At 38.5% G+C, this 257,985-nt stretch overlaps 1 protein-coding gene and 2 pseudogenes across 1 annotated transcript; 2 read left to right on the top strand and 1 right to left on the bottom strand.

The window, feature by feature from the left end:
- The first annotated feature begins 30,539 nt into the window (after positions 1-30,539).
- On the top strand, positions 30,540-202,225 carry LOC135712960 (TWiK family of potassium channels protein 18-like). Its single transcript, XM_065236067.1, has 6 exons — positions 30,540-30,736; positions 90,161-90,797; positions 101,024-101,180; positions 106,379-106,475; positions 129,666-129,795; positions 201,240-202,225. The coding sequence occupies exons 2-6, from the start codon at positions 90,623-90,625 to the stop codon at positions 201,983-201,985; spliced, it is 1,305 nt and encodes a 434-aa protein (XP_065092139.1). The 5' UTR covers positions 30,540-30,736; positions 90,161-90,622; the 3' UTR covers positions 201,986-202,225.
- A 20,028-nt stretch (positions 202,226-222,253) lies between these two features.
- On the top strand, positions 222,254-223,586 carry LOC135712964 (uncharacterized; annotated as a pseudogene).
- Positions 223,587-223,762: 176 nt separating this feature from the next.
- Positions 223,763-224,744, bottom strand: LOC135712967 (uncharacterized; annotated as a pseudogene).
- Positions 224,745-257,985: the final 33,241 nt, after the last annotated feature.

Below are 257,985 nucleotides of genomic sequence, written 5' to 3'. Positions count from 1 at the left end.
TAATTCTGTTACAAAATTTACACCATCTTAGGCTGCCTCACTTTTTGCGTCAAAAATATTCCAGACACCTTTGTGTTTTGATTAATCTTCGTTTTTTTAATTCAAATTCGACGTGATGTATTATCTTTCAAATTATACTTGCAAGTAAAGTTTTTTAAATGAATAATTAAATTCTCTTTTAGATCCTTAAAGAAAATTTAATAAATGATCATGGAAGACAAAAACATATGTCATCAAATAATCTATCTATATATATATATATATATATATATATATATATATATATATATATATATATATATATATATATATATATATATAAAAATGAATTTCTGTCTGCCTGTCTGTCTGTCTGATTCTTATAGACTCGGAAACAACTGAACCGATCTGCGTGAAAATTTGTATGCATGGGTTTTTGGGGCCGGGGAAGGTTCTTATGATGGTTTGAGACCCCTCCCCTCTCTGCAAGGGGGGGCTCCCATACAAATGAAACAGAAATTTCTACATAACTCGAGAACTAATCAAGCAAATGGAACCAAATTTGGCATGTGGAGGTCATAGGGGGTAGCCCCTTGAATAAGAGGGGGGGGGCTACGTACAATATAGCATCCTTTTTTTATTGGCGCATAGACTCAAGCTAATATGGAATCCCGAGCAAGGCCGGGTACACTCAGCTAGTATACTATATTTGTATATGGCTGAGTAGACTCTGTTGTGTATGCTAGTGGTGTTTGATGTTTGAATGTTAGAATGCAATGTCCGTGCATGGTAATAAACAGGGATGTTTAAATTTTTTTTTTTTCAGTCTTGATTCGACTGTTTTGTTTCTCTGTTCGGGACATAAAACCACTGCAACCTGTAATTTGATCTATCGTAGTATATCCCGAGTCCTTAGTTTAGTGCATGCCGTATTACTACATCAGTATTGAAAAATGATGAAATTTTCTGTGTTGATACAGTTGTCACTCTTGCCATTTATTTCAAGGAACCAATTTTAACTGAAAGGTCCACTATTTATACCCTTCGGAGTGTTGGAACACCCTCTAAAGGTGCGCCCCTTTATCAGTCAAAACCGGATTTCTTAGCAACAAAAATAAGCAATGACACTGATTATGACCATGCATTCCATTATAACCCTAGTCTTAACCACTTCAAACTAGAGAACAATACATAGAAGATTAGGAATCAGATAAATGAAGACTAACTAACTCATTTTTTTCCTAGTTTCAAGTTCATCCTCGGTGGAAAAAGCCGAGTATTGTCATTATCAACAAGGCATAAAAAGTAAGAAGGAATAAGAAGTATTCCTTTGATTACTGAAAAATCCTGTTCCCCTGGTTAGAAGCAGTCAGGACTAGGATTCGGTGGTAGATCTTACATCACGTAACGTACCATGTAAAGGTGATCTACCCACATTACGCGGCAAAGATTCGACTTACGACGAACCTTAAAAGATTTCCTATGGGGATGATGTCAAAAAACAGCAATGCAGACTGGAACATCAATTTGTTGCCATCTAAATAATTAAAAGTTTCGACACATTTGTCCAAAAATTTAAAGGATCCCAAGGGATATTACTGTAAAAACAATTAAAAAGCCTTTTCTAGAAATGAAGGACAATTTGCAATAGGAGCAGAATGCCTCCCTTACCATACAATTTCCACCCGCATTTGCATGTGGCGAAATGTAATTGTTTATAACCATCTTTAAGATAGTTTCTATCAAGATCAGTGTTCGGAAAATCATTCTCAACTCTCTGATCATTTATGAGAGAATAAACTCGCGTTAATCTCACCCCTCATGCAAATTCACACACTCGTACAACGAAGATCATTCCAGCTTAAAACTAAAAAAAACCGCCAAAATGTCAATTGACAGCATGCTTATGCATTAGACTGCCAATGAATGTATGGGAAAATTTTACCATCAAATTTCGCTAACAAACCATATACAAAATGTTTATTGCCTCGAAAAATGACCCTATGCAAAATTTGAGCTCAATCGAACATGATTTAGGGGTGGTGCAAACGCGTCAAAGTTTGACTTTTTTCACTCTCGAAAATCTACCAATGGGGGGGGGGGGGTACATGAAATTTCGGAAATCAAAAAATTTGTCTTAAAAATGCATGAAACGTTGAGATTTGATGTTATCTCGAATTTTTTTTTTTTTTTTCAAAAATCGACTTTCTGCGATTTAACATTTTTTTCATGAGTTCTATATGGAATATAGAAGATTGATGAGTCGGCTTCTAAAACTGTTCACAATTGTCTCCAACCTGCTTATGTATCGAATTAAACCACCATTTAGGATCTAATACGAAATAATTCACTAGGGTGGTCCAATTATTCTTCATTAGGGTGGTCCAAAAATTAAAATAGGTATGTAAAAAGCATTACTTTTTACCAAACGCATGTATCTGAAAATATCATCATGTTGTGTTTTGGAATTTTTAAGAATCCAAACTTCAAAACATTTGATGATATTACTTTTTAGTATCTGAGACCACGTCAAATAGAAGCATAGACAGACATAAATCGTAGAATAATTCCGAAAATTGTACAGGACAACCGTTAGTGCTGTTTAGTTTACAGACCAATCTGACGAAAGTACAATGACTTTTTAACATATTCACCTAATACGGGACAACCCTTTATATGTGTTTCTTTTAAATTCCTACCCTATAGAGGTGCCAAAAAAGTACCCGCATAAAGCCTATTGTTTATCTGGCTTCCTTTTGGGTATTAATTAAAAAACACACACTAACAGTGTTCTCCTACAGGCAAGCAACGGTCTCAAGTACTTATTTCTACGTAAACTTTTCTACCTCTGCTTTTTCTACCTCTGCTTTAGTATAAAAAGGATGCGATCTGAGGATGTATGATCAATCAGAAGCGCGTTTGAAGAAGACAACAAGCATAGAACTGATAGAGAATAGTACGACAGTTTGTTAAAAATGGTTGACATTTGGCTAGTTGGAGAATATCTGCCGTCGTTCGGCCATTCTGTTAACTTGCCGACGTATAGTGAAGTTTTTTGTAAATATATGTTTCATTTGCGTGCTGAAAAAAAAAAGTTGTAAGCTTAGTGCCTTCCTAACAATAAAGGAATTAAAGGATGCTTGGAAGAAAAAAAAAACACATTTGGTAAATGATATAAGCATAAAGAAAAAACTGTAGCTATTTTTCAATACCTGGAAAGCCTTATTAAAATGCCTTATTAGAATGGCTAAGAAAGACGTCGAAAAAAGGCACACATTTCATGGATCATTGCGGAGTTTGTTTGATATCGGGAAGAATTTTAAAGCCAAAGACCGGATCAAATTTGTAGTGCAACCTCAATTGAAACATCATCACAAAACGACAGCCAGGGTGGGTCAGTGTACTCGCCTAGTACATCCGAAAGAGCTTCTCCAAAAACAGGTACGTTGTGGTGTTTTACCAATGTTTTTTTTTTTCTTTTAGATTATACACCTATTACCATCCATATTAATATATTTTGAACGTTCTAGGTTCTCCAAAACCAGCTTTGACACGTAAATCGTAACTGATACGAGTTGTTACAGTTAAGGTAGCTGCTGCATTGGACCGCTGTAAAGTGAGTGATCGAAATGCTGTGTTTCTAATATCATCGATCGCTAAAGCTTTAGGGCACGATGTTTCATCATTATTGTTGAACAAGGAATCTGTCAGAATCGCCAGAGCAAGAATTCGCTTACAAATGCAACATGATTTAAAAGCGACGTTTAAGCCAGATATAAATTGAACAGTACATTGGGATTCTAAGCTGCTACCTAACATATTACCATCCAAAGCTCTACCAAAAACCAAGCGCTTGGCCATAGTTGTATCAGGCGAAGGCATTAGCAAATTATTGGCTGTTCCACCCATCGAAAACTCTACGGGGGCACAACAAGCAGAAGCGGTGAACAATGCAGTCGTTGAATGAGGGCTTGCGGACAGGTATGATCTTAAATCTTGTATGTTCACCGCAGAATTCTGACTATTTTATCGTTTGTTTTCAGAATTATGTTTACATCTTTTGATACTACTGTATCAAACACCGGTAGAAAAAAGGTGCGTGTCAGTACCTGTACAAATTGTTTAAGAGGCAGCTTATAGGCCTCCCTTGTAGACACCAACCATATACATGAACTGCTACTTGGCAAAGCTTTTAAAATTCTGAAATTTGAAACGTCAAAGTCTCCAAATGTTGAGATTGTTAAGGAATTCCAATCAAAATGGCACATTTTGGAAAAGACTTCATTCCACTCAGGTACGGATGATGATTTTTTTTTAAATAGCTATTTCGGAAATAGAAAGATGCAATATTTGGACAACAGCCTTATCGGACTATGTCTGTTCGACGAAAATGTAGACCTTCTGGTTAAGAAAAAGGTCATCGAAGCCTTACTTCTATCAGGTAAATGTTTTAATTAATACATTTGCATTTAATTTTCTAATGATTTTTTTTTACAGATACTCATAAAAACATTACAGCCAGATCCATTGTTGAATCCAACGATATTTCAACGATTGAACTACACTCGTTTGTACAAGGCAGCGGTGGTATTGAAAACTTATTCAAATCTCTCCAAATTCCGAAGTCGTTGCTGAATGTCGATATGGAGCAGTGGAGTAGTTCCATCGAGTTTAAAAATGCCAAAAGACGGGTTCAATGTTTGGAAGTAGTTAATGATAATGCAGAGCGTGGTATAGCATTGATTAAAACATACAATTAAAAACTATCAACGGATGAAGATCAAAAACAGTGCATTTTACAATTAGTTGAAGATCATCGAAAAAACTATAAGAGTACCAGGAAATCTGATTTGGTATAGCTAAAAAGGAAATATATGGCAAAGTATAAAACAAGTATTTTTTCATCTTTTCAGGCAAATGTTCCTCTTGTGTAAAACTCATGATTCCCAAAAAAAAAACAGATTAACGCAATTCAAGATATTTTTACAATTGATTTTAGGAATTTCTGATGAAAAGTTGTGGTTTTTCATATATTTTTGAATTTTTGGACCACCCTAATGAAGAATAATTGGACCACCCTAGTGAATTATTTCGTATTAGATCCTAAATGGCGGTTTATTCGATACATAAGCAGGTTGGAGACAATTGTGAACAGTTTTAGAAGCCGACTCATCAATCTTCTATATTCCATATAGAACTCATGAAAAAAAATTTAAGTCCCAGAAAGTCGATTTTTGAATACCAAATCTCGACGTTTTATGCATTTTTAAGACATTTGGCATCAATTTTTTTTTTTTTTTTCATTTCCTAAATTTCATTTCACGTTTAGGTCAATGTGCCTCAGGATAGCCTCACAATCTATTCGTCCCTGTAGAGTGTCGGCGATAATCAAAGCTCTGCTGGTGTCCATTCTAATCAGGAGAGGTTCAAGGTTTATCAGTTGGCAGCGACTCTCGTAGCTGGGCAGCCGAACCGGATCTCTCCAGGGCAGTCTACGAAGCGCAAAACGAAGAAAGCGACGTTGAACAGATTCGATTCTCTCAGCATTATTGTTGTAATTTGGATTCCAAACCACAGAACAATACTCAAGCGTCGATCGTACGAGGGAGCAGTAAAGAGATTTTAAGCAGTAGACATCGGTTAAATTCTTAGCTATCCTGAAGATGAATCCTAAAGTCCTAGACGACTTATCCATGCCATAAGAAATGTGTTGCGTGAATGTTAGCTGTGAATCCAACACCACACCCAGGTCTTTCACCTGATTCACGCGTTCGAGTGTCGTTCCAAGCAGGTCATAGCTGAATACAATCGGTTACTTTTTTCGTGAGAACGTTATGGCAGAGCACTTTGCTGGGTTCACTACCATTCGATTTAAAGTACATCAACTGGCGAAGATATTAAGCTGATGTTGAAGATTGTGGCAGTCAGCGATCGAGCAAATTCGTAAAAATATTTTGAGGTCGTCTGCATATGATAATGGAGGTCCTTCGATAACCAGATTCACGTCGTTGAAGTAGAGTAGAAAAATCAACGGTCACGAATGCCGTGGATAGATCTGTATATATAACGTCCGTCTGTACCCGTTTAGTCATACTATCGGTAATGTAGGATGTGAGGCATAGCAGATTGGTGGTTGTAAAGCGACCGCCAGTAAACCCGTGTTGATCAGCACTCAGATACTGCTTGCTGCGAGAGAGCAATGGTTCAATAATAACAAGCTCGAATAGTTTCGAAACAGCACTCAGCGATGTAATTCCACGATAGCTATCCACGGCTCGTTTGCTTCCCTTTTTGTGGACAGGAAACATGTGTGCAAATTTCCAGGAGGATGGAAATATACCACTGGAGAGGGACATACGGAATAGACGGTGAAGTGGAGTTAACAAGCAAGCAATATGTTTCTTCAAAAACACGGACGGAGCTCCATCGGGTCCACGGTTGAAGGACGATTTGAGCTGCGTTGCTTTAACGTTGACATCAATTGCACCCAGCGTTTGACCATTTAGTGGGATGTTACTGGCTGCTAGGGAAAGATGGTCGTCACTTAGTCTCTCATCAGTGAACACACTGGCAAAATTGACAGAAAAAAGGCGGCAAATATCCTGCGGAGTGGAAGCGACTTCACTGTTCAATTCCATTGACGATGGGAGGCCAGATTCTCTGCGTTGCTCGTTCACGTAGTTCCAGAAGGATTTCGGGTGTAGTTTAAGGTTACGCTGAATACCTCGTTGAAATCGCAGAAAGCATCGATGACTGGCTCGCTGAAACTCGTGATTAAGCCTCCCGTAGTGATGTTTCAGAGGAAGCTTGCGATACTTCGTAAATCTTCTCAATGCTGCTCTCTTGGTCGACTTCAACCTACGCAGCTCAATCGTCTGCCAGGGAGGGTGAGAGTCTTTGCGGTGAATTCTTTTCGGGACGCGTCTGTCAATGACATATGCCAAGACATGAGAAAAAGTTTGCGCAGCGGCCTCAACGTCGTCATGATCGAGAATCCCAAGCAACACACATCCATCAAAATAAGTTGCTGCAACTTGATTGTGACTGAAATAAGTTACATACAAGTAAGCACAACTGTTCAGTGACAACTGTGCTGCTAGGGATGTTCTCCCAGTCCATGTTTGAAAACACATCTACAATGCTTCGATGGTCGGCCTTTCGAAAGTCATAAGAAACCGCAGCAGGAAGACTATCGAAATCACGAACGAGATTGTCCTCAACAGTGACAATCAGAGGAGGGTGGTGCGGAACAAGCTTAACTAGTGGACAAGATGCTGTGGAAATGAACGGAGCATTGTCCTGAGTGCTCACGAAGCAGAGGTCCAAACTACGGTTGTTCTTGTTGACTACGTGGTTAATTTGAGAAAGCGTTGCTACGCTATAGTTATCGAGAAGGCCGATAGTTTCTGCATGAAATACAGAACGTTCTGGATCTGGATACAGGAAGCCGCTATGAGATGGTCTCCACGAAACGCCTGCTAGGTTAAAGTCCCCAAAAAAGAATAGCTCATCAATTGGAGTCGCTCTTTTCATTACTGTGAAGACTGATTGACAGTGAGTTTCGATGAGTTCAAGATCACGAACTCGATCTGGAGGCATCGCCCAGTTTAATGGCTGTCCAAACCTGTTCCACACTGTTCCACGATTCATTTTCGATTGCACTCGTCTCCAATCCGGAACGGACAGCCACAAGAACGCCACCACCAGTAGATTTTCGGCTGTTGTTTGGATTCCGATCGCAACGAAAAACCTCATAATCGGATCCAAACACCTGGCTGGAAAGCGTTCGCGAATCGAGCCACGTCTCGCATAGGACAATCACATCATAGCAACGATCCGAAACCGCAAGCCGGTAGTCGTCAACATCAGAATGCGGCTTACAATCGAACGTCTGTTGTTCCTGGAAATCACGGAAGCATCAGGCAGCGAATGAACATTAACAATACCATGGGGATACTCGTCATAGTGACTGGGTTGGAAGACCCCCTCTCCACATCCGACTACAGGTCCGGAACGACTATGATGAGCTTTGCTGCCGCCGCTGGACTGAGACGGAGGGATTGGGGGCTTCCACGAGGCTTTCTACGGCGCGTTCCAGGCTCCGAGGTACGAGAGTTGATTCGGCGGCATTCAAGGTGCAGAAATTTGGATCGGCATCAGACATCGTATTTGCGCTATTAATTATGTACTCGCCTGTTCTATCAAGTTGGAAGACCCCCAATCGACATCTAAACTCAGGGCCAGGACGACTATGATGAACGCTAATAGGAATTAGCACGACTGAGTTAGAGGAACCGGGGGCTTCCATAAAGCTTTCCACGATGCGTCTCGCTTGAAAAGCAGATTGGTTCTTCCAGAGTTCAGAAGACATCGAAGGCGTCGTTTTCAGAAGGCGAGGTTGGATCGGATGGTTGCGTTAAGTATTCACTGCTGGAAGCGGAAGGTGGCTCAGAAAAAGAAGGTTTTGGAACGTATCGATACTTGCTTGTAAGTACAGGCTGGAAGACCTAGTCACCGATTCCAAAACCAGGGCCAGGACGACTTCTGATGATTAGATCTACAAACAGCTCGACTGGTTCGGAGGGATCAGAGGCTTCCGAAGCACTGTGTTGTTGCGTCCCAGATCCGCCCAACAGCACGTTAGTCATCGAAAAGGAAGTATCCTGGAACTGGTGTCACTATGCTGGACCAATACGGGTGATTTTGGTCACCTTCTTTGACCGAGAATCATCGAACTCACGGTGGCCCTCCGGCCACGAATCGCAGGAAAGGGCAACATCCTGTTTGTTTTGGTTGACGCCGACTTTGAAGGAAACGTAGTTTAACGTTGACGGATCATTTCCTCGGCAAACCAACTTAGCAACCCGAGGTTTCTCGTTTGTTTCCAGACACAAACACTTAGAGACAAGAGATGAAATTTCATCGTTCGTAGTAGTTGGATGAAACGCCGATAAGTACACCCACACCAGATCATCGTTCAGGTCCACGGTTCTGACCGAGTCGATAGGTGCTTTCTTACCACACAGTATGGGCTTGTCGTCAGTGCTAGATGAAGTACGGTGACATTTCGGGGTGCCACGACCGGAAGCAAAGCGGTCATTTCTGGGCCGACGTGGAGTTGAGCCAACTGGAATCTTCGATTCCACTTTGGCTGCAAGAGCAATAACAGCCGAATTCAATTTCTAGATGTCCTCTTTCATCGAATCAACCGCCTTTGGAGCCACAGAAGTCTGATTGACGTCACGGCTCACGATATTACGGGAGTGGCCGTTTGAAAAAAGCGCCGCACAGTGATCGCACATCCAGAAGACATTCTTCTCGTACAATCCAAGTTGATCGAAAAGTTCGAGATCAACTTTGGCACAAATCACGTGAAATGTGTCGCCACAAACCGCGACAAACAAAACGTTCGTAGTCCGAAATGGTTTTTTGGTACTTCTTGCAAGCCATGATCACAACTACTACTACTATTTGTTGTTCGTTTAGAATCATCGAGCAAATCATAATCCACAGCGCTACGCGTCAAAGTACGAATATATGGATGAACTATCTATTATTGAATAACTATTATTTACGATAATTACATGAGAGAAATAAAATATTAACTACAAACAAAACGTGACTACTAAAATCTCAAAAAGATATTCTCACAAATATATTTCACGAAACCAGGAATCTCAAAACCATTAGACGCTATAATGATACTTTGCACATGTTAGACACACCAAAAAGCAAGCGTCCGACACACAAAACCCGCCAAATCCACTTGCAGTCACAATCAACGATTCTACGAATCGCGAGCGCTCACGAATCATAAAACCGCTAACTGCGACACTCTGAAAGCGAAATTGACAGGCTCTATGCGTCAAACACCCGCCCTCCAATCTCCTCCCACATCCAACAACACAAATCTCCATTACAACATCTAACGAATTCAAAACTCCGAAAATCACTCATCTATAGCAAGTGAGTGGAAGCAATCCTGCATGCAACCATTCTTCGTGATACACTTTTTCTGCCTATCTTTCTATAAGGCCTGTGGACATGCGTTAGCTTCGAAACTTCTAACCAAACTGGGAAAATTTTCAGATCACAAAAAAAAACCTGAAAAAAACGAAAATTTACTAGAAGATCATTACTTTATTGGTGAGAAGTTTCTAATAAGCCCTCCCAGTTCCTTTGTATACAGAACAAATCTGATACTATAATCAGAATTGCTCAGTCTGTATGAAGCAGCCAATTTCATCAAGGAAGTTCTATTAACAACCAAGAATTAATCGTTTGAGGCATACTGAAGCATTAAGAAGGTGATATGTGTCACTATAGGAAATCATCATCGTTGCAAATATAAATAAATTAAACATAACCCTTTGCTTCAGTACCGTCAACCTCCATGTCCATGGGGAGGGAATATTTTTCCAACCATATGTCTGGCACAGAAACAAATACTTCTCAAACCTGTACTAGCAAATGTTTTTCTAACGCACGAATTTAGTTTTGAAATTGCATGATTGATTTTTTTAGAATTAAAATTAGTTGATCATGCAGGTTTCTTTGCAAAGCAATATTCAGAAGATAGAATTTATACTTGATTTGTGTTCGCAAATAAGAATTTGGTGTTAAAATTTAAAAAAAAGTGGTTTACGAATAAACCAAAAAAAAAATAAATAAAAAATAAAATAAATAAAATGTAAGTAATTAATATCAGTTTCTCACATAATATCATTTTTATGAAACGAAATCGTTCAAAAGGTTTAAGAATAGGATTCAGTGACCAAATATTAAATTAAATAAGTAATTTAACCGAACAAAGCACCAGCATTTGTTCTGATTCTGATAGGATGTTTAGGAACAGTTAAAAGCTGCATATTTTATCGCTTCCAAAAATCGTTTGTTAGGGGACACGTTTCAAAAGTACTATGTTAAACTACTTAATGAAATACTAAACAAATTATGTTATACCACTATCATGAAAAGAATTGTCGAGAAACGCACCTCAATGATCAACTTCACTTCCGTTTTAAGGTATATGAATGTTTAATTTAATCCGTCACACTCTGATGGAGGAGGGGTGGAGAAAGGTTCACCACATGTGACAAGCAATGCATTCGATATAAAAAAAAAAGTGACGAAGGATAGGAGGGAGTGTGGTAAATTTTACTAATTTTCGCGTGACATAATGAATGCATGCCTCAAAGTGCGTCAATAGAAGCCGTAGAGTACTTTTGAAGCCGTTGTTGATTTTAAATCCTAGAATGAAAAGAACAAACATTTCGCCAAAAAAAATGGATTCCAGAAATTTAAAAGGAATTGCTGGTACACGGCCTTTAATCGCAAACGTCTTCGAGCATGATGCTCACAGGTAGATACAACATGCAAATATCTGGCGCGCCTTTCCTCGCCTTTCACCTTCGATGTCGGTTGACGGCTTACAGGGATCATTACCGAGGCAAATTTTAATTCTCGAAATGCGAGTTTTCTGTTTGTACGCATTAAATTTAATTACGCTTATCAAAGTTTAGGCCTCCTTTATCCCGGTGTACTTTTGCAACGTTTGTGCACCATGGGTCCGATAGATGGATAACAGTTCGGATGTTGTGCCTCTTCGTTGGACTCTCTCTGAAAAATAGACTCCGCTTTGCCATTCCTCTGAAAAATAGACCATTCCTTGCTATTACATTGCTTTATTCATCACTCTTAGTTTAACTTATGAGTAAAGAAAAATAGTGCGACAATTTTTCAATGTATAAACTCATATGTCTGAAATAGGCACCGTAATACAAAAAAGCGCAAAGCCCTACTGTATACTTCAGTAGAGATTATGTGTATAAGAAAAACATATTTTGTCGGCAGGTGTGCTTTATACTGTGCTCAAGAAAAATAACATTTCTTACACGACGACTGGAGCTACTCATTCTGTTGGCTGAACGATGGAATGGGGGCGTGTTTGGGTGAGTGCGAAAAATGACGAGTTATTAAAGTCAACCTGCCATACCCTGGCTCACGTTTTATTCGCAGAAGAGTGCTATTTCCGACGTAAATTCTTTTTTATGCCTTTTGGTCATGTCACGCGTTTTCATCCAATGTTGTTACCATGGAGAGGAGGTACACCAAATATGATTTATTTTTCCTCCATATTTCACCAGCTATCGAAGAAAATCTTGTTCCCTTGTTGTTTATGCTGGATCAAAGAATACCAGTGTGTGTCGTACATTTCTACACATGAGCATACCCGGCTTCCCATTAGAGAGGGTGTTATTTTCATCAGCTTAAAAAGTATTTTTTGCACCAGCTTCGTAGAAATGTCGCTGATCTCCAGCGAACCCTATAGTAATATTGTCTGAAGCAGGAGAGGTGGATCATTCTTCCATGGATTCAAAGCATGGTGAATGGGAAACGAATGTGTGCTTTGTGGGAACAAAAATTGTTTGCCGGAGACGTTTTCATGGGATTGTTTATTTGCAAAGTGCGTGACTTTGGTATGTTGCGGCAGGTTCCGACTATTATCCCGTCCATAAATGGTATACATGCGCACTTGCTCCATTTCCAATGAGGGGGTGGTTCAATTCTATCAGGCTTACGTGCCGAATACTGTGCCCAAGTAGTACACGTGGAAGCCTAGAAGGCGATTGAGGTTTTATTGATAGCAATTTCCAACAGCTTGAGAGCTCTGATGTGAATAATAGACGCAGGGCAAAACAGAAAATAACTCAAATAACATTTATTTCCGATGTGTGCTTTTCTGGCTACCTTCCGGCTTGAACTTTCTCTTGCCGTTACATTTCTCCATTTAGAATTGTTAGAGATGATTTGTAAATATTTTACACTCGAAGGAGAGCTCTAGCCACAATTGAAAACTCCTTTAAAGCAATTGCTTCTGGTTTTTGTGTATTCAATATTTAATCCATTCCGAAGATAAGTCATTTTTGTCGTAAAATATCGTGCTGTTTTTGTTTGCGTCAATATGTTGGGTGTACCATATTTGAGTGAAGTATAAGTAGAAAATCAATAGAAAGCAAATAGGGTAGAGCGCTACTTCGTCATAATCGCCCATTTCCGTTCTAGCGATCAGAAAAGATCAATAATATCAATGATTTCACCGTGCACAAATCAATAATAGGTTTGTTCCGATGCGTTAGTTCATTAGCTACAACATGAATCCTATTTGAGCGCATTGTATGAATATTTACGCTATTCGTTCTCAAAACAAAAGAAGTGCTCCTTGCGAGAAAATCTAATGGCGTTTCAATGCGTTAGGGCGGAATTGAAACAGATAGAACGAATTTAGAATCGAGAAGCAGTAGGGTAAATGTTGGCTTCGGCACCCATTGACTGTTTTCGGCAACCAAAATTTAAACGTTAATTTCACTATGTTTTCCCATCAACGCACTTCCCTGAATGTGTCCAAACGATTATTTAGCCTTTCAGCTTCAATCTGATTATAAAGGGTGATACGGTCAAAATTTGGTCAAGGGAAAACGCGTGTAAATCGGTGAAATCGTTTATTTAAAAAATCAAATTAAATTTCTTTTTCAAGTTCAATTAGTATAAAATTCAGGAAAAATATTCAGTTAGGCTTCCGCTTTTCCAAATCCGAATTGCCGGGCCTTACGCTTGACCCCTGCCATCAGATTTTGTACAGCCACCTTGTCCACCTTCTTCGCCGCAGAAAGCCAGTTTGCCTTGAACTGCTGCTCGCCCTTAGCAGTTTTTTTGGTCTTCTTTAGGTTCCGCTTGACAATAGCCCAGTATTTCTCAATTGGGCGGAGCTCTGGCGTGTTGGGAGGGTTCTTGTCCTTGGGAACCACCTGCACGTTGTTGGCGGCGTACCACTCCATGGCCTTTTTACCGTAATGGCAAGATGCCAAATCCGGCCAAAACAGTACGGAACAACCGTGTTTCTTCAGGAAAGGCAGCAGACGTTTATTCAAACACTCTTTCACGTAAATTTCTTGGTTGACAGTCCCGGAAGCTATGAAAATGCTGCTTTTCAAGCCACAGGTACAGATGGCTTGCCAAACCAGATATTTCTTTGCGAACTTTGACAGTTTCATGTGCTTGAAAACATCTGCTACCTTTCCCCTTCCTTTTGCCGTATAAAACTCCTGTCCCGGAATCTGCTTGTAGTCGGCTTTGACGTAGGTTTCGTCGTCCATTACCACGCAGTCAAACTTCGTCAGCATCGTCGTGTACAGCCTCCGGGATCGCGCTTTGGCCGTCGTATTTTGTTTATCATCGCGATTTGGAGTCACTACCTTCTTGTAAGTCGATAGTCCGGCTCGTTTTTTGGCTCGATGCACGGTTGTAGACGATACACCCAGCTTATTTGCGGCATCTCGGAGAGAGAGGTTAGGGTTTCGCTTGAAACTACCGGCAACTCTCTTTTTCGTCTCAGCGGCTTCCGGTTTTCGATTTCCCCCCGATCCAGACTTCCTGGCTGTCGACAAACGTTCCCCAAACACTTTAATTACATTTGTAACGGTTGATTTGGCAACTTTTAGCGATTTTGCCAACTTTGCGTGCGAGTAGCTCGGATTTTCGCGATGCGCGAGCAAAATTTTGATACGCTGCGCTTGGACGGCATTTTGACAACTGAAGAGTGAATTCCAAAATCAAAATAGGAGCAACATTCTACACACACACACCTTCAAAATGAGGGGTGTTCAGGTTTTTTAAATGCAAAATTGAAAGAAATACGTCAAGTTGATATTGACCAAATTTTGACCGTATCACCCTTTATTTGAACGATCGAGCAATCCAGTAATGCTACATTTTTCTTCAAATAAAGCATACGCACTACAAAATGAGGTTGATTTCGAGTTGCCTATAATAGAACAGCTGGTTAACACGCAGTTCTAATGGGAAGGTTGCCGAAGAAAAAGAGACTGCCGACAATAGTCACACTCACCTGAGAAGTTTGGAGCGTTGTAAAAACGCTTTCAAAACGTTTTGAAAAATTCTGTCGATTGGAATGGATAGAGAAGCAAGCAGCAGATGAATGTAAACAAACAGACACATCATATATGCGCGTGACGCTGAGAAAATGCTAGTAGAAGTGCAGACGCTGCTTAGATTGACGAGAATACGTAAATTCCCCTATTAGATTTTAAACAATATCTCAACAATTTGTGACTCTTTATCAAATCCAACGGTACGTATGGAAAGTTGAATACATTTAGAAGTAATCTTTCATAGAACTATTCCATTTTTTTGATGAAACTCGTTCAAAACAGAGAGGTAAAGCGCAGATTGTGCTTAGTAGGACGGAAATTAGAGCAAAAACCCTACGGAAAATTGCTGCAAATGTTACCGAAAACAAAGAAACAAATCTTAAGAAACATGTTTAAAGATTTTAACTTTAACGTGCTTACAAGACATCTCAAACCGCAGTAATAACAAAAGGTATAATCCTTCTTCGCAACATATATCCTTCTTACTGCATCGTGTATCGTCAAAAATCGGGCAATGTCATGAATTATAAAGTTGTGTTTTTGTATTCTCTCCTTCGTTTCTAATTTGTGAGTCCCGGTAGGTAGCGAAAACAAATGTGAGCAATGTCACTCAGAAAGTATATTTGCCTTTATCCATTTTGACATGAATAGGGGAAATGAGTGTAATACGTGCCACCGGGTAATATGACCAACAGCTTTTTTTCACGTTCTTTTCAATAACTAATTGATATGAACAGCTTTGTAAATACTAGTTTAGCAGTTCATCTAGTAATTACAGGTGAACAACTTTTGTATTAGTGTTCAAAAAGACATAAACCAACGATCATGGTCATATTACCCCATGACGTGTAATTCCCCTCCTTACCATACTGCAGAACTGAAATGATAAAAGTTTGTTTTAAATATTCAACCATTAATTAATGTTGCAATTAGCCAGCGCCGGTGGTGTAGTGGTAAACGTGACTGCTTTCTCACCCCAATGGGTCTGGGTTCAATCCCAGCCGAAGTCGGTGGAATTTTTCTGAGGCATACAAATCTCTGGTCACGTCTTCCTTAGGAAGGAAAGTAAAGCCGTTGGTCTCGGCCCATGTGTTGTGTTTGACTGGGTGCGATATCCTACGCAGGTGTGGAACAGCCTTCCTGCACATTCAATTGCCGTCAATGGATGGCAATCGATGTCCGTCGGTTATTGGCACTAGATTGCAAAACAGAGACCGACGAAAAGAAAAAAAAATGTTGCAATGGAAAACCAATATTAAATGTAAATTAAGACTGGTCAAACTTCTCTTTTGAATTTCCCTTTAAATTTATCAATACATATAGGGTGCAGCACACCCCCTTCAACAGGTTATTCAACGTGCTCGTTGAATTAATTTTACATCACTCTTAATTCAACTCGTGAAAAAGAATTTGATACAAACATATTGGATTTAGCTGATTTTCTTTATTGGTTCAGAGACGTATGACAGAAATAACCCCCATATGACGATCTTTCTTTTAACTCAACAAAATGTAACAATGCCGGGTTTGGCGGATGACTTACATTGTGTACCAAACAACAGTCAATAGGCTGTCAACTGTATTAACAGAAGTTCATTGAAAACACAGCATTGGGTAAAAAATTGCCACGTCACCGAACGATCCATAATTATTCCACAGATTTTTGTAAACCTGTTTTTTTTTCACCGATCTTTTGGTTAGTCTATTATTAAGTTTTCGTTTACAGATCAACATTGTTTTTTTTTTTCACAGAATTCTGCCATCTATTCTAAGTGTGAAAAGAGTGATCTAAGCAATTTTGTTAAAAATCTAGAACTTGAAATAATAAATGATCACATCTATAGGATCTTGAGTCAAATTTCAAGACTCTAACCTTCCCAGATATGAAAAAGAAGAGAATTTCAAACTTTTTAGTATTGTTATGCAATAGAGAGAAAGATTTAAGATTTTTAGCTTTTGAAAATTTTCACCATCCTGGATTTATAAAACTAAGATGCTGGTTAAAATTCTCCTGGCTCATGAACTTGGACAAATTTGCTTGATTCTGACTGTTTGAAGAATATTTAAGATTATGTCGATGAAGATACCTTCGAAATTTTAAGGAGGATATAAAATAATTCTAGCTAGAATTATAAGAAAATTATGATAAAAAATCAATATCAGTTTTTAAGAAAATTTACAATTTAATTTTGAGGAGAAGTTAAAGTAAAAAATGCTGAGGAAAATTCCAAGAAAATGTAGAAGAGAGTTCCAAGTGCATTATTCATATTGTCAAGCAGTTATGGGACGACTTTCTACCAGCAATTTCATGAAAATGATGCAATAATTGGGCATGCTTAGCATGAATAAGACCCTATTTTCTCAAGATTCTAATAGAAAAAAAATTAATATTGTTCGAGTAGTACGAAACATCATTTTTAACTGGTCTTATTATTATGTGCAATCATAAGGGAAATTGCGTGGGGATTCTAAGAGAATATTCAGAATATATCTAAAATAACGCTGAACCGAATTCCAATGTAATTCTGAAGAGAATTTAATTACTATTTTGAAGGGTATACAGTGAATATTCTGAGAAATATTTTAAAGAAATTTAATTATGAAAATTCTTGGGAGAATTATTAAGGATAAGAAGTGAATGGTGGAGTTTTTGTGGGAGAACCCCAAGAATGTTTTATACGAATTCTGAAACGTGGTCTGTGAAAGTTTTTAATTAATTTTAAGGGAATTCTTGGGAATATTCTAATAGACACCGAAATTTTTCAAATATTTCATACATATAAATACTTGTTAATGGTCCAGATATTAAGTTTTTATCTTGAACATTTTTTTAGCTCCCGTTTATTAGAAATCTAAATGATTCAGAGACTTAAACTTTTTCGGAATTCGAGATATGAAAAAAACAAATACCTGAACAAGGATTTTTTTATTATGCCGCACATAGAGTTTACTTGGCCTATAAGGTGACACCCAGGGCGGTCCATCCAGTATACGATACCAAACTTGTAGAAGTAATACTTAGCCTGTCGCATCGTTAAATACCGGGGCTGCTAATTCATGACATCACTTACATTCTTTACACAGTTATACTCGGCCTCCGGGATCGTCACGTCCAATCTATCCATTTTTCCTCAAGTAGGGTAGAGCACTACTTCAGCATATGCGCATGTTTCCATCATATCGAGCAGAAGCAATAAAAATTAATTCAATGTAAATGAATCACTAATACGTGTGGTACGATAGTTCAGTTCAGGCCTGCCCAAAGTACGGCTCGCGATTTCATTTTCATCATTCTCATTCATCTTTGTCAGACGAAAACTTAGAATCATGTTTGTTGATTTTGGCAACAGTTTCTGAGATCAATATGCAACTAAACACTAAGTTGGTTATCTTGGAAAAATAACAAAAATAAATAGAAAGATTAATTTTGAATTACTGACGATCATTCCTTTGTTTTCTTTATTTAGTTTAGCAATTTATTGAATGGTTGTTAAATGAGACAAAACCCTCGAATTTATAGCTGTCCTATATGGATAGGAAATCAAACAAAGGTGGGACTGATTTGCGATTATGAGTAGTTTATGTCATCAGTAGTTTAAGAAAAGTCGAATAGTTGGATTATTTTATCAGGACAAAGCTCAGAGAAAGGTTTTTACCCTAACCCCATTTTCTGTACCACTACTGTAAGTACAATATAAATAGAGTATTTTTAAAATTGAGATATTGCAAATTACAGAAGTATTGCTTTTATTCCGAATCATGGATTAAATGCTTTAGCATTGAACGCTTGTGAATATAGATTCGCCACAAACATAAACAGTTTAATACTACATACGCCACCTTAACTCTTCATCATCATTTTCTACTCAGCTTCATCATACTTAAACGCAAAAAAAACATTATCAAGAGTTTTGCTTACCTAGAATTTGTAATGATTTAGATTCAACCTGGATCGAGGGTTTGCGTTTTCTCACAAACATCAGTTTGATCGTTTGTTTATGTAACCTGGCTCGAGTCAATATTTGAACAGGCAATTAGATGGGGTGAAGCTGAATTAAAAAAAAATTAATGTTTAATAACTAGGAGGCAATGGATGAGTAGTCCTAAACGTTGTGAGACAACATCTGAGTGAGAGTCTTTTCATTTCGGGACAAGAATCACATTTTTTTTTATTTGCGGGCAACAAGTTGCTTGGGATTAGCCGAAATAAGCTTTTGATGTTCTATTACCATTTGAACAATTTTCTCCTTAATAAAGCTTTAAAAAAATGTAATCGTTTGCATTACTTTTAAATTCCGTGCTTGAAATCCAAAGTTGCTCGGATACTCACAAATTCATCTCAATGTCTGTTGTTGTGTACATACGTCCCTAAAATTATGATTTAAGTTCACTCATCAACAATTCCAATTATTGTGTCATAAAATTCAACAAATCTATCAACAAACAGTTCTGTAGATCCAATTCAAGGACTACAGGGAACATAAAACTCATTCCATGAGCTTAAAGTTAACTGCCGAGATTCTCAGGATTTAACTAGAACAATTCTGTAAATTCCAATTTGAATAGTATCTGCATTTGTTTTTTGATTATTTAGGTTCTCAACATAGTGGGAAAGGGTCACAAGCCCATGTTATCATAAAATAACAATAATCAAATCATCAAAATAAATTTGAAACATGTACTCCGTCCATCTTCGCCTATGTATGGTTCTAAGCACAGATGTTCTTTTCAACCAAAACTCGTAAATCAGATAACGCAGTACGGGTAGCTTGTCGTCACGCAAAAATGCCCCTAAAAAGCACATGCCTGATCTACATACCATTTCCTCCTCTGCTTCACCTCAGGCATTGAGTACGATTTTTCTCTCTACTTCACAGAACGTGGAGTAAATATTGAACAAATTGATATCCAATCAAGTGCAAACTTCATCAGCACTCTTCCCTCTTTAGATTGGTTGGTGCGATGGAAAGAAAGTTCATGTGAGTGAGGAAAGTTCGTTTCGACGGTCTCGCAAGTAATCGAGTAAGCACGGCATTGCATGCATAGAGTCATGATCTGGGGGTCCAAAGAGCATTACCACTAGTTTCTTGCCTTCTCACTCCCGTCAATGCGAGATGGTAGCGTCATGACAGGCAAAACATGAAATATTGAATGTTCAGCATCTTTCTGCAAAACCGAACATAAATCAACACGGTACGATTGCTTCTCCAATTCCGGCAATTTTGTTTTTCCCTTTCACTCGTTCCCGTAGCACGGAACAGCATTTCGCTCTTTTCCATATTTCCGGTGATGGTTTGCCTTACAAGAGCAAACAGCGATGAAAAGTACTGGGGAAATAATAAATCAAACAAGATATCGTTATCATCCAGTGGAGGACGAACGAGTGAAGATCTGCGGAAAAACAGCACACAAACACATGTAATGCAGGCGAGTTCAAGTACACATACAACCTTTGCAAGGAATGAATACATCTTATGTGAAAGCAAGGTCCCAAGTTTATTTAAAATAAACTTCTAAGCGTTAAATTGGTATCCCTACCGGGATCTATTCTGCTGATATAGTATCTGGCACTGCAATCACGGAAAATTGTTGAGTGCTATGTCAATATAACATATTTTCCGACTTACACGAGACGATGACTGTTGAGTGATCACAGACAGAAAGGTTCACACCTATTAAGGGATTTATTCGTTACTGTTCTTGACACAGATATACATGCAATACAAAATGTTTAATGCACAAACATTTTATACATAGGGGAAATGGCTCTAATATTGGACTATGGATCTAAATATTGGGCCCATCTATAAACAACTTCAGTTCTATTTGTTTGCTTAGGTCAATGCGTCATCTGGACAATACCAATGGATATTTTTGATTGCTGGTAAAAATGATTCCAAATGAACCTCAGAGAAACTTATAGAAAGTTTAAAAAAGCGTAGCGTAGGTTAGGGTTCTTCAATAAACTTATAAGATCTTAAAAATGTTTAGGAAATCTTGAAAATCCTTTGGAAACCTTTATTAAGCTCTAATTAAGTTCAGAAAAATTAGGGAACTTACTAGGATTTCAGCGTGTGGTATTTAAATTACACACGGAATGTATTTAGTAGAAATAAAATTCTTTGCGTGGTATTGAAAGAAATCAACAAATGTGTATGTAATGATAGATAGTTTAAATATAATGAAAGCGAATTTTAACGCGTTAAATGCAATGAAAAAATAACTTTTTGCCAATAGTTCAAGTGTGAATTTGCAAATAGCCGTATCTGCTTTTGAAAATAAAGATTCCAACGTCAACTAACAGTTTCCTCAAACCCGCAAGAAAAGAAAACAAATCCTCAAATTCCTGAAAATGACAGCCATAGGCTTGCGTATGATTTCGTTTTTAGTGCTTCTCACATTGAATGTGAATGTAAAATATGTTGTTATGTGAAATTAGTATTTAAAAAAAAATCCAGCTCCTCCCGTCGCTCTCATTATTCAAAATTAATAATACAGACAAATTCAGGCATTTCAGTAGCTTTCATACAGACAATTAGCAAAACAATCTGGTATCCCTGCAAATGACTCGAGGAAACGTGTACTTGTGAAGACCGGTTCACGTTGTCGATTCACAATATTGTAGCCCATGTGGGGATGTGATGAGCTTGAATGTGGGGAACTGGACAAACATGATTGAACTTCTTCATTCATTAAGACCCAAAGCTCATAACTTTCTAAAATATAATTACGGCAATTTAGAATTAACAGCTCGAGTAACTATGAAATGTTGTCATCTAGCTAAATGTTATCATTGTAAGGAATATTTTTTAGTAGATAAATTCAACATGAAATAGAACCACTAGAACCATCGATCGACAAAGCAATTTAAAGTAAACTATTAGTGTTCAACGTGTTAACGTTTTAAATTTGCGCGAAATAAAAAGATCAAACACTTAACTAAAAACTAATAATTTACGTGATGAATGAGGGCGCCTTAGTGGAATACCTGTATAATGAGAGAGAGAAGGATTTGTAATTTCCATTTCACTCCACTACCTTATTTGCTTATCCTTGACAGATAAGCGTATTTCGTCTACAATGTGCAGACTTCTTCAGTGTCTTGTCGAGTATTAGTAAAAGACACTGAAGAAGCCTGCACATTGTAGACGAAATACGCGTATCTGTCAAGGATAAGCAAATATGGTAGTGGAATTAAATGGAAATTACTAATCCTTCTCTCTCTCATTATAATAATTTACCATTTTCGACGATTTCAAATTGTTCATTGTGTCCAGTATCAGAAAATTTGGTATTTGGACAATAAAATTTAGTATGCCTCAGAGAATCCCCTCGTCGCCGACAAAGATTAACCCCAGGCCTTTTGGGGTGAGAGGCAATCACGCTTACCACTATACCACCGGCGTCGATGAGCAATTGAGTGGACTTTGGTTGAATAGGAATAAGTTCATGTTTTAGGAATAATGAAATAATTGTATCGTAAATCATATTTCAAACCTCCTTCTCCCTCTCCCCATCCATGAAACTGAAAATCTCCACTAACCTCGAGACGACCGTGAGAACCCTAGGCTTAACCACTTCAAACTAGGAAATGACATAGATGAAGACTAACTAACTCATTGTGTCCTTGTGTCAGCTATTTTAAATTTCACACACATGCAGCCGATCGAACAGAAGACCTGCCAGCGGGTAGAAAACAATTCAGCCTCGTAGTCTGCAAAGGGTCCTCAGGTCGCATTCTACTTGGTCGATCCACCTTGCCCACTGCTCGCCTCTTCTTCTTGTTACAGTTGGGTCTCTTTCAAGAACCATTTTCACTGGGTCGACATCCGGTATTCTTACGACGTGCTCACCCCACCGTAGTCGCAGTGTTGTCGAAGGATGGCTCTTCCACCAGCTTGTACAATTTGCACACTACATTACATCAAAAAAACATATCGGTCAAGTGCCGAGTCTGCATGTGATTGCGATCGCGACATTTATTTTCTTGAGGTAGAAATCATTGTTTAACATGTATAAACTTATCACATGTACTCAACCATACCAAGCGATCAATACATCACGCAAGATCGAGGCTGTCTCGTCGGGTAGCAAATGGAAATCAAAAAATCATAAAAATGGTAAGGATCGACATCGACTGGAAATGCTTTCGGCAATGTGGGGCTTTAGGTAGATAGTGTTGAAACGTGGCTAGAACTATTCCACAGCCACAGACAGTATATGAACAAGTCTAACGCGCACTTTGTTACCAGTAGATTTGAAGAACTACTTCAAGTCTCCTCATCCATTCATGTATGATTTATGTAAAGGAGTGTGCGTTTGACTAGTACTGTCGCATTAATGGCCCTTCGCTCTTTTTCAACTTCTATTCAATTTCCATGCTGCCGTACCCTAGCGGAACTTTCATCCTAGCCTCTTCAGACCTTTCTCTAATAAATTATCACACTAAAGCTTCATATTAGATAGCATTTCCAACCAATGCTAAGGATATTTTTCAGCTGGAATGAACTCACCAAATCAATTCATAATCAATGTCCGGGTGCAAATTCCAGAAGCTTTCACGTATATTTCCCTCAAGCCAATAATCACGCTTACCACTCACGGTAATCACACTTACCACTACACCACCGGCGCCACTAAACTTCTTAGGTGAGTGTGACTACTGTCGGAAGCCTCTTTTTCTATGGCAGCCTTTCCACTTGAACTGCATGTTAAACAGCTGTTCTATTATCGGCAACTCGAAATCAGCCGCGTTTTATAGTGTGTATAGTTCATTTAAATAAAAATCTGGCACAACATGTCAGTCTTAAAAATGTAATCCGATTGAAGCTGAAAGAACAAGGAATCGTTTCAATACATTCAGCGAAGTGTTTTGATGGAAAAATACAGTGAAATTTACTTTTAAATTTTGGTGGCCGAAAACAGTCAATGGGTGCCAAAGCCGACATTAACTCTATTTTTCAAAAAAAAAATTGCAAGTCAAAATGTGCAATATATATTTGTTTCTGGGCGGTAAGCTTCCCTTAAAAAAAACTCTGAAAGCAATCTTTTGATGTATTGGACATAAAAAATCCTATTTCAGGATAATGTTTTTAATAATTCCTTGGGAAAGACATGGATTTAGGAATAATGACTCTCCACGGATCACGGATTTCCAATCAATTACCCAAAAAGCTACAGTTTGAACAAAATTAATTTCTTGGAAAAATGCCAGAAATAGGAGATACTTCTGAAACTGATAACTTGACACTTCTTCTAAAGTTCTGCTTCAAATAAATTATAAATTGAAGCCTGTCAAATGAAGCACCTTAGTATCATATCACTCGACTGAAAATACGCAGGATGACACGGAAAACTCAGCCGAAACAGTGACTCTCAGGGATAGCAAAGACATGGGTCGCTAACGGGAAATAAGTTTTAAAAATATTTTTCTCCTCACGCTTTTCCTCATTTTGCTGAACTAACAGCAATGAGCAGTCGTATTTTTCTCTGAACGAGTTTTTTTTTCCCTCGTATCCAAACATGCAACATGGAGTTTTCCTATCAAAAGTTTTTTTTTTCTCTTGGTGTGATGGATTCTACTGGATTTTTGTGCCTTTTTATTTCGACCCCTGGCACGGAACCTCCGTAATCTAATCAATTTTTAATGACTGAATAAATGGGAAAAAATGAAAGGTAATGAGCCTTGCTTCCAAGGTATTTTTCCATTGCAAATCGCTTACCATAAGCGTTTATCAAATCGATAATGAATCACTCTTTAATAATATTGCTAGGCACTTTAATCGAAATTGTTAGCAAGTTTCTACTACTGATTGATAATTATGATTCTAGCTTCGCCGAACACTTGTTACATGTTCCAAGAATCAGTGTTTTTGAAAGCATTTAAATTATTTTTGTAGGTCCTGCTCTTTAAAGAAACTTAAGACCGGCGCACAATAGATACGTTTTCAGGTTTTTTGACAGTTAGCCCATGCATTATCTGTCAAAAAACCCGAAAACGTATGCATTGTGCGCCGGCCTTTATAAAAGCACGGTAAACAGTTTCAGTCACTTATTTTTGGTTTTTCACTATATTGCCTACACATAGCAATACAATGAGCTAACGATATTGATGAGTGTTATCTGCATCAGTCATTTTATACAGAGCACAGTGTGTACGATGTTTTTTGGATATGAGAAAGAATGCACCCTGGGTGCAATAGTGTTATTTTAACGAGTTTTAAAATTAACGATGGGGCTGTCAACCACCTCAGCACAGCTTTATTAAAACTTCTACGAATTCTGAATTTCAAAAAACTAAATATAATGAATTGGCTTCTGTAGCTGTAATTCCGATAGTGGTGGTCATTGATTGAAGGTTCGATATAGAATACTTTTACTAACTCAGTTAAGACCAACGCAAAATAGCTAATGCTTATTTGTCTTGGTTGTGTAAGCAGAATTATGAAGCTATATTGAAAGAATCATTTTTAAATGCTAAATATTAACCTTTTTTCCTTTTGAAAATGTGACGTGAAAATTTTCTCGGATTTTTTTTTCTTCAGCTAATCGATGGAACATTTTTTTACGACATTTTTCTTGTTTATGTTTTGTTTCTTCTTATCTGATAATGTTTCCTTTTTATTTTATATATTACTATTTTCTGCGCATTTGAAAAAAAAACAAACCCTGAATTAATCCACCTATGGTGAGATTTGACTCTTCTTACTATTTAATAGAATTTCCCAATAGTGCTGAAAAATCTCGACAATGCATGATGATATTCCAAATTTTGCTTTGGTCACTCATTAGAACTAACAGTCATCGTCAAGGCAAACCATGTCAATTTTCAGTGAAAATGCTGTCAGCGACGAACATGTGCAGATTTTGTTATTAGCTTAATTTTAAACGAATTTAAATAGCTTGAGAAAAACAATTACATGAAGCCGTTGAAGTGAACAAGCATCTTCATCCTGAACTGCTTGGATAACAATAATGTAATGCAAGTCTATCAGTGACTATGGGAAAAACAATTTTGTCAATACCGCGCGAAACTCTGTCAATGACAATGACAAATCTCAGCACTGCTTCCGACAAAAGTGCTCATATGATGTGAGGTGATCGATGCATTGTCATGTGATTTGAGGTATCGCATGATGTATTTTCAGCCTAGTCAGAAATTGGCCACTTCTCCGGGGATAACAGATGCCAAATTGGGCGAAGAGTCTCAAAATTTTGTGACATTTTGTCCATAGGTAGAGTTTATGGTTATATGAACGATAAAAAAAATCAAACAATTCGGGGAGGTTCATTTATTCTGAAAATTTTAGATGAAGCTTTTTTTATATTCCTGAGCTTCGAAAATGTATGACTCATGAACCAAGCATTAAAGAAAGAACATGATAAGAAAATTATAAATAAAAATATAATTGGTAAAAAATTATTCACGAAAATGTCCACGATGGGAGAAAATCGCAAGAAATATCAGGATAATGCATTGGCAGGGTAATTAAAGTGAGTCTAAGATTGTTTATGTCTGAAAACATCATCTCTGTCACGGGTGAAAATTTCGGAGTGTTGAGGAAAGTTATCTGTAATGTTCACCAGTGAAGGATAAAACATCTTCAATTAAGAGAAAAGTTATTGGAAAAAAATACTTCGCTCGGAAAATGGTTCCCTTGATTTTCTGTGCAATTTTCCTCCATCGTAAAAAATGCTCATGGGAAAAGTTTTCCAGTTTATATTGGTTGTAGATTGCTAAGATAGTTTCCTTAAAATTTTGCCAGTGAGTTACGAATTTGTAAATTTCAGAAAAAATAAAAAAGTTTAACCAACATTTTCCGGGTCGTTAGTTTTGGTGAGGTAATTTCCTTATAATTTTACCACACAATGCTCATTCTAGTCGCTTGATTCATGAGTTATGAGTTTTCAAAGTACATAATGTCTAGGATAATCCAAAAACATCAACTAAATTAATACTTCCCCACCTCTTAAGGTGTCCATGTGGCTTATGAACAGTCCTTATACTACATTGAAAAAGTAACACCACAACAAAACAACAAGTATGAAAAAAAAACTCGACGCATTTTAGCAAGTACTTTTTGGTATATTAAAGGTGCGCAAAAAAAAAACATTAGTAGAAATTGGCTCAGCCACCACCTACGAAAGCCATTGCTTTGGATTGCTTCGTAATAAAAGATGCCATTTGGAACAGCACATGTGTCGTTGTCACATGAAGTGATAAAATGTTTCCCATATTGGCTTTCCCAATGTCAATAAGTTGATTCGGTGATTGTATGGCAGCATAACGCTTAAAGCTGATAAGTGATGTAACCAAATTCCGTAGAATGATAGTTTCATAGTTGAAGATGCTAAATTCAAATAACAGACTAAAGTGGTATTTTTTATACGATAGATAAGGAAATGAAGGTATAGAATTAATAGTTCCGTTAGAGTACGGAGGTGTGAAAATTTCATATAGAGAGTAGAAAGCGATCAAGCACAACTTTAGAAAGGTACAAATCGGTTTAATCATCTCTCTTTACCTAACTCCCCCGTTGGAGAGGGATGGTGAGGGGTATTCCCCCTGCCACCACTGGCAAAAAAAGATGATCACCGACATGCTCAAGTACCGACGATGTGTTTGAAACAGTTCTATCGATTTTTACCGCACTTAAGTTGTTATCTGAAGGAAGGTATCCAGTCGTAGGTTTAGAAATTGCAGCTATTGTTACCTCTACCACGGTATGTACTCCTGTCATCGTCGACTTGACGATCTCGATGGGACAGCTGCAAGGACCTTAGACAATTTGTATACTTTGACTATTCAGCTAGATATCGAATTCTCCACGGAGAAAACATACTTGGTCGTTTTTTCTAGGAACCATAGCCCAGCACAACCAAAACGAAACTTTTGGGTTAACCGATCACTCATTCTATGTCCTTAAAATATCTTGGGGTCTGGTTCCATTCCAAATACACCTGGAGATCCCAAAGCGAAGCGGAAATGCCAACAAAGGATCAATTTTCTCCGAAAAATTACCGGAACGTGGTGGACAGCTCATCCACAAGATCTTGTAACGTTGTACCGGACAACGATTTTATCGGTTTTAGAGTACGGTAGTTTTTGTCTTCAGTCGGCGGCTTAAACTCACATCATCAAACTGGAACGGGTCCAGTATCACTGTCTTCGTATCGCGTTAGGATGCATGCACTCGAATCATACGATGGGTCTCGAAGTGTTGGCGGGCATGCTGCCATTCTCGGATTGATTTTCGGAATTATCCCTTAGGCTCCTCACCCAGTGTGAAATTATGAAATTACTGGTGATTGCAAACTTTTAGAAGCTTCGTGAGCTAAACCCTCAAACTCGTTTTATGTCACTACGTGTACATAACACATGATGTCGCAGCATAATCCCAGTTGTGTTTTATACGCTAGAAACTATCGCTTCACTTGCAGCAGATCACTATTTTATTTCTACGGATAGTCTCAGATCTGTCGAGGCTATCGCTCCATGAGGCCGGTACAGCACTCCTCGCATTTTCTCATGAAAATACGAGAGCTTCTTTATCTTCAAGATCTTTTGTCATCACCTTTGCATGGGTCCCAACTCATTGCTCGATTCCGGGCATTGAGAAAGCGGACTCGCTTGCGAAGGTGTGCGCTATGGAAGGTGATATTTACGATCGACAGATCACCTTCATCGAATTTTTCTTCATTTATCGTCAACAGTCAGTGGAGTGAAGGGAGTTTGGGACGATGGCTATATTGGATCATCCCTAAGGTGTCGAAGTATCCTTGGTTCAAAGTGTTGGAGGTGGGTCGAGACTACATTCGTGTGATTTCTCGCCTCATGTCCAATCACTATTCGTTAAACGCTCACTTGTTCCGTGATGGGCAGGGGAACAGCAATCTCTGTGAATGTGGACAAGGTTACCAGGACGCATATCACATTGTTTGGTCATGTGCTGAGAATTGTGGAGTCAGATCTGAGCAGAACGATTTCCTTCGGGCTCGAGGTAGACAACCAAATGTTCCAGTTCGGGATGTTTTGGCTGGACGCGATCTGGAGTTTAGGAAGCTCATATATGTTTTCTTGAAGAATATTAACCTTAGATTGAAAGTTTGAATATCCTTGTATTTATTTGTACTTCAAATCTCCTTCTTCCTCTCCACATCCATAAAGTTTTCATCCACTAATAATAATAATTTTAGACGTTAATAATGTATAACGGAACTGTTGATTTGGCTCGGTAAAGTTTATTCGATTGAGCATGTTCAAATAAAGTAATGAACAAAACAAAATTTGTTACAAATTAAGCTAATAAAAAATGAGTGGCCAAAGCAGAATTGTGAATTTCACCGTATATAAAAAAAAAATCGTTTCGAATTGCGCAATGTGACTGGTGTCCGTCATTGTCCAAATACTCGTCACAACATCGCCATCATCAACTACACTCAGTTCTGTTTAAAGCGGTTTTCCTTTTCCATATTTTACTTTGATTGTTATATTGATATTTTAAACAATTTGTATTAAATTTAGTTGAATTTTGTGATCATACGAACAAAACCAGAGCCGACAAAAAATCGCGTATAAACAGAATCCATTGTACCTTGAAGCGTAAACTATGTTTTTTTTTTCTCCGAATGTGTTTTAGCTAGTTATGTAAATTTCTTTTGTCGTAGGGGAAATGGATGTAATGTCGGCCTTAATGCCTAATTTGGGCCTATACATAAATTCAGCAATCGACTAAATTTTCAATAGCAACCAAAAATATCCATTAGTACTGTCCCAGTGACGCGTTCATCTAGATAAAATTGATAAATATCAGATTTTTAGCGATGGGTCATATCTTAGATTCATAGGCCAACATTAGAGTACCGTTGACTAAAATTTTTCAATTAAGTTTCGATTGTTTTTAATCATCCACTTGTCTCATCTAAGAGTAGTTTTGATATGCATAGCAACAAAACTCACGCTATATTGCTAAAATGCCAAGCTATTTCCGTGGTTTTCTGATTTTTTAAGAAAAAATGTGATGCGGAACAAACTCCTTTTTATTACCCTGAGCCACCATTGTTAACATTGAAGTAGAACACAAAAGACTTTTTCTCACTATCTACAATCCCACAATCAGAGTGGATACGAAGATCAATGAAAATTGAGTTCGCACTCATCTGAACATGTCCTTTTTCCTAACTGTGTGGGCAACACACGAATTATACACACCGTTTGGAATGCTTTCAAAATAAAACAAAAATGATAACCTGGTGGAGTAACAATCTGAATGTAACATGCTAGTGGAATGATAAAGCATTCCACATTTTCAAACATGATCAACGTAAATTGTCCAAAAATACCTGAACCGAGAGAGCAATTCCGCAAATCTACAAAGTGAAAAAGTTGAAATCCATTTTTTCGCTTTTCACTTCATCGCCGCCACATTGGGACTGTAAAAATTGGGGTTTCACCGCGAGGGGGCTTTTTATGAGGAAAAAGGATCAGAAGTTGTGCGGTCGACCATCCTTTTAGCTCGTGGAAAGGAGCTACTCTACGAATAAATCACCATAAATCATTTTTTCTCAATGGCTCTTCCTTCCTTTCTTGGTTTCTATTTTTCTACAGATTCATTCCCTTCGGAAAGATTCAGAAAGGAAAGGACTACCCGACCAACCACGTAAACGTGGAGAGCACCTCCCTTAGCCTATGCCAGACTGCAGGCCTGGCGAGAGCTCAGACATTAATTCCTAGCAGCGCAAAGGATTATATCAATTGAAACCCGGAAGAGCGATAAAAGCGTAAGCTTCCGGAACTGTTCCTAAAGGTAAGAAGCCATGTAATGATTCATTTTATGAGGGAATGTCTTTTCGCTCAGTTTCCATCATACACATACATTTTTTACTTATACACACACATATGTAATGTTAATCAAGTATGTGGTGATGGAAAACAATATTGGTCCTAATAAGTATGATGTATGATGTTTCACTTTTATAGAAGATAGAACTTTGATCGAAAAAGAGGCAATTATTTGCTCCCTTCTATATTTTTGCAATCTTGATTCCGATAAAAGAACGGACTGCACTGAAATGAATGTTAACATTGTTTACACTATGAAAATTCCACTAGTCACAAAATAGCAGCATCAGTTCCGCTTGTGTCAATAGGACAAGATCAATGTCATTCGCCTCAATGTCGGTGCGAAAATGACATTGGTAATGATGTAAATGTCATCGGTACAATTAAAAGAATGCTATGGTTACAATAAATAGTGTTAATTGAGAGAAAATCATGATTTTCAACTGCCGCCTATTGATTTGTAAATTGACTGGAGTATTAACCCCGTACCACCCGATATTCTGCTTGCTAGGAATATCAGTGTCACAAGTGGAATTCAGTGTTGGCACAATATCTAATGTCAAATGACATTGTTGAGATCACGCACCACTGCACAGTGGTCTAAAATGTGAATTATAATAAAGATGCATTTAGAGTCTGATACTGAAACATTAAAAAAAAAAAGTTTTACATAGTTGTTCCTTTCAGTTGAGCCTTTATTGTGGTTTCAATTTATACAAGGGTGTTCCTTTTTACCATTGAAATCACTAATTTATTTTTTTTATTTTACTTTTTTTTATTATTTACCAATTCTTTAAATATTTAAAGTAAACTATGATCCTAAGCTATCAATTACTTAAAAGAAAAACAAAATTTCAACAACTGAGTGAAAAGTTACTAACAAAATAAATTGTTATTCAAGCAGGATTTAGATGCTTGTTCACTTTAACGGCTCCATGTAATTGTGTTACTTTTGTCATTTAATTTCGTTACAAATTTAGTTAATAGAAAAATGTACACATTTTCGCCACTGACAGTATTGTCATTGACAATTGACATGGTTTGCCTTGACAATGACTGTTAGCTCAAATGAGTGAACAATTCAGAATTGTCAATATCACCGTATAGTGTCGGGATTTTGCAGCACTGGTAAGCGGTCACCGTAGTCGACGCATTTTCTGTGATAGTCGACTGCCTTTGCTTCCAAAATTTACAAAACACTTTATAAAAGTACAGTACCAAACTAAAATGTCATATGACAGTCTCTGCCAGACAACATTATCGTCGAAAACCGTCACGTATTTATGCATTATAGTTTTTCTCATAATAAGAGCTGCTTATGTTGTACTTGTGTGAATTCTGAAAATAGCAAGCAGTGATGTTCTACTAATAACAATTCTGATCAGAAATGGTTTAATTTACACAAAATTGAGTTGTATGATACTTATTTGATAATATTCGTTTTGCTCGAATGTAGTTCTACCGGTTGTGTTGTATGAGAAAGACGACTTTAGAGCATGAGTGTACGAATACAAACAGACTGCCGCGCACGACAACGAAGCGAGTGTAGTAAAAAACGTGAACTGTTTAAAGCCCTGATGAAGAGGACAAAGTGCAAACTACCCTGCGGTACGCAATATGGTATGTTGAACGTACTGGACCGTGACGAATTCACAATGCCTTTCGCTCGTTAGATATGAAATTATTTAGTCCGCAATCCAATACGGAGAACCCATAGACGGCATGCGAGACAGTTACGAACGCTTTCAAAAAGTCGATGTAAATAAAGTCCTCCTGGTTTAGACGTTCGAGCTCGCAGAACAGTACGTTGGTGTAGCACAGTAAGTTAGCTGTTGTATACCGAAGTGGTATTGTTCGCAACGTTAGGGATTCTTGAAGCAAAGTCCTTTTATGGTTCAAGACAGGCTCAAGCTGTAAAAATTTATTGATTAATTAACCAGCTTGAATAGTTCAACAAATTCGTACTTACAATTTAGTGCCCAAACAATTCTAGGTGCGAACAATATACGGATCTTTAAGATCTAGTTTTAATCTGTAGGTTTAGTCTGTAAATTCAATAGTTTTAAGGTATTTCATAGGAACAAATTAGTAAATAATCTTACGAAATTCGGCTAAGGGTAATTCTTTCTCTCCTCACTCGAGTATTTCACTTCACATACAATATCAACTAATTTCAATCAGACAATAGACAATAGACCTATGTATACTCCCTACATCTGACGTTCGTTCGTTGTACCGGTTGGGTCATCCTTTTGGCTCACTTGTCCGAGGGGCTTGCACGCAACATCCTCCCCCTCATGTCGCCTCAGCTTCCGCTAGGCGTCATCTTCCGGTTCCACATCCAGTAGTGCAAGCTTGACGACAGGCCTTCGTAGTATGCCACCCGAAGTCATCACCTCAGCTTGTCGCACTGTCCCATCCTTACCAGGATACGTACGCACCACCCGACCTCTCAACCACCTATTCCTGACCTTCTCATCCGCTATGACTACCAACTCACCCTCTTTAATCGGCCTGACATTTTGGAACCACTTAGTCCTCCTGGTTATCGTCGGCAGGTACTCGGTGATCCACCTTCGCCAGATGTTGTCCAGCGTGTACTGCATCATATTCCAACTGCTTCTTAGCGACTCTCCTTCACTAACCGGGGCCTTAATCGGTTACTGAACCCCAGTTGAGCTCAACAGCAGGAAATGATTTAGAGTTATCGCTTCCTGGTCTGAAGTCTCCAGAGCAACGAAAGTCAACGGCCGCGAGTTTATCATCTTCTCAGCTTCAGCGAAGAGTGTTGCCAGCGATTCGTCATCCAGCTTACGCTCCGAAGGAATCGCTCCAAGAGCCGATTTAATGGACCGGACCATTCGTTCCCAGCAGCCTCCCATATGTGGCGCTGAGGGTGGGTTGAACCTCCACTGCGTATAAGTGTCCGTGAACGTGCTACTCAACTCCGCATTGATCTCCTTCGTTTCCTTTTGCAACTCCCGGCTGACTCCAACAAAATTTGTACCGTTATCGGAGTAAATCTCTTGCGGCGCTCCACGTCGAGTAATGAATCTACGCAATGCCTTTTTGCATGAATCGGTTGTCAGGCTACTTGCTACCTCGATGTGTATGGCTCTTATTGTCAAGCACGTGAATACCACTCCCCAAGGTTTAGCCACGCTCCGTCCAACCTTGACTAAGTACGGCCCGAAATAATCGACTCCGACGAAAGTGAAAGCGCGGACATGTGTCGTCAATCTCACGGTTGGTAGTGGTCCCATCTTCGGCGTCACTGGAACCGACTTGTACACTCGACACCACGTACATCGAGTCTTCGTCATTCGTACGCATGTTCTCAACTTGCCTACGTAGAACCTTTGGCGAACTTCGTTTACCACCGTCTCATCATTAGCATGGCGAAATTCTCGGTGATACCAATCCAGCAGGAGCTCCGTCACGCGATGTTCTCGTGGTAGTATGATTGGGTATCTTGCGTCGAGCGACAAATACTTTCATAAGAAAAACGTCAGTTGCTTGAAATAAGCTTATCTACAACGATGACAAATGAAAAAGTTATTTGTTTTTTATTTTAATGATAATTAGACACCCCAGTATTAATAACACCAAATTGAGGGCTTAACTGTTTCAATTTCAGGCTCTAAATGCATCTTTCATCCTAAATTCCTAATTGGCTTTTTCATACACCGGAGTATATAGAAAGGATGTAACATCACATGAATACACACATTTTTGATCTAAGGTCTGGAGGGTTTGTAAATGAATGTATGTGTGTATGTTTGTAACTCACTCTTTTCGGTTCCATTTTGTTTGTTTCTGCCCCACATAGAACCCTATTTAGCCTTCCTAGTGCATTGGGGTCATTTTTGGTCTGATTTTTTTCCTAAACACACTTAGAAAAATAGATGTAAAATTAGCTGCTCTGAAATTGACATAAACGAGCGTCAATTTTAACATAAAATTGAGTCATAATAGACGTGAAATTAAGTACAATCAAACATACTTTCGCACTTTTCAGTCTCGGAGAACTTAATTTTACATGACATGTTTGTTAATGAGACGTTATATCAAAGATGGATTCCGTCAGATGTAAGATTGAGTATTTCTAAGCGTGTAGGAAGGTAAATTGTATTCCGGTCGGGCGTTTGATTTTATGAGTTTGATTATTTTGGTTGTATAGCGATTTTAAACCTTATTTGTCTCAATGAGCAAAAGGTGTACGAAAATTAATTAAAATAAAGTTCTTCCCTGCAGCAAGGACTTGATTAGTTTATTTATAGCTGAGAAACTCAGACTGAACTGAAGCATATATCGTCCCACTCGATTGAACAAAGTAGGCAGTCAGTAAGATTCCCTGCTGCTACCAAACGGTACCATGGCAATACAAACCCGTTAACGGTAAAATAAACCTCCTGTCAATCATTCCACGCTATTTAATTGAACAGTGCGCACATTGGAAGAAAGTTAATGGTACGAGAATTCAAGCTCTTATTCATATAGAAGAGAGAATATATAGGCGTGCGTAGGATAAATTGGTTAGAAAAAAATAAAAATAAATTTTAATGAAATATTGTAGAAGCGTTCAGAAGCCACATGACAAGAAAAATGTAGAAAAATAACATTCATTGTGATACTACTTTCAGTACACTCATTTCACTAATAGTACGACACACAGGTAATGCGCGACACATCTATTCTGGGGAAGTGAAGTGAAACCGTGACCCTCAGAAAAGGGAAGGTGTCCAAGACCAAACTCAATAGAAGTTCAAATGATCCCGCAAACTTCATCATTCATTAGGCTAATTTGGAAACTAGAAGTCATTAGAATTCTAAGACAATGTACATTTTTACCAAATATCTTCAGGATTTTGATGAATAAAATAAAACATTGTTACTCTTTTCGACGTGCACGAAATCCCATACATTTAGAGTAATTTAAAAGATTAATATTTTGTTTTGACGACAATTTTTAGATAATTTGGTACATTGTACTTCAAAAAATAACTGATTGAAAAATGGTACTCCATTAATAAACGATTTCATTAAATTGCTCTAACTTCATACAAATCAGACCATTCGAGACACAAATTATACTGATAAACCTTCATCAACCAGCAGCCTAATTTTCAGAAATGTTGATGCACAAACTAAAAAGTAACATATCTTTGAACTTCCAAGGAGAGACAAAAAACACTATGTATTTTTTATGTCTTTTAAATTCAGATTAATTATACGCTTATCCACCTAAATCACTAGCACCATTTGGTAGAGGAAGATTTCTCTAATACTGCAGTTATTTTTTGGTGGCATGTTTGGATCGGCCAGAAATACGCGTTAAGAGTTCAATATACTAAATTTTAAAGTCCAGCTGGATAATCGAGATTTAAAATCTTTCCAACAGATCATCAAACTGGTTGCAGAGGCTCAATTTTCCAACAAACAAAGAATCATTTTCCAGTTTCTATAGCTTTAAATCCAACCGAAAATTCATAGAATCATAAGATACAGAATCCAGAATAATTCCTAAGATCCAGAATCCAGAAGAATTCCATGTTGTATTGGATTTACAGATGCGAGACTCCTCCAGTACTGTGTTTCTGATTGAGTTTCACTAGGTACTAGACTAGGCGCTGAACATGTATTAATATTGTTTGCTAAATATACATATCGGTCGAGAATAAGCAATAAATCACGAATTTAAAAATATTATCTTCTCTGATACATTCACATTATTGATATTTTACTCATGTTCTAGAAATATCAACAGGTTCGAGATTTTTTTTTATTCAAATTATAAAAACAGTTTAATTAAACTCAAATTCCTTCTAACGCTTGTGGATTGAGTGGTGGCAATAAAAAAAAACTATCGTCAACACCATGCATAACAATCCATCGCTCGGCTCAGTTGAGCAGAAAAACGATCAAGAGCACACATTGCACAACCCACCATTTATGCCTTCAACCTCCAACTGCACCATCCTCTTATTTCTCATGTACCTATGTATGAACATCCTACGTTAGAAAACAACCAAAGTAAAAAGTCTCTCAGAAGACATTGTAGACTGGAAAATTTATAATACGTTCGTATTCCATAAATAATGATTATTTTTAATGAACTAAAAAATATGCTCTGCTCTCTGCAGACCGGAAAGAGGAACCCAAACAACTAGCAATTCTTTATCAATGGGGATACAATGGGAGCCTTCTTGCTGCTCATACCGTAAAAAGCACATAGTGAAGCATTGCTCCAATTCTGTGTGAACAACAGCATGGCATGTGGCGCTGCTTTTTCCTGAATGTAATAAAATACTCTCGGTATGCGGATCCAAACAACTTGTTTTTCACTGCAACCTTGTAGCTGCAGTTGGGGGCATCACACCGATGTTTTCATTCACGTTTCACTGCTTTAAAACGGGGCTCGCAATAGTTTAAAGTTTCTGCGAAACATAAAAACAGAACTTGAAACGATTCACAAGCAATTTTCCGTTCCGACTAAAAAGTTGGATATTAAACATTCAGTATGTTTGTTTGTTTATCTCCATGAACCCTTATTTAAAAAAAAAAAAGTTTGAAATTAAGAGAGCATCAGCAACGAGATAAAAATAAGGGGGCTTGTACTAGGGTTTCTGCTACTTGGATAATTATACAAAAAAAAACAATTTTCCGAAGCAAAGCGTGATCAGACATTGTATGCCTCAGAAAATCCCGATTAGGACCTTTGGAGTGAGAGGCAATCACGCTTACCACTACACCACCCGCGCCGCTAAGTAATAACCAGTTATCAGCATATATAATCAAAAAAGAAAATATGTGAACATTTTCAATACCGTAAAACGGGGTGAAGTAGATCATTGAAGTGAAGTTGATCACTACATCATTAAATATTCGTTTCTAAAAAATGTTTTTTATTTGTTATAAGATAATAAGTTCAGTATTTCATTAAGTAGTTTCAAACAGTAGTTTTGCAACGTTTTTCCTAACAAACGATGCATTCTACTTCTTTAAATGTGCAAGTTTGTGGAAATGATAAGATATGCAAATTTAACAGTTCCTGAAAATCTTGTCAGAATCATGATTTATTCTGGTGCTATGTTCAGCGAAATTAAATACTTAATTTTGTTAATAGGAACTATTCCGTATCATAAAAATTAGTTTATGTGAAATATTGATGTAAATTACCTACATTTAAGCGTATTTTTAACTACTTTGAAGCAACCACAGCTTATTTTTTTTTTTTATCACCAGATTCTTCTTCATTGATTACAAATCAAGTATAAATACCAGCTTCTGAATTTTGCATTGCATAAACACCCGCAAGATTAATTTAGTTCTAAAAATAAACCAGATATGCATTTTAAAAATTCAATTCGGGTTAATATACACGTTTATCGGTGAAAAGTGATCAACTTCCTCCCGATTTACGGTACTTTAAACATTTTCTAACTGAAAGGGACGTTTTGAATGTTTTTAAATAACTACTTATCGCAGATGAAAGCCATCAACTTATTTTTAACAGTTGTCAAAAAGTATTTTAATAAAACCTGTACTAATTTCAATCATTTCTTTTCAGGTTTCGTTGACACAAATTTGGAAAAAAAAATCAACCGCTATAGGGTTAACTACCCCATTTTCGGCCTAATAAACACAACCCGCACTTAGTCTTTCTTAGTCTAGCGCAGTTTAGCACCAAACGGAATGTTATTATTACTTATGGCTTCCAAATGTATTTACCTTTCCGTATGTACCGTAAGATTTGATATAGAGAAACCAATTGTTGAGATATTGTCAAAAATATAACACTGCTTCTTGACGCCAAACTCGGCCTGCGGATTCTAAACTCGACCTAATGCATTGAAACGCAATTGAAACGCCAATGAATTAACTTCGGCCTATCGGATGAAGATAAAAATTGAGTTGGTCGAGCGTTTCTTTTGTTTTTGGGAATAATGGGTGCAAACCTTCATACCACGCGTTCTCATTGACTTCGTACGGTAGCTTATTAACTAAAGCATCGTACCAAACGCATAATTGACTTGTTCGATATGCTTTTATTCGACTATTATACATCAGTGCTTGGACCGATATGTCCGTAAAAGGGGAAAAAGGGTTGAAACTGAATTCAAACAAATCTGTACCGGGTGAAATTGTCCCACTTTGCGCATACAATTTCTTTATATAAGAGTAAAAAAAGGCAAAAGTTCGACAATAGTTGAAAAAAAAAATTTAATATCTCAAACTACATGCATTTAGTATCAAACTAATTCCATGCACAGGATGCCTAATTCAAGGTTAACAATTATCTCTTACAAAGCTTTGATTAATTTTCAGTTCATTCGTAGCTAGAATGCCTCTAGATGATGCGAAGGACATAAAGAAACTACACGTTTGTGCCCATATATTGTGAGAACTTGGCGAACAACGAAATACTCTCTAAAATAGTGTTTTGCCACAATAAATGCAATAAGTTTCCAATTTTTTCATGATTATTGTCACATTCAGCTCCATTTTGATTGTTTAGAGTAAATAATTGCATTTTAGATATTTGCGAATGACATGGGTTTGGGAAACTTGGGTTGACTTGAAGTTTTGCCGCACTATAGGCAATTCCAGCTTCCTGATGACATATCAACTCCTAAAATCATCATCAAAGAAAACGCAATCCTGTCCTGAAATAAAAATTACCCCTGGCCACACATATAGCATCCATCTTCAACCTCTCTTTAAATTATATGATCTTCCCCGACGGTCGAAGGGATTCTTTTGTGTGCCATGTCTTCAAGGTAACAAGTAGTCGGTATCGAACTGCATTGGCATCGCTGCTTTATGTGCAGTCTCAAAGCTTTGTTAACGGTTGATGTTACAGCATTTAAATTCACATTTGCCGCAGTACAATCTTACGCGAGATGAAAAGGGGTCATCAAGTCGATGCGACCGATCTTTCCGCTGCATTTGATAAAATTAATCACGAGATTGCGGTGAACTCAACTTTTTGAAGAAACGTGCTCAACTTTTTGGCTCAGCTCTGGTACTCTCTTCGGTCCCAAGCTAATCGATGGACCCCTCAAACCATAGGAACATCCACGAACCCCTCATGTTATCTGTCAAACTTTCATAGCGAATCAAAATAAACATAGTATAGTACTAGAATTTTAGACTAGAATGGGGTACGTTAATCGATTTGCTTGGGACCAATAGGCTAGTCAAGTAGTGAGCCAATTTTAAATCGTTAGTTTCCAACCGGTGGTTACTGTAATTTAATGATGTTCACTTTTCTATTCGTTGTCTTTTGCTGGCGATTTCAAATTAAACTTAGTCATCAAAGATCGAAGTGATGCCGTGTTGCATCAGCAACAGCTGGATGTTTATGGCAAGAACAGTTATTAGTTTCCTTTTATGTGCATCAATTATTGTGGACAGCTAAAATTATTGATTTAATAAATTTGTGGAAAAAAAAACTTATATCGCGATTATACGAAATGCCTACGAACATATATCGATAACCAGAATCACCATTTATTTTGTTGACGAAATTTTCGTTACCCTTTGTATTATCTTTCTACCTTTTTTTAGTCTCCGAATCGGTCGTACTTTTCTCTATAGACAAGACAGTTTCACATTTACCCTCCCAATCATAAGTTTGGGGCCACCTCCAAAAAACATGCAAATGTGTTTTGTTCATCTTTCTGTTGTTATACGTTCAATTTTCGTTCCCCTTAAGAAATTTGAAAGATATTGAATAAAACGAAATAAAATGAAAAAAAAAAATAGTTTTTCAGATTATTTAGTATAAGTTCACCTAAAGAAGTGGTTGTAGAACCCTTATTCAATACGAGTTCCAGTTGAGAAAATTTGGTGGATCAATTTTGAAAATATTCAAATCATGAAAATATGTATTCAAGTCATCGCTCAAAAGTTTGAAGTCACCCCACAGTACGATGTGTGTATCGCTCTAAAGTGTGGAGTCTATCTTAAAACAAAACCTGTATATTTTTGTTTTGATCAAATCCTTGCTATTTTACGTTAGTTACTCAACATTTTTTTGTTTTTTTTTTTTAATAAATTTTCACCTAAACTTACAACAGTAAAACTATATTCCCCAGACCCCAAACATTTGATTGGTAACTTGAATAAATATTCTTATGAATTAAATATTTTATGATTTTTCACAAAAGGTGACGGTGAGTATAGAATAAGAAATTTTGAAATGAAAGTAGCAGTAGAATTCTATCATTTAAAAACTTGGCCAAACCTATTCTGAGAAAAGCAATCGTGGCTATTCAGAGTAAATTTTTAAAAATGTTGTAATTCTGGGTGAACTTTTAGAGTGAAAAATTTCCAAATTATATTGAACCATTAACTTACAAAGAAAGTTCCATTCAATACCTGTCAATTGACCTAAAGAGAACGAAAATTGGACGTAAATGACACAGATATGAAAATAACACATGTTCATCTTTTATATTTGTCGAATCTTTTAACTTTGTCGAATCTTTTAACGGAATCCTTTTATGAAGAGCTTGTATTATATAAACCAGTAGTACCTATCACGAAATTAAATCAGTTGCAAGTGTGGCATTTTTAAGGAAACCATAAAAAGAACGAACCTATTTCGTTGCAGAAAACAACGAATGAATTCGTAGAACAAACGAGTGATTTCGGTGAATAAACGAAATTTTATTTTCAATGTGTTAGACATTGGCGTAGCTAGAACGATTATCTGGAAGAGGCCTAGAAGGGGGGGGGGGGCTGTTGCAATTTTTATTTTGCAAAACTACGGTTAAATAAAAACTCGCGAAGATGCTCCTTAATCAAATTGCGTAAAGGCAACTTGTTGTTGAGTATTTTTTTTTTTTTTTGATCAATCATATGACATTGAGGCTTGCTTTTATTTTAATGATAAAACAATAAATTTTATTATATTTATTTCATGACAACGATTGGGACCTTGATTGGGGGAGCCTTAAAAGCTTACTGATTTTGAACAAGCAGCGTTTATTCATGCTTTTTGCACACAGCGTCCGGATCTCATATATTTAAGCATCTGAATCTTAATAAAATTCTCAGAGTTGGTTAGTCCATGAATTTTTTTTTAACTATCGTTTATTTTTTAATATTATGAGTTAAATCTCTGAAAAAGGAACCTAAATTAAATTCTAGGAGTTTTAATTTCATGTTTTTTTCTTAAATTCTGGTTTTCAAACATGAATAAGTGTACACAGAATAAATTTCTACGAATTTCGTTGGTTTTGCCAGTGGAAAGTAGTATTCAATTGATAAGCAGCCGAACATTTTTTTTTTTCTAATGAGGGAGAACCCGATTGAAAGCGTAAAACCCAAACGCTAATGAATTAAATGGCCTGAGAGAATTTTTTTTTTGCTTACTGATTTATATCAGTCGAATTGTCCACAGCAGTTTTAAGTTTTTGCGTTACGCTCTACGCTTATGTGTTCCAGTATAATACTTTTCTCCATGTTAAAACCAATTTAAATGTGTCAATTTATGCTTAAAGCTAGAAAATAAAAAGTGACCCTTTCTGAAAATTTTGCACTCAGCTCACTCAGCAGAATGCAATCGAAAACGACTCAGCATGCAAACAATAATAAGTGAGGATTCATCCACACTACTGCACTCAAAATCAATCATGGTACGCTTAACTGTCTGTTTAGCTCAATAGGGTACTACTTTCCACCAGAGTCGATGTTATAATAAGAGTTTCGCCAAGATAAAATGTTGCGAACAAGCAGCACTGTTTGTGATTTATTTTTCGTCAGAGTAAACGGCAACCAGATTTTTTTGCATTAGCATTGGATGACTTTCATTGAGAAAAGAAAAATTCCAACGGAGCTTCTGGGAGACAAGAACGATTAAAGAACCTTTGAAATGTTCAAACAAGTGCTTGGTATAACTTATAAATACCACAATCTACTAAATAAAGCGAAGAAATGTTTTCCATCTCAAATTACTAAAATATTGTCAATAATGAATGCAATACTTGTAGTTCACTGGTTGTGGGAACAATAATGTTCATTTACTTTGCTGGTTTGGTACCCCACTTGACAGTTCGATTTGTACATCTGGCTTCACTCTTCGCGGGACTCTTATTATAACACTGACTCTGCTTTCCACCATAAAATCCCACAGATTTCGCCCGGCAGTCAGTGGTGGATTAACCAGTTTTACTCTATGTAGATTTTCGGGAAACGTGATTTCTCTACAAATATTGCTTCTTTTCAATCTACCTTTCATTGTAGTAATAGCGATATTATGTTAAAATAATATTGCGCAAAATGTGCAAAATTATTGGTAGTTTTAATTAAAAATGAATTTCGCAATACATTCTCAGGTCGGTTTTCCACCAGTATACGATTGAAAGCGGGTCGCCCTCAGAAGCACTAAGAAGCACTCCATTCTGAGCTCAACGAAAAAAATAAAAGCAAAGTAAATACAGAAACCTCTCCGGTGGTACCGTAAATCCACCGCTATTTCTTAGCTTTCCTGCAACCAATCGAGCTGATTTTCTGTAAATATTTTTTTTTATGGTCAACACTGAAAATCAACGTTATCAGTAGAAAGATAGCTGACAGGCGGACGGTGCCACCCACCGCATATACGGAGGAGTTACTGTACGAACGGAATCAGTGTGGCTCGCAAAAGCTACTGCTCGTTTCTGATGTTGGGTGTGAGTGAGTAATAAATGCAAAATTAAACGACTTTTCCCTTGCTTGAAAAAGGCTGGACTAAGCAGTAACTGATGAAATTTATTTATTACTCTGAATTTTCTGTTGGGCAGGTATGCAATTTAGACGACAAAACTGAAACGAAGCATTTTCGAGGCTTGGTGTCTTGGAAAAAGTTTCTCATTATAACAAAGACCATCCAACAGATAGTTCAAAACTTATCCGCATAGATCAGTGCTTTTTACTTTGGAATTGTTGAAGGCCACCGGAAAAGTTGTTTATCTTTGAAATAAATAACATCTCATCTGAAGACATAAAAATTTCACAGCCTTCTGTTTACAAGTTTTTAGCAGAACAAAAACAAAATAGATGAAAATATGCTGAAATGGTGGAATGGTGTTTTAATGTTTTCCAAGTTCCCAACTTGGTGACAGATAACCTTAGTTTCTTGTAACCACTTTTAAATAGAAGATGTTGCCATACAACGTAAATAAAAGGATTGTCCTTCACCGCCGCAACGGTATTTTTTCTATGGGAAAGCAACTATTTGTTTCACCATGTGTGGATGTCAAACAACAGGCAAGAATGCTATATGAAAAAAGTTTGATAAAGATGTTCTTATTTACCGTCCAAAACGTCAAATACAACAGCGAATGGTTTTGCAGTTGGGTTATTATCAAAACAGAAAGTCGTTTAAGAGAATCTTTTGAAATGTTTATCTAGAAATGCAGTTATCCAGGTACAATCTTAGATTATGTTATGTCCCAGGAAAGTACATGTATTTTACAGATTTTACCAACTTCACGAAGACAACGGAAAATATTCAGCGAACATAGAATTCTTGCCCTTTAGTTTGAATCCTCAGATGCTTGATTTGCTTCATGAAACTCACGGATGAATAACGAAAACTAAAAAACGTGCTGAAACAATATTATACTGGCCACGTATGGATCAGGAAATTGAACAATATGTTTCGAAGTGTGCTGTTTGTGAAAAGTTTCAATCTTCAAATAAGAAGAAACCATTCCCATGTCCCATCACGCAGCTGTCAACATTTGGGCATCGATTCTATCGAATTTGAAGGGTATAGCCGATTATTTTTCAAAATGGATTCATGTTGCAGAAACTAGATGGAAGACAGCACGGACATTGTGTGATGTGTTCCAACGAGTTTTTTGAAGAAAATTGTGTGCAATCATAATTTTTTTCAATTAACGAGAAATGAGATATTTATTTGATAGATGAAACTGTAAAGTGGTTTTTACATGTGCTTGGCGACAATCTTAGCTTCCAGGAAAAGCATTTCTTATTCAGCCGCTGTTTGATCGCCCCTCAATAATGAACTGATGCTCAGTGAGGTGGATTAAGGTAACTACTCGTTTGAGATCTGTTCTCAAATTTCCTTATTAATGATTTGTATCGATTTTTCTCCTTTACTTTACTTAAATCTTTGGTTTTTTTTTAGATAGGTAGGCTCCAATTCTACACATTGTAGTTTCATTTTGATACACGTGATCTTGACATTTTTATTTAAGGGATGAGTAATTCAGATTTTGATAAGTCTTTAGTGGGATTGACAAAGACAGCACATTATCTCACTACCTAAAGCCCCACGTTGCGAGAGCATTTCCAGTCGATGGTGTGTTATAATGCAATTCTTCTTTACCCAACTATTGTGTTGCTCCTCTCGTCATGACCAACGAGACTTGGAGACATACTTCAAGTCTCCGCGTACATCGTACGGGTTAGGCAAAAGATGTGCGTCTATCTTCAAAAAACTGTCGCATTAATGGCCCTTCGCTCATTTTCAACTTCTATTCAATTTTCATACTGCCGTACTCTAACGGAACTATCCACCTACCCTCTTCTAAAGATCATTCTCTAGCTAATAAATCATCACACTAAAGCTTCATGTTAGCATTTCCAACCAACTCTGAAAATCGCTAACTTCACATATGAAGTAACATAAAAACACTTTGAATGTTACATAATTTAGATATTTCGTTCGAAACGGATTTACTTATTCAATCGGGTTACTACGCGGATGTATCTACGCGCACACGTCACAGCATTTTGTCTATAACTATCTTGAAACAATACACACGGAATCCAGTGTTCAAGCTGCCAACATAGGCTAGTCCTTCTGTTGTATTGTCAAAGACATAAGCAAAATTAATTCAAATGTATCAAGTCAAAACAAGAGCTGTCACGCAGCTTCAACTCAATACCCAATAAAAAAAAAGTAAAAATTAAATAAAAAAGAATAAAAAAAATAACAGTTTACATGCATGGATGTTTGAATTAAGAGTATATTCTACAGGTTTCAATCAAAAGCTGCACAGTAAAACATTCTGAATATTACTAATAATGTAAATATCTATGCATGTAAGCTTGTATTTCTTTTCAAGCAAACGAGCAACAACTATTGCTTACAAAGATGGAAGCGTATGCAACATTCAAAATATATCATTAAATTTCTCATAACTTTAATTAATCTATAATGTAAACTTGTATGATATATGACGGTCCATTTATGTGTATTGTTTGTAGCGTAAATTTACACTACTTTTTTGAACTGCGTGTACCATTATTGCATTCCTATATTATGTGCCCATGGATGCCGAGATAAATTCCTATTCAAAATTTTTTTACAGATATAAAGTTCGAAAAGTAATGTAAATTTCCGTTACTATGATGCACATAAATGGAGCTTCATATATCATGCAAGTTTAAATTATATCGTGTAAATAAATGAAACATTGTATGTATTATATGCAACCGTCCATCTTTATAAGACCCATTTCTGGCAAGTTGCCAGTTTACGTGAAAAGGAAGTTGACATGCATGAGTGTTTGCATGCATAGATGATTACATCACCAATAAAACTCAGATTTCTTTATGTGTAGGATAAAAATAGGACTCAATCAATCAACCTTTGAGAGTTTACTACTATCTGTCTAATGTATTGGAAAAGAAAAAATGTTAAAACCATTCAATGTTTTCGCCACAATCACATGAGTGCAACCAAAGGAGGATCAGCCGCTTAGCATTACCTAATAAAAACTAGAAGCTTAAACTACGCGAGCAACTCGATATCTTATAAAGTCAGGTATCTTTGTTTACGTATTTTTTCTTTACGATAATGACTGTTTGTGGCATAACAGCAAAAAATAATACCCTTGCATCTTAATACTAGGAACAGGATAATAGATAATAGGAGTTGAAACATTTGCGTTTGTACTGGAATGTTCAGGCTTCATAACAGTTACACATTCTTGAAAACTAATCTAGGCTACACAACTGTAACTAGTGAATCCCTGAAAGTGGTATCAAATGGACCCAGGGCAAATATAAAATAGCAATATTTAGATTTGCACGAGACTCAAAAGTAATTTTAGCACATATCACTTCGCAGTCTATCACTTGAGTTGGCGATTCTGATTTCAGTGTTGGTAGCGAGTTGATTCTGCCGGTGAGGTGCTGGCGCTGCGTTTTACAAACTGTACTGGTGAACTAATGCCATTGTGTCGCGAGTGATTAGTTTAGGAAAGTGGACGCAGTCCATTTTTTTTACTCTGCTGAGATACCTCTAGTTGAAGCAGCTAGTATGTGTTTCGGGGTTTTTTAGGGTTTCCACCGCTGGCTGTGTGAGGAAGGGAAAGCGATAGTGTTGTTTTTAACACCGGTTGAAGAAGTAGCGGCAGCATATCTATAGGAGCTCTTCGAAATCATAGTGATGTCATGGATTCCTTAGCAAAATATCGAGTGAGATCTTTCCTTTATTTTTCTCTTAACTTTCATTCCGTTATTATATGGAACATTATATGCTTGGTACGGAAGGGTTCACCTGATTGAAGGGGCCTGATTGAGGCGAGGTGGATGGGGAGAGTGGAGGTGCCAACTCCCAGTTTTTGGGATCGTGAAGGGAGGGCAGGCTCTTCTTCCCACTCACGTCCCCCTGTTGGATCTTGGATGGCCTGTTTGTTGGCCGGATGTGTGATCCTGTTGTAGGAGGGAGTTTCTCGTTTTTCCCGTAGATGCGCGTATGCGATGTTGCCTTTCATGCAGTGACGGGTGGAGTGCAATTGAATGTTGTTGGACTTGATCAGGTCGAGCAGTGAGGATGGTCCAGAGTCTGTGGTCGGTTGTCTTGCTACAGTGAGTGTAAGTTCCATGTCATCATCATCATCCATAAAAATTAGCTCAGGTGAATGGAAAACAACAGAGTTAATCATCAGATAAAAAAATCACATTTATTTTTACTGTGGATTTTTTTTAGAAACTGTTAAGGCAGACGTTCGCATAAAGTTAACCACATGTTTGACATATTTGATGCATTTTGTTACTATATTGCGACACCTTATTATGTATATATATAGTAGTTGTTATCATTTATTACATATGCTTGGACATGCTTATAAATTTCAGGTAATTTATTATCAATAATAGCGGTGCCGCTGGTGTAGTGGTAAGCGTGATAACCTTTCACCCCAAAAGGCATGGGTTCAATCTCAGTCGGTGCCACCGGGGTATTTTGAGGCATAAAATCTCTGATCACGCCTTCCTTCGGGAGGGAAGTAAAGCCGTTGGTCCCTGAATCATAAGTTGATGGGCCGATAGGTAGAGTACAGGTGTGAGAGCTGTCTCCCTGGCGTCGGTAGCATTGATGCTCAGTACGGAAAACATCAGAACATCAAACATCAGAAAACTTCAAACAACATAGATCGACAGAAAACAAATCAAGAAAAAAAATTCTCGCTCCATGATACGATTTTTTTCCATTAGTTTATTTGTTTGCCTCAATTGTTACATATTTTATTACAGTACTGGTTTTAAGAAGAAGCGGTAAATATTTTTCAGGTCACGCCTCTGGAATGGGATTCTATTCATGCTTATCGTTGGAGGCCTGACGCTAAATATGTCATTAAAATTACTTCTAATTATGTTTAGTTATTTCCCGTCAGAACGCAATGGATGCAAGGAATGCGTTTCCAACTATTTTTTTTTGTATTACTTCCTATAATATAGTTTTATATTATTTTATCATCTTAATTTTTTATATTATTATAGTTGATTATTTTGTGATATAATTTTTTTTGTTATATTATATATTTTATATTATGATATTATTATTTACATTCCGTCTCGCACGCTGAGCCGATCAAGTCGCATCGGTCTCGTTGTACGACACTAGTTTTTGAGTTTTTGAGTTTTTCCCCACGCGAGGGTTTTTTCTCGCCAAAGTTAGTTGGCATAGTGTTAAGACAACTAGTGCGCGAGTGAGGAAGCCGTTAATCATACGCCGAGCGCTTTGATTACGGTCCAGCTTTAACATCAACATCTGTAAAATCATCACCACTATCGGTCCATTGATAGCAACAACGAAAGCACGTTAAATTGCCTACCGAGGCGAAAGAGGCATACCAGCTGCAAGGCTATCGACCCAACAGCCGTTGGGGAATACAATAGCATCGCACCAGTCATCTGCCGCCTCAGTGCAATAGGTATACCGTGTCGCTTTGTTTTCACCAGTATCGCATCTCCCCGCATGGTCCAGTATTAGATTAGGCTGGGTCATAATTAGGGTGATCCAAAATCTTGTAAATAGTATATATCTATAATTATTTTTTTTCTTGATTTTTTTTTCTCGTACTATTTTTAAGTAGAGTATAGTTAGGGTGATCCAATTTTTTTTTTTCAGTATATATATATATTTTTTTTTCTATTTTTTTTCTTGGTTTTTTTTTTGTTTCTTTCATATTACTCTTTAGTAGAGTAAAACTATATCAATTTTTTTTTTGTTTATTTTTGCATTTTTGTTTTTCTATTTTTGATATTATTTGAAATTACTGTAATTATTTGTAAAATATTTACCAAAAACACCATTGCGGCGATATTTAACCGCAATGGATGAAAATGATAAAGGCGGGGGATGGTCGCTTTCCATCTCAGACGACGAAACTCTTGATTCCACCTCACACGAAAGTCTCGAGGAAGTTGTGGAAATGGAAACCCTTGACGTTCCAGTTGACTCGCTCTCCAGCAAAAATACTGGAGCATATCCCAAGAAAAGATATCGCCCACAACCCTCTCCTCCACCATCTCCTCCTCGTCCACCTGCACCCCCCACACCATTGCCCCCGAAAACCTCTGCGCTCCCCCGCCTAAAGGCTTACCCAGAAGCCTCGAAAGGCCCATGGGTTGTTTTTTTCCGGCCCAAACAAAAACCTTTGAACATTCCGAGGATCTCTAAGGATCTTACAACACATTTTTCGGCCGTTACCGATATTTTCAAGGTAACACCAATAAAACTGCGCGTTACCGTTGATGACCGGAAGCAGGCTAACCAAATTGTTGCGTGCGAGCTTTTTTCATTGGAATACCGAGTCTACATACCCAGTAGTGAGGTAGAAATTGAAGGAGTGGTCACCGAAGCGAGTTTGACTAGTGATGATTTCTTGGATCCCGATTCCTTCGGAATCTTTAAAAACCGTGCCCTGCCGAAGGTGAAGATATTGGACTGCCTTCAAATGCAGTCAGTATCCGTAGTAGGCTCCAAAAAAACGTATTCCTTGTCAAACTCGTTTCGTGTGACCTTTTCGGGTTCAGCGTTACCTCACTACGTCGCTATTGGCAAGGTTCGGCTGCCTGTACGTCTGTTTGTACCTCGGGTAATGAACTGCTCGAAATGTAAACAACTTGGTCATACATCGGACTACTGCTCGAACAAACCACGCTGCGATCAGTGTGGCGAGCAACATCAAGAGGGCCCTTGCGGTGCTCCTCCAAAATGCGTGTACTGCAAGGAAAGCCTGCATACCCTGACTGACTGCCCGAGGTACAAACAGCAGGGAGAAAAACTTAAGCGGTCTCTGCAAGCTCGCTCCAAGAGAACACTAGCAGAACTCTTGAAGAATACCGCTTCATCTTCCCAGACCACACCAAAAAACAGTAACACGTTTTCCATTTTGCCAGTTGATGATCTAGACTCTGACTCAGAGGGCGGTGAGGGTAGTCCGTTTGTCTTTAAAGGCAATACGAGAAAACGAGCAAAAAAACACACCACCGAAAAGCCTCGTAAGGCCACTCGTACGGACCACCCTCCCACCTTGGAAAAATCAAGAGGTAACGGAAATGCACCGAAACCCATTCCACCGGGTTTTCAACCTTGTAATTATGACAAGAACTTTCCGTCACTTCCAGGATCATCTAAAACCCCAGATGTCCCAGTTTTTCGGCCAGAAAAGCAGCTGAATAATCAGCAAGAACATGCCCCCATGTTCACGTTTTCTGGTATTGTGGATAGCTTCTTCAGTATATTCAATATCTCTGACTCAACGAGGAGCATTATTAATTTAGTGCTGCCAATGGTGAAAAATCTTTTGAAGCAACTAGCTTCTAGGTGGTCCTTCCTTGCATCGATCATATCCTTTGATGGATAATTCTCCGAATGAGGTCGGGGATATGATCTCTGTTCTTCAGTGGAACTGTAGAAGTCTTATGCCAAAACTTGACACATTTAAATTTTTAGTTAACAACTCACTTTCTGATGCATTTGCCCTTTGTGAAACATGGCTCTCTTCAGACAACGATCTTGCTTTCCACGATTTCAACATTATACGCCTTGACCGCGCAGATTCGTATGGAGGGGTGCTTCTGGGGATCAACAAGCTCCATTCCTTCTATAGAATCGATCTGCCTTCAGTGACAGGCATTGAAGCAGTTGCATGTCAGGTTAATATTCGAGGTAAATGCCTCAGTATTGCCTCAGTATATCTTCCACCGAAAACCGCGATCTCTCGTCAAAGTTTCGCGGATATCTGCACGGCTATGCCGGAGCCACGGTTGATCTTGGGAGATTTTAACTCTCACGGTACAGGCTGGGGGGAACTGTACGACGACAACCGCTCAACCTTGATATACGACATGTGCGACTTCTTCAAAATGACAATTCTGAACACCGGGGAAGCAACACGAGTAGCCAAACCTCCAGCAAAAATAAGCAGATTAGACCTCTCACTTTGTTCGAGTTCACTATCGTTGGATTGCTCGTGGAAAGTAATTCAAGATCCCTACGGTAGTGACCATTTGCCAATCAAAATTTCTATTACCAATGGTTCATCTTCTACTCGCTCGGTCGACATCGCGTACGATCTTACGAAAAACATTGACTGGCGAAAATTCGCGTCCGCGGTTCTTGATGCCAGTCAATCGGTTGACGTACTTCCTCCGCTGGACGAGTACTCCTTTCTCGCGCGTGTCATCATCGATTGTGCGCTGCGAGCACAGACGAAACGTGTTCCGGGTGTTTCCGTCCGCAAGCGACCTCCCACCCCGTGGTGGGATAAGGATTGCACCGACGCGAACAGCGAGAAGTCCGCCGCGTTTAAACGCTTCCGCAAACACGGTAAGGTCGAGGATTTCGAGCGGTACACCGACCTCGAGAAAACTTTTAAGGGCTTGATTAAAGCCAAAAAACGCGGTTACTGGCGTCGGTTCGTCGATGGTTTGTCGAGAGAGACTTCCATGAGAACACTCTGGAATGTCGGCAGGAGAATGCGAAACGCGTCATCACCGATTAATGAAGACAAGGAGTACTCGGACAGATGGATTTTCAGCTTCGCGCGGAAAGTTTGCCCGGATTCGGTACCGGTTCAAACCAACGTTCGTGATCGTCCGTCGGGTAATAACGAAGTAGATTCCCCGTTTTCGATGGTGGAATTCTCACTTGCTCTCCTTTCATGTAACAACTCAGCTCCAGGAATGGATAGAATCAAGTTCAACTTGCTCAAAAATCTCCCAGACGTCACGAAGAGACGCTTGTTGAACTTATTCAATCAATTTTTGGAGCACAACATTGTTCCGGATGATTGGAGGGAAGTAAGAGTTATCGCCATTCGAAAACCCGGTAAACCCGCGTCGGATTATAACTCGTATCGTCCCATCGCGATGCTGTCCTGTATACGGAAATTGTTGGAGAAAATGATTCTTTTTCGTCTAGACAAATGGGTCGAGTCGAATGGTTTACTTTCAGATACGCAATTTGGATTTCGGAGAGGCAAAGGAACGAGCGACTGTCTTGCGTTGCTTTCAACTGAAATTCAACTGGCCTATGCGCGAAAACAGCAAATGGGTTCAGTTTTCTTGGACATTAAGGGGGCTTTTGATTCTGTTTGTATCGATGTCCTTTCGGATAAACTCCACGATAGTGGGCTTTCACCAATTATGAACAACTATTTGAGCAACTTGTTGTCTGAGAAATATATGAGCTTTTCTCATGGAAACTCGACAACTTCACGAATTAGTTACATGGGTCTCCCCCAGGGCAGGGTTGGTTGTTTTTTCTAGGAAGCATCATCCTGCACAGTTACAGCTTCAACTAAAGGGTAGAACAATCACTCAAAGTATATCTTTCAAGTATTTAGGTGTCCGGTTCGATTCCAAAAGCACGTGGGGAAAACATATTGCGTATGTGAAACAAAAATGCCAACAAAGAATCAATTTTCTTCGTACAATTACCGGAACTTGGTGGGGAGCACACCCGGAAGATCTGATCAGGTTGTATCGAACAACCATCTTGTCGGTTCTAGAGTACGGTAGCTTCTGTTTTCAATCCGCGGCGAAAACACATATCCTGAAGCTGCAACGGGTTCAATACCGTTGCCTCCGAATCGCGCTTGGCTGTATGCACTCGACGCATACGATGAGCCTCGAAGTACTCGCGGGTGTTCTCCCACTGACAGATCGTTTCGCGGAACTGTCCTTCCGGTTTCTTATCCGTTGTGAAGTAATGAACCCATTGGTAATAGAAAATTTTGAGAAGCTGCTCGACAGAAATCCTCAAACAAGATTCATGAGTCTCTATTACGAGTACATGACGCTGGAGATTGGCCCTTCTTCATTCAATTCCTCTCTTGTTTGCCTCCAAGACTTTTATAGTTCCTCTGTAAATTTTGATCTGACCATGTTGCAAGAAATCCGTGGAATACCAGATCACCATCGGTCGATGGTTGTTCCCTTAATTTTTGCAAACAAGTACCACCATGTTAGTAACAATAAGAGTTTTTTCACAGATGGGTCAACTATAAACGCTTCCACTGGATTTGGAGTATTCAACGAATTTCATAGCGCCTCATATCAACTGCAAAAACCCTGTTCCGTATACGTTGCGGAACTAGCAGCCATATTCTACGCAGTAGAGCAAATTGCCTCACTACCATCTGATCACTATTTTATTTTTACTGATAGCCTTAGCTCGTTGGAGGCTATTCGATCAATGAGGCCGATGAAGCACTCCTCGTATTTCCTGACCGAAATCCGAGCTAAATTGAGTACTTTATCTAACTGCTCCTATACTATCACCTTTTTTTTTTTTTTTTTTTTAACTCTTTATTTGTTCCAAATTCAAAATAAATTACATTTCATTTTTAATCTAGGTGCCCCAGTTACTACAGTAACTTACCAGCCTTAATTGTTATGATATATATCTAAGTGTTTTTACATTGTTCCTGTCTTGGCAATTCAGTATTTTAAACAGGTTTTTTAAACCTGCATGTCAGTATAACAATTGATAGCTTAAAACTAAATAACTAAAACTAAATCTTATCTAAGTATAAAGGGAATTAATCGTTGCAATTGAGGATTGTAACGATTTTTGCCGGAAATTATTAATTATTTTGTTGGACATTTGTGCTAAAGTCTCAACATTCGAAATTCTATGTACTTCGGTAGTACTGTACCAGGGAGGCAACTTCAAAATCATCTTCAGAATTTTGTTCTGAATCCTTTGAAGTGCTTTTTTCCTGGTAGTGCAACAACTAGACCATATTGGCACAGCGTAAAGCATGGCCGGTCTAAAAACTTGTTTAAATATTAGAAGTTTATTCGTCAGGCAAAGTTTGGATTTCCTGTTAATAAGAGGATACAAACATTTTATATATTTGTTACATTTGGCTTGAATGCCCTCAATGTGATCTTTAAAAGTTAATTTTTGGTCAAGTATTAATCCAAGATATTTCACTTGGTTTGACCAGGAAATTGGAACTCCGTTCATAGTGACTATGTGACTACTACTAGGTTTCAAAAAGGAAGCCCTGGGCTTATGTGGAAATATTATAAGTTGAGTTTTGGAAGCGTTGGGAGAAATCTTCCATTTTTGTAAATAAGAAGAGAAAATATCTAAACTTTTCTGAAGTCTGCTGCAAATAACACGAAGACTTCTTCCTTTAGCGGAAATGCCTGTGTCATCAGCGAACAAAGATTTGTGGCAACCCTGAGGCAAATCAGGGAGGTCCGAAGTGAAAATGTTATACAATATAGGCCCAAGAATGCTACCCTGAGGAACTCCTGCTCTAACAGGTATTCTTTTAGATTTGGAATTTTGATAATTTACCTGCAGAGTTCTGTCAGTTAAATAATTTTGAACTAATTTCATAATGTAAAGTGGAAAATTAAACTTTTTCAATTTAGCAATCAAACCTTCATGCCAAACACTGTCGAATGCTTTTTCTATGTCTAGAAGAGCAACTCCAGTTGAGTGGCCTTCAGATTTGTTTGAACGAATTAAATTGGTAACTCTCAAGAGTTGATGAGTAGTTGAATGCCCATGGCGAAATCCAAACTGCTCATCTGCAAAAATTGAGTTCGTATTGATGTGAAGCATCATTCTATTCAAAATTATTTTTTCAAAAAGTTTACTTATTGAAGAAAGCAAACTTATTGGACGGTAGCTAGAAGCTTCAGCTGGATTTTTATCCGGCTTCAAAATTGGAACAACTTTTGCATTTTTCCATTTATCAGGAAAGTATGCCAAATGGAAACATCTGTTAAATAATTTTACCAAGAAAGACAAGGTACTCTCTGGGAGTTTTTTGATGAGGATATAGAAAATTCCATCATCACCTGGAGCTTTCATATTTTGAAACTTTTTAGTTATAGACCTTACTTCGTCCAAATCAGTCCCCCAGGAATCATCAAAAATATTTTCCCGAGAGAAAATATTCAGAAAATCCCGAGCAACCTGATTCTCAATAGGACTAGTAAGACCCAAACTGAAATTATGGGAACTCTCGAATTGCTTAGCAAGTTTCTGAGCTTTTTCCAAATTTGTGATCAAAATTTTACCACCTTCTTTAAGCGCTGGAATTGGCTTTTGAGGTTTTTTCAAAATTTTTGTGAGTTTCCAAAAGGATTTGGAACTCGGGTCTAATTTAGAAACATTATTTTCAAAAGTTTTGTTCCTCAGGGCAGAGAATCGCTTTTTAATTTGTTTTTGCAAATCCCGCCAGATAACTTTCATGGCAGGATCGCGTGTTCTTTGAAATTGTCTCCTACGGACATTTTTAAGACGGATCAAGAGCTGAAGATCATCGTCTATTATAATTGAATCGAATTTAACCTCGCATTTTGGTACTGAGGCAGCTCTTGCTTCAACTATAGAAGTAGTCAGAGATTCAAGAGCATAATTAATTTCATCTTTGGTTTGCAAAGGAATGTTTGGATCGAAGTTATATTCCATAAATGTTCGATATTGCTCCCAATCAGCCCTATGGTAATTGAAAGTAAAGCTGTTGGGATTAGAAATTATTTCTTGGGATATTTCAAAAGTTACTGGAAGGTGATCAGAACCGAAGTCAGCATGGGTAACCAATTGGCTACAAAGATGACATGAATCAGTTAAGACCAAATCAATAGTTGAGGGATTTCTTGCAGAAGAAAAGCATGTTGGGCTGTTTGGATATTGAATAGTGTAATAACCTGCAGAACAATCATCAAACAGAATATTACCATTGGAATTGCTTTGAGCATTATTCCATGAGCGGTGTTTTGCATTAAAATCACCAATAATGAAGAATTTAGACCTATGACGGGTAAGTTTCTGGAGGTCACCCTTGAGAAAATTCTTTTGGTGGCCTACGCATTGGAATGGCAAATAGGCAGCTATAAACGTAAGTTGTCCAAATTTTGTTTCAACAGAAACTCCCAAAGTTTCAAAAACTTTGGTTTCAAATGAAGAAAGAATTTTATGCTTGATTCGTCTATGAATAATGATGGCAACGCCACCACAGGGTCCATCAAGACGATCATTTCTATAAATCAAGTAATTTGCGTCCTTCTTAACCTTATGGTCAGGTTTAAGGAACGTTTCAGTTATAACGGCAATATGCACGTTATGAACTCTCAAAAAATTAAATAGCTCGTCTTCATTATCTTTAAGAGATCGAGCATTCCAATTTAAAATGTTTAATGCTTTAAAATCCATTACTGAATTTTAAAGTCATGACAATATTATTAGCAAATTTTATTCCAGTTTGAATAGCATCAAACATGGAGTTAGATTTAAGCATATCAGAAATCATGTCAATTAATGAATTCTGTAAAAATTCCATTTTGGGGGCAGTAATGCTTCCTAAGTCAAAATTGTCAAAATTTCCGTTAGAACGTTGGTTAGTATTTTGATTTCTACCCGCTGCAATAGCAGCATAGGTAGCTCCATTAACTCGCTGAACATTGTTAGCAGCGAGGGGAGTAGGTACAGATGAAACATTTGAAGCAGGGGTGATATTTGTACCTACGGGTACGAATGTAGAATTTGTTCCTCGCTGACCGTTGTTAACAGCAGAGGAATTTGTACCTGGTCGGAAACGTGGAGCGTTTCCTACCTGTCGATTAGAACGAGATTGTAGGATCGCTTTGCGAGTCTTACATTCCCAAAAATTGGATTTGTGGTTTTCACCACAATTTGAACATTTAAATTTCTTAGGATCTTCCTTCACAGGACAGTCGTCCTTTGCGTGAGAGGAATCACCACAATTCATGCATTTAGCTGGCATGTAGCAATTTTTAGTTCCGTGACCCCATCCCTGGCACTTACGGCACTGAGTGAGGTTTTGGAAATTTCCTCCAGTCTTCCTGAAGTGTTCCCACTTCACTCGGACATGGAGCATAAGGCTAGCTTTTTCTAAGGCCTTAAGGTTGTTTAGTTCACTAGACTTGAAGTGAACTAAATAAAAATCATTAGAAATCCCGTTGCGCGAATCGCCAGGACGGGATTTCATTTTCATTTTGATTACTTGGAGTGGCACAACTCCAAGTAATTTTGCCAGTTCATCTTTGATCTGATCCAGGGATTCACCACTGGGCAGTCCTTTCATGACAACCTTGAACACACGTTCAGTTTTGGTGTCGTAAGTAAAAAATTTGTGCTTCTTCTCAGTAAGATACTTGAGAAGACATTTAAATCCGTCCAAGGTTTCAGCCAATACACGGCATTCACCCCGACGTCCAATTTGTAGTGAAAACTTAACTTTCACGAAATTCAAAAGTTCCATGCGAAGAGCATGGAAATCGGAAGTGGTTATCACAATAGGGGGAATCTTTTCCTTCTTGGCATTAAGCCGGGAAAGTTTACTAGAATTTTTCTTGGATGATGGATCATTCTCATCATCCGTGAGCAAATCAAATTGATTACTCAAATTAATTTCTTCAGAAGGGGGGTCAAGAGTTTGCCCCTTTCTTTTGCGTTTAGGCGCCATGGCGGCAGTAAATTTTTTATCCAAATCGACTTCCAAGCAGATTACTATAAGAATCTGAAGGATCGAAGAGGAATTTTCCAAATCGATATCCAAGAAGGATTACCTCGGGTAGGGTCCAAACAAGGATCGAAGAGGAATAAGAGGAGTTGAACAAGGTAGAAAATTTTTACAGGTTGAGCACTGAAAAGTGCTGTTTAAATTTGTTGTAGCTTTAGGTAGCAGTAACACTTCCTTAAGCAAAAAGCAAATAGATCCGCACGGCAAGAGAGCACGATGCGGACTGTTATACTATCACCTTAGTTTGGGTCCCATCTCATTGCTCAATTCCGGGTAATGAGAAAGCGGACTCGCTAGCTAAGGTGGGCGCTATGGAAGGCGATATTTTTGATCGACAAATCGCCTTTGCGGAATTTTTTTCAATTACCCGTCAGCACGTCCTCACCAACTGGCAACAAAAATGGAATGAGAGTGATCTGGGAAGATGGTTACATTCTATTCTCCCACAGGTGTCGAACAAGCCATGGTTCAAAGGATTGGACATGAGCCGTGACTTTATACGTGTCATGTCAAGGCTCATGTCCAATCACTACTCGTTAGACTCGCATTTCTTCCGAATCGGGCTCGCAGGCAGCAATTTGTGCGCTTGTGGTAGTGGCTATCACGATATCGACCACGTACTTTGGTCATGCACCCTACATTGTGTTGCTAGATCCGAGTTATCCGCATCCCTCAGGGCCCGAGGAAAACAACCTATGCGGCCCGTTAGAGACATCTTGGCGAGCCGAGATCTCGATTATTTTAATTTAATTTATGTGTTTTTAAAACGGATCGATCTGAGGATTTAGTAGTTAGTGTCATCTTGTGTTCTCTCAAGTTGCTAGGTCTCCATCGGTGTACCCCCATGTTTGTCTTTTTCTCCAGTATGTCGCTTAGTTCTAGATCAAGAGCACATTGCTCTAAAAAACCTTGTGTTCTCAATCCCTACCCTGCCACCCGTTTGTTACAATTTGTTACCCCTAACCTCGAGAAAGCCGCGAGTAATCGGCCCCCGCTTTACTAACGTTAGTTTTAAGTAATTTTGTACCCAAACGATGAATATCGGCTCCGCAAAGCTACGGCAAATGAGCCTGGAAAAATAAACGCATTATAAAAAAAAAAAAAAGATATTATTATTTTTTCCGCCGGGATCTTGGAAGTAAATATACAGTTTTTGTGTAATGTATTGCCAATGATTGATGTTTTACTGCATGTAGTATTTCATCAATTAATTTTATTTTATGCTTCATATTATTATGTTTTGAAAAAGTATTACATATTATTATGTTTTGAAAAAGTGTTTGATTTTCATGGTCAATATGAAATCATATTGAATGTTTCTATATCGTATTCCATTCCGTTGATTATCAAATTGCAGAATACAGGTTTATAAGTTGCCCTTGACGTGGATCCTGACTATTACTACATATTTCATTTTATTGTTTTACAACCTAAAATGTTTCTGGAATGCACTAGACATTGATTTAACTAAATGTTGCGTGATAACTATGCCTTTACCGGCTGATCTAAGGGAGGCACCATTTTATTGTTCACTTCAACTGCATATGTACTTCTTCATGGACCAAACTATGTTGAAACTCAAATAAACAAGGATAATCTATAAATTCAAAAGAATTCCAAAACATATCTGAAATACTGGATTCATCGATATCAATCATTCATGTTTATTTAAGCGGTTCGTGGATATTTAAATCATAAAACGACACACATAAAATAATTAACTTTCTGCAGACTACTACAAGATCTACTTAACCAATAGCAACTGAAACAACTATATATTTACACTTGGAAATTTTTACCGACTTCGATAGTTTTTTGCCTGGATTTCGGCAGCTGAGCGTTCGGTAAAACTTTGACTCTGGTTTCAAAAGCTGTTTCACTGGATTTTAATTCCAAAACACTGTCAGCCTTGTTTAAATAATCAAGCCTTGCACAGATAAAAATTCTGAATTTTAATAGTGATGTAAACATTCATTAACGTAAACTTGTATTTGATTTCACGCAACCGAGCAACTTGTAAACAATGTTGTTTACAACAATGGGCTTTTGTATACAATATTTGCTACATTTCATGTAATGTCTCAGAACTTTACATGATATATAATGTAAACTTATATGATATGTGACGCTCCATTTATGTGCATCATATTGAACAGAAATTTACATTACTTTTTCGAACTGTGTGTGGTGAAGTTTTCTTTGTTGTGAAGCTTTACATCTTTAAAATGCCCAATTTTTACCGAACAGTTCAGCTGCTAAAATTTCGGTGGGAATGGTCGGGGTCGGAAATAGATTCTAATGGTGTTTATAATGTATTGCATTACTCATTGAAACTGAAATTAAGCGGACGATGCAGAGGAAGCAACAACAATACATAACATTATATGCATATATTTATTATATAGGTTATTTCTCGTCGTGCATAGCATCATTTAGATGAGATTCTCATTTTTTTGTTAGTCCTGTTAGTTATACATCACATTTTTCATTTACATCCTTACATTATTGTAAGGAGAGAATATCAAGTATCATTCGGAATTAAAATATGGAATTGCAATATAACCTTCAAATTTCAGCGACGCCGGTGGTGTAGTGTTAAGCGGGGTTCAATCGGCACTGCAGGGATGTTCTGAGGCATAAAATCTCTGAGCACGCCTTCCTTCGGAAAGGAAGTAAAGCCGTTGGTCCCCGGTTCATGAGTTGATGGGTCGATAGATAGGGTCCAGGTGTGGGAGCTGCCTCCCTGGCGTCGGTAGCATTGGTGATCAACACGGAAAACTAGATCGACGGAAAATGCAGGAAAAATACCTTCAAATTTCAGTGTTATATCCACCTGATATTGTAAGCTGAGGAAACATAGAGCTGCATTTTATTATATGTAATGTATTTATTATTTTCATTGCAGAATATCAACTAATTTATTCTTATAAATTTATTTTCATTATTTCATATTTAATGTTCTGATATATTTCATTTCTCCATTACATACACAGTTCGAAAAAGTAGTGTAAATTTCTGTTCAAGGATAATGCACATAAATGGACCGTCACATATCATATACGTTAACATTATATATCATGTAAAGTTCTGACACATTTCATACAATGCAGCACATATTGTATACAAAAGCCCATCTTTGTAAACAAAATTGTTTGCAAGTTACTCGGTTGCGTGAAATGAAATACAAGTCTACGTGATTGAATGTTTACATCACAATTAAAATTCAGAATTTTTATCTGTGTATATTTTCATTATATAAATAAATACTGGGTTGAGAGGGAGCACCAGGGTATCATTCAAACTGAAACTGGACGATAGTAAGATTGACAGCCGGAGTTTAGGAGGGAATAAACATCATCATTTTCTTTATTCTAAGGATTCGATCGTGGTGGTGTGAATTCTACTCCAACAATTGCAAGGAGATAGACGCGCCCTTCTTAACAAACCATGGGAAGCTTAATAGTTTATTTTGCTGATTTAAAATTTCTCAGATTACTATATACCGCATTTGTGAAAGAGGAAAAATTTAATGTTCAGGATTCTATGATCTCGATACTTTTCAAAGCTCCAATCGATTTGCCTTATTGTCATGATATTCAATCTGCAGATCAATTCATTCATTCCACATCGTTTGAAAAGCATGCAGAAGTTGAATATTAAGAAAAGATGGCTATACTATTATGTAAGTTTTTTTTTAGTTGATAATTTTGTTTGTGTTTATTGTATAATTGATAAAATCTAAGTAATAAAAAAACAGACCATACATATTTGTCTCATAATCATGAAAAAAAAGGTTAACTTTTCCCTCAGATTTCAATACCTGCTCTCTGTTTCCTTCTAAAAATAACAGTAAAAACTGATTCAATTTTGACCGTTCGAATTGGTTCTAAAATGCCCAAAGATGGCGAGAAACATTCCTATTCAAAAGGATTCTTGACCAGATATCAAATCCAGCATGCTATACTTTATATCTGCACCATTACTTGCTAGAGTAGAAGGAGGCCTCAGTCAATCAATCTCTCACGAGCATTACAGCATAATTTTACTACCATTTATCTAACGTATTGGAAAAGAAAAAATGATAAATCCCTTCAATGTTTTCGCCATAATAACAAGGGTGCAACCGAATCAAGAAAGATCACCCACTCCACATCACCGTACCCAATAAAAGCTAGAACCTAGAATTACGAGAGTACCTGGGTATCTTATACTCTGAAGGAAGAAGAGGCGTTGAAATAAGAATTGAGTTATGCTTTATCTTGATACCAATGAATAATAAAAGAAAGTCAGTAAAAGCATCTCCAGACGGTAATAAATTTTGCAATAAATTGATCCCTTTTGCATTTCATATATTTCCTACTATCATGTGATTTAGAGATATTTTTATGCAGACACATAAAACGACAGCAACAGACACGAAGGTCGAAGAAAATCACTAGAGGTATGAAGCAAAAAATGCATATGAAAATGCACTTCGAATGCTGCTTTCATAAGGATACAACTCTCGAGTGACTTGGAAAGACAAAATGCTACCAGGAGTACAACTGCTGGTTGCGCATGATAGCGATAATGATGTTCATAAATCGTGGACCGAAAGCACTAACAAATTGATTGATAATCGAAACGCTGCAAGCTTTTCACTGATAGTTGAGATCTATATAGTTTCAACACGTGACCATCCACCCAAGTAACAGGACCTTCTATAGCGGTAATTGATGAAATGTAGGTCACGGCGCACGGGAAAAAAGTTATGAATCATCAATAGTAGCACTAGAACACCGGAGATGATGAAGAGTACTATGGGTCCATTCAGTGACCTATGGAACGATGGAATAATGGAAAAATAACGAGCTCGTGTCGGAATCGATACATCACACTATTTATTACAGCAGCTGGCCGAACCTGATAAGTTGCTTTGGGTGATCTGATATCAACAACATATTATATCAGAACATTTTCAAGAAAATATTTTTTTTTCCAAAATGTGCTTTATAAAAAGAACCACATGAAATAGATGTACATAACGGATTTTGAACGCAAAATGAAATTAGAAATGACTGCGTCTGAAAGTCACACATGAAATATACAAGGACAAGACAACTTGAGCATATTTGTAAAATTCTTCAAACATTTCATAATATCCATGGATGAAATTAATTTTTCTAAAAACCATTGCATTAAAGGAAGATTTTTTTTTTTGACTGAACAATGTTTGTTTCTACACGTAAAACAAATTTCCCTTACATCCAATAAATGGTTGAATTTATGACATCCTCTGCATATTTTTCATACAACAAATGTAATGGTAGTTCTTGCAATGGACTGCAGTGTACAAGCAAGTTTTTCAGAATGCAAATTTATAAAAATAACACAAGATGATTTTCTAGACGCAATGCATTTGGGCAAACAAACTTCGTTCGAAAAATAAGCTTAAATGTTAGCTTAAACTATTTTAAAAACCTTTCGGCGATCTCATTACAGAATATGTTCATGTCGGGAAACATTGCAAATCCTGCATACTTTCCATGCAAATCTTTAATAGAATCTTACATTTCCCGGTACGGTGTATGACAATAAAAGGTAAATATCAACAAATATTTCGTTATATTCAGCAAGGTTGTCCTGGAAATATAATTATTTCTTAAGTAAAAATTCCATTAATCGAATGAACAGGGCATCATTCTGCGCACACCACGGTAAAGGAATGTTTGAATCTTATATTTCCCCAAGCAGCCATATTTGGAGGATCACAGTTAAACATATTTAATGATCAAATTAATCCCAAATTCCTTAATATGTAATATAGTTATTAGGGAAACTGGGAAACTGTAGGAATTGTAGGAGGAAGTACCAGTCATGGCATTACATTTATTTGTTTTATATCAGCAGACGTAATGTGGTCCAAATGATCGTTTCCTAACATATTTAAAAAGTTAGTCTTAATTCTACTGCAAGCAAGGTGAAAGTCGAATCCAGGTGATACACTGTGGAACGTACGTTGCAATCCAATAGTTCGTTCAACGAAATGACATTTGAAGAAAGGCACTGTTGTGAAGCGCGCGGGAATGAGTATAAATGTTGATGTGACTAAGAAGCATCAATGTACGTGCAATGAATAGAGGCCAATGAGTTGTACGCGGCTGCCGTAGATGATTAACTGTTGTGAATTGTTCCATGGTATACGACTGAGAGCAAACCGTAAAAACCTTCGTTCAACATGCTTCGATCCTTTTTTATTATAGTCACTTTAACGCTCATGGATCATTCGTGACTTGTCTGGCGATGAGATTTGAACTCGTGACTTTGGCGTGAGAGGAATGGATTCTTACCACAACGCCGGGGTCGCCGGTCGCCCCCTTCGATCCTCCGATCGGTAGCAAGGGTTCTGCAGAGCAATATTCCAACGTATATCGTACTAACGAACGATAAAGGCTCATCAAGAAATACACTGCCACTCATCGCAAGTCGGTCACATTTGCTGAGTTTTTCAATGGAAGTGGTAGCTAATCACCCAAAGTTCCATAATACTGATTAAAGTCCACTGGAAATGTTTGAAAAAACTGCCAACCGGGTTATCCCATTGCATACGAAGCAATGGTACGAAGCTAACTTAATACGCGTTGCCTTGGCTTTCTGATTTGTGCTATGGGACTAACTTGCTATGACCAGCAGTACACATCAGTGTGATCCTTGGCCATTCTGAGACCCAGACTACGGGATGCTTTGGAATCAGTGTAAAGGTTGAACACGAAATAATCCGAACACATTAAAACGCGTCATTAAGGCGTTTTTTGAGTATTTTTTTTTCAAAATTTCACTGAATCAAGCTAAGAGTGTATATAATCACATTACACACTCAGCTACGTTTCCCTTGTTCGGTAATTTTTTGCCGAAAAAATCGGTAAACGGAGAATATTACAAATTTTTGAGCCGAAATTCGGTAAAATTTTAACGAATGGACGGTAATCTGATTATTAAATTAACGAACTCTTTGAAAACATTCACAGAAAAAAAAACTGTAAAATAAAGCAAACGCCGAAATCGGTAAAAAAATATCGAACATACTGCAAGTTACAAACTTTTTTACCGAGCTCGTGTAAAGTAATTCAAGCTGTCAAACAATATGCAAGCCATGTTTAACTGTAACTGCAACTGTAGTTCAATTTCAACTGTAAAAGTGAGTAGTGGACAGTGATCAGAAAATTCCGGTGAAACTTGGAGCGGCACCAGTAATGGCGCATATATACCAAATCACCCAAATATTTCATAAGAAAATGTTGATGTTGTAAGCGTTATTGTTTTTCAGACACTACCAACGATTCTGTGTATTTCTGCTGGACTGATGCTTTTTTTGCTCTCGAGTTCAGAGTCAACGCACGCATTTTCATAATACTAGTTTTTCATATTGGATCATAATTTTAAATATTTAAATAGAACTTTCACATATTGTTGTACAAAGATCATTTTCTTCAAATTGATCGCAAAAACCAACGACGATTTTCATTTTACGGAACAATTCGTTACAAATTCCTGAATTGTTCGGTGTAAAATCACCGAAGGCCCAAAAACGGTTTGTGTGAATCCGTGGGCAACGTCACCCACGAGCATTCATGGGATAAATGAGAATCTCCTTCCAACAACAGAATCATACAACCGGTCAAAAAACAGACTATTCAACAGGAGGAGTGGGGAGAAGAGCCTCTATTGCAGAAATGTTAAAGACCTCTATTCTGGAAATTTTAAAGACATGGAATTGGCATTTACACTCTCCCGATCCATTTCGCTTCAATCATGTGCCCTCTCGTACCCAGCATTTGATGTTTCATATAGATAATAATGGAATGAAAGCTAAAAGTTTAATTTATTACAAATACCGCTTTCCACACTACTTTTTCTATGCTTTACCATAAAAGAGAGCTTAACGACGTTTTCGGGGTATCATCTAAATCATTTGTGGGATAGTTTACACATCCGGGATACAGTTCGTTTATGGTATTTGTTTATTAGGGTGGGCCCGTCCCTTTTATGCCTCGATGACTGTTCCGATCACGTTTTTCACGTCTTACTCGATCCCCTCTTCTTATCTGCGGCGGCAGGAATACGACCGGGAAGCTTGGTGAACTTGGTGGGAAAGATCGCTGTTCTCCTCCCTTTTGATGGCACAGACCTGTTGGTCCATATTAATCGCTGTTCTCGTTCCTTTCCCAAACTGTCCGTCGTGAAGCATCACAAACATGACGTTTTGCGCTGTCATTGAGACGCTGATATTTCAATACCGGGCCTATGTCAATCATACAAGGTCTGGAACAACAGGCAGCTTTGCTGGTGTTAGAAGCAAAAATGTTGTAAACATTGCTGAGCAAGCGAATGACGATGTCTCGGCACCACAACATTCCGTACTGCATATGGCAACTGTTTCGTGTAAAAAGATAAACATTGCGATGAAATACGAACATCACTAAACATTTCCACATTTCACTAATCCCAATAAGCCGTTTTGGGCCAGACCTTGTATAATTTACATCGCGACCGGTAGACAAGGTGATACCGACAGTTTAGGTAAATCAGATATTCTACATAAAAAATGACTCTAATTGAATTACAGTAATGATTTGTTTGAATTTTACAGATGTTAGAAGTAAAAAACATTGCCGTCAAATGGCACCAGCGGCGCCGGTGGTCTGGTGGTAAGCGTGATTGCCTCTCACCCCAAAAGGCCTGGGTTCAATTCCAGTCGACGCCGCCGGGATTTTCTAAGGCATAAAATTTTTGATCACGGCTTCCTTCGGAAGGGAAGTAAAGCCGTTGGTCCCCGGTCTATGAGTTGAAGAATCGATGTCTTTGTATCTACGAAGCTGTTTACATCTCCATAATCAAAGTGTATTTTGGTTTCATTCATCAACATGCTCCACGAAATAGGAGTAGAACGGAGATCTTCTATAACAGGACGTCGGTAGACATTAGACTGGATCGAGTTAAGTGTGTCGGGAATATCAACAACTTGCATTTTCAATTCGGTTATTTCACGGGTTCTTTATCTGCTGGTGGTTCGATGTTATATCACCATTCCCAAAAGAGGCCTAAACACTCATCGCAGAGCCAAATAAAATTGTCCGAAAAGGATCTCGCTACCCATAAATGCATAAGAGTCCCATTTAGATTTTCGTCAAAAAATAGTTATCCAATAGAGTATAAATTACGAACATTTTTCACTGTGTACTATGAGTTACATATTATGTTTAGAAAATATCGTGAAAAATACCAAAACTAGGATGCCCCATCCATAAGACCCTACGGAGAAATTAATGTTCAACACTGTTTTTCTCGGCTTGCTGATTTACCAGATGGGACTGATATGCTTTTATGGCCAGTGAAAGTTATATGGAACAGTTTGTTGCAGCCCCAGCAGCACAATTGTCACTGAAAACTCATGGTAACTTGTTTGCAACTTATTCCAGTCACAATCAAGTTGCAGCAACCTGTTTTGATGGAAGTGTGTTGCTTGGAAGGGTCTTCACTGTAAAAAATTTTAATCTTGGAATGGACAATAATAATGGCTGTACTATAAAAATAAATAAAACTAAACAGTTATAAAATAAATGCTACTAACATATTGCACATTTTGCAGTAAGGTAGAAGTTCTATTGCCGCTAGTTAGTCATTATAATACTGTGAACTGTAACGCTGTATTACATACAAAATGATCAATTTTAATTCAAAGTGGTCTGAGTGAAAATGTTTTTGAGGGATTATTTTTAGTACAGCAGTCTACGTTGGTGTAAAATGTGCAATATTAGTACTTAACGATAACCAAATTGTTGATGAACTTTACAAGCTATCCATAAAAAAATAAGGAAAACGACGTAAACATGCATTGTTTACATCAAACAACAATAAGCACACTCCACCCTCACGCAAGAAAGCATCGCTAGTATTGTTTGAAATAACACAACAATGATTTGCTAGCAGAACGTAGCAACATTACATTGCTAATGTTATGCCATCAAACCTAGATTGACCGTGGGGACAACATCGCCTGTGTGATAAATGATCTGACATCCATAAAAAATCATTGCTCCGTGTTTTACACGAATCACGTATGAAAGAAGGCTCGATTTAGGCAAAAGAAATTTATTATTTACGAGCCGTTGCGCTCGCTTGGGTTACATTCCCAAAAATGTATGCTTTATATGCATACATTTTAGCCCCAAATCAACTCCTACACCGAATGATATATTCCAGTAACGAAACCTGTTTATTTAAGCTATGCATAAAAAACATACTACATATGAAGATCAAAAAGTAGAAAAAACTCAATCATGAAATTGATATAAATTTATGGAGATATTCCCATTGATTGACACTGCATTATGAAACACAACCTGTACAAATAAGGAGCTATATACATATATTAGCTCTTGCAATTGATGAGATTTCTACGAATGGCAAACTCAAATAGCATGTGCTGAATGAAGACTCTGGAAATAAAACAACCCGACCAGTGACACCTCACATCGTTGCGATGAATATCGAAAAGGGAGGGCAGTGTCACAAGGCTGTCTGTTACAGGTACGAGACAACATGATAAATGATAAATAATTAGCCATTAGGCAGATGCTATGGCAGATGGAACGGAGCTGAAGAACCGAAACGGCAAAATAGCCAGCAAACGATCAAAGGTTTATATTTTCCGCGATGATGTGGAAAGAAAACAAGAATTTCGATGTTTACTCGATTGAATGTTTTTTGTAGCGTCCGGCCATCCTTACAGTTCGAAAACGAAGTGTAAATTTCTGTTACTACATAGCAAAAATTCTGAATTTTTATTGACAAATCAATGTTCTAGATAGAGCTAGAATTAGGGCGTAACAACCTTTGTAAGCCATCACTTCTCTCGTTGATTTCTAGGAATTTACGGCACGCCAACACTAACCAACATTCCATCGCGTAGGAGAAGCCTTCCTCTACTCGATGGTGATGTTGCTTTCCCAGAAAAAGGCATGACTTTCGAGAAATCATCGAGAGAAGTCATTGTTTACAAAAGCTGTTACGCCCTAAATCCAGCTCTATCTAGAGTTGGCCCCATGGAGAATAGAAGAAGTATGAAATTGATGATGATTTTTAAATTTTGCACGGTGAGGTATACGAGTGCAATCTTAAAATGCATTTTGCGAACAAATTATTTTAATAAATTCTGGTTGATGCTACGTTAGAAGAAAAGTCAAGGGCTACTCAATAAACATATAATGTAGAACAAATAATTTCTCTTGAGATTTTAAGTTGTTTAGTACCGTTTCAACTTGCCCCGGTGTACCTTAACTGAAGACTCTTTCTCTCACTGTTAGCGTCCACGCAGGCAAAAGAACGTAAGAAGTCCATAAGAAACACTTATGAATTTTAGACACAAGAAATCAGTATGAATTTCATTGATTTGCTTTATGAAAAATAATGTTGACAATAAAAAAATAAATCGGAGCAGACTGGAACCGAACCATGGACGTTAAAATTACGTAGCTCCTGTGTTGACCACTCGTCTCAAGGCTTAAGAAAATGGAATGGCTAAAGGCGTATAAGAGCTACGTTATGTTAGATGAAAATCTTTCATAAGTCGCGCTTATGAAATTCATATTTGTCGTTCATAAGTCGAGGTTTAAAAAATTCTTAAGTCTATTTGCCTCAGTGTCGTAAAGCTACCTGATATCAAACAATTTTTTTTTGTTCGGGGCCTACACCACTGCGACCAGTAATTTGATCTATTGTAGTAGGGGAAATGGATGTAATGTCGGCTAATTGGGGCCCACAGCCATGCTTGGCATACACAGTTTTGATCACGAACTGCTCATTTGCTAATAACTTTGCACACAGTTGACGGAACATAGTTCTTTTTGAAGCAGTAGATAGAATAGAGTGTAAGCTTGTTACAGATACGTAAAAAAAAAGTAGATTTTAATGCTAGTAGTAAACTGTATTTGTTTTTGCGTTGTAAAAATTAGGTGAGAAATGCTCACTACATATCTCGGAATTGAAGTGTTAAATTGATCAGTGCTGATTCAAATGTTAAGCTTTACCTAATCTTCGCATATCTATAGTAAACTATGAGCCTAATCTATCAATTACTTTAAAGAAAAATAATTTTCAACATTTAAGTAAAAAGTTATTACCAAATGAGCAGTTGGTGTGTAAAACTGTGCATGCCAAGCATGCCCACAGCAACCAAAAATATCCATTAGTACCGTCCCAATGATGCGTTCATTTAGATAAAATTGATAAATAGCAGATTTTTAGCGATGGGCCCAATCTTAGATCCATAGGCCAACATAAGAGCCATTTTCACTACATCCCGTGTCCTTAGTTTAGTGCATGTCGTATTACTTCATCACTATTGAGAAATGACGAAGTAATCGATTTTGTTTTACAGTTGTCATTCTTGCATTTATCGCAAGGATCCTTTGTCAGTCAAAATTGGATTCCTTAGCAACAAAATTAAGGAATGACACCGATAATCACCATGCATCAGAACCCTAGTCTTAATCACTTCAAACTAGGGAACAACGAATAGAAGATTGGGAATCACATAGATGAAGACTAACTAAATAATTTTGACCTTGTTTCAAGATCATCCTCGGTGGAAAAAGCCGAGTCTTGTCATTATCAACAAGGCATTAAAAGTAACAAGGACTAAGATGTGTTCCTTGGATTGCTGAAAATCCTGTTCACCTAGTTTGAAGTAGTCAATACTAGGAATCGGTGGTAGATATTACATCCAGTAACGTACCACGAAAAGTTGATCTACCCACGTTACGTGGGTATCGCACCATTACTGATGACACAATTCAATTTTGAAATTACCTATTAACTAGATCGTATACAAAACTATCAGAAACACACAAAGCAACAGTTGAGTTGTACTTTTAAAAAATATGACGCAGATTTCTGAATTTTTGCGACCCACTAGATTGAAAAACGATACCTAAAAATGTTTCCTACACCGTGAACGTGAATAATTCAGAGCGGTTTGTAATTCCGGTCACTCGGCTTACATTTCGATGAATTCATGTTAACTAAAAAGATAAAAGGATACCCCATTGCGCATGAATACGTTAGGTACACGGACGTTAGGCATATGTACGTTAGCTATACTGGACGATAGGCAAAAATACATTAGGCAAAATATACGAAAGGCATAATTGACTTTAGGCATAGTGTGTTTTTCACATGCGTACTGTAACGTTGAACTTGGGTCTGTGAATTCAACTTGCATTGTGATTATCAGCGTCTTCTCAAACATCTAGCTTATTATATATTTTGGTTCTTAAGGTGTCCATAGTGGTATCTGATGGGCCAGTTCTCCCAATAATACATGAACGATGCATTTTTTTATCGTAGGAAATTTAAACAAACGTCAATGGTTTTCCTCATCCTACAATTATCTACGTAGTTCATGGATATGCTTAATCTACAAAGATTCGCAAGTCTCAAAGTATTGATAACCTTTTCAGTCCAAGATCTTAAAAGCTCTTCAAAGTTCAGGAACTATATTTTTATGATTTAAATAATCAAACCAGTTAGAACATTGAGGCTTTGAATTCGTTGAATCCTTGAAATCTTAAACTTGGGAAATTGAGAAATAATTCTTGATTTATGGACTTTTAAGATTCAGACATTAGGAAGTTTTCAACATCCCGGACACAGAAAAAATAATGACTCAGGGTTTGATGATTTAAAGATTTTAGAACTGCTTAGACCGATCTTCCTGAACCCGATTTAAATAAAACTTCTTAAGTCATCATGTTAATCAAAAACGACATCTTTTCAAGAATTTAGGTCATGACAAGGTTTCAAAGGTTCCAGAAGACACACAACGCACAAAAATATTCAATTTTACTATTCCTTTTTTCAGAGCATCTGAGACTTCGAGAGTTTTAAGAATTCCGTTACTGCCTATGGAAATTTTACAAGATCGATAATATAGAAAAGGAAATAGATTCCTAGGCCTGCAGCTGAATTCCAGACATAAATGGCATTGAAGTGAAAAAAATTCTACATATTTAAAAATTTATGCCCGGAACTCAGCTGCCGATGATATTATTATGGTTCTGTCCAAACGGAGTAAAGTATAATGCCATTCGGATGAATGACGTAAGACTCAATACAAAAAACAAAACTACGAACTTGGGTACTCACATGAAAATAAGAAAACCGTTGGCTGTAATTTGATCGTTCTGAAAACTATTCGTTGAAGAATAAAAAGAAGATTATTCTCAAAGCTCACGAGAAAAATAGTAAATTATATGATTCGACCCATCATAAAAAAAAAACTGCTCATATCAAAATCCAACTAACCTTTGGCTCTCATCTGAATATAAAAGATATCATGAATGTACAAAGAAGATTAATTTTGTTCACAAAGAACAGCTCATGATAAAAAGAATGGACAATTTTGTGATTCGGTCAAATGACCCATTATTCAAAATATGCCCATATCAAACCCCAACTAAGGCTTTGGTTCTCATCTAAAAATAACAGAATGCATGAATGTACAAAGAAGATTAAGATAATTTGCAAAGAGTAGCTCATTGGAGAACGAATGGAAAGTTTGTGATTTTTTTATTTAAATATGAATTATGCCTATCGTCCATTATGCCAACCATCCATTATTCATATCGTATTTATGCCAAACGTATGTATGCCTAACATGTTTATGCCTAACGTCGGACACCCGAGTATAAGCACTAACACATTACCACAGAACAGAAGTGGAAGTGTGAACGAATCAGTGTATCAAAACGTGGGAGAACATTTTTGTTAACCAAGCGATGCTTGTGTATGCGCTTCACTCGGGTTTGCTGTGAACACTCACACCATTACAGCATGCAGCCTATATAAACTGCTGGCAAAACTTGCCTTCTACCGCTAGATGCGCTAGTGTTCACACAAATAATATGGAGCCTCTTTTGGATCCGAAGTTCCACTTCTGTTCTGTGACATAACAGCACTTTGCATGAATTAATCGAATTAGTTAAGAGAGCGGAATTACAAACTGCGTAGAATAACCCTCGTTCACGGTATCAGGATCACATATTAATTTAAAAAAATACACCATTATTGGATAAACAAATAGCGTTCACCAGCTTTACACGGAGAAAATTATACAAATTTCACCGTCTCCAGATAACTGGGATAAGTCAACATTTCAAGGTATAATATCCGAGCGGCGCCGTTGGTGTAGTGGTAAGCGTGATTACCTCTCACCCCAACAAGCCTGGGTTCAATCCCAGTCAGCGCCGCCGGGATGTTCTGAGGCATAACATCTCTGATCACGCCTTCCTTCGGAAGGGAAGTAAAGCCTTTGGTCCCCGGTTCATGAGTTTGATGGGTCGATAGGTAGGGTCCAGGTGTTGGAGCTGCCTTCCTGGCGTCGGTAGCATTGGTGCTCAGCACGGAAAACAAGATCGACGGAAAACAAATCAAGGAAAAAAAAAACATTGCAAGGCCGATGTATAGATGCGGAGCGTTCTCCACCTCCCTCCACCCATTAGGTGTCTTTGTCAATGCCACACACGAAAGGCATAACTTGTCAATGTCATTAGCATTTCAAGGGTTTCTATCGAAAAAGCTATATACTTGACTCGATTCACATAACTCAACTGCAGAGCATCATTAGCTCATAGTCAAGTATTTACTCGTGCAATGCAATCGTGCGGGTTCATATGAGGGTAGTTTGCGTTTGCTCTTCTAACTACATATTTGAAAATCGTTATTTTTTTCAGTAGAGGCAAAAATCGAAACAAGCATGGTTAACGACGTCCCCCCCCCCCCCCCCTTCCTTAACATCCCCAACACTATATACCAACAATCATACATATAATAACGTTATACATATACAGATACTGCATTCTACTAGGGAATACTGCCTTGCTGGACCTGTGCTGCAACTGCTGTTGGCTTTTGCTGAGTGTGCAACCTTGAATATATGTTCGGTTAATTTACAAAGTGCGCTCGTTCACATGTGAGATTAGACCGACAGAATAGCATATGGTCCACAAAGGAAAATGTGTGCATTGCATATATATATACATATATACCGAGGTATTGTGAAGTATAACACGACACTACAAAGAATATGGATCCCTATGCGCCAGAATAATGTGTGTCAAGTTTGCATTGTTGGGTGATTATACAACAACGTCTTCATCTGCATATAATGTTCCTTTACTGTAAGGCATCAAGGCTAGGCATCTACCATTGTGTGACGTCATACCTGTAGATATTGTGTATACGTCAAAGTTGAGACATCTCTTATAAAGCCTTCTCGTTAAATTTCGGAAAAAAGTTTCTTTCAGTGTAGTTTGTAAAAATTTCACGAACCGCTGGAACGTTTCATTTATATGACAGCTGAAGCTCTCCACTTTATTTCATGGTACAACCGGTACTGGGAAACATGTCAAAAGGTTCTAACTCAAAACGTTAATAATGACTTTGAACGTCGATTTCTCTTGAATGACTACACGACGAATGCGAACAGCTCAAATTTGAGTTTAGTTCACTCATAATCGCCAAAAGTGTAGGAACTCAGTGAAGAGTAAAATTTGTCTCATGTTTTCCCAGGAAAAATTCCCGAATTTGAGAACAGTAAAGATTGGATTCACTCAGTCTATTGGTACTACTCCGAGACTGAATAAAATTTTCGTCAATTTCCTCATTTTCCGGCAGATTTTTTAGGTTTTCCACAGGAAACCATGAGACAAACTTACTTATCGCTGATTTCCTGCACTTTTGGCGATTATGAGTGAACGAAACTCAAATTTGAGTCGTTCTCATTTGCCGTGTACACGGAATCTGACTACACCAACTCACAGAACAAACATTGCTCTGTGAGGTGATTTAGGCTCCGAACCATTTGGCGATTTTTTTTTAACTTTTGGTTAAAATTTGACAGATGGAAAGTTAACGATTAACCCTGCTATCCGAGCAGGGTTATTTCTGACAGACAAGAAGTTAAACTTTGACGACCATGGCTCGAAAACCGGTCGATCGACAGCACGGGAATTTTCGAACATAAGAAATAACTTTCGAAATGTCACTTTTAACCACGAGTTAAATTTAACTCGGCAAATGGTTCACAGCCTTAGGCTCTGAACCATTTGGTGGATTATTTTAACTTTTGGTTAAAATTTGACAGATGGAAAGTTATCGATTAACCCTGCTATCCGAGCGTGGGTATTTCTGACAGACAAGAAGTTAAATTTTGACAACCGTGGCTGAGTTCTTCTCGAAAACCGGTCGATCGACAGCACAGGGATTTTCGAACATGCAGAATAACTTTCGAAATGTCGCTTTTAACCACGAGTTAAATTTAACTCGGCAAATGGTTCACAGCCTTCGTTAGTTTGAGTGAGTTTGTTGTTATTCGTAAGTGGAAGTCAAGAGCAAATTTTCATTACGTCGAATGTAACAAAGGTAAACAAAGTCGAGCTATCAGTGTCAATCGATGCTCCTGCTATTACACTATATACTGTAGGATCCTATCCTGAATATAGGATCACATCCCATTTTTAAAATTATTTATCAGTCAAATTGCTTTTTGACGTAATCACCTTCCGATCAAAATAGTTTTCGATGTTACTTAAGTCACCCGATTTCTATGGAGATGCCGTTTGCCTTAAGTAACAGCGCAGAGAAACCAGTGAAAAGTGTACGTTCGTCGTTTCGATTTCTCATTATTAAAGTGAATAAATAGAACTGTTTGTTGCTAAGATGATTTCGGTGGTCCTAAAATGATAAATGGGCTGCAAGTAAGGAGACGTAATTGATAATTCTCCCGAATATCCTGGTAAATACACTTTGACTTAAGTAACAATAGGGGCCACCAAACGACGTATAATAGCTTTTGACTTAAAAACCAGTATTTTTTAGCATTAAAGCTAGCGATTTGCATTTGTATGATTAAAACCCGGCTAAATATGTTAAACATTGCTATCACTATGAGATTATATGTGTTTAATTAGAAATAGGAATAACTTTTCGGTCATCAAAACAAAACTTTATTTTTCTCGGATCGGTGCGAATGTTACTTACGACATAATGAAAATTTGCTCTTGAAGTATGCAAACGCATTTTGTACGACCGGTAGCAAAATCCAACGTTGGTACGCGATCCCGCCAAAAAGCTAAATCTGCCGAAGAGTACCGTGTTTAGTTTGTTCAAATCGTTTGACCAGCGCTTAACTGTGGATCGGAAGGTTTTTTTTTAACTAGTTCGTTTATTTGGAAGTCTCTATTGCGTTAGCTTTAGGGAGCCGATAGTACATTGTAGTAAGTAGTAATTCTATGTCTAGTAGGAGTTGGGCCGAATACTCGCGGCTTACCCGAGGTTAGAAGGGTACATTGTCGAAGGATAGGATCAGAGGAGGAGCTTGGGGAGAGGTTTCGTTGTCTCATCAGAGCGTTGTCACTAGTATGAACGGTAGTGTGCTTTTAGTTTCGTCTGGAGTTCAACCGGCTATACGGCTACGAGAAAGAATGTTTGCAAATGCGGTTGCCACGACGCTCTAGCTCTGTTTTGGCCTGATTTGGTCTCTTGTCACTATGCAATATCCGTCCTGGAAAGGTATAATGCACAAGAGCTCAAATACGTGCCAAAAACAGCCAATCCGCCAAACTGTCCAGAACTTCACTCGACTAAAGTTTAAAAGACCTGGCTCATCACCCAAAATATAATCCTGTGCAAAATATGGTAAAGAGTTATGAAGGTTTTGGGGTTGCGCAAATGGTTTGAAGTTTTTGTGGAGCTTATGGTGAATTAGGAATATTGTTGAATGTCACTACTATCGCTCTATTTTTGGTTCAAGTTGTCAGAAATTCTGGCTGCCGTGGTTTCCATGACAACGATAAACAAGCCTTTGGTAGTTACGAGTAAATTGCTGTTTTTGTCAGGAACATATTGAACCATCAATTTACCCTATTTTGTAAATTTTAATCTTTCTCGAATTGCTGGTAAACAAAAACAGGCTAGTTGAACATATTCATTTCTGCATTTGGACATGTATGTATGTATGTAAGTAGCCACCATCCTAGCTTGGGTCTTGCCCTGCATGCGGCTCCACTCAACAGCAAGATCAAATTCCGTCATCATTCTGAATTCAACATACTGCTGTATGAAGGGCCAAAAAGGGTTGGACGGGCCCGTAAGCAGAGGCACTTACGCGAAACCCGCGGGAATAAGAGAATCTCCTTCCAACAATATGATCCAACAAAATGAATAACGAAATTCGCAATACATGTTAAGCTTTCCACGGGATGATTTGTTTAAGAAGAGCGCGTCAAATTCATTGCAACTGTTGGAGTGGAATGTAACTATCTAAAATGACAGTACACATTCCCTCCTAGACTCCGGTTGGCACTCCACTCCATTGTCCAGTTACAACTTCAATGATGCCCTGATGCTCCCTCCCGTCCCAGTATTTATAGTAATTTACATTATGAATTTATATATAATCATGCAATATATAATGTATATAAAATATGTAGTAAAATGAAAAATATAATAAAAAATAAAGATGTATAACAAAATACAAATAACCTAGATTATTGGGTCCTATACACACACTTTTTGTTTTATGTGCCATGAAATGACATAATGCATCATTGTATGTTTTGAAAATATAATACTAAAGTATTGAATCAATAGTCCGAAAATCGAGGTTATTTGGACATGAGACATTATATTTAAAAGGATACTACCAAACCGACCATCAAACGCACTGCCCACAAAAGCAGACACGTCCCCTCGAAAATACAATCGAGAAATGTACAAGAACAATCCTCAACTGGAACGTACTCACCAAATCAATATATCCGGGAGCGCATTCCCGATGTCGTCGAACGGCAAAAAAAAAGGGAACTCATTGAGCAAATTTGTGATACGGAATTTTCACTGAAAACAACCACGAATTTCACCACATCCAACTGCGAAACACGTTCAGAAGCACTTTTGGTACACTTTCGATATCAATTTCTTTTGATTTTTTTTTTTTTTTTGCTGAAATAGTTGCAAGTGTACCAACATCAACACCAATCGTGCCAAGCTTTACACGCACCTTGCAGCGCGTACATAAACTGAAATTAAAATTTTCACTCGCGATGCCACAAATTTCTGGTCCGGGAGAAACAATCAAACCACTCAGCGCCACACCTTCTGATGCTTGTTGATATTCATTTCTGCATTTGGACATATACGGGAAATAAGGGCTGCTTCTATAGTAATCCCCATACAAACTTTAAACCCTTTCTAACGATCTCTATGCCTTCATCAATCTTTACCATTTTTTGAACAGATTCATATATTGGAGTTGTTAATTAAGCTAGGGTAGCCTATAATATTGCAAATAGTATTGAAAAAAATAATAGATATTGTTAACCCAAAGAAAAATTAACATTGCATTTGACAACCGCATTTAACACAGCTGTGTAGTACTAAAAAGCAAAGCACGCATAATGGAAAGGACACGTGTGTGAAAGAAAATTTACGAAAAAATCTATGGTAACCGGTGGGATTTTAACTCACAAATCCCATTGAGTACACGGGTGCATTACCAATTATACTACGGGTACCGCTAATGGGTCATCCTTTAGGGGGCTGTTTTCGATTTCCGGTCCGGTCTATGAATTTTTCGGGATGAAAAATTTCTCCACTTCCCTGGGCATAGAAAATGATTCTTATTGCCACACAATTATACTAATGCAGAAATGTTACAGGCATCGAAAGCTCTCAATTAATAACTGTGGAAGTGCATCTAGAGCACTAAGTTGAGAGCATTCAATAAGCTAATATGCGAAGAAGCAATAATAATGTACGTTGCTTATGTTTGTATAGTTTGTAATGCGAAAAAGTTAAATAAGATGTTTTTTTTTATCAATTTATTTACTTGAGAAGGCTCAATTGAATTAACTTTACAGAACCAAGGATTCTTGTTTACTATACAATACATCTTAAAACTGTAGTCTAAAGGTTCAACACAATAAACACTTTATCTTCCGTTATCCAATAAGCCTCCTCCATCAGAATGAGAGCCGCTTCCGATGGTTTCATTGTATGGCAGTATCGCTAACGAGGGGCAGACCGCTTCAATTGCAGCAATGAACGCAAAACGTGGTGAGCACTCACTCACTCATCACGAAACGGTTGCTCTCCAAAGTCGAGGACGCATCGACCAAAAGAACTACTGATAAAGAACAACGAAGAGCAGGACAGGGCAGGAACTCACGGTCTCCCAGTGTTAGTGAGTTCTTTGCCGTTAATGTTCACGAAAAGTTCACTATTTTGCCATACAGAAATTCAAAACAAAAAAATTGTATGGGTGGATTTGGACAGTTTTTAACCTGTTTCATACGATCGGAAGGTGTATACTTGTCACAAATGCCGTGCAAAACTGATTTCCTACGCAATTAATCAACCTTTGATGTGAATTTTGCTAATAAACACGAGGAGCATTTCTTATAGCAAAACTTGCCATAACAAAATGGGCATAGTTCATTTTAGTAAACAAACTAATACTTCTTCCTTGTGTGTCACCTTTCATGCAGCTCCTAAAATGAGGAGGACCACACAATGGCACCACTGCCGAGTAAACAGACGATCGCGTGAAACACATCGAGAAAGGCCTGCTTCTGTCGACAGCTGAGTGAACACAAAAAAAGAAGATGATTATTTGGTTAGATAGACAATACCATTCTAAATAATTAATATTTCAGACACTTAAAGCATGTGCTGCAGAAAACTGACATATAGGGGAAATGGCTAAAAATCTGCTATTTATCAATTTTATCTAGATGAACGCGTCATTGGGACGGTACTAATGGATATGTTTGGTGGCTATTAAAAATTTATTGGATTGCTGAATTTATGCACAGGCCCAAATAAGGGGCATTTAGGCCGACATTACATCCATTTCCCCTACTTTATGGTAACACATGATTTAGTTTCGTTTCTTGCATACATTGTTGAAGTATCTTTAAATTGAGCTTTCTTAGATGTTATTTTCAAGTAAATATAAAAATATTTCACAATATTTTATTATTTAACTAGGGATACCAAGATTCAAACATCGGCCACTTGTCTTTGAGAATACATATTCAAAGAAATTAAAACTTCTTACACACAATTTTGCATATGGTTCTTAAGCTACGTACGATAGAAATCACTGTATAATCTTATTCTATTCATTTATTATAACTACGTAATATTTTAATTCAAGGAATTATAAAATAAATGAATAAAACTGTCTTGTTCGCAATATGAATAAATTTTCTTCACTTTGAAAAATTTTGATTTTGACACTTCAGCTACATTCTTAAAAGGAATGGAGTCAATATTTTCGCCAGCAATGTTATCATTCAGGAATGATACCTATAAAAAATTATTGTAAAACCGCGAACTGACTAAGCGTGATATATTTGTAATGTTTATATTATATAGGTGTGTAGGTATTTCAAGGTATAGTTGTAAAGTGTCCGAAATATGAATGTGTCCGAAATATGAATCGGAACGGTACTATGAAGGAAGATTAATTAATTGTGTGATGGAAGATACATAAATGACGAAGAATTTAAGGGGGCAAAGTGGCTGCTTTATGAAACGTTAACAAACTTTAAACGTTTTCATTGAGAAACAAAGCACATTCTTGATGTGACATAGATTAGCTCTCAATTACCCATTTGAGCCAAATAATTAAACCAATTCCCTTATCTTGTCACTACGATTTACGTATAAGGCTTATTTACATGCAATTTGCCACGAAATAAAGATATCCACACACGTACTCCCCCGTACGTACACAATTCTAAGCCACTCTAAACATTGGCTTATGGCAATCTGTGAATTTCTTTCTAAGCATCGAAATCACGTTCTCGGTTTGGAGAGCGAGAAAAAAGCCTCCACCACTCGAAGTGCTATATCACTTGAGTCCTATCCTCACTGTTGTCTTCTATACGTCTTGGAGCGTTCGAGATTTTGGCAAAAGTTGACTCAGAAATTTGGCGTGCTTTCACATTTCTAGAAAGGCCACGACATACTTCTGGTTTACGGATCTCTCGCTTTTGTGTTGCTACTTTTTTGGCTCGTTCATTCTTGCATGCCCAAATTTCCTTATAACATTGAGGAATTTTCAGAAACGCTGCAGGAACAATCCTCCCATGTGTGAAAAAGAGAAAGCGTGTGTGTGTCGATTGTGTATATGTGTGTGTATGTTGAAGAAGCTGTGAAAGTTCTTATCTGTCTCCCCACACGATGTGATTGTCTTCTCCGAATGATGGTTTTGTTTTGCTTTTCAAAGCGGTGAAAAGTTTCCCTTTGTAGAAAACACCGGAAAACACTCGTTGAAGAAATTTAATATCGATCGCATACATAAATTCAAAACCAACCCGGCCTTGGAAGCAGTCCAAAAAAATCACCGAACCGGGTTTTATCATCATAAATGCATTCAGTTGCGTCGTTATCAATTTCGAGTATTGCGGTGGGTCAATTTAATTTTCGACTAAGTAATTAATGAGTCTGGTTTTGGGCTTCTGCAATGAAATAAAATGCCATCTGGCGCTCGGAAGCATAGCTGTGCCTGATAAACGGCAAACGTTATGCTATTATGCATCGATTTCATCAGTTTGAAATTATTGGAATGAAAATTAAGACGATTGAACTTGAAATTGAATAAGCATGAATATATTTTAAATGCAAAGTTTTCCACGTCGAACAATTCTAGTTTATTTTGCTGAAAGTGAACAGTACAGGGCATTAGATAGCCTAGTCATTTAAGGTCCAGTATTACCAAGCTGGAGGCGACGGGTTTGAGTCCCACTGGTTGGTCTACATATAGACATATAGTATCATTGTACTTGCCACTCAATATTCAAATTCATGCATCAGTAAGTATAGAAAGTTCTCAATTAATAAAATGTGAAAGTGTTTCAAAGAACATTAATTTGAGAGCAGGTGAAACACTTGCTAAAGAAGCTTCAAAGTTAGAGATAAACAGAAGAAGAAGACATGTAAACAATTAAAGAAATGAAATATCGATTCACTTTCAACCGTCAGACTGAAAATTGAGTCCCTATACAAATTCAAGCTCTTTGTTTATCTACATCTATTTATATTTATTTTTAACACATCTCAGTTAAAAATTAAAGTTTATTGTTAGAGAATAAAACGAGATCTGAGGAAATCCCGTACAGAGTTAGAAGAGAATCTCTTTATGGATATTGATAGGTACTGATCTAAACCTAAACTTATCTAATAGCTTAAAAGTAGAATTTGTTCCTAGAAGTAAATTGAATTTCTTGCATCTAATTTAACCTAGAGACATTATTTGCTGTCTACCTTACAAACTACGAAACAGATCTAATTTCTTATATACTAGTACCTACGAACTACGAACAAATCACACAATGCAAACATGCAAATACACCGATCGCGATTATACTACTCGATCCCGATCTGTTTCCTTTCAAACACATACATACATGCAGAGCAGTAAGCAAAAGCAGTTTAAAACTGCGATCATTATGTACGTAGAGTTAGTTGCCATCAGAAGTTCGGGAAATATAATTTTTTCAAAGTGATCCGAAAGATTTCCTCTTGGTTGACCGAGGTCGGTGTCCGCCGTGTGGTTTTTGCTAAGTGCCGTTTTAGCAAGACACTTTGTCCCTTCGGTTGTGTGGTCGAAGAAGGCTTTTCTACTAAGTCCCAAATTAACGGGGGACTTAGCCGTTGATGGTGAGAACTTGACCATATGTGCGTCGGCCGATCTTTAGTGAAAAAGAGGGCGAGCAACGATCAAGTTCTGGGTTAGGAAAACCCCATCGCCGCGTGTGTGGGAAGCGAACGCCTTCGTTCAATTCCATCGTGACGTTTTTTGTTTCAACGTGCCGCAGATACGCTTTTGGGCCCAGAGGCCACCGTCAAGAAAGCCTGCGTATGTCCGGAAATTAGTGCGTGGCGCGTACAGATATGATTCCCATATTCTGAGAATATTTGCAAACATATATTGAGAAGACTTTTAAAGAAACAAGGATGTACATTTTGGAGAAATTCCTGTTAAATATTTTCATGGGTATTTTAAACACAACTACGTCTATCAATCAGACGATTTTTTACGCTAACTTTCACTTCTTGAATACAGTTAACGGGGGAAACATGCAATGGCTTCATATAGACATTTACATAAAACTAAATAATAAGACTTCTTGGAAACTACTGTTTAGAATTATGAAATGCAAACGTTGAACTACATAATTTTTTAAATCATTAAAATCCTCATTGAAAATAAAAACATTAAAATAAATTAATATCAATTAAGAAAAATCTTACAAGGTATATTCTCTAAAGATCCTTGAAATAAATAATAATTAAAAGTATCAAACAAATAATTTATTTCCTATCCGGGACATTCCAGTAAACCATTCTCAGGAATTTAACAAAATTCACATTTCCAAATTCCCTGGGAACTGGTGTGGCTTTCCTGGAAACATCTTTTTTTTTACAAAAGTCTAGCGCAATACGAGAAAAGGGCCTATCATTGTTGATCGATTTTCTCTTTCGTGAATATTAATCCCACACAGCAAAAAAAAAAATAATATGCCATCAAAGTGGATGCACTTCAGTCGTGTCAAAAATATGGTGTAATATTATTTGCCAAAAAGGACAAAATTATCATTACTACTGTGCATGAACTGACATTACGCTGCGTTTACTGCATTTGTTTATGTTTGTGGTCATAAAAATTACATGAGACTTTCGACATGATTGAAGTGCATCCTCTTGGATGTAATATTAAAATTTATTTTTTGCTGTGCATTCAGTGTGTTGTTCCAGGCGCAAGCTAACATCATCTTCTGTTGAACTATGCTGCGAGCTTAGCGAGAAATTTGTTTATGTTGCCGTGGTAAACCAAAGAGAAAGTCGATGAAGAGAATCGATCAACAAGTATAGGCCCTTTTCAAATATTATGCGAGAAGTCATATCTTCAATACAGTCAATAACGGGACAAGTTGACAAAAATTTCCGGAGGAAAGTGAAACTCAATTCCGGGAATGAATTTTAAAAGAAGTAAAAAACTTCCGCTTTTCTTTTATCGTGTACGTCACATCCATCAAAGCAGAGAAACTTCAATAAATATAGAGCTTTTCTGTTTATCGCTGAGAATGGATTTTTGCTGACTATGATGCGGAAACGAGATGATTCTGGTTTTTTTTAAATGGGATACCTTCAGAACTCATCAAGCTGGAAGCATTTGGAAAACTTTAAATTAAAGAATTGATTTGTTCTGTTCATGTTTCTTCTAAAGGTTGAAAACGAAAAAAATCCGGACATGAAAATCTTGTTGGAGTTTCAAAATGCGTTTTATTTTTCATAGTTCAATGTAACAGCTATACATAAGTAGGTATTATGCTTATTGTAAAACCATTATGTCAGTCTTCCTTCTTACCATAGACCATTGCTCGAACTTATCCATCATCTTTTGCACGAGCCCAGTTCCCACTTGTTTGGCTGCCAAATTCCGTTTCCGCAGGAAATTCTTCAGGTCAATTGCAGTTCCACCATATGTGCTTCACAATTGAACAGTATTCCTCAATTGGCCTTCCGGAGTATTTGCCGGATTCATCTCTTTGGGAACCACTGTGACGCCATTTTCGTTGTATCACTGTTTGGTGGAATTTGAGTAGTGGCAGCTTGCCAAGTCCACTGCTCCAGAAAAGGCAGTAGTCTCTTCCGTAGGCACTCCTCCTGGTAAATTTTACTTGTTCATGGTCCCAGAAATAACGAAAGTTTCGCCCACAAGTGCAGGTTGCTTGCCAGACAATGAACATTTTAGGGAATTTCAATTTCTGTTTTGATTTTACATTCTTCCGGGGCACTCTTCCAGTCAATTGAGCCATAAAATGACTGCCCAGGAATTCGATCGAAAACATCCAGGAGCGGATAGACCAGGATTTTCGTTTCGAACGTGCAGGATCTAATCGACGACGCTCCGGTGAAGCCATGATGTAAACAAATGAACAACTTATCCTAACAATCATTGCCTACTGTGATTTTATACAGTCTTAGCATGATTCAGTGAAATTTTGAAAAAAAATACTCAAAAATCCTTTCGTGTTCAATCTTTATAGTTCATCTGATACAGCACAGTTATAAAATATGAATATTACTGGTGATGTAAACATCCATGCATGCAAACATGTATGCATATAAGCGTCCTTTTCACGTAAACTAGCATCTTGCAAGAAATATTGCTTACAAAGGAGGACAGTTGCATACAATATATGGAATATTTCATGACATGTCTCATAAATTTACACGATCTGCAATGTAAACTTGTGTGATGTATGACGCTCCATTTATGTGCATCGTAGTAACGGAAATTTACACTTACATTTACATTTTTTTATTAACTGTGTGAAATAAGTAGAGATCCAGTGAACAAGTTCAAGTAGAACCTGAAAAGCAATGAATATATTCTGACCATACATTGAGAGCTAAAGCCAACTTTACTGTATCCGCCGCCTTTTCTTATAATCAAAGCCTTCCCAGAAGATGAGCCACTTACTGATTTAAACTGTATTAGAAATGACAGTTCATCTCGAAAATGTCACAATGCATTACACACATATGAAGCACATCTCTCGTAATAAACTTTACCGGCCGGAACACTGAATATTACATGCAAATTCTTGAAGTAACGCAGTCACCGATCTCCGTGAGACGTTCCTCTCATCCGTGGATAATAATTGCCACGGCCGTTTCAAAACCGTCCACACACGATTTTGTATGTTTCAACTGCGAGCATTCACAAACTTGCATGCGAACGAAAGCTAGAAGACGAGTCATCCGCTGTGAAGCAGAAAACATTTATCATTTCCTTCCTCAATGAGTGAGCGGAATGCCGTCTACAACAGAGTAGTACCACATTCTCAGAGTCCATCGTCCTTCCAGCGAGTGTTTGGAATTCCCGTAAGGAAAAAACAAGTTTTACGGACTAGCAATTTGGAAATAAATTACCTTTCTAAATTTTACATGGAAACGCTGTTGTGCATACTTTCAGCATAGTTTATCTATACATCCTGGCAAATTGTGTTCGCATTCATTTTTCTGCGGAGTTGATGCTGCGTTTCTCCGACAACTGACGACGAAGCTTGGAAATACACCAGGGCTTGGCGGACAGCATGTGTTTTTGTATGCAGATAAAACTTAAACGAAAACTCTCCTGTTATGCACTTGCACGATGCGGTGTGGCATTAGAGGAATGCTACCAGGCTACGATAACAAGTGAGCAATTGCGTTGTAATTTTTCATCCAAAGATCGCATCTCCCTAGGAATGGTCATTATGAATTGGCTGCTCCAAAGGATGGTTGTATAGCCATTAGTTCCCTGTACGATCAAAAATTGTTTTGGGCTAGATATGGATATGTCATAAGATAAATTGACAAATTGTTTGCTAGTACGAATCCTAGATTATTGTACCTTAAGGTGCATCGGACATAGTTGTAGAGATTTAGAATTAATGCCACTTATATCCATCAATAAAATATCTAAAATCTATACGTAAAATAAGTTACTATAGATCACAATAGGAAATGAATAATTTAATTCAATTAAATGAGTAAACTAATAGTTATCCAAATCGTCACTACCAGCGGTTAATTCAAATTGTTAATGATAGGCCACACGTAATTAATCGGATTAATTCGCCCCAAAAGAGCTTGCATAATTTATTGCTGAACTTTTCCTGGTGCCTTTCGGTCCAATGTGTACCATTTTCTATTCTCCTGAGCATTTCGAAAAGATCCACACATCGATTTCTCATTTCCCAATTCATATCTGCTTTCGATTTGGGATGAGATTGAGCGTCTCGTCATGGCAAACCCATAAGATCCAGAGAACTACCCCTCCGGTTAACTAATCTAACCGGCTAAATCGAAAAAGAGTAGGTTCGAATGGACACCTTGCTTCTTCTTGTTGTTCCTATTTTATCTGATGCCAATGTATGAAACTAGAATGTAGTCTCAATCCACTCCGGTCCCGGAGCTGGAAGGGTATTGTTTGGCAGCCGCGTTTGAATCGGGGATTTGATCTGTATGCATAGGGCATATCGATATTAAGTGTTCTCCTACAGGAATTGGGTGCTCTAGAGTCGACTGACCACTATAGAAGGAGCATTTATTGCCGGCTCGAATAGAAACGGACTTCCTCAAGCTTTTATGGGAATAAACCCTTTGCAAAGCACAATAGAGTGAGTGAATGTGAGATGTGAGTTCCTGAACATGTAGCCAGAATAAAGCTGTGAACCAGTGCCCAACGTTTAGCTTGGGATGAAACAATTCAAAAATTTCCATACGTAATGAGAATTCAAACATGCGTGAAATTAACGCATCATCAATCAATTTGACTGATAGTTCGACTGCTGGATCGACGCAAGAAATAATTTAGATTGTGGGTATGTGGGAAAATAAATTTCAGTGGACAGGGAAATTAAACAAATTTGACCCATTGCTGTTTGATGGACAAAACTGTAGATTTTGTCCATCAAACAGCAATTGTATAAAACCTACTGAATTAATCATCAATTTTACAAGAAAACTTTTAATAACTGGGAATGTTTGTTTAATAGCATTCTCTGTTTTCCGATAGCAGATGTTAGGAAATGTATATGGCTCGCAACGCTTGTAGAGCACCATTAACTGGTGTGTAAAGGAGTAATATGTACCACATCCATTTTCCTCAAGCATGTTCCGGGTAAATGAGATTGGAAACAAGAGAGGGGTTGGACTAAAATTCTGATGCATGGTCAAATGCACTGTGTGAAAAATTTGATTTTTTTTTCCTAGGGCAGGACAATATTACTGTATTTACTGTAGTCTCTTGAGTTAAAGTCTAGAATAAACTTATACTCTAACACGTTACGTTTTTAGGTACCGTAAAACGGAGTGAAGTGGTTCATTAAGGTTCTTTTCTCAACAATCCTTTTGATATTGTTATTAGATAATTTCTTCAGTATTTCATTAAGTAGTTTTAAATAGTACCTTTGAAACATTTTCCGCTCTAAATGTATAATATTATGGAAATAATTAAACATACAACTTTTAACTGTTCTTTAAAATCCATCCCCGAAAGATGAACTAGCCAAGTGCTAAAAGTCTCAATAATAAAGTAATTTTAAAAAAGCTCACCGAATCCAAATCTGAATTCAGACTTCGACATGGTGTAGAAAAAGCTAAAAATCCGCCACGCACATATGGGTTAAAAATAATGTTATGTGAAAACTGATAGGAATTGCCTACATTTAGGCGTATTTTTAACTATTTTATGACAAAATATGAAATTTTTATCGCATACCACAACTTTTATAGAAATGTTAACATCAGATTCTTCTTGCGCGAACACAAATCATGTATAAATGCCAATGCACTCTAAAAGTATAAATATGTTTAAATGCTATCTTCAGAATATTGTATTGCATAAACATCTGCAGTCTTAATTCAGATCACCGAACTAGAATTATACCGTGTTTTTTAACAGCAGAACACGTCGGTAAAGTTTTCAAATTACTGTTACACATGATAAATCAATCAAATTCACAAATATTATTGTTTATAAATACATGGGGTACACAGAAAAAAGTCTGTACACGTTAAACTTTTTTAAAGATTTGAAGAACGTTCAAAAATTACCGAACTGGCCTGGACTAGTATGTATATGATTAAATTCGCCACATAATTGAAAATTTGTGTTTTAAATTTAAATTTAATTTTAATAAATTATTTAAATATGCAACTCAAATACTTCATTCATTTATTAAAAGAGTGTTTAGTATTGAGCGTTTGAGCGTTTGTAGAAAGTGACTTAAGGAACATTTGCCTAGAACAATTGTAAACGCCATCTCGATGTTTCACTCCTCATATCGGTGAAATTGCTAATACTTGGCCAGTGTCTTTAAGGCGTAGCTCCACCAACACTTAAAGGGCACAATCCTAAAAAAATCGTATTAAGGCAAATGTAAATTCTAGTCTTAAACTCAGGAGACCATAAGAAAGTCAAATATGGTATAAAAAAAGCCGTCCAACTAAGTCGTGTTGCACAATGATATCAGTATCATTGCTTGTTTTTGTCACTAAGGAACCCTATTTATATTTTATGAGATGGTACGTTTTTTTAGAGGTCCTAGAACTCATTGTAATTATGTAATTTTCTCACAAAAATCCCCTTGGAATATTCCTTATAATTTATTTTGTATGCCCTCCATGGAATTCTCTGCAGATTCTTGCGATTCTGCTCAGAGTTATTCTGCTGAAAAGCAAGACCAGTGACATATATTATTATTTTATTTTTATTTTTTTCAATTAATAAATGAACATTTAATAAAAAAAAATAATCATTATTGTTTGAAGCTCGAGTCAAAATCTAAAGGAAAAAGAATCAAAATATAAAAGAGAATTTATCAATTTATTATTCGACATTTTTTGAAAGTTTAAATGTACAATGCACTATATTTCAAATTAAAATAAATTATCCTAATTATTCGTGTAAACACCACATATTGCACACTATATTACATTCTACCGGATTATCTAGCCTACCAATCACAACTGCGCATGAATTGTTACATCGTGTGTCTGTATGTTTTGTTACGTCATACAGGGTTACAAATCAGTGCCCGTACAGATGAAACGGCCATTTTTTGAAACACTGCAGTTAGAAAAAGTTACAACGCGAACCGTTTACTAAAATTGCTCAACTTCATACAAAGTCAGCCACTCACGCCCGAATCAATACCGATAATGCTTGAATATTTCATCAACCAGCAGCAAAGATATCATAAATCTATCGCTCTAAAGTGACCCCGTACAGGTGTTTTTTTATAAGAAGCAGTATGGGCATTTTTTTATATTATGTATGTTCTGCCTCTACCCGAAATGGAGTCGACTCACTCTGAAAACTTTTTCTATCATGCAACCAATTTTCTCGACACTGTGCAGCCACTCAAAGTTTCAAGCCAATTATTCATTGAAATGAAATCCGTAGCTCCCATTTCTAATATCACCTTATCGCTTTTCTCAATATTTTTTTCCAACAGATCAAACTTTTCCTTTTGGACTGCGTTATAGCCAATGAAGAGATGCAGCGAAGAATATGAATATTCAACACTAATACAGTGAAGCAGATGGGAACAGGTTCATCAGAAAGTGGAAGAAGATTGCAATTAGTCACAGCGTCAGTCAGAAGCATGAAGCATTCAAAATTGCACCAAGAACAGTGCCATCAGCCTCATCAGATCCAGCGAACGAGAGGTTGTGAATATAAAGTAGTTAGTGGAAATCGTGTTAGACAACTGATTAAATCAAATTAGCCATGGTGCTTTGATAAGACCCTTATGTACCTTTTTCGTTTCCTGTCTGAAGCGACACGAAAACCATACTGCAACCGTGGAGAAGTGAAGAAACACAAATGATTAGTGTGAAACCAAGGACCAACTAAAGTAAACATACGAGCAAGCAAGTAAAAGACAAAATTAACCCCTAGCAGAATACAGACAAATATGAACACAAAACCACCTCTCCAAGTTCCTAACTTTATCGGTAGTAGCACCTCATCAAGACCGCAAAGTCCTTCATTGTGTTTTTCCACCACCTCGTCAAAGGCGGAAAAGAATGAACCGGTAACATTGTGTGGATGTCGTCGAGCACCAAAGTCGCAATGTTTCTCTGCTATAGGTAAGTTCAACACAAAATTAATTTTATCAAACATAAAACTCTCCGTCTTCGCCACCCTTTGGGTCCCTGGTCTATTCTTTCATTGCGTTGCCCTCCAAAGGTTTATTATCGATTTTCGAAGTTTTACACAAATGAAATAAAGTGACTTGCATCAAACGTTTTTCGTATCAATATTTTTCTAACCTGCTTTTAACCTCGCATAAATTTAATCTTGCTTAAATCTGCACTGATTGACATAAAATATAACTGTGTCAATATAAAGCATAAAATCTATGTTCATTAATATACACCTAGTAAAAGTTTGTTATAACATTCTTCATTAGCGCATCTTTAAAGACTGTTTTCAAATTATCGAGAAGAACAAATTTATCCCAGTCAACATTTTGGTCCGTAGTTTTCAGATATGCCCAGTCATATACGAACCAACCAAGATGCATAGATTTGCTATGTGCATATTAAAGTGGAAGCTATATTATTTCCATAAACGATTTATCGCGATTTCAAAAAAACAATAATACGATTCTAAGGATGAAATATTTAAAAATAATCATTTCTACCAACCAGACATAACATATGTGGAACTCGATAATCAAAGACCCAATTTTAGTGATTTCAAGTGGTATAGAAAGGCATCGATCTGTCAAATTTATTATACCAGCTGTAAAATGAGAAAGGGGATGAAGGGGGTAGTCAATTCTATTTAAATAATTATAGCGTGGTTTATAATTCTCTGTCTTTTTAGAACTTTTGAACTTATGTCTTGGTTTTTCCTTAACTATTTACGTCCTTTATTTATAACTAAATAGCTAGCTCCTCACCTCGCGTCTCACAGCAAACAAATATATTAACGTTTGCAATCAAAAAAGTATACATTTTTCGCCGGTCTTATAACTAGTTTTGGAAACATCATAAAAACCAGCGGCAAAAAATTAAAAGAAATTGAGCATGGAATTCGAACACAGGTCCTTGGCGTGAAAGACTTATTACTTCCTAACTAGACCAACTCCGCTTGATAAAAGGTTATTAATAAGTAGGGTATACGTCCCTAACCTCGGTCTTATATGCAGCCATAGATTACGTTTTTAATCATAACTCATCAATTAATTTACCTGCAAACGATATTCTACTGCTAAATGGTATGCTTAGATATGCTTATCATGTCGTTTGCTATCAGGAACCGCAAAAAGTTGAAAAACTTACTTTTTTTAAGACAAAAACTCACCAGGGAAATGTATGTAATATCGGTCTATTGTCCCCAAATTGGGTCTATTTATGGATGCAACTTCGTCCTATCCTGTTTGATTCTCAAAAAAAACGCTCTTGGTAACGTTTTCTTATGTATTTTTTTTTATCACTATCACTGTTAACTTAATACTCTTCATTCCTCAAAACATTTCTTAGAGAAAATTTTACGAAAACTACATTAAATCACTCAAGTTAAAAATTAAAAATTAAAAATTTCGCTTATCGTCTTTCGACCGCAGAATATCTAAATCAAAACATTGTGATGTTCATTATACAGATTTGGCAGAAAAAATCTCCCTTCCTGTTCGTTCCTTATCATCCAAATGCAAACCACATTGTTGACGTTACTCTTATTGCTATATGCTGTCAAATGAATTTCATGGGCCAAAGTTAGGAACATAGAAAAGAAATGTGTCCCTAAAGTTGGGTCCATGATTTACTTGTGAAAACGTTGTTAAACAATTAAAATAAACATAAAATATTCAAACAGTAACTGTGAGTTTTACGTCTAGTGTGTATTATCAGGTAATTCCATTCAATAAATGCCATAATCAGGCCATTTGATGATCGTCAGTGCAACCTTCCCATCTTAACCTTAGAAGTCATGGCGGCTAAAAACTCCGAACAGAGTGATATTCTCAACCAGTTTTATTACTTACGAGAGCTGAAAATGTATTGAAATGTTGTGATATAAATTGATTTGTGTGTGGTACACATTTATCAATCATCAGTGATCAATATTTTCCTTATTTTTTGTGTAATATTCCTTAATTAATTATTTATTTGCGTGATAGGCCGAATGAAAGGACTAGACCCACATTACATACCGTAACCCTATCTATCATGTTCTTGCCAATGGCATGAAAATTATATTCTTGTGCAACACGCCTGCTTCGATCCGTCATAAAGAAGTTTTGTAAGCAGCAATGCGTACATTTAATTGCCAGAGTGTTATTTAAATGTATTTTCAACTACTTATAACACATCCTGCACCTTTTCAGTTGCATTGATTTATGAGATCTCATAAAAGAGTGTTTTCAACTTTCGTTATAACAAACCTCCGAAAACCTCATAAGAAACTGTCAATCACTGCGTGAAGTGACAGTCCGGCTCAATGGCGCCGTCAATGTCCACGTCTATCTGGAAAGTGCAGAATCTCTTCAAGAGCTTTATAAATTCAACTAAGATTGATTTTGCACACGACAAGTTTTATAGTGGTATTAAAGCAGTAAAACGCACGTTTAAATAACATTTAAAGTTGAAAGCAAAAGAAAACTATTTTGGAAAATGTTGAATTCTAGGAAGTATGAAGAAAACATCTTTAAACCTCATATAAAACATGGGATGTTTTATGCATCACTTATAATACATTAATACAACAAGTCGTTCTAATTATTTTTCAGAAAGATTTTTTGTGTGTTACTTGTGATGCAGTGTTTTGAGCTGACCATCATTCCATTCGCAAGAATTTCACAAGCAGAACGATAAATCAAGTTGAGTGCTTACCTGTAATACCCAAGGATTCAATCCTCCATATGCTTCTCAGCTGCGGCCGAGGCTGCGGCCAATTGAAAATGTTTTGACCAAAAGATCTACTCCAATTATTTTGCACTAAAAACGTGGAAAGATTGATCGAAAAGGCAAAGGAAAGGAACGGCTATATTTTCTACCAACAATAAGCACTATTTACAAACGAAAGTAATCGTTTGAATCTATTTTACATAGGATAAGTGTACCAGTATTGGCACTAGTGGTCCAGTTTTTGGCCCTAGGGCCATATTTGAAATAAATTGTAATGGCTTTATTTGCGTAGATTTCTGCCAAAACATATGTTCTTACCTTGTATCGAAACAAAATTAGAAAGAATGTTAAAATGTGAAATTTAAGATAAGGTCAATTCAATTCGGTAGGGCCTAAAACTGGTACACATACCCTAGTTATGTTTCAAGATTTCTTAGAAAAAATTCAACTTTTATCAACAGATTATTTCATGACACTCATAAGTTGACTTACTAAAAGCACAGTGAACAATATAATTCATATAAAATGTTTAAACGCAAACATAAAATCTTCGAATTGTTTGCTCAATTACATTCAAGTATCGCAATTTACGCAATGAATCGAATGGAATTCAATCAGGTCAAAGAGACTAAGAAATATTGCATCTGTAAATACACAATATTACTGGTTAATAACGCTCTTGATTGGCTTCTGACCGGCTTGAAAATGCTAGTTTAAAAAAAACCTGCGCAAGCGAATGACGACGTTACGTCAGCACAACATTCCATACTGCGAACAGCAGTCGTGACATCACAGGCAACCGCTGTTGCGTGTAAAGAGATAAACTCTTAGGTGAAATACGAACACCACCTTCAGCTGTGTAATACCAATAAGTCAGTTGGGCCAGACCTTGTATGATTGACATCGCGCATTACCCTGGAAATTTTAAATTCGCCTTCACTCTATATCTCTTTACTCTTATGGTAAAATCCCATCCGCAATCGTCAGTCTGTGCGTGAAACCTGGTGGACATTTCTTTACCTTTTCACTCCTATGAAAATCGCATAGGATACTCTCAAGCTTTGTGTGAAGAGATTGTAGCTCACTGGTTCTATGGTGGAGTGAAGAGATAAGACAATGTCCGCAATATTTCATGCACATATTTTCAGATGCATACACTGAGATTGTTATTCCATCAAATTCCATAGTAATATCGTATGATTTTTTGCGACAAGATTTTAGGTTGAATTTCATACGATCGGACTATGAAGAACTGTCAAATTGATTCATACTGCTATCGTATGATTTTCTCGTGTACAACTATGAATTTGAATCAAAAGTAATTATGGATATCATGGAACACTACGTTTACTTTTCGTCATTTAGTTTTGTTTGAAATAAACGAGATTTTTTTTTATTTTCTTAGTTTATATTGACTTGTATTTGAATTAGTATTTTATAACATTTACTTACAATTTTTTAAAAACGTTTTCTGGTTTAGATTTTGATCATGATGCTTTGATATTTTGGTGTACATCAGACGAAGCAGCTGAGAATACTGAACAAACTTCGATAGAAATCGAAAAACTAGTTCCGTTGGCGTTCGATTTTCATGCAATGGGTCTTCCAGGTCAGCTGGTGCAACGGTGCAGTTATGTACAATGTGAAACCAGGAGCAGCAGAAGCTAATCTGGAAATGTAAAACTAAAGATGTTAAAACATAAATTACTGCTTTGATTCTATAATAAATTACTACTTACAGATTTGCGAAGCCTTGTGCTACGTCGCATAACTGGATCTGCCATCTTTGTTGTTTTTGTTGTAATTTACACTGACCTAGTACTTTTCATACGATCGTCTTATGAATTTTTGACATATTTTGCGTAAAAGCAATCCATACGATGGGTTTATGAAATTCATTTTTTTTTTTTCATACACCGTTTATTGTATAAAACTATATATCAGTGCTAACATTTGAAAACGGCACAAAAGCCATTTGTAAACAAATGGTTTGTGGGCCCTTTACTCACTACTTGAAGTACACCCACGCGACACAACAGCAACATCGGGTAGGGGAAATTTTCCCCTTCCTGACGATGTTGTTGGTTTGCGTGGGCGTTCTTCGGGTAGCGAGTAAAGGGCCCACAAACCATTTGTTTACAAATGGCTTTTGCGCCGTTTTCAAATGTTAGCACTGATATGCTCTAGATGGAGTATGAATTCATAAGATACCTATGAAATTGGATGGAGCTCGTATTTTTATGTGTTCATACGATGCAGCTTATGAAAATTGAAGGGCCAGTTTCCTTAGTGTATGGAATTTTACCAAGGAGTAAAGAGTTGCAGGGTCATCGTCAACGTCAATGCTTACTGAGCATGCAACCATATATCTGCTTTTCTTTCATAAGAGCGAATGTCGCAAACGTAAACTTTTTCTGCGAATTTCCCGAGAATGAAAAACCACTCAAGTCAACTGAACGTAAACTGTGTAGAGGAAGACTCCCCCTATCCGATGAAATTGATGGCTTACATGGAATGACTTTGAACTACAAGAAATATACGAAAGAAGCCATTGTTTACGTTTTTGACATTGGTCCTTATGAATGCACAGTGTCGATATCCCGACAATTTTGTTTGACAGATCGATGGCCAACTATACCAGTTATACCACTGAGGCAACACAAAAAAGGGGTCAACTTTTAGAAAGTTATTTTGCATGCAGTTCTACATATGTTATGTGCAACCGTTCCGATTCAAATTTCGGACGATTCAAATTTCGGACACTTTCATTTTTAATTAAATATTACATCCAGTTAGAAACAAAGTAATAATGTTAGATGATCGTGGAGGGCACTAGTCAAAAAAAATTTAAAATTTACAAGACATGTGGATCATATTCGACCGAGATAATCAACTTTTAAAAGTGTCCGAAATTCGAGTTTAAGTGTCCGAAATTTGAATCGGCACGGTACTTCACAATCTTAAATTAGAACTGATCCTCTATACCTAATTAACACTTACCAAGGAGTCGGATTTTCCCTTTGATAAACTATGAATTTCAGAAAAACATATTTGAACCAAGGTTGTTCCGGATGCGATGTATTGGGACATCTGCAGAAACGGATGTTGTCTTCTGAGGTCTGCAGATACGGATACGTAAGCGAATGCTCAAATTCTGATTAATAAATAAATAGTGTTTGTCATGGGAAGTAGGAATCACAATTATGGGGTAGGACATTGGTTGGGAGTGAATGACTACGACCGTCTGCGTGTATGCAGATTACACATTATTTATACTCATACGCGAGATATAGGATTGATAGGCTATTAATATTGCGCTCTCATAGCACCACTGATAAGCAGATAGGAGAATAACAAGTCAGTTACCCAGTTACGGTACCGATCGACCGTGTGATTACGTCGTGTGTTAAAATATATACAGTCCACTTTGTGTAATAAACGCGTTTTACAGTTATTCGGAGTGTAAATAAAATAATTTCGAGTGATCATATCACCGGTGATTTGGGTTACCTTCGAACGAAGTGACGTTTGTGCAAATAACTACAGTGTTATTAAAATATATAGGTATTTACGAATGTTTCGGCTATGTTGACTGACTGGTGAGCTTAAATGATAACTTTTAACGGCATTCGGCATTTCAGAAACTACCATTTTAACTCGCCAGACTCACTGGATAGCTGAAACTCTCGCAGATCACTTATCAAAACATTATCTATACAAACTACGAAAAAGACATGTAAATTTAATTGCCCTGAGACCGACACATGCAAGTAGCCCTTTTGACATAAGAATCAGTTGAAAAGGACGAGAAAATCAATTCATTCAAATGCACTTTTCGTCGAGTTGCTTATGTTTCAGTTTCAGGAAACTTAATTTTACATGCCATGTTTGTTTAAGTTCCATGATGTACGTCAAAGCTGAATTACATCTCGTGTAAAAATAATAATTTCTAAGTGTGTAGATACGGACTCAAAATCAGATATTTCTTAGCAAATTAAATGACGTTGGTTGAGCACTGAAAGGTGAAAGAAAGGACATTTTGTTCGTATGACAATTAATTTATTTAAAATGTTCTCACAATACCATTCCAATACCAAAATATGATAAATCAATACCAAAATACCAACCAGGTATTATTTTGATATCCAAATATCAATAGTTGGTATTTACAAAGTATTTTTCATGTATTTTTTTGGTATTATTCTTTGGTATTTTACCTTTTATGTCATGCTGGTCAATACCAAATTTTGGTATCAGATCAGAATTAGGTATTCATTAGTTATTTTCTCCTGGTCGGGTTGCTATGTTATGATGAATTGGTACATGATTTCAAAGGATAATTTTGATCTGAACAGACAAAAGTTCTGAATTTGACTGGTGATATAAACTTCCATGTACGTAAACATCCTTTTCACGTAAAATAGAAACTTGCAAGAAATGTTGCTAACAACGATGAACGGTTGCATAGAATATTTGGAATATTTCATGAGATGTCTCATAACTTTAAACTATCTTTAATATAAATAATGGCTCTCAATTAATAACTGTGGAAGTGCATCTAGAACACTAAGTTGATAAGCTAATACGCGATATGCATTAAGCTTGAAATGCGAAGAAGAAACATAAATTTAATATTTATTTATTTCATTTGACAACCCAATGCACGCACGGTGCCTTTGTTAAGAATAACATGACAACATAAAAATCTACATTCCCAAAACTTTCGAAAGCGGGGAAGTTTCCCGTCAATTTGAAACTATTTATGAAATGTTTCAAAGGGGCCACTTTTTCATACAATGTGGATTAATTTGAGCGTTAATTTTTATGGATCCGGAAATAGATGATTGATGCCATTTCAGAATTACAAAAAAAAAAACGAAAGGTTCCATCTTGTATTCTAAAATGGCATCATCATCCATTTTCGGCCTCTATAAATAATCATAGTCCTGAAATTACGCATATTGTAAGGTATTTGACACTTTTCACAAACCGGAAGTCGCCATATTTTGTTCCGTTTATTTTCCGTTATTTTGTTTTGTTCCATCATCTATTTCTGGCCACTAAACGTCGTCTTCGTTCCTTAAATACCAATATTATTGGGTAGTTGCCTCTTTTCACAAACCAGAAGTCGCCAAAATGGATTCCAAAATGACGTCATATTTCTGGCCTGTACACGCCGCCCAATTCCGAAAATATCCCTACAATTGCGGTATTTAAATATTGGAAGCGATGTTTATCCAAAATGGTGACTGCCTGTTTTTTTTTAAATCTAAGATGGTGACTTCTGGTTTGGGAAAAACTGTATAATACCCTATAATATGAGTATTTTTAGAATGAAAATGACATGTAGAGGCCAGAAATTTGAAATCCAAGATGACTGCTCCCGGTTTTTTTAGATCTATGATGGAGTCTTTCGAATTAAGAAAACTTTCAAATACCCAAAAATATGGGTGTTTTTAAAACGAAAAAATATATTAGAGATCGGGAATAGATTATAGACGGTATTTATTAATCAAAGATGGTGGTTTCCGGTTTTATAAAAACTGTGAAATTCTCAAAACATGTTTTATAACAGGGACGACTTACAAAGGCTGAAAATCACTGATTGACGTCTTTTAGATTTCCAACATGGAATTTTCCGTATTTAGAAAAACTTGACTCAACTTCATCCTCTCTTCAAAATTGACTTTTGAATATGCAATCGTTGACTTCATAAATTGAGAACACCCATTCTCCTTAATCCATGAAAGTAACTTTTGTAAACAAAATTTGCTAATCGAAATTCGCCCACGCAAACCACTCCTACCAGATGATTTTGTCGGTTTGCGTGGGCGTATTTCGGTTCGTGCATATATATTCTAGCAAGTTTTGTTTACAAAAGTTGATGTTCATTTGTTGATCAAAGAATCGAATGACTTGATTTGTTTCCTTATTCAAAGATTACATTAAAGATTGTACATATCTTTATTGCGAATCATCAAATGGACATAGGACATATTAAAAAAGGACTTCGCGACAAACTTTACACTTCGTGGACTGATCTATTCAACTTGAATGCTTTTGCTTTCAAATCGATTTCAAGGTATGACACAAAAGCTCGGAAAATTTGACTCAGCATCAGCCAGTTAACGAGGCTTTGGCGATTTTGAGTGAACTAAACTCAAATTAGAGTTAATCTCATTGGCCGTGTCCAAATTACTCAGTTTTACAAAAAGTGTACCGTGAACCCCTGTTAGTATGAACGACACTCCGTACATATTACCGGGGTTCATTTTTAATTTGAACTTTTAGTTTTAGAAAAGTGAGATTCGGGTATCCTCATTTTCTGTTTTGTGTTGATTCTGCATTCTGTTTCAGGAATTGAATTAAGTATAGATACTGTGACCATGTTACAATTGTTATATATCAATGGAGACGCATGGTAGTCTAGTCGCATAGGAGTATTGAGTGAAAACCCAAAACTTGATAACTTCAAAAAATATAACCTAAAAACGAAAAAAAAACATCGCTGATTTTTTTATATGTTATGGAAAAAAGCCTACATTTTCAAGAAAAATTATAAAACCATATTGTGACCTCTGTCTATAAACCAAGAAAACCATAAGAAAAAAAAAACAAATACTATCACTGTTTTTCAATACAAAATCCCACTAATAAATGGCTACTTTAATCTACTTCATTTGATTCAAATGCGAATGTGTCCAAAGTAGCCCCCGAATCAAAAGCAGCCTTCCACGATGGTACCGAATTTGATAATAAATAAATCAGCCATATATCCAATAATAAATTTACGAATAACTGTGATTTGCATTATTCGGCCACACTGTCAAATCTTTGCATGAATGTCGTGGAGAATTACTTACTAGTACTTACATTTACATTTACATTTACTTACGGTATCTTGGTGTTGATTTGCTTGATCTATGTAATTTAAATGGAAGGACCAAAAACTGGTACCATTGCGTAAATAGTATATTGCTAAAATTGGTGCATATGCCGATACGAGCTAATTTGTTCTATTTAATCACAGATATTTCTGATTATTTTTCAACAAGTGCAATATTTTCTTTTGTTGCGGGGTGTACGAATTATATATATATATATATATATATATATATATATATATATATATATATGCCAATGTATTATGCATGAACACAATAATGAGAAAGGTCATGCTTTCATTCTCAAATTTGTCAGTTTCATTCAGGAAAAGTCGGATCATAGAATAATACTCTATATACACCAAAAAATTAAATTTTAATATTGACCTATTCGTAATTGTTATCCACATGAAGAGACATAATACATAAATGTGACGATACTATAAGTAACAGATGCTTCTCTACTAAGAAAATCTCTGTAATGCGATTACCCCAGTCTGTTATCCTGAGCATGCATTTAATTAACACCATGTTTTAGCTTCTTAACATATTCTTTCCATATTCATTATTTCACAGGTGTACTAATACTGGTCCTTGCATATACAGCAGTGGGCTCGGTGCTGTTCGTGACATTGGAAGGCGACGGCGACGAAAGCGATATGATCGAAAGCTCGGTGGCAGCATCCAAACCATATCCTAGACACGATGTAGTTAGTACAGAACTAAGATTAAAGTAAGTTGATATTTCAATGCAATCTTCACTGCTCACATCATCTTTTTTTATTAAATAGTTTATATAACATAGTACAGCGTTTCTCGATCTATAAAACACGACTCAATGGTTGCAACAAATATACTATACCAATAATATAGTTAACTCTTCTCTTTTCCATACACCACGTGGAAGACAGAAACTTCCTGCTCCACACCACCTATTGTTAGAAAAGGCAACCAACATGCATTTGGCTACAGTCGAGGGGAGAGTTAGTTTGAATTATTATACATACAATTATACAATTTTAATAATACAATTTTATTAAAAAATTTGTGCACATTGATTAAACATGTAGATACTTATGGGAGCACGATAAAAATTGTTTGAACAGTTTTGTTTTAATCTTATGATGTGACTTTGAAACATCCCTTGAATTTTTTAGAACACATTAGTTGCCTTTTCTAGCGGAAAGGCGCACTTTTTGGCTGAAAATCATGTCTCTAAAGAAATAAAAGACTGAACTATATTGTTCATATAATATATTTCGTGGCAAGATGCTTTTAAGTGAGTCACCAAGATTTTGGAAACTAAGATTAATTCACTATTGATCAATGTTTAAGAAAGTAATTTTCAAAACATGTGTAATAGTAAATTTTCATTTGATTCAAATTTAGTTAAAAAACACCAATTATTAATTCATAAAATTGCTTTGAATTACTTTTAATTAACTTCTGTGTTTCAAAATAACTAATCAAATTCTAAAGCTGATAAACGATCAGGAACAAAATTCGGCAGAAAAACAGGAACAAAATTTGGCAGAAAACAAAACGCATCGAGAAAACTCCTCAGCAGACGGTGGCGGACAATCAAATTTCCCAATCAGGGTATCAAAACACAAGAGCAAGCAACAAGCATTGACAAATCTCTTGTGATGATTATCATGAGAAACTCTATCTGCAGACTGCAACATAAGATTAATCGGAACGGTGGAAGTGCTAAGTACTAAATCGTATTTAAGGACAAGATTGCCAGAATAGATAAACCAGGAATCAATTAACCTATACTGAACCAGCAATCCATGAATTTCAAAAATCAATGTTTTTATTTGTATACTGTTAAAAATAGTGGTGGGTTGACGGTTTCACTCTCTGCATAAATGTAGCGATGTATCTTTCATGCATGATTAACCAGATCGAACAGAACTTGTTATTGTTTTTCAGTGAATGTCAATTACATTCACTGAAAAACTATAACAATTTCAGCCCACTCTAGTTCGTCATGCATAAGAGATACAGAATTGAGTTATTTACATCAACGAAAGAGCAAACATGAAAGCCAACAAAAGATTCAAACATCATTTTACGGCATTCTGATGATGGAAAAGTAAAAGGCAAATGAATATAAGTAACTGCACGAAATGAATGTAAATGATTTTGCATTCCTGAACAAAGGTATTTTAATTGGGTTTTACATTAAATTTCGTGTAAAATTACGCCAAAGCTAGCATTAATAACGTGTGTGGAATATTCACATGATTTATCGCGAAAGTTCACATGAATTTTCCATACGATGTATCAAAAATATCGGATAATATTCTTATATATCTTACCCTTTGCTTACCATGCTTTGAGCAAAGGTAAATTATGTACTACGTATGTGAAATTCCAAATGGAAATTTTCAAACATCATACAAAATGAATATAGCTCCTGACAATGCTTTATTATAAGATAAATCTAATTAACCGTACATGTCGATTTACTTTAGTGTAGCGACTGACACACAAAAAAAACAATACACAGAAGAAAAAAATTTGAATTTTAACTGTCGCGTAAAATCACCTTTCGTTTAATTTTTAACTATAGTTGACATAAATATCAAATTTACAAGCTTCTTACGAATATTGCAGATTTATGCAATATTGCGTTTCATTTTACATTAGATATCGTGTAAAATTACGCCAAATCTTGCATTAATAGCACGTGCCTTATAAATCGCAGAAATTTAAATGATTTTTTCATATGATGTATAAATAAACTGGTGATCGACTCCACCGATCCACAGGACGATACTTTGTCAAACAGTAAAAATATCAACCTTTTAGTTTTTAAATACTAGCTGGCGACAAGTTTTTCACTGAGATCCAACAAAATAAAATATCGAGCTGCTCGCCCATCTCGGCTAAAAATTCTAAGTGTGTGAAACCAAATGGATTCCTGAGCCTATTATTCGTCTCATATACCATTCCAATACAAGCCAACATACATACACCCAAAACAAATGTCACTTACGTCCAATGTAAGGTTGGATTGATTACATCCTCTGCATATATTTTATACAGCAAATAAATTGTAGTTCTTGCAATGGTTTTCCATAATATATTTTTGTGTAAAACCTTCACGCGATGATTTTCTAGACGCAATGCGTTTGAGGAAACATACTTTGTTCGAAAAATAAGATGACATAAAAGTTACAAAATTATTTCAAAAACCTTCCAGTGACCATATTACTGAATCTGTTCATGTCGAAAAACATTACAAATTCTGCATACTTTTTATGCAAATCTGTTATAGAATATTACATTTCGTTGTTCGATGTACACCATAAGCATAACAGTACCATATGGATTTTTACCGGAACACCATTAGCCATGGTACTAAAAATCTCACTAATAAAGAAAAAAAAATGACGGAAATTAGTTATCCATTCGAGTTGACTGTAAACTACCGGCGTTGTATATTGTACACAAAAAGTTAAATGGTTTGTCCCATCCATAAGAGCATGTGGAGGAATAAATTGTGTTTTTCTCGGTTTAATCCTGGCCACAGCTTAAGTCAATAATATTGAGTCCTGGTTGGGCTTACGAAGAAGCTAGTGGGATATTGGGTTCGGGTATTACCTATATTCTAGCAGGACTGTAGAGTGGTTTTAGCATATCTGTTTCTACGATATTATGCTGGACGTCATCACTTTTCCACGTTCGATCAGTTGAGAGACTATTACTTAGTCAACTTATTCAAACTATCGTTTAAATTTCTATTCGACCACTTATTTTTAGTTTTTGAAGAGCACTTCTTGTAGCTACCACGACTAGAGCGGAAAAGACCTATCTCCTGCGAACGTGAATCCAGAACCGTAATGCACCGAAATTCAGACACTTAACGGGTGTTCAATAAAAAATGAGAATTTTTTTCAGCTAGTAACAAAAATTTTCAACGAATTCAGTATTTTTTTATTAAAAACATAATGTTTATTCTTCAAAAATCGTCAATGAATATTGGAGAAGGGGCCCTGGTCAGCCGTACGACGCAACTTAGACGTGAAGTTCTCACAAGAGCGCTGGAAGGCACTGAAATCATTCTCATTTTTTATTGAACACCCGTTAGTCCAACAATCCGGACACACAAAAAGCTATTAATTAGCCCAACTACGATTCAAATGCCACTAAAACATTATTATTATGCTATAGTGTCATCCATGTTCATCAAACATAGTTATAATGTTGCATTTATTACTCCTTTTTGGGAGGCTCATTCTTCGCAACAGACCTTTTTTTGCTCCCACGTAGCATTTTTAGTATGTTTGAATTGAGTGTACTATATAGTTTACAAGCTTTGTTCTTGGTTTCGTTTTCCATCGGGTTTTAATTGATTTTAATTTTTTCTTAGAGTGCATGCTATTGTTTTCTATTCTTAGCTATTAGTCTATTTTAACATTATTGCATAGATATATAAATAACAATAATTCCATCAACATAACTCAATAACATTTAGCATACAAATAAATTTTTATTAAACAAGCAAGTATATCATACCCCACCGGTAACATGTTTTTGGTTCCGACAGCTAACCTGCGTCTAGATTTCCTTTTAATCAGACTATAAATCAAATCTTCACAAGTCCTTTGTAAATTCGTTTTACACAGCTCGTTTTTCCAGGAGCTTGTTACCTTGGAGTCAATCTTCTTGTTTAAGAAGAAAACCTGGGTTTTTCGTCCTCAACTGCAAAGCCCTTGCCAGATGAGTTTTGTTGCAAATTTGTGAACGAAATCACATCTCCTAGAGGAAATTTTAAATGGTTTGGGCCATTTCAACGTTTTCGAGAATTTTAGAGCTGACCACGACAGATTTTTGACGTGGCGCAAGATCTATTTCCATCGCTCGTCTTCCACCTGGCGCATATTAGAAAAGAACTGAATGAACGTGACGACTTTAAGCACTGAAAGAGAAAATCTTTCCAAACAAACTGCTTATATAAAATAAACTGTGCTTCCGTATTCTAACTGGACCATACTTTATCATTCAAGCTGGAACTGGACGATAAAATCGTTTATAACCGGAGCATCGAAAAAAAAGCCTGAGTAGAATCTCATAGCACATAGACCTCAGTCAATTATTTCAGAGCGTATTTTTTGCTATTTTCATTCTGAATTAATTCTTCTGATAATGAAACTTATTCATTTGTTCATAATACACACATCAATAAGCATTAACTCTTAAAAATATGATAAATTAACAAATCTTAAACACAATACAATAGTGTAATACATATTTCTCGAACCATGAGCTTTTTTTCACATGTGATTTAATTACTTCTACTTGATTGCAGTTCAACTAAAGCTAAACGGTGAATATGATTCCGGATCAATTTAAACATTTTCTCTATTTCTCTATTTAAATTTCTAGCAGTAGTCAAAGAAAAGTCGGTGTTGGGCAAGCTTAAATTTCTCGAAGATCATATAAAGCAATGAGATTTGGCACAATCATTAGCACAACACTGTAGCAATCTATTTAAGCTCTCAACGTCCGTAGTTTGTAGTGCGATCGAACGAATATCTGCTGATAACACTTCCGTTTTTAATTGCTTCTACACTCATTTCGTTGTTTCTCATGCCGGTGTAGTTTTGCCAATTGCCGATAAACTGGTTCTTCCGTTCAAAGTTTTAGTTTTAATTAAGATTTCTCTGCGAGCAAGTTTTCTGCTGCACGAAAATTTCGTTAAACAGATAATGAAAATCTGTAAGAAACACACAAAAAAGGCAGGAAATGCATTTTTCAGCAATTAGAGTTTAGAGCTTGTTCGTTTGCCCTCGACTGCCAATGGGTGCAAAAATTTCTCCACAAACTCTCGTTAACAACCCACAAACAACAACTTTTGCCAGACGAATTTGTGAACACTTTTTGAGGTTCTCCTTTGCTCTTTTCTTTCCTTTCTTGCAGAACTGTAGATCGGCTGTGGTCTATTACGGAAGACCTAAACATATTATACAAGGAAAATTGGACAAGACTGGCGGCCCAGGAAGTGCAGCATTTTCAGGTACTTACAGAAAAACTTTTCAATTACCTACCCCGATCCCCATAAGTCCCAAACTTGCATGTTCACAATGTCAATGTGTACTGCTGCTGAACAAGAATCACATGGATATATTGGAATAAGTTGCTCCCCAGGGAAAACCACGTACCATTTTTCCATTTCCGTTCCAGTAATGGCTTCATTTCTTTTGCAAGTTTACATTAGCGCGTCTATCCGTTCTACTTCTTAAGTGTTGACGAAGGATTCGCTACCCTCGGGCTGTTGTTGACCACGTCCTGTTGGGGTGTGTTTGTTTTTTTATCGCTCTCCCTGCCATTAGCCGCGCGATAGCCATGGAAAAAGTTTAGATGTGTTCACCGATGACGATAATATTGCAAGCGCCTCCGGCATTGCAGTATGTTTTATTTCCCGAGCACGATTTTGGTATAAAATAAATTTTATGCTCCATTTCCAGCAGGTTTTTTTTTCTTTATCAAAATCCACTATATGAGATTTATCATCACGAAACTAACAGTCTGTGAAAATGAATTTGCGAATGTGAAGATGTTGCTGTTTACTGCTAATGAACATTTAGTCATAAATTTTATGCAGATGAACAATAGGGTATATGTGCCAGTTTGTGTAGAATTCGATTTTTCATTAATATTCCTGTTATATTTACTGTAAAGGTAATGGCTTTTAACTTTTCATTAAAATTACTACAGGATTGATGAAAATTTCGAGCTTGCATTTCTGTAGGCTATAAATGGAATAGTGATCCTAAACAAAATGTATATACACAGCAAAAAAATAATTTTGATATCACGTCAAAGTGGATGCACTACAATCATGTCGAAAATATGGTGTAATATTACTTGCTAAAAAGGACAAAATTATCATTAATACAATGCATGAACTGACATTACGCTGCTTTTACTGCATTTGTTTATTTATGTGGTCATAAAAATTACATGAAATTTTCGACATGATTGTAGTGCATACACTTTGATGTGATATCAAAATTATTTTTTTGCTGTGTAATGTACCATTTCAACTTTGGGAAATTTGAGATCTTTTTTTGGTATTTGAGCGACCCAAAAAATTTTCAACTTGTGTTTTGCTGATTCAAATAAAAAACCTAAGGTGAGACCTCTTGACCCCTCTTATTCCTAAGAAGATTCAGAAAGATGAGTGTGGTCGTGTGAACCCCATACCCGAGTATACTAGAATATAAAATCAATAACAAGTTTTATGATGAAAATTGGTAAACAGAACATCTAAACATCTGAAGAACTAAAATATAAAAAATAATATCAGAAAATCAATGGGAAAATAACTGAGTAATAGCAAAGTCAGTTGTTCACAGGAAAAAATAAATTAGAATATTACATCCAAGAGGATGCACTTCAATCATGTCGAAAATCTCATGTAATTTTTATGGCCACAAAAATAAACAAATGCAGCAAAAGCAGCGTAATGTCAGTTCATGCATTGTATTAATGATAATTTTGTCCTTTTTGGCAAGTAATATTACACCATATTTTCGACACGATTGAAGTGCATCCACTTTAATGTGATATTAAAATTATTGTTTTGCTGTGTTGCTATATCGAAACAATGCTATCATATATGCGACAGTTAGAAGATACTGAGAAGTTAGCACATATCATCGGCAAGAGACGTGCGTGTGAGAAAATTTGCGAGAAAATCTAAGGGCACCGGTGCCCTTAGATTTTTTCGCAAATTTTCTCACACGCACGTCTCTTGCCGATGATATGTGCTAACCTCTCAGTATCTTCTAACTGTCGCATATAACAAATAAAAATTGACTTTCAGTCGCTAACCTAAATCGAATGCTATCATATCTCATAAATTTATTGGTAATTTGTTCAAATTAATCAACTTTATAACATATCTAGATCTCAAAACGCGCATACTTTGCCTATTTATGATCCCCGATGAAATTGTCCAGTTCAACCAACAATTAGTTTGTGCAACAGTTCCAACCCAATCCAGAATTCATTTTCATCTTGTTCAAACCCATTTTTGTACACGGTCCAAAAAATACATCGACTTATCATAACGACGCTGGATAACTACCCACTTAGAAAAATTGATGTAAATTTATGTGCTCTGAGACTGACCTATACGAGCGTCAATTTTGACATAAAAATGAATCATAATTTCAATTAAACATACTTTCGAACTTTTCAGTCTCGGAGCATTTCATTTAACATGACATAATTGTTTACGTTTCATCCTTTATGTCCAAGATGGATTCCGTCACGTGTAAGATTAGGTATTTCTAAGTGTGGCGAACGGCTTCTCACTGGGAAACGGTTACAACATATATTCCCTCGATGTCTTACTCGATTCTGTTTTACACGACTCGAGAGGTCCCTTTGAATACATATGTTGCAAATCAAATAACGTTCTCACTTTATCAGATGGTCCCTTGATAGGTTTCTAATTAAATATGGATTTCCGCAAACTGTCGTGGTTGTAGAGAATTTTCCGCTGCAGCAACATTTGCAACAACTGACCCATACTGCCTGACTTCTACACAGCTAAAAAAAAGTAGTGTAAATTTCCGTTACTATGATGCACATAAATGGAGCGTCATATATCATACAAATTTAGATTATAGATCGTGTAAATTTATGAGACATGTCATGCAATATCCCATATATTGTATGCAACTGTCCACTTTTGTTTGCAACATTTCTTGCAAGTTGCTAATTTACGTGAAAAGGAAGTTTACATGTATGAATATTTGCATGCATGGATGTTTACATCGCCAGTAAAATTCAGAATTTTTTGGTGTGTAGTTCGATTGTGGTCATCAATCAGGACATCCCTTCATGGGTCTTTTCAAAGTGATCTTGGTTCCGCATTATTAGCTCATTTTGCTCCTTGATTTCAAACTCCAGCTCCGTGAACTAGTGCTCTAAGTAATTCATTTTCGAGAGGAGCACTTCATATCCGAAACTATCACTTTTGATACTGTTGTTTGTGATTTTTTGGAGTAAAAACATCTGCAGGTGTAATTACTTGTGCGTAACGAAACATTATCACTACAATCATAGTTTTGAATTTCGCAGCCATTTCAGACGACGCACAAAGGAGCAAAAAGCGGACCAAAATGCAAAAAAACATGAAAATGTTTAAATTCAAACCTATTTCAGTTTGTCGTGTAAATCATGACGGATAACTTGACAGTTCAATTTGGAGAAAATACTTTGTTTACATCCAGTGCCAATTGTGTGAACAATGCGTATTTAATTAAAAATAGGTGTTCCGAAGGTACATCTGTACAGCAGAGTCATGAAATGATTTCCATAATTCATTTCACGTTTATGCATGTTTGGGCATATCCGATTTTAAAGATTATTTTTATTTCACAAAATGTGAATTTTAATAATAAAGCGAATGAGACATGGAAGTAAACATGAAACCAAATGAAAGATCTTATTTTTTGATTCTGTTAAAAAAAAACTCATCCGAACTCCAGCGTTAGACCGTTTTGAAGTGAAACTAGTGAATCTAACTATTGAAACGCCGTTCGTGTTGTGTCCAGTTCGAATTCAGAGCATCTCCGCTTGCTGAGAGGCTTGCTACCCGTGTACAACCCATCAGGCATACATGAGTGAGACGTAAAGCGAACCCCACACGGTAAGAAATATTGTCAATACTTACAAGTTTTGACAATAATATTGATGATGTGAATACAGAAATATTGTCAATACCGATGTATTGACGTCAATATAAAATGTATTGACAATACGATTATTGTCAATACAAACTGTCGTGTAGGGTTCACTTAAGGATATTAGACATACACAGATAAAAATTCTGAAAATCTTAATTGTGATGTAAACATTCATTAACGTAGACTTGTACTTCATTTCAAGCAACCGAGCAACTTGCAAACAATGTTGTTTACAAAGATGGGCTTTTGTATACAATATTTGCTACATGGCATGAAATGTGTCAGAACTTTACATGATATATAATGTAAACGTACATGATATGTGACGCTCCATTTATGTGCATTAGAGTGTTTCAAAATAGGTCAAATCTGGGACTTCATTCCGTATCGAGCGCTGAGCCAGTTAACAGCGTCCTGGTCTCTTCATACGACACTCGTTTTTTTACCGCGTTTCCATCGCTCTCGTGTTAAAAAAAGTGTTCAGGTGAATCGCGCACGGTTTTCGGAAGCAGCTATCGTAAGCTGAGTCTTACGTATAGACTGTCCATCTTTAACCCAGTGATTGATCATCATAAAATCATCACCATCATCATCGCACCATCTCCGTCAATAGCAGCAATAGTAGCAGCAGCAAACGGAATACCTAGCTGCACCGGCTGATAGGTTGTTTACACAACCGGCACAAGTATAGTACAATACATTTTGCAAGTCCATTGCCTCCCTATTGTAGTTTTGTTTTGCCTCGTGGCGCGTGGCTCTGTCTCTCACCCCTGGTAAGGGTGTATGGTTCATAGTGAGACAACTTGTTGCAACTAGATATAAGTTTTTTTTTTCTCGATTTTTTTTTCTCTTAAATTTGCTTGTACGCCGCAAAACATTTAATTAATAGTAATTGAAATTAATCAATTGGAGAAGGTTTTTATTTTTTTCCTTCTTAAGCGGTTGCGCACCGCTTTTGCGCAACACTTATGGCATCTTCCGATGCCAACGTTGCGCGAACCAGGTATTACCAACCACTTTCGAAAGGACCATGGGTTGTCTTTTTTCGGCCTAAAAATAAACCCTTGAAAACTCTCGATATTTCGAGAGACTTGCTGCGTAAGTATCCGGGAATCTTGGTACATAAGGAGAGATTCAACAAACTGCGTGTAGAAGTACCGAATTATGATGTAGCAAATAAAATTGCTGATCACGAGTTGTTTAGTGTTGAGTACAACATCTACATCCCTTCTCGAGATGTGGAGATAGAAGGCGTGGTATCCGACGCGAGTCTGTCTGTCGAGGACTTGAAACGTGCCTCGGGTTGTTTTAAAAACAGAAAAGTCACAAGCGAGCTTGTAAAGATACTGGATGTTAGGCAACTGCATTCAGTGTCTTTACAAGATGGCAAGAAAGTTTATCAGCATTCAGACTCGTTTCGGGTGACTTTCGCTGGTTCAGTTCTCCCAAACTTTGTCAAAGTTGATGGTGCTTTTTTTCCGGTGCGGTTGTTTGTACAGAGGGTTTATAATTGTACCAACTGCAAAAGGCTGGGACACTCGGCCAGCCATTGCGGCAACAAAACTCGTTGTGGCAAATGTGGTGAAAACCACAAAGAGGATTCTTGCCACAAAGAATCAGTAAAATGCGCTTACTGTGGCGAGAATCCTCACCCTTTGCAGGAGTGCCCGATGTACAAGCAGCACTCCGATAAAGTGCAGCGTTCAATCTCTGGACGCTCCAAGCAGACATATGCTCAAATGGTGAAGGCTGCATCAGCCGTCCAAGAGGCAAACCAATTTTCGATTTTGTCAGCTGAAGAATCGAACTCTGACTCATCCGATGAAGGTGATTCTACGGTGGTACACGCACCTTCAAAAATGGACGGATCCACAAAAAGAAAATGCCCCTCCCCGAAAGTGCGCCGTAAGAAAACTAAAGTCACCTTCAGAAGATTGGCAAATTCCCAGGGTAATGGGGATGAAAAAACGAAACCGAAGGCTCCTGCTGAACCAATCCCTGGATGCAGCAGGAATTTTCCACCATTGCCCAAAAAAGATAATAAAAATAATAAAGCTGCTCCTCAAACTTCTCAAAAGAAATCCAAGTCCGAACGAGGTTTGCTAGCTTTTTCGGACATTGTGGAATTCATATTAAATATGTTCAACATACAAGACCCTCTTAGAAGCTTAGTTTCTGCCTTGCTTCCAACATTAGAATCATATCTTAAGCAATTGACTGTTTCATGGCCCCTCCTTGCATCAATCATATCTTTCGATGGATAATTCGTCGAACGAGGTTGAAGATATGATCACTGTGCTACAGTGGAACTGCCGTAGTCTAGTGCCTAAACTAGACTCGTTCAAATTTTTACTTCACAATTCTGATTGTGATATATTTGCTCTCTGTGAAACATGGCTTTATTCCGATAAAGAACTCAACTTCCACGATTTTAACATTATACGCCTGGATAGAGACGATTCTTATGGAGGAGTACTTTTAGGGATCAAAAAGTGCTACCCTTTCTACAAAATTTCCCTTCCTGCTCTATCAGGCGTCGAAATCGTCGCTTGCCAAATAAATGTGAAGAACAAAGACCTTTGCATAGCTTCAGTTTATGTTCCACCAAGAACCTCCATTAGCCGTAGTCAACTCTGGAATCTAGTTTCGATTCTTCCATCCCCAGTATTAATTCTAGGTGATATGAATTCCCATGGTACTGGGTGGGGCGATCTATACGATGACAATAGAGCGGCTATTTTTTACGATTTATGCGACGATTTCAACTTGACTATTTTGAACACTGGTGAAGCGACACGTATAGCAAAACCTCCGGCTCGAGAAAGCCGACTCGACCTATCTTTGTGTTCAAGATCGCTATCATTGGATTGTATGTGGAAGGTTATCAATGATCCCCATGGTAGCGATCATTTGCCAATCATCATTTCAATTAAGTGTGCCCCTCACTCTGCAGAACCATCTCGTGTTCCATTTGATCTTACAAGGAACATAGATTGGCAGAAATATGCAACGGCGGTGACAATCGGTGCCGAATCAATAGATACGCTTCCACCATTGGAAGAATATCGATTCCTCGCCGATTTGATATACAAAAGCTCACTGGAAGCACAAAAAAGAAAAGTTCCAAGTGCGCCCTTCAAAAGGAGACCAGCCACACCTGGATGGGACGAAGAATGCACAAAATTGTATGTAGAAAAATCTGATGCTTTCAAAGCTTTTCGTAGACACAAAACCTCCACTTACTTCGAGGAATATTCAAAGCTTGAGACAAAGCTGAAACAATTAATCAAAGCAAAAAAACGCGGTTATTGGCGCAATTTCGTCGAGGGACTCTCACGAGAAACCTCAATGAACACCTTGTGGAGGGTGGCTCGCAACATGCGTAACCGCTCATCTTCTAATGAGAGTGAAGAATACTCCAACCGATGGATATTCGATTTCGCTAAAAAGGTCTGTCCGGACTCAGTTCCAGCACAACACATTCTTCGAGAAGCGTCTCCGAGCGGCAGCTCTCTGGATAGACCATTCTCAATGCTGGAATTCTCTATGGCTCTTCTTTCATCGAACAACTCCTCACCGGGAAGCGATATGATTAAATTCAATCTTCTGAAAAATCTCCCAGATATCGCTAAAAGACGCTTGCTAGATTTATTCAATTCCTTGCTAGAAAACAACATTGTACCGCCTGAATGGAGACAGGTCAAAGTAATAGCCATTAAAAAACCTGGCAAATCAGCGTCTGACCATAACTCATACCGTCCGATTGCTATGCTTTCGTGCATTAGGAAATTGTTGGAGAAAATGATCCTTCGGAGACTCGATCACTGGGTCGAATCAAATAACTTGCTATCAAATACACAGTTTGGGTTCCGCAAGAGCAAAGGAACAAACGATTGTTTAGCGCTGCTTTCCACAGATATTCAACTGGCCTTTGCGCACAAGGAGCAATTGGCTTCAGTATTCTTGGACATTAAGGGGGCTTTTGATTCAGTTTCCATTGAAATTCTGTCAGACAATCTGCACAGATGTGGACTTTCTGGAATTTTAAATAATTTCTTGTACAATTTGTTGTCAGAAAAGCAAATGAACTTTTCTCTTGGAAAACTGACAACTTCCAGAATTAGTTACATGGGCCTGCCCCAAGGCTCATGTCTCAGCCCTCTTCTTTATAACTTTTATGTCAAAGATATCGACAACTGTTTGGCAGAACAATGCACGCTTAGACAACTTGCAGATGACGGTGTGGTTTCCGTAAGAGGTCCACATGCCGTGGACTTGCAAGGACCATTGCAAAGTTCCTTAGATAACTTGTCGTCTTGGGCTAGGAATCTAGGGATCGATTTCTCGCCGCAGAAAACTGAACTGGTAGTGTTTACTCGAAAGCGGTACCCAGCCCAAATGCAGCTTAATCTTTTGGGCAGAAACATTACCCAATCATTGTCTTTCAAGTACCTTGGGGTCTGGTTTGATTCAAAGTGCACTTGGAATGCCCATATAACGTATTTGAAGCAAAAATGTCAGCAGAGGATCAACTTTCTCCGTTCAATTTGCGGCACATGGTGGGGTTCTCATCCGGGAGACCTCATAACGCTTTATAAAACAACTATTCTCTCTGTTCTAGAGTACGGCTCTTTCTGCTTTCTCTCGGCAAGAAAATGTCACCTAATAAAATTGGAACGAATTCAATATCGTTGTCTGCGTATTGCTCTTGGCTGTATGCACTCAACGCATAACATGAGTCTCGAGGTTCTGGCAGGAGTAACACCCCTCCAGAACCGTTTCTGGGAGCTCTCTCTCAGAAAACTAATCAAATGCGGAGTGACGAACACACTTATAATTGCAAATTTTGAAGAAATTCTTGGGCTGAACACACAATCTCGATTTATGAGAATCTACCACCACTACATATCATCAGATATGTGTCTTCCTTGTTATACTCCAGACCGTGTTCACTTCACCAATCGCAGTTCCTCAATTGAATATGATCTGACCATGAAACAAGCAACTCATGGGATTCCCGATCAACTTCGACCTATTATTATCCCGCGTATTTTTACTGAAAAGTACCAACACGTCAATTGCGTGAAAAGATATTTTACAGACGGGTCACGTCTCAATGGATCCACTGGCTTCGGTGTCTTCAATGAAAACTCTAGCGCCTTCCGCAAACTCCAGGAACCTTGTTCCGTTTTTGTTGCTGAGCTGGCAGCAATCAACTTCGCATTGGGGATGATTTCCAATATGCCCACAGACCATTACTTCATCTTCTCGGATAGTCTCAGTTCGATTGAGGCTATTCGGTCGATGAAACAAGGTAGGCACTCATCTTATTTCCTTTCAAAGGTAAGGGAGCAGATGAGTGTACTGGTCGAAAGATCATATATGATTACCTTTGTATGGGTCCCCTCACATTGCTCAATCCCAGGCAATGAGAAGGCGGACTCTCTCGCAAAGGTGGGCGCGCAGGAAGGCGAATTTTATGACAGGCAAATTTCACACGATGAATTTTACCATTTAGTGCGTCAGAGTACCCTTTCGAGTTGGCAAACCGATTGGGACAATGGAAATCTTGGACGGTGGTTACATTCAATTATTCCTAATGTTTCTTCGAGAGCGTGGTTTAAAGGCTTGGACTTAAGTCGTGACTTCATTCGCGTGATGAGTAGACTTATGTCCAACCACTACTCGCTAGATGCTCATCTCAATAGAATAAACCTCGTGGACAGCAACATCTGTCGGTGTGGAAACGGTTACGATGACATCGATCATGCAGTTTGGCAATGTACGGATAATTACGCCGCCAGAGAGCGACTTTTGAATACCCTTGAGGCCCAAGGAAGACAACCCTATGTTCCTATCAGAGACGTGTTGGGAACTCGCGATATCTGCTATATGCAGTCGGTTTATGTATTTCTTCAAATGTCTAGTATAAGAATTTAATTCCTTTGTCTTTTGTCTCTCTTTATTAGTTTTTGTTTGTCTTGTCCCCCCGTTGAGTCTCATCGTCACCCACTGGTCACCCACCATAGCCGGTCGAACTCCAGACGAAACTAGAACCGCACAACCATTCATACTGGCGACAACGCTCTGATGAGACAACGAAACCTTACCCCCAAGCTCCTCCCCTGATCCTATCCTTCGACAATGTACCTCTCTAACCTCGAGTAAGCCGCGAGTATTCGGCCCAACTCCTACTAGACATAGAATTAAGTGAATTTTGTTACAAACAAAGAACAATGAACTATCGGCTCCGTAAAGCTAACGCGATTGAGCCTTCCAAATAAACATACTGGTTAAAAAAAAAAAAAAAAAAATCTGGGACTTCAAACGCTACCCTCTGGAATGGTAGTTTTGGGGGTCAGAATCACCCTGCCAAAATTTGAAGTCATTTGGTTCACGGGAACCCCTCGCTCAAACGGCTTGAAGTTTGTATGGGGAAAATCGACAAAATGTATGAGGGAGCGAGCCACTTTCACATTCGCGGTCGATTTTCTTCGTGTACAAAATGTAGCACGGGAACCCCTCGCTCAAACGGCTTGAAGTTTGTATGGGGAAAATCGACAAAATGTATGAGGGAGCGAGCCACTTTCACATTCGCGGTCGATTTTCTTCGTGTACAAAATGTAGCACCTTTGGAGTATTGGGAACATCTTGGCTGAAGACCGGATGTGAATCTGAGCTACCCCCGAAAAGTTATTAGCGTTTCAAACGAACACCACCTGCTTTACTTCTGGGGAGGGCCTAACGCGCTTGTGCAGTTTTATTTTTACGAACAGGTATACGAATAGCAATGTTTGCATAGGTATAACTTTTTTGTTTAACCATGAAATTGGTTGAAATTTTCACAGTGAGTAGAAAAATGTTCAAAATTATGGTCTACTAAAAATTGGAACAGATTGGCCAAGTGGTTCCGGTTTTATTCTGGGTTTCCGAGAGGCCATCGGGGGGAGAAAAGGCACCAGTCGTCTAGAACAAGGTGGTGCTGGAAATCCACAGCAACAGGCATCTATGCTATAATTTTTGCTATTTTAGCAAAATCAAACCATAACTTGGTTCTAAATACTGAGCGTCTACCGGAAGGCCTTCCGATGACCCGGATCAACCTTAATCTGGATTATTATGTATTTTTTATCAGAGTAGGCCTTGATTATTCTCTGTAACTATATGACATGTAGTAAATTAATGATTTTAGATGTAAAGGGTGTCCACGATGAAATTGCCACACACAAAATTGATTCGCAAAATTCGAGTTTTCATCCGATTGCCATCAAATTTTCAGGGATTGAGAAATTACTATTAAACTTCATTTTACCATTTTACTCGTATTTTATTTACAGTCCATACGCAAATGCCCGCACCTTGGCCTTAACCCCGGCCATAAGATTCTGCACAACCTGTGAATCAACCGTTTTTTGCATGTAAACCCATACTTTCTTCAGTTCCTCGACTGTCTTCACTACCTTAGGTCGTTTAAGAAGGTGCTGCTTCATAATCGCCCAGTACTTCTCGATGGGGCGGAGCTCCGGTGTGTTGGGAGGGTTGAACATTTTCGGCACGAAATTGACCTTATTGTCCGCATACCACTTCAGCACGTCCTTGGAGTAGTGGCATGAGGCCAAATCCGGCCAGAAGATTGTTGGGACGTTGTGGGCCTTCAGGAGAGGAAGCAGCCGCTTCTGGAGGCACTCTTTTATGTACACCTGTCCGTTCATCGTGTCCTGGGTCACGAAAGGTGCACTCCGCTTCCCGCACGTGCAGATGGCTTGCCAAACCAGGAATTTCTTCGCAAATTTGGACATCTTCTGAGTGCGGACATGCTCCGGAACGCTGAACTTATCCTTGGCCGTGAAAAACAGGTTGCCGGGGATCTGTTTGAAGTCGGCCTTCACATATGTTTCGTCGTCCATGATGCAGCATTCAACTTTCGTCAGCATGTTGAGGTACAACTTCCTGGCACGGGTTTTGGCGGACTTGTTCTGCTTCTCGTCGCGATTAGGGGCCTTTTGTACCTTGAACGTTCGAAGCCCAGCCTTAGTTTTGGCCTTCTGGACAAAACTTCGGCTTAGGTGCAGCTTCTTAGCCACATCCCTAACGGAGGCGTTCGGATTTCGGTTGAAGGCCCCAACTACGCGGTTGTGATTTTTGGTGTTGCACGGAATACTTTTTCCTTCACTTCTGGGCTTCCGATCGGTGGTCAACCGTTCCTCGAACCGCTTAATCACTCGCGACACCGTGGAATTCGCGATTCCCAACGTTTTAGCGATGGAACGATGCGAGAGATCCTTGTTCTCGTGATGAATGCGCAAGATTTTATGACGCACGAGCTGTTCTTTCGACTCCATTTCCGCGAGTTTTGATCACAGGACTTTAAAAATTGCAGGATGTAAATAATGCACTATGAACTAAATCCACCCAAATTTTCATTAAATTCTACCCAACGGTTAAAAAGTTAGAGCAATTTCATAGTGTGGCAATTTCATCGTGGACACCCTTTATAAGCGTTTCAATGGCTTCGAGTGGTCACCAGATGATCCGCCGGAGATCCGAAACTTCCGTAAAATTTAGTGCTACATAAATTCGATCAAAGTAGGCCTTGATTTTTCTCTGCAACAATGAGAAATGTTGTAAAATGGTGATTTTTTATGTGTTAGCTGTTCAATGGCTCCGAGTTATCACCAGATGGTCCGCTGGTAGATTCGGAACATTCGTAAAATTGATTGCTGTGTAAATTTGACCACAGTAGGCCTTGATTTTCCTCCGCAATTATATGGAATACAGTAAAATGGTGATTTCTGAAATATTAGCTGATCATTGGCTCCAAATGGTCACCAGATGGTCAACTGGTAGATACAGAACATCCGTAAAATTGGTTGCTAAGTAAATTTCATCAAAGTATGCCTTGATTTTTCATTGCAACTGTATATAATGTAGTAAAATTATGATTTTTTATATATTAGCTGGTCACTGGCTCCAAGTGGCTCGCCGAAAGATCCGGAACATCCGTAAAATGTATTGCTGCGTAAATTTGATTAAAGTAGGCCTTGATTTTACTCTGCAACTATGTGGAGTGTAGTAAAATGGCGATTTTAGATACATTAGCTGTTCAATGGCTCTGAGTAGTCACCAGATGGTCCGTGAGAAGATCCGGAACATCCGTAAAATTGATTTATGTGTAAATTTTATCAAAGCAGGCCTTGCTTGTTCCCTGCAACTAAATGGAATGTAGTAAAATGGTGATATTTTATATATTCGCTGGTCATTGGCTTCGAGTTATCACCAGGTGGTCCAGAAAATACGGAAAATCCGTAAAATTTATTGCTGCGTAAATTTGATCAAAGTAGGCCTTGTAAAATGTAATAAAGCGATGGTATTGATGTTGCTTCTTACAGTCGTTAGTTAACTGCCTCCTGTCAAAGTTCATTCATGAGTAAATATTCATCTTAGCTTTCTTCAAATTGAATTCAACATTTCAAAACAGCGACTCTGTCAGTTAATTCCAAAACTATATCGTTGAACTATTTATTGATTCATTCATCATTCATAAACCACCAGTTAATATTTCAGAAATCTATCAATTAAGTGTTTTAAAAAGTTGTCCGTTCTGGCGAATGGGAAATCGTTAAATAGATGCATGTTTAACACTTACGTGCCTAACCTATTTTATACCAATAACCATAATTCTACTCACTGTGAAAATTTCAACCAATTTCAAGGTTAAACAAAAAAGTTATACCTATGCAAACATTGCTATTCGTATACCTGTTCGTAAAAATAAAACTGCACAAGCGCGTTAGGCCCTCCCCAGAAGTAAAGCAGGTGGTGTTCGTTTGAAACGCTAATAACTTTTCGGGGGTAACTCGGTCTTGAGCCAAGATGTTCCCAATACTCCAAAGGTGCTACATTTTGTACACGAAGAAAATCGACCGCGAATGTGAAAGTGGCTCGCTCCCTCATACATTTTGTCGATTTTCCCCATACAAACTTCAAGCCGTTTGAGCGAGGGGTTCCCGTGATCCAAATGACTTCAAATTTCGGCAGGGTGATTCTGACCCCCCAAACTACCATTCCAGAGGGTAGCGTTTGAAATTCCAGACTTTGACTTTTTTCCATATAACGCTGAAACACTCTAATGTGCATCATATTGAACAGAAATTTATACTACTTTTTCGAACTGTGTACGAACGATAGGCATTAAGCATAGTGGGCGTTGGGTAGAAAATCTTATACTTCAGTACTTGTCATAATGATAGAAACAGCTGAAAGGATGACGTACTCAGATAAAAAAAAATTAATTTTAATAGTGATGTAAATATTCATTCACGTAAACTTGTATTTCATTTCACGCAACCGAGCAACTTGTAAACAATATTGTTTTCAAAAATGGGCTTTTGTATACAATATTTGCTACAATGCATGAATTGTCTCAGAACTTTACATGATATATAATGTAAACTTATATGATAGGTCACGCTCCATTTATGTGCATCATTCTGAACAGAAATTTACACTACTTTTTCGAACTGATGTATCTTCGTTGTGTGGGCTATTGAATATTCAGGATTTATTAACAAGTAAATATGAACAAATGTCCTAACACTTCACGTAGATTTACAAGTCCAACATTGATGGATTAATTTATATAAAAAATATTGTATGTTTTACGAAAATTTACGAATTGGTTTTGTATTATTGTACATGCATGTAACTAGCTGATTTTTCGAAGGGTGCTGATGTATTTACCTTCAAAAAATACCATACCTAACCAAAATATAAGTATGTAATCATAACCTCAATGTTTAATAAAACAAAAATTACCACCAAATCATTATTGTTTGAAGACACTGATAACTAACGAAAGTTTTGGTTTACAGTATAGTTTACTTTTCCCTAACGCCAAAATATTATCAATTTTTTATTAAAGCCTTGATAATGTTTGACGAATACAATAATTTTAGTGAAAAAAATGTTTCAATAGATTAATCATATATGAAAAAGGAGAACTAATAAGTATTTTTATAAACCATCAGTGAGTCAAAGACATAGTTTTATGATCCGACCACCCATTGATGTCAACATTAAATCTCTGTACCCACATTTGACCACAACCGAAATTGTTCTGGAAACCCTCAGAGAAGGCCAGCACTTCAAAAAGGATTATAATTGGCTGCCGCTGAAATCCCAATATGAAATATTGTTCCATTTGTACACCGGGGAAGTTGAAACGGTGGGTGTATCTTTTAGTGGAAGTGAATAATCACTGAGATTATTCCTAATCTAGTAGTTTGTGGTACTACACAATGCCTGTCAAAAATATTCACTTCCGCTAAGAGATACACTTACCGTTTCAACTTCCCCGCGCGTTTCAACAATCCTCTGCCAATAAGGAGGGTTGCTGAAGCCACCACCATTGGCGGTGTCAAGACTACAGTTTTGTTTATATGTGCGTTAAAAAAATTAATGAAACTTAAATTGTTCATAATTAGCTTGCCTAATTTAAAAATTAATATAATGAATAACAGCAAAATATAATGAAAATCAGCATACTATTTCACATGACGATTTTTTTTTTTAATTTTTTGATCGACCTTCTACGATTATGTTGAAACTTTGCACAGTTGTTTGTTATCGCCAACATGCCATTTTAAATATTTGGTTCCCTAGTTTTATACACGACTAACACTTGAAAAAGGCTTATGCAAGAATGATACGCATCAATAGAAAAACATATATCTTGCGAACGATTTGTTTGATTGAGATGGTGTCTTCGAAGAAGTTGCGGACAAGTATTATGCCTTTCAAGAAAAAAATATACACTGTGAAAAATTATAATTTTGTTTACAAAATATAATCAAAATTATCAAAAAAATAAAACTACTCAAATTGCATATTTTTTTAAATTATTTTTTATATTTATTTTGTAGTTTAGATAAAGTAATACCTACTGATACTGTGCATTTGCTGGGCAAATCATTAACAAAAAAGTTATGAATTATTGAAAAATAAGTATTTTCCAAAATACCACCTACAGTTATCGAATATCTTTGAAATAGTGTTAATAATAAAACACATCAAATTTACAACAAAAAAGCTCAAATACTTAAATTGCCCAAAGTTGTTATTAACGAGATACTCGTAGGTTAAAATTCACTTATTGCATATTTTAAGAAATTTTCGCCTTTTTGAGATGTTTATTCAAATTGCATATCTTTTTGAATATTTTTTTTTATTTATTTTGTAGCTTATGTAAAGAAATACCTATCGCCACTGTGTTTTTTCTGGTCAAATCATAAACAAAAAAGTTATGAATTATTGAAAAAATAAGTATTTTCCAAACTACTACCAATAGCTATCGAATATCTTTAAAATAGTGTTAATATTAAAACACATTAAATTTACAACAAAAAAGCTCATGGCATGTTGGGCAATAACAAACAACTGTGCAAAGTTTCATAATCGTAAAAGGTCGATCCGAAACGATTTGCGAATCTGTGTGGAACTGCTCATATTTAATTCCTACATGTACGCGCTTGTTGAACATTTACCCGATTATTTTGCCAGGCAACAAATGAAACATCTATGTGGAGGGAGCATAGTTTCTCAATGTTTGCATCAGTTGTATTAGATTGACAGATAATCGAGCCAAAGAACCAACAACTTTGGCTTCAAGAAAAATGTTGGTAGATAACGTTTCTGCCACCGGAGTGGTTTCAACTTGCTCCGGTGTACCTTACATAAAAATATCAAGGAATCTTTTTTGCACAATTTCGTTCGATGCAGTTATAAAAAAAATCAGTATTCTCTTAGAGTGTAGATTTTCATATTCAATATGATTCAATTTCGAACGCAACAATCAAAATATCAAACAATCATAATATCACAACGCCAGGACGACAAGAACTTATTTACATGATGATTGTATTTAGATACATGTACTGAGTAAGATATAAGAGGACAACAGCAGAATACTAGCAGCGCCGTGACTGCCTCTCACCCCAAAGGGCCTGTGCTTAATCCCAGTCAACGCCGCCGGGATTTTTTGAGGCATAAAATCTATGATCACGCCTTCCTTCGGAAGGGAAGTAAAGCCGTTGGTCCCTGGTCCATGAGCTGATGGTCGATAGGTGGTAGGGTCCAGGTGTGGGAGCTGCCTCCCTGGCGTTGATAACATTGCACAGTAATCAAGAAGGCATATTTATGTAGAATGATATGTTTTGAGCCTGAAATTGAAACTATAGACTAAAAGTCTCTTCTACAAAGTTGTTCCTTATATTTAGGCCCTCATTTTTATGACAATGAATTCTAGGGTGGTTCCTGGAAAAAAATAGTTTTTTAGCATTAACTTTTTTGTTTCAAATTTCTCATGAATACCATCTCCTAGAGACGTTTAAAACTCTTTAAGATGCACGTTTCATTGTAAGTATTGTGGTCTGTATCTCTTCTAAATAAAAAGATATACCCAATTATAGTAAAAAATATGAATAAATTCAAATTGATTTTATACGAGTTTAAACAATAACATACCTCTAATTTTTTCACATTGAGAATAACATACGCCCTTTCAAATGCCGTAAAAAACTTTTGTTTTATTTGCCCCAACCAGAACTACTAACATTTGAAAAGAGCATATTTTTAGTAGAAAAACGTCAATAACTCGTGATCGGCGGAAGATATTGACAAATTTTGTGTAGAAAAAATTTGCGCCTTCTAAAGATCTAAAAGTTATTTCAATACACCTTTGCTGAGAAATTCGAAATAAGAAAACTAGAGCAAAACAACTGTTTTTTAGAGACACCCTGACTCAATTCAAGAAAATAGCTCTAAATCGGTCAATTTAAGATATAAAAAAAAGTTTTTTATATAAAGTTGCTTGAAATCAGCTCTACTATAACATTGTCGAAGAATGTATACCTTAATTTGTTCAAACAAAAAAGTTAGATTTTTGATTTTAATGATAATAAGAACCACCCTAGAATTCATTGTCATAAAAATGAGGGCCTAACTGTAAGGAACAACTTTGTAGAAGAGACTTTTAGTCTAAAGTTTCAATTTCAGGCTCAAAACATATAATTCCACCTAAATCTGCATTCTGGACCATTTGTGGTTTGGTGGCAGCATTGAAAAACAAGATCGACGGAAAACAAATCTAGGGACAAAAAAAGTAAGAGGCTGTATCCAAGACTCGACCGTAGATTTAACGTAGGATTACGTGCTCGGTATCAATATTTGGCGACTATGTTAGAGAAACCACTTTTTGCAGGCAATCGGTGATAATTTTGATAACCATTGCAACAGTTGGACATTTGTGTAATTTTCAATAGTGACCTATTGAAAATTGATAAACAATAATAATAATAATAACTCCTTACTTAATTATAATAATAACAGCTTACTTGAAAACAGGCAAAACTCACAAACAGGCTACTTTTTCATGGTATACAGAGTGCTAATTCAATAATCAGTTAATTATATCAACATTTAGTGGCAGATAATTCATAAATGTTGGTAACATAGGGGAAATGGATGTAATGTCGGCTTAAATGCCCCTAACTTGGGCTCATACATAAATTCAGTATTCGACTAAATTTTCAATAGCAACCAAAAATATCCATTAATACCAGATTTTTAGCGATGAGCCCAATCTTAGATCGAAAGGCCAACATTAGAGCCATTTTCCCTACAAAAAATTCTATAATCCTGCTTTACACATTCTGCACTCAAAATAGCTCACCCCTTACAGGATTTCCTTCCGAATTATATGAATGTGGCGGGGCAGAAAGTATCGTTTGTGCAGAATATGTAAAAAAGGAGGGACTTCGAATGTTAATCTAAATGCATATATAGAAGTACCAGACATGTTTTGTAGTGTCAGGTACTCTATTTTGTAATCTATGAAAGGGAAATCACAAATTGGGTGTCATAAAAAAAAAACATGTTGAGAGATTGAGCTCGTGAGAGCATAATTTTCTCTTACCAATTTGAATTTTTTGGCTTTCTGGGGATTTGTAGTAATAGTAGTAAAGCAGGTAAAACTGTATGGGAAAAAATCATTATTATTGAACAATAATTTCCGGGAAAAAATGAATGTCCCTGACTAATTATTTAGGTTTTCGTTCACTTTTTTTACCTGAATATGCACCTAAAACGAATTATTCCCACTTCTCTCAAATTCTATATGTGGATTTTTTATCACTTCCTATAAGCGGAACACCACGGTCTGTGGAAAATGGCCGGACTATATGATTAATCTCACCAATACATTCGGGCTTACAATTCCACACCTTTTATAGACCAGGTTGAGGCTTGATAGCTAGCTGCTTGCGAGAACTGATGACCTTGACAAATGTCCAAATAATATCCTGTAACAAATTTATTATGGTCCTGAAAAGGACCGTTTTGTCGTGATGGTTGAGTAATGCTGAGCTGAGCACGACGAGCTACTGATTCCGATCCTAGCCTAGCGGTGGGACTTCTTCCTCCTTCTCTATGGTTCGCCATGTGAGCTCTGCAGCTGGTTGCCTTTCGTTGTTACTGGAGAACAATTTTCAACGCCAAACGCCGAAAACACTGCTACTGCTGCTGCTGCTACTGCTGCTGCTGCTGCTACTGCTACTAATTTTGAAGACCGTTCGGTGAGACAGGATCGAATTCGATTTTTAAATCTGTGTTAGGGAATGCGTTGTTTGCAGGCAATCGGTGATAATTTTGATCACCATTGCAACAGTTGGACATTTGTGTAATTTTTAATAGTAACCTATTGAAAATTAATAAAGTGTTCATTTTAGCAGATTGGTAGATAAATTTCTAATCGTTTGGCTTGTTTAGAATTAAAATCCATCTGCTATTGACAGAGTTATATGTGGTCAAAACCTGACCTGTTTTCGTAATGCGGTCGATTTTGGTTTTTTGAAATTGCACCCCCAATATGTTGCCGAAAGACGTAATCCTACGTCAAAAACAACAGAATGCCGCTGGTACAAACAACCATCATCAAAAGAGCAAATAAGAAATCCAAAATCACTCTAATTATATTTCTTTATTCGTCACACTAAGGACCACCACAAATTCAGCAATCTTCAGATAAGGTAACCCGCATTATACCATCCTTCCACTTGCAGAAACAGCTTCGCCAGCATGACCGCACTCTGCGGAAAATCAACCTGCTCAGTTATAAGCGAACATCGTCATTCAACGTGACATATGTTTTGCATGTATTCGATTTATGGAATTATGGATCGGGCACAAATTCACACTAGTTAGTTGAAATTTGGGCACTTCGCCACTTGCATTCATCCTCCCAAGGCAGCACAAAGATTGATACACTTTTATTATTGCTGAATGAATTTTAAACGTCTGGAACTGAATCCCGAAACCGATACAGGATTGGTGTTCTGCAAATCATAAATGGGGTCGATGAAAATCTATGGAAGCTTCAGATGAAAATGTTAACTTATCATTTTTGTTACCTTTTCTATGATGAAACGGAACGTTCACGAGAGCGCGTTTCTTTGATAATTGAAAAAAATTTGCATGCAGTGGCTTAGTTTTTCAGCTTCCAGGAGTTAACTCGGTGTGCATAATAGACAGTGCACGAACAAAAACTTGGTCTTACTCCATCGTCAACGTACCCAATACCTCCTTAAACCCATTATTCACGATTTGGGTGATATTAATGTCGTTTCACGAACGATTTGAGAAGATGGATCAAGTGATGAAGAGGGCCTTGAAGTTTCAATTCATTTAGTTCCAGTGGACCAAACTGCCCAGTTCACGTCTTGAGAGACGATGATCCTTTGTGCAAATTTTTCAACTCCGCAACCAGCACAGAAACTGCTTGATTTGAAGCAGTATCAGCTCTGTCCCTTTCCTCTGCATATATCAGAACCCTAGCCTTTACCACTTCAAACTAGGCAACAACGAATAGAAGATTAGGAATCACTTAGATCAAGACTAACTAACTAGTTTTTTTCATGTTTCATCATCCTCGGTCCAGGCAACCCGAGGATTTATCACTATCATGGTCTATATATAAAAAATAAAATTACATTTTATCACTATTAACAAGGCATAAAAAATAACAAAGACCAAGATGTGTTTCTTTGATTACTGAAAAATCCTGTTCCCCTAGTTTGAAGTAGTCAGGACTAGGAATCGGTGGTAGATCTTAACGTACCGCGAAAAGGTGATCTACCCACGTAACGGGAAAAGGTTAGGTGATCCTGGCGGTCGCATAATACGAGAGCCGTCCATCGTAGAAAACTGAAAATGTTAATACGCGATATCATTGTGCTATAAGTCGTAGTATGACAATTATGTTTACCTGATAATTAAAACAACATACACTTTAAAAAGTTCCATCAAACATTTTTTTCTTAGCTTCTGCACTAGCACTAGCACTTAGCACTAGCATTAGGTCCTCCGGTGAAAGCGATGAAGGGTATTTTGACCTGTTTCTACCTGTTCAAATATTATTCAAATTTATGTACAAGATGTGGCAAAAATATGTACAAGCGCATTATTATAACTTTGAGTAAATGTAAAACCTCTTCTTTGACAAAATTCATAACAACAGTGGCACCTAGAGCCAAACGTGTGAAAATGCTTCGTTACCCTGTAAATTAAAGCGATTTTCTTCATACAAGCTTCAAACCGTTTCATACATTTTGCTGGTCAAGCTGAGTCGTTTCATATGACACTAGACCCTCCAGGCCATATATAGAGAAAAAAATTATGTTTGTGATATGATAGCCTTTCGGTATACCTCGGTATACGAAAAGGCAAAACATCGCCAACGATGGTACGTTTGTCACAATCATTGGAATGTGAATTCACAATGACATTTTTATGGAAGCTATTTCCAGCATTTTGATTAACTGTTCAAACATCCTTTGACTGAAAAGCAGAGCGTTACTCTAACAAGGCCTTATACAACTTATAACACTAGGGTAAGTGTCCCAATAGTGGAGGAACTAACTTGGTTTATTTATAGACAGTGAGATTAGCATACCTTCTTGCATGTCAGCAATCCAACTTGATGGTTTTCTTCTGGAAAAAATGCTCATTTTACTGTTGAACCAATCATTTGATTGATAATGTTTAATGTCACGCCACCACCTTGTCAGACCGTGACAATAAGCGAAGACAATATATCAAGAAGACTGGCAACTTTACCTGAATCGAAGCGACAGACACAGTAGCGATGCGCTCGAGAAATGGTAGAAGCAACGCATAGAAAAATGAGCAAATACGCAAACCTCTATTCTGAGGATGGAAACTTTGCAATCCAATTCGTTTGGAGCATTTACCTTTGAGCGGCAGATTACGCGATTCTGACTATCTCATACCGAGCGTATGATAAAATGGAAGAGTTGCCAGTCTTCTTGATATGTTGTCTTCGCAATAAGCCTACACCTTTCAATACTAAACATTGTACTTGAAAGATGTTAGCATAAATGTTAACTGCACCATGGTCACAGACACACTATTTATTGAACCCCAACCTATAGGTATACAACCACAACTATTTCTCTTTTCGAAATTTTACGGAAATCTTTTGATTATTATGGAATTGTAACAAATGTGTTAAATCGTGTTCGAAGAGTATAAGTTATTGATCAAAAATACATGTTACCTCATTATCTTGAAAATCATCGTTAATTCCAATACCGCAACTGTAGGAGCACCCACAGCTATAGGAGCGTTTACCTTCCTACGTTAAGGAACGTACGAAAACTTTAAATCAGTTAATAATTTATTGCAAAAGGAACCCCAAACTGGTTTATTTTCCAAAAAAAAATGTGTTCTCGACTGCAAATGTTCATCCCACAGTAACGAGACCAAGATCGTGAATCTTTCTTACGTAACGGCAATGCTTCACTGTCCCATAAAACTTTTCGGCAAAATTCGCCTTTGCTTTCATTACGATTGTGCTGAACGGAGAACCGCAACGAAAAATAAAATCATCCATGCAAAACCCACTGCCTTGGTGGGACAGCAGCCACAACAGTAGCCAGCCTGAGCGTGATAGAGCTTGAATTTATGTTGTTAGCTATTATCCATAAAACATGTAATCCATTAACTTTTTTGTTCCGATGAACCTTTTTTGCGCCGGGTCGCTTAGCCTTCGATGTGTATGCTAACCACTTTCCCACTTATCTACGGTTAGCTAGAGCATCACCCATTCACTGTGTTTTCCGCGGGCTGTATTTAAATAGTTTTGCTCCCACGTCGATCTCCATGACAAACGATATGATTTCACTAAATCTAGTTCCCCAGTACAATCAAGATATGGGATAGCGATAAACAACTTCACCCGAGGGCGAGCAGACTGTGCTTATGGTTGGGGAGTTCTGGAATCGATACTCTAGTTTTATTTTTATTATCAGTGTTAACAGCCATTTTTGGAACGGCCATAAGAGGGAAGAGCATTTCTCAATAAATTTATCTTCCACATATGTGCTATCCTTACAAAGCATCATTCAGTACAAATTTTCTCCTCGTTTTGACAGGACACCATCTTGAGAGCGGTACGAGCATCCAAATCTCAGCAAGTGACGAATGTTCAGAGTAATGCAAAACCCTACAAATGGACGTATGCTTCAGCATTTCTCTATTCACTGACGCTGATCACCACTATCGGTAAGTTTGCCATTTCCATATCTATTTCCTATTTGTAGAAGAGCCTGGAAGATAAATCGACAAATTGAATCATGGGACGCTACCATACATGATGGCCAATTGGGAGGCAGACGTCTAGCTTTTACTGTTTAAATATTTGTCTCTGTCAATACAATTTGGTAGAATTGGATACACAAGAGCTATTTGCCGCTGACAACTTGGGCAAGTGCTGACGTGACTCTTTATGCCTAAGTATACGTATACGTAAGCAATTCCAAAGCTTCAATATGGGTGAATCCATTAATCAGGCATGTGACAATTTCGAAAATGATTTTACGAATCATCCAAAGCGCTAGTTCAAGCATAAGTTCCAAGGATCGGATTCAAGTAAGAAACTGAAATTCGGAGTTTTTGTACAATTACAAATTTAAAAATCAAACTGAAAAAAAAACATGAAGAAATATTCCATATCCAAGCTTATACCGGTAAGGCTTACGGGCGGTTCCTTATTATCCCGTGCACAACTCTTTTGAAATCTGTAGTTTCATCAAACGACCTTTTGCCCAAAACTCATTATTACAAGGTGCGAATCATGCAGCATTTCCTTTATATTATAACAGTAACAAACGAATAACGCTATATTTTCACTCCATAAAAAGAGCTACAAAACTCGATGTACCTACCTCTATTTGGAAAAATGAGTACCACATGTCGAGAGCTCTACCCATTCGCTTCTGTGGCTGAGTAGCATTAACAAGAAACTTTATACGAGTTTGTTGCTGAGAGAAAGGAAGAAAAAATGCTGTCTGTTCAAGAGAGACACGAGCCCGGCTAATCCACAACCCATGACGTGTATAAGCAAAACTTTTATTTCAAGCTTCACACTACAGATCCGTTTGCTCAAGCTCGTCATCGCAAGGATAGACGATGGAGAAAAATAAGGGAAAGAAGCTTCAGGAAAGAAAACAAGTACAGGAACGCGCTGCAGCATTTCTAATGAAATGGAAAAGTGAGAAAATAAGTTCCCACCGTCTTATAAAAGCAGCTTATCTTTAGTTTTCCTACACGACACACAACAAGTAGGATGATGGTCGAGACTCGATCTTAACACTCAACATCCCGGATGTCATGTCACGATGATAGCACCTACGCTACATTTTCCAAGAGTCACTCTACATGGACAGGGATTCTACCCGTAGGCGCCAAGATATGTGGTATCTCCAGCCATCATCATTCCGGCATACGGGGATGTACTATGCCACATCTTACTTAGTAGAAGCTCATCGCGTGCATTTGCACGTTTTGCTACGGAAAATAAATTAATTATGTAAGGCCAACATGGTGGGCTTGGTTGCGCAAAGTAATCTTTTTCACTAACGGAACCGTGTTTGACTTGTTTGTCTTATTTGGACGTCTATGGAATAGGCAGTACCAGGGCAGCACTTTCTTACATTCCAATGAAACATTGTGGGTATAAAGACTTTGCTTAGTTGATCAAATTTGCATACTTGATATTTTGGGAAAAAAAATGTAGGCTACCATTTTAAAAGTTCCTTTTTTTGTAAAAAAAAAAATAAACTGATAACAACTTAAAAAGAGGAAAAATATTTAAAAAAAAATACAAATTGCATTCTACCACTAGAAACAAAAACTATGATTTCCTCTATAAAGACAATCCAACCCACATGGTTGCAAAGTCATTTCCCAAGTAACAATTCTGGTTTTATTAGGGTTCTGAAGACATTGATTTAGACTTGTAGAATGCTATAAAACCTCAATAAAACTTGAAATGTTGCTTGGGTTGAAAACCACGGCTTCGTGAAGTTTTATAGATGTTGCATAAAACTAATAGAGGACGAGCCCGGCGTATATCTGGGGCTGAGATTTGAACTCGTGAATGACATAGTGTGTTGAAGTGACTGTTTGTTCTCAACCAGTTTCCAAATTTATTTTATAGATTCGCACCGAACCCACAATTCTGGTACTACAAATGAGAGCTTTACACATGTAATAGTACTGGAAATAAGTGGGATAAAAATTAATTACGTTAGTAGTAGTAGCAAATTAGGTTTAGAGTTAACTGAATTATTAGTAATAAATTATTCCAAATCTAGCTATCCAATAAACTAGACCTAAAGTGTATCCCAAGTTAATAGTGAATAAATCCAAATCCAAGGTTGCAAAGGGTTTCCTTTAAAAAGAAGAAGTGACTCCTAGTGGTGGTTAGGCGAAAACCCAAAAGTTCTGTACAAGAATCAACTGGAGTGTTAGCCGATGCTCACACCCCCGCTCAGCATAGTGATAGTGCACATTGGATTTCCCCGCCGGTTAAATTTTTAACGGAAATCACGAACCTGCTCCAACAGTGACCTTATACAAAAAAAAACAATCTAATCATGTTCAATGCAGATTATTTCTGTAAAGTGTTCAATAAGACTAAGGAAATCAAAACCAGAGAAATTTAAATAAAAACATATCCTAGGTCTTCGACGTATAAGGTATAATACGATAAATTAAATGGGTTTTAAGTGCACTACTTCTTTTGGAATAGTGACCAGGAATTCCTCCACGTGTGAAAGATTAGCTGTTCCCTCTTATATTTTAAACATTTTCTTACTCGAAATCTATACATACGCAGATATATCAATGAATTCAGTAAAATGTTACTGAAATTTCAACAACTTTAACCCTCATTTTTTCACTGCGTCCTAGCAAGAAGTACGGTCGACTTGTTTCGCGCTCCGTTGTTTTGGAAGTTTTCTCGGTATTCGCTTGATATAAATTATCAGTTTTTTCTCACTAAGTGACTCCTGGCATAGTTCCCGGTAAATTGATCGAAAAGTGAGTTTTTTTTTTGTAGTAGAAAGTGTCATTTTCGGAACGATTAATCCTTGCTATTGGTAATTCGCGAACCAATTTGGGCATCATCGTTGCGTGGTCACGCATACGCGCTTACGCATACCCGCGCACGTATCATCATCATCGAGTGTGAGCACCCGTTTCTACATCTACATCGTTCATCAATCATCGTGCGCCTGTGTGCGCTGAGTACCGAGCCTCGATCAAGTGCACCACAACGAAGGTCATCCACGCAGCGCGTCTCTTCCAGCCATCTGTATAAACGCCTACACATATAACGCTCGGTGGTAGAAGTATAGAATTATCAGATAAGTTTTTGTTTTTTTTTGTTTCTTTTCCTCCTCCATTAGTTAAATTTTCATTTTGTATTTCTGTGTTTGTAGTGTTTTCTGTGTATTGTGTCTGTGCGTTCAGTGGGAGAGCGTTTTGCGCTCCCACTAGTTGAACAAAATGGATGTTTTGTCAGAAGACGACATGGATGACCATTCATCTCAGAATAATGATGATGTCATCCCTGGTTCGTCGTCTCAGTCTGTCAATGGGCAGGATGAGAAAAGCACCAGATTGCGGGCCTACCCGAATGACTCGACTGGCCCATGGGTTGTCTATTTTCAGCCCAAAAACAAACCCTTGAATGTTGTTCAGATATCTGATGATCTGACAAAGCGATTCTCTGCCGTGACCGAAATAACGAAGGTTAGGCACAACAAACTTCGTGTGACCGTCGCTAACCTGAAACAGGCCAATGAAATTGCTGTTTCCCATTTTTTCACACTGGAATATAGGGTGTACATTCCAGCTTCTGATGTGCAGATCGAAGGCGTGGTCACTGAGGCGAGCCTGAACCCCGAGATACTGGAGAAGCAAGCGGTTGGCCGATTCAAGAACCCCTTGCTTCCTCCGGTAAAGATACTGGCCGTTCATAGAATGAAGTCAGTATCGCTCAGCGAGGGTAAAAAGAGTTTTACCCCCACAGACTCGTTTCGGGTGACCTTTTCTGGATCTGCCCTTCCTCAATACATCGAGCTGGGAAAACTTCGTCTTCCTGTGCGGTTGTTTGTACCTCGGGTCATGAACTGCCAGAATTGTAAGCGGTTGGGACATACGGCCTCCCACTGCGGCAACAAGGCACGCTGCTCCACATGCGGGGAGAAGCATGAGGATGGCGCCTGCGCAGCTACTGCACCAAAATGCGTGTACTGCAATGGAACTCCTCCTCATGCTCTCTCGTCGTGCCCGGCGTACAAACAGCTCGGGGACAAAATGAAACGCTCCCTTAAGGAACGTTCCAGGCGGTCTTTTGCAGAAATGCTTAAGACAGCCAAGCCATCGACCAACGAAACAAATCCCTTCGCTCTTTTGTCAGATGACGAGTCTGGCTCTGACTTGGCTGAGGAGGGAGTTTCTTTCAGTTTTCCGGAAGGTTCTGCCCGGAAACGAAAACGCATCCGTTCGCGGAAAGTTGCAGATCAAGAACCCCAAATCAGCTTGCCCAAATCAAGGAGTGGTGGAAAAAAGGAGACTTCTACTCCTCCTGGATTCCGCAGAACTGATTATACCCAGGATTTTCCACCTCTTCCGGGGACATCCAAAACCCCTGATGCCCCAATTTTAAGAACAGAAACCCCTTCTTCATCTGGGCTGTTCTCATTTGATGACATTGTGGACGGTATTCTCAAATACCTCAACATTTCTGATCCTCTGAAAAGCATTGTCCTCACATTGCTTCCGACTGTGAAATCCTTCTTGAAGCAATTGACTTCAAAATGGCCCCTTCTTGCAGCTATCATCTCCTTCGATGGATAATTTTCCAAACGAGGTCGGGGATTTGATCACTGTTCTACAGTGGAATTGTCGAAGTCTTATTCCGAAATTAGATTCGTTCAAGTATTTAGTCCATAACAATAATTGCGATGCATTTGCCCTCTGTGAAACATGGCTCTCTTCAGAAATTGATCTCCCTTTTTTTGATTTTAACATTATTCGATTGGATCGTGAGGATTCACGTGGAGGAGGGGTACTTTTGGGGATCAAAAAGTGCCATTCCTTCTATAGAGTGAATCTTCCCGAATTCCCCGGTATTGAAGTTGTCGCATGTCAGGCTACCATTAAAGGTAAGAGCCTTTGTATTGCTTCTGTATATATTGCTCCTAGAGTCTCTGTTAATCGCAAACAACTTTTCGACATATGTGCGGTACTTCCCGCTCCATAGTTGATCATGGGAGATTTTAACTCCCACGGTACAGGCTGGGGGGAGCTGTACGATGATAACCGTTCTACTTTGATTTATGATCTCTGCGACAACTTCAACATGACAATCCTTAACAATGGAGAAGTAACACGTTTGGCTGGTCCATCCTCGAATGGTAGCAGATTAGACCTCACCTTTTGCTCCAATTCACTATCGTTGGATTGCACTTGGCATGTAATCCAGGATCCGCACGGTAGTGATCATCTGCCGATCAAAATTTCGATTGCCAGTGGGTTCAACTCGTCAGAATCCGTTAACGTCGCGTATGATCTAACCCGTAACATCGATTGGACTAAGTTCCAATCCGCGATAGACGATACAGCATCGTCAGTGGAAGAGCTTCCGCCGTTGGAGGAATATAATTTCCTCTCTAATCTCATCGTCGACAGCGCACTTCAAGCTCAAACACGACCGGTGCCGCGATCGTCTATTCGTAAGAAAACACCATCGCTCTGGTGGGATCAACAATGCACGGAGGTTTACCGTAAAAAGTCCGACGCGTTTAAACTTTTTCGGAAACGCGGAACACGCGAGCATTTCAACGCATACACATCTCTTGAACGCGAACTCAAGAGCCTCATCAAGGCCAAAAAACGGGGTTACTGGCGGCAGTTTGTAGACGGATTGTCGCGCGAAACGTCTATGAATACGCTTTGGAGTACGGTGCGAAGAATGCGTAACCGGTCTACTAACAACGAAAGCGAGGAATGCTCGGATCAATGGATTCTTAAATTCGCGCGAAAAGTGTGTCCGGATTCCGTGCCGTCGCAGTTGATTCCTCGCGAAACCGCGAATTCGGTACACGAAATCAGTCAGCCTTTTTCAATGGTCGAACTTTCACTCGCTATCCTTTCGTGTGGCAATTCTGCCCCGGGATCTGATAGAATCAAGTTCAACTTGCTGAAAAACCTCCCAGCCGTCGCTAAGAGGCGCATGTTGAACTTGTACAATCAGTTCTTGGAGCTCAATATTGTTCCCGACGATTGGAGACGAGTAAGGGTGATAGCCATTAAAAAGCCTGATAAACCCGCGTTGGATCACAATTCGTATCGGCCCATCGCGATGCTGTCGTGCATTCGGAAATTGATGGAGAAAATGATCCTTTTTCGCCTCGACAAATGGGTTGAGACGAACCACCTTCTTTCAGATACTCAATTTGGTTTCCGTAGGGGTAAGGGAACGAACGACTGTCTCGCGTTGCTTTCCTCGGAAATTCAGTTGGCTTTTGCTAAGAAAGAGCAAATGGCTTCTGTGTTCTTGGATATCAAGGGGGCTTTTGATTCAGTATCCGTTGAAGTTCTTTCAGAGAAACTCCACGCTTGTGGATTGTCTCCATTAATGAATAATTTTTTGTACAATTTGCTGTCAGAAAAACATATGAGCTTTTCTCATGGAAACTCTACAGCTTTTCGATTTAGCTACATGGGTCTCCCCCAAGGCTCATGTTTAAGCCCCCTTTTGTACAATTTCTACGTTAGAGAAATTGATGTCTGTCTTAGTGACAATTGCACGTTGAGACAACTTGCAGATGACGGCGTAGTGTCTATCACAGGGCCAAAAGAGGTTGACCTGCAAGGACCCTTACAGGATACCTTGGACAATTTGTCTACTTGGGCTATTCAGCTAGGTATCGAATTCTCCACGGAGAAAACTGAGTTGGTCGTTTTTTCTAGGAAGCATAGCCCAGCACAACCGAAGCTTCAACTTTTGGGTAAACCGATCACTCATTCCATGTCTTTTAAATATCTCGGGGTCTGGTTCGATTCCAAATGCACCTGGAGATCCCACATTGAGTATCTGAGACGAAAATGCCAACTAAGGATCAATTTCCTTCGATCAATTACCGGAACGTGGTGGGGAGCCCATCCACAAGATCTTCTGACGTTGTACCGGACAACGATTTTATCGGTTTTAGAGTACGGTAGTTTTTGCTTCCAGTCGGCAGCTAAAACGCACATCATCAAGCTGGAACGGATCCAGTATCGTTGTCTTCGTATCGCGTTAGGATGCATGCACTCGACTCATACTATGAGTCTCGAAGTGCTGGCGGGCATGTTGCCACTATCCGTCCGTTTTTCAGAGTTATCTCTTAGGCTCCTCACCCGTTGCGAAGTAATGAACCCACTGGTGATCGAAAATTTTGAGAAGCTTCTGGAGCTAAATCCTCAAACATGTTTTATGACTTTGTACTACCTATATTTAACACAGGATGTCAGCCCTTCAAGAAATATTCCCAATCGTGTAATCTTCTCCGATTTCGGCAATTCAGTGAATTTTGATTTATCTATGACGCAGGAAATCCGCGGAATTCCAGAGCATCATCGTCCTATGATTGCTCCGTCATTATACGCTGCAAAGTTTGGCCATGTTGATTCTGCAAGAACGTTTTTCACAGATGGATCTCTAATAGAGGAGTCCGCTGGTTTTGGTGTATTTAATGAATTTCATAGCGCCTCTCGAAAACTTGAAGCTCCTTGTTCTGTGTATGTGGCTGAACTGGCAGCAATTCACTACACTTAGGAAACTATTGCTTCACTTCTTCCAGACCACTACTTTATTTTTACGGATAGTCTCAGTTCTGTCGAGGCTATCCGTTCCATTAGGCCGGTAAAGCACTTCTCGTATTTTCTCTTGAAAATACTAGAACTGCTTAGTACTTTATCCGTGCGCTCTTTCATCATCACCTTCGCGTGGGTCCCTTCGCATTGCTCAATTTTGGGTAATGAGAAGGCGGATTCACTTGCGAAGGTGGGCGCTATGGAAGGCGACATTTATGATCGACAGATCGCCTATAGTGAATTTTTCTCTATTTATCGTCAGCAGTCGCTCGTTAGCTGGCAACATCAATGGAGTGAAGGGAGCTTGGGACGATGGCTACATTCAATTATCCCTAAGGTGTCGAAGTTTGCATGGTTCAAAGGGTTGGACTTGAGTCGAGACTTCATACGCGTGATGTCTCGTCTCATGTCCAATCACTATTGTCTAAACGCTCACTTGTTCCCTGTGGGGTTGGGAGACAGCAATCTCTGTGAATGTGGACAAGGTTACCAGGACGCTGATCACATCCTTTGGTCTTGTGCGGAGTATCGTGGAGTCAGATCACATTTTTATGATTCCCTTCGGGCTCGAGGTAGACAACCTAATGTTCCAGTTCGGGATATTTTGGCTAGACGCGATCTGGAGTTTATGAAACTCATATATGTTTACTTTAAGGATATTAACCTTAGATTGTAAGTTTGATTAACCTTGTGCTTAGTTTGTATTTTGTACGTGTGGGTTTTTTTTTTCAATGTTTGTTTTCAAGATGAATAGAAATAATTTCATGCTTTAGGATTAATTAAATAGTTGTATCGTAAACCACATTTCAAACCTCCTTCTTCCCTTTTCCCATCCAAAAAATTGTAAATCTCCACTAACCTCGAGACAACCGCGAGTACTCGGTCCAGTTCCTTTAACTTTAAATTAAGACAGTAATAATGTATAACGCAAAGGATAACTCGGCTCTGTAAAGTTTATTCGATTGAGCCTGTACAAATAAAGTAATTATAAAAAAACCCTCATTTTTGTCAGTTATTTTGCATGAAAATAACTTCAGAAAAATTGTGTAGTGGTAAGCGTGATTGCCTCTTACCCCAACAGGCCTGGGTTCAATCCCAGTCGGCACCACCGGGATGAACATCTCTAATCACGCCTTCATTCGGAAGGGAAGTAAAGCCGTTGGTCCCCGGTTCATGAGTTGATGGGTCGATAGGTAGGGTCCAGGTGTGGGAGCTGCCTTCCTGGCGTCGGTAGCATTGGTGCTCAGCACGGAAAACAAAATAGACGGAAAACAAATCCAGGAAAAAAAAACCTTGGGAATGATCGAATCGTCCCAAACTCCCTTCACTCCATTTATTCTGCAAACGAGCGACTGTTCCAGCCGGGATATTCTGAGACATAACAACATAACATCAAAGCCGTTGGTCCCCGGTTCATGAGTTTATGAGTCGATAGGTAGGGTCCAGGTGTGGGAGCTGCCTCCCTGGCGTCAGTAGCATTGGTGCTCAGCACGGAAAACTAGATCGACGGTAACGAAGTTCTGCATTGACTGCAGCTACTTCCGGTTCAAAGGGCAACACTATCGCCAGCGATGGGTAATCCGCTTTCACCCACCATTGCGGACCTAGTGATGGAAACGTTGCTGGACACTACAGTGGCAAGGCTCGATTTCTAGCCCCCGGTGTTGAAAAAGTACGTCGATGACCTGATATTGGCCGTGCCGGAGGAGAAAATCGAACAGGTAAGGGAAACATTTAACCTATTATTTTTATTATTTCACCCAAAAATCCATAAAACAGCAAAAGGGTTTATCTTCCATTTAATTCCACTTAATTAATTTTGGTATCCTAGTAATTTTTTACCTAGGGGATGAGTACTTAAGGGGGTTAGATTTTGATAAGTTCTTTAGTGGGAATGACACTGATGAAGACTGCACATTGTAGTCGAAATACGTATCTGTCATGGATACCAAAATTAATTAAGTGGAATTAAATGGAAGATAAACCCTTTTGCTGTTTTATTTAGCATTCCGCTAACAACCCAATTTCATTACTTCATTATGATGGCTACCAAGCCTTTGGGGATTTTCCTTATTAGAGATTTGTATAGATTTTTCTCCTTTAGCTTACTTAAATCTTTGGTTTTTATTAGTTAGGTAGGTTCCGATTCAACACATTGTAGTTTCATTTTTATACCTATGATCTTGACTTTTTTACCTAGGGGATGAGTACTTAAGGGGGTTAGATTTTGATAAGTTCTTTAGTGGGAATGACACTGATGAAGACTGCACATTGTAGTCGAAATACGTATCTGTCATGGATACCAAAATTAATTAAGTGGAATTAAATGGAAGATAAACCCTTTTGCTGTTTTATTTAGCATTCCGCTAACAACCCAATTTCATTACTTCATTATGATGGCTACCAAGCCTTTGGGGATTTTCCTTATTAGAGATTTGTATAGATTTTTCTCCTTTAGCTTACTTAAATCTTTGGTTTTTATTAGTTAGGTAGGTTCCGATTCAACACATTGTAGTTTCATTTTTATACCTATGATCTTGACTTTTTTACCTAGGGGATGAGTACTTAAGGGGGTTAGATTTTGATAAGTTCTTTAGTGGGAATGACACTGATGAAGACTGCACATTGTAGTCGAAATACGTATCTGTCATGGATACCAAAATTAATTAAGTGGAATTAAATGGAAGATAAACCCTTTTGCTGTTTTATTTAGCATTCCGCTAACAACCCAATTTCATTACTTCATCCAAAAATCCAGTTCACAGTGGAGGTAGAGAAACAAGGACGAATTCCGTTCATAGACCTGCTTCTGGTACGACGGGATGACCAGACAGTAAAAACCGAATGGTACATGAAACCGATCGCATCGTGTAGGTTTCTGAATTACCTTTCCGCCCACAGCATGCAACTCAACGTGACTGTGGCACAAAATTACATTCACCGAGTAAAAAAGTTTCTCCACCAACGTCGACTCAAAAACGGCCACAAACACGATTTTCTCCCAACTAAAGCTGAACGACTACCCGGTGAAACTAATAAACCGCCTCGTCAATCGATCGAAAGAACGGCGCATCGAAACACAAACCGATGACGTCACGAGCAGCGACAACACGCAGTATCGATCGATGATACAAGTCGGACAGCTGACCGGCCAAATACGGAAAAGCTTAAAAAAAGACTACCCCAATATCATCATCAGTGCCAAGAATAAGAAGACGGTCGGCAATCTACTGCCGACGGTGAAGGACAAGTTGGACCAAAACAACAGATCGAACGTCATCTACAGGATCCCATGCGCGGGATGCGCATCGTGCTACGTAAGAATGACGACAAACACACTGAAAGCCCGGATCGCCGGCCATCGCTCCTGTTCCAACAAACTGCAAACCATGTGGGAACAAGGGAAGACAGCTGAAGATTACGAGATAGCAACACTACGAGACCGAACAGCACTATTGGATCACTCCGTCACCAACCAACACTCCTTCGCATTCGATCGCACACAGATACTGGATTCTAGACTTAAAAAATCTACGAATACTCGAAACATATCACATTATAAACACACCACACACTGTCAACAAGCGCACAGATACAGACAATTTGAGTAGCACGTATGCTGGCGTTCTTCACACAGTGAAAAACAATAGGTATAGTAGCAAATAGCACAAGAGTCACAAAACGTATCGGTACCGCCATAGTTAAAGTGGCACCAAAACGAGAAACTGCACCCAAGTCCTGCTAGCCGGTTAATTTTGAATTTCCCGCCACTACCGCAAAACTGGAGTGGTCAAGTGAGTAGAAGTGTCCTCGAATTTACTCCTCGAGAGTATGACGTCCGGCTAACATGAGATCTTGCTTTGTAGCATACGATACCGAACATCGTGACAATTGTGCCTATGCTGTGGGCTTTTAACACTAAAACGGAATTAAGTTAGTAAGTAAAATCGAAACCCGAAATTCCAACATTGTATTTAAAAAACATATTTACACAGATTCGGGGCTTCCCTTGCTGACATGCAACACGGCTTTTTCAAGGGTCGCTCGACCTCGACAAATTTACTTGAATTTATAGACTATTCATTGAATGCAATGGATAATGGAAACCACGTAGAAGCTCTCTATACAGACTTTAGCAAGGCATTTGACCGCATAGACATACCAATGCTACTTTTTAAATTGCAAAAAATTGGAATTGAGTCAGGGCTCCTAAAATGGCTTGAATCATATTTAACTAACCGCCAACAAATAATTAAATTCAACGGAAAGAAATCGAGTCCAATTCAAGTCACTTCAGGCGTCCCCCAAGGCTTTCATTTGGGACCTCTTCTTTTTATTCTATACGTAAACGACATTTCTTTCATTCTCAAAAAACTTAAATTGCTTATTTATGCCGACGACATGAAGCTCTTTTTAGAAATAAGAAATGAAGAAGACATCAATATATTCCGGAATGAAATACACATATTCTACATATGGTGCAAAAAAAGTCTACTAGAATTGAATGTAAAAAAATGTAACTTAATATCATTTAGCAGGAAAAGAACAACTTCAAATATTTCAATTGCACTAGGAAATCAAAATGTAGAAAAATGTGAAAGCGTTAGGGATTTAGGAATTATCTTAGACTCTAAACTAACTTTCATAGACCATTACAACACAATTATTCACAGGGCAAATAACATGCTAGGCTTTATCAAGCGCTTTTGCTATAACTTTCAGGATCCATACACAATTAAAACACTATATATCGCCTATGTGAGGTCAATACTGGAATATTGCAGCATTGTATGGTCTCCTTTTTCAATCACGCACAAAGAAAGATTAGAATCCGTACAAAAACAATTTATATTATACGCTCTTCGTAAATTAGGTTGGACATCATTTCCTCTTCCATCATATGAAGCACGCTGCATGCTTATAAACATTAAAAGAGCGTCGTGAATATGCAATGGTTTCATTTGTAAACGATATCGTTTCGCAACGCATTGACTCCACAGAACTTTTATCAAAATTAAATTTCCATGCACCTACTCGGCAACTCCGAAATCGAAATTTATTTGCCATAAAACATCATCGTACAAATTATGCAAAATATGGGCCATTAAACCGCATGATGGCCTCTTACAATCAATACTGCGAAACCATTGACTTTACAATGTCTCGGCATAAACTAAAACAATATTTTTACTCCATAAGGCATTATAACTCATAAAAAATAGGAAAGCCGACACTGCTTAATTTTTATTAAAGAAAAAATTATACTTTTAACCTTTTGTCCAAAGTTGACGAAATAAATAAATAAATTTAAGAAAACAAAACTGTATTCTAATATGTACTAGTCTACGTTGGTTGACGAAATAAATAAATAAATAAAAGTCGGTAAAGGCGCAGCTACAAAGCAAGACCATGCTGGAGGCGGCTGGGTTCGATTCCCGGTCCGGTCTAGGAATTTTTCGGGTTGGAAAATTTCTCGACTTCCCTGGGCATATAAGTATGATTGGACTTGCCACACAATCATATCAATGCAAAAATAGTACAGGCATCGAAAGCTCTCAATTAATAACTGTGGAAGTGCATCTAGTAGAACACTAAGTTGAGAGTACGCAATAAGCTAATATGCGATATGCAATAAGCTTGAAATGTGAAGAAGAAGAAGAAGATTTACACAGATTCATTGAAAAAGGCACAATACATGTGACCGAAACGTCAGATGAAAACTTGAAATCCCGTTTTTAAGCATCAAAAGACTGAAAGCCACATAACCAGCCTTGCTGAAACTCCTCAAACTCACTGGAGGTTTGAAAACACTCAGCCAGCCCTCACCTCGAGAGAGTGGCGGCAGGAATATGGAAGAAGTAAACAAAAACTCCTACACAGCAAAAAATTAATTTTAATATCACATCAAAGTGGATGCACTTCAATCGTGTCGAAAATATGGTGTAATATTACTTGCCAAAAAGGGCAAAATTATAATGAATACAGTGCATGAGCTGACATTACGTTGCTTTTACTGCATTTGTTTATTTGTGTGGCTATAAAAATTACATGAGATTTTCGACATGATTGAAGTGCATCCTCTTGGATGTAATATTAAAATTTATTTTTTGCTTTGTAGAGAGAGAGGGAGAGTGAACTTCAGCGAGAGCAAGGGCGCAGCCAGGTTTCGAGCTAGGGAGAGGCGAAAAATAAATTACGATGGGAAATTTGGCCGAATGCCATTTAATCGAACGCCATTTCCCCCATTTCTCTGGCTACGCCTATGAGCGAGAGGATGATTTGACGTGAGATGCGCTTTTCGAGACTCCGGATGACTGTTTTTTTCGACGCAAGGAGCTCATAGAGTTCCCCCAGAGTGAGAGTAAGAGCATGTGATAGAAAACATGAACATGAATGGCAGCAAACCTCACTCTCATTTTATCCCCCTTCGCTCACAAGCTCTGAAGCTCAGCGGAACTACTCTGCCCACCGATGTTGGAAATACCAACCCAGTCCCGGTGAAGCGGACGAAAAAGAGGAAGAAGAATCAAGGACAGTCCGATGGTACGAGCGGACGCGACGATGTTACCGCGACGAACGCCAGCGACATCGGTGATTTCGGCGACGCCGTCGAAACCGAGAATTCTGCCGGCCCGAGTGCGGTGAAAATCAAGCTTCCTCCACTGGTGGTGAAGCAAGTACCACTCAACACGCTGATTGGCGATATCTCATCGCTGGGCGTTGCCGCTGAATTTAAGCTCGGCAGGATCGGCACCAAGGTGATGCTGCGAACAAAAGCGGAGTACGAAGTGGCCGTGAAATATCTGAAGGATTCCAAGGCGGAATTCTTCACGCACGACATCCCCGGTGAGAAGCCCTTCAAGGTAGTCATCAGGGGTCTACCAAATTTCGACCCCAAGATGGTCGAAGCTGAAATCAACCGGTACAAGCTAGCCCCAATCGCTGTATTCCGAATGACAAGGAGAGACGAAAACGTGAAGACGTACCCGGATTGCCTCTTCCTGGTGCACTTCCAGAAAGGGACGGTGACTCTCAATGCGCTGCAAGCCATCCGATCGATCTACTCCATCATCGTACGATGGGAGCCATACCGTGGCGGCCATCGTGACGTAACGCAGTGCCAGCGGTGCCTCAATTTTGGTCACGGTACCCGCAACTGCAACATCAAGCCACGCTGCAGCAACTGCGCTCAAGAACACGCCACTTCCAACTGCCCTGCGGATGGAGCCGTGGCGTTAAAATGCGCCAACTGTGGTGGTGCACATCAAGGTTCCGACAGACAGTGCTCCAAACGCGAGGACTTCAAACGCATCCGAAAGCAGGCGTCAAGCAACAATCAACCAGGACGCAAGAAGGACAAAACCCCAGCATTCAGGACGGAGAATTTTCCGCCTCTTCGTGCTCCTCAGCAAAGGCAAGCGAATTCGCGGGTGCAACCCGCCCCTCCTCAAGAAGCTTCCGGTGATTCTGCTGGCCAAAGCTCTCCATCCCCCCCTGGATTCTGGAGACAACCAACAACGCAAAACAACAACCCCGATCTGTTCTCAGCGGATGAACTGATGGAAATTTTCGTCAACATGTCCGGTGCTCTTCGTAAGTGCCGCAATAAGCCCGAACAGATCCAAGTGCTCGGTAAGTTCATCATCCAGTATGGCGTCTAAACCGCTAACTATCGTCATCTGGAATGCTTGCTCCGTAAGAGCAAAAAGGATTGAGCTTGCCGACTTCCTCCGCAAGCACAGCATCGACGTGGGCCTTCTAACCGAGACCCATCTAAAGTCCGGCGACAGCTTCTGGTTGCCTGACCACAACATTATCCGGCTTGATCGCACCAGCTCCAGGGGGGGTGGTGTTGCGGTCGTCGTCAAGAAAGGAATAAAATACCACACTCTGTCCCATATCCGCACCTCTATCATCGAGGCCCTTGGTGTGGAGGTGGAGTCGTCGACTGGATACGTCCAGTTCATCGCCGTCTACTGCCCTCGACAGTGTGCCGCCAGCAGTGGACTAGCGGCTAAATTTAAGAAGGACCTGTCCACCATCACCCGTACCGGTTCCCACTTCGTAGTTGGAGGAGATCTGAATGCTCGCCATGAGGCCTGGCGGAACTACCAGCAGAACCAGAACGGTCGTCTCCTGTTCGACCACTCACAGCATGGGCTGTACTCCGTTTGGTTTTCGGATGAACCAACATTCATCTCACCGGCGGGCAACCCATCGACGCTAGACCTGTTCCTGACAAATATCGGCTTGTCCAAGCCGGTAGCCTTGAACGAACTCAGCTCCGACCACCAACCGGTGGTGTCTGAGCTGAGCTGCAACGTGGCTCCTGCTACAAGCCTGCGCAAGGACTATCATCACGTAAACTGGGCCCAGTTTGGACGCGTGGTAGACAGGCACATCATCGACAACCCGCCGCTTGACACCGTGGAGGACATCGACCGAGCGTTGGAGGTACTCCACCAAGCCATAACCGTGGCTGACGAGACGTGCGTCCGACGAGTTCCTGTGAGGGGTAAGTTTATTGCTATTGATTCCCACACCCAACTCTTAATTCGCCTGAGAAATGTTCGTAGACGCCAGTTTCAGAGGACTGGAGATCAAGCGAGGAAACGTGAAATGGCCGATCTGAACAAGGAGATTGCTTCCAGAATGGTCTCACTCCAGAACAAAAGTTTCGGGCGGCTTGTCCAGAATCTGGACGACCGCTCCAGACCATTCTGGAAAGTTGCCAAGGTCTTAAAGACGCACCCTAAACCCATTCCGCCACTAAAAGATGAAAATGATGACGATCGGCTCATAATCACCCCTCAGGAGAAAGCAAATGCGATTGGTGAGCATATTGCCAAATCACACATGCTTGGCTCCAACATCCAAAGTCCGCTCGAAGTTCAGGTTGAGCAATGCGTACTGAACCTTGATTCCTCCCCTTGTGCCATCCCTCCGGAGGATAGAATCACAGTGGAACAGATTTGCTCAACGCTGAAATGCACCAAAAACATGAAGGCCCCCGGGTTTGACGGAATATTTAACCTAGTGTTGAAAAATCTCAGCATGAAGGTTCACTCTCTGCTGGCTGCTGTCTTCAACAGATGCTTGGAACTGCACTACTTTCCAAGTATCTGGAAGACAGCGAAAATCATACCTATCCGCAAACCCGGGAAGGACCCAACGCTAGCTTCAAGCTACAGACCAAGCAGCCTCCTTTCAGCGCTGAGCAAATTGTTCGAGAAACTCATTCTCAATCGTTTGCTCAAGTTTGTCGAGGAAAATAACATTCTCCTTCCGGAACAGTTTGGGTTCAGAAAGGGGCACTCCACCAATCACCAGCTAGTGCGGGTGATGAATAACATCCGAAGTAACAAAGCTGTATCCAAGTCCACAGCCATGGCCTTGTTAGACGTTGAGAAAGCGTTTGATAATGTCTGGCACAATGGGCTTGTATACAAGCTTTGTAACTTCAACTTTCCATTACATCTGGTTAAAATCACCCGTAGCTACCTCCAGCAAAGGTCGTTTAAGGTATCGTTGAATGGTTGTCTTTCAGACACGTTTTCCATCCCAGCAGGATCCCCGCAAGGCAGTCTGCTGGGCCCCTTGCTTTACAGCATTTACACTTCCGACATTCCTCCCCTTGGAGACGGTTGCGTGTTTTTCCTGTTCGCAGATGATACCGCAATAGCCGTCAAAGGAAGGATGCCTCGCGAAATAACGAACAAACCTCAACGATGCCTTAACGCCTTTGCTGATTATGCCACCACGTGGAAAATCAAAATCAATGCTTCCAAAACACAAACAATCATGTTCCTCCATCGGCAATCACCCAAACTAAAACCGGCTCCCTCTTGTACTGTAATCATGGATGGCACAAGGGTTGAGTGGTCCGCCGAAGTAACCTATCTCGGGATGTTGTTCGATGAAAAGCTCCTCTTCCGTTCGCATGTAGAGAAAACTGTAGTCAAATGTTCTGCCTTGGTTAGGTGTCTGTATCCGCTGATTTGCCGCAGATCCCACCTCTCAAGGGTGAACAAACTGGCTGTCTACAAACAAATCATAGCACCTGCGATCCTCTACGCAGCTCCGGTGTGGGAATCATGTTCACAGACTCACAGGAACAAAATCCAGGTCGCTCAGAATAGAGTGCTGAGGATGGTTCTTGATCGTCCTTTCGACACTAGAATAACAAATTTACATGAAGAGGCAGGCATTGCCAAAATAGATTCCAAAATTAACGAAATTAAGACTAAATTTGCACAAAAATGTAATTTATCAGAACATGCTTTGATAAGCAATTTGTATATAGTAGGTTAGGTGTATATAGTAGTTGTAGGTTAGTTGTAGTTGTAAATAGTAGTTATAAGTAGCCTCCTTTTTCCAATTCAAATCAAACCAATCCCACCAAGGTGGTCATACTTTAAAATAGGCCTGATAGGACTAGGAACCAGTGCTGTAAATTTTCATATCATTCGATTGAAGATGAACCACTACAACCATTCAATCAATTCTGTGTAAACGAATTCTCACATGACCATAATTTGAAGAGCCCCTTTCTCATTCGAAGCTCATTGTCACTGTCAATTGAGTCACTCAGTATCATTTGATATACGACAGTGGAGTATGGAAGAAATCCAGGAAAATGGTCCCGAACAGATAAGTCGACCCGATGTCGGATCAATGTAAGGCTAATTTAAGGTCGATGTCGACCCAATGTCGTGTTAATGTCGGGTCAATTTTGGGTTTATGTCGGGTCAATGTCGGGTCAACATCGGGTTGGGGTTTGATAGAAGTCAGGTTGGTGTCGGGTTGGCTTAGCTTTTTCGCCGGAATGTCGACCAGAGCTCCGTTTGTGTGTAGGTTACACTCAATCGAATGATATATAGCGTTTCTCAAATGAGAATGATCCATGCCTTCGTCAAATGACTAAGCAACTGATATCACCCATTCGGAGGAGGTCTCCTTTGATAGCGAATAGCTACTTTTCTCATTTTCATCAAAAATGTTCAAATGATTTTGAGAATTTACAGCACTGCTAGGAACTGTAAATAATAATTAAAATCTCAAATGTACTAAAGTTGAAAAGACGCATCTGTGTCACTTGAAAATTCATACATGTAAACCACACAATCACAAGAAATAAAGATCATTTAAATGCAAAAAAAAAGCTCAGCGGAATGATTTGGCAGTAGGCATTCAACTCCTCAGAAAAATGCTACGCTCGGCTCATTTCAAACTCGCGAGCGAGGCTCCATCAAGCCTGCACATAACCTCCAATTTAATTCTTCCTAAATCTAGAGGTGGACTAAATCTACACTGTCTAGAGGCAACATCAAAAGCACTTCTCTGGAATTGGATGATGAACCTGACGTATCAACTTCCATTCTTGAGTATCCTCCTGAAGAATCAAAACAACCGAATACCAGCGATGTTCAACCATGTAATTTTATTGCAAAGAGAACTGTTCCACTTAGCGGATCAACTGGTCAACACACCATCGTCACAAGAATGTTATCTTCACTTTTGCTGAAACCGGATCCTGGACTTATAACGGCTGATCAACGCGACTGGAAAACTATCTTCAAACATCTCCACAGCAGTTTCTGGTAATGAACAAGAAGATAAGGCATACAGAATTTCTGTTTCACCGAGGTGTACTAGATAACCACTATTGTGAAACATGTCCGAAAGAAATAAAAACCACGATGCACAAGCTGAGGTTCCATCTCACTGCGTCCTAGCAAGAAGAACGGTCGACTTGTTTCGCGCTCCGTTAATTTGGAAGTTTTCTCGCTATTATCTGACGTAAATAATCAGTTTTTTCTCGCTTAGTGATTCCTGGCATAATTCCCGATAAATTTATCAAAAAGTGAGTTTTTTCTGAGAAGAAAGTGTGTTTTCGGCATCATCGGAAGGAAAATTGTTTTTGCGATTGCCAATTCGCCAACCATTTTGCGCACCATCGGTACGTGGTCACGCATACCTGTGCACACGGATCATCGTCATCGAGTGTCAGCATCTGCCTCCACATTCAAACCGCTCATCCATCTCGTGTGTTCAGCTGAGTGCCGAGCTTCATACAAGCACACACCAACGAAGACCGCCCGCACACGCGGATCGAAGATCATCAAAGCTGCGCGTCGCTCCACTGCTGCTGTGTAAACGCTCGGTGGTAGTAGTATAGGATTATCAGATAAGTTTTTGTTCTTGTTTCTTTCTTTCCCCCATCAGTTAAATTTTAAGTTTGTGTTTCTGTGTTTGTATTTTTTTTTTCTCGTGTGTCCGAGTAATTTTGATTATCGTTACAGTGGTAGAGCGTTTTTCGCTCCCACTAGTACGGCAAAATGGACATTTTGTCGGAAGACGAAATGGACGTTTTGTCGGAAGATGACACCACTTTGCCACGCGATAGCAAGAAGGGTCGAAAACGTCTGTCATCCCAGAAATCAGATGATGCCATCCCTGCTTCGTCATCTCAGTCTGGTAATGGACAGGGACAGATAAGCCCCCGATCGCGAGCCTACCCAGAAGACTCGACTGGCCCATGGGTTGTTTACTTTCAGCCCAAAAAGAAACCTTTGAATGTAATGCAAATTACTAATGATCTGACGAAGCGGTTCTCGGCCGTGACCGAAATCTCGAAGGTGAGGTACAATAAACTTCGCGTTGTCGTCTCTAACCTGAAACAAGCTAACGAGATTGCTGCCTCCCAGCTCTTTACACTCGAGTATAGAGTGTACATCCCAGCTCGTAATGTGGAGATCGAAGGTGTGGTCACCGAAGCGAGTCTGACCCCCGAGATCTTGGCGAAGCAAGCGGTTGGCCGTTTCAAGAACCCCTTGCTTCCCACGGTTGAGATACTGGAAGTCCAGAAGCTGAACTCAGTATCTTTCAGCGAGGGTAAAAAGAGCTTTACCCCCACAGACTCGTTTCGAGTGACCTTTTCTGGTTCAGCCCTTCCTCACTACATCGAGTTGGGAAAACTTCGGCTACCTGTGCGTTTGTTTGTTCCTCGGGTCATGAACTGCCAAAACTGCAAACAGTTGGGACATACGGCCTCTCACTGTGGCAGCAAGGCACGCTGTTCCAAATGCGGGGAGAAGCACGAGGATGGCGCCTGCACAGTCACTGCACCAAAATGCGTGTACTGTAAGGGAACTCCTCATGGTCTCTCATCGTGCCCGGCGTACAAACAACGCGGGGAGAAACTAGAACGCTCTCTTAAGGAGCGTTCCAGGCAGTCTTTTGCAGCAATGCTAAAAACAGCCACACCATCAACCAACGACAAAAATCCCTTTGCTGTTTTGTCTGATGACGAGTCTGACTCTGACTTGGCTGAGGAGGGAGTTTCTTTCAGTTTTCCGGAAGGTTCTGCACGGAAACGAAAACGCATCCGTTCGCGGAAAGTTGCAGATAAGGAACCCCAAATCAGCTTGCCCAAATCAAGGAGTGATGGAAAAAAGGAAGTTTCAACTCCTCCTGGTTTCCGCAGAACTGACTATAACCAGAACTTTCCATCTCTCCCGGGGACATCAAAAACCCCTGATGGCCCATTTTTAAGAACAGAAGCCCCTTCTTCATCCGGGTTGTTCTCATTTGATAAAATTGTGGACGATATTCTCAAGTACCTCAATATTTCTGATCCTCTCAAAAGCATTGTTCTGGCAATGCTTCCTTCTGTGAAGACCCTCTTGAAGCAATTGACATTGAAGTGGCCCCTCATTGCAGCAATCATTTCCTTCGATGGATAATTTTCCAAACGAGGTCGGGGATTTGATCGCTGTTCTACAGTGGAATTGTCGAAGTCTCATTCCTAAATTAGATTCTTTTATGTTTTTAATTCACAATAATGATTGTGATGCATTTGCTGTTTGTGAAACTTGGCTCTCTTCAGATATCGATCTTCCTTTTTTATGATTTTAACATTATTCGACTGGATCGTGAGGATTCGCGTGGAGGAGGGGTACTTTTGGGGATCAAAAAGTGCCATTCCTTCTATAGAGTGAATCTTCCACAATTTCCAGGTATTGAAGTTGTTGCATGTCAGGCTATTATTAAAGGTAAGAGCCTTTGTATTGCTTCTGTTTATATTCCTCCTAGAGCCGTTGTTAATCGCAAACAACTTTCAGATATCTGTTCGGTACTTCCTGCTCCACGGTTGATTATGGGAGATTTGAATTCCCACGGTACAGGCTGGGGGGAACTGTATGATGACAACCGTTCTACTTTGATATATGACCTCTGCGACAGCTTTAATATGACAATTCTTAACAATGGAGAAGTAACACGTTTGGCTGGCCCATCCTCGAATGGAAGTAGATTAGACCTCACACTTTGCTCTAACTCATTATCGTTGGATTGCACGTGGAATGTGATCCAAGATCCCCACGGTAGTGATCACTTGCCGATCAAAGTTTCAGTTGCCAGTGGGTTCAATCCGTCGGAACCCGTTAACGTCGCGTACGATCTTACCCGTAATATCGATTGGACAAAGTTCAAGAATGTGATAGAAGATGCCCTAACGTCGGTAGAAGGGCTTCCACCGTTGGAGGAATATAACTTCCTCTCCAATCTGATCTTGGACAGCGCGCTTCAAGCTCAAACTCGGCCGGTTCCAGGAACGTCTTTCCGTAGGAAACCTCCTTCCCCTTGATGGGACCAGCAATGCACTGAGGTTTATCGTAAAAAGTCCGACGCGTTTAAGCTTTTCCGGAAACGTGGAACACCCGTACATTTCGAAGCGTACTCGGCTCTTGAACGCGAACTCAAGAGCCTCATCAAAGCCAAGAAACGCGGATACTGGCGGCAATTCGTGGACGGATTATCGCGCGAAACGTCGATGAATACGCTTTGGAATGCGGCGCGAAGGATGCGTAACCGGTCTTCAAACAACGAGAGCGAGGAGTACTCCGATAGTTGGATTCTCAAGTTCGCGCGAAAAGTATGTCCTGATTCTGTGCCGGCACAGATGATTCCTCGCGAAACGACGAATTCGGTAGACGAGATCAGCCAGCCTTTTTCAATGCTGGAGCTCTCACTCGCGCTCCTTTCGTGTGGCAATTCGGCTCCGGGGGCTGATAGGATCAAGTTCAACTTGTTGAAGAACCTCCCAGACGTCGCTAAGAGGCGCATGTTGAACTTGTTTGGTCAGTTCCTGGAGCTTAATATTGTTCCGGATGATTGGAGGCGGGTGAGAGTTATAGCCATTAAAAAGCCTGGAAAACCCGCGTCAGATCACAATTCGTATCGTCCCATTGCGATGCTATCGTGTATTCGAAAATTGTTGGAGAAAATGATCCTTTTTCGCCTGGACAAATGGGTTGAGTTGAACCACCTACTCTCAGATACTCAATTTGGTTTCCGTAGGGGCAAGGGAACGAACGACTGTCTCGCGTTGCTTTCCACTGAAATTCAGTTGGCTTTTGCTAATAAAGAGCAAATGGCTTCTGTCTTCTTGGATATTAAGGGGGCTTTTGATTCAGTATCGGTTGAAGTCCTTTCAGACAAACTCCACGCTTGTGGCCTTTCTCCATTAATTAATAACTTTTTGTACAATTTGCTGTCAGAGAAACATATGAGCTTTTCTCATGGAAACTCTACAGCTTCACGATTTAGCTACATGGGTCTCCCCCAGGGCTCATGTTTAAGCCCCCTTCTGTATAATTTCTACGTCAGAGAAATTGACAATTGTCTAAGGGACAACTGCACGTTGAGACAACTTGCAGATGACGGAGTAGTGTCTATGACAGGACCCAGAGAGGCCGACCTGCAAGGACCCTTACAGGATACCTTAGACAATTTGTCTACTTGGGCTATCCAGCTAGGTATCGAATTCTCCACGGAGAAAACTGAGTTGGTCGTTTTTTCTAGGAAGCATAGCCCAGCACAACCAAAGCTTCAACTTTTGGGTAAACCGATCACTCATTCTATGTCCTTCAAATATCTTGGGGTCTGGTTCGATTCAAAATGCACCTGGAGATCCCACATTGAGTATCTGAAGCGGAAATGCCAACAAAGGATCAATTTTCTCCGAACAATTACCGGAACGTGGTGGGGAGCCCATCCGCAAGATCTTCTAACGTTGTACCGGACAACGATTTTATCGGTTTTAGAATACGGTAGTTTTTGTTTCCAGTCGGCGGCTAAAACTCACATCATCAAACTGGAACGGATCCAGTATCGCTGTCTTCGTATCGCGTTAGGATGCATGCACTCGACTCATACGATGAGTCTCGAAGTGTTAGCGGGCATGTTGCCACTCTCTGATCGGTTTTCGGAATTATCCCTCAGGCTCCTCACCCGTTGTGAAATTATGAACCCACTGGTGATTGCAAACTTTGAGAAGCTTCTTGAGCTAAACCCTCAAACTCGTTTTATGTCATTGTACTACGTGTACATAACACAGGATGTCAGCCCTTCGCAGCATAATCCCTATCGTGTTTGCTTCTCCGACTTCGACAGTTCTGTTCATTTTGATTTATCAATGACGCAAGAGATTCGCGGAATCCCAGAGCATCATCGTTCCATGATTGCTCCGTCAATTTTCGCTGCAAAGTTTGGCCAAGTTGATTCCGCAAGATCGTTCTTCACAGATGGATCACTAATAGAGGCGTCCGCTGGTTTTGGTATTTATAACGAATTTCATAGCGCCTCTCGAATGCTTCATGCTCCTTGTTCCGTATATGTTGCTGAACTGGCGGCAATACATTATACGCTAGAAACGATCGCCTCACTTGCACCAGATCATTATTTTATTTTTACGGATAGTCTCAGTTCTGTCGAGGCTATTCGCTCCATGAGGCCGGTAAAGCACTCCTCGTATTTTCTCATGAAAATACGAGAGCTTCTAAGTGCTTTATCTTTAAGATCTTTTGTCATCACCTTTGCATGGGTCCCATCTCATTGCTCGATTGCGGGCAATGAGAAGGCGGACTCGCTTGCAAAGGTGGGCGCTATGGAAGGCGATATTTACGATCGACAAATCGCCTACGACGAATTTTTCTTTATTTATCCCTTCGGGCTCGAGGTAGACAACCTAATGTTCCAGTTCGGGATATTTTGGCTAGACGCGATCTGGAGTTTATGCAACTCATATATGTTTTCTTGAAGAATATTAACCATAGATTGTAAGTTTGATTAACCTTGTGTTTAGTTTGTGTTTTGTATGTGTGTGTGTATTTTTTTTTGTAGATTTGTTTCTGTATTAATTGTATAATTACAGAGTTGATATAACGTCGATAGGATTAAGTATATGTTTTAGAAATAGTGAAATTTTTGAATCATAAATCATATTCCAAATCTCCTTTTCCCTCTCCCGATCCAAACAATTGTCATCCACTAACCTCGAGAAGACCGCGAGTAATCGGTTCCAATCCTTTAATTTTATATTTAAGACATTTATAATGTATAAAGAAAATGATAACTTGGCTCTGTAAAGTTTATTCAAATGAGCCTGTACAAATAAAGTAATTAAAAAAAAAAAAAAAAAAAAGCTGAGGTTCCAATGAAGACAACTTTTAAATCACTAGCCAGATAAGAACCAGAAGAGTTTGTTTATCCCAACTTCCGAAATGAATACTCAATAGGATTGGGCATTTTTTATGTTATCTAAACATTAACAATTAATGATTAAAATATAAGGATTAACAGAAAAAAGTAAATGAACGCTTATTGATATGTAGCATAGCAAAATGTGAAATTTCATGCTTTTTTAGCTACTAAATTTATTGCTTAGGATGGCGGTCTTACTCCGTCTTTTTCTAAGGTTTCCACAACATGTTTACGACAAGCGTGCTATGGAAACCGGCAACTTCCACAATTCATGGAAAAGCTCCGTATGACGTACGTCATATTTTTTCCCACTTTTAAAAATAGGCCCTAGTATTTTTAAAAGTGGAAAAAATCTTACATACGTAATTACCTGGAATTGCCATTATTTTTTGTAATCCTAAACTTTTCTATGCAATCATCAATCAAAAAAGAGATCAACTAACAGGCAGCATGAATTCTTTAACGGACGTTTAACTAATATATACTAATATGGAAAAAGAAAATAGAAGAGTCTGTTCCTAGAGGCATGAACGGAAGCTAGACGAAGGACCGCTAGTGGACGGAACAAATATGTTGATCATTTAGTTCTTAACTCTTTCCGTTTTTAAATTGGTGGCCCTGAAAAAGGCCGGTTGTTTTTCAAATGGTGGCCACACCAGTGCAAGTCACTGCCGACCGGATGACGGCGGCCTATTGCGGGAAGCCTTTCCTCCGGTCGATTTGGATGCTTTCGTCGTCGTCTCGACGCTTATCCATCCGCTGCTCGAAAGTAAATGACGAAGAAAACGATTTGGCAAGCGTATTCATTATCGCTACTTTTCTCCTCCGTTCCTTTCATTGTTGAAATGATGAGTGGTCAACCGAGAATTGAGCTCTCTCATTTGAGTATGCGCAATGTATCGTGTGCTGGATTTGCGCTCTATTGTTGCGTCCGTGTTTGGGATTTTTCGTTACATGTCTGAATTTTGATTTTTTTTTGCAGTGTGACCCCCAGTAAAGAAATTAAAGATGTAGTCCTACGTCAAAAAATGGAGAAAGAAATGGCTCACACGTGAACCTTTGCTGTAATCTACACTAGAGGGGAAATGTTGCTTATATAACAAACTTGTAAGATGATTATATGCTCATTTCCACCCCATTATTCTTACACAACTTTTCCACTTATGGAAGACATACAATTGATGATAAAAATTGAGCACCTATGGAAGCGGAAGCGCACATATAAAGCTGGATTGTAAATCGCTAGATGAATCAAAATTAATTGGATAACCATGCGAAGAAATGGGTTATCAAATTATTTTCTGGGTTTTTTTTTATTATATCTCAGATTTGGTTTGCATAAAAAAACAGTCATCAGTCGACAAAAATCAGCTAAATTCATCTCGTAAATTGTTTAAAGCACCCCAAACTGGAAATTATTAGTCAATTTCATAGAAGTTTCAGGCTAAAATGCACCAGCGCGAACTTAGCTAGTAGAAGTGGAACCAAACACATGTCGGTTTGGAGAATAAAAACAACTATGCCACAACTTTCCTACGATGAAAACCAAACCGTTGCATAAATTATACTAACCACACCCGCTCGGACAGAAGTCTCTCGAAACATGCAAAAAATAAAGCGCAAATGCAAACGGACCCACCCATATGAATGAAAATAATTAACATATCACAAACCTCTAATACCATATTTGGACGCCCAACTCATTGTTTATGCACGCTTCCCAGCAATCTCCGTTTTGCAAATTACCGCAGGGTGGGGATGCCATGGGCAGAATACCAAACCTACCACTATTTAGCGAGCGCGTCACAAGTGGACTACATTCAGCCAACATGCCACATATGCGAAACTAATAAAGCGCTAATAACACAAAACCTTCAAACGAGTCTAATTGAGTCCAGGAGCTAGGGCTTCCGATACACGATGAGAGCAGAGTCATCGTGGGTTTTCATCAAAATGTACCATCGGAATTCTTCTGTAAAACCTAAATTTACCTGAATTCTTCTGTAAAATCTGAAACCATTTACTAAATAACATTTTGAGCAACTTCCCTGGTGGTATCCGGAACATGATAAGTTTTAGTAACTTCCCTGGGGTTCCCAGAGTAAAATGTGAAACCAATATCGACCAAAAATATCCACTAGAACCGTCCCAATGACGCATTCATCTAGATACAATTGATAAATAGCAGATTTTTAGCGATGGGCCCAATCTGAGATCCATATGCCAACATTAGGGCCAATTCCCCTACTTAGCTGATTTCCTTTCGATTCCTTCACCAGTCCAAAAACTCCGAGCAGGCAAGATTCTGCATTGCTCCGAGGTAAATAAGTGGGGAGAAGTCATTTGTTTTCATCACAATACACTCCTATGGACGACCATGGTGTATAAAGTCATAACATAACATATACATAAAAGTTCATACGTGTTTTATTTTTTATTTTTTATTTCGCTCAATTGATGATGACGCGAAGATTTACTGTTCTGAAAAGTGCTATAAGCATTCTTCTTACAGTTTCAGTGAATACAAATTGTTTATGTTATCAAAATCTGGATAACTGCATCCAGATTACATTACTTTACACAGCGAAACACTGATGGGGAATGACACTGATGAAGACTGCACATTGTAGTCGAAATACGTATCTGTCATGGATACCTAAATTAAATAAGTGGAATTAAATGGAAGATAACCTTTTCTTGCCGTTTTTTTATACTCTTTAGAGTTCTCAAATTTACTTAAAATATATGTTTAGCTAAGGGAGTTTCGGCTATGGTGACTGATGATGATTTAACAACATTTAGGCAGTTCAAAAACTACCATTTTAACTCGCCAGACTCACTGGATAACTGAAACTTTCGCATATCACTAATCAGCAGTTGTAAAATAAAAACATTATCTATAGATGCGGGATAAAAAACAAATATTTCTTAGTAAATTTAATGGCGTTAGTTGAGCACTGAAAAGTAAAGCAAAAGAGATTTTATTTGTACGGCAATTAATTTATATAAAAGTCTTAAAGTGCAAACCCATGAAAACAAATTTGCCATCACGACGACACACAGTACCGTCTCTTCATACACCGATTAACATATGCTTGAGATTTAAAGGCGGAGCAAGAAGATAGGCTACAGCCCACCATGTCACACGAATGGAATTTAGTCAGCAAAACAAATTACTTACTTCAGCAGATTTCCAAAAAACTATCTGAGATATTCTTACCGACATTTTCAAGCAGATGTTCCGTATTTACGAATACGTATACGGACATCCACAACAACCCTGATACAGAGACTAGTTCGGAAAACACAGAAATGTATGTATCCCCTAAGTGATCATCGAGGATCATCCAATGATTTTTTTTTTTCAACTCTTTCATTATTTTGGTTCATAATATTTACCATACTAAATCATGCTTCGATAATGGTCAAATTCCCAATCAGTTTTATATGGCGTGCTTATCTTTATTATATTTTCATTTACTTCTCCTACGTACATGGTGTAATTAGTTCTTTCTTAAGGGCCACCCTCATTAGATAGATCCGTTTGCATCACGTTGACGGAAATTTTTATAATTGTTGATGGCATTTTAGGCTCATATTGTAGCATGTGGCTTCTAAACACACCTGATTTAGGATTTTTTCTGATTCTTAAAATTAAAGTGTCCTTATATTTATGTCCAAGAGAGTAGTGCGATTGCAAATTAGCTCACATGGTATAAGCTTACCATGATTTATTTTATATATCACCGTCTTCGACTAGTCGTACAGACTGAACTATTTTCTTATAAACTAAAGATTGCTTCTAATCCTATTTCTAAAAACATTTTTGGTCAAATTAAAATCAAATTCGTCACAAACAACATTGAACGAGCGAAGGCACGAATCGAACGGGTTGTTGTATCCGTAGTTTGTTCTGTGGTATGGAACTGCTAATAAAGGTGAGTTCCGAAACCGTCGGGGAGGAATGTTTAGTGGGATCTGTGCGAGAAGTTCAGGACAATCAATAAATCCTCCGATGACATCAAAAATAAATAATCGCTGCATCGTAACTCGTCTGGTAGATAGTGGCTCCAATCCTATGAGCTTACATCGGTCAGAATAGGGAGGAAGATTAGACGGATCGTTCCAGGGAAGCTGTCTCAATGCAAAACGTACGAACCTTTTCTGTACCCGTTCAATGGTAAGAACATGAACTACATAGTAAGGGGCCCAAACTGGAGCAGCGTACTCCAGAATGCTACGAACCAACGAACAGTAGAGAGTTTTTAACGCGTAAATGTCGGTGAACTCGGACGCATGGCGACGGATGAATCCCAGCACAGAAAAAGCTTTGGCAGTCATAATTCCCACGTGTTCGTTGAACCTTAGTTTCGTATCGATGGTAACACCGAGGTCGCAGATGGACGAAACTCGTTCTAATTCCGCCGTTTCCATCCTGTATTGATGCAGAATGGGGCTATTGCAGCGACTGAAGGAAATAATTTTGCATTTCTTGTTGTTAACTCGCATGCCGTTATCGCTACACCATATCATCATAGTGTTGATATCCTCTTGCAGAGCAAAGCAGTCCAAGAGAGAAGCTATGACACGATAGAATTTAAGGTCATCAGCGAATGAGAGCTTGAACGAGGAAAGCCGCAAACACAGATCATTGATGAAAATGTTGAATAATAGTGGTCCCAAAACGCTTCCTTGGGGTACACCAGACGTGATGTTGAAAGAGCGGGAACGAGCCGAGTTGATCACAACATATGCGGTACGATCACAAAAGTACGAAGAAATCCACTCCGTAATCCAATCTGGAAAACCTATGTGCCTCAGTTTCTCAATGAGCTGAATGTGCGGTACGGTATCAAAGGCTTTCGCGAAGTCAACATATCTAACCTTATTCTATATCGGTGCGCAACGTCAGCATGCAATGTTTATTGCTGTGTAAAGTATCTAGTATGAGGCTAGTGAAAACAGTCAGCAACATAGTGACCCCGACAGTATTCTTAATCAGCATCTTTGACACACTTTATGATTATTAACAACCAATACAGAGTTCTTATATAATGCAACATAATAAGCTGTAAGGGGATTAGTTGAATTTTTTTATTCCAAAATGGAAATCCTGCAAAAATATCCTCCAATTAACAAACAAAAGATAATTACATACACAGAAACACGCACATAATCTGCACAGTAAATAAATCCGACACACACAGAAAATCCAATATTACCAATAAAATGTGCAGCATGAAAGCATAATTGGAAAGAAGCAAAATTTAATAACGGTAATGGTGGCATAAGCCCCTTCGACATGACAGCCAGCAGAGCATTAGATCAGAGAGAGAAAGAGATAGCGAAGCGTAACAAATTAGTGTTGCACCAAAATCCATTTAGAGCTGGGCTACGGCCTGCGCATGGTTGAGGTGGGCTGATTCGTCATTACTTGTGCACACAGGCACATTCGTGTGCATGATGTACGTGTGACTAGATGAGTGAGTGGGTGGCATCGTGTCATTGACTGTAAACGTAACGGTGGGGTTGTATGTGGAGCTTTCCATGAGTGCCTTCGGGAAACACACCGAAGAGTTTTTTTTTTCGCTCTGCAGCCTGCGTTCGCCCTTCCGGTAACATGACAGTCGATTTCGGTCCATGTGATATGCTACACCATGACCCGTTTGCTCGCATGGCGAAATGGATGTATGGCGGCTGCAGAAGATATAACTTTCTGGAAGTGGAATGTTGATTAAAATTTAATTTAATTCTCATCTGAGACCTCCGTTTGGGGTTCAGAACCGTTTCTCCGTGCCATAAGCCTTCCACTTTTCTTCATCTCACGCTTGATGATTTCGGAAAGCACGGAAAATGTCGACGTTCAGGTTTTAAGAAAATTGCTTTCGCCTGGGTTGTTGTGGCCTAACCGCAACGCTAAATGTTGTTATAATTTGTTGCCACCGGTACCGTACTGGAATGCTCTGTATTTTGCTGTATAGCATCAGAACGTTTGTTCCGTCTACAATGAGGACTATTTTGATTCCATTGTGAGATTTATTATTTAACATGTTTTGATTTCATCAGGCCATTCTACAGCCACATTTTCTCATGAAGCACAATTTGCATAAATGGTTTCATGAATGCAACAGAGCTTTTACGCCAGAGTGAGCTTGATCTGGAATTGACGCATCATCGGAGTTCTTCCTTTTCTCATCTTTATAGCAAACATATGCGATTTCATTTCCATTATCCTATGAAATCATGACACTAGAAGTCCCGATAAATTGTACAAACCTAGTTGATAATAATATAAAGTGGGACGCGATGCACCAGCTTCTGGGAGAAGCCCCCATCGTCTCAACACCGCATACATTGGGCGACAACGGTGGGCTGGGCAGGTCGTATTAATGCAAAACTACAGCAGCTGGGATTGTGTGATCTTGGATAAATCTTTGGAAGATCGAGCCAAATATAAGATCGATCCGTCAAGATCGGTCTTTCTCTGAATATCGCCCAAGCCAACTACAGCTCAGTGAAAAAAGTTCTCGTTAACAAGACGAAGAAGCGCGCAGAGGGCAAGGTGAATCGACCGGGTGGCTACCGACGTACATCCTTGGACCGAGTGGAATGAAGACGACTACTGTGTACAGCAAAAGACATCCAGGCTTTAGTCTGAATGGTTAGATAAGTAAGGAGATGAGATTAGAACTCGTGACTTTAAGCGTAAGAGCCATGGTTACTAACCACTGGCATGGGCCCGTTCCAAATGATTGCACTTTATGCACGTCAAAATCACATTAACTTCTTCAATATGGTAAAACGGGACCAGCCCACCAAAGATTCAATTTTATCTAGGGTAAGTGAGTTGATTTATGGCCCTAGTAATCCTCTAATTGGCTCTTTAAAAATCATCCGCTCATGAAAATGTATGTCAAACTAACTGACCTGGCAAACGACTAACTGCCTAGTTGTTTGATATAAACCCGTTAGGGCCCCAAAACGAAAAAAAAAATCTTGCGATTCCGTCAATCCGTTCTCGAGTTATAGCGTGACACACGAACACCATTTCAATTTTATTTATAGAGATAAGATTTACGGCCCTAGGATAGAAAACTGGTGCACTAATTCTAAAACTGGGACACTTTACTTATATCCTTTAATATTATGTTTACGAATAAATCTATTCCATATCTGCACTGGCAATTTCACCCAAACCCATTTTGATCGAAAAGTTCATTGCAGCGAATACAAAATTTCGCCGAATTCCAAGGATGTCTTTTATGTGTGGTATAAAAATTGTATGCATATTTAAATATGTTGCCCTGATTTTAAACAAAATTTGAATTAAGATATAAATAGAACGATCAGTGATAAATATGAAAGCAAAAAACACACAAGTGTAATGAAATAATGAGAAAGTCATGAACGAGCTCTCATTTTTGCTCTGGCAAAAAGGCGCTGATTTGTGAGCGGTGTTGAGAAGATGTAAACAAAGGCAAGAAAATTAATATTTTTTGGTCAAAATAACTTGAAAATTTAAACTCCGATGCCGCACCACTCAGCTAAGCACCAATGCTACTGACGCCAGGAAAGCAACTCTCACACCTTGACCATACATATCAACGGTTTTACTTTCCTTCCGAAGAAAGGCGTGATCAGAGATTTTATGCCTAAAAAAATCCCGACGGCGCTAATTGGGATTGAACCCAGATCCTTTGTAGTAAGAGGCAATAAAGCTTACCACTACACTACCAGTGTCGCTCACCGTAAATTACACATGAGTTTACCGAACTTCTGTACATTCAGAGTGTCAACTCGTGAGACAGTTTTGTTTATAATTTAACATTAAGAAGTGCGACCACAAGGTTCTATATAGTGCAAAGTTTGATCAGATTATTCATAAGTTTTACGATATTCTCTTTAAATCTTAAACTTATATATAAAACTATCAAATATCAATGCAATAAATACTTTTATTTAAATAAACCGAAAAAAAAGTAGTAAACGAAAAATATCTTAAATTTGCGATTTAAAAACAGTTCAGTAAAAAATACCGAACATTTCAGTAATTTTAATAGATCATCAAAAAATATGTTAACCAATTGTTTAGTAGTCATTTCATTAATCGAACTGATAATTTCTAAGTATGCACATTTGGGTGGGTCAACTTTAGAACCTGTTCCATACTGCTCTTTCGTATTGAGGTCCCAAACAACTGTACGAAATTTGAACGAATTTTGTTACAACAACTTGTTCTGTATAGTATTTCAAATCTATTTGGGTGAAATTTGAGCTACATTTTAATTCTTGGCAAGCAAATGAATAGGTTCATTCCGTTTCCCATACATTTTCCTATACAAATTTTAATATTCTCCCGCAAATTCAGATCATAACCAAATTCGTTCAAATTTGACACCGATGTTGGTAACCTCAATACACATGGGAAGAGCAGTTGGGAACAGGGGTTCTGATCACCCACACAAACTTGACCCACCCTAGTGCATATGTCCGATAGAAAGGAAATGGATCAATAGCATAGCAATAATCTTCTCCGAAGACATCATACCTCCAAAATTACATTTTCAATGCGTTATCAATTAAACGTTCGAAAATGACAATTTCGGCTGCAGTGGTTTTAGAGCGCTAAAACGTGCGTTTTATAATTCACATGAAAACAGGTTATTTTAGACATAAACTGCTGTTGGAGAAGTTTTAATGCACTAATAGGTCTTACTTTTGAACATAACTTTTTCATGATTAATCCACACCGAAAAAATATTTCGTATAGTTTCCACATGATATTTTTCCAATAACAAATTAAATGATTTTTATCTGAAATACACATATAATTAATATATGATCATATGAATTCTATGTGATACATCGCATGAATTTAATTGGACACATGAGGTTCATGTGATTTTGCAGTGCGATTTCCAATTATACGATCACATGATTGTTATGTGAAATTCTAATGGATGTTTTCCATTGGAAATGTGATTTATTTTTTGAGTGCATCTAACGGGCGTTCAATGAAAAATTAGAATTTTTCAGTCATATTGCTAGTAAAAAAATTGTTTTCAACGAATTCAGTATTTTTTATTAAAAACATAATGTTTATTCTTCAAAAAACCGTCAATGAATATTGGAGAAGGGGCCCTGGTCAGCCGTACGACGCAACTTAGTCGCGATACTCTCACAAGAGCGCTGGACGGCACTGAAATCATTCTCATTTTTTATTGAACACCGGTTAGCAGGGAGATGACAAATATTTTATTTTAAAATCGAGATAGCAAAATAGTGTCTTCGGTAAAGATTTATACAGAAAAAATCTAAATTTCAATCGACGCATAAAATCTCACCTCGAATGGTTATGAGCTAAAGTTGGCATAAACAAACAAATAAATTGCAAGCTTGTATACAACATACACACTTATAGCGAATTCGTTTATTATCGGGGTTAACACCAGTTCCAACCCAGTGCGAAACCGAACTTTTTGTCAGTGTGAACCTCAACCTGAGCTATGTTTTAAAAACAAACGAGCAAACTGACGTTTGTCAGAAAACAAGCAGACCCAATCTTGATACCCGATCCAGGTTGGAACTGAATAATAAACGAATTCGCTATTAGTTTTTTCTACCAAACTCGGCTGTGCAAATCCTGGCAAAAAACAGTTTTACTGAGATCTCAGCAAACATTTCATTTGCTTGCTGAGATTCAGCTATGCATTATCCGAGACTCAGCAATTAAATGTCACTTTTGCTGAGATCTCAGGGAAACTTATTTTTCCGAGATTTGCACAGCCGAGCTCGGTAGAAAAAACTAAGTGTGTAGCTAATTTATGCGATATTGAGCTTAAATTAACATGAAATATCGTGTAAATTTACGCCGAATATAGCTGTAAGCGTGTGCGCTATATATCGCAGAAATTTTAATGAATTTTACAAACAAGTTACGTACAACATTTCTGATATTTTTTTTTAAAAGGGGAAATGGCTCTAATGATGGCCTATGGATCTAAGATTGGGCCCATCGCTAAAAATCTGCTATTTATCCATTTTATGAACGCGTCATTGCGACGGTACTAATGAATATTTTCTGTCGCTATTGAAAATTTAGTCGATTGCTGAATGGGCCCAAATTGGGGGCATTTCCCTTACAATTTGTGTTTTAATTATTTTTATCTGTATGGAACCAAAGGGGATGTTATTATTACTGATGGCTTCCAAATTTATTTACCTTTCCGTATGTACCGTAAGATTTGCTAAAGAGAAACCAATCGTTTCGATATTGTCAAAAGTCTAACACTGCTTCTTGACACCAAACTCGGCCTATGGATTCTAAACTCGGTCTAACGCATTGAAACGCCATTGAAACGCCAATGAATTCACTTCGGCCTACCGGATGAAGATAAAAATTGATTCGGTCGGAGCGCTTCTTTTGTTTTTGAAAATAATAAGTGCAAACCTTCATATCACGCGATCTCATTGACTTCGTTCCGTAGCTTATTAACTAAAGTATCGTACCAAATGCATAGTTGACTTGTTAACTCTGAAATCATGGATTTATTTGAAGTTATCTGCTCGATAGGCCCAAAATGGGCGATTAGGCCGAAGTAGGGGAATTTACGTATTCTCGGCAACCTAAGCAGCGACCTTCTTTCTATAGCCTTTTTCTCTAAGGAACGCACACATATGCAGTATTGGTTTGTTTACAATCTTTTGCTGCCAGCTGCTCTAACAATTTCAGTCGAAAGAATTGTCAAAAACTGTTTTGAAACGCTTTTACAAAGCTCCAATCTTCTCTAGTGAGAGCGAGTATTGTCGGCAACCAGTTTTTCTTCGGCAACCGTTCCATTTGAACTGCATGTAAATCTGCTGTTCTATTATCGGCAACTCGAACTCAGCTACATTTTGTAGTGCGGGTGTTGCATTTCAAGAAAACCTTGCTAGATTGCTTTTTCTAAGTGGTAAAAATATAGTCAAATTGAAGCTGAAAGCATAAAGAATCGTTTGCATGCATTCAGCGAAGTGTTTTCGTAAGAAAATCCAGTGAAAATAGTGTTTCAATTTGTGTTGCCGAAAATAGTCTGTCATGCCGAAGCCGTCATTTCCCCTATTTCTCTATTTTTTTTTTTTTTTTTTTGGTTTTTTTTTTTTTTTTTTTTTTTTTTTTTTTTTTTTTTTTTTTTTGTAAAACAAGTTGGTTTTATTTGTCAGTTTGTTTGATAACAGTAATTATAATTTGTTATTCTAAATCGAGATGAAATTTCAGTGCGTCTACATCAATTATTTCGTTACATTCACAAACAAAGCAGATGTATTTAATAAAAACACTAAGCACTTCCGCGCGCCTTCTTCTGTCTACTCCTACTAGGGCAGGTCTCACCAAGTCTTCAAAAGAGAGTCGTCTCCATCCATTCATTATGGCTTCTATCCTCTGCTGTAGAACCGTCCAAGCCGGGCCGACACGAGCACAAGCACAAAATTTATGCAGAAGAGTTTCAGTCGTGTGATTGCCACAATGTGTGCAGTTTTCGTCCGGTACTCTCTGCATCACGAACAGTAGTTTTCGGTGGTCGATTTTCCCATTCACGAGCAGGTAGAGTTTTGATCGCTGCGTTGAAGATAGCTGTTTTACTGCAATGTTCCGCCACGTGCGTGGCCAGTCGTTTCCAGGATTGTTTTGTTCCACCTTTGGTCGTTCCGTTTGCTTGACGAAATGCTGATGGATTTGATCGGCAGAGGGGTTATTTTGAATTTGGAGGGGAATGTGGGATAAGTTTGACAAGATCAACTTGACGTCGGGAAGGTCTATTGATATTGCTGGGCGGGGATTATCATGGAAAAGAAGGGATCTATAATAGGGAAGGGAATCGATCTCCTGCAGGTGTCGATTTATTGCGAGTGACTTACACTTCAGCGCTGGAAGTTGCAGCTTCAGGCCTCCATTTTCTCTGCCCCGAGTAAGCTGCATCATCGGTACGCGGGCGATCATTCCTCTCCAAAGGAAGGCACCCATCGTTGATGTGATTTTCGCAGTGTGTACACCAAGTGGTGGCAGTATGGACGAAAGATACCAAACCTTGGATGTGCCAAATGTATTTAGCATGATCACCTTCTGATGCAGTGTCAGCTTGCGCAGCGATTGCAGCCACATTTGATGCGCGAACTTCCCCACGAGCGCATTCCAGTTTGTCGTTGTCATTAACCGTATAGAGTTTGCGAAAACAACACCCAAGATTTTGACAACATTGGCTGTTTGAAGCCAGTGAGTGTTGATTTCGTTCCCTTCGCAGAAACCTACGTTGATGGCAACAGTTTTTTGGAAGTTTAATTTTGCGCCGGCGTCAATCTCAAAGCGGGTGAACAGTCCATTCATCACTTCGATTTGCTCAGCCGATGTTACGATTACGCTGATGTCATCCGCATACGCTACCAGCAGATCGTTTCCACACGCTTGTTCGAGTCTACACACAAGAGGGTGGAGGTACAGCACGAAGAGATGCATGGATAACGGGTCCCCTTGCCGTACGGAGCGTTGGATCTCGAGCGAACGAGAGAGATGCCCATTGATCAGCAGGCGAGATGTAGATCGGCTAGCAATACGCGAGAGTAGAGCGATGAGTTCTGGGTTGAATCCAAGCGAGCACATGGTATCGAATAGAAACGAGTGCCGGACCCGATCGAACGCATGATCTAGGTCAAAACTGACGAGCTTCCCTGCACGACGATGATGACGGAGACTGGCTATGCGATCTTTGAGGGCCAGAGTGGCTTGGAAAATGTTTCGCTCTGAGTTCGAACATTTCTGTCCGTTGCTCAAAACATTGTGGGTTCTCATCACTCGCTCCAGTCTGGTTTTGAGGATGCGGGAGAAGAGCTTATAGTCGCTGTTGAGAAGCGAGATCGGACGATACGATCGGGCCGTGTTGTCACTACCCTTTTTCTTTACCAGCACGATGATGCCTTCCACGAACGCAGCGGGAAGGTTACCGGTGAGTGCTTCATTTAGCAGCAGATTAAGCTCTCGGTGGATGACATCGAACATACGGTGGTAAAACTCCCTCGGGATACCATCGTAGCCTGGAGACTTCTTCGGTGCGCTTGCTCTGATTGCATGCAAAATATCTTCCGTGGTAATCTCGCTTGTGCAGGCTTCATTCAGTGGGTCGTTGGGTGGAACGACTCTCTCGCAAACGAAGCTGTTTTCGACATTCTCCCTTATTTCTTCCGAGTAGAGGGTCGAGAAGTAATTGACCATGTGCGTTTCGATCGCTTGTGGGTCGGCAATAGTTTCGTGCTGCTCTGTCTTCAACTGCGTGATGATGGTTTTCCTCCTTCGCCTTTCTCCCAGTTGAAATATAGACATGGGTTCTCCCGCCACATGAGTTTCGTTGATTCGCATGAATGTTTGGGAGAAATTTCGTTGAAGCGCCAACATCTCGCCCTTCAGCCTGTTTATGGTGGTTAACATTTTTGGGTGCTGGTAATAGCCGTCATATGCTTGCCGTAGTTCCGTATAGAGATGTTGATGATCGTTATGGAATTCTTCGAACACCAAACGAGATTTCCACTTGAAGAAGCTTTTTATTTTAGGCTTAGCGTATGTAAGCCACCATTGAATCCACGAACCATAATTTCTGCGTTGCCGGGTCCAAAATTGCCACTGGTTTTGGAACTCCGCAACGTTTTCGTCGGTCAGAAGGTGAGGCCGAAGAGACCAGAACCCACGGCCAGGCTCCTGTCCAAGATGGGGAAGGCAAATTCGGAGTGTCAACGCTTTGTGGTCGGTGAATGAGCACACGTGTGTGTGTGCTGCTCGAAGGTGTTGTCGCAGTTCACCGCTCACGTAGATGCGATCGAGACGTGATTGTGCGTTCCGATTGACGTACGTGAATCCTGTCTCGCGTGGACACAGTTTTTCCCACACGTCGTGAAGCTGCAATTGTTGCACAGCTGATCTAAGGGCAGGGCTCGTGTTCGGGCTACTCGAATCGCATGCACGAAGTACGCAATTGAAATCACCGGCCAAGATGACATGCCTAGTGCGATGACGGAGGTAGTAAGCAAGCGTTCCATTGAAGAAATCCTCCCGAGTTGCACGTTGTGAGGAGCCGGAGGGAGCGTAGATATTACAAATCGTCGTGTCTTGTACTCTCAGAGCAAGCAGTCGACCATCCAGACTTTTCTCAACGTGAGAGACCTGGATATGTTCCTTCAGTGCAATCGCCGTTCCTCTTCTCGTGTGGTCCACATTTGAGAAAACGACGAAGCCAGGCAAGGAGAGCTGTTCGTTTTCTACTTCTTGCAGACACACAATATCGAGGCTTTGGCTATTGATGAAGTTCCGTAGCGCGTTTAGTTTTGTTGGACTCGTGATGGTGCCGATGTTGATCGACGAGATATTATACGACGTGAGAGCCATTTATGGGTGGGAATCCTCATCCTTCTCCATATCATCGTCGTCCCGACGAGGTTTTTTGCCCACTGGACGTCCTCTGCTTCGTCTGCTGCTCGTGGATGTGGAGGATTCATCGGTTTCGTTCCCGTTGCCGCTTTTGCTCTGCGATCGCGGTGTATTTTCTGGTTTTTTACATCGACCAACGACACGACAGCTTGCGGTGGATTTAGGAATGATGGCAACGAATTGGGTGTTCGTTGTGTTTGTGGGCATAACGACACAGCACCCACTGTAGGCAGGCTGTTTGCGTTCGTTTTCGAGCCTGAGGATTCACCAGGGCTCGTGCGTTTCGGCAGTTCGGGAAAAACGTCCAACGATACCGCTGGCGGAGCGGTGGATTTTTGACCGAACGGTTTCGTGCTTGGTGGCTTCGCACCAGCTGGTTTTTTCGGTTGATGACCGGTTGTTGACCTATAACTCTGTCCAGTTTGCGTAGCTTTTCTGAAACAGTAGTTTCTTGTTCTGGACACATGATATGCCAGTGTGTGCGTGCTCTTTGCAGTGCCGGCAGGATTGCAGCTGCCCCTTGTACACCACGAACGCTTGCTCTCCGTCGATGATGACCCACGAGTCGATGTTCCGCTGCACTAACATACGGACAGACCATATACCGAGCGGTATGCCTTCGCATTCGTTGTTTTCACTCCATGATACCTCGCGAATCGAGATTACTTCGCCGAACGCGCTTAGGAATTGTACGACCTTTTCTTCAGACACACCTTCGGGGAGGTCGTAAACCTTCACCTCAACACTACCGTCTTCCAACGTAATCCGAAGCTTGTGTTTCTTCCCCTCACACTCCACTTCATGTTTTCCATCATGTTCGTCAACAACTTTTTGTGCAAGCGCCAAGTCACTGACTTTGATAAACGCACATGCTCCACCTCTGTGGCACTGTAGTCGTTGGATATCTTCCCTTTTCAAACCGAGAACCGACCGACAAAATCCATAAAGTTTTTCGACCGATGGCTTGATGGTGAAGTTCGAATAATCGATTTTAAAAGTGTTTTCTCGCCTCATCGCGGAACACTTTACCACGCGACGCGGCACACCGAAGTAGACAAATATCCAACCGTAAATGCTTCACTTGTGATAAGCGCAATCGAAAAAAAAACGTCTGCACGTCTCAGAAGCTGAGCGATAACTGAACTCTATTTGCAACGTGCGAAAAAGTCTTTTTCACACGCTTTTAAGTGCGGAAAAGTAACTTTTTCGAACGTTTATTTTAATAGGCCGTTATGTTACTCTACTGCGTGATGAAAAAATAGGTATTATGATGCAGAATCAGGTGTTTCATGCTGTTTCTGATAGCACTCACCACCAGAGGGCGAGCTGGGCTCAATCGTATGGGCTGGTGAAAAATCGACTTGAGAATGTATAGCAAAAATCAGTTTTAATTAAAAATGTCAATACTGGTGCAATTTGTCCGATATATTGTTTCTACATAATGTCACTAAAGACAGTACTCGAAAAAATGCAACAGGCAAAAATGATCACCAAAAATTAATTTTAAGCCGGATATTTTTGAAACTCTCAAGGAATAAATAAACACATATTAGCTATGTTTTTGCAAAGTTAGTTTATTCAACCTCCTCTTCTAGAATAAATTCCCACACCGTGGATTTAACGTTACCCATCAAATCCTGTGCAACACTTGCGCCATCTTTCTTACACACTTTCATCCACTCTTTCTTCAAATCCTTGTTGTTAATGAAGACCTTCCCTGTTTTCCGGAGCTTGCCCTTCATAATCTCCCAGACAGCAGGCGCTTCTACTTTATATATTTGACCGTTGATGGTGCCGGTCGTTATGTACGGCTTGCTGAATTTGCTGCAACCACAGATCGCCTGCCACACTAAGAACTTCTTATCAAATTTGTAGGCCTTCTTCTTCCGGAACTTGCCGACGAAAAACTCGAGGCCGATCTGCTTGGTGACCGCTTTAATGTACGTCTCGTCGTCCATTACTACGCATTTTGGCTGCACCAACCACTCGTGGTACAGCTTCCTGGCGCGGGTTTTGGCCACCGTATTCTGTTTATCGGTTCGGTTAGGTGCCTTCCTTACATTTAAGATATGAAGTCCGGCCCGCTTCATTGTCTGCTGGATGAACCAGCCGGAAAAATTTTCCTTCTTGACCACGTCCCGAATCGAAAGGTTCAGATTACGCTTGAAGTAATCCCTCACCTTCCTTGCGTTCACGGGGTCGGTCGTCTTCGCTTTTCTTCCACTGCCACCTCACCGCTGGGTCCTGGGTCGTCTGGGCTTCCTTGAACGATTTTACCATACGGGACACGGTCGAATTGTCGATTCCAAACTATTTCGCGATCCATCTGTGGGACTGGCCGAGGGGGACGACTCTATCTACGATGCAGAAAAGATTGTGTTTTGCTGTGGCTAGCTGCACGCACGCTGGGTAGATAGAAGGAAGATTTATGTCGATTTTGAAGATTTCCTGCAAAAAGATGACGCACGATGCAAGTAGATGCGAGAAATGAAAGATGATTTTTCGAAGATTGATTCGCTAGTGTGAGATTTTTTGAGCATCTAGAATTGAGATTTAGATGTGTCGCCCCCCTCGGGACTGGCTTGCATTTTCCACGACCGCTCCCATATTTTATTGTCGAAGCACTTTCTAGCTTGGAAGCCATCTCGATAACCACTTGACAGATTGTGACGAGATTTTTCACATGTAAACATTACACTGTAAACTAGTTTTACTCAAAATTTTATCACCCATAAAAAGTTAAACATTTTTTTCGACTACAATCTCTATTACTTAAAAGAACAAAATGTTGAAAATTTCTCATCATTAGAAGCAAGGATAGAAAAAAAATTGACATTTTTTTAAATGTCCATACCGAAAAACTAGTTTATCCCCCACTAGCCGGGTGACATCTTTCTGATTTGATGGTCGAAACTAAGTAAGTTTCTATTTTCAATATTTCGTAGGATATTCATGCTTGCGGCACAAATATACCACTTTTTAATAAGAAAATGTGTGGGAAACCGAAGAAAATATTTATTTGCCTGTCAAAAATTCCCAATTGCTCGATATCGGTCATGTTTGTGATTATTCATGATAAAGTTATGTTCAAAAGAAGGAATTATTCATGTACGTAAACTACTCCAAATACACTTTATATCTAAAATAAGCCGAATTCAGGCAAATAATAAAACTCACGTTTTAGTGCTCTTAAACCACTGTGCAATGTGGTTCTTGGCACTCAATACGAACACAATTGATCTTGTGTTCTAGTGGAATTAAATTTGCCATATGATGTGTTTGGCGCGACAAAATATATATGCAAATGTGAGACAATGGTACCTTTAATTTTAATAGTGAAAGAAGTTTACTTAACCAACAATGGTCCACAAAAAGGAAATTCTAGAACCTTTAAGAGCAAACCCAGGAAACGTCTCAGGGCAGTGCAGGGTAAATAAAATAGAAGAGTTTTTATTAAACGAGTTACGATCATTAACCGAAAATACAGTTCAAAACAGATGGCAAACAAGCAAATCCATTGACAACAACTGAGGAAGTGCATTTTCCCACGAATCACGTTGTTCTGTTAATATAAGCCAACTTTATGCACTTATTTCCGACTAGCTACCCTCTGTTAGAGCAAACTTGTAAAAAGCATCGCGAATGCCGGCTGGCATATTCCGATTTGGTTTCTAGAGGTATTTTCCGCTATTCGTGCTGTAACTCTGCAGATAATAGTTGTGGAAAACTTTTCCTATTTATCTCCAAATTAATTTACGAAAAGGAGCCTGTTTCCACATCGAGCAGTTTTAACTAAGGGGTTGATCAAAAGCCACGTAAACACTTTAGGGAGGGGGAGTTGGTGAGTATTGACGGTCTATATTTTTTTTTTCTAAAATCTAGATCCAAAAAGCGTCTACGTAGTATATGAGCAGCCCCTAACCATATGGAACAGTCCATAGCACAACTTTGGTTGCAGCAAAGCGTGTTGCAAATTCTTGATACGTTCCACTTTTAATGCACCTTTCAGCCATGAAAATATTCTAATTTACTCATCGAAATGCCCATCCCATCTTTGACGGTGGAAAATAACTGAGAAAGGTATTACCAAAATACGAAAGCTTGCATTTTTGTTTCAACAAGATTTACACCAAAACTTTTTCTTGTTTCACACGAGATCTACTGCACCTGCTTAAGCATTCCTTCTCTTTCGTTTCCCAAACCAGCTCTTTAATAAAAGAATTTCTCGATCGGAAGTTTTTTTTATTATACTACCAACTTTTCTCCACGCTACGCATATATGTTGGAGGATTTTTTTTCTCTTCGTTTTCTGAGGTCGACAGCGTGATGGCTGTTTTATTAGTTCACGATAAAACGGAGCTATTGACACGAACATTAAGCAGTATGGTTGTACTTTTAATTGGGTTACTAGCTAAGCGATTCATTATAACAATACCCTGGAGGAATTAGGCACTAACTTGACATTCGTGGTCTAACCCAAGTGATATAAAGTTTATTGGATGAACGTGTTGGCGATATCAGTGGGATGGGGTGTGTGAATGTTGATTGCATGAAATCTGTTAAGAAAAGTCTAATACCTATTAACTCAGCTGCAAAACTTTACTCTGTTGCATTTGACGCTTTGGACATCATCATCTAAATAACTAACACACATCTAAATAACTAATTATACACGTGACTGAATCCATCTTTGACATAAAGGATCAGTCTTAAACCAATATTTCATGTAAAATTAAGTGCTCCGAGACTGAAAAGCTCGTTACTAGACGAAAAGTATGTTTTATTGAGTTGAATTACGCGTTTTTTATGACTCAATTTTCTGTCAAAATTGACGCTCGTATATGTCAGTCTTAGAGCACCTAAACTTACATTTTTTCTTCGAAGTGTGTAGATAAAAACCTCCTTATTCAAACTATGTGGTAAAAACAGCACTGGTTATCAAAAGAGAATAGATCAAAGCAGATAGGACCTATTGAAATGTTGAGCGAGAAATATCTATGATAATGATGATGATAATGATGATGATAATGATGATGATGATTATGATGATGGTGATGATGATGATAATGGTTCCTCCTCTTACCACTCGAAGGTTTTAGCTGGACGATTTATATTTAAGATAATTAAGTCTGGGCCTTCCTTAGGTCAGTCGGTAAAGGCTCAGCTACAAAGCATGCTGGAGGTAGCTGGATTCGGTTAGGTCTAGGTTTTTTATAATTACTTTATTTGTACAAGCTCAATCGAATAAGCTTTACAGATCCGAGTTATCATTTTCGTTATACATTATTACTGTCTTATATTTAAAGTTAAAGGAACTGGACCGAATACTCGCGGGGTTGTCTCGAGGTTAATGGAGATTTACAATATTTTGGATGGAAAAAGGGAGAAAGAGATTTGAGATATGATTTAGGATACAAATATTCCAATAGTACTAAAACTTGGACTTATTTCTATTAATCTTTAAAACAATCATTAAAAAAGCCACACTTACAAAATGCAAACTAAACACAAGGTTAATCAAACTTATAATCTAAGGTTAATATTCCTAAAGTAAACATATATGAGTTCCATAAACTCCAGATCGCGTCTAGCCAAAATATACCGAACTGAAACATTAGGTTGTCTACCTCGAGCCCGAAGGGAATCGTACAGTTCAAATCTGACTCCACGATGCTCAGCACAAGACCAAATAATGTGATCGGCGTCTTGGTAACCTTGTCCACATTTACAGAAACTGCTATCCCCCAGCCCAACAAGGAACAAGTGAGCGTTTAATGAATAGTGATTGGACATGAGGCGAGAGATCAGACGTACGAAGTCTCAACTCACCTCCAACCCCTTGAACCAAGAACTCTTCGGCCCCTTAGGGATGATCGAGTACAGCCATCATCCCAAACGAATTGCCTCCAGTAGCTTTGATGAGGCTCTTGAGTTCACGTTCAAGAGCCGAGTACGCTTCGAAATGCTCGAGGGTTCCACGTTTCCAGAAAAGCTTAAACGCGTCGGACTTTTCACGATGAACCTCTGTTCATTGCTGGTTCCACCAAGGGGATGGAGGTTTCCTACGAAAAGACGTCTAATATATAGTTATATTTCTCCAACGGTGGAAGCCCTTCTACCGATGTTAGGCTTCATCGATCACAGTCTTGAACGTTGTCCAACTGGGAACTATGTTAGGAAACACTAAACGAGAAAAAACTGATAATTAAATCAAGCGAATAGCGAGAAAACTTCCAAAATAGCGGAGCGCGAACCAAGTCGACCTTAGTTCTTGCTAGGACGCAGTGGAGTCCTAGGATTTTTGGGAGGTTGCAAAATTTCAAGTCTTCTCTGGGAATAGAGTATGATTGTACTTACCACACAATTATACTAATGCAAAAATGGTACAGGTATCGAAAGATCTCAATTAATAACTGTGGAAGTGCATCTAAGTTTAGAGCACGCAATAAGCTAATATGCGATACACAACAAAAAATAAGTTTTGGTATCACATCAAAGTGGATGCACTTCAATCGTGTCGAAAATATGGTGTAATATTACCTGCCAAAAAGGACAAAAATATCATTAATACAGTGCATGAACTGACATTACGTTGCTTCTACTGCAATTGTTTATTTTTGTGACCATAAAAATTACATGACATTTTCAACATGATTGAAGTGCATCCTCTTGGAAGTAACATTAAAATTTATTTTTTGCTGTGAAAGCATTTGTGTAAATTTTATTTCCGTCATTACATTGCGTGTGGTATCTGGCCCTCCTCCACTTACGATCGTGGGTTTCTTCTGATGATCGAGCTCAGCATTCGACAGCATTCCTGCACAACGGATAATGTTTTTTATCTTCTTCGTTTTTGGAAGGCTCAATCGCATTATTCATTGTTCATTGTTGGTAACAAAATTCACTTATATCGTTTTCGTTTTTGCGGTGTAGCACCGGTGTAGTGTAAGCAGGAATAAGAGCGAGTCTTTGACAGCTCAACATCATTTAGGATGCACCTTCTACACACCAAATTTAAATCACTGAAAATCAGCAAAATTTTGCTAATTTTAGACTTGATGAAAGATCAGCAAACGTTCCAGCAAAATAATGCCGCTGAATTTTTCAGCAATTCCAACTTCTGTCAAAATGACAACCTTTAACTGAAAACCAGCCATATTTCTTTAATGATCTTTCAGCAATTCAAAATTCTGACATTTGGCAGCATTTTGCTGATTAAACTATTAAATTCAGTAAATCGAATTTGTTTGAGCTTCAAGCTTCTGTAAAAGATCGTTGATACAAATATACGAATAATAAAAATAAAACCGCCAGACTCTTTTCCAAGTATCATTTATTAAATATAGCCAGTGTCCGAGCCAGTGTCCTTACCTACATGATTTTAATTATTTGTAGTTTTTTTTACCTCTTCCTCCTCCTGCGGTTTGACCGGTGGTGTTCGAATGCAAAAAATACGAACAGTTTCACAGCTCTTTAACTGGGAGTTAGTTTGTGTTAGCTGATTTTTTCGGTAAAATTATCGTTCGCTGTTTTTCAGTAAAGCATTGGATTGCTGATCATGATCCAGCAATTAGTTTTACTGATAATGAAAACTTAAATTTGGTGTGTATATCTACACCCAACATTATTTCGGTGTACGGCAGTGTAGCACCGATGTAGCTACACCGCAAAAACGAAAACGACATTACTTCTATGACGATTTTATCGGTTCTAGAATATGGTAGTTTTTGTTTCCAGTCGGCAGCTAAAACGCACATCATCAAGCTGGAACGGATCCAGTATCGTTGTCTTCGTATCGCGTTAGGATGCATGCACTCGACTCATACGATGAGTCTTGAAGTGCTGGCGGGCATGTTGTCACTATCCGTCCGTTTTTCAGAGTTATCTCTGAGGCTCCTCACCCGCTGCGAAGTAATGAACCCGCTGGTGATCGAAAACTTTGAGAAGCTTCTGGAGCTAAATACTCAAACATGTTTTATGACTTTGTACTACCTTTATTTAACACAGGATGTCAGCCCTTCAAGAAATATTCCCTATCGTGTAGTCTTCTCCAATTTCGGCAATTCAGTGAATTTTGAGTATCTATGCCGCAGGAAATCCGCGGAATTCCAGCGCATCATCGTCATATGATTGCTCCGTCATTATACTCTGCAAAGTTTGGCCATGTTGATTCTGCAAGAACTTTTTTCACAGATGGATCTCTAATAGTGGAGTCCACTGGTTTCGGTGTATTTAATGAATTTCATAGCGCCTCTCGAAAACTTGAAGCTCCTTGTTCTGTGTATGTGGCTGAACTAGCAGTAATTCAGTACACTTAGGAAACTATTGCTTCACTTCTTCCAGACCACTTCTTTATTTTTACGGATAGTCTCAGTTCTGTCGAGGCTATCCGTTCCATTAGGCCGGTAAAGCACTTCTCGTATTTTTCTTGAAAATACGAGAGCTGCTTAGTGCTTTATCCGTACGTTCTTTCATCATCACCTTCGCGTGGGTCCCTTCGCATTGCTCAATTTCGGGCAATGAGAAGGCGGATTCACTTGCGAAGGTGGGCGCTATGGATGGCGACATTTATGATCGACAAATCGCCTGTAGTGAATTTTTCTCTATTTATCGTCAGCAGTCGCTCGTTAGCTAGCAACATCAATGGAGTGAACGGAGCTTGGGACGATGGCTACATTCAATTATCCCTAATGTGTCGAAGTTTACATGGTTCAAAGGGTTGGACTTGGGTCGAGACTTCATACGCGTGATGTCTCGTCTTATGTCCAATCACTATTGTCTAAACGCTCACTTGTTCCGTGTGACGTTGGGAGACAGCAATCTCTGTGAATGTGAACAAGGTTACCAGGACGCTGATCACATCCTTTGGTCTTGTGCGTAATATCGTGGAGTCAGCTCACAATTTTATGATTCCCTTCGGGCTAGAGGTAGACAACCTAATGTTCCAGTTCGGGATATTTTGGCTAGACGCTATCTGGAGTTTATGAAACTCATATATGTTTACTTTAAGAATATGAATCTTAGATTGTAAGTTTGATTAACCTTGTGTTTAGTTTGTATTTTGTACGTGTGGGTTTTTTTTTTCAATGTTTGTTTTCAAGATGAATAGAAATAATTTCATGTTTAAGGATTATTTAAATATTTGTATCGTGAACCACATTTCAAACCTCCTTCTTCCTTTTTCTCATCCAAAAAATTGTAAATCTCCACTAACCTCGAGACAACCGCGAGTACTCGGTCCAGTTCCTTTAACTTTAAATATAAGAGAGTAATAATGTATAACTCGGCTCTGTAAAGTTTATTCGATTGAGCCTGTAAAAATTCTGAATTTTAATAGTGACGTAAGCATTCATTCACGTTAACTTGTATTTCATTTCACGCAACCGAGCAACTTGCAAACAATGTTGTTTACAACAATGGGATTTTGTATACAATATTTGCTACATTGCATGAAATGTCTCAGAACTTTACATGATATATAATGTAAACTTATATGATATGTGAAGCTGCATTTATGTGCATCATACTAAACAGAAATTTACACTACTTTTTCGAACCGTGTGATAAATAGCAGATTTTTAGCGATGGGCCCAAACTTAGATCCATAGGCCAACATTAGAGCCATTTCCCCTAATATTTAATGAATTAATCAATAAAGGTTGTATTCTATAAAAATGGTACAAACATAAATATCTGTAACTTTTTAAATATTATACCAAATGACTTGAAATTTTCAGAGAAGATTTTTTAGTCCATAACGTACACGTAAATGTATGAAGGTCCGAGAGATGCTTAATTTCGGGTAACAATCATGAGAACAACATGCTGTCTGAAAAAATTCTGTACAGTCTCAATCAGCGGTTATGCAAGTCATTATTGAAACCAAATTTTTTTTTTTTTTGTCAAATATTATTTTTGGTTCTGGCAACATGGAGTGAGATTCTTTTTTCTCACTCCATAGTTGGTGCTAGCGGGCGCATTTTTAGGCCAGTTTTCCTAGCTATTCTGGTAGCCACAGCCACCCGACTGACTATGACAGATTCGTGATTTTCTATACTTCACTAGCCACGACATATCGGTCTGCTTTCAGAAGTTGGCTCTTGTAAGTTGATCAGAAGTAAACTTTCCACCAAGGAATAAAGTTGTGTTTTTATTGTATGCTTAAATATTGTGAAGTTCTCCATTTATTTTGCAAATTAAAGTATCGTATGCAGTAAAGTGAAAGTGAACTGTGTGTTTGCTCTGAAAAAGAAATTGGCCTTTTGTGATACCTTCCTGGACTGCCAGTGGTTGTTATTCCCGTGCTATTATTTGTTACTGCGTCTATGCTGAACTTTTTTTTTACGCTGGTTTGCTGCTAATACTGTTGGTGTGCGGTTCTGCTGCCGTGGTGATCCTATCTCAAATGGTTGGTTGGTTGGTTGTCTTTATTAAGGAGATTTTCAGCCAGACGCTGGATTTAATCTGGCCGACGTTTCGGACCTTAAAATGTGTAGCGAGCGTTTTGTCGGCTCCCAACTTAGAGTTTTAGAGGAACAAAACCACGAAAAAAATAAAATAAAAAGTTAATCGAGAGCTGCTAGTTTTTTTTTTTTTTTTTTCTTTATTTCAATTGATTTTTGATAGATCATGTAAATCTAACAATTGTAGCAGTTTTATTCCTTTTTTGAAACTTCGATGCTTCGGAGTAATATACCTTAAATTACAGCACATGGTAGTTTAAACACCTTGTTTATCCATCCCCTTGTTTGAAATTAGTTTCAACCTTGTCTTCAATCATATATAAATAGTCAAGTGGAAACATAGAATACACAGCCTCATCACTTCAAATTAGCTATCATTCTATTCAACTCAACCCTCACCACAGAGAATTTTCCATTAAAATTATTGCACAACCAACACCATTACCTACATTAACAATGACATGAAAGCGAAGGTATTCCCCAAAAATCCCTGAATTATGAGATTGTGTACGTTAACATTTGGCAATGTGGTAAACATTTATGCTTAGAGTAAACAGGTATAGTACGCATCCCTTAACGAAAAGCAACTATATTTTTACAGTTTCTTTACTTCACGGAACAATCACGCATAGAATTTGAAAGTTAGAAATAAGTGGTAATCATTTTTTTCTTCAGTGGTAGTTAAAACAAAAGTTAGGAAATATCTATACTAAAAGGATAGTATGCCCCACATCAAAGGTGTGACAAGCTCCAGAACGTCAATATTATTTAAATGTCTCTAGCTTCACAAAGACTTAATAAATATGTTTTTAAATATGCTTACCTTATGCTTGAAAATGGCGTCAAATCTCACATCGTAAGGATGCTTTTCAGGGTTTCTATATATAATGGCTATGCGGCACTTGACAGCTGTCAAACTTTCATAGTGGAGTGGTCCCACAAAATTCTTGTATTTATATAAGTCCTGAATTCGAAGAAATGCAAAGGGGGCTTTTTGCACCGGTGGGGTGTTTTAGACACTCCTACCTTACATCCAGTAATGCCAAACGGTGGTTACTCCCACGAGCTCTTGGGAACGTCTGAAACAAGAACCTGATGTAAACGTAAAAACCTGGCATATCTACACACGTTCTGGCTTTCTAGCTTTCTGTCCCAAGTGGCTTTCTATGAAACGGCATGGCATTCCAACGTGTATATCTATGAGGAGCATGAGAGCTTTTAGATGCTGGACCACACACTGTGCCGACTGTGTTCTCGACTTTCAGCAGTATAAACTGAAACACCTCACCACCGTCGTTGAACTTAAGCTCAGTAACGTACGTATGCTGGCTGAAAGTAAAATTACCGGATGCAAGTGTGTAGATCTGCAGAAAGATATGCAAGATAGCGAAATTGTTTTCATTTCATTTTGAAATTCCATACACGACAATCTACTTCATTCCAATTATTCTCGCTACACAATGAACTGAGAATGAAAAAAATCTTTCCTCCCACTCTCTGTGTGTCTTAAGTCAGTACGAATGCAAATACACCTACTTCCAAAAAATGTATTTCGCTATTTGCCGAATCACATTGTCGTTGTTGAAAAGACGAATTGCTTTGCTGGTCTAATCAATAGGGGTGTTGTAAAAATATGAAATGATGGTCCCTATTATATTAGTAATCCAACGTAGAAGTTATTTTTCGTTTAACTTCATCGACCATTACTAAACATATTGATTTTAGGTCTCATCTATTCATTTTAATAAAAAAAAAATGATGTGAGCGTATTTTAAACGTATGTGGACAAAAAATAAACACATTCCACTTATATTTTTATTTAAAAAATAATAATTGTGCAAATTATAATTTTCACTGAAATCATATGCCAATAGGACTCACTGAAAATATTTTCCTGAAGAGGTGCTTGTAGTGCAAAGGAGGTAAAACAGCGAGTTTGTGATTTGCATCATTACGCGGCAGCAAATTCGTTTGTATTCATTTCAATCATGCGCATCACCAAATATATTATTTTAACAAGATCCACTCATTCGCTTAGCTGGCGAACCGAATTTTTAGCGATCAAGCGCTGCTGTGGCCAAAAAGGCTACCAATGTATTTGTTTATCTTCACCAAGGGTAAACCAAATGAAAATTTGTATAATATTTAAAATGTATGTACATATTTCAGCATATTATTTTATTTGACAGGTCAAACAAATTATTATGTAACATATATTTTTGCCTGAATGAATTATTTTATAACGTTTAATCGAATTGACTTTAAAGAGCCAAGGATTCTTGATCACTATACAAAACATCGTAAAACTATAGTCAAAAGATACAACACAATAAACACTTTACCTTCCGCTGTCAAATAGGCCTCCTACATCAGATCGGGATCCGCTTCCAGTGGTTTCGTTGTATGACAGTATTGCCAACATACAGGGGGACAGAGCGCTTCCATAGCAGCAATAGAGTTCTCCAGATGCACAAAAGTGTGAGTGAGCATAGGATAATCGTATTAAATCTTGTAGATTTATTCGTTAAGTCATAACTTCCCAGTCTATCCAGTGTGTAAGTTAAGTATGTCACGCGATCGTCTGTTTACTCGGCAGCAACCTTTGTGTGGTCCTGCTCATTGTTCTTCATCAGCAGTTCTTTCGGTCGATGCGTCTTTGACTTTGGAAAGTAACCGTTTCGTGATTAGTGTGTGAGTGATGACCACGTTTCACGTCCATAGAGATCTCCAAGCGCAATCTCACGAACACTAAAATCCATAAATGAAAATAAAGAAGAAGAAGAACCAAACGGTATCGCGAAATCCAACTACAGTCAGGAATCCTTATTGCCGGGGTAACGGGGGCGTGAATAAGGAACCGCGAATAAGGATACCCACAGCTTATGGGATTTTCACTAATGGGGGCTGTAGTGGATTATCTCATTTGTTTCAATACATAAAGCTATACTGTCTTGGACAAAGTTGCTGTACTGGGTTAGACCAACAAGCCTGTGCCATTGGATTCGGGTTAAATTGAGAACTACGCAGCTAGAGGCGCTCCACTTTTATGTTACTTATGACGGGCGCTATAATATATGGATCATATTTCCAACATAGAATATTTCGTGATTCTGACCATATAGAAAGTTACTGTCTTCAGCAAAGTTGTTCAGGTGACCAAGTCCTTTCGGATGGTGGCCATATTGGTTCAAAACTCTCTCACTACGCAGCGCTAGTGTGCATGTGCAATTCCTATATAAACTGTATCTCGAGAGCCTGGCCATATAGAAAGTTGCTGTTTTCAGCAAAGTTGTGCAGGTGATCAAGTCCTTTTGGATGGTGGCCATATTAGTTCAGAACTATCTCACTATGCAGCGCTAGTGTGCATGTGCAATTCTTATATAAACTGTATCTCGAGAGCCTGGCCATATAGAAAGTTGCTGTTTTCAGCAAAGTTGTGCAGGTGAGCAAGTCCTTTCGGATGATGTTCATATTAGTTCAGAACACGCTCACTATGCGGCGCTAGTGTGCAAGTGAATTTCCTGTATAAGCTGTATCTCGAGAACCTGGCCATATAGAAGGTTGCTGTCTTGAGAAAAGTTGTTCAGGTCACTAAGTCCTTTCGGATAATGGTCATATTATTTCAGAACCCTCACACTACGCGGCGCTAGTGTACACATGAACTTCCTTAATATGTTATGACTCCAAAGCTTGTCCATATAAGATGTTGCTGTGCAATGTGAGATCAGGAACCGGAAAAAGGATGACGTGTAGAGGCCGGAAATCGATGTCAGACGCCATTTTGGAATCCAAGATGGCGGCCATCGGTTCAAGAAAAACTGTCAAATACCGTACAATATGGATATTTTTGGAAAGGGGATGACGTGTAGAGGCCGGAAATCGTTGCCAGACGTCATTTTGGAATCCAAGATGGCGGCCATCGGGTCAAGAAAAATTGTCAAATACCCTATAATACGGGTATTTCCGGATAGGGAACAACGTGTAGAGGCCGGAAATCGATGTCAGACGCCATTTTGGAATCCAAGATGGTTGCCATCGGTTCAAGAAAAACTGTCAAATACCTTACAATATGGGTATTTCCGGACGTGTAGAGGCCGGAAACCGATGCCAGACGCCATTTTAAAAACCAAGATGGCGGCCATCGGTTTTAAGAAAAACTGTCAAATATCCTACAATGTAGAAATTTCCGAAAAGGGACGACGTGTAAAGGTCAGATATACATTCAAGCCGCTATTTTGGAATTCAATATGGCGGCAACATGTTTTCCATAAATAAGGCTTACCAAGCATATTGCGTATAATTTATTGTGTATAGCGTATCATTGAGCAAGATCACAACGTAACGTGGAAAATTCCTCAAAACAATAAAATGCTTTGATTTGTTTTGTTTTTTTCTATCGTAAGCTACAGATTTATTCCACATTTTATTTTCTCTTTCGATAACAAAGAACCAACCAGCGCTGTCATGTATTATGCATTCTAGTCACTCTCGTTCTTCCACACCGTGAGATGGGTCTCGACTTCCCTTAGCAAATCTTGCATTTTTGCACTCCGTTCAACATTGCTGTCCAATGTGCAGAAACTTTCGACCTCGGAGAGTTGATTTAGTTTTAACTCGATTTCTGCCGCACCAGGTGGTGAATGAAAATATCAACCATATTCACTGTAGAGGGGTCCAGGAATAAATCTGTAGTTTACGATAGAAAAAATAAAACAAAACAATTAAAAGCGTTTTATTGTTTTGAGGAATTTTCCACGTTATGTTGCGATCTTGCTCAGTGAAACGCTATACACAATAAATTATACGCAATATTCTTGGTAAGCCTTATACATGGAAAACATGTTTTTTAACTAGTTCGTTTATTTGGAAGGCTCAATCACGTTAGCTTTACGGAGTCGATAGCTCATTATTCTTTGTTTGTAACAACATTCACTTAATTCTACGTCTAGTAGGAGTTGGGCCGAATACTCGCCGCTTACTCGAGGTAAGAGAGGTACATTGTCGAATGATAGGATCAGGGGAGGAGCTTGGGGGTAAGGTTTCGTTGTCTCATCAGAGCGTTCTCACCAGTATGAACGGTAGTGCGGTTCTAGTTTCGTCTGGAGTTCGATCGGCTATGGTGACCATGGAAAACATGTTGCCGCCATATTGGATTCCAAAATAGCGTCTGGAATCTATATCTGGCCTCTACACGTCGTCCATTTTCGGAAATTCCCACATTGTAGTGTATTTGACAGTTTTTCTTAAACTGATGGCCGCCATCTTGGATTCTAAAATGGCATCTTGCATCGATTTCCGGCCTCTACACGTCGTTTCCTTTCCGGAAATACTCATATTGTAGAGTATTTGACAGTTTTTCTTGACCCGATGGCCACCATCTTGGATCCCAAAATGTCGTCTGGCATCTATTTCCGGCCTCTACACGTCGTCTCCTTCCAAAAATATCCATATTGTAGTGTATTTGACAGTTTTTCTTGAACCTATGGTCGCCATCTTGGATTACAAAATGGCATCTGACAACGATTTCCGGTCTCTACACGTCATCTCCTATCCGAAAATACTCATGTTGTTGGGTATTTGACAGTTTTTCTTGAAACGATGGCAACCATCTGGGATTCCAAAATGGCGTCTGACATCGATTTTCGGTCTCTACACGTCGTTCCTTATCCGGAAATACCCATATGGTAGGGTATTTGACAGTTTTTCTTGACCCGATGGTCGCCATCTTGGATTCTAAAATGGCGTCTGGCATCGATTTCTGGCCTTTACACGTCGTTCCCTCTCTGGAAATACCCGTATTATAGGGTATTTGACAGTTTTTCTTGACCCTATGGCCACCATCTTGGATTCCAAAATGACGTCTGGCATCGATTTCCGGCCTCTACACGTCGTCCCCTTTCCAAAAATGTCCATATTGTACGGTATTTGACAGTTTTTCTTGAACCGATGGCCGCCATCTTGGATTCCAAAATGGCATCTAACATCGATTTCCGGCCTCTACACGTCATCTCTTTTCCGGTTAATGTTCTCACATTGCACAGCAACATCTTATATGGACAAGCTTTGGAGACATAACATATTAAAGAAGTTCATGTGTACACTAGCGCCGCGTAGTGTGAGGGTTCTGAAATAATATGACCATCATCCGAAAGGACTTAGTGACCTGAACAACTTTTCTCAAGACAGTAACCTTCTATATGGCCAGGTTCTCGAGATACAGCTTATACAGGAAATTCACTTGCACACTAGCGCCGCATAGTGAGCGTGTTCTGAACTAATATGAACATCATCCGAAAGGACTTGCTCACCTGCACAACTTTGCTGAAAACAGCAACTTTCTATATGGCCAGGCTCTCGAGATACAGTTTATATAAGAATTGCACATGCTTACTAGCGCTGCGTAGTGATAGAGTTCTGAAATAATATGGCCACCATCCAAAAGGACTTGATCACCTGCACAACTTTGCTGAAAACAGCAACTTTCTATATGGCCAGGCTCTCGAGATACAGTTTATATAGGAATTGCACATGCACACTAGCGCTGCGTAGTGAGAGAGTTCTGAACTAATATGGCCACCATCCGAAAGGACTTGGTCACCTGCCCAACTTTGCTGAAAACAGCAACTTTCTATATGGCCAGGCTCTCGAGATACAGTTTATATAGGAATTGCACATGCACACTAGCGGTGCGTAGTGAGAGAGTTCTGAACCAATATGGCCACCATCCGAAAGGACTTGGTCACCTGCACAACTTTGCTGAAAACAGCAACTTTCTATATGGCCAGGCTCTCGAGATACAGTTTATATAGGAATTGCACATGCACACTAGCGCTGCGTAGTGAGAGAGTTCTGAACTAATATGGCTACCATCCAAAAGGACTTGATCACCTGACCAACTTTGCTGAAAACAGCAACTTTCTATATGGCCAGGCTCTCGAGATACAGTTTATATAGGAATTGCACATGCACACTAGCGCTGCGTAGTGAGAGAGTTTTGAACCAATATGGCCACCATCCGAAAGGACTTGGTCACCTGAACAACTTTGCTGAAGACAGTAACTTTCTATATGGTCAGAATCACGAAATATTCTATGTTGGAAATATGATCCATATATTATAGCGCCCGTCATAAGTAACATAAAAGTGAAGCGCCTCTAGCGGCGTAGTTCTCAATTTAACCCGAATCCAATGGCACAGGCTTGTTGGTCTAACCCAGTACAGCAACTTTGTCCAAGACAGTATAGCTTTATGTATTGAAACAAATGAGATAATCCACTACAGCCCCCATTAGTGAAAATCCCATAAGCTGTGGGTATCCTTATTCGCGGATAGCCCGGCAATAAGGATCCGGCAATAAGAGATACCGGCAATAAGGAATCCGGCAATAAGGATTCCTGACTGTACTTAAAAAGGTAGCGCGCGGTTTTCTTCCTTAACGCGAAGGTTAGGTCTTGTTTGTCACGAAAACCTGGGTTTTTTGTCCGCATCTGCAAATACCTTACCAGATGATAAGCTTTCTTGCAAATTAAAAACGAATATGAACTTGCTATAGACATCACCTCAACCAGTGACTTTATAGAACGTTTATCCGGGAAACTTCCCAAAATCAGACTTGGAAAAACACCCACCGGCACTGCGAGCCGTGCAATAATATTGCTCCCCGTTCAAAGCTAACTCGCACTCGGTTTCGGTACCTCTTGTCGGCTCGCCACCGATACGAACAAGAAACCTGAACGCGGAGCCGTTTTATTCGGCTTGGTGCCGTGCTATGGTTATTCGGTGCGCTCCGTGCGGCTCCGTGCCAGGGTCCGGTGTCAGACAGAATACCGTGCTTCTTCTTCTTTGTTTCCATTATCGCAGTCTACCTGCAGCTAATTTTTTTTTTCGTTCCTTTTCTGATTGACCTTTCCGGCGATACTGTACCTGGGGGAGGTAGCTCATCGATTCTTCCGGTTCGCCTCCTAGCATCGTGCTATAAGGTACCAGGCGATAACCAGGGTAGTTGATCGATAGCTCGATGACATCATTTCGTTGGCGTCTGCAATGGGAAATTCTCATAGCAGGCGTTGACGATGGGACGTTGCGAGTTGTTGAATAGCAACTATCGTGGTAACTCACCGATTACCTGTCGATCTGCCAAATTTGGAAAGACGTCTGCATTGAATTGTCTCATATAATAATATTCCGCCCACTATATCACAAGAAATTGCGAGTAGCTGAGTGGAATGGAGATAAGTTAAGCATTGGGTACAGGACCAAGTCTCCCCTGGGTGGTGCCAAAAGATGAGCGCAATAGAATCATCAAGTTGCCATTAGGCACGGAATGAGACTATTGCATGGCTGGGTAGTCAAAGTCTTCCATTCGTTAGTCATTTCAGGTGGATTAGAACAGGTTTGGATTTTTCAGATATAAGATACATTCATACCATTGGCATTTGGTATTTGAGATAAAGACAGAGACAGGATGCGGAGGGCCCGCTTAAGGGGAGCGTAACCCATGTTATGGCTTCCATTTATTAAATAGTTCAGATAGGCTGGAAATGATAGGTTCATGGTGAGAAAATGTACCATATGGTGCCCGTTCACTGATCATTGCAACGTTGATGATTTCCTATAGTGACACATATCACCTTCTTAATGCTTCAGTATGCCTCAAACGATTAATTCTTAGTTGTTAATAGAACTTCCTTGATGAAATCGGCTGCTTCATGCAGACTGAGCAATTCTGATTATAGTGTCAGATTTGTTCTGTATACAGAGGAACTGGGAGGGCTTATTAGAAACTTATCACCAATAAAATAATGATCTTCTAGTAAATTTTGCATTTAATTTTATTAATATTTTATTTTATTTAAGCATATTATTTTTGTTACAGTCAATTTGCATTAGCATATGATACAAGAGATTTAATATTACTTGCTCGTTTTCGCGTAAAATAATCAATATTTATCTTACTTGTAATTACCTTTGAAAGTTTTTTTTTAAGTTTTTTTTTGTGATCTGAAAGTTTACCCAGTTTGGTTAGAAGTTTCGAAGCTAACGCATGTCCACAGGCCTAATAGAAAGATAGGCAGAACAAGTGTATCATTAAGAATGGTTGCATGCAGGGTTGCTTCCACTCACTTGCTATAGATGAGTGATTTTCGGAGTTTTGAATTCGTTAGATGTTGTAATGGAGATTTGTGCTGTTGGATGCGGGTGGAGATTGGAGGGCGGGTGTTTGATGCATAGAGCCTGTCAATTTCGCTTTCAGAGTGTCGCAGTCAGCGGTTTTATGATTCGTGAGCGCTCGCGATTCGTAGAATCGTTGATTGTGACTGCAAGTGGATTTGACGGGTTTTGTGTTTCGGACGCTTGTTTTTGGCCTTTTCTTGTGTCTAACATGTGCAGAGTATCATTATAACGTCTACTGGTTTTGAGATTCCTGGTGGCGTGAAATATATTTGTGAGAATATCTTTTTGAGATTTTAACAGTCACGTTTTGTTTGTAGTTTATATTTTATTTATTCATGTAATTATCGTAAATAATAGTTATTCAATAATAGATAGTTCATCCATACATTCGTACTTTGACGCGAAGCGCTGTGGATTATGAGATGCTCGATGACCCTGGAGGGATCGATTTTGCTTACTGAGCAGAAAATCATAGATTTAACCCCAAGCTCTTCAACAGCACAATAAATCGCCACCATCATGTGTATATTTGATATTAAACATTAACCTTGGAAACTATTTGCATATCAAGCGAAAACGTAGTCCTGTATTGTCGCGAAGCGTTAGGGGCTGTTCATTAACTACGTAGACAGTTTTTTGGGATTCTTGACCCCCCTCCCCTTGCGTAAACAATTGTCCATACAAAAATTTTAAAATTTGTATGGGCCGTGGATAATTACCAAACCCCCCCCCCCTCTAAACTTTCTACGTAGTTTATGAACAGCCTCTTATTTAGAAAACTTTCTTTAGTTTACGCAGCGAGCCACAACATGTACCAAACATAATCGTAGACGAGAATGATGAGTGGTAAAATTAGCACCAGAGCACCAAAGAAGTTCTGTATTAACAATAGAAAAGGGCCCTTCAGCATTTGTAACCAAACCGTTCTAAAGACCTTTCCTCACTAAGCGAAGGCCACCCACGCAAACCAACTCCATATCATGTAGGGGAAACTTTCCCTTATCCGATGATGGTGTTGGTTTGCGTAGGCGGCCTTTGCTGTGTTAGGAAAGGGCTTTAGAACGATTTGTTTACAAATGCTGATGGGCCCTTTTCTATGGTTGATCTAGACATTTTGCTTCACCCGGTTATTCATAATTTTCAACATTTCGAAAATGGCCAACACATCCGTATCCGAACGGACCCTGTTCCTGTCGAGAGAAATGACGGACGCAATTAAGAACGCGTTTTAAGTTTGCTTCGCACCATGGATTCTTATGTAAAGGGAAAACCTACTTGCCCATTTTTCTTAACTATTTCAGAACAAATTTCTTGAGTTCATCGAGTATAATTAAACTATGAGCTACTTGATACCACTTCCATTGAAAAACTCAGTTTTGACAAAAACGCAAATGGGACCGAGTATAGCGCATCACCAACAACGAACGATACGAAATCATGAGCTCCGTTGGCTCCGTGCCGCACGGTGGCGAGCCGAAGCCCGTAGCACCGCGTTTGGGTTTCTCTTTTGGTTCGGTGGCGTGCCAACATGTTGCACCGACACCGGGTGCTTTATCGAAGAAACCCAGTGCTGTGCATACATGAGTAGGTTGCCACCGAGCCGCACCGAGCGGTGTTTTTACCAAGTCTGCCCAAAATCCATCTTCACGTACGTTTCGTCGTCTTACTTTGTAAGAACCTCATTGTACAACTTCCGGGCACGACTTTTGGCCACTAGATTCTACTTTAGTGTCCTGTTTGGTTGCTAACTGGCGCGAAAAAATCGAAATCCCTCTTGCTGACGAATCCTTCTGACGGTGCCTTAACTGGCAATAAATTTCTTGGCAATATCATAATCCGACAGTCCTGGGTTTTTCCTAACCGTTCTCAACACTCAAATTTTATGTTTTATTTTATTTATTTGTCGACCGTTTTACAATAGCGCTGTTGCCTTACATGCTATTTCAAACATATGTTTTATTTGAAATTGTCAGTAAATGTAGACTGCATATACAAATATCTAAAAAATAAAAATTGTTTTAAACTTAACGAGATGAAATCCTAGTAGTTAGTGTTCTCCTTACTGTATCTTTAGACATCGTTAGATCTATATGCTCACAATAATTATTATACACTCTCATCATTCTATTAATTGGTCCATTTTTACCATAATTTGCTCTGTGAGGTGACAGTTGAAATAAATTTCGAGTTCTTAACATGCGTGATGGTACGTAAAAATTTAATCTTGCTAATATGTTTTCTGAATTTACGCGTTGTGAGATTATATCATTAACAAAGGAAATCATGGAAATTTCTCTTCGTTTCTTAAGTGTTTCAATGTTTATCAACATGCAACGGGACTCATAAGAAGGAATGGGAAAAGAGGTCCAGCCTAGTTTCCTAAGAGCAAATAACAAAAACTGTTTTTGCACTGATTTTATACGATTTATATAAGTTTCATGGCATGGAGTCCAAACCACACTGCAATATTCGAGAATTGATCTCACGTAAGCTATATAAAGTGTTTTGATGGTATATGGGTCTTTAAAATTATAACTAAGTCTTTTTTATGAATCCCAACATATTATTTGATTTGTGAATTGTGGTATTCACATGATCTACAAATGTCAACTTCGAGTCAAGAATTACTCCTAAGTCCCTAATTTTATCGCACCTTTCAACCAGCTGGTTTCCTAGAGTACATGTAAAATCTAAAGTAGTGTGTTTTCTGGAATAAGATATAATATTTCATTTTTTAACATGTAGCTTCCGATCCTTAGTTTCATTTTGACGCTTGCTATGATCCTGTCGATCGATAGTATGCTGCTCACGGAAACGTTTGAGAACACTGCACACGGTCGATTTAGCCAATTTCAACGACTTCGCGATTTTCCAAGTGGGTGTCCAAAATTAATTTTCGGTTCACGGCTAACTTCTATTACTTCTTTTAAACAAAATGAATCGTGACGAACTTATCAGCACTGAAAGAGTAAACAATTAAAAACAAACTGCTGTCAAAACATTCCAGATCCGACCGCTAGGAGCACTGCAGTAAAATAAACAATGCGTCCAGAAATTAAATGACTCAAGCTTTAGCATACAGTAGGAATAAATCAAAAGGATCCAGAGAACAAATCCAAATGGCTAAGACTTCAATGCATAGAACAAATGTCCAGGTCTCGGGAAATGTTTTAAAGATGTTTTGAGTTTCCTACCTTCTATGGAAACGATATAGAAATTGATGAAGAATCGACAACCACCTTCAAAGTTCATCAAGACCAGGGTTGTTAATCATTAACGTCAGCGTTAACGTAATTAAGAACCCTGATCAGGACTGTCTTGAAAGCTTCGCATCTTTAAAACTCGTACGATATTTCGAAGAAACTCCTTTTAACTTGCTTCAAAAGACATCCCGATCTGCCATTAAAATCGCTCTCAATGCGCTTGGAAGTCTTCTGGAACGACCTCCAATTTTCTGCGACCCCACTTATAAAATCTACAAAGCACACCCCTGCAGTAAACATAGAAACCTACTCTAGCCACTAGTGAAAATTTATGAAAGTAAATACAGCAGCTCTTCAGTCTTGCAACTAAAGTGTACTGAACTTTTGCTTGCAGTTCCTGGAACGGCACTTTTGAAGTTCTCCACACAAAAAGTTTACCAGTCATAATATTAGTACACATCTCAAAGTTTTCATTATCGTTCCCAAAACCCTTAAGGGCCGACTTTGAAGTACAACTCGTGGATTCAATACATCCAAAGGTATACCGCACCTGACACTACCTTTGTTTGAACCCCGGGTCATTGCGGGGTATGTTGTTGACCACCTGGCGGCATCCAACAGGCAGACCACGACATAATCCGATACAGTACCAGCAGCATATCTGAAAAAGTGGGTCGACAAAGCTTTCAACAACTCGTGGAACTCCGCCTGGAAATATGCGAGAGAGTATTTCATCCGGAAAGTTGAAGGAGATATCGTCCGATGGAAGATAGTCCGACATATCGAACTATTACCCTGACACCGATAGTTTTCTAAAGATATGCGAGGTCTGCCAAGTACATCACTCCATCGAACATGCCATCTGCCACTGCCAGCAATACGAGGGCCAACGTATGCTATATGATGACCAGAGCAGAACTGCGGCCCTCGAAAGCTTCCTCCGAGAAGCCCGCCTTTTCGATGCAATTTAATCGGACCGATCATGGCACTACTGCCGGTGTTTTCTATGTAAAAACTGCAAAGAACCACAAACTACAAGACAACAACTCGTAAAACCGACCAACGCAACGGAAAGGACACAACCAAGGTAAACGACCCGGGCAATATCGACGAATACCCTACTATAGACAGCATAGACAGCAAAGACAGCTTTGGCCACTCCCTTCTGAAGGGCCTCAAATCCTTGGGAAAAGCCCTTCTGGATTTCCCATATCACAGAGAAAGTCCCATCCGGGCTCCCCAAACCCCTTTTAACAAAAAAAAACTGTTCAATTTAAAACTCAGTAACTTGAGAAGTCCCTTCTGGGCTTGCCAGAGATGAACCAGCCTACGGCTGAAAGTCTCTTAAATAAATAAAACCAAACCAACCAACCGACTTTGAAGTCTTGTAGATTCTCAAGCAAATCCACTGGAACCGCCATGAAATCTTTTGAAACTGTTTGCAAAGCTCTCTTGACTCTTTCTTAGGACTAGACTTACTCAATCAAATTGTAGATCAATTTTTCAATAACGAAACCGATAGTTGCAAAACAAAACCAAAACACGACTGTAGTAACTACCCTGGAAGCATCTGGGTCATATCCGACCATATGCGACCATTGTTGGTTTCTCAACATGAGAATTTATTATAATATGTGCAATATTAGCAACTTGTGGACACTAACGATTTTAAATTGGCTCACTACTTAACTGGCCTATTGGTCCCTAGTACATCTGTAAGCGTACCCCATTCTAGTCAAAATTCTAGTACTACATTATGTTTTTTTTTATTCGCTATGAAAGTTTGACAGATAAAATGAGGGATTCGTGGATTTTCCTATGAGCTCTGCATCGAGGGGTGCATCGATTAGCTTGGGACCGAAGAGCTGAGCCAAAAAATTGAGCGCGCTTCTTGGGGGCCTTCTGGTATTATTTAGAGCTACCTCTATGATATTAGGCCCTCTTCATATATGATCGCCACTGATGCAGTTTTACCTCAACACAGATTTTATACACTTTCTCAAGGGCACACAGAGAAATAAATAAAATAAACACCTGACACCTGGACACCTGATAGGAAGTCCAAAATTCGAATTAAGTTAGTTCTTGTTTTGAAAAGTTTTATTTTGTAGTTTAACTTTTATTGCATCATTTAACAGTTTATTGGAATTCGGTCGCCCTATCGACTCAGTGTGTGGATCACGTCTACTCATTTGTCAATAATTCACACCAAGAAATTATTACCGGATTCAGTAATTTTTACCGAAATTTCAACAGCTGAACGTTTGGTAATCAGTTCGGTAATCCAAATGACTACCGAACCATCGATAAAAGATATATTTTATAATATGTCAAAAGTACCGAACGGTTCGGTGATTTTTCACCGGACGATTCAGTAATTTGTAGCGAACTGTTCCGTAAAATGAAAATCGTCGATCTTTTTCATTTTATTGGTTTTTGCTATCAGTTTGAAGAAAATGCTCTTTGTACAATAATATTTGAAAGTTCTATTTATTTAAAATTCTGATCCAATATGAACAACTAGAATTGCGAAAATGCGTGCGTTGTCTCTGAACTCGATACTAAAAACTGCATCAGTCCAGCAGAAAAACACAGAATCGTTGGTACTGTCTGAAAAACAGAGATCGCAGTAAAACTTTTTTACCGAGATTTGCACAGCCGAGCTCGGTAGAAAAAACTAAGTGTGTATATATGATAACTTTAATTCGAATCATTTGAAGCGTTTAACTGATTTTTTTTTTTTCAATTTAATGCAAACGGTAAATGAGCAGACACGGATTTCCAGGCACAGTAGATCTTTAATTGGCCTCGTTTATTCCATTTGTTCAGTTACGAATATTGATTTACTGATTTGAAAATAACCGATCATGAGCCCTAAGTGATTTATATCTCAGACCATGTTAACGATAACGATAATTTTGTAAAATGGAAGTGCTGGAGGAAATATTCAAAGCAAGCTATTTCGAATCTTGTTGAGAGGAGCGTGGATTTTCCATTCGCGGCCGGTAACTAAAATGAATCTACAACTGTTCTTAAAGGGGAAATACAAGTAACACGTCAAAAACTCGACGATTTTCGGAATTTTTTGTGAGCAAATGAATCAACGCAAACGTTTGGGGTTTTTTGCATTAAATTGCTTAAATCTTCGTCTACATTTGAGATTTTTTTTTTATTGGTGTGTGACCTCTGTGGCTCCTTGGAGTCACATCGGAGGGTGGTTGCCTCCGGTGGGTATTGGTAATTGGCGGACCTGAAAAATGGACAAAACTTACTTTTATTATAATTGAGCAAATGTTTATTTCTTTGAAAAACTCGAACAGCTGGTACATTTTGGATCTTTTGCGTCTTAAACGGAAAAGGGACAAAAAGTTTTGTAGATCAAATAATGACAATCATTGGACTAGGTACACAATCGCGCGTAATAAGTATTCACAATCGATAAAGAAAACTCGTTGTGAATATGTTCAAAAAAAGATTGATCAGCATCAAAACAACAGCAAAGAGTTATGAAAAATTTTGAAATCTTTTTTAAAACCTAGTAATAGCAAACCGCGGTCCATAACTTTTTATGGCACATTAGAACAGTCAGAACAAGTAATTTCATCTAAATTTAATGATTATTTTGTCGACAGTGTTTCATTGATCAATCAATCCATTGAATGGGTCGATGAACTTGACAAAATAAAACAGCCAGTTAATAGTAGTTGTAGATTTGAAGGTTTTCACCCAATTACATTAGATGAACTTAGAGTTATTTGTTTTTTCATTAGGAAAATCGGCTGGAGTAGATAATGTTAATGCTAGAGTTATTCAAGATTGCTTTCATGTTATTGGCCACATCTTGCTGGACCTTATTAATGAATCATTGCAAACTGTTGCTGGAACGATTAAAGCCGAAGAGTTTCGTCCCATCAACATGAAGAAAGAAAGAAAAGAAAAAAAATTAGAACTTGTTAAAGGCCAGCTGTTGGAGTATTTAAATAGTAGTAGTTTGTCGATACCAGAACAATCGGGATATCGGGAAGGTCATTCTTGTGAAACCGCGTTAAATTTGGTATTAGCGAAGTGGAAAAATAACTTGTAGTGTAAAAATACAATTGTTGCTGTTTTTTGGATCTAACACGCGCTTTTGAAACAATTTCTAGGCCCTTATTGTTAAGATCAGTCAAGCGCTTTGGAATTACGAGTACCGTAAAACGGGGTAACATTGATAGTTTTTTTAAAGTATATTCTAAATATTTTTTACAGCAATGAATGTTTTTCAAATTTTATATTTTTAAAACAAGTACTGAGGATCCAAGAGCTAATTCGTTAGTAATATGTTGAACGAAAATTAAAGCATTTGCACTATTTTTTTAGTTTTGTGACCAAACTTCAGCGTTTTGATTTGGAGTTACTTTGATAATGATCGATGAATGTAGAAAAAAAATGAGTGAAACTCAAACAATTTAGTTCTTTAAATATGAAACTTTGAATGAGTATAAAATCAGAAAACTTTATAAGCAATAATAATTCAACATTGAATTTGTGATGGCTGTATCGGAAAAAGATTTCATAAGTGATAGTTTGAGTGCTTTTTCAAAAAGGCGAAAAACACAAAAATCATTTTTAATATTTTTGTAAAATATGTAACACATACTATATACAACTATATACAATATCAACGGAAATACCCTAAGCTACAATATGGAACCAATGTTTCTTATTTGGAAAACGCACAGCGAGTAAATTTATTCTTTATATAATACCCGTTTTATGGTACTGCATATAAATGGTTTGAAAGCTATTTGTCTGACAGAAACAGACAGACAGTGCCCCAGGGAAGTGTGTTAGGGCCGCTGTTATTTATTATGTATGTTAATGACTTGCAACGTGTTTTACGATTTTGCGACATTAATATTTTTGCAGATGATATTGAAATTTATTTATTTATTTATTTATTTCGTCAAGCAAAGTAGACTACATACAATGGTTACAATGTTTTACTTACATACTATGCAATATTTCTATTATGTTTTAGTTGGGTTTTAATTTCTTCTTTTGACATAGTGATGCTAATGACTTCACAGTGTAGATTATACTGTCGCATCATTCGATTGAAGGGGCCATTTTTTGCGTAATTTGATCTGTGTGATTTTTCTGAGAATAATTTTCGTGTTCTTAGATGCCGACAGGGTGTGTAGAAGTTCAATTGTGAAAGTATTTCTGATGATTCTATGCGATGTGAAATAATGTCATTGATGAAGAAAAGTATTGCAAATTCGCGGCGTTCTTTGAGTGTTTGTATTGTCGCGCTTATGTTAAATTCTCATTTGATGACGGTCGAAGCGCGCTGCAAACCCGCTCATAAGGATTCTACACAGTAGTGTAACTTAGATAGTATTTTATGGCAGCGGCTTGAGGAGCGAATCATGAATAAAGAGCCGCCGCATGTTAAATCAATGGGCGCAGTCGTACGGCCATAAAAAGAGAACAGATGGTATAATAATGAGAATGTATAATGTATAATGAGAAATTATCCTGCCACACACAATAAGTTGATGAGCATACAGCGTGCTTCATATGATGGAAGAGGAAATGCGGTCTAATTCAATTTGCAAATGGCATATTAAAGGAATTGTTTTTGGACGGATTCTATGCGTTCCTCGTGTATGGCAATGTACGGATTCCATACTAGGTTACAGTATTCCAGAATAGGTCCTACGTATGTCCTGAAAATTATAGCTGAACCTCTTAATGAAGCCCAACATACTATTTGCTTACGTTATGATTGTATTATAATGTTCTACAATAGTGAGTTTGGAGTTTAGGATCACACCTAAGTCCCTTACAATTTTACATTTTTTCTACTTTTTGGTTGCCTAACAATATTTCAAAAAGAGGTGTTTCTATTTTTCTGCTAAATACAATTGCGTTGCATTTTTTTTTACATTGAGTTTGAGTAGACTTTTACTACACCAAGTGTTGGATAAGTTGATTTCATTCTGGAATTCTTCTGTGTCGATAGAATTACTTATTTCCATGAAGAGTTTCATGTCGTCTGCATATATAAGAACTTTTATTTTTTAAAGTATGTAGGAAATGTGGTTTACGTACAAAATAAAAAGAATTGGGCCTAAATGAGAACCCTGGGGTACCGAAATAGGTTCTGAAAGTTTATTCTGAAAACGAACTATTTGTTTGCGTTGCGTTAAGTATGATTGGAGCCAATTCAGAAGTCTAGATTCCATTCCTATTTTTTGCAATTTAAAGAGTAATAATGGTACGTCGATTCGGTCAAATTCTTTACTGAAGTCAGTATAAAGAGCTTCCACGTGCTTGCCATTGTCCATTGCGTTAAGAATGAAGGTTACAAATTCAAGAAGATTAGAGGTAGCTAAACGACCTTTAAAAAAGCCGAGCTGTTTGTTTGTAATTTGATTTTTTACTTGCTGAAAATTTTTGTCGTTTACTATTGATTCAAAAAGTTTTGGGATGCAAGAGATAATGGCAATTTCACGATAATTAAGGATGTCAGATTTCTTGCCTGATTTGAAAATAGGCACCAAATGAGACAATTTTCAAATTTCAGGGAATTTTCCATTTTTCAGAGACATATTGAAAAGGCGTTTTAATGGAAGGGTGAGTTGTTCTGAAAGATTCTTCAAGAATACAGGTGCAGTTCCATCAGGTCCTGGTCCTTTAGATGCGTCCAAATTTTTTAGTGCATTGAGGACTTCATGTTGACATATTTGATTGACAGATATGTTGTTAGAGACTTCGGGAATGAATGCGGTCGCGGTCTTTTTCAGAAAATGTGGTGTATACTTCCTGAAAGAAATTTGCAAAGAGATTGCAGATTTCAGAAGGATTTTCACCTACATTTTCATCAAAATGCATTTGTGACAGAAAATTATTACTTTTAAATTTCGTTTTTACATAATTGAAAAAGTTCTTAGGACATGTTTTGACTTCATTTTCGACTTTACGATTATATTCCTCATGTGCAGTGTTAATGGCTATGTTAGTGTTGTAAATTTTTGCTCGTGCATTCCTTTTTGTATAATTTGTGTGCTTTCTGCTTTTTGTTCTTCAAATGTTTTAGTTGTGGATTGAACCACACTGGCAGTTTGTTGTTTTGTGTTCACCTTCTTCTTTTTATTGGTACGGTTCCTGAAATTATGCCGCGAATAATTGAATGAAATCTACCAACTTCAGTGTCGACATTTCCTTCAATACTTATTATATTTTGCCAATTTATTGTACATAGTATACGTCTGGCTTCTTCGTAATTTGCTTTATGATATTCCGGCACTTCCTCGTATTCCCAGTCACTGGAGGAAGAAGAATTTTGTACGAAGATTGAGTATTCAATTGCTGTGTGAAACACTTCATTTTTCCATAAAGGTGCTAATGATGTATACACACAGAAGTTTGTACTGAAAACTGTACTGTAAATAAAAGGACTAAATATGAGTTTTGTTGATTTCTCACGTGGTTAATTTGATGTAGACCTAAATATGAGATTTTGTCAAAAAGAAATTGTAATGTTTCGTCTTCACCTACGATTGGAAGTAAAAATGATTCGTTTTCAATGTCTGTGATAAAGTCTGCGTTGCGTTGGTTGAAGTCGCCATAAATATGCAGTTTTACCAAAGATGAATACTAAGATGAAACTGTCAGAAGAAAAACTTTCTATTTTAGTGTCCTCTTTCACGGTCCCTTTCATCCATTGAATACCCCTCGTATTCAAGGTAATTTTGTGGTAGAGATGAAATTTTGCGCTCATTTTTATCAAAACAAACACACCAAAATCAGAGGTGTCCCATTTTTTAATTACTCGATTAACAAGTAATCGATTTTTTTTTGATCGCTGTGCTGCCATTTTTCCACCAATGAGAGTGCAACACATGTTTGAAACGATCGGTGATGATCCTCTGCAGAAGTTAATGCTTATATCGGCATGATATAACCGATTGCAAATATTTTACTTTTCGGTTCGTTAATCGATTAATCGATAATTTCTAATGAAAACCGGCCATCACTAGATGAATGTGAAACGTCATTTCAAATATATGGACCGTACATAAATAATGGTACAATTTGAAAGGGACCGGGACTCATCACAAATTACATCCATACGGTAACTGAAATAAACACGAGTGTTCACCGGTTGGTTTCTGGTTCCATATTTGACATGACAGTTTCGACAATTTGGAAAAATGATTCAAAAGAATTTTTGTTCCCATGTTCAGGTGGGAAATACACAGATGATGATGAGACTATTGATCGCGTTCGGGAGATTAAATATCTTAGTGTGATTATTGAACTTAAGTTCAACTCTCATATTGACAATGTCATCAAGAAAATTGCCAAGAAGTATGGAATTCTATGTCGACTGAAAAACCATTTTTGGTCAATAGCAAAAATAATAAAAAAAAAAAATTTGAAATCCGTTATGTTTGGAACTGTCTATGAGTTTGCCATCACATTAATATTCCTTCTTTTAAATGAGTTCTAAAATGTTTGAAAATTCCTTAAATTATTGTAAAGTTGCTATTCAAAATTATTTCTAGCTGGTGGCACTATTAAATCTATATTGTAGATAGGGTCCAAAATACAAGAAAATGTATCTATAAAAAAGCAGCATGTCGAAAAAAACTACAAAATCGCCAGCATTGCTTCAGGCACTAATAACTTACCCTCATAGGGAAATCACAAACAAAGAGCTCCCATACAAAAATAAAACACTCAATTAACACGGCAACTTACAGGTAAATTTATCCCAACAAAGTGACTCTAATGACCAGGAGCTCTATTAAAAAAGTAAAAACAAATTCCTCGCACCTAAATCTTTACTTCTCCCAGATACTCTAATGAGGGTACCATATTAACCCAAAACACGAAAAATCTTTTGTAGGATTCTTGTCAAAAGGCTTCGTCTAAACCTTTTTTTCTCTCTCTCTCTATCTCTTTCCGCAGGTTACGGTGGCATTTCTCCGCGAACGCAATGGGGTAGAATAGCAGCGCTAATTTATGCTTTGTTTGGTATTCCGATTATCCTGTTGTACCTCTCGGCAATGGGTGAAGGTCTATCGGGAGCCATGCGGTGCCTATTTCGCCGTATTCGACCATCGTCGCATTCGTCATCCAACAGCGCAAGCACTAGTTCAAGTCTAAGTGGCAACTCGGCAATAAACAGTAAATCTTCTAGCTCGGAGCTGCAGAAACGGTCACAACAACAAAGCACCAACTACCATCAGACTTGGACTGGAATTCACGATCCGCATGGATACGGTGGAGTTGGAGGATTAAGTAGTAGTAACATGGGAGGCAATGGGGGAGGTCACACGGGGAGCAGCAGTAGCAAACATAATCAATCAGTCGTACCAATATCAATCTGTATTATGATACTGATTTGTTACGTCACATTGGGCGCCGTTCTGTTTCATAAAATACAGCCCTGGGGAGTGCTGGAGAGTTTATACTTTTGCTTCACCTCTCTCGGGACAATCGGCTTTGGAGATCTAATGCCAATCGGGAACATTGCTCAGTATGCTGCCTCAGCATACATAGTAGTGGGAATGGCCGTAGTAGCTATGTGCTTCAGCCTCATACAAACAGAGCTAATAGTATGGCTGAAAAAATTCGCCACTCCAGAATCAATTCCCTCATCGACGGAGGACGTAGCGCTGGTGTCAGTAGCAATGACTCCAATAAAATCCTGACAAAGGCCTAGTGATATCCTTCCTAATGAGTACAACTCATTGCCACGTCGATCGAGTGCATTTCAGCGAAACACACCAGTCAGACGTTCGACAGGGATAATGGAAAACCATGTAGAATATTTCGTACCAAGGAGTGTGAGTGAATTCAATTTATCCGGCGTGGGCGATCTGGCTTTGCCACCAACCAAGCGTAGCATGGTAACTCATGCCGGCAGCTCTACAATGATTTCGATACCGAAGCCGCGTGAAAAAATGGTAACGTTTGAGGATGAATCAAAATGTCCCCACGGACTACCGACCACGCCCCGAAAATCTACAATGACAAACGATGTGTTCATGTGACGAGAGGGTTCCTGAGACGAAAGCATTCAATGCCCTGGAGACATTATTAAAGTCTGATAGCAAACGTCATCACCATCGCTTACTCGCACTCCCCCATCATTCCTACGATTCCCTTCTAACAGTGGGCATTGACATTCCATTCATACATACCAACATTGGATACGAGGTCAGCAGATACCAACAGAACCGAAACCGCATGTGGCCAAAATAAACAGCAAAACTTTCCAAAAACCCATTCTAGTGAGAAGAAAGCTATTGAGACAGAAGAAAATATTCAATTCATATAACCGTAAGCAACATACGAAAAACGATTTTCTTTCCTCCATGGCTTTTGTAATAATAAGAATGATTGTTCACGGTGTTTTGATATGTGACTAGATTTTAATACACAGGAGAAGCAGCGTTGCGAAAATATTGAAAAGAAAACGAACCCAGCATAGTTAAATCAACAGGAAGGAACAAAAACATATTGTGCATGACCCCTCGTCGAACGAGTAAACAGAAATAACGTCTAGGGTTACATTTCATGATTTCCTTTTATTGAGTTTTTTGTCAAACCGATAAAATATTCATATTGCAGCGGGTCAAGAGTGTACATCACTCCCACACACGTTAGACATGGAATAAGGAATACATATAAAATAGCCAAGAGGAAAAATCTTTAAATAAATTGAAACTGACAAAAAGATAAGTGCGATTTTCTGGTGTTTTATTTCTTATTCAATTCAACAAATACCTAGGTATCTAAATAAAAAATACATTCTGGAGGTTTCAGGTTATTTGGTTGCATCGCGCAGGATTTTCAGTCAAAACAGTGTGCGGCTTCAATTCGGCATACTTCACACGGTGTCTCGGGCAGAACCATATTATTTTCAAACAATCAGTATCGCTAAAACACCCACCAAGCGAAAGCTGAGTGCTGCGTTTTCATTTGAGGCTAATTTAAAAAAAATATTTTTCCATACATTTTTTGGGCTTACCATGGTGGAAATTAAAACAAGGCAACTTTAAAAATGAACGGCTGCTCCCAATTTCAAAGAATCAGATAATTTCAAAACCAATGCAATGTTTTAGAAGTCACAAGATAGAACCAAGTGTAGGAAAAACAAATTTATTTATTTATTTATTTACTTATTCATCTGACTTTTTACCGTCTTAATGAATGTGATGGGGGATAGCTAATTTAACTGGCCTAAAAAACATATCTTTTCACAATACAGTACAAACATTATAATACAAGCACATCCGTGAAAATAACATAGATTAAACATGGTTTCAAATTTCAACTGTAGTCAAAAGATAAAAAACTTATAATTCAATCAGTTCTATTGGACATCCATCATCCGAAGCAATCCCCGTCGGCCGTCGTGAATCGAGAAAAAAATGCAGGAAGCATAATCGTTCCTTATTTAGGAGCAATGGAATATTACTCACCGTTCACAGTAACGATTCTCAATCGATCCATTAATGCAATCCAGTCACTCTACGGTTAAATGTTGCCACAATAGAGTTGAAGTCGAAGAGGTTGTAGACATCGTTGAACCTAGCCGAGATGAAGCGGACAGGATCATGAAGGCCATACAAGCATGCTTGGCATACACAGTTGTACACACCAACTGCTCATTTGTTAATAACTTTTTACTCAGTTGTTGAAATTTGTTTTTCTTTAAAGTAATTGATAGATTAGGATAGATATGCAAAAAGTAGATACATCTTAACATTTGAATCAACACCAATGAATTTTTACTCTTAAAGTCCAAGATGTGCAGCGACCCTATTTTGATGGTTTCTTTCTCCATGAAGAAAACCAGTTCGGTTGATAGTTGAACGAATAATAATCTTTATTAAATTTCAATCTTATCCTCCAACTCCTTTGTAGTCTAGTTGGTGGGGGATCTTGAACAACCATTTACTTTTCAACGAATCAGAGGACGGTAAAGCATACGGTCGAATGCCAATATGTGTACGCGAGTACACTAGTGGTAGTTTCACTCTAAGCGCTGTTGGTGTAGGTTAGTATCGAGTCGGAAAGAAATGGAAAGCAAAGCGCATTGGATAATTTCTCTGGAATTCGAATCCATGAGTCCGTTTGTCGTTTGGTGCACATGAACAACAACTATGCATCGACACTTTGATGCCTGGGAACACAAGTGCATTGGCTTATTGCAACACTTGTGTGGTATGGAAATAGTCGATTGGCTGTGAATTGACATGACCCAGATTTGGTTGTGGGAACATGCTCTGTAAGGAATATGAGAAGGTGTCCTACACTTTGTGTGTGGGAACTTCCAAGAAGTGTGTAAACATTGGGTTCAAAAGGGTGGTTAATTTATTAGAAAACTTCAAGATCGCAGATGCATGATCTTGGGAAAATCTGTTACAGTACACTATCTCACTTAATTTTTACAACGCAAAAACAAATACAGTTTATGACTAGAATTAAAATCTACTTTGTTTTATGCATCTATAACAAGCTTAAATTCTATTCCATCTACTGCTTCAAAAAGCACTATGTTGCGTCAACTCTGTGTAAAGTTATTAGCAAATGAGCAGTTCGTGACCAAAACTGTGTATGCCATGCATGCATACAAGGAGTTCCGGGGCTCAAGCAGCAAAAAGTTTCGTTGGCGAAGCAATCGTTCAGAAACGTAAAGGTTAAGGTAACCTAGTATCTCCGGTGCGTCAGTTTCTCCTGTGAGAATTTTAGCAACAAACACCGCCTGGGCATATTTCCGTCTCTGCTCAAGCGTCTGTAGTCCCAATAATCTGCATCGATCTCCATATTGTGAAAAGTTCAACGGATCTCGCCACGGAAGGCGTCGTAGGGCATATCTCACAATTTTTCTCTGGAAATGTAGTATCCTCGTTCGATCATACAAAACTGTATACGAAATTGGTAATTTTCCAAGTATGATTTGAACCGTTGCTAGCGAAAATGGTGCAAATCCACTAAAGAAAATCTTACAGGAGACGCTCTTATTCAAAATACTCTAATAATAAAATATATTCATAAAATTTTATCAACTAATATTGCAGTCACCATATTGGATTCCAAAATGGCATCAATCATTTATTTCTGGCCTCTACATGTGGAATGTTTGGATGTGACACTTGCTTTGTTGGAAGCCAAGAAATCATCTGCACTTCCTCGAGAAATCACTGGACTGTTGGATAAAAAGGTTGGGTATGCAACAAGGTTTGTTTTTTGGCAAACGGTACGCTGAATTACAGTGCTGAATTCTATGTGGAAAAAGCAACACGAATCTTGAATGTGGAGGGGCATTAGATCAATCTCATGATGTTCTGTTCAGTATACAAAAACGATCGCTCTCAGGCCACCAAGCCCCTCATATCACAACACACCACTTATGATCGAGACGACAAGTTTCACAAAACACGGGTAGCAAGTGCTGTGACTATGAAACTTTAATATGATGGGACCTGGGTTTGATCCCACGGTAAGTAAGCTCAGTAAGCAAAAACGGCTGTCTGAGGCAGCCGGAACCCTTTGTATCATAACACACCACTCTCAATGGAGTTAATGCTATATATGTTCAAATCCGACGGTGATGCCTCTTACCTCCATGCCTCAATTAATTGTAGGATAATTAGTTATTAATTAATTAGGAAGATTATATTCTTCTGACATGCTCCATATACTCCTCAGTAGGCAACATTAGTATACTTTGTGCTTTGATCAGAAATTTCTTTGTAATTTGTATGATCATTCATGTCGGTTTGCGAGGGGGACGAAAGTAATCTGTTCTACACTTATTTTAATTGCTTTTTTCTCGAATTTCTTTTGGATAAATTCGATTCGTTATGAATTAACGAAAGGCGTCGATATTATTCGATTTCATTCACTATTTATCGATAATCCTGAATGTGTTAGAATTATCGAGCATTATGCTGATATTATTTTTAGTGTGTAGTGTGATGTGAACTGTCATTTCCTGAGCACCTGCTTTTGTGATTTTTTCAAACCCTTCAAGCTTCAAGTTCCAACTCTGGAAACAACGAAAATATCTGCACGGAGGGTTGTGACCTAATTGACTACCGGCATTGATGGCCAAACGTGACCAAACCATAGATGCCGTATCGATGTTTACGTTCACCGGATGCCAGGGTAGTCCAAATCATAGTCCGTGATCTTGAAGCGACTATACCCAAGGCAAAGATGAATGCAGTTCCTCTTTTTTTTTAAATATTTCTAGAAGACTTCCTTTACATAATTTTTATGTTGGTTTGTGTGGGCGTGCCTTGAATTCCTAGTAATCATCGAGAGAAGTCATTGTTTACAAAAGCTGTTACGTACTACTTCCAGCTCTATCTATAGATTTGTTTTAGAACAAAGATTTTCGAGCTCGACCAACAATACAGAAGGGCGGATCAAACAAATTGTAATGACCTTATCTCGCATACCGAAGCTCACCTATCCAATCGAACACCACTATCGAATAGCAGAGAATTATTGTTGTTGGTTTGGCAAGGCAAGCTTCGGTTCACGAGGAAATAGCATTAAAAATTTGATTACAAAAGCTTATTCGTCTTTTTGTATTGTTGGTCGAGATTTCGTGTTCCTTTCTTGTAAACAAACGGGTGTCACCGTTACTTGTCATGATAATTATAGATATGTGATCCTTTAACAGAGATTTGAACGATACAAACAGATATTATCCGTTTTTATAGATTTAAGCTCGATTATACCCGATATAGTCGATAAAATGTATTTGTCCATGTTTGAATAAATCTGGGCCTTTCGTCTCCCTCGTCGGTTTTGAAATCATAAAATGGGTGAAAAAATACCCATTTAAAGAATCAGTTCACGGTTGAATAATGGGTATATTTTTTACCCATTAATGGGTGAAAAAACACTTCGAAATTTTATCGTCTCATTTCCGTCACCGACTCAACAGTTACTGTCCGCAGCATATTTGGCGAAAATAGACGATCTCCGGAAAACGTTAGAATCAAAAACGTTGGAGAGGCTTACGGATAAGTCAATACATATTATCCAATATGGTATAATAATATTTCGCGTAAAATTTAAGTGGAACACCTGCATTTATTTTCAATGTTTTAGAAAGTTTTTTATATCAACGAGCGCCTGCATCCTCCATTTGTAAAAATGGGTATTTTTTCACCAATTTTACGGTAAACATAATATAAGAAAATGGGTGAAAAAACACCCATTTATTGACAGACCACCCATTTACCCATTTATGAGTAAACCATAGTTTACCCATTAAATGAGGAGGGGCACTTTTAGCGGTAATGGGTATAAAAACACCCATTTCCGCTAAAAGTGCCCCTCCTCATTTAATGGGTAAACTATGGTTTACTCATTAATGGGTAAATGGGGGATCTGTCAATAAATTGGTGTTTTTTACCCATTTTCTTAAATTGTGTTTTTCGAAAATGGGTGAAAAAATACCCATTTCTTCAAATGGAGGATGCTGGTGCTGGGTTATTTGTCCTCGTTGATATAAAAAACTTTCTAATATTTACATTGAAAATAAATGCAGGGATAGCGAAAAAAATTATTACACGAGATATTATAATACCATATTGGATAAAACTGTATAGTCTCATCCGTAACCCTCTCCAATGTTTCGGAATCTAACCTTTTCTGAAGATCGTCCATTTTTGCTAAAAAAAAAAAGCGGCCAGAAACTGTTTGCATTCCCAATAGTCGGTGACGGAATGAGACGATCACATTTTCAAGTGTTTCTTCACCCATTAATGGGTAAAAAATATACCCATTATGCAATCGTGAACTGATTCTTTAAATGAGTATTTTTTCACCCATTTTATGATTTCCAAATTCCCCCATTTTTTGACAGCTGCATACATGGTTTGAAAATGGGTATTTTTTTACCCATAAATGGGTAATGGGAAATTTTTTGGTCTTTGGTATAGCAGTAACATATTTTTTTTTTCATCATTTGAACATGTAGAAGCAAAGTAAGAGCGATATTGTTTATTTTTTAATTCCTGTACAAATTTCAAATTTCATTTCAAGATGGCGCTGGATATCGATATTTGGTCTCTAGAGGTCATCCCGATTCCAAAAATATACATATTGAAGTGTATTTGGCAGTATTTCCCACTTTTTCTGAAATTAAAAGCCGCCATCTTGGATTTCAAGATGGCGCTGGATATCGATATTTGGTCTCTAGAGGTCATCCCGATTCCAAAAATATACATATTGAAGGGTATTTGGCAGTATTTCCCACTATTTCTGAAATCGGAAGCCACCATCTTGGATTTCAAGATGGCGCTGGATATCGATATTTGGTCTCTAAAGGTCATCCCGATTCCAAAATATACATATTGATGGGTATTTGGCAGTATTTCCCACCTTTTCTGAAATTGGAAGCCGCCATCTTGGATTTCAAGATGGCACTGGATATCGATATTTGGTCTCTAGAGGTCATCCCGATTCCAAAAATATACATATTGAAGGGTATTTGGCAGTATTTCCCACCTTTTCTGAAATTGGAAGCCGCCATCTTGGATTTCAAGATGGCGCTGGATATCGATATTTGGTCTCTAGAGGTCATCCCGATTCCAAAAATATACATATTGATGGGTATTTGGCAGTATTTCCCATTTTTTTTCTGAAATCGGCAGCCGCCATCTTTGATTTCTAGATGGCGCTGGACATCGATTTTCAGTCTCTAGACATCATCCCGATTCCAAAATATACATATTGAAGGGTATTTGGCAGTATTTCCCACTTTTTTTTAAACCGGACGCCGCCATCTTGGATTCCAAACATCGATTTTCGGCAGCTTTCAGTTCTGTCCGTTCCAAAAATACCCATCACTGCAAACACGAAGCTCAGCGCCAAAATTCAAGCTACCTACTTCGAGTCAGAGGTGAAATCACGTCAAAACAACACAATCCCAGTTATTTCTATGTTGTTATGTCTTGCATCCAAAGCGACATCCATTTATTAAAGAACGACCAGCGGCAGTTTTGTTGTGACAGAATGGAAGAATGACATGACAGACTTTTTTCGTCAATAACCATGTCGACAGTTTCCGTCAATCTTGTCGTCCGACGTACGTGAAACAACTAAGTCATTCTTGAAAACGTCACGCAACAGATGTTTCGTGACCAAATGAGAGAAAGACAAGAATAGAAAATGTTTCGTCGAGAGACAGCCCAGTAGATCAGTCTTTCAAGCAGAATTTTGTTGCATCGTGCTTGTCAGATGAGCGTTGACTTTTTTTTGTTGTTGTTGTTACATAGTTTATCGTCATGAGGTTGACAATTCCCAAGCCTGCACCTGAACAGCTTTGCTGAAGACAGTAACCTCCTATCTGGCTAGGATTTTTTTATGTAGCTTATACAGGAAGTTCATGTGCACACTTGCGCCGCGTAGTGAGAGAGTTCTGAACTAATATGGCCTCCATCCAAATTGACTTGGTCACCTGAACAACTTTGCTGAAGGCAGTAACCTTCTGTATGACCATGATCTCGAGATACAGCTTATACAGGAAGTTCATGTGCACACTAGCGCCGCGTGGTGAGAGAGTTCTGTACTAATATTACCACCATCCGAAATAACTGTATTACCTGAACAACTTTGCTGAAAACGTAACCTTTTATATGACCAGGATTTTAGGATACAGCTTATACAGGAAGTTCATGTGTGCACACTAGCGCCTCGTAGTGATAGAGTTCAGGATCTCGAGATACAGTTTATAGAAGAAGTTCATGTACAAATTACCGCCGCTTATTGAGAGAGTTCTGAACTAATATGACCAGCATCCTAAAGGGCTTGGTCACCTGAGCAACTTTGCTCTAGACAGTAACATTCGATATGACCACTATCTCGATATACAGCTTATACAGGAAGTTCATGTGCACACTAGCGCCGCTTAGTGGGAAAGTTCTGAACTATTCGATGGTGGATCCAAATTCCATATGTAATAGTGCCCGTCATAAGTACTATGAAAGTGATGCGCTCCTAGCTGCGTATTTCCTAATTAAACCTGAATCGAGTGCCTTGTTGGTCTAATCCAGTACAACTGCTTTGTCGAAGACAGTAGAGCTTTATGTATAGAATCAAATGAGATAATCCACGACACCCCCTATTAGTGAAAATCTCATAAACTGGTGGTAGCCTTATTCGCGGTTCCTTATTCACGCCCACTATTAACCGGAAATAAGGATTTTTGAGTATACCTCTGCTTCTCCACGGTTGTTACAAGAAGGGCGTTTTTTTTAGTTGGGAGTATTAATTAGATCTGAATTCACTTTGGACTTTGCGATCATGACAAGCAAATGATGCGAGGGCGCGATCCTATTAACTCAGTAATGTAAAGAGACGGAATATAACTCATTTCTCATGCCCAGTATGCAAAAACATTTGGCACTAAACAACCGAGCCTCTTACATCACAACAAACCACAGCGACCGTTGATCGATTCCGGAGACATGAAGCTACGAAAAAGCAGTTAGGTTTAGTCAACTTGTCTACACAAAACGAAATCTAATTGGTAATGTATCAAGCCTGTATGTTTGTTCACGATTCTATTTTATCCCTGCCAAACACTGCATGATCAAACGTGTTCTCGAACACACCACAACCGCGTGAACCTTGATCATATCACTAACCGCACACGTTCGATCGAGGTTGTTAGCGAATGGGAGTACTCACTTCGACAGAACCAGCAATGTTCCTCAAACACTAGAAGTTTCCGTAACTTTCCAAGGTTATTGAGTTGCGGAAAGGTATTTTATCTAATTCCACGATAAACTTCTGTTGTCAATCCTTCATAGTGTCTTCCAGGGTTTTTTTTTCAGATTGTGGGAATTCTAGAGAATCAGTAAAGCACCTAACACTCGTGATTACATTAAACAATATGGACTATATTCACCACATTCATAATATTTATTACTAACATCTACACTCAAGTTCGAAATATAAAATCACGTAAGGTCCTGCAGTCCGTTCTCGAGCTGAAATGTGCCACCAACAACTGACGACATCTTCCACAAAACACAGCAAAAAAATAATTTTGATATCACATCAAAGTGGATGCACTACAATCATGTCGAAAATTTCATGTAATTTTTATGACCACATAAATAAACAAATGCAGTAAAAGCAGCGTAATGTCAGTTCATGCATTGTATTAATGATAATTTTGTCCTTTTTAGCAAGTAATATTACACCATATTTTCGACATGATTGTAGTGCATCCACTTTGACGTGATATCAAAATTATTTTTTTGCTGTGAAGGTCATCATCCAGCCTCGGGATCGTGCGTGATTTGTTGTCACTGGATCTCTGTAATGATCGGCAGTGCACTATTGTCACACTCGAGTAGACGAGCGGTACAAGCAATGACCACACAGTTGTACAGTCCGGTTGCATTGTTGTGGCTGCTGGAACAGGGTTGTAGTTTCTGGTGGTTGTTATCTCGTACAGAGGTCATTCCAGATAACAAAAGAAAATGTGAGAGCAGCACACAAAGCATCAATGGGTGCTGCTCATAGACTACTTTGACACTTTTGGAAGGGGTTGGGGGTTCCAAAAACTTGTTTATGAACAGCCTCTTGTAGCAGCAATTCAAAAACAAAACGTTTACAAAAACCCTATGGATATCATCTCTTCAGATGAGCTGATAAATTAGTTGAGTCTAGAATTTATCTATTTTTTTTTAACGAGATTCTGAATATCTAGAAAGAATTTTGGAACGTTATTTTATAACAAATTTAAATCATCTCTAAGTAGAGATTCTTTTTAATTTGTAATTCTTTATTTTACCTGTTGAAGCAAATTGAAATCGGTTACAATAGTAATATATCGATAAATATCGACTTTTAAAAACCTTCGATATCTTTAAGAATAATCTGGGGACGCGGGTCCATGTCTTGAATTAGAGATGGATGATTAGCACTCATTATTTGGTAACGCCGCGGTACACCGTCGCTCATAATGAAACATGGATACTACATGGATATGGAGGTTCGTAGCATTTATGAAAGTTGCGTTGAAAAACAATTCAGAACGTGATTATTTTTAACGTGGCGAAACTCATCACGTCTCTGCACTTCGTAAGGGTTGATTGCCTTGTACAATCCTTCCATGTCTTCTGCACTGCTAAAAGCAAGACGAGTGAATCCGCCTGTCGGCACATAAATTAGTTTCATGTTTGTGTACGCGAGTTTTGCCTAATTATATGTACTGCACGTATGAATTCGTCGAGTTAGTCTGTTTTCTTTTGTCGCACATTGTTAGGATGTTAGGAATCTGCGGATGTGGAATGTTGGTGGTTTCTTATATATTCGGTTCTAACGCCACCACTCATGGCAAGCCGAACCTAATTTCTATGCACAGACAGACGTGTACATAATTTAATTAATTTTTCCATGCCTTGCATATTTGGTGAAAGCTTGATAAAGCTTTAGCAAATCACTTTATGGTGATATTATATTTTACTGGTTGCGGTTGATTATTTCGAATTGTTGCAATCACAAGCATTTTGTTGAAAGCTTTGTTGGTGGTCAGCAAGATTTTCCTATTCCCTTTCCGTGTTTAATCCTGAAGCATTTTCTGTGTAATCCAGTGTTCCGCCTAGGTACCTGAAAGCAATATGGTTTTATCAGTGTGATCACAAACGATGAAAAGGAATTCAAGAGTTAAACGCTTTACAGAATTATGAAGCTTAATTAAATTATTGTTTATGTATATAATGTCATACTACATAGCGGAACAAAAAACACAATTTGCTAATTGAACGAGAAGGAATATGTGCATAAAATGTTCTCCATAAGTAACGATAATAGTGATCAGTTATTAAGAGTAGTCAACGATAATGATTATTTTGACGAAGGACTACGTCTTTGATTTCTATATGGGGGTACACTTTGTGAAAACCGAAAATGGAACATGTAACAAATTAAGAAAGATTTTGAACGTTAATAACTCAGCTGTCCCTGGTCCAATTTCAATAATTTTATCACCAATCCATCAGAAATATGGCTACGCATCGATACAAATGCTTTCGAATGTTGATTTTCAAAAATAAACTTTTGAAAAACTGGTAAAGTTCCAGCATTGTTCAAAAGCGTAGAATCAACTAACAAATCCACCAATTACCTACATGCATATGCTGCTTCCCCAGCACAGTCGTCAGAGAGTAGTAAGTAGACGAAACAAGTCGAAGTGGCATTCGCCTTCGATCCTCGGGCGCGTGCGAATAGGGAGGATGGAATTGCGTAATATTTTGCACACTCATCGCCATACTCAGAACCACACGCTCCCAACGACCACACCACTGTGTGGTGGTGTTCGGTCGTCGAAATTAGTAGCAGCAGTAGCAGTGCTTTCGGCGTGTGGCGTTGAAAATTGTTCTCCAGTAACAACGAAAGGCGGCCTGCAAGCAGCGAGCTGCAGAGCCCACATAAGCAACCATCAAAGGAGGAAGAAGCTGCACCGCTATGCTATGGATCGGAATCAGTAGCTCTTCGTGAGTCGCTGCGGGTCGGTCATCTATGCCAAGCGTGTCACCCTCGCTCCAAACGACATACAGCTCGACAGCCTCATCCGTGTTGAACACCCAGCTCAGAATTACTCAACCATCACTACATAACGGTCCTTTTCAGGGCCACCAAAAATTTGTTAAAGAGTATTATTTGGACATTAGTCAAGGTCATCAGTTCCCGCAATCAAGGGTCAACCTGTCTATAGTAGGTGTGGAATTGTAGGCCTGAATAAATTGGTGCAATTAGTTTTTCCTCGGCTTGCATTCCGCACGATTCGTTTCTTTCGTTTAATCAATCACCCTTGTAGTGACGTCGAAAAGATTGTTTCAATCGGCGCTTACATATGAAATTTAATGTGGATTAAAGGATTTTTTGTATGTTACCAAAGTTTATGAATGGTTTGCCACTAAATGTTGAGATAATTTAATGATTATTGAATTATCACACTGTATACCATGAAAAAGCAGCCTGTTTGTGAGTTTTTGCCTGTTATTTTCCGGCGACTTTACAAATAAATAAAATCAAACAAAATTATCATGCAGAACTAGCTAGGATTTGTTTTACTTCATATTTCACAAAATTGTTTTCGAGTGTTAAGACATCGTCTCCCGCAAAGTTTACATTTTTCCCTCTACCAACACATACACTAGGGCTAGATAGATCTCCACAGGATCTATAGAATCCACGCAATTTCAAAAAATTAAAATGCACAGCATTACGAAAAGAGGTCAGGTTTGACCAATAGCAAATAGATTTTAATTCTAAACAAGCCAAACGATTGGAAATTTATCTACCAATCTGCTAAAATGAACACTTAGTTAATTGTCAATAGGTCACTATTGAAAAATACCAAATGTCCAACTGTTGCAATGGTGATCAAAATTATCACCGAATGTCTGAAAACAGCGCATTCCCTAACACAGACTTAAAAATCGAATTCGATGTGCACAAATGATACTTTCCACCCCGCCCCATTCATGTAATTCGGAAGGAAATCCTGTGAGGGGTGAATTGAATACACTTTAATACCAAAATGCACAAATCTAAAAAATTCAAAATACACCTTTTAAAGTCATATCGAAAATACTCAAGTTGACGGTCCCTTGGATTCTCTTCATCAACTTTCTCTTTGAAATAAATACTACAAATTTGATACGCTTACAAATAAAAAACGGAAAGAGTTAAGATAACTGATGATTGATCAATTAAAAGAAGTAAATGTTCACAATTGTTCCGTCCACTAGCGGTCATACGTCAAGCTTCCGTTCGTGCCCCTAGGCACAGACCCTTCTACTTTTTTTAATTGATTTTGATTTTAATATGATACTAAGACGGAAGTGTGCATATATATAGTTTCATTTTTGTAGTGCAATAATTTTCTTCCAATTGGTCATATTAAGAATATGTGTAAACATAATATGATAAAATAACTTATTGCTTTTACTTATCGCTGTGATAAATAGTACAAAAATGTTATTATACTCTTTATTTGTTCCAAATTCAAAATAAATTATATTTCATTTTAATTGCTCCAGCTTACCAGCCTTCATTGTTATGACATACATCTAATTGTTTTTTGGCTTTGGCAATTCAGTATTTTAAACAGGTTTGTTTTTTAAAACCTGCAGTCAGTATAACAATTTTCATCTTAAAACTTAAAACTAAAACTAAATATTATCTAAGTATAAAGGGAATTAATCATTGCAATTGAGGACTAGACCATATTGGCACAGCGTAAAGTATGGCCGGTCTAAAAACTTGTTTAAATATTAGAAGTTTATCCGTCAGGCAAAGTTTGGATTTCCTGTTTATAAGAGGGTACAAACCTTTTAAATATTTGTTACATTTGGCTTGAATGCCCTCAATGTGGTCTTTAAAAGTTAATTTATGGTCTAGTACTAATCCAAGATATTTCACTTGGTTTGACCAGGAAATTGGAACTCCGTTCATAGTGATTATGTGACTACTACTAGGTTTCAAAAAGGAAGCTCTAGGCTTATGTGGAAATATTATAAGTTGAGTTTTGGAAGCGTTGGGAGAAATGATCCATTTTTGTAAATATGAAGAGAAACTATCTAAACTTCTCTGCAGTCTGCTGCAAATAACACGAAGACTTCTTCCTTTAGCAGAAATACCTGTGTCATCGGCGAACAAAGATTTGTGACAACCCTAAGGCAAATCAGTGAGGTCCGAAGTGAAAATGTTACAATATAGGCCCAAGAATGCTATACTGATAATTTTGATAATTTACCTGCAGAGTTCTGTCAGTTAAATAATTTTGAACTAATTTCATAATATAGAGTGGAAAATTTATCTTTATCAATTTAGCAATCAAACCTTCATGCCAAACACTGTCGAATGCTTTTTCTATGTCTAGAAGAGCAACTCCAGTTGAGCAGCCTTCAGATTTGTTTGAACGAATTAAATTCGTAACTCTTAAGAGTTGATGAGTAGATGAATACCCATGGCGAAATCCAACCTGCTCATCTGCAAAAATTGAGTTCGTATTGATGTGAAGCATCATTCTATTTAAAATTATCTTTTCAAAAAGTTTACTTATTGAAGAAAGCAAACCTATTGGACGGTAGCTAGAAGTTTCAGCTGGATTTTTATCCCACTTAAAAATTGGAATAACTTTGGCATTTTTCCATTTATCAGGAATGTATGCCAAATGGAAACATCTGTTAAATAATTTTACCAAGAAAGACAAGGTACTCTCTGGAATTTTTTTGATGAGGATATAGAAAGTTCCATCATCACCTGGTGCTTTCATATTATAAAACTTTTTAGTTATAGATCTTACTTCGTACAAATCAGTCCCCCAGGAGTCTCCAAAAATATTTTCCCGAGAGAAAATATTCAGTGATCCAGAGCAACCTGATTCTCAACAGGACTAGTAAGACCCAATCTGAAATTATGGGAACTCTCTAATTGCTTAGAAAGTTTTTGAGCATTTTCCGAATTTGTGATCAAAATTGTACTACCTTCTGTAAGCGCTGGAACAGGCTTTAGGGGTTTTTTCAAAAAATTTGTGAGTTTCCAAAAGGATTTGGAACTCGGGTCTAATTTAGAAACATTATTTTCATACGTATATTGCCTCCTACGGATTTTTTTAGGACGGATCAAGAGCTGAAGATCGTCGTCTATTATAATTGAATCGAATTTAACCTCGCATTTTGTGTACTGAGGCAGCTCTTGCTTCAACATCATTTTTGGTTTGCAAATGAATGTTTGGATCAAAGCTATATTCCATAAATGTTTGCTATTGCTCCCAATCAGCTCTATGATAATTGAAAGTAAAGCTGTTGAGATTATAAATTATTTCATGGGATATTTCAAAAGTTACTGGAAGGTGATCAGAACCGAAGTCACCATGGGTAAACAATTGGCTACAAAGTTGACATGAATCAGTGAATCAGACCAAATCAATAGTTGAGGAATTTCTTGCATAATAGAAGCATGTTTGGCTGTTTGGATATTGAATAGTGTAATAACCTGCAGAACAATCATCAGACAGAATATTACCATTGGAATTGCTTTGAGCATTATTCCATGAGCGGCGTTTGCATTAAAATCACCAATAATGAAGAATTTAGACCTATGACGGGTAAGTTTCTGAAGGTCACCCTTGAGAAAATTCTTTTGCTGGCCTACGTATTGGAATGGCAAATAGGCAACTATAAATGTAAATTGTCCAAATTTCAAAGGTTTTTTAGTTCACTAGACTTGAAGTGAACTAAATAAAAAATCATTAGAAATCCCGAAAATTCCAAGTAATTTGGCCAGTTAATATTTGATCTGATACAGATCAGATCAAATATTAACTGGGCAAATTACTTGGAATTTTCGGGATTTCTAATGACTGCACTGGGCAATCCTTTCATGACAACGTAAAAATGTGCTGCTTCTCAGTAAGATACTTGAGAAGACGTTTGAATCCGTCCAAGGTTTCAGCCAATACACGACATTCACCCCCACGACCAGTTTGCAGTGAAAACTTGAATTTCACGAAGTTCAAAAGATCCGTGAAATCGGAAGTGGTTTTCACAATAGGGGGAATCTTTTCCTTTTTGGCGAAAGATTATTAAAAAAAATTCCTGGATGATGGATCATTCTCATCATCCGTGAGCAAATCAAATTAATTGCTCAAATTAATTTCATCAGAAGAGGGATCAAGAGATTGCGGCATGACGACAGTAAAACGTCCAAGTCGACTTACAAGCAGATTACTTTAAGAATCCGAAGGATCGAAGAGGAATTATCCAAATCAATATCCAAGCAGGATTACCTCGGGTAGGGTCCAAACAAGGATCGAAGAGGAATAAGAGGCGAACAAGGTAGTAATAATTAATCATGTTTTGTTGTTTTTGACATCATCCACATCCAGAGGGCCAGTCACGTCGAATGTATATGAATGGTAGGAAACCATTTGGAAATGCATGAAAATTTTCAATTTTTATTCATTATCGTCTTTATGGGCAGTTTTAGATGCACAAAAATTGCACGAGTACATTACTATGGTGATAAGGTAAACACTCGTTTATTTGTTTCCTTCTGTAAAAGCATGTTTAGTAACAAATCGTGGATTTTCTGATATTCTCCGTACTGCAAAAATGATTTTCCTACCATTGAAGGGGTGACATCTCTCGGATCTTCAGTATAGCTACTACTCAAATCATATCATTAATTGGAAAGCGATGAACAACTATACGTTGTACGTTGTACGTTGAGTCATTTTACACCACGGATGGATTCTGAACTGTCCCACTATGGGGATTTAGGTGAACAATAATCTAAATTTTACATTCTCCTATTCATGATCTTGTTCGTCAATCGATAGTTGGCTATTCAACTTAGGAATCCCCAGAATATCAGTTCTCAAAACCATATACATACCGAGATACAGGTAATAGAACCAGACAATGATTTATTTTTTGTAAAATAATATATCAATACGAAAAATGGTGCATCTATAAGTGGTTGACAGGGATAGGGTCCCCTGAATTTTTCCCTAGCATCCGAAAATATCCGTTTTTACGAAAAATTCGACTATAGGTGGGTGAGATCAGTGAACAACGGCAAATATTCTCCAACTTACCAAATCTCCTCTATTTTAAGCTTTTTCACAGCGAACGGCAACCGACTAATGAATCTTGAAAAACCAAAACCCCTTAAAAACAAACTGGTAGGTACAATTTAATTTAAACCTAAATACCTTAATAGGGATACAATTTTGTTTTAAATAGCTTTTGCATTCTCGTGAGCTGTTAGTGTAGTTGAAGTGGAAATTGTACCTACAAAGTAAACTTATGTCCCGATTTCAATCATACAATGCCTGGATCAAGCAGGTGTTAGAAGCAGAAATGTTGTAAACATTGCTGAGCAAGCAAATGACGACGACACGTTAGCATAGCATTTCATACTGCGAACAGCAGACGTCCCAACAAACATTTTCAGCTTTATAAGCCACCTTTTTCAGCATTGTGCTCTAAAGTAGCTGAAAACAAGCTGCAGATACAACTACACAATCCATCGGTTGTGTAATATAACGTTGTACGATGTACATCGATTTTGCGAACAAAATTACATCCATTGATGTAATATAGTATCTGTTTTTTTTTAACATTATTTCATACATCAGCTTGAATTACATTTATCGATATTACATTTTTTTTTGCTGTGTACAATCAGAAGCTAGCAAAATAGTTTTGGAGAGCGTTTACTCAACTTTTTCACAACCATTATTCAATTTGTCAATCGTAAAAAAACGCTAATGTCACTTCTATGCAAATATTAATCAACTTTCAACTTGTAGCTGCAAAACAAAGCTAATAAAGAGAATGTAGTACTCATTAAAGGGCGAACACGAAATTATTGCGACATATTCAACAGAGCATAACTTTTTTACCATTGGGTAAAAATCAACCAAATTTTGCACACTTTCTCATTGATGTGTATTGTGTACATGCTGTCAAACTCGAAGTCGTGTTTTTCGATTCAACGAAAATGGAGGTGAACCAACGTGAGTTGAGAGAACAAATTCTTTCCAAACACCTGGAATTTCCTGACCTGTCGCACCGGCAGTTGGGAAAAATGTTGAACATTCACCATTCAACCGTCTCCAGAGTGTTGAAGCGGTTCCAGGAGCGGTTGACGTTGGACCACGGCAAAGGAGCTGGAAGAAAACCGGGACCGGAGAACAAAAAGACGGAGGGAAAGGTGAAGCGGATGATTGAAGCAAATCCCAACGTCTCAAGCCGTGATTTGGCTAAAAAGATCGGCATGTCACAGAGCTACGTCCAGAATGCAAAGAAGAGAGCTGGACTACATACATACAAGGTACAGAACTTCCCAAACCGCGATGAGCGGCAACAATCGACGGCTAAAACTCGGGCATGGAAGCTCTACGAGAAGATGCTATGTGATGGACGACGAAACGTATATAAAAGCCGATTTTAAGCAAATTCCGGGGTTGGAGTTTTTCACCGGCAAGAGCAAGTTCGATGTGGACGACAAATTTAAGAAGAAGAAAATGTCGAAGTTTGCCTCCAAATATCTCATTTGGCAGGCCATCTGCTCTTGCGGACTGAGGAGTGAGCCTTTCGTGACAAAGGGCACAGTAAATGGCGAGATCTACAAATCTGAGTGCCTCGAGAAGCGCCTATTGCCGTTCTTGCAGCAGCACGACGAAGCTCCGCTATTTTGGCCAGATTTGGCATCATGCCACTATTCTGTGGTGGAGTGGTATGAGGCCAATTCTGTCCATTTTGTTCCAAAGGACATGAATCCGCCAAACTGTCCGGAGCTGCGCCCGGTGGAGCAGTACTGGGCAATAATGAAGCGGGAACTTCGGAAGAGCAAGAAGACAGTCAAAGACGAGAAGGACATGTTAAGAAAATGGAAAAAAAAACTGAGAAACTGGTTCCGGATGACACTGTAAAGACTTTGATGGAGGGCATCAAGCGAAAATGCGTTCAATTTTACACTCAAGGCTCCATCGATTAACTTTTCTTTTGATTTTTGAAGTAAATATATGTATAAAACTACCCTAAAATTTTGGTTTGACTCTAAACATTATAAGAAAATTGGCATGACATTTTCGGTGTCGCAATAATTTCGTGTTCGCCCTTTAGATGGCTTCTACACAAGCAACCACAGTTGCTGAATAACATAAACATCAAAAGTGCTTTTCCAACAACTACACAGATAAAAATTCTGAATTTTAATAATGACGTAAACATTCATTCACGTAAACTTGTATTTCATTTCACGCAACCGAGCAACTTGAAAACAATGTTGTTTACAACAATGGGCTTTTGTATACAATATTTGCTACATTGCATGAAATTTCTCAGAACTTTACATGATATATAATGTAAACTTATATGATATGTGACGCTCCATTTATGTGCATCATACTGAACAGAAATTTACACTACTTTTTCGAACCGTGTAGACAACCTGTACTCAGCTAATAAACTGTGCTAGCACTACTTTGGAAGCATTTTTAAAGTCACCTAGGTTTATTTTTAGACCTGTGCAGGTTTACAGCTTTTACTCCGCTTCTTTACAAAGCTGAACTAACTAGTTGAGAAAGGTGATTTTTGGGCAGGGATGCCAGATGATTTTTTCAAATATCTGTATGAGTGTATGAGTGTCTGTATTTGTCTGTATTCTAGAAAAAAAAACAGCATTGCAGATTTCGTATTTCCCACTTGTATTTTGGCTATAAAATTGCTCGCCACACACTGAACTAAACAAATAAACATTTTTAAACTTAGAAAAGTCCGTTTTTGCGTTTTTTAAACTTTTATTCTTAGTGCAAAAAAAAATACGAAGTCAAAACTTAAAAAGCATTTTGCTGTTTAAAATCACGAAATTAAAAAAAAATTAAAATCCCGTTCAAGGTCCATGTACCAAACCATCGGAATTAAGTGACAACGTAAAAAAGGAACATAGGCATGTGGGTAAGGCTAGAAGAAGGGAAAATCTATTATTGTCTGTTCGATTGAAAATCAAAAACCGGGCGCTGTTCAGAACTCAACCAGCTCACTCGCGACAAAACGCAAAAAAAAACATACCAATAGTGTGTAAAAAGCAAAAAAAAATCGTAACTGTTCCAACCGCTCAAATAATCATTGAACCTGTTTTTTGTTATGGTAAACAAGTTTCCCTGATTTTATTTACTTACCTATTTGATAAAATTCAAGTTCTGCATAAAAATTCTTATTTCCTAAGTCATTTCTAATATAGTTCAATATTATGGTGAGTAATAGGGCAATAGGTTATTGTTGTTTTCAAAATGAGTAAAAACAACTTTGCGTGCATTTGTTGTTATTTTCGTTTCTAACAATTATTCATCGTTATCGTGGATCGTAATACTAGAAATATCTACGTGTAATGTAAAAAAAACTCCAATAATGGATTCGGAAATGGAGGAGTGAGCGTTTTTATTTAGATTCAGCTTTGATTGTTTAATCAATGTTTGGATTTTTCAGTTCCTATGAGAGTGAAGAACATTTGGACGAGGAAGAAGAGAACGACCCAGATCCGCTGAAGACTGAAGAGAATACGGGAATCTACAACCTTGAGCTTCCTTACGACCAGCTGGGATTGTGGCCGATGAATGACGATGTCGAGGAGGGCGATGATTCCAACGGTGAAGTAGAGGAAAAATCTGGTGAAGAATAAGTTTTTTCGTTCATTGGAATATTCTGCCGTCGACTGTATCGCAGCCAGCAACACCCAAAAGAGACAAACAGAGCTTTTGTGAATGGTAATTCAGTGAACGAAATTCTGGAATCAATTTGGGTCCAAGCCAAAAACTTAATGGATCGACAAGTCACGTTCGAGAATAACGTTCCCAGTTGGGTGGAGAAAACTGAACCTGAGTTTGTAACTCTGCAAGACGATGTAAATATAAAACTGTATGCAGTTAGTGTTCTGACACCCCGGCTGCTGACGAACTGGCGAGACAAATGTGTCAAAATATTTGTCTATGCCTATTCATCGAAGGTGGAAACAGCCGGGCAGTACCACCAGGTAACAAAAAAAATATTGGTGCCACAAAATCCTGACCGAGCGGGTGCCCATTCAACAAGGGATGATGCTGCGTTGGCTGATGAGCTACGCCGAAGTCATTGCCACCTCGAGGGCCATCAGAGCTCATGGCTACTATGGGCCAATACAATAAATTCTTCACCAGCTCATAAGCAGGAGGATTTGAAGAAAGCGGAATCTCCGCCTATCGAGCTTTCGAAGTATTTTCGATGGGCTGCTGTGTCTGATTCAGCTCGTTTACAATCACTTCACCGAGGAATGGTTGTAGCTCGGACATCGAATAGTGCCTGGTGTCGCGAACTAGACGATCAGGGCTATTCTGCGCGGCGTGTGAGGTGAGTGACAGTGAAGTGATGGTGAAGTGACAATTGTCACCTCGGGTGAGGTGACTCTCCATTTGATTTGCACGGAGAGTCACCTCAGCCGAGGTGACAATTGTCACTTCACAAGTGAGAGCGTGTCACCTCACCTCACACGCCGCGCAGAATAGGCCTGGATGTGAAGACCGAAGTTTCTCTCGGAATTTCAATTCTCCAAGGAGTAATGCAAAAACTGGAGGCCATGACTTTTCGGGGTCATCCTGAGTCAGAGCTTTTCAGTGCGGTGGAATCTGCCACCCAACCGGAAGAATCAAGCTTGAGTCACTCCTTGGCAGAAAAAGTCATGGATTGCACTGATATCGATCATGCGTAGTAGTGATACGTAGAGAAAGGCATTTTTGTGAATTCGTTTTTTAGTTCGTTTTTGTTGTATGAATTAAAATGATTTCGTTATCTTTGTTTTCATTTCGTTTTTTCGGCTTTAAGAAAAATGGAACAATAAACGTTTTAATCAAGCTGATTTACAGTTTTATGGTTTTCTTCGAAAGTTTAGCTGGGAAATACATTAAAATCCATATATTTTGGGTCCTGAGCTAAGCTCTTTTCCGGAAGAAATACACCCCCAGACATGTACCCACAATTTTCGAAAATATTGCGGCACGGATACACTTTGAAATAATTCATGGCTTCACAAACTTCCCCAAGTATTGACGCATTTTGTTGGTGGTATCTTCGAAGGTGCTTCTTAATTATCCCGAATATGATTTCAATGGGATTAAAAAAGGACAGTACGCAGGTAGGAATATGGAGATGATACCAACAGATCTCAAGTAACGGATAATGTGTGGATCGCAGTGGATGCGTGCACCATCTAGAATCCAGATTGAGTGAACTCCTGGACGAGATTATTGTTCAACGCAAACCTACGGCAGCAGTCAAAAAAATTAAGCCTGTTAAAAGTTCCTTCCGTCCAAAAACTATCCAGCATTCCACCCAATCCAAGAAAACATAGAAGTGAAACTCTAGACTTTCTATAAAATTCTCCTTGGTAGATCAGTTTTTGTCCGATCACCCCATACCCCTTCCTGCGTAACATGTCCTTGTTATCGAATGACACTTCGTCCAGAAACACTAAATTATACAAATCCCACCGAATTGCGAGCAATTCCTGAACGAATCTAATTATCTCATCGTCTCGTATTTGCATTGCCCGCCTTTCAATAATTTTCCAGCTAACTCTGGCTTCATGTAGGATGGTACAAATCGACGAAACGCTTATCGAAATTTGAAAATAGTGTTGAAATCTCTGTTTGACTTCATCGAGAAACAGGATTGGTTCGATCCGGTAGAGATTCACTAGCTGTTCTCTCTTTTTTAAACAGAATTTTTTTGTTAATCCATTCACGGTGTTTCCTTCTGAACACTCCATGACGTTCGTATCGTCCAAACCAATCGTAGATGGTAGAAATTGAAACACTGTATTACAACTGGCATGCTGGCGCCGGACGTTATGTATAATAGGATTAACCATTTTAAACCGACATTGAACGTAAAATCTTCTGGTTCTATAGCATTTTCCTCTACATTTTCAAATAGCAAACTCGTTTTGTGTGATGAACTGGGAACAAACAAAAATATATTTACAAATGAAAGCAGATTATAAACAAATAATATCATGACCGAACTGTCATGGGTACAAATATCGTGATGACAGTTAATTCGGGTGTGAGTCTCACGTCGCGTGTCTCACACGCGCGTTCCGATTTAGTGGGCGCGCGACAATATTTCAAATAAAAATAACTGAGAAATGATCAGAACTTACCGAACAGATTTTATTATTTAGTCTTATGTTGCTTAAAAATAGTCGAAAAGCTGTTTTTATGATTTCAGTTATTCCTTTTTTATGTTGATGTCTTTTCCATATTCCTTGGACGCTAGGATTCCCTGCATCATAGCTGCATCCATCCTGTTACGCAGTTTAGTTTTGTTTAGGGTGATCGACGAAAACATCCTTTCAACTGCCGCTGAGGAGTGTGACAATGCAAGTAGGGGTAGGGGTATAGCGATTTCGCCATTCACCTCGCGGAATTCGTCGTCTGGGGTTCGTTTTATTTTTGAGATTGTTTGAGTCAATGCCCTACCTCAAAAACCTGGCAATGGTTTACGAGAATCATATCATCCATATTGATACGTTTCCCGATTTGATTTACAAGCGCTATGTAGAAGTACATCGCCATTGTTCTGAAGTGATGAACATCCTCAAGCTTGATGCTATTGGGTGACAAAACATCATCCAAATATTTTTGTACGCCAGTACCCATATAAACCTTTTCCACGGTAGTTTCTGAGTTGCAAAATTAACGAACCCAGGTCTTCAAGCTTCGCAATGTAGTCTGGTCTCATAAAATTATCGAGGATTTCTTTCAGCAAACGTACTAGCTCATAATTGAGTCGGAATATTTAAGGCACTTCCGACTGGAACAAGCGGTTTAGTTTGCTAACTTTTGGTAGAACAAATTCCAAAAACCTCAAGCAAAGCTCCTTGATGGGGTTCTCCAAGATACCTCTGATTTCTTTCATCTTCTCGGCATCAAGTCCACATTCAAATTAGTATAATTTAAGAATACTCTGAGAGCTGGAAGTCTTTCTAGCATCCGTTTCACTACCTGCTCTAATGACAACCAGCGTGTGGCAGCCGGGTGGAGCATTTTCAATGGTTTCAAGTCCATAGTTGCTTGAAGCTGTTCAAATTTCGAAAACAATTTTGTTTATTTTATGCTAAATTTCAGGAACCAACTGGTAAAAATCTGTACAAAAACTGTATTAAGTTTCAAATATCTGTATAATGTCTGTAGTCTGTATTGGGTATGTACGAAACTTCAAATATCTGTATAAATACAGACATATCTGTATATCTGGCACCGCTGTTTTTGGGCACTACTATAAATCCTCTACTTAGCGATCTTGTTGTAGAAAGTCATGTAGATTTGTTTACGTCAGTTCAAAGTGTTGGCGTAGCGAAGTTGGTAGTGTCAAGATTTGCCAATGCGGTCGTCTCGAGTTCGAGTCCAGTTTTTGGTGCAGGGTAATAATTTGTTGGTATGTGTGCTTTATTAAACTAATTTGAAATAATTTGATTCGCAGTAAAATACATTCAATTAATCCTCCCATCATATAAAAAGCAAACAATATTTAACCCGGCTTCAACATCAAGCTGTGTAGTGATTATTGGATAATCGGGAAATGGTTGAATAAGCACCTTTCAAGTTCACACACAACTAAACAACAGAATAACAGCTGTATAGAAGCGTAAATGGATATGCAATAAGAGCTTGCCACAACCATTCCAACAGCCATAAGTAGCTGACTAAGTTCACCAGATTTGCTTGTATATAGAGGTTGAGTGAAGGCTACCTCATATCGTATAGCATTTGAATACAAGTTGAGGCTGTATAAATGAAATGAGCAAAGCGTTTACATTGTGAAAATTGTTAGTTGGGGTAACGTCGCATTTCGATGAAATATGAACACAACTACTATACATTTGGCCAGTTGGGCCAGAATGATGGACATCGAACTTAGCCGACAGGTATCGTATCCGAAAAATGTAATAGAGCTTTTGTGCATGTATATTTTTTTACATCAGTTCAAAGTGTTGGTGTAGCTAAGTTGGTAGTGTCAAGGTTTGCCAATGCGGTTGTCTCGAGTTCGATTCCAGGGTCCGGTGCAGGGTAAATAATGTGGTGGTGTGCTTTTATAACTAACTTCAATAAATTTTCTTCACAGCAAATAAACTCAATAAATTGCTTCAACAAAAAAAACGTGAACAATATTTAACCCGGCTCAACGGCGCCGGTGGTGCAGTGGTAAGCATGATTACCTCTCACCCCAGCAGGCCTGGGTTCAATCCCAGTCGGCGCCGCCGGGATGTTCTGAGGCATAACATCTCTGATCACGCCTTCCTTCGGAAGGGAAGTAAAGCCGTCGGTCCCCGGTTCATGAGTTGATGGGTCGATAGGTAGGGTCCAGGTGTGGGAGCTGCCTTCCTGGCACGTCGGTAGCATTGGTGCTCAGCACGGAAAACAAGATCGACGGAAAAAACAAACCAAAGGAAAAAAAAAAAAAAATTAACCCGGCTTCAAGAGAAAGCTGTGTAGTGATTATTAGATAACCGGGAAAGAGTTGAATAAGAGCCTTGCAAGTTCACACACAACTAAACAGCAGGATAACAGCTGTATAGAAGCGTTAATGGGTATGCAATAAGAGCTTGTCCCAGCCGTCCCAATAGCCATAAGTAGCTGACTAAGTTCCCCAGATTTGCTTATATAAAGGTTGATTAATGGTTTCCTCATATCTTATAACGTTTGAATGCAGCTTAAGGCTGTATGAATGAAATGAGAGAAGCATTTACATTGTGAAAATGGTTAGTTGTGATGTCTTTGAAAAATTCAATATTTCCTAAAACTTGGAAAGCCTCTTTTTTAGTGCCTATTTTCAAATCTGGCACGAAATCTGACATCCGAATTTACCGTGGAATTGCCATTATTTCTTGCATTGCAAAACTATCATTATTATAATTATCATTGACATTATTTCTCATCGCACAGAATCTACAGCAATATTCTTACAACTAAATTTGTATGCGCCCTTTAGACCTCTTAGAACTCGAAAGTTATTCTATGAAACCACATGCAAAACAAATTACGCAAAAATGGTCCCATCAATCAAATAATGCGCCTGTATAACATAAATTGCCAAGAAATTGACAACACTATGTCCAAAAACCAAATAAAAACTCGACTAAGAAGAAATAGAAATAATGAAAATAATGTAAGTAGCTGGCTATAACATGTATACGACATTTGCTTGACGAAATAAATAAATAAATACATTATTTGTTGGCAGTTAGTTAAATATGATTCAAGCCTTTTCAGTAGTCCTGACTCAATTCCAATTGCAATTTTTTGCAATTTAAAGAGTAGCAATGCGGTCATTTTCCTCGCTAAAGTCTGTTGTAGCATCGATATGAAAGCATCCATAAATCAATGTACAAGATAATGTCTTAACATCAAATTGCTTTAAATACTTGAAACATTCAAAACTCAGAAACACCAGAAATTAGTTTTCATCCAGAAGTCCCTTGCATATCATCATTTCCTTAGAAGCTAAAGCTGTAGTTCAAATGAACCTAGCCAAGTTCAATCACTTCAAATTAATTTATTGCAAAACTCTTCTGTCTCGAAACATGGTCAATAAACTATGTCATCTTCACCATGCAGCAAAGGCAAAAGTTTATTCTCATAATCGATTGGGCGAGACGTACTTCGATCTCTCTACTCACGCCTCTACGCCTCGGCGCAACGTTCCCATGACGCACAGACAAACATACGTAACTTCTCGCGGAAAACAAGCTTGCTCGCTGATTTGCAAACAATGTTGCATGCAAGAAAAACCGAATATATAGAAACGTCAAAGTGATCCGATGCCAGCGCTGCGGCGAGTAGTTCGAGGAAACGATAACATTCAAACCAATCGTTAAATGCGCAAACGATGATCCAGAATGAAGAGTTACGTCTGATTGTATGTGATTCTAGCTTACACATCAATACAGAACCGTTCTTGAGTACTGTACGCTTCAGGCATATAATTAAACAGTAAATAAGCCGAGTAACTCCAAGTATCTACCTCCATTATTCCATCATTATTCCACGATAATTACGTACGTCAGATTTTTGCCAGATTTTAGGATAGGCACTAGAAATGAGCTTTTTAAATTTTTGGGAAAGTTCTGGATTCCAGTGACATATTGAAAACCCAAAACAATGGAGCAGTGCTAGCATAGAGGTAACTCTAAGACTAGAAGGTCCCGAAGAAACGTGCTCAACTTTTTGGCTCAGCTCTGGTACTCTCTTCGGTCCCAAGCTAATTGATTCACCCCTCGAAACATAGGAAAAACCACTAACCCCTCATTTTATCTGTCAAACTTTCATAGCGAATCAAAACAAACATTGTGTAGTACTAGAATTTAGACTAGAACGGGATACGTTAATCGTTTGCTTGGGACCAATAGGCTAGTCAAGTAGTGAGCCAATTAAAAATCGTTAGTTTCGTATTGATTGTTGGTGCTAGTGCGTCTACTTTTTTAAAAGCCTGCTAAATATCCTGCACTTGAAGTTGATTGACGCCAATGTCCCTTCAACATTGTGGATAAAAATGCAATTTTTTTACAGTTTTTTCTGAGCTATCGCAATAGATTACAGCTTTTTCTGAGTTATCGCCGACGTTTTCGTCAAGATGCATGATTGATGGAAAATTGTCAGATTTTAATATGATTTTTACGTAATTAAATAAATTGTTCGGACAGGACTTTATTTCAAGTTCAGTTTTTGAATTATGTATATTCTTCAAATGCATTACTGATGGCTAAATTCTGTTGATCGCATATGCTTTTTGTTTTTTGATTTTTCAAGTTTTTTTTATTTGTTATGCCAGACTGGATTTGTTGTGTTTCAGTAACATTTTTTTTTTCTTCAAAGGCATTTCTTTGGAAATTATTTTTGTTAAATTTTTTTCCTATATTCCTAAAAAATAATTTCCAACTGACACTCTCTAAGTTAAATTTTATTTTTTCGAAGTTTGTTAATTTGGACGACTTTTTGGCTCACTCAATCATTGTCCGAATTGTATCCACCGTAGATATCTCATTCTGGATTCCGAACCACATCATCAACAATCCATACTCATTCTCCATACATTTTGTCAGCCTATTGAGGATAATCTTTGCCAAGAGTTTTCCAAGTGAATCTAGCGAGCATATCCAAGTTACCCAAGTGATATGTTGACAAAAGTTACACCCTGGTCATGGGGATGACTCAAATATATTTTTTGGTATTAAATGTATGTACGCTTTGTTACCATAACTATCACTTTCAGGCGGGTTTAACCCTAGAAATTACTGTTAAAATTAATTATATCCTTCGTACCCACTTGCCCCAGTGTACTTTATAGGTGGGACTATTGAAAATTCGTACTTGAACTGCCCTCTTTTCAAGGGAGACAATTTTCTAGAACCCACCAGTATGACCACCTTTTTATATCCTCTCTTTTGATTATAATCGTGCTTATAAATAGGTGGTCGTAGTGGTGAGTTGTGGAAAATGGTCTCTATTAATAACCACGCTTTTACCCCGCAATGTGGATAGATCAACTCTTTCGTGGTACTTTACGGAATGTAAGATCTACCACCGATTCATAGTCCTGACTACTTCAAACTAGGGAAACAGGATTGTTTTTTTATTCAAAGGAACACATGTTAGTCCTTCTTACTTTTTATGCCTTGTTGATAGTGACAAGACTCGGATTTTTCCACCGAGGATGATCTTGAAACAAGGGAAAAAAAATAATTAGTTAGTCTTTATATATGTTATTCCTAATCTTCTATTCGTTGTTCCCTAGTTTAAAGTGGTTAAGACTAAGGTTAAACGGCGCCGGTGGTGTAGTGGTAAGCGTGATTACCTCTCACCCCAGCAGGCCTGGGTTCAATACCAGTCGGCGCCGCCGGGATGTTCTGAGGCATAACATCTCTGATCACGCCTTCCTTCGCTTCGGATGGGAAGTAAAGCCGTTGGTCCCCGGTTCATGAGTTGATGGGTCGATAGGTAGGGTCCAGGTGTGGGAGCTGCCTTCCTGGCACGTCGGTAGCATTGGTGCTCAGCACGGAAAACAAGATCAACGGAAAAAACAAACCAAAGGAAAAAAAAAAGACTAAGGTTCTGATGCATGGTCATTATCGGTGCCATTGCTTAATGTTGTTGCTAAGGAATCTAATTTTGACTGACAAAGGGCGTGCCTTTGGAGGGTGTTCACTCTCCGAAGGGTATAAAAAGCGGGACCTTTAAATTATAATCGATTCTTGCGATAAAGACAACTGTATCAAAACCGAAGTAGTCAATAGTGCTTGATTATTGCGACATGCACCAGTGTCGTTTTCGTTTTTGCTACACTACACCTTTCTCGTGTCACTTTTCAGATAGACCAATGTAACAAATGTAAACAAATCGAGTTAAGCGATACAAACTATTGCTCTTCTATCATTGTAAAAACATCCATCCAAATTTACTTTCATTTATTCAAGATAATCATGGATCAAAAATTGTCCAATGTACAGTTTGACATGATATGATTGTTACTTCGGTCATTCGGACTGCCTAACATGATTGGTGCTCATTTTCCAAAGGCGGGGCCAATCTAAAATTAGGTACTATACTCTGAAATCTGTGAAAGGGAAGCTAGTATCATGTAGACAAAACGTCCAATGTAACACTCATTGATTATGTCATTGAGAAAATTCGTCCAATTTAACATGTCCGATGTACAACTCGACTGGTCAAAACGTCCTATGTGGTTTTTTCTATGGTGTAGCATGAAATTCAAAGTAAAATTGTGAATTTACCTTTTCTTCTGAATTTTCAACGTTATTATACACTGACTACATTGAAAATAGTATTGCAAAATGTATTGTTTTTAAACAGTCAAAATAATAATCTGTCGAACTTCAACATCGATTTTCTCAAAATGGTGGATATGTTACATTGGTCTATTTGAAAAGTGACGCGAGCTTTGTAGTGTAAGCACCAATAAGCGCGAGTCATTGACAGCTCATGATCATTTGTTTGTAAACAAAGGTGCAACCGATAGCTACACCCCGATTTTTTTTCGGCGTTCGGCGGTGTATAGCACGAGGTGTAGCACCGGTATAGCTACACAGCAAAAACGAAAACGACATAAATGTAGTAAATATGACAAGCTAATAGTAAATAAAATGATGAATATAAACATAGCAGAATAAGTAGACAGATTGGTTGAAATTAAATTTGACAAATTTTAGCATGGTGAAATAATTTAAGAGGAACCTTACACGCAGAAAAAATATTTTAAACGTAATAATATTTGACGTAAAATCAATAAGAATCTAATTTTTTTGGGGTGCAAAAAGAAATCATTATTGTTTCAACAATCCAGTATTTTTTTTCCTCAATAACCATGGATTGTTAAGTCAAAAAGAAAATCTTTTCGAATTTACATGAGCTTTCATGGTTTTGACGTAAGCAGGAAAAAAACAGAAAATTGATTATATTTAGCAACTGCAGCTCGAACTGCAACATAATTACTTACCTCAATGTTTTTTTTTTGTTCAATGCAAACAATTTTCTGTCCGTGTACGTACGCGGTAAGAAAAAAGTAGAAGGGTCTGTGCCTAGGGGCACGAACGGAAGCTTGACGTAGGACCGCTAGTGGACGGAACAAATGTGAACATTTACTTCTTTTAATTGATCAATCATCAATTATCTTAACTCTTTCCATTTTTTATTTGTAAGCGTATCAAATTTGTAGAATTTATTTCAAAGAGAAAGTTGATGAAGAGAATCCAAGGGACCGTCAACTTGAGTATTTTCGATATGACTTTAAAAGGTGTATTTTGAATTTTTTAGATTTGTGCATTTTGGTATTAAAGTGTATTCAATTCACCCCTCACAGGATTTCCTTCCGAATCACATGAATGGACGGGGTGGAAAGTATCATTTGTGTACATCGAATTCGATTTTTAAGTCTGTGTTAGGGAATGTGCTGTTTTCAGACATTCGGTGATAATTTTGATCACCATTGCAACAGTTGGACATTTGGTATTTTTCAATAGTGACCTATTGACAATTAACTAAGTGTTCATTTTAGCAGATTGGTAGATAAATTTCCAATCGTTTGGCTTGTTTAGAATTAAAATGTATTTGCTATTGGTCGAAACCTGACCTCTTTTCGTAATGCTGTGCATTTTGATTTTTTGAAATTGCGTGGATTCTATAGATCCTGTGGAGATCTATCTAGCCCTAGTGTATGTGTTGGTAGAGGGAAAAATGTAAACTTTGCGGGAGACGATGTCTTAACACTCGAAAGCAATTTTGTGAAATATGAAGTAAAACAAATCCTAGCTAGTTCTGCATGATATTTTGTTTGATTTTATTTATTTGTAAAGTCGCCGGAAAATACCAGCTGGCGATTTGTTTTTTTATGATAAGTCCACAAACAGGCTGCTTTTTCATGGTATACAGTGTGATAATTCAATAATTAATAAATTATCTCAACATTTAGTGGCAAACCATTCATAAACTTTGGTAACATGCAAAAAATCTTATAATCCACATTAAATTTCATATGTAAGCGCCGATTGAAACAATCTTTTCGACGTCACTACAAGGGTGATTGATTAAACGAAAGAAACGAATCGTGCGGAATGCAAGCCGAGGAAAAACTAATTGCACTACTATAGACAGGTTGAGCATTGATTGCGGGAACTGATGACCTTGACTAATGTCCAAATAATACTCTTTAACAAATTTTTGGTGGCCCGGAAAAGGACCGTTATGTAGTGATGGTTGAGTAATTCTGAGCTGGGTGTTCAACACGGATGAGGCTGTCGAGCTGTATGTCATTTGGAGCGAGGGTGACACGCTTGGCATAGATGACCGACCCGCAGCGACTCACGAAGAGCTACTGATTCCGATCCATAGCATAGCGGTGCAGCTTCTTCCTCCTTTGATGGTTGCTTATGTGGGCTCTGCAGCTCGCTGCTTGCAGGCCGCCTTTCGTTGTTACTGGAGAACAATTTTCAACGCCACACGCCGAAAGCACTGCTACTGCTGCTACTAATTTCGACGACCGAACACCACCACACAGTGGTGTGGTCGTTGGGAGCGTGTGGTTCTGAGTATGGCGATGAGTGTGCAAAATATTACGCAATTCCATCCTCCCTATTCACACGCGCCCGAGGATCGAAGGCGAATGCCACTTCGACTTGTTTCGTCTACTTACTACTCTCTGACGACTGTGCTGGGGAAGCAGCATATGCATGTAGGTAATTGGTGGATTTGTTAGTTGATTCGACGCTTTTGAACAATGCTGGAAATTTACCAGTTTTTCAATAGTTTATTTTTGAAAATCAACATTACAAAGCATGCCACATGCGTAGCCATATATCTGATGGATTGGTGATAAAATTATTGAAATTGGACCAGGGGCAGCTGAGTTATTAACGTTCAAAATCTTTCTTAATTTGTTACATGTTCCATTTTTGGTTTTCACAAAGTGTAGGGTTAACTACCCCATTTCCGGCCTATTAAGCACAACCCGCACTTAGTCTTTCTTAATCTAGCGCAGTTGAGCACCAAACGGAATGTTATTATTACTGATGGCTTCCAAATTTATTTACCTTTCCGTACGTACCGTAAGATTTGATAAAGAGAAACCAATCGTTGAGATATTGTCAAAAGTCTAACACTGCTTCTTGACGTCAAACTCGGCCTACGGATTCTAAACTCGGCCTAACGCATTGAAACGCCATTGAAACGCCATTGAAACGCCAATGAATTCACTTCGGCCTATCGGATGAAGATAAAACATGATTAGCTCAGAGCGCTTCTTTTGTTTTTGGGAATAATGGGTACAAACCTTCATATCACGCGTTCTCATTGACTTCGTTCCGTAGCTTATTGACTAAAGTATCATACCAAACGCATAATTGACTTGTTAGCTCTAAAATCATGGATTTATTTGAAGTTTTCTGCTCGATAGGCCCAAAATGGGCGATTAGGCCGAAGTAGTTCTCTACCCTACCCCCATATAGAAATCAAAGACGTAGTCTTACGTCAAAAGTACCCAGTTCACTTTTACCTACTTTTGACTAGTTTGTCTCCTTTTCTCCTTCTAATGTTGTTAAAAACGGAGGAGCAAAACCACCCAACAGGGGTAGTAAAGTGTGGGAGCCCAACGTTGATTATAATCATATTTACCTACTTTTGGATACAACTAACATACTATTGGGAAGAAAGCGAATGGAAAATTCCATACTAATTGCACACAAGTAAATGAACACTACTTTGACCCGCATTTCCTACTGTTGGGGTCCTGCACTATAATGCCGGAGATGAGTGAAAAGAACGGCACACGAAACAACCAAAGTTCAGTTGTTGAACCGGAATTAAATGAAAAATTTATTATCAATGTCAATATCAATCATCAATGATCAGTTGGTTAATAATAATAACTTTGACATTAGTATCTCATCGGATATTAAATTTAATTAATAAGAAATAAGTTTAAATGAATTAAACTTAAAAAAAAATCTATATAAGTCTGTGTTAATACACAGATCTCCCATTATAAGGTTACAGTTTAAACGCAAAGTATTAGATCGCAATATTATCAACACACTCACTAAACGCAAAGTCAGCACCGGAAGACAATCAGTCCAGCCGGGGGTTTGTAATGCGTGATTCAGTAAAATAAATTTAGAGAATAAGGTCATGCTGGGATACGTTTACGACACTAAGGACACGGGATATACCTACTACAATAGATCAAATTACTAGTCACTGCGATTTTATGTCCCGAACAGAGGAAGAAAAAACACACTTTTACTCGCTTAGATAACTGAAGGCTCCAACTTTCAAGCATTCAATGTCTTCTCAAGCTCCAATTTCTATGTCGAGCGGAATTTCTTTAATGTATTACAATTATTTTGAGTTTTATGTACCTACTTTTTTACATAGTTTAGAGTAAATACTGTAAATGGGCGATTTAAATTTTCAAGAAGGTAATTTATTCCCCTAGCTCAGCACTGTTCAAAGTGCGGTCCATGAGCCAGACATGGTCTCTGGATCTCAGCAATGATATCATTCATGCCCAATTTTGTTCATCATTATGAACGTTTGCCCAGAATGAATGAGAAATAAACATGATGTAGCTTGAAACATGTTTATCGAACAAAGATACAACCATTAAAAAAAAAGTACGTTTAGAAAGGTTGGGCAGGCCTGCTCTCGCTAATCTTATATGTGTGATACTCATGCATCATACAGGTGACAGCTGCTCGCTGATTACAGAAAATTAAACTAATTCAAATGGCAATCTTGTACTTAGCTCTAGAATTTATTCACATCTCACGTCAGGCTTATGGATTGAAATTTATGTGCGAACTCAGATCGTCTCATCCAAATAGTGCAAAACCCACGAGAATTAGAATCGCATATACCTATACAGGAATTAAATACGCGAAGAAAGTTTTCCTTGAGATCGTTTATATGCTGCTTGCTTGTATGACTCCACCGTTTCGGCTTATCATTTCATTTTATGCTGCCAAGAAAATTTATTATATCTTCACCTTTCTAGTAGGTTTATTATCTTGTCCTATGAGAAGTAGCGCAAGTTTGAGCATCCAAGCAAGAACCACATGTGGCGAACCGATGCTCAACTTAAGCACATTGAAGCTTGATCTTCCAGAATATTAAATCTTTTTAGGGGACTACAGCGACTGTCAGAAGAATAAATACAATTTCAAATCATAATTATGACCCCATAAACATAAACAAAAAATAAAGCCCTGAACAACACACTCTGAAACAAAAAAACATAGCATAAGTTCAGAGCTCGATCAAATTATTGAATTTTAACATCTGGACACTAGAGTAGGTTTTCTTGAAATTGTACTAAAGGGTGATACGGTCAAAATTTGGTCAAGGGAAAACGCGTGTAAATCGGTGAAATCGTTTATTTAAAAAATCAAATTAAATTTCTTTTTAAAGTTCAATTAGTATAAAATTCAGGAAAAATATTCAGTTAGGCTTCCGCTTTTCCAAATCCGAATTGCCGGGCCTTACGCTTGACCCCTGCCATCAGATTTTGTACAGCCACCTTCTTCGCCGCAGAAAGCCAGTTTGCCTTGAACTGCTGCTCGCCCTTAGCAGTTTTTTTGGTCTTCTTTAGGTTCCGCTTGACAATAGCCCAGTATTTCTCAATTGGGCGGAGCTCTGGCGTGTTGGGAGGGTTCTTGTCCTTGGGAACCACCTGCACGTTGTTGGTGGCGTACCACTCCATGGCCTTTTTACCGTAATGGCAAGATCCGACCAAAACAGTACGGAACAACCGTGTTTCTTCAGGAAAGGCAGCAGACGTTTATTCAAACACTCTTTCACGTAAATTTCTTGGTTGACAGTCCCGGAAGCTATGAAAATGCTGCTTTTCAAGCCACAGGTACAGATGGCTTGCCAAACCAGATATTTCTTTGCGAACTTTGACAGTTTCATGTGCTTGAAAACATCTGCTACCTTTCCCCTTCCTTTTGCCGTATAAAACTCCTGTCCCGGAAGCTGCTTGTAGTCGGCTTTGACGTAGGTTTCGTCGTCCATTACCACGCAGTCAAACTTCGTCAGCATCGTCGTGTACAGCCTCCGGGATCGCGCTTTGGCCGTCGTATTTTGTTTTTCATCGCGATTTGCAGTCACTACCTTCTTGTAAGTCGATAGTCCGGCTCGTTTTTTGGCTCGATGCACGGTTGTAGACGATACACCCAGCTTATTTGCGGCATCTCGGAGAGAGAGGTTAGGGTTTCGCTTGAAACTACCGGCAACTCTCTTTGTCGTCTCAGCGGCTTCCGGTTTTCGATTTCCCCCCGATCCAGACTTCCTGGTTGTCGACAAACGTTCCCCAAACACTTTAATTACATTTGTAACGGTTGATTTGGCAACTTTTAGCGATTTTGCCAACTTTGCGTGCGAGTAGCTCGGATTTTCGCGATGCGCGAGCAAAATTTTGATACGCTGCTCTTCTTGCTTGGACGGCATTTTGACAACTGAAGAGTGAATTCCAAAATCAAAATAGGAGCAACATTCTACACACACACACCTTCAAAATGAGGGGTGTTCAGGTTTTTTAAATGCAAAATTGAAAGAAATACGTCAAGTTGATATTGACCAAATTTTGACCGTATCACCCTTTAAAATGATGTTTAGTCGAGAACTAGTTCATCACAAACTAAGGTAGGTGTACCATAGAGGTAACTCTAAGACCAGAAGGTCCCGAAGAAACGTGCTCAACTTTTTGGCTCAGCTCTGGTACTCTCTTCGGTCCCAGGCTAATCGATGCACCCCTCGAAACATAGGAAAATCCATGAACCCCTCATTTTATCTGTCAAACTTTCATATAGCGAATCAAAACATACATTGTGTAGTACTAGAATTTCGTAATAATGCTACCGACACCAGGAAGGCAGCTCCCACCCCTGAACCCTATCGACCCATCAACTCATGAACCGGGAACCAACAGTACGGGCGTCGTTTTGTTGTACGCTGGAAAATAATCATCGACCTGCAAAAAATATCATGGATCATGTATTTATTCTTGCCGGCGCCGGTGGTAAGCGTGACTGCTTTCTCACCCCAATGGGTCTGTGTTCAATCCCAGTCGAGGTCGGTGGGATTTTTCTGAGGCATAAAAATCTCTGGTCACGTCTTCCTTCGGAAGGGAAGTAAAGCCGTTGGTCCCGGCCCATGTGTGTTGAATGGGTACGATATCCTACGCAGATGTGGAAGCTGCCTTCCTGCACATTCGATTGCCGTCAATGGATGGCAATCGATTTCCATCGGTGATTGGCAATAGATCGCGGAACAGAGACCAACGTTAAAATAAAGGAATAATATATTTATTTTTAGTTTTTCGTAGTTTTCACGGTATTTAGTACTCACATGGATCCACTCAATAATTCTATGCAGAGGATTTCTTTAATTCGTTTTGAGTCACGAGACGGATTCTTGCATCGAACAATTGGGTTGTTTAACTTCGAAAAATATACCGATTTTTATACATCATCTGATAGAGCTTCCTTTTCTGAGCACAACGATATTTTTATCGATCCCGTAGATATTCAGCTCGATTTTTAAATCAAGATTTAAATTTTTGAATGATCAACGGCGCCGGTAGTGTAGTGGTAAGCGTGATTACCTCTCACCCCAGCAGGCCTGGATTCAATCCCAGTCGGCGCCGCCGGGATGTTCTGAGGCATAACATCTCTGATCACGCCTTCCTTCGGAAGGGAAGTAAAGCCGTTGGTCCCCGGTTCATGAGTTGATGGGTCGATAGGTGTAGGGTCCAGGTGTGGGCGCTGCCTCCCTGGCGTCGGTAGCATTAGTGCTCAGCACGGAAAATAAGATCGACGGAAAACAAATCAAGGAAAAAAAAGATAAATAATCAATTTGCATACCGCATGGCGCGAACTTGAGCATGGCAAAAAAAGCAGATTTTCGAAAGCTAGAACAAAAATTTATAATTAAATAAGGATTTTATATTATCTACGGAAGATACTGACGATCAGTCCTGTCAATGCAATTTGTCCAAGAAATTGTTAATTTTTTCATGAAGAGCTTTGAGTAGGTTGGTTTATTTCCTTTAAATTCCGTTATAATTGCTTATCTTTTGACAGATACGCGTATTTTTTCACTTTTAATTCCGGTGCGTCAAGCACTTGTGAATTGTTTTGCTATTCAGATTTGACAAGATAGCTGCACAAGGTGTTTACAGAAGTTTGGTGAAAAATTACCGATTTATGGTCAATTTCCATGTGTTACAGATAATTCAGTAAAAAACATTACCTATTGTTCAGTATTTGCTTTTATTTACAGTATTTCCACCGACAAACCAACATGAATGACCATAGCAAAAACAATAACATTTCTGACCAAAGCACACTACTGACATCTGGCTCCGTGTTCGCGGGAAATATTTACCTAATCCATGAACCCGCATGCAAAAGTTATGAATTGGTTCGTGTCTGATCTATTCTGGACAAATTATTTTTATCTAGATAAAAAATCCTATGGTTTTGACAGTTCGGATCACTGCGCATTTAAATCAGCCGTTTACGATTTTCAGGCATAAGTCAGAATTAAGTGTCATGTCGGTTTGTCGGTGGTATTTCAGTAAGTCTGTGACAAATTTATGAAAAATACCTAACTTTTACCGAATAACCTGTAATATACATTTTACAGCCCTAATAAAATCGTTATGATTATTTTGCTTAACGACGTGTTCGGGGTATCATCCACACTATTTGTAGAATAGTTCTATTATTTGGGTTATCTTTCGTTTATGGTTATTTTTTATTAGGAAGATCGGTGTCTAGATCGGTGTTTTTGTTTACCGAATTCTGTAAAAAAAATCTGAGTGTATAGTCCGGAATTTTGTTAATAAATGTAGTAACGTGCATTTTTAATTTAAACTTCTAGTAACCCTATGACCATCACTACAGTGAGCTTCTGGTAGCCTTATTTGCTGTTTTGTTTTGATTCTGCTTTCCGTTTCGGATCGTTCCATTTCGCTTTTCTCCATTCCAAGTGCTATGAACGCCAGCGCCGGTGGTGTAGTGGTAAGCGTGACTGCTTTCTCTCCCCAATGGGTGTGGGTTCAATCCCAGCCGAGGTCGGTGGGATTTTTCTGAGGTGTTAAAATCTCTGGTCACGTCTTCCTTCAGAAGGGAAGTAAAGCCGTTGGTCCCGGCCCATGTGTGTTGAATGGGTGCGATGGGTACAACACGATTTTCCGTCCCTTTCCACCATGTTTACGTCAGGAGGGCCGTATTTAAATAAGGTCCGTGTTCTTGCCTACTGTCAAACGTATAGGATAGATATGGGGTTGCCAGTCTCCTGGATATCCTACGCAGGTGTGGAAGCTACCTTCCTGCACATTTGATTACCGTCAATGGATGGCAATCGATGTCCGTCGGTGATTGGCACTGGATTGCGGAACAGAGCCCGATGTTAAGTAAAGGAATGAAGAAGTAGAAGAAGAATAATTGCTATGAAGTTTGAGCAATTTTTAGCAATGTTCAGATTAAAAACGGTCATATTACCGGTCCGCGGAATGTGTATGCTAGTGTTGTGAACATTAACTCGCATTAACATAAGTGTTGCTTATTGCCTACTTTCGTCGAAAACACCAATTGGATTGACAACGAGACGGAATCCCAATAAATCCAGAGTGCGAATACCTCAACACCCCAGTCCCAGATAACGTTCTTGCGCTGGCTACAATTCCCCTACTGTGTTCGGTCGGCTTTAACCACAACACAAAGTGTGAATCTGAAGCATAGTCTGAGCAGTGATATCACTGTGCAAGAAGGCTTTCTAGGACTGGGAAAATTCCAAAAAAATGTTTCTCAAGTAATTTTCTACAAAAAACTCTTCGACGGCAATTTCGAAACATGCTTTAGTTAGGCAGTATACGACCGACATCGGGACAACATATCAAACTTCATAAAGAGGGTGGTACCACAAAATTAGGACGTGTTAGTATATAGGTATGTTCAGGACTTTTACTCAGAAGTCTACAAGAAAGTCAAATATGGTCAACTTTCTCAGTCCTAGAAAAAATAGTGTCGATTTGTTGCACAGTGTTACCGACAAAAAAGTGGTAGCATATATTAGTTTTACATTTGATAACTGAACGGCAGAGATACCAGAAAGTATTTTGATCGAGCGTAAATAATTTTACATACACAACAATAACAGCAACTTGATCTATTTATTTATTTGTCGTCAATCAGTGTAGACCGTTTTGCAATTGTTGTCTTTCGTGCTATTTTTACAATTTTGTCTTTGTTATATTTTTTTATAATATGTCTTAAGAACAAGTGAAAAACAATTTCTAGCTGATGTTATGTGAGGAGTTAGAATATTGCTTTAATTTGATTTTTGTGATTGTAAAGTCAATTTTATCGCAGTGCTTATTATACATATGTGGATATATTAGGACTTATGTTCTATGACTTCGCAGGGTTTTAAAATAAATATATTGAAATATATTTATAATTCTGTTGTGGGCACAATGATGATTATAAACAGTCAACAACATCTGATTTTAACGTAATTAGTCCGATTGCGATCTACTGCGAACAAGTGTCGATTGCGTAATTGTCGGGAAGGTGCATACAAATTTAACCTTGACATAGATCAGCTGAGGCAATGCGTTGCAAAATGATATTGTTTAATAAAGAAATCTTTGAGTAATCTCGACGTTCTTTCAATGTTTGAATGCTGATCAGCAAGCAACGTGCTTCATATGACGGGAGAGGAAAAGCCGTCCAACCCGAGGGGGACGACTCTATCTACGATGCGGGAACAATTTTGTTTTAGTGTGTTTAGCTGCGCGCACGCTGAGTAGATGGAAAGCAGATTTATGACGATTCTGAAGATTTCCTTCAAAAAGATGATGCGCGATGCAAGTAGATGCGAGAAATGAAAGAAGATTTTTAGCAGATTTGTTTGCTAGTGTGAGATTTTTTGAGCATCTATAATTGAGATTTAGATGTGACGCCCCCTCGGTCCAACCAACTTACGTAGTGCATATAATAAAAATTGCTTTTGGATTGACTCTATTCATCATATCATGCTTTTTCATATAGGGTGACCAAACAACACTACAATATTCTAAAATTGACCTCACATAAGCAACGTAAAGTGATTTTATTGTATAAGGATCTTTAAAGTGAAGACCGAAACGTTTTATAAAATTAAGCATATTGCCTGATCTATGTATTATCATAGAGGTAACTCTAAGACTAGAAGGTCCCGAAATAACGTGCTCAACTTTTTGGCTCAGCTTTGGTACTCTCTTCGGTCCCAAGCTAATCGATTCATTCCTCGAAACATAGGAAAAACCAATAACCCCAGCCAATTTAAAATCGTTTGAGCCAATTTAAATCGTTAGTTTCGTATTGATTGTTGGTATTATTGTGTTATAATGGTCCACAAATGTCAATTTAGAATCTAGAATAACACCTAAATGTCTTACATTTTCACATTTTTGAACATTGTCATTACCTAATGTAATACAAAGATTTTGTTTGTTTAGTTTTCTACTGTACGTTATAAGATTACATTTTTTAATATTTAGTTTCAATAAACTTTTACTACACCATCTGTAAAAAACATGTATTTCATTCTGAAACACATTCATATCAACAATCAATACGAAACTAACGATTTTAAATCGGCTCACTACTTGACTAGCCTATTGGTCCCAAGCAAACGATTAACGTACCCCATTCTAGTCAAAATTCTAGTACTACACAATGTTTGTTTTGATTCGCTATGAAAGTTTGACAGATAAAATGAGGGGTTAGTGGATTTTCCTATGCTTCGAGGGGTGAATCGATTAGCTTTGGACCGACTAGTCTTAGAGTTACCTCGAAGGGGGCGACACATCTAAATCTCAATTCTAGATGCTCAACAAATCTCACACTAGCGAATCAATCTTTGAAAAATCTTCTTTCATTTCTCCCATCTACTTGCATCGTGCATCATCTTTTTACAAGAAATCTTCAGAAACGTCTTCAATCTTCTTTCTATCTACTAAGCGTGCGTGCAGCTAACCACAGCAAAACGCATTTTTTCCTGCATCGTAGATAGAGTCGCCCCCTGTTTCTTGAAAAAAAGTGGCGAAAAGATTACATATACACCCAACCGGTGGATGTAAGATTCGCTTACAATTATGTGGGATTCATCATCAGAGGATGTTAGTGGAGACCGCATGAACCGAGGATGCGATATACCTAGCTGCGGTCCAATGCAAGAAAATTGGAGACCGAAAAATGTAGAGTGTATTAGTGAGGTAAATTAATTATGTCGAAAAAAATTGGAAAAAGGTTGCCGACTGGACTCGAACAACGAACGTTGCGATTATCAGACCTGTGCTTTCTCCATTACTCTCTCCATGTTCAGAAGCATGGAGAGAGTAATGGAGGCCTAAAAGCAAACAAGAAGCGCTCATTTCCTCTCACACTCGACTTCGTATGCTTTTTCTGCTGGAGGGATTCGATGCAAGGGTGTGCGTCGTTCTACCATGTTATACATTAAAATCAAGACAAATGCTTGCTTGTGTAGGTGAAAGCACAGACAAAACACGAAATAAAAAAGGCAAAAAACCATTACATCGCCTGCAAGGTCAACTTATAACATTCGCTGCTGTTCATGAACAGAGGATGATAGGAAATGGAACTAACATTCATTGTAATAGATTTTGGTTTGCGTGTAGGGGAAATGTATGTAATGTGGGCCTAAATGTCCCTAATTTGGGCCCATACATAAATTCAGCAATCGACTAAATTTTCAATAGCGACCAAAAATATCCATTAGTACCATCCCAATGACGCGTTCATCTAGATAAAATTTATAAACAGCCGACTTTTAGCGATGGGCCCAATCTTAGATTCATAGGCCAACATTAGAGCCATTTCCCCCATCATCAGAATTATTACCTTCCTTTTCATCCAATGTCATTTTTGATGGAAAGCTACACGATTTCATTTTAGTTTTGACGTAATTGAAGAAGTTTCTTTGACATGATTTAATTTCATTCTCAGCTTTTATGTTATACTCAGACAGTGCCAAAGAAATCGCATCATTAAGTTGATCACAATTACTCAAATACTTTTTGAGATTATCGCGATTTTTATGATTTCTGTAAATTTTGTGAGCTTTTTGTTTACGATTTTTCAAGTTAATGATATGATTATCGAACCAAACTTGATATTTGGAGGAATAATTGCGTCGTCTCCTTTTTAATGGAATTTCCTCGCGAATTACGTCAAACAAAATTTTATAAAAATCCTCCACTGCACATTCAACATTTACCTGATCCTTCAAAATGGTTTTCCAATCCATTGAATTTATGTTTAATATAATCATAATTAGCATTTTAGTAGTCGAACACATTTTCATACTTGTGCAATTTACGCTGTCGGAGACCAGCCATTTTGCCCTAGGTTTTCCCCTTCACGACGGGACGCACGTCTTACCTTCACAGCTGCCAAGATACGAAAGAGGCCGGAGCTCAGTGCTGCGCGGTCAAGTGAGCGGATGCGGGGTTGGGCGAACAGCGAGGCGGGCAAGGCACAAGTTGTATAGAGTTGAGTAGGGCTGTGTAGCATGGCTACGGTATATATATAGGGTGGGACCAAATGTAAATAAGCAGAGGATTACAGCTGTAATCATGCGAACTGTCAAATAATAATCACGACCCCACACATCACCCCTCTTCAAAAAAAAAGGTAAATCCAGGGATGGAAGCAAAAACATTCGAAAAACTAATTGACTTTTCCTCATTTATTCAGTAAAGATCAAACAAAAATAAACAAAGTCAGTGTTATCCTTATTCTTCTTCCAAAACACTTACGTAGTTCTTCAAATACTCCGGCATTCTTCTTGCTCGAACCGGACGCTCAGTCACGCCAGGTTGTGGGCTTTCTGTCTGCGAAGAAGCTGGAATAACTTCCTGAGCAATGCGGCAATCTTTGGGATATTCCGAGCGAACGACTTCTTCAGGGTCCTTCCAGTCGTAGACTTGCTTCGTCTGTGACACGTGTCTCTTTAAAATCTGGCCGTTTTCATCGGTCAAAACAAGCATTCCGTTTCGTTCATCTGTAACCGTATACTTGCGGGGATCAAACCGCGATTCTGCTTTTGATCGAGACTGACGCTCTACAACAACCGTGTCTCCGAGTTTAATACGGCATCGACGAGCCCCTCGTTTTGTGTCTTCTCGTATCTTCGCCTCGATTTTTAATTTCATATCCTTTGCGTTGAGCAGGTTGTCGTCGAAGGTGGCCTTTCCACGGCACAGCAGAGGAAGCCCACGTTTGATCTTCCGACCCGTCATCACTTCCTCCGGTGGTACGCCCGTCACGGCGTTATAAGCATGAACCGCTGCAGTCAATTCTTCTCCATAGCTTTTTCCGCTTGCCGATGCAGCACTCATTGCCTTATTCACCAACTTCATGCAACTCTCTGCTAAGCCGTTTTGTTGGGGATATAACGGCGTGGAAAAGGTGGCATTGATGCCACGCTCCAGGCAGTACTCCCTGTAGTCATCCCCATTAAAGGGGGGGGCATTGTCCGATTTCATGTTCTTCGGATAGCCTTCCTTCTCAAAGACTTCTTCCAAAATTTTTCGGGTATGCTCGAAGCTCGTAGATCTCACGGGCTTGGCGATCACATATCTAGAACGATAATCCACAATGACTAGAATCGAGATACCTCCGAATTTCGCATAGGGGCCGTTGAAATCCAAGCCAATGGTCTCCCACACCGCTTTTGGTGCAAAAACTCGAGCCATGGGAGTGGGCCGTTCGGGCCTGCCGTTGGTTGCACAAACGGCACATGATGTCACCCATGCCTCTGCATCCTTCGTCATACCGGGCCACCAAACACGCTCTCTCAAAATGCTCTTAAATTTTGCTGTCGATGGATGGCCCTCGTGAGCAACCGCCAGGGTTTTCTGGCGTAGGCATTCGGGTATCACTGCACAACCCATTTTGCTCAGCATTCCATCGCGCATGGTCAAGTCGCTGCCTAGCACTTGAAATTGCTTTAGATGCGCTGTCCGTTTCCAGAGCATCTACCACCTCCGTAAGCTGCTTATCCTGGCTTGTGGCATTTTCAATCTCCATCTCGGTCAAAAATCCGACTTTATTCACTTCAAGAGAAGCAAGCTCCCAAGGACTAACACCTTCTTCGAATGGTCCATCTTCCCCGTCATAGAGCCGAGATGATGGATCCGCTATGTTCTCTCGTCCTCGAACATATTCAACATCAAAACTATATGGACTGAGTCTGAGAGCCCATCCATCTGCCCGATTCAATGCAATGTTTAAACTCTGCATATGCTTTGGTTCCAATGGGAAAATGTAACTGCCACAAAAATCCGATTTCAGAATCTCCTGTGTTAATTTATCTAGCGATTGTCTGAATCACAACCATATTTTTTTCCGCGCGGTCGTCTCGATCCGCTACCATGTTTTCCTTGCGCGGTCGTCTCGATCCGCTACCAAATTCATATTACGCGGTCGTCCCGATCCGCTTTCCAATTCATCCTTCCAAAAATATTAATCGCGGTCGTCCCGATCCGCTACCGAAAACTTAATTTGCTACTAAAGTAGCCCATCGCGGTCGTCTCGACCCGCTACCAGATCATACAAACGCGGTCGTCTCGATCCGCTGCCAAGTCACCGCTGTCAAGTTTGCTAAGAAATGAAATATTTCAACCGTGTAAATAAAATCAGACCATTACTGTGTCGATTTTACAACTTTGCCATATTTACTGTGTCTAGGCTACAACTTCGCCATAAAAGCTCAACTTATAGTGAGCTGTATTATATTGTACATGCTTTCTGGAGACGCCATGAAGTCCGTCGCCATTCGAAAGGTTTGGCGCAACTCTCGAATAAAGAGGTAGTTTTTAAAAGATGACCTATCTGAATAGGAAAAGGTCGTTAGGAATTTTCCTGCTCGCAAAATTATTCTGACTCATGCATTTCGCTTTCGAATCGGCTGGATAACAGAAGTGCGCGAATTACTTTACGTTCTCGAGTTATATTAAATCAAATTGATTTTGTGCGATAAGTTTCTCTAAAGTGGACATAAGTCCGTATTAAGTTCCGCGTAGTCTGTTCAGTGCGTTTATTTGTGATATTGTACAAAAAAGCGCGTTGCGCTTTTTTTGTACGGGCTGGATATACGTTCCGTTCGGCTATCGTCAACGCCGGATCGGGGGTTCCATCTGTGGCATCGCCATCATCGTTCGTGGGAGACGGACATTTTCTGTGACTCGTGCGCCCTGCTAAGGCCCGCCTTTTCGAAGGTAGCTAAACGGAGGTGGGTGAAGTTCGCTAATAATCGAAGCGAAATATCTTCCGACGGTCGCCAATCATCCGTCGACGAGGTCCCTTCCACTACAACCCCGTGGACCATCATTTCCGAGAGCTCGGACCGTGTGAGTGCGTCGCCAAAAACGTGCCACGGTCCGGATTCAATCCAACGGGAGAGGGGGTTCATTTCATCGCGGATGGTCATAGCGGAAACAAAGTACGCGAAGCCGTCCGAAGGTAAGTTGGCCTCTTCTCTTTGCGGAGCGAATCTCCCGGGACAGCACGACTTCTCGTCGTAGCTCAGCTCTCGATTGCCAAATCGGAAATCTTCCGTCCAGCCGCCACTCCCTCCGCAACTCTAATTCGGCCATACCGCGTACGAGTCACCTTCCGTTGCTGCGCGCCATACTGCAGCATGTGAGCGGCACCATCACGTTTACGCCGCCATCGCTACACCGCCATCATCGAGTCGTCGAGCCCTCATCGGACAGCAGTCAGCGATTCATCACTTCGTTAAGTAAAACCTGCGCAGGTATGTGAGAGCATGTTTAATTCATGGCCATGATTTGCTCTTTCCCGTAAACCCCTCTCAGAAATCCAATGCGAATGAATGCTAGAATATAGTTTAAAGAAAATTTTGAAAATTAGTTTTTTCGAACGTTTTGAATGCTACTCCCTGAATAAAACACACTTACTACGTTACGTTCTGTTTTCTTTCGTTTCCGCTCAGTTGAGTCAGCATTCCTTCGTTCTCTTTCCGTTTCGTTTCGGGGGTGAGTCAGAGTAATACCTTGGTTTATTTATTTGGTCAATGCGCTCCATTCCTGTATTACTGAAGGACTTGGCATTTCCAGAAAGTTAATAGTTTTTTTTTTCATTGCCGTTAGTAACCAACGACCGTTCAAGAGGTCCTCTGAGAGAAAAGTCTCATTTGTCGGGCAAAGCTTTAACACGACCAGTGGTCTCTCTTAATAGAGAGTGGCGCTTAAGCCACTGAGTTAAATCAAAACCTCAGCGAAATTTCACGAACGGTTACAATACATACATACATACAATTCCTTTCAACGAATAAATCAATGTGTGATGGTATCCCAACAAACAATGCAGAGCCACAAATAAGCATATAACTTGAATAAATGCTGTATTACAATGCTAAATAAAACGGGTTATCGAATTATGTGCTGAAAAGAGCTTATTGAGATTGATACATACACCTTTATTACCGAGGGGGGCGACACATCTAAATCTCAAGTCTAGATGCTCAACAAATCTCACACTAGCGAATCAATCTTCGAAAAATCTTCTTTCATTTCTCGCATCTACTTGCATCGCGAATCATCTTTTTGCAGTAAATCTTCAGAATCGTCATAAATCTTCTTTCTAGCTAGCCACAGCAAAAAACAATCTTTTCTGCATCGTAGATAGAGTCGTCCCCCTCGTTTATTACCCTGCTCTGATCTGATTAATTTACTTAGGGGCTGTTCATAAACTACGTAGACAGTTTTTTGGAATTCTTGACCCCCTCCCCCCTCCCCATGCGTAGACAATTGTCCATACAATTTTTTTTTAATTTGTATGGACCGTGGATAATTGTCAACCCCCCCCCCCCCCTAAACTGTCTACGTAGTTTATGAACAGCCCCTTATTAAAAGTTTATAAATGCCCGAAAAAAAATAACAACAAAAATACAATAAAAAACAATGTAACAATAAGACGAAAATTATTGTCTTAACAATGATTTATATTGTTACGTCTACAATAAATTTACCTTGATTTATGTTGTACAAAACAGTAAATTTCATGGTAAATGGAAAATTTACAATAAAAAAGGGGAGTTGTTAAGTATCTTAACAATGAAATTTTCGTGATTTCCCCATACAATTTTTTTTTCAAAAACATTATATATTATTGTTATTTTACTGTTGGTTGGCGAATTTATTGATTAAAAAAATAACAGTGTACTTTAGAGTGTATGTGTTGGCTTGACAGATCTACTTTATCGACTTTAAAAATAAATCGAAAAAATAAAACATCGCCCCGGGAAGTGAAGGGGGTGGTATGTATGTTACGGGTGATTCCTTTTTTTACTGGTTATGGATTGAGATTCGATCCGGAACTTGTGAGAAATGGAAGCCAACTCCCCTGCACTCGATCTCTCTAGGTCACGTCTCCTTGGTGGTTGAGGGTCGTTGATAAGTTAATGCATTCAACTGGAGAGAATCGCCCATGAAATATGCTTCCACCTGAGAGTTATTTCATGACATCTTCAAGTGGTGGATTTTTCTATTATTATTGTATGATTATTGACTGCACGGAAAAGGTCTGCATTAAGCGGGATTTAGATGATACAGGAGAGTTGAGTTCAACTCAAACCGATCTGGTCGTAGGCGTTCAATTGACTTGGCAACGAATAGAGCCAAACGAACTGTCAAAGCAAGAGCCATATGAGCAGCGCCTATCTTGATTACATTGGCAGTGTTGCTGACCCTCTCATAGTCTGCATGCTTCAATCAGATTTATTTTTATTGTTTGTGAAGTAACCCACAATGAAAACACACCAATATTTAATGTAACAACAATTTTTATTGTAATAGAGTTGTTCATTATTGTTCGTGATCGAATCATGTTAACAATAAAATAAATGAAAAATACAATAAAAATCATTGTAACAACATTTTATTATGTACATTCATTGTACAGATAGGTAGCAGTTTTGCCGTTTTCGGAAGGGTACAACATTATAACAATCATTTTTATTGTCGACAATAAATATTAATGTCAGAGCATTGTTTCCACTGAAAATTTCACTGTAATTTTTTTTTCGGGTGTTGACTGTTTTCCCGATTCAACTCCAGAAGTTTGATCTAATAACAAACTGAACAAGTGTAATTTGCACATACATTGACGCTTTAATTCGGCTGTTTTAAATTACTATAATAACATGCGTTACATAATAAACGATTTCTAGCTCCTTAATTAGCATTTCTTGCAATATGCTGAATAAATGTGAATGACTCTTATACCACTATGCGTCCATGTTTTAATTGCATGCTTTGTAAATGCTTTATCAACGGCGCATAAGATTATAATACTCTTCTTCTTCTTATTCTTCTTATTCTTCTTTCTTTTATTTAACGTCGGTCTCTGTTTCACAATCTAGTGTCAATCACCGACGGACATCGACTGCCATCCATTGACGGCAATCGAATGTGCAGGAAGCAGTGATGCAAAATATCATGACACTCACGTGACACTCGTCTACGCATCAACCGACTATCGCTGACAGAACGTTTTGTCACGCAGTGAGAGGTAGAGCCATGGCAAACAACAATCACCAGTTATGGTCGCTGCTCACAAGCAAAACGTTACGCTCGCTGCTGATGATGAAAAGCACAACGAAAACAGTGAAGACTTCTGCAGTACGATCATGAGAAAAAACGAAACGACAGAAGAAAATGAAAACAATGCCTACGCATTCCAAGTTCGTCTCGGCAGGCGCGACTGTGTGAGTTACAAACAAAGTAGGCAAAATTAAACGGAAGCTATTGGGCTCACTCACCAATACACTCACATATGCAAGCAAAGCAGCAACTGCTTCAAAACGAGCACAGGTGAGTGTCGTGATTGTCGGGAATGACCAGATCGGTGATGAATCACAACCGAAGACGACATTCACCGGTTTTTTTACTTCTTTCGTCAACTTGATGGATGGTCATAGAGAGCGCTTCGACCAACACATTGATAGGAATGTACAAAGCGCAACTACCATCAGCTGTTTGACGATCGTGATTGTCATAGGTCGCAACTCTGGCAGGAAGGCAGCTTCCACACCTACGTAGGATATCGCACACATTCAACACACATGGGCCGGGACCAACCAACCTGGTCTATACAAGGTGTGGAATTGTAGGCCTGAATGTATTGGTGCGCTTCGTTTTTCACTCGGTTTTCATTCCGCTTCGTACGATTCGTTTCATTCGTTCACTCAATCACCCTTTTAGTGACGTCATAGCGTTTGTTTCGATCGGCGCTTGCACAGGAAAATTAATATATATTATAGAATCTATGTATGTTACCAAAATTTATGAATGGTCTGCCACTAAATATTGAGATAATTTATTGATCATTGAATTTTCACACTGTATACCATGAAAAAACAGCCTGTTTGTGAGTTTTTTCCTGTTTTCAAGTAAGGAGTTATCATAAATAAAAATTGCCAGCTGATATTTCGCGGCAACTTTACAAAACAATACAATCAAGCAAAATCATCATGCAAAAATAGCAAGGGATTTGTTTTACTTCTTATTTCGCAAATTTCCTTTCGAGTGTTATGACGTCGTCACCATCGTTTCCCGCAAAGTTTACATTTTTCCCTCTACCAACACATACGTCACGGTTAGATCTCCACACCTTGTATAGACCAGGTTGGGGACCAACGACTTTACTTCCCTTCCGAAGGAAGACGTGACCACACACAAAAAATAATCGTTACTAAAATTAAAAATACCATGGGTAGAATTAAAAGTTTTCGTTGGTTCTTTTTGGTAGAAAGTAGAAAGCATTCATCATAAAAATGTGTAAACTGTCAAATCAAAAGTTTAAGTCTTCGTTAAATTCAAAAGTTGAAGCTTTTGAATCAAATTGTAGATTTGTCAAAAGGAAAACCAATGTTTTTAAAATGAAGTACGAACTGTTTCAGTTCAAAATGAGTCGTTTTTATCATGACAATATATGATTTTATCTCAAATTTGAAATATTATCAGATTAATAATTTTCAAGATTTAAAAAAGTACCCAAACTCATAATTGAATGATTTTTTAAAAATAATGTTTATTCATATATTTCCGAGTATATTTTATAAAAAAAAAAACAAAACATACAATACATAGTTAAAATGACCATTGCAAATTTTGTCCTAGTCCGAGGAATCAAAGGAAGGTATTCGGTCCAACCTCGGGTCGACGACAATTTTGGAACTTTCCTCTTGCTTCCATCGTTCAAAACGACGATAACAAAAGGAAAGCGGTTATGACGATGAGTGCTTTGGGAAACGTTCCCTTGACAAGGCAATTCCAATACCATTCCATGGAAACGGCATTCATTACGAGGTCTTCCTGCTTGAGCTACTTTATTCTCCTTGAGCTGACGATATAGAATCTACAAAAACAAAAATACAGCCTTTGAAATACAACCATTGCATACCACAAAAGTGGGACACTCACCATAGAAATATCCAGCAGAATGGTCAAGACAGAAAATCCTTGTCATCAGCACCGGTAAAGGAACGCCACCCACCACGGAAATTGACCACCACCCGAACGACCCGATCACGTACCTACGATGTAAAAACAAATTTAATCGATCCCTCGTTCGATCCTAAGAAAAACGAATTTCCAACTCACCTATCATTTCCTGTTGCAGTGGCAGAATCACCATCGATTGCCACTTATCGTCACTGGAGGCAGCTTTCGAACACCGATTCCACCGTAAACTGCTTTTTTTTTACCTCCATCTCGTCCACTAACATTCAATTTTGGCGGCAAATGAAGTGGGGTTCAGAGATCGGTTCAGTGCTGCCAAAAACTTTACTATGAAGAGGTATTATTGACAGCTGAAGAACTTTTATATAAACATAATGCACTTTTAAAATAACAAGTCAGAAGTGGAAGAAAAACTTTCAAACCAAAGATATAACTTTCATTTTGAAAATTTTCCCAATTAAAACTACGAAATTTGAGAAACTTTCATTTTGAAAATGCATTATTTTTATAGCTACAATTTTTGTTTTTTGTGTGCAGAGATTTTATGCCTCAGAAAAATCACACCGACCTCGGCTTGGATTGAACCCAGACTCATTGGGGTATTAATATATTCTACAACACTTGTTCTGTCTTAACAACAAGATGAAATCAATAGAATAGTTGTTACCCTTTCCACTTTTCAAGTAGAAGGTCGCGAGTTCAATCCCAAGCTCAACCCTTTTTTAATTTAAATTCTACGCCTAATTAATTTAAATTGTAATCATCGATCACATTACTCACGATAATGAATTCATTGATCTTGTTTAAAAAATCCTTTCCTTGAAAATTGGAGAAGTGAGTAGAGGTAACATTGGTCTCATGTCAACGATGAATGAAATAATCATTCCCACAGGACCTTAAAGGAGCTAGATAGGTTTTCAGTTTCAAGTAAGCTTTCATTGATTATTGAGCTACTCATATGATTTATTCTAGGATAGCTCAGATGGCAAGGCAAGCGGCTGCTGATCGGAAAGGGTAAATGGTTCGAATCCCATGCACCGAGACATGATGTATGTTGGTAATACATTTCTAATATAATGTGCTTTTGGTGCCCGTGCTTCGTCAGAAATAATGAAAACAATTACTAAAGAAGAACCCTCCCAACAACATTATATTTCTACAAATATAAGCTAACTTTTCCAGCAATTCGGCCTTGTCCGTTTTGCATAAAACTTTGCATAATTGTGCGTTTTCGGCAATTTTGGATTTTTTTTTTTAAATGGCGTTTTTGTAATTTTTAAATAAACTGTAGTACGAAAACGTCACTTCTAATCGAAATGGCAAACAAAAGCAAAATAATAGAAAGCAAAAAAAAATAAAAAATAAATTAATTTTTCTTTTCTTTTTTTTTCTACTTTTGATTATTTCAGACATAACATTTGATAACGGCACAAAAGCGTTTGTAAACAAACTTTCTAAGGCCCTTTACACGCGAACCAAAGTACGCTCACGCAAACCAATAACATCATCGGATAGGGGAAACTATCACTATCACCTTTCCGAAAGTGGTATTGGTTTGCGTGGGCGTACTTTGGTTCGCGTGTAAAGGGCCTTAGAAAGTTTGTTTACAAATGCTTTTGTGCCGTTATCAAATGTAATGCCTGATTTAAAAACCCAATATGTCAGGAACTACACAAATTACTTTTTGTCGTTTGTTTCTTAGGTAAAAAAATAATTGATAAAATTGCGTTCGAAGTTTTCAAACGAGAATTAAACATATTAGGCAACACTTTACAGAAATAATAGTTGAATTCATTCGTTCTGGAGATATTAACAAAAGAATGTAGTGCTTTCTTGGGAATCACGAAAAATATATAATGCACCATTTATCCGAGGGGTGCTCCAATCAGCTCAATGATTTTTATTTTTAAAATTTGAACTCAAATAAACTTTCCCTCCAAATTTGGTACAAATCGGAAGAGGTCCATTTCATGTACCTCGGACACTTGGCGCGGAATGACCCAAATATAAAAATGATGAAATGCAAAATAAAACATAAATGAGATCCAGAAACAGATCCAGTTTCATGAATTGACCACTTTTACGGATGTCCCGGATCTTCCAGAGGACTTCGCTGGTTACTCAAATTTTGAGTAGCGCCACTGAACTTTGAATTATGGAATTCAGTGAGAGAAAAATAAATAGCAATACAAAGTTACCCAAATTTTGAGCGCAACCGATAGCTAAAAACTAACACAAATGTAATCCAAACGTTAAATGAGTTACAATGAATTGCATGTAAAGCGTTGTGTATATTTACTGTGTTTAGAGTAGAGCTTCCATTTCCCGGTGGTTTCCACCATCCCGGGATTCGGGAAATATTTATTTGATATCCCGGGAAATCCCGGGATCCCGGGCAGTAAACAAAGAATGTTTTAATATTCGTATGGTTCATCTCCTTCGAAGAAAGATTTAAAAATGGAGATTCCTTCAATACAAGGGACACCAGATTTAAATACCTATCTTCATTTTGAAGGCATTTAAAATTCTGTGAAGGTATTTTTTCATGCAGACATTTTGAAGACATCTGATGATTTGTGGAGTTGTTTCAAGACATGCGGAAGCTGAAGCAGGCTTCCGATGGATTTTTTAAATTTTAAGCTGGCATATGAAGATTTTTGTTAAATAAATGAAGCTTTTGACTTCATATTTTAAGCTTCTTTCTGAATATGTTGAATATGAATAATGTAATGAAATATTCGATTAGCTGGAGATCTTTTGAATACTTCCTGATCAACGTACAGTGTTGGGAGAATGGAGTTATGGTCTTCGATCAGCTGGAGATCTTTAAGTACTTCCTAACCGATCTGCCATCTTGAAAGAGCCAATTGAATGTTTGACTAGTTTAAGATCTTCACATTTCCTGATCAACCTAAACTCTCTAATATCTGACCAACCAGCAATCTTGAGAGACTATTTAGAAACGTTATTTGAATTTTATGAACAGTTGAATATCTTAAGAATAATAATTGATCAATCTGAACTCTTGAAAAATATCCAGAGGTCTTTAAATCTCGGACCAACTGCATTTCCTTTAAATATTCTCTAATCAAATTTCCAATGATGTCTAAAAGATGTCGTTTGAATTTTTGATCAGTTGCAGATCTTACTTGATTAAGATTACTTACAGACATTACTTGATTAAGTTGAAAAGTCTTGAATAATATCGAGATATATCATCGCAAATCCGTGAATATCAGTTATACGAAGATTCCTGTACTTTCAAGAAGTTTCTTAAACTTAAACTCAGTTCCATGAACTCAAAGCCTATTTAAAGTTCTCTGCATATGTAGAATATTCGACGAAATCCTAGGATATTCCGTAAACTTCTTCGAAGTTTCCAGTACTTCAAAGATTTTTCCATAGCTTACATCTTTTAAGTTTTCTATATGTACAACTTAATTTCTGCCCAGCTTGCTGAACTTTCAAATAATTCATACGATGTTCCGTAATCATCGTCCACGAAGTTGTTTAACATTCTACGAAGTATCCTGAAGATCTATGATGGTCCCTGAAGTTTTTAAATTATAATTGTGATGTAAACATTCATTCACGTAAACTTGTATTTTATTTCACGCAAACGAGCAACTTGTAAGCAATGTTGATTACAAATGTGAGCTTTTGTATACAATATTTGCTACACTGCATGAAATGTGTCAGAACTATACATGACATATAATGTAAACTTATATGATATGTGACGCTCCATTTATGTGCATCATATTGAATAGAAATTTACACTACTTTTTCGAACTGTGTAGATTACACACTAACGGGTAAAGGTAATGCATACCTTTGTGTGTAACAAATGACAGGATAGAAAACGGTGACAGAAGGAGTAAAGGCCGGCGCACAATAGATACGTTTTCGGGTTTTTTGACAGATAATCCATGGGCTAACTGTCAAAAAACCTGAAAACGTATCTATTGTGCGCCGGCCTTAAGCATTTTACGAGATTCAGCTCGCTAATCTAAGGAAGGACTCTAAAAAATGCAAATATTGAGTTTTTTTTTCAACAGTTAAGACTAGTACTACGTACTTCCAGCCATCTTAACAATGCATTTCAATGGTTTTTCGATCAACTATGAATGATGGATATCTCACAACGCTTAACCTGATTTTCGTCTATGTACCATCTAGATACGCGATTATAAAATTTAATAAAAATGTTCACGGTTTGTTTCACTGCTAGATCGTATTTTTCACGAGTGCTTCTTGTACAACGATCATAAACCAAAAGTGATGTCTGTGTGCCATACTTTCGATAAATCAGAATGAATGACAAACGAAGGGAAGAGATATATTTCATAAGATGTGAAAGTTCTGGATTCTACTACAGATATTCCAAGATAGATTTAATGAGGTAAATGAGTGATAAAAAAATTCCCGGGATCGCATGAATGCCAGGATTTGGTAATCCCCGAAAATGTCACAATCCCGGGACATGATGATGATGGTCCCACCTTTTACCCCTACAAAGGTTTGAGCTGGACGATTTATCTTTAAGATAATTAAATATGACATTTAACCAGGTTGGCAAACAAAATCGAACTGGTTTCAGTTACAGATATAATTTCCCTCTAGAGTTTACAGTTGCTTCACAGCGATATAAATGTGGAAAAGCTCAGGCGTCCACCTCTTAGTTCGCATTTTTGTCCACCTAAAATATTCATAAGTATTACAGGGGGAGAGGTAGCTCATCGATTCTTCCGGTTCGCCTCCTAGCATCGTGCTATAAGGTACCAAGCGATAACCAGGGTAGTTGATCGATAGCTCGATGACGTCATTTCGTTGGCGTCTGCAATGGGAAATTCTCATAGCAGGCGTTGACGATGGGACGTTGTCGAGCTGTTGAATAGCAACTATCGTGGTAACTCACCGATTACCTGTCGATCTGCCAAATTTGGAAAGACGTCTGCATTGAATTGTCTCATATAATAATATTCCGC

This window comes from Ochlerotatus camptorhynchus, unplaced genomic scaffold, assembly GCF_037179485.1.
Source record: "Ochlerotatus camptorhynchus isolate MF236.1 unplaced genomic scaffold, CSIRO-AGI_Acam_v1.1 ptg000525l, whole genome shotgun sequence".
Taxonomy (NCBI): Eukaryota; Metazoa; Arthropoda; class Insecta; order Diptera; family Culicidae; genus Ochlerotatus; species Ochlerotatus camptorhynchus.
The sequence above is the reverse complement of the archived record's forward strand: the minus strand, read 5'-3'. Positions and strand labels throughout refer to the sequence as shown.

Excerpts from the sequence above, each read along its gene's own strand:
- LOC135712960 (XM_065236067.1), top strand. The coding sequence starts at position 90,623 with ATGAACACAAAACCACCTCTCCAAGTTCCTAACTTTATCGGTAGTAGC. Across the intron at positions 101,181-106,378 it reads AGTACAGAACTAAGATTAAA|AACTGTAGATCGGCTGTGGT; the intron begins GTAAGTTGATAT and ends CCTTTCTTGCAG. Across the intron at positions 106,476-129,665 it reads AGGAAGTGCAGCATTTTCAG|GACACCATCTTGAGAGCGGT; the intron begins GTACTTACAGAA and ends TCGTTTTGACAG.